This window comes from Elephas maximus, chromosome 11, assembly GCF_024166365.1.
Source record: "Elephas maximus indicus isolate mEleMax1 chromosome 11, mEleMax1 primary haplotype, whole genome shotgun sequence".
Taxonomy (NCBI): Eukaryota; Metazoa; Chordata; class Mammalia; order Proboscidea; family Elephantidae; genus Elephas; species Elephas maximus.
In genome coordinates this window covers 16,846,117-17,069,925 of record NC_064829.1, presented here as the reverse complement: position 1 = coordinate 17,069,925, position 223,809 = coordinate 16,846,117, and the positions used below count along the sequence as shown (strand labels likewise).

General features: G+C 41.3%; 1 protein-coding gene across 1 annotated transcript; it reads right to left on the bottom strand.

The window, feature by feature from the left end:
* Positions 1-21,851: 21,851 nt before the first annotated feature.
* LAMA1 (laminin subunit alpha 1) lies at positions 21,852-216,158 on the bottom strand. Its single transcript, XM_049901444.1, has 63 exons — positions 216,019-216,158; positions 181,165-181,335; positions 180,854-180,966; positions 155,249-155,491; positions 154,110-154,289; positions 151,451-151,540; positions 142,789-142,906; positions 142,014-142,192; positions 141,025-141,130; positions 138,992-139,152; positions 136,794-136,934; positions 135,446-135,619; positions 131,067-131,168; positions 129,886-130,097; positions 128,891-129,002; positions 127,403-127,513; positions 119,907-120,034; positions 118,253-118,339; positions 117,355-117,566; positions 106,324-106,430; positions 105,839-106,019; positions 105,074-105,210; positions 103,038-103,274; positions 101,871-102,014; positions 101,195-101,374; positions 100,348-100,533; positions 99,686-99,813; positions 98,775-98,895; positions 98,531-98,668; positions 96,433-96,554; positions 94,233-94,319; positions 93,677-93,870; positions 92,088-92,230; positions 89,128-89,217; positions 87,453-87,564; positions 86,328-86,490; positions 78,818-79,028; positions 78,510-78,626; positions 78,023-78,186; positions 75,493-75,628; positions 74,883-74,976; positions 72,937-73,053; positions 69,741-69,923; positions 69,301-69,455; positions 67,621-67,764; positions 66,520-66,653; positions 65,118-65,268; positions 64,275-64,399; positions 61,202-61,352; positions 60,294-60,438; positions 59,647-59,788; positions 47,327-47,441; positions 46,968-47,138; positions 45,274-45,425; positions 44,359-44,544; positions 42,367-42,502; positions 39,925-40,037; positions 36,306-36,495; positions 35,572-35,730; positions 34,874-35,027; positions 33,903-34,036; positions 22,724-22,946; positions 21,852-22,136 (listed from the first exon to the last, which is right to left on the bottom strand). The coding sequence occupies exons 1-63, from the start codon at positions 216,080-216,082 to the stop codon at positions 21,976-21,978; spliced, it is 9,237 nt and encodes a 3,078-aa protein (XP_049757401.1). The 5' UTR covers positions 216,083-216,158; the 3' UTR covers positions 21,852-21,975.
* Positions 216,159-223,809: the final 7,651 nt, after the last annotated feature.

The following is a 223,809-nucleotide window of genomic DNA, read 5'->3' as shown; positions in this document are numbered from 1 at the left end:
CGTCGCATCCTGCCCTCCGACGTGTCGTCTAAGTCTCGATACTTTGGTTTAAGGAGCCTTGAAGAACTTTGCCGCGTATCCCCTCGCCCTGTCTCAGGAGGAGAGGGGACACGCTGAGGAGACCATGAGACTGCCGAGCCCGGGCGGGGCCGAATATTCCCCCTAGACGCCAAGAAACCGGGTCCGGGGACGCGCGAGGGGCCACCTGCGGTGAGGGGCCACCTGTGGTGTGGACACACCGTCCCTGCAGTCCACAGACAGCCCTGACAGAGACGAGCCCCGCTCGCGTGACTCCGAGACCCAGTACCCGAATGACAGGGCCCCAAGCCGCGGCCTCAGAAGGTCGGTCCCAGCACCAGTACCGTGCACGAGCTGACCCAGTGTCCGCTGTTTTCTTCCCCATTTGAACTGCTCCTTCCAAGACTAAACTGATACCCGCTTCCGCCATAAAATGAGGAATCAAGGCCAGAGCCCCGGGCTGGACGGGCTGCCGGGACCCCGGGTTCAAGCGGGACCAAGTCTCTGAGTGGCAGGCCTGGCAACTGAGGCACTCAGGCCAGGCGGGAAGCAGGGGACCCCCATCCGTGCTGGAGGCGGCTGCCAGGCACTTGCGTTCCCGGTGCTGGTGGTGCCTACTGGTGCTAACACTTCCTTCTGTTCTGCAGTCAAGTAGCCGCTTCGGCCTGAGGGAGTTTTCTCTTGTCTGCATTTCTCAATGTAGTTTCTGAAAGGCCACCTGGAATTGGTTTGCTTGCTTGATAATTCTTCAGGATGGGTGTTGTTTCCATTGGGTGGAACGGAGCAGATGCTAGCTTAGGAGAAGCAGTTGGGCAGCTATCACGGTTTCAGAATGTATTACCGCGTTTGCATAAAGGAACCGTTCTCCAGTGTTCTGCTGGTATGCTTCTGGGTATCTCGTCAGTCACTCTAGGGATTAAAATAAGGGTTGAATAAAATCTGTTATAAACAAATCAGTGTCATTCAGGTTGGTCATCTGTGATTCACGTGCAACCATGTGTACTTGACCCATCAACTGCCCAGCAGGACTGATGTAGTACTGAGTATGTCCAGCAGTACACGGTGATACCATGGTTATGTACCAATAAAGGCTACATAGGCTGATACATCTATGATTGGGTAAGGTGCATGTACCACAGCCTTGGTGATGGTGGCCTTGGATATGTTGAACTGATATCAGCAGGACGAGTGTGACTTACCTATCACCAGAATCCTTGAACAGCTGGATTTGGATGCTTAATGTGTCATGATATAGGCCAAGCCGGTAGTGCAGGTTATTGGGAACTTATGGGATGCAGCATTGAGAGGTAGGTCCCGTGGAGTTACAGCAACCAGGGGATAGGTTGTCCGTTGTCATCCAGCAGAAACGTTGGAACTTCAACAAAGAGCTACCTAAAAGGGCTAATGCAGCGTACAATTGTGCATATGGTCAGAGCAGATTGCCTGCATCTTCCCTCCTGAGAACAGAGCCTAAATAAAAATGGCAGGTGTCCCTCAGTAACAGGTAGAGCCGCAATCTCTTGCATCTCACTTGGAAGCTGCAAGGACCCACGTAGAACTGACTAACAAGCCCTCTAGCTTCCTGCCATTGGATAAAGATGTTGGGGAGGGGGAGCTCTCATTTTTATCATTTTAGTGAAACAAAATTCCAAAGACTTTTTGTTTTTCTTCTTGCATATCTGGAAAGTTTTGGTCACTAAAATAAGTACCTGCTAGGTATACATTTCTCCTTTTCTCCCCAATTTATTCTAATAAGTGAAACTCTTAAGGAATCATAGGGAAACAGTTTTATATTCATCTCAACCTATTATTCTTCATCCATAAGCTAATGACTATCTTCTAGGGTGTCTTACTTTCATAGGAATGCCATAACAAAGTACTAAAAGTAGGTGGCTTTAAAAACAGAAATTTATTGTCTCGAAGTTCTGGAGCCTGCAAGCCCAAATCAGGACATTTACTCTAGGGGAAGATCCTTCATTGTCTCAGCTTTTAGGAGCTGATGGCAATCAATCCTCGACATTTCTGGGCTTGTAGATGCATCTGGCTCCATCACCACATGGCATCTGTCTTCCCCTGTGTGTGCGTGTGTGTCTCCATGTGTGTTTTCCCTGAGTGGTATAAGACACCACTCAAAGGATTAGGTATAGGACCCACCCTACTCTAGTATGACCATTAACAGCAAAAGAAAAAAATAAAAAAAAAACGCTATTTCCAAACAGAATCACATTCATGGGTACAAGGGTTAGGTCTTAAGTATATCTTTTGGGGGAACATAATTCAGCCCATAACGGTGCAATTTTAAAAAATAATTAGTAAATCGCCGTATGTTTATTGTCTTAGTTATCTAGCACTCCTAAAACAGAAATACCGCAAGTGGATGGCTTTAACAAAGGGAGATTTATTCCCTCACAGTTGTTGTTTAAGTGCTGCAGAGTCAGTTCCGACTCATAGCAACCCTATGTACAACAGAAAGAAACACTGCCCAGTCGTGCGCCATGCTTACAATTGTTATGCTTGAGCCCATTGTCGTGGCCACTGAGTCAATCCATCTTGTTGAGGGTCTTCCTCTTTTCCTCTGACCCTGTACTTTACCAAGCATGACATCCTTCTCCAGGGACTGATCCCTCCTGACATGTTCAAAGTATCAATTTCAGACTGCAGAAGTTGGTAAAAACCTTCAATTTCTTCATTTTTGGCCTTAGTGGTTGGTGCATAAATGTGAATGATAGTCGTATTAACTGGTCCTCCTTGGAGGTGTATTGATATTATCCTATCACTGACAGAGTTGTACTTCAGGATAGATCTTGAAATGTTCTTTTTGAGGATGAACGCAATGCCATTCCTCTTCAAGTTGTCATTCCCAGCATAGTGGACCATACAGTTGTCTGATTCAAAATGGCTGATACCAGTCCCTTTCAGTTCACTAATGCCTAGGATATCGATGTTTATGCATTCCATTTCATTTTTGATGATTTTGAATTTTCCTTCTAGATTCATACTTTGTGCATTCCAGATTCCGATTATTAATGGTTGTTTGCAGCTGTTTCTTCTCATTTTGAGTCCTGCCACATCAGCAAATGAAGGTCCTGAAAGCCTGACTCCATCCACTTCATTAAGATCGACTCTACTAGCTCTTCCCTAGTTGTCTTTTGAGTGCCTTCCAACCTGGGGGGCTCATCTTCTGGCATTGTATCAGACAATGTTTCACTCTATTCATAAAGCTTTCACTGGCTAATGCTTTTCAGAAGTAGACTGTCAGGTCTTTCTTCCTACTCTGCCTTAGTCTGGAAGGTCAGCTGAAACCTGTTGGTATCTGAATACTGGTGGCATAGCTTCCAGCATCACAGCAACATGCAAGCCCCCACAGTACGACAAACTGATAGACAGGTGGGTGTTCCTCACAGTAAAGTAGGCTAAAAGCCCAAACTCAGGGCATCAGCTCCAGGGGAAGGCTTTCTCTCTCTGTCAGCCTTCTCATCAGTCTTCCCCCAGACTAGGAGCTTCTGTGTGCAGGGACCCCGGGTTGGGTCCAAAGGATGCAGTCTGCTCCTGGCACTCTTTTCTTGGTGGTATGAAGTTCCCCTGTTTCTCTGCTTGCTTCTCTCTTTTATATCTCAAGGGATTGCCTCAGGACACAATCCAATCCTGTAGATTGAGTCCTGTCTCAGTAACAGCTGCCACCATCCTCCCTCATTAACATCACAGAGGCAGGATTTACAACATATGGGAAAATCATAGGACACTGGGAATCGTGGCCCAGCCAAACTGGTACACACATTTTTGGGGAGACATAATTCAATCCATGACCTTTGTATTGATAAGCATTTTGAAAACAGGACATTTAGCTCTGCTGAGAAAAAGCAAATCTGCATGAGTTGAGCTGTTCTTGAAGGGCAGAGGTGGTTGTGTTCTGGAATTACATATTGAAATGAATACGAAAACGAAAGCAGAGTAGTTTGTAAAGTTGATAAGAGTATGTGAGATGACAATCTAGATATATACAATCCAATGGCTAAGACAATTTGCAGTGAGAAAAGAACACCCAGGCTACAAATTTCAAATGGAGATAAAAATCACTAAAAAAGAATTTGGAACTGCAGTAAGCCCAGAAATATCAAAGTGATGGCTAGTTTTTGATCTAGATATAATAGAGTACGGAAGTAAGCTGGTTATCGTAATAGTTTGCTATTTGCCAAGCTGTAGCAAAGTAACCATCTCTGTAGTTGGTTCACAGAAAAGTAGAAGCACAAAGATCATAGGCACTGAGGCTCCTCAAAGCTATAGTCAATTCGAATTGTTGCAATCAGATATATTGCATCAACTGTTGTTAATTAAGAAGCAATGCTAAAAAAGGATAGGAAAAGACAAACATTTAAAGATAAGTATCAATGCAATTGATAAGGAGGCCTTTGCAATGCAAGATGTAGGGTAATGCTATTCAGCTATATGCACCCCCTCCCTAATGGAATCAGCTTTGCTCTTCCCCGAAGCATGCTGGGGATGAATTCAGGAAGGGCTCCGGCTAAGGTACGAGGCCAGGAGTGGCATGACTGAGCCAGCTGCCAAGGCCGAAGAATGCCTTAGCAACAAGAAGGAAACATCTGGGCCTGGGCATGAAGTCCCTGGAAACACTGACTGCCCAAGGACGTGGGAGAAAAATGATGAGCCTTGTTCCCAGCTGGAATGGTATATAAGCTTGGGTCCCTTGCTAAGTGGTTGCAGAAAATACTCCAGCCAGTCGCCACTGAGGAGAGCAGCTGCTTGCCTGTGTCAGTAAGTTTCCCTGAACATATGAATCTGGAAAGGGCTATGTGTCAGCTCTTTGGATTATCTGCCGGGACGCACAGTGAGGGTCTTTCCTTGCTGGGGTTGTCCCCCGACAAATAGATGTGCTAAATTAAAGAAACCATGATTAATTATTGGGTGTGTGTGCTGAAATAATTCAGAAGTGAAAGAGATTTTTGTAAGAGTGGGCTGAGAATTCACAGAAGAGGGGCATTTGAGTCTTTTAATAGGGTAAGTCAGAATTTCAAAGGCAGAGAGAGGAGAGGCAGAAATTAAAGGTGGGGTTGTAAAACAGGTAAGAGTAATGAAGTGAGAATGACCTAACACATATTCATAGACAGCAAATAGCCCAGTTTGGCTGAGACAGAGGATTCAGAGAGGAGAAGATTTTGAGACGGTGGAATTTATCTTACAAGCCCCCTGACAGGCTGGGGGAGGTGTAATATTTATGATCAAAGGAGTGTTTTAGGAGTGTAAGATGGCTGATGGAGTCATGAGGGCAGGGACTTGGTCTGTTTTTGTTCGCTGCTCTATCCCCAAGGCTAAGAGTAGTGCCTTTCAAATAGTTTGTACTCAATTATTTGTTGAACAAGTGAAAAAAGAGGCAAACTAGCAAACAGAAACAAAACCCACCCGTTGCCATTGAGTTGATTCCGGCTCATAGCAACTGTATAGGACAAAGTAGAACTACCCTATGGGGTTTCCAAGGCTGTAAATCTTTATGGAAGTAGACTGCCACATGTTTCTTCTGTAAACGGAAACAAAGGAATGCAAAAAAAAAAAAATTTTTTTTGAAGGAAAATGCAGTAGGACTGATTGGATATGAATGTTACCACAAATTCGAGAGTTAGAGCCGCCTGCTGCAAACAGCCAATTCTCGAGACAGGGGTGAGGTGGGTGGCATATGGTATATGGCGACAGAGAGGAATGATCTCCTAAAGCTGTCAATCTCGAGAAACTGCAGTCCAGCTGGGGTTTCATAGGGAGAAGGGGACCTGGGTTTTGGGAATTTGTGGAATGTCCATTTTCCTTCTGTATAGTTTAGGTGATCAATGTTTCAAACATGTCAATCTTTCCTTGCCATTATCCCATCAGCTCAGGGGGCTGGCGCATCATCTTGTTTGACAGGCTTAGATTGATATCACTTGTTTTTCCACGGTCCTAGGGGAAACATTGGTTAACATAACTTTTAGAGGAATTAACGGCAAAATCATACTTGGAGACAGAGATAGGCTAGGGAAGGGAAAAATGGTGCAGGTTCTGTTCAAAATATGGCTGAGCAGCCTGTTCCATGAGTATCAGTATTACACGAGCATTTCTTGTCTATTGGGAGAATGATGGTGGCACCAATAAAAACGGGGAAATCCAAAAGTGAAGCCAATTTGGAGAAGGACATAGGCATATTTAACCAAAGTGAATTTGAGGTGATGGGTGACACATCCAAGTGGGAATGCCTAGTATACAGTAGGAACTAGATTTTGAAAGAGTAACTGGGGCTGTGGATACTGATTTTTGGAATCTTTTGCACCCAGATCATATTTAAACTTTAGACATAGCTAGGATCTAAGTTACTGAGATGAAAACAAACTCTATATTGGAAATTTGGGGAGCATCTACATTAAAAAAAAAAAACACCATTGCCATCCAGTGATTCTGACTCATAGAGACCCTATAGGACAGAGTAGAACTGCCCCATATGGTTTCCAAGGAACCCCTGGTGGATTTGAACTGCCGACCTTTTGGTAAGCAATAGTAGCTCTTAAGCACTATGCCACCAGGGTTTCCCATCTACATTTAGGAGATTGGAAATATACTGAAACTTATCAGAGAAAAATGTACCCTGAATGTCTGCATTAAGTCAGAAGAAAAATGGAATTGTAAGATGTAAAGTCTATTTTATATACACATAAAATACTGGTGTTAACGGAATAAGGGTATTGCCTCTCACTGGTCAAGAATGAGCAGGTAAGGCATGCAGAATTTTCCACATGAGCAAAGTTTTATTGAAGAGGCTTGCAAGCAGAGACGGGAAAGGCCTAAGCAACATACACCCCTGTCTCACAGAACAAAAGACTAGCCTGGGCTTTTAAAAGTTCTTGGGCGGGGAAAAGATTCATGTCTATTCACAGCATAGGCGGCAATATGTTAACTATGTTGCCTGTGCAGTAGCTTTCCAAGATGCAAGATCGCTCCTGTCCTGGAGTCCTCTGGAATTCCTAGCAGGGCTTATTATGGGGTGTTGCCCCTGCGCAGTCTACCAGCTGCTGCTGCTTCCCCTCACTGCCCCTGGTGGAAGGTCACACAGCGGTCACAGGTGGGTGGTCTGCGCATGTCCCTGGGGCTGGTTTTCTTCAGCTGCTTCTGAAAGACAACTTTAAAGAAGTTTGTGGGCTATTTTCTGATACCCTACCCCATTGTTCTGGGGAATGGCTTTGTTTCTACGCCCTGGTCCGTTTCTTGTTACTTCGTTTGTAGATTTGGGGGGCCCTCTGTTTCATGCCTTACTGGCAGTGGTAGTACTGTTGACCTGAAAGAACCAGAGTCCTCAGTGATTTAAGATCAGGCCTATAGGAGAATGTGCCCGTATGGCAATAAACACTCTCTAGTGAGCCTTATGGAAACCCTGGTGGTGTAGTGGTTAAGTGCTACAGCTGCTAACCTGAAGGTCAGCAGTTCAAATCTGCCAGGCACTCCTTGGAAACTCTATGGGGCAGTTCTACTCTGTCCTATGAGGTCACTATGAGTTGGAATCCACTCAATGGCAACAGGTTTGGTTTTGGGTTTTTTTGATAGTAGGTATAAGGAGCCCTGGTTGTGCAATGGTTAGAGTGCTTGGTTACTAACCAAAAGGTCAGCATTTTGAGCCCACCAGCTGCTCCACAGAAGAAAGTTGATGCAAGTCAGCTCTCATAAAGATTGTTGTTGCTGTTGTTAGGTGCCATCGAGTCAGTTCCGACTCATAGCGACCCTGTGCACAACAGAACGAAACACTGCCTGGTCCTGCGTCATCCTTACAATTGTTGTTATGCTTGAGCTCATTGTTGCAGCCACTGTGTCAATCCACCTCGTTGAGGGTCTTCCTCTTTTCCACTGACCCAGTACTCTGCCAAGCATGATGTCCTTCTCCAGGGACTGATCCCTCCTGACAACTTGTCCAAAGTATGTAAGATGCAGTCTCGCCATCCTTGCTTCTAAGGAGCATTCTGGTTGTACTTCTTCTGAGACAGATTTGTTCGTTCTTTTGGCAGTCCATGGTATATTCAATATTCTTTGCCAACACCACAATTCAAAGGCGTCAATTCTCCTGTGGTCTTCCTTATATTCCTTGTCCAGCTTTCATATGCATATGATGTGACTGAAAATACCATGGCTTCGGTCAGGTTCACCTTAGTCTTCAAAGTGACATCTTTGTTCTTCCACACTTTAAAGAAGGCCTTTGCAGCACATTTCCCCAATGCAATGCGTCTTTTAATTTCTTGACTGCTGCTTCCATGGCTGTTGATTGTGGATCCAAGTAAGAGGAAATCCTTGACACCTTCGCTCTTTTCTCCCATTATCATTGTGTTGTTCATTGGTCCAGTTGTGAGGATTTTTGTTTTCTTTATGTTGAGGTGCAATCCATACTGAAGGCTGTGGTCTTTGATCTTCATTAGTAAGTGCTTCAAGCTCTCTTCACTTTCAGCAAGCAAAGTTGTGTCATCTGCATAACGCAGGTTGTTAATGAGTCTTCCTCCAATCCTGATGCCCTGTTCTTCTTCGTATAGTCCAGTTTCTTGTATTATTTGCTCATCATACAGATTGAATAGGTATGGTAAAAGAATACAACCCTGACACTCACCTTTCCTGACTTTAAACCAATCAGTATCCCCTTGTTCTGTCCAAACAACTGCCTCTTGATCTATGCAAAGGTTCCTTATGAGTACAACTAAGTGTTCCGGAATTCCCATTCTTTGCAGTGTTATCCATAGTTTGTTATGATCCACACAGTCAAATGCCTTTGCATAGTCAATAAAACACAGGTAAACATCCTTCTGGTATTCTCTGCTTTTAGCCAGGATCCATCTGACATCAGCAATGATATCCCTGGTTCTACGTCCTCTTCTGAAACCAGCCTGAATTTCTGGCACTTCCCTGTCAATATACTGCTGCAGCCGTTTTTGAATGATCTTCAGCAAAATTTTACTTGGTGTGATATTAATGATATTGTTCTATAATTTCCACATTCGGTTGGATCATCTTTCTTGGGAATAGGCATAAATATGGATCTCTTCCAGCCAGTTGGCCAGGAAGCTGTCTTCCATATTTCTTGGCGTAGATGAGTGAGCACCTCCAGCACTGCATCTGTTTGTTGAAACATCTCAATTGATATTCCGTCAATTCCTGGAGCCTTGTTTTTCACCAATGCCTTCAGAGCAGTTTGGACTTCTTCCTTCAGTACCATCAGTTCCTGATCATATGCCACCTCTTGAAATGGTTGAACATCGACTAATTCTTTTTGGTATAATGACTCCGTGTATTCCTTCCATCTTCTTTTGATGCTTCCTGCATTGTTTAATATATTCCCCATGGAATCCTTCACTATTGCAACTTGAGGCTTTAATTTTTTCTTTAGTTCTTTCAGCTTGAGAAACGCCAAGTGTGTTCTTCCCATTTGGTTTTCCATCTCCAGCTCTTTGCACATGTCGTTATAATACCTTACTTTGTCTTCTTGAGAGGGCCTTTGAAATCTTCAGTTCTTTTACTTCATCAATTTTTTTGCTTTAGCTTCTCGACGCTCAAGAGCAAGTTTCAGAGTCTCCTCTGACATCCATCTTGGTCTTTTCTTTCTCTTCTGTGACCTCTTGAGTTCTTCATGGATGATGTCCTTGATGTCATTCCACAACTCGTCTGGTCTTCAGTCACTAGTGGTCAATGCATCAAATCTATTCTTCAGATGGTCTCTAAATTCAGGTGCGGTATACTCAAGGTCATATTTTGGCTCTCATGGACTTGCTCTGATTTTCTTCAGTTTGAGCTTGAACTTGCATATGAGCAATTGATGGTCTGTTCCACAGTCGGCCCCTGGCCTTGTTCTGACTGATGATATTGAGCTTTTCCATTGTTTCTTTCCACAGATGTAGTCAATTTGATTTCCGTGTGTTCCATCTGGCGAGGTCCATGTGTATAGTTGCCGTTTATGTTGGTGAAAGAAGGTATTTGCAATGAAGAAGTTGTTAATCTTGCAAAATTCTATCATTCGATCTCTGGCATTGTTTCTATCACCAAGGCTATGTTTTCCAACTACTGATTCTCCTTCTTTGTTTCCAGCTTTTGCATTCCAATCGCCAGTAATTATCAATGCATTTTGATTGCATATTCAATCAATTTCAGACTGCAGCAGCTGATAAAAATCTTCTATCTCTTCATCTTTTGCCCTAGTGGTTGGTACATAAATTTGAATAATAGTCGTATTGACTGGTCTTCCTTGTAGACATATGGATATTATCCTATCACTGACAGCATTGCACTTCATGATAGACCTTGAAATGTTCTTTTTGACAATGAATCCAACACCATTCCTCTTCAAGTTGTCATTCCCAGCATAAGAGACTATATGATTGTCCAATTCAAAATGGCCAATACCAATCCATTTCAGCTCACTAACCAAAGGATCAGCAGTTCGAATCCTCCAGGCGCTCCTTGGAAACTCTATGCGGAAGTTCTACTCTGTCCTATAGGGTCGCTATGAGTCAGAATCGACTTGACGGCACTGGGTGGTTTTTAATGCCTAGGATATCGATGTTTATGCCTTCCATTTCATTTTTGACAATTTCCAATTTTCCTAGATTCATACTTCGTGCATTCCAGATTCCGAAATTTAATGGATGTTTGCAGCTGTTTCTTTTCGTTTTGAGTCATGCCACATCAGCAAATGAAGGTCCCGAAAGCTTTACTCCAACCATATCATTAAGGTCAACTCTACTTTGAGGAGGCGGCTCTTCCCCAGTCATCTTTTGAGTGCCTCCCAACCTGGGGGGCTCATCTTCTAGCACTGTATCAGACAATGTTCCGCTGCTATTCATAAGGTTTTCAGTGGCTAATGCTTTTCAGAAGTAAACTGTCGGGTCCTTCTTCCTAGTCCATCTTAGTCTGGAAGCTCAGCTGAAACCTGTCCTCCATGGGTGATCCGGCTGGTATCTGAATACCAGTGGCATAGCTTCCAGCATCCCAGCAACACACAAGCCCCCACAGTATGACAAACTGACAGACACATGGGGGTCATAAGGATTACAACCTTGGAAACCCTATGGGGCTGTTCTACTCTGTACTATACGGTCAATAGAGTCTGATTTGATGGCAATGTGTTTTCTTCTTTTTTTGTATAGTAGGTATATGTTACTTTTTAAGATATTACAAAGCTGTTTTCCAAAGTGGTTGTGTCATTTTACATTCCCACCAGCAATGTACCAGAGTTCCAGTTGCTCAATATCCTTGACAACTCTTATGGGATTGAATTGCATCCCCTAAAAATATATGTTGTAAATCCTAAGCTCTATGCCTGTAGTGGGAGCCCTGGTGGCACAGTGGTTAAGAGCTTGGCTGCTAACCAAAAGGTCAGCAGTTCTAATCCATCAGCAGTTCTTTGGAAACCCTATAGGACCGTTCTACTCAGTTCTATAGGGTCACTATGGGCTGGAGGTGACTGATCGGCAGTGGGTATGTCTGTGGTTATAACCCTGTTTCAGAATGAGTTGTCTTTGTTATTTGAATAAGACAGGATTAGTGTAGGGTATGTATGTCTGGGGTCAGTCTCTTTTGAGATATAAAAGAGATTAAACAAGCAAACAGAGATGGTGGAAGACACATACCAAGCCACAGGAAGATTGCCCAAGAGCAGAAGCTCAAAGAGATAAGGAACTTCGCCCAGAGTCGATGGAGAAAGAAAGCCTTCCCCTAGAACCGGCACCATTAATTCAAACTTCTAGCCTCCCAAATTGTGAGAAAATAAATTACTGTTTGTTAAAGGCACCCACTTGTTGTATTTCTGTTATAGCAGCACTAGACAACGAAGATACCAACACTTGGTCCTTTTAATTTTAGCCATTCTAGAGTATATGTGGATGGGTCTCATTGTGATTTAAATTTACATTTCCCTAATGACTTTTTTTTTTTTTTTTAATGACTAATGATGTTGAGCACCTTTTCATGTGCTTGTCGGCTGTTCATAGCTCTTCTTTTGTGAAATGTCTGCTCAAATCTCTTGCTCATTTTTAATTGAGTTGTTTGTCTTCTATTTATTGAGTTATAAATTTTTTTTTTATGTTCTGGGTACAAGGTCAGGACTGCTGGTAACAAATTCTTTTAGTTTTCTTTCCTCTGAGTATGAATTTATTTCATCTTTATTCTTGAAAGATATTTTAAGTGAATATAGAATTCTGGATTGACAAACTCTTTTCTTTCAGTTGTAATCCCTGGGCAGTACAAACGATTAATGTGCTCTGCTGTTAACCGAAAGTTTGAGAACAAAGGCCTAGCAATCTGCTTCTGATAAATTAGTCATTGAAAACCCTACAGAGCACAGTTCTACTCTGAAACAAATGGGATTCCCATGAGTTGGAATTGACTTAATGACAACCAGTTTTTTCCTTCAATACTTTAAAGATGTGATCTCACTGTCTTCTGGTCTCCATGGTTTCTGCTGAGATATTCACGGATATTTGAATTATCATTCTCCTGCATGTAATGTCTTCTTTTTTTCTCTAGATGATTTAAATAATTTTTTAATTCTACTTGTATTTTAGAAGCCTGTTTCCAGGCATTGTTTTCTTTGAGTTTATTCTGTTTGGAGTTTGCTAAGTCTCTTGAATCTGTAAATTTATGTTTTTTACTAGGTTTTTTTGGGCAGAATTTTAATCAGTTTTTTATTGTGCTTTAAGTGAAAGTTTACAATTCAAGTCAGTTTCTTATACAAAATCTTATAAACACATTGTTATGTGACCCTAGTTGCCCACCCTACAATGTGACAGCATATTCCTTCTCTTCACCATGTATTTCCTGTGTACATTCAACCAGCTCCCATCCCCCTCTGCCTTCTCATCTTGCCTCCAGACAGGAGCTGCCCACATAGTTTCATGTGTCTACTTGAGCTAAGAAGCACACTCCTTACCAGTGCCATTTTATGTCTTATAGTCCAGTCTAATCTTTGTCTGAAGAGTTGGCTTTGGGAATGGTTTTAGTTTCAGGCTAACAGAGAATCTGGAGACCATGACCTCTGGGGTCCCTCCAGCCTCACTCAGACGATTAAACCTGGCATTTTTTACTAGAATTTGAGATCTGCATCCCACTTGTCTCCTGCTCCATCAGGGATTTCCTGTTGTGTTCCCTGTCAGGGTAGTCATTGGTGATAGCCAGGCACCATCTAGTTCTTCTGGTCTCAAGCTGATGGAGTCTCTGGATTATGTGGCCCTTTCTGTCTCTTGAGCTCATATTTTCCCTGTGTCATTGGTGTTCTTCATTCTCCTTTGCTCCAGGTGGATGGAGACCCATTAATGCACCTTAGGTGGCCGCTTGTTAGCTTTTAAGACCCCAGACGCCACTCACCAAAGTGAGATGCAGAACATTTTCTTAATACACTTTGTTATGCCAGTTGACCTAGATGTTCCCTGAAACCATGGTCCCCAGACCCTTGCCCTGCTAATCTGTCCCTCAAAGTGTTTGGCTCTATTCAGGAAACTTCTTAGCTTTTGGTTTAGTCCAGTTGTGCTGACTTCCCCTGTATTGTGTGTTGTCCTTCCCTTCACCTGAAATAATTCTTGTCTACTATCTAATTAATTAGTAAATATCCCTCTCCCTTCTTCCCCACCCTCATAACCATCAAAGAATGTTTTGTGTTTAAACATTTCCTTGAGTTCTTATAATAGTGGTCTCATATAATATTTGTCCTTTTGTGACTGACTAATTTCACTCAGCATAATGCCTTCCAGATTCCTCCATGTTATTAGATGTTTCACAGATTCGTCATTGTTCTTTATTGTTGCATGGTATTCCACTGTGTGAATATTCCATAATTTGTTTATCCATTCATTGGTTGATGGGCACCTAGGTTGTTTCCATCTTTTTGCTATTGTAAACAGTGTTGCAGTTAACGTGGGTCTGCATACATTTATTCGTGTGTGGGTTCTTATTTCTCTAGGATATATTCCAAGCAGTGGGATTGCTCTGTCATGTGGTACTTCTATTTCTAGCTTTTTAAGGAAGCACCAAATCAATTTCCAAAGTGGTTGTACCATTGTACAATCCCACCAGCAGTGATCAGTGTTCCAGCCTCTCCACAACCTCTCCAACATTTATTATTTTGTGTCGTTTGGATTAATGTCAGCCTTCTTGGGGTGAGATGGTATCTCATTATAGTTTTTGCTTTTCTCTAATGGCTAATGATCATGAGCATCTCCTCATGTATCTGTTAGCCGCCTGAATGTCCTCTTTGGTTAAGTGCCTGTTCATATCCTTTGCCAATTTTTTAACTGGGTTATTTGTCTTTTTGTGGCTGAGGAATTGCAGTATCTTGTAGATTTTAGAGATTAGACGCTGATTGGATTTGTCTTAGCCAAAATTTTTTTCCCAGTCTGTAGGATGTCTTTTTACTCTTTTGGTGAAGTCTTTTGATGAGTATAACTGTTTGATTTTTAGCTGCTCCCAGTTATCTAGTTTCTCTTCTGGTGTTTGTGCATAGTTAGTAATGTTTTGTATACTGTTTATGCCATGTAGTAGGGCTCCTAGCATTGTCCCTATTTTTTCTTCCATGATCTTGATGATTTTAGATTTTATATTTAGATTGTTGGTCCATTTTGAGTTAGTTCTTGTGCTTGGTGTGAGGTATGGGTCTTGTTTCATATTTTTGCAAATAGATATCCAGTTATGCCAGCACCATTTGTTAAAGAGACTGTCTTTTCCCCATTTAAAGGACTTCGGGCCTTTGTCAAATATCAGTTGCTCACAGGTGGATGAATTTATGTCTGGATTCTCAATTCTGTTCCATTGGTCTATGTATCTGTTGTTGTACCAGTACCAGGCTGCTGTTTTGACTACTGTGGTAGTATAATAGTTTCTAAAATCAGGTAGTGTGAGGCCTGCCACTTTGTTCCTCTTTTTCAGTAATGCTTTACTTATCTGGGGCCTCTTCCCTTTCCATATGAAGTTGGTGATTTGTTTCATACAAATTTGTTCCAATGCCATTGGAATTTGGATTGAAATTGCATTGTATCTATAGATCGCTTCAGGTAGAGTAGACATTTTCACAAAGTTGAGCCTTCCTATCCATAAGCAAGGTATGTTTTTCCACTTATGTAGATCTGTTTAGGTTTCTTGCAGTAGTGTCTCATAGTTTTCTTTGTATAGGTCTTTTATGTCTCTGGTTAGATTTATTCCCAAGTATTTTATCTTCTTGGGGGCTATTGTAAATGCTATTGATTTAGTGATTTCCTCTTTTTCTCTTTGTTGATGTAGAGGAGTCTACCTGGTTTTTGTATATTTATCTTGTATCTTGATACTTTGCTGAACTCTTCCATTAGTTTCAGTGGTTTTCTTGAGGATTCCTTAGGGTTTTCTGCCCATAAGATCATGTCATCTGCAAATAGAGATGCTTACTTCTTTCTTACCTTTTTGGTTGCACTTTATTTCTTTTCCTAGCCTAATTGCTCTGGCTAGGACCTCCAGCACAATGTTGAATAAGAGTGCTGATAGAGGGCATCCTTGTCTCGTTCCTGTTACCAAGGGGAATGCTTTCAGACTCTCTTCATTTAGGATGATGGATGTTGGCTTTGTATAAATGCCCTTTACTATGTTGAGGAATTTTCCTTCTATTCCTGTTTTGCTGAGAGTTTTTATCATGAATGGGTGTTGGACTTTGTCAAATGCCATTTCTGCATCAATTGACAAGATCATGTGGTTCTTGTCTTTTGTTTCATTTATATGATGGATTACATATTGTGTTTCTAATGTTGAATCACTCCTGCATACCTGGTATGAATCCCACTTGGTCATGGTGAATTATTTTTTTTTGTAAGTTTTTTAGTTCTATTGGTTAGAATTTTGTTGAGGATTTTTGCATCTAAGTTCATGAGGGATATAGGTCTGTAATTTTCTTTTTCTGTGGTGTCTTTACCTGGTTTTGGTAGCAGGGATATGCTGGCTTCATAGAATGAGTTTGGGAGTATTCCATCCTTTTCTATGCTCTGAAATACCTTTAGTAGTAGTGGTGTTAACTCTTCTCTGAAACTTTGATAGAATTCTCCAGTGAAGCCATTAGGGCCAGGGCTTTTTTTTGGGGGGGGGAAGTTTTTTAATTACCTTCTCAATCTCTTCTTTTCTTATGGGCTTATTTAGTTGTTCTATCTCTGTGTTAGTTTAGGTAGGTAATGTGTTTCTAGAAATTTGTCCATTTCCTCTAAGTTTTCAAATTTGTTAGAGTATGCTTTTTCATAGTATACTGTTATAATTCTTTTAATTTCAGTTGGGTCTGTTGTGATATCACCCATCTTGTTTCTTATTCCAGTTATTTGCTTCCTCTCGTTTTTCTTTGGTCAGTTTTGCCAGTGGTTTATTGATTTTGTTGATCTTTTCAAGAACCAGCTTTTGGTCTTGTTAACTCTTTAACTGTTTTTCTTTTCTCTATTTCATTTAATTGCTCTTTCATTTTTAGTATTTGCTTTCTTCTGGTGCCTGAGGGCTTCTGTTGCTACTGTCTGTATGTTTGAGTTGTAGGGATAATTCTTTGATTTTGGCCCTTTCTTCTTTTTGGTTGTGTGCATTTATGCTATAAATAGACCTCTGAGCACTGTTTTTGCTGTGTCCCAAAGTTTCTCATAGGAAGTGTTTTCATTCTAATTGGATTCAGTGCATTTCTTTATTGCATCCTTAATTTCTTCTTTAATCCAGTAGTTTTTGAGCAAGGTGTTGTTCAGTTTCCATGTGTTTGATTTTTTTTTTTCCCTTGCTTTTTCTGTTATTGATTTCGACTTTTATGGCTTTATGGTCAGAAAAGGTGCTTTGTAATATTTTAATGTTTTGGATTCTTTAAGGGTAGCTTTGTGACCTAATATGTGGTCTATTCTAGAGAATGTTCCACGTGAATTGGAAAAGAAAGTATACTTGGCTGCTTTTGGGTAGAGTGTTCTGTATATGTCTATGAGGCCAAGTTGGCTGATTGTGGCATTTAGATCTTCTGTGTCTTTATTGAGCTTCTTTCTGGATGTTCTGTCCTTCACTGAAAGTGATGTGTTGAAGTCTCCTACTATTATTGTGGAGCTGTCTATCTCTCTTTTCAACGCTGTTAGACTTTGTTTTATGTGTCTTGAAGCCCTATCGTTTGGTGTGGAAATATTTATTATGGTTATGTCCTCCTGGTGTATTGACCCTTTAATCATTATATATTGTCCTCCTTCATCCTTTGTGGTAGATTTTACTTTAAACTCTATTTAGTTAGAAATGAATATTGCCACTCCTGCTCTTTTTTGATATATATATTTTTCCATATTTTGAGTTTTAGGTTATTTGTATCTTTAAGTCTAAGGTGTGTCTCTTGTAGGCAGCATATAGACATCATTTTTTAAATCTATCCTGCCACTCTCTATCTCTTTATTGGTGCATTTAGTCCATTTACATTCAGTGTAATTATTGATAATAGGTATGAGTTAAGTGCTGTCATTTTGATGTCTTTTGTGTGTGTGTGTTGTTGATAATTTCTTTTTTCCACTTAATTTTTTGTTCTGAGTAGTTTTTCTTTATATATTGCCTTTTCCTCTTTTTCATTGTTATTGCTTTTGTACTTGCTGAGTCTTTATGTTTTTCTTGTATTTTATTTTGATGTGTACGATTGTTAGTTTCCTTTGTGGTTACCATAATATTTACCCATTTTTCTAAATTTAAACCAAACTTTTATTTCCTTGATTTCCTCTACATATGAAAGATTTATGACTACATTTTTTAGTCCCTCTTTTTTGATTTAATGATGTCATCTTTTACACAATGACGTCTCTGTTTCCCTGTTTGGAATGTTTTTACTATGATTATTTTTGTGATTTCCCTATCTGGGTTGCTATCTGGTTGCTCTGTCCTGTGTTCTAGTCTTGGGTTGTTATCTGATGTTATTGATTTTCTAACCAGAGGACTCCCTTCAGTATTTCTTTTAATTTTGGTTTGCTTTTTGCAAATTCCCTAAACTTGTGTTTATATGGAAATGTCCTGATTTTGTCTCCATATTTGAGAGATAGTTTTGCTGGATACATAATTCTTGGCTGGCAATTTTTTTCCTTCAAGGCTTTATACATGGCATCCCATTGCCTTTTTGCCCGCACAGTTTCTGCTGAGCAGTCCGAGCTTAGTTTTATTGACTTGTCTTTGTAGGTGACTTTGTTTATCCTTAGCTGCTCTTAAAATTCTCTCTTTATCTTTGGTTTTGGTAAGTTTGATTATAATATGTCTTGGTGACTTTCTTTTGGGATCTACCTTGTGTGGGGTTTGATGAGCATCTTGGATAGATATCTTCTCATCTTTTAAGGTATCAGGGAAGTTTTCTGCCAACAAATCTTCAACAACTCTCTGTATTTTCTGTTATCTCCCCCCACCCCACCTGTTCTGGTACTCCAATCACTTGTAGGTTATTTGTCTGGATACAGTCCCTCATAATTCTTAGGTTTTCATTTTTAAATATTCTTTTATCTGATTTTTCCTCAAATACGTTGGTGTCAGGTGCTTTATCTTCTATCTCACTAAATCTGACTTCCATTGCCTCAATTCTGCTCCTCTGACTTTCTTTTGAGTTGTCTAATTCTGAAATTTTACTATTAATCTTTTGAATTTCTGATTGCTGTCTCTCTATGGATTCTGGCAGCCTATTAAATTTGTCATTATGCTCTTCTCTAATCTTAAGTTCCTCCAAGGCTATGTTTGTGTGCTTCTTGCCTTGTTCTGCATTTTGCCTGATCTCCTTCCTGATCTCTTGAAGAATTCTGTATTTTAATCTTTTGTATTCTACCTCTGGTAGTTACAGGAAATTATCTTCATCCAGAAGATTTCTTGATTCTTCATTTTGGAATCTTGCTGAAGCCATCATGGTCTCTTTATGTGATCTGATACTGTTGTCTCTGAGCCATCAATAAGTTATTGTATTTATTTATTTTATGTTTGCTTACTGCATCCTAGCTTCTTGTTTTGTTTTGTTTTGATATGCCCAAATAGGCTGCTTGAGTGAGCTAGTTTGATTATTGGCATCTTTGAAGCTCTAACATCCTGTCACCAGGTGGTTAGAGCTGTTACTGGGTATATGAACCAAGGAGTCAATTTACTTTTCTTGTATGGATTCAGCTCAGGTGTCCAGGTAGTTGGTCACCAAACAAGTGGAGCAGGTTCTCAACTACAGTCTTAGATGAGCAGAGGCGATTGGTGTAGGCACAGGTATCTGGCTGCAGTAGGGGGTCATGCACTGAGCAAGGTGGAGGACTGACAACAGCCCCTGAGCGTCTCTTCAGAAAGCATTTCCCTATTCCCTAGAGTGCATAGGTGAGTGGTTTTTGCAGCTGGACCATGGGCACCCAATGTTTTTTGCTGTAAGGACTGAGAGGCACCAGTTATCCTTGGACCCCTTTCGAAGGTGGCTAGGTGGCATGGGTGAAGCCACCAGTCCTCAGGCCCCTGATGTGGGTAGGTGAGGAACCTGCTTAATAAGCAGAGTGATGTCATATGTCACAAACCTGCCTCTGTACCATATAGCTGAAACAATTGAAATTAGGCTTCAGGTATATACCCTGTTGTACTGTGCTAACGAGGCCCTATGCTGTTGAAATGGGCCCACACAGGTCTATGCAGGGGCGATAGGCATTCAGAGTCTGTGGACCACTTATGCCTGTACCTAGGCAAAGGAGCTGTTTCTGCCCTGAGTTCCCAGCTTAGGGGAGCTGGCAGATTATTTTTTTCCCCGTTTGTTAATTTGTTCCTTCTCCAAGGAGGGGAGGATGACTCTGGGCGTGTGACAGGTCCTACTTCTGGCCAAGGGAGAGTATCTATTACTGAAGCTGGCTCAGGACCCAGTGCAGAGCAGGGAGGGGTCAGATAAATGGTAGAGAGTTCTCCCCCGTAAAGGGGTATTTTATGGTTCCTGTCATAGATTTGTCATAGATTAGACTCAAGTACTTATCTTAATCTGAGGTTGCCACTCTTCTCTGACCCTGGAGGCATGAGTGAACTCTCTGCTGCTCAGTCTGCAGATATGGCAAATGCCTCCCTTATGCCACTGCTTGTCTCACCACGCTAGTGCTGTGCCAGTGGATCCGACCTCTGGGTGCCGGTTCCTGCCTGGTCAGGCCTGGCAACTCCTCACTGCTTCTGAACTGCCTCTCACTCCCCCGCCTCTCTGTTCAATTCCTCAACTTTACCTTTGATGTTCAGGGTTCCTAGACTGTCATATATAATCTACTCGTTTTTTTTTTTGGCCTTTGTTGTAAGAAGGACAACCAGAAGCGCCTGACTACTCCACCAACTTGGCCCTGCCTCCAGAATTTGTCTTTTTAATAATTTATATTATTTTTCTTATTGTTGAGAATATACAGAGCAGACCATACACCAGTTCAACAACTTCTACATGTACAATTCAGTGACATTAAATACATTCTTTGAGTTGTGCATTCTCACATTCCTTTTCTGAGTTCTTCCTCCTTCATGAACATAAACTCACTGACCCCTAAGTTTCCTCTCTTTCGAGTTGCTGTTGTTGATTTGGTCCCATATATATAGATCTTAAAAGAGCACAAGGCTCAAGGCATTCTTCACTAGTTAAGCTAAACTATTATTTGGTTTTACGGAGACTTTGGGATATTTTTGGTTTAAGATTTAAAGATTATCTCAGGGCAATTGTTTCAGGGGTTGATCCAGCTGCCATGAGATTTTGGATTCCATGAGAATTTGAAATTTTATTCTAAATTTCCCTCCTTTTGATAAGGATTCTTCTATAGAATCTTTGATCAAAATGTTTGGTAATGGTAGCTAGGCACCATCTGGTTCTTCTCGTCTCATGGCAAAGGAGGCAGTTGTTCATGAAAGCAATTAGCCACACATTCCATTTCCACCTACCATTCCTGACTCTCCTTCCTTTGTTTTCCTAGGGGAATAGAGACCAATTGTTGTAACTTAGATGGCTACTTGCTAGATTTTAAGACTCCAGGCACTACACAACAAACTAGGAGGTAAAACAGAAGCAGTAAACATGATATTAGGTCAATTGGGGTGTCCCATGTAACCATGAACCTAAATCTCCAAACCAAGGAACCAAATCCCATCAGGTGTTTGGTTGTACATAAGCAGCCTCAGCAGCGTTTTTTTTTTTTTTTTTGTCATTGTCGTAATGTACCTATTAAACAACTTTTGCCAGTTCAACTTTTTACAGATATACGGCTTACTCACAGCAATTACATTAATTGGCTGTGCAACCTACCCTTAATCAATGCAACTGTTCTGTCACCATATCTGAAACTCAGTATTCTGTAAGCAGTAACCCCCTAGCTCCTTTTTCCCTCCCTTCTGCCCCTGGTAACCACTAACAAACTTTGGTCTCTATACATTTGCCTGTTCTTGTCTTTTTTATATCAGTGAAGTCATACAATATTTGTCTTTTTGTGATTGACTTATTTCATTCAGTGTAATGTCTTCAAGCTCCATCCATATTGTAGCATGTATGTTCCACGTTTTGTTTAAAAGCTCAGGTTGCAAATTGTTTGGCCCTATGCTGGAATTTAACCAATGGCACTACTTCTGTAGAAACTGGAGCTTACAATTTTGATAAGGAAATAAAAGTATTCATACTCTGCTCTAATCTATTACAGTTTGTAATGATATTTTATTTTTTAAAAGCTCAAAATGCAAAACAAAATACTGTCGAGTAAACAATAGAACATTCAATGTTTACAAAGATTAATAAAAAAAAAACCTCAGAGAGCCAATTAATTCCATTTATGTCTTGGAGCTATTTAATAGAGGTATTTGTTGTAACACATGGTTTTAGTTTAACATAAGCTCAATACTTCTTTCTGGAAACACTTAACCTGAGTTGGAAATGAAATCTGAATGGAAGAGATTTTAATTCACAAAAGTAATTCTCCTCAGAATACACACCATGGTTCCCAACCAAAGATTTTTCCTGGTTCAGGGCTCAGGCCCAGGACAGGAATGTGGGAAAACTCCTTGTAGGCGGAAAGCTTTGCTGAAGTCGTAGGACTGCACTTGTGAGCCCTTCGTCAGAGTGAGCTTTCTCAAGCAGCCCTGGAATGAGGCTTTGCTGGTTAGGCAGTTCTGCTTCACATCAGCTGTTTAGGGAAGAAGGAAGAGAAGGTAAACCTTGCTTCGCTTTGTTGAAATGGCATATGTAGCCCAACAGAGACAAAAATAATCTCAAGTGGTTTCTATAACAAAATTGGAAGAATTTCTTACCACATTTGTGGCTTCAGTGAATAGTAGAATTCATAGGAAACTTTAATATTTAATAATTAAAAGGCATTGTTACATTAAAGTCACAAAATAAATGTTTACATTATTATCATTTGTAACAATTACTTGGTACAGCTGAAGTGCATGATTCTGATGGAAAATTGATGTGAGATGACAAGACCCACGTTTGTTCCCTAAAATGATGTCAGATCCTTCTAGGTAAAGCCACCTAGCTTACTTTAAATCAGATCCAATGCTCTCACAGTCTTACCTAATGATTAACTTACGTGGAGAGATCATTTTATTTTTTCCAAGAATTCCCAGGTATTTGAAATAGCCTTCCTTTCTAATGGTAAAGGATTGGTCACTCAAACTATGTATTTACAATCCCTCTTCTCTACCCGCCTGAACCGACTAAGACATCCCCCAACGGCAGCGAAAGAGCGGAGCAGGTAGCCATACTTACCAGGATAGCCACCGACATACATGGGGTTGTTGGTATCTGCCGAGGTGGACTGGGGGTGTGGGCTTTCAGCACGAACTGCATTCCCATCGACAGTCAGAACCACGCGGTGTTTGCTTTTGTTTGCTTGGAGTTTGTGCCATTTCCCATCACAGAGAGTAGCCCTAGCTTTGGGCTCATATGTGGCTGTTATCCTCCCGGCACCATTGTTAACATGAAACAAAAGCTAAACACACAACAGACAAGTAAATGTCGTGGTAAATTTTTCCATACTTAAGAAACACAGTCCATTTGTATTATGCTCTTGGAATGGAGGAAAGCATGGCATTCTGCTAAAAAGGAGAGCTAACTATTAAAAAACAAACAAACAAATGTCATCATTTTGAAAAATAACCTCTTAAAGGATTCAGATGCTATACTACTCTTAAAATTTTCAAAAGGGCAAATGGCCACCTCCAGGGGAACAAGCCTGAGTCACCCTCTCAGTAACATGCCCACTGGATGTTGATCAGTGGGATATCCTAGAATGGGTGGACAGGATCTCAGTATTCATACCTGCCCCCTTGCCCTCTTCTTCTCTACTTCATACTCACATCTAAACCAAACTGCCTCTAGATCATCTCACTGCCTCTACACAGTGCTCATGGCAAATTTTCCCCCTCACCTATACCTTAAAAGAATTTTGGAAACTTTGTATCCACTTGCAAATTTTTATGACATGTAAAAAATTTTATCAGAAGTATAGTGACTGCCAAAAAATGTAATTTTTGGTATATTTTGCATTTTATCCCTATTATTGGCTGATAATTTCTTGCTCTTTAAAAAAAATTAAAAATTTTTTTTACTGTGCTTTAAAGTCAAAGTTTACATTTCAAGTTAGTTTCTTATACAAAAATTTATACACACATTGTTATGTGACTCTAGTTGCTCTCCCTATAATGTGACAGCACACTCCTTTCTACCCTGGATTTCCAATGTCCATTCAACCAGCTCCTGTCCCTTTTTGCCTTCTCATCTCACCTCTGGACAGGAGCTGCTCATTTAGTCTCATGTATCTGCTTTTTTTTTTTTTTAATCTACTTGAGCTAAGAAGCACACTCTTCACAAGTATCATTTTATATCTTATAGTCCAGGCTAATCTTTGTCTGAAGAGTTGGCTTTGGGAATGGTTTTAGTTTTGAGTTAACAGAGGGTCCAGGGGCCATGTCAGAGCATTAAGTCTGGACTTTTTACTGGAATTTGAGTCCTGCACCCTACTTTCTCCTGCTCCTTTAGGGGCTTCTCTGTTGTATTTCCTGTCAGGCAGTCATTAGTGGTAGCTGGACACCATCTAGCTCTTCTGGTCTCAGGCTGATGGAGTCTCTGGTTTATGTGGCCCTTTCTGTTTCTTGGGCTTATATTTTCCTTGTGTCTTTGGTGTTCTTCATTCTCCTCTGTTCCAGGTGGGTCTTAGATGGCCGCTTGCTAGCTTTTAAGATCCCAGATGCTACTCACCAAAGTGGGATGCAGAACATTTTCTTAAGAAACTTTGTTATGCCAGTTGACCTAGATGTCCCCTGAACCATGGCCCCCAGGCCCCCACCCCTACTACTGTGTCCCTCGAAGTATATAGTTATATTCAGGAAACTTCTTAGCTTTTGGTTTAGTCCAGTTGTGCTGACTTCCCCTGTATTGAATACTGTCCTTCTGTTCATCTAAAATAATTCTCATCTACTCTCTAATTAGTGAATACCCCTCTCTCTCCCTCCCCACCCTCATAACCATCAACAAATGTTTTCTTCTGTGTTTAAATCGTTTCTTGAGTTCTTATAATAGTGGCCTCATACGATATTTGTCCTTTTGGAACTGACTAATTTCACTTAGCACAATGCCTTCCAGATCCATGCATGTTAGGAGATGTTTCACGGATTCACTGTTGTTCTTTATCGTTGCATAGTATTCCATTGTGTGTAGATACCATAATTGTTTATCCATTAATTTGTTGATGAGCACCTAGGTTGTTTCCCTCTTTTTGCTACTGTGAACAGTGCTGCAATGAACATGGGTGTGCATACATCTACTCGTGTGACGGCTCTTATTTCTCTAGGATATATTCCAAGGAGTGGGATTGCTGGATCATATGGTAATTCTATTTCTAGCTGTTCTTTTTTTTTAAATAATTTTTATTGTGCTTTAAGTGAAAGTTTACAAATCAAGTCAGTCTGTCACATATAAGCTTATATACACCTTACTCCATACTCCCACTTACTCTCCCGAGTCAGCCCACTCCCTCCTTCCAGTCTCTCCTTTCATGACGGTTTTGCCAGTTTCTAGCCCTCTCTACCCTCCTATCTCCCCTCCAGACAGGAGATGCCATCACAATCTCAAGTGCCGACCTGATACAAGTAGCTCACTCCTCATCAGCATCTCTCTCCAACCCATTGTCCAGTCCATTCTATGTCTGATGAGTTGTCTTTGGGCATGGTTCCTGTCCTGGGCCAACAGAAGGTTTGGGGGCCATGACCGCCGGGATTCTTCTAGTCTCAGTCAGACCATTAAGTCTGGTCTTTATATGAGAATTTGGGGTCTGCATCCCACTGATCTCCTGCTCCCTCAGGGGTTCTCTGTTGTGCTCCCTGCCAGGGCAGTCATTGGTTGTGGCCAGGCACCATCTAGTTCTTCTGGTCTTAGGATGATGTAAGTCTCTGGTTCTTGTGGTCCTTTCTGTCTCTTGGGTTCATAGATATTGTGTGACCTTGGTATTCTTCATTCTCCTTTGATCCAGGTGGGTTGAGAACAATTGATGCATCTTAGATGGCCGCTTGTTAGCATTTAAGACCCCAGACGCCACACTTCAAAGTGGGATGCAGAATGTTCTCATAATAGAATTATTTTGCCAATTGACTTGAAAGTCCCCTTAAGCCATAGTCCCCAAACCCCTGCCCTTGCTGCGCTGACCTTCGAAGCATTCAGTTTATCCCGGAAACTTCTTTGCTTTTGGTCCAGTCCAGTTGAGCTGTCCTTCCGTGTATTGAGTATTGTTCTTCCCTTCACTTAAGTAGTTCTTATCTACTAACTAATCAGTAAATAACCCTCTCCCACCCTCCCTCCCTCCCCCCTCATAACCACAAAAGTATGTGTTCTTCTCAGTTTATACTATTTCTCAAGATCTTATCATAGTGGTCTTATACAATATTTGTCCTTTTGCCTCTGACTAATTTCACTCAGCATAATGCCTTCCAGCTTCCTCCATGTTATGAAATGTTTCACAGATTTGTCACTGTCCTTTATCAATGCGTAGTATTCCATTGTGTGAATATAGCATAATTTATTTAACCATTCATCCGTTGATGGACACCTTGGTTGCTTCCAGCTTTTTGCTATTGTAAACAGAGCTGCAATAAACATGGGTATGCATATATCTGTTTGTGTGAAGGCTCTTATATCTCTAGGGTATATTCCAAGGAGTGGGATTTCTGGGTTGTATGGTAGTTCTATTTCTAACTTTTTAAGAAAATGCCAGATAGATTTCCAAAGTGGTTGTACCATTTTACATTCCCACCAGCAGTGTATAAGAGTTCCAGTCTCTCCGCAGCCTCTCCAACATTTATTCTTTTGTGTTTTTTGGATTAATGCCAGCCTTGTTGGAGTGAGATGGAATCTCATCGTAGTTTTAATTTGCATTTCTCTAATGGCTAATGATCGAGAGCATTTTCTCATGTATCTGTTAGCTGCCTGAATATCTTCTTTAGTGAAGTGCGTGTTCATATCCTTTGCCCACTTTTTGATTGGGTTGTTTGTCTTCTTGTGGTTGAGTTTTAACAGAATCATATAGATTTTAGAGATCAGGTGCTGGTCGGAGATGTCATAGCTGAAAATTTTTTCCCAATCTGTAGATGGTCTTTTTACTCTTTTGGTGAAGTCTTTAGATGAGCATAGGTGTTTGATTTATCTTTGTCATTTTTGGTAATGTTTTGTATTCTGTTTATGCTTTGTATCAGGGCTCCTAACGTTGTCCCTATTTTTTCTTCCATGATCTTTATCATTTTAGTTTCTATGTTCAGGTCTTTGATCCACTTGGAGTTAGTTTTTGTGCATGGTGTGAGGTATGGGTCCTGTTTCATTTTTTTGCAAATGGATATCCACTTATGCCAGCACCATTTGTTAAAAAGACTATCTTTTCCCCAATTAACTGACACTGGGCCTTTGTCAAATATCAGCTGCTCATATGTGGATGGATTTATATCTGGGTTCTTAATTCTGTTCCATTGGTGTATGTGCCTGTTGTCGTACCAGTACCAGGCTGTTTTGACTACTGTGGCTGTATGATAGGTTCTAAAATCAGGTAGAATGAGGCCTCCCACTTTCTTCTTCTTTTTCTGTAATGCTTTACTTATCCGGGGCTTCTTTCCCTACCATATGAAGTTGGTGATTTGTTTCTCCATCATATTAAAAAATGTCATTGGAATTTGGATCGGAAGTGCATTGTATGTATAGATGACTTTTGGTAGAATAGACATTTTTACTATGTTAAGTCTTCCTATCCATGAGTAAGGTATGTTTTTCCACTTATGTAGGTCCTTTTTAGTTTCTTGCACTAGTACTTTGTAGTTTTCTTTGTATAGGTCTTTTACATGTTTGGTAAGATTTATTCCTAAGTATTTTATCTTCTTGGGGGCTACTGTGAATGGTATTGATTTGGTGATTTCCTCTTTGATGTTCTTTTGTTGATGTAGAGGAATCCAAGTGATTTTTGTATGTTTATCTTATAACCTGAGACTCTGCCAAACTCTTCTATTAGTTTCAGTAGTTTTCTGGAGGATTCCTTAGGGTTTTCTATGTATAAGATCATGTCATCTGCAAATAGAGATAATTTTACTTCCTCCCTGCCAATCCAGATGCCCTTTATTTCTTTGTCTAGCCTAATTGCTCTGGCTAGGACCTCTAGCACAATGTGGAATGAGAGCGGTGATAAAGGGCATCCTTGTCTGGCTCCCGTTCTCAAGGGGAATGCTTTCAGGCTCTCTCCATTTAGGGTGATGTTGGCTGTATAAAAAAAATAGATGCCCTTTATTATGTTGAGGAATTTTCCTTCAATTCCTATTTTGCTGAGAGTTTTTATCATGAATGGGTGTTGGACTTTGTCAAATGCCTTTTCTGCATCAATTGATAAGATCCGGTGGTTTTTGTCTTTTGTTTTATTTATATGGTGGATTATATTAATGGTTTTTCTAATATTAAACCAGCCTTGCATAAAATAAAAAAAATTTTTTTTTTTTTTTGGTTTTTCTAATATTAAACCAGCCTTGCATACCTGGTATAAATCCCACTTGGTCGTGGTGGATTATTTTTTTTGATATGTTCTTCAATTCTATTGCCTAGAATTTTGTTGAGGATTTTTGCATCTATGTTCTTGAGGGATATAGGTCTGTAATTTTCTTTTTTTGTGGTGTCTTTTTTTTTTTTTAACCTGGTTTTGGTATCAGGGATATGGTGGCTTCATAGAATGAGTTAGGTAGTATTCCATCATTTTCTATGCTTTGAAATACCTTTAATAGTAGTGGTGTTAACTCTTCTCTGAAAGTTTGGTAGAACTCTGCAGTGAAACCATCTGGGCCAGGGCTTTTTTTTGTTGGGAGTTTTTTGATTACCTTTTCAATCTCTTTTTTTGTTATGGGTCTATTTAGTTGTTCTACTTCTGATTGTGTTAGTTTAGGTAGGTAGTGTTTTTCTAGGAATTCATCCATTTCTTCCAGGTTTGCAAATTTGTTAGAGTACAATTTTTTGTAATAATCTGATAAGATTCTTTTAATTTCAGTTGGGTCTGTTGTGATGTGGCCCATCTCGTTTCTTATTTTTAAGGGTTATTTGCTTCCTTTCCTGTATTTCTTGAGTCAGTCTGGCCAATGGTTTATCAATTTTGTTAATTTTTTCAAAGAACCAGCTTTTGGCTTTGTTAATTCTTTCAATTGTTTTTCTGTTCTCTAATTCCTTCAGTTCAGCTCTAATTTTTATTATTTCTTTTCTTCTGGTACCTGTGAGTTTCTTTTGTTGCTCGCTTTCTATTTGTTCAAGTTGTAGGGACAGTTCTCTGATTTTGGCTCTTTCTTCTTTATGTACGTGTGCATTTATCGATATAAATTGACCTCTGAGCCCTGCTTTTGTTGTGTCCCTGAGGTTTTGATAGGAAGTGTTTTCATTCTCGTTGCATTCTATGAATTTCTTTATTCCCTCCTTAATGTCTTCAATAACCCAGTCTCTTTTGAGCAGGGTACTGCTCAGTTTCCAAGTATTTGATTTCTTTTCCCTGATTTTTCTGTTATTGATTTCTACTTTTTTGGCCTTGTGGTCTGAGAAGATGCTTTGTAATATTTTGATGTTTTGGATTCTGCAAAGGTTTGTTTTATGACCTAATATGTGGTCTATTCTAGAGAATGTTCCATGTGCACTAGAAAAAAAAGTGTATTTTGCAGCAGTTGGGTGGAGTGTTCTGTACAAGTCTATGAGGTCAAGTTGGTTGATTGTAGCAATTAGGTCTTCCGTGTCTCTATTGAGCTTCTTACTGGAAGTCCTGTCCTTCTCCGAAAGTGGTGTGTTGAAGTCTCCTACTATAATTGTAGAGGTGTGTATCTCAATTTTCAGTTCTGTTAAAGTTTGTTTTATGTATCTTGCAGCCCTGTCATTGGGTGCATAAATATTTAATATGGTTATATCTTCCTGGTCTATTGTCCCTTTAATCATTATGTAGTGTCCTTCTTTATCCTTTGTGGTGGATTTAACTTTAAAGTCTATTTTGTCAGAAATTAATATTGCCACTCCTGCTCTTTTTTGATTGTTGTTTGCTTGATATATATTTTTTTCATCCTTTGAGTTTTAGTTTGTTCGTGTCTCTAAGTCTAAGGTGTGTCTCTTGTAGGCAGCATATAGACGGATTGTGTTTCTTTATCCAGTCTGAGACTCTCTGTCTCTTTATTGGTGCATTTAGTCCATTTACATTCAGCGTAATTATAGATAAGAATGTGTTTAGTGCTGTCATTTTGATGCCTGTTTCTGTGTGTTGTTGACAATTTCATTTTTCCACTTACTTTTTTGTGCTGAGACATTTTTCTTTGTAAATTGTGTGTTCCTCATTTTCATAGTAGTTGAATTTATGTTTGCTGAGTAGTTATATTTTTCTTGGTTTTTATTTTGAGTTATGGAGTTGTTATACCGCTTTGTGGTTACCTTAATATTTACCTCTATTTTTCTAAGTAAAAACCTAACTTGTATTGTCCTATATTGCCTTGTTTCCCTGTCCCTATGGCAGTTCTATGCCTCCTGTATTTAGTCCCTCTTTTTGATTATTGCGATCTTTTACATATTGCCTTCAATGATTCACTGTTTTGAGAGTTTTTTTTTGTTTTTAAAATTAATCTTAATTTGTTTTTGTGATTTCCCTATTTGAGTTGATATCAGGATGTTCTGTTCTGTGACCGTGTGTTATGCTGGTATCTGATATTATTGATTTTGTGACCAAACAATTTCCTTCAGTATTTCTTGTAGCTTTGGTTTGGTTTTTCCAAATTCTCTAAGCCTGTGTTTATCTGTAAATGTTTTAATTTCACCTTCATATTTGAGAGACAGTTTTGCTGGATATATGATCCTTGGCTGGCAGTTTTTCTCCTTCAGTGCTCTATATATGTCATCCCATTGCCTTCTTGACTGCATGGTTTCTGGTGAGTAGTCTGAACTGATTCTTATTGATTCTCCTTTGTAGGAGACCTTTCTTTCATCCCTGGCTGCTTTTAAAATTTTCTCTTTATCTTTGGTTTTGGCAAGTTGATGATAATATGTCTTTGTGAATTTCTTTTTGAATCAATCTTATTTGGGGTTTGATGAGCACCTTGGATAGATATCCTTTTGTATTTCATGATGTCAGGAATGTTTTCTGCCAACAGATCTTCAACTATTCTCTCTGTATTTTCTATTATCCCTCCCTGTTCTGGGACTCCAATCACTCGCAAGTTATTCTTCTTGATAGAGTCCCACATGATTCTTAGGGTTTCTTCATTTTTTTTAATTCTTTTATCTGATTTTTTTCAGCTACATTCGTGTCAATTCCCTTGTCCTCCAGGTCCCCCACTCTGCATTCCAATTACTCGAGTCTGTTCCTCTGACTTCCTATTGAGTTGTCTAATTCTGTAATTTTACTGTTAATCTTTTGGATTTCTGAATGCTGTCTCTGTATGGATTCTTGCAGCTTATTAATTTTTCCACTATGTTCTTGAATAATCTTTTTGATTTCTTCCACTGCTTTATCAGTGTGTTCCTTGGCTTTTTGTGTAGATTGCCTTATTTCATTTTTGAGGTCATCCCTGATGTCCTGAAGCATTCCGTAAATTATTTTTTTATATTCTGCATCTGGCAATTCCAGGACTGTATCTTCATTTGGGAAAGATTTTGATTCTTTAGTTTGGGGAGTTGTAGAAGCAATCATGGTCTGCTTCTTTATGTGGTTTGATATCGACTGCTGTCTCTGAGCCATTACTAAGATATTGTAGTGATTTATTCTATATTTGCTCACTGAGTCTTATCTTGTTTTGTTTTCTTTCAATATACGTAGATGGGCTACTAGATTGCGCTGTCTTGATTGTTGTAGCCCTTGAGTCACTTATGTCCTGTTACCAGCTGGTTTGTGCCGTTACCAGATATATAAGCCTAAGAGTCCATTCACTATTCTTGAGTAGAATCTGATTTTGGGTCATCAAGTGTGTGGTGCAGACTGTCATCTATGCACCTAGAGGAGTAGCGGTGATAGTTGTATGCACCAGATTCTAGTAGCAGCAGGGGGTCACACTCCACGGGGGCAGGATGCTGACAGGCTTCCCCCAAGTGCCAGTGAGGTAAGTGTGTCTCTTTTCCTAAAGCACTTTGGTGGGTGGGCTCTGCAGCTGTACCTTAGGCCCCCAATGCAAGTACCTCTACAGATTGGTGGGTGTCACCTTCCTCAGACACCTAAGACAGGAGGCTAGGTGGTCTGGGGGGAGCTTCAGCCCTCAGTTCCCTGTTGTGGGTCAGTGAGGGCTCTGTTGAATAAGCAGAGATATGAGACCTGGGAAACTTGTCTTTCCAGTAATCCCCTAAAACAATTACAGTCAGATCCCTATCAGAATTGCCTTTGCGTTATAATAGCCACCTTGTTCCCTTTAGGGATGAAAGCCCAAGACAGTGGATCTCATACGCTGGTACTGTATTTTTAGTCCAATTAGGGAAGGATTTTTGGTCCCTGGGTTTTTTGTAGCTGCTTCTCTCAGGCCAGGAGAATGGGTTAGGAAAAGACAAAAAGAAAAAGAAAAGAAAAACTGCAGAGCACTTCACTCTCTGGCTCAGGAAATTCCAATGTTAACAAAGCCGCCTGGGAAGGGGAGGGGAGGGATCAGATAAATCGGAGAGAGTAGCACCCCAGAATATAAAAAAAACAAAGTTAATTATCTTGTTTGGTGATGACTGTTTTATCTGAGTCTCCCGAGGGGTGTGTAGCCTGTGTGCGTTGGCTGGGTCGAGATTGCCCCCGAGGGTCAGGCCCACTTCCTGTGCTTGTGCTGTCTCAGAAGCCTTGGTCAGTTCCTCCGCTCCTAGTCCAAAGCCCAGCGCCAAGGTTCCCTGGCTGGGATGCCACACTCCAGGCTCCAAAATCAGTTGCTGCCTCCCGGTGACTTCTCCTCCTGTCAGCCGCGTTGCTGTGCTGCCTGCATGCACTGGCTGGGCTTCCCCCGAGGTCACTTCTGGGAGCTAGGGCCACGACCCATGTTTGCGCTGTCTCAGGATGCTGTGCTCAGCTCCCCTCCTCCCAGTCCAAAGCCTGGTGCCAATGTTTTCTGACTGGGACGCTGGCTCCAGGCTCTGAAAGCAGTCATTGCTTCTCCGTGATTGTTCGTTCTTAGTCTCTGTCACTCAGGTCAGCTCTTTAGATCTGTGTTTGATGGTCAGGGTTCATAGATTGTCATGTATGTGATTGATTCACTTGTTTTTCTGAGTCTTTGTTGCAAGAGGGATCCAAGGTAGCTTCTACCTAGTCAGCCATCTTGGCCCCACCTCTATTTCTAGCTTTTTAAGGAAGTGCCAAATCAATTTCCAAAGTGGTTGTACCATTTTACATTCCCACCAGCAGTGTATAAGTGTTCCAGTCTCTCCACAACCTCTCCAACATTTACTATTTTGTGTTTTTTGGATGAATGTCAGCCTCGTTGGGGTGACACGGTATCTCCTTATAGGTTTTGATTTGCATTTCTCTACTGGCTAATGATCCTGAGGATTTCCTCGTGTATCAGCTGCCTGAATGACTTCCGTGGTGAAATGCTTGTTCATGTTCTTTGCCCATTTTTTAATTCGATTATTTGTCTTTTTGTTGTTGAGGTTTTGCAGTATTTTGTAGATTTTAGACATTAGACACTGATCGGATTTGTCTTAGCCAATTTTTTTCCCCCAGTCTGTAGGTTGTCTTTTTACTCTTTTGGTGAAGTCTTTTTTTTTTTTTTTAGTTTTTTAATGGCTACCCAAGAGTTTATAATATACATCTTTAATTTTTCACAGTCCACCTTCAACTAATATGGAATAGCTTCACATACAGCATAAGAACGATACAACTATGTACTTGCAATTCTCTACCCCCTCCCTCCCATGTTTTGCAAGGCTTAGATTTTTGTGGTCCCGTTTGCTGTGGCAGAGTATCAATGGGCTGTCAGAAGGGAATCAGTAAACGCTCTTTCACAGGTGCTATCAGGTGGCATGCACTGACACTCTCAATGAACCAATCAGGTCCTATTGTCCTGAAAACAGGCACCGATTTGAGCAAGATGCTAACTAGCACTGGGAGAGGGGGTGGTGAGAGGAGGGTGGATGGGGACCTCCCTGTACATATTTCATTGTAACTTCTTATGAATCTATAATTATTCCCCCCCCCCAAAAGTTAAACATATATTGGGAGGGATGGGCATCAGCTGGAAAACTACTGTAGGTGCAACTTTGCTGTAAGTTTCATTTCAAAATTATAAAAGAAGTTTCTTTTGAAAAGCTTTTTAGGACTACCTGTTTTTAAATATTTATTGAACCCTTTCTCCACTCTATTATAGTAGATAATTGGATCTAGGTATGTTTACTATTTCTCACCTTTCTGTGTCTGACACCAGGGCACAGGAGGACGCCGCTGAGATTAAGCACCTACCTTGCCACTGACAATCTCTAATCCAATGGCATCCACTTTGGTGCTGCTGATCCCCAGGAGGATGCCGTTCCCCGAGGAGGTACGGAACTCCAGGCTGATGTTTACATCTGACCCGACTTTGTAGCCTTCTTTGACTGAAAAACACAAGGACAACACAGAGTAAGAGCTGAGCCTGCCAGGCTCAGGATGGCTCAGCTCACAGGCAGGCTGTGGGCTGTGCATTTCCGCTCCTGACTGAGGCTTAGGAGACCTAGTTCCAGCTCTTCCTCTGGATCCAGTTCTATCACCACCAGCAAGTCACTTCCACCGTCTAAGCCTCAGCTTCCACATCTGTCGGGTGAAACAATGCTCTTACAGAATGTCTGGCATGTGCAATCTGCTGGGAAAAGCCAGACTAGATAGAGAGCAGGCATGTCCTTTCAACCACTGCTGAGTGAGCATTTGGCACTCTGCACAGGCTTACATTTTGGACAAGTACCAATGCTGCCTTGCTCTATGGATACTTCCATCTTTCAGCAGTCTTACCCATGCAGTGTTGGGGGAAAAAAACAAATAAACCAAGAAACAAACAGCATTTGATCCATATAATCCCCCACCGTGTATTCAAGGGTTGATTTTATTTTGCCAGTATTTACATACTGGTTACCATCATTTACTTAATGTATCAGTCAGAGTCCACAGTAGTCTTTTCAAAAGTGGGAGTTTAATTGAGACAATTTCTATTCAGGTGATAAAAAAGCTGAGATGTCAAATTGGGGATATTAGCAATAGCAGGCGGTTGTTCTTAGCCCCAGGGCGGAAGGAAAATGGAAGAAACTAGTGAAATTGCAGCTCAGAAAAGAAGGGCTGCCCAGCAAGGGCCAGAGCTCCAGCCAGGGAGCAACTATCTGAGCCACCATAGGAAGTAAAGAGTGAAGGAGAGGTGCAGGCTGATCCCAACCATTTCTTTTGAGGCTGCTGGTAATACATACCAAGAGCAGCATATCCACTTCCTTCAAAGAAAGTTCCTTCCTGGGCCACTGCATAGCACTTGTTCACTGCAAAGGCAGATACTGGGCGGCCCTTGTCCAGCGGCTTGCTGTTAATGGTCACCTCCTCAATGCAGGCAGGGATGCTGTGGGTGATCTAAACCAAACGCCACATTTGAGTAGATGTGGTGATTATACACGAAGGGCAAGGATGCATTTTTTCCTATACTTCATCACATTTGATTCATTCATCAAAGCAATTAAAATATCTTTTTGTTCTTTAAAGTTGCTATAGTACTTAACATGAATGTCTAATTTAGAGCTACCATATGAACATTTTGGCTGATAATGCAGTAAAAGTGTTTTCTGTTATTTTAATTAAATATCTTGGAAATCAAGAATGCTGAGTTTACTAATCTATAAATATAAATTTGATGGGCTTCCTCATTCATACTATGCTCAGTGGCTACAGAAATGGAAATGTTCATAAACTGATAGGCAGGAAAGTCTGGTCAGGAATTAAGGAGAAGCCGTGACACACAATCTGGGGACACGGTTTGAAAGAACATGCATGTTGCAGCCAAGCCCTGGGTTCGAACAAGGTGACTCAACCATAACTATGTGAAGAACTACTTTCCTGTGCAAAATAAACACAGCCACATTAAAGGTAAAATGGGCCCCCAGACAGAAAAGCTGCTTACATTTCCAATGTTTCTGGCCCTGTACTCAGCGGGAAGCCCTCCCAGGTAGAACTTTCCTTCCACATCCAACGTAGTGCCATCTCCCACTGTCGTCACCATTGGGGATTCTAGGCTGTCAACAGTCATGAAGCCCTTTCTTTTCAAGTACTCTGTCTTGACCTAAAGCAAAATGAAAGCATCCATGACTTTGAAGGAACCTGAGGAAGCATTAACAGATGTTTCCTTGCAATACCTGTTAATTACAGTTGTAATAACCTGAACTAAATCCTAAGGATGGGTAAGAGTTTCACGCAATTGGTGTCGAAAAGGGCTGACCCTTGCAGAAGTGCAGACACAGGCTTGGGTAAAGCACACTTCAGAACAGAAAGTCTCCCAGAGTCCTATTTATCAGAAAGCAAATGTCATGAGCTCAGCTCTGGTCTGTTCATGCCACAGTGGATTTTATTTATGCCTTATCAAGTAGAAGGCATTTCTGGTACCTTTCATTCCTTCTGCCAGTGTTTACTGAGTGCCTGTGAAGTGTCAGCAGTAAATACCGTCAAAACCCTGAAGATATTTCAAGAAACAGGGAAAGGCCCTGTCTTTATGGAGCTTATGTTCTATGGGGGAGATACCAGACTCAGAGCAGACTAGACATCCAAGGGACTCATTCCACTTCAGTGAAATGGAGTGAACAAAAGTTACAGATAGAATAAAACTCAGAGCAGGTGATCACAAAACTCTGAACAACTTACCGTGTGCCACTGGCCATCATTGAGCAGCGTGGGGTGGAAGACTCTTGTCCTTCCTTTGCCAAGGTCAAACATGAAATGGAGGCGGCCGCCATGGAGCTGGAGTGTGGCATAGTCAACCTGGTTTTGATGAGCCATGTAGTAGATCAGACCACTGGAGGCAAATGTTCGAAGCCTGAGCTGAACTGAAAGCCTGGAAGAGAAAACGAGCTCAGCATTCAGAAAGGAATCAGCTTTCACTCTTAATTTTTATCATAACTGCAAAAAGAGAACTCAATAATTGTTTCAACATTTGTTTATTAAAAAGGAAGTGGAAGGAGAGAGCCAACCTGACTGACCGACCGACTGACCGACCGTTACTGTGTACCTACATATGCCAGGACCTCTTCTCAGAGCTAAGGATAAAGCAGTGAACAAAACAAGATCTCATCTCTCCTGAAACTAATATCTGAAATACATCCGGAAGCGCAGAGTGCTGGGCAGAGAGTTAAGATCAGGTCATGCAGAGGGGAACTGGTGGCTACATTAAGTAGTCAGGGTAGGCATTTCTGAAAAGATGATGTTTCATTTCATATCTGAATGACAAGAAGGAGCAAACCACACAAAGTTCAGTAGAAAAAGCATTTTTTTTTTTTTTTAAAGAGAAATACAGAGTATACTGGAAGAAAGGGCTTAATAATGGTTGACAAGCCAGCATCCCCAATGGTGACCATGTGGGAGAACCACCACAGATGTGGAAGGAAGGCTGAATCTGGGAAGTCTTCCCTCAGAAGGAAGCGCAAGGTTACAAAAGCTCAAAGGAACAGAGAAAAGGAGATATGGCTGGATTACAGTGGGTCAGGGGATTTGACTTTAGGTGAAGTGGGAAGTCACACCAGGGTTTTAGGAAGGGCGTGGGGTTGGTATGGTTTGGTTTACATCTTAAACAGCTCCTTCAGTCTGATGTATGAGGAATGAATTGGATCAGGCAAGAGTGACAGCGACAGGCAGGCAGGCCGGCCAGGCAGCAGTTACATTATCCAGCAGGGACAAGATGCTGGCTTGGACTAGAGGGCAGTGGTAGTGGAAACGAGGAGTTAAACTAATTCTTAAATGTTCTAGAGGAAAAAGCAATAGTACTTACTGACAGACTGAATTTGGAGAGTGAGGGGGAAAAAAAAAAAGAAAACAATAAAAAATAACCTCTAGATTTGGGCCTTGGGCAACCAGATGAATGTGAGGATGTCTGTGGAAATGGAAAAGACCAGGACAGCAGGTTTGGGGAGGATCATGAATTCTGCTTTGGTGAGTTAGAACTGAGGTGCCTATTTACATCTACATGGGGCTGTCGAATAACCAGTTGGTTATACACTTTAGTGGAGGTCAGGGCTAGTGAGGTGGGCATTGGGGCATCTAGGTGGTATTTAAGGCCACAGGACTACAGAAGAATATGTGGAAGAGGCCTTGGGGCTCTCTCTGCTGGAAGAGGAGCCAGCCAAGAAGACTGACAAGGGCAGACAGAGAAAGAGCAGGAAAATCAGGAAAGAACTCGAGAGGCCAAGTGTGAGTAATGCTGCTGAGCATCGGACAGAGAAGTCATCACTGAGCGTGGTCACATGTAGGTCTTCGATAACTCCAAGGAGAGCAGACTGTGGAGTGAGGGGTAGGCTGACTGGATGGGCAGAGGTGAAAAAGGGGCAGACACGCTGACAGCAACTCCTTCACAGAGTTTTACTGTGAAACCGAGTTGGTATATTGTGTGTGTGCATGGGGGGGTGGGGTGGCGGGGGGGATGCTGTGGGGAGTTTCTGTTTGAAAAGTTAGAAACTGATAGAGATGGAGTATAGCATAATGGTTACAGGCATGGACTCTGGTGGCAGACTGCCAGGTTTGAATCCTCGCTCTACCTCTCATTAGCTGTGTGACTTTGAGTAGATTACTTAACTTCCCTGTGCCTCAATTTTCTTCAGTGTAAAATGAGGACAATAACACCTTCCTCATAGGATAATCATGAGAAGTAAACTAGTTACATGTGCTAAATATGGAGAACAGCCTCTGCACAAGGGTTTACTGCACTTCCTGTTGAGCAGGTCACGTCTGTGCTGATGGTAATCACCTGTTAATGAGGGGGAGCTGGATGGTGCTGGTGGCCTTGAACAGGAGAGGGCTATGGGACCCAGAGGACAGGTGAGGGGTGGCCTTGCTAGGAACAGGACCCTTTGTCCACAGTAGTAGGAGAAGAGAGAGTGACTTGGGAGCAAAGGCAGGTGGTGGATCTTTTTGGTTGTAAACATGTGAAGGGGTTCCTGTCCCATAGCTTCAATCTTCTCAGTGAGATAAGGTTAGCAGCTGGGTACAAAGAGAGGCTGTGAGGATGACTAGGAGTTTTGAGATATGAAGAGAAGCTATGAATAAGTCAGTATGGGAAATAAAAAAATATGAACATATTAGGAAATGCAACTGACTCCCGTGTTTAGAGGGTCCATCTGAGAGGTGTGGTCATTGTTTTAAGCTCAGCCCGTCAGGACGGAGATGTCCATTTCCCTAGCTTGGATCACCAGTTCGGGCTCTGGCCTGTAGAAAGCAGACTGTTGGAGCCTGGGGTTACAATAGTGGAGGAGATGAGAAGGCTAAGGGAGTTTGTGAAGGAACAGTTATAATAATGGCATGGAATCTGTCTGCACAGGGGATATATTAGGATGTGCGGCAAGAAAAGAGGGCTGACGGTAGTGAGAAGAAACAGGGTTAATAGCTTAGAGGCCACGCTGTGGTTGCAGAACTGCCGGAGTCGGAAAATTAGAGAAGAGAGCTAAAAGGACGAGAGGGCAGAGGCCAGCTAACAGGATGCTTAAAGCAGAGATGCTGCACATGGGGTAGACACTTATGGAGAAGCCAAGGGTATAGTCATAGGGAAAGGTGGCTGAGGAGAAGGAAAAGACCTTCGGTGGGTAGGAGCCTGAGGATCTGAGAGTCAGGTGTCAAACGGCTCCAGAGTCCATGGAGAGTGATGGCAGGAGGCATAGAAAAAAAGGCACTGAGCCAATGCTTGAAGGCAGGTGACTGGGGTGGTGATTCAGAGACAACAGTGACAAGGAGGTAGTGTCCCAAGGCATGGACTTCAGGGGAGCTGGAGATGTGAAGAAGGAGAGAGGAGAATTGTGGAGTTGGGGAACCTCAGCTAGCTAGGCCTTGAAACTTGCGGGGTATGGTAAGGCTTCATGGAGACAGACAGGTATCAGGGCGGAGGGTCCTTGCAGAGGTGTGGGTGCGGCACAAGAATTTGGGGACACAGTGAAAGAGTTTGGGTAGACAATTTTACCAGATCAGTGAATGTTTAAAAGAGAATAGGGGTTATGATAGATCCAGGGGGCTTGGAATTCTGGAAGGAAGACTGATTTTGGTAGCTACCTATGTGCCAGCCATCATCAAGGGGTAAAGATAGGAACAACAGGAACCCTCACGTTAACCACTGCCTGAATCTCTATCTCTCTGCCTTCTCACTGTTGCCATTTGGTTGAAAGTCGAGCACTCCATGTTAAAGACGATCACGAGAAACTTCTTTTGGAAAAGACTGTTGCTGAAGGCACCTCCCACATACATCTAGCAAATAGATGCCTCATAACGATGGTAGAATAATACCTACCTCTTTCTAACAGCAGACTGATCGAAAGGAAACACAAAATGGCTGTCCTGTGCCAGGCCAAACTGGTGAGCATCGGGAACAAAGTCTGGGGCTCTGTCCACTGCACATTGCCCCTGAAAGAAAGGCACAGGGACACTCAGCCATCCATAGCCAGCCCTGTTCATTATGTATAGGTTTCCATGATGAAAACACCTCATATTCCCCATCAGGCCTGAGAGGCAAAGGCCTTGCTGCTGTCTTCTGGGGTGCCTCAGGACTGGGCTCTGGGAACAGTCCTGAGAACAGAGCAGCTGTGGAAGCACTGTGAGCCTGGCAGAGCCCACAGGTTAAAAAAAAAAACAAACCAAACCCACTGCTGCAGAGTTGATTCTGACTCCTAGCAACCCTACAGGACAGAGTAGAACTACCCCATAGGGTTTCCAAAGCTGTAAATATTTATAGAAACAGACTGCTACATCTTCCTCCCACAGAGGGGCTGGTGGGTTCAAACCATGGACCTTTTGGTTAATAGCCAAGTGCTTTAACCACTGCACTACCAGGGCTCCTACCCACAGGTTACAGGCCTCTAATCGTGCACTGAGAAGAGCCAGATGCAGACAGGAGGGGCCAGGTGGAAGGGACTCAGATGTCACGGCAGAGGGTCATAGCCCAGAGAAGGTGCTTCTTGCAGGCTGGCCCAACAGTTTCCTCTGCACGCTGACAGCACAAGTCCATCAAAGTCATATACAGACTCAGTTTTCTGGACGGGAGGGCGTAAATGCTACCAAGAAAACTGTTTCAAACTCAAACATTGGCCCTGCTTGGAAGGTACTGCTTTGTGGATGACTAATCTATCATCCAAATAATTGGAGTGCATGCTTTCAATCAAGGAAATGTAAAAATGAAAAGGGAGAAAAGAAAATGAAAAATAACAGTGACTGCCATTAAAAATATTTGATCAGGGCAAAGGAGACAGTTGCTCATGGAGGTTATTAGCCACGCATTCCATTTCTTCCCGCTACTCCTGACTGTCTTTCTTCCTCTGTTGTACCAGGTGAATAGAGACCAATAGTTGTGGTTTGGGTGGTGGTTTGCAAGCTTTTAAGACCCCAGGCACTACACAACAAACTACGAGGTAGAGCAGAGGCACTAAACACATTATTAGGCCAAATAACTGGGATGTCCCATGAACCCATGACCCTAAACCAAAGCCCATGAGGTGTTTGATTGTACATGAGCAGCCTCAGTGTCTACTTTTTTTTAATTTTGTCATTGTTGTATATAGATCTGCCATAAGACCAGAAGAACTAGATGATACCTGGCTATCATTACTGAATATTTTAATCAAAGATTCTATAGAACAATCCTTATCAAAAGGGGAGAAATGCAGAACAGAATTTCAAGTTCTCATGGAATCCAGACTTTCTGGAACCATAGAGGCTGGATGAATCCCCGAAACTATTAAACCTTAAACCAAAAATATCCCCTGAAATCTTAAAACCAAACAATAGTTTAGCTTAACTAGTAAAGAGTGTCTGCCTTAAGAACTATCTATATGGGATAAAATTGACAACAGCAACTCGAAAGATTAGATAGGAAACTTAGGAGGCAGTGAGTTTATGTTGATGGGGGAGGAACCACTCAGAAAAGGAGGGTGAGAAAGGTTGCACAATCAAAGAATGTGATCAATGTCACTGAATTGTAAATGTGGAAGCTGCTGAACTGGTGTGTGTTCTGCTGTGTGTGCTCTCAACCACAAAATCATAAGTAAATAAATGAATTATTAAAAAAAAATTTGGTCAAAACTGGCTTTTCCTATATAATCAAATCTTTCGGTTTTTGAAGGCAACAATAATATGTACAAGGTCTAATATTTTTGTATTCTTCTGACTGAATCTAAAGTGAGAGGGAGTCTTTACAGAAACTCTATCAAAAAGCTTGTTATGTGGTAACCAAGTCATGGTGGCTGGTGGTTACCTGCAGTCCTTAATCCTGGGCAGCGTTATCTTTCAGTTTGCTCAGACAACATTCCCCACCCTTTCCCTGACTTGCTTTTTATCATAAGGGGATGATCCCTCCCTGCAAACCACATTTCCCAGGCTTCTTTGAAAATGGTTTCTAGCCAGGTTCTGCCAATTAAAGGCATTGGAAAGAGGTGCGGGAAAGGTGCCGGAGTATTTCTCTCCCTCTTTCCACTTCAGGTAAGCTCCCTAGCAGAGCCTGTCTTCTTCGAGGTTTCAGTTCCCACCCAGTGACCCTCTCTGCATGGACTCAGCTCCCTCTGGGCAGCCCTGGTTCCTAGGCTCTGGTGACACCATCTCCTCCCTGGGCCTCATTGGTCCAGTTGGCTTTGCCAACATTTCCAACACCGTTGTAACCAGTTCCCCATTGTAATTTCCTCCGGTGTGGGCTCTTTTCTTCTGACTAGTCTCGGCTGATATAGTGAAAGAAGACCACTCCTACCGGACTGGGTAGAGATTGAGGTTCTAGCAGAAGCTCGGGGTCCTCTCCTTGATGAGCCAGTTTAGGCATTTCTGAAAGTAAGCAGGTGTCCCAGTCCACTTGTTCATAGCCAACTGCACTAGTGAAGTCTAGAAGTCTAGATACAAACAAGGAAGTGTTTTCAAAATTAATTAAGCTATGACAAACTAATACATGAACCAATGTCATTTGATTGCTGAACAATTAAAATCCATTAAAACTATTAATGTATTATCAATATTATGACTTTTATAGTAATTAACCATCACCCATTTGTCAGTTTGTTGTACCATGTGGCTTGCATATTGCTATGATGTTAGAAGCTATGCCATTGGTATTTCAAATACCAGTAGGATCACTCACGGTGGACAGGTTTCAGTGGTGCTTCCAGACTAAGACAGTCTAGGCCTGGTGATCTACTTCTGAAATTTAGCCAAAGAAAACCCTATGGATCACAATAGAATATTGCCTGATACAGTGCTGGAAGATGAGCCGCCTAGGTTGGAAGGCACTCAAAATACACAGTGGCTGCAACAATGGACTCGTGCATACCAGTGATCATGAAGATGGTGACGTTTTGTTTTCCTGTACGTGGGGTCACCACGTGTTGAAGCTGACTGGACAATGACCAACAGCATCATAGTAACTAAACTGACCCTCTTTCACAGTGACTAAGAGTCCACATATATCATCCTCTATGTCCTCTTGTTTGATCCTTCTGACTGAAATGGCAACCTACCCCAAAACCTTTCTGGCTATCCCAGTGCCTTCCACCTGGCAAATCCCTGAGCATCCGTGGAAAGCTGTTCCCGCCTCCTACAGCCTTGGCTGGGCTGCCTTGGGGACAGATACCATCTCTGGTTCCTACAACACCGTGCAGCAGTGTCTCTATGAAACACTGTGATTTCTTGATTACAGGTTTCCCTTCTCCCTGAGCACGAGCTACATGTGTTGTAAGTCCTTTGCTTTGCAGCCCTGGTAACATGTTCAGTGCCTGCACATACTCTGTTGGGTACTTTCTGAATATGCAGTGCTTTGAACCAAGGACAGGGCTGTGAACAGCACAGAAAAGTTTCTGCCCCTAAAGTTCCCAGTCTCACGGCTTTCAGGAGCATAAGGATACCTAATCAATTAATTAATCCATGAACAGACAATTGGGGGCTAAATACATTATATCAACTCTATAAATAAATTAGCCAAGCCTCCAATGTTATCATACTCTTGAATGCCAATGTAACATTTTATTATGGCAAATTTCAAGGATTCCGAAGAGGTAATTTTGCAAGAAAGGATACTGAGTCCACGAGAGATTCAAGCGCTTGGTCACAGTCACAAGACAAGTTAGCGGCCTAGCCAGGAGGGGGACCTCAGTCTCCAGATGCTCAGTGCCCATTTGGCTTCTCCTGGCAGATTCCAGTCAGGGCACAGCTCTGTCCCATCAACATGCTGACAGCAAGGTGGAGGGGGAGCCAGAAGGAATGAAGAGCCCGTGGGCACATGTCAACCTTCCTCCTGACAGAGTACTACTCAGGGTTCTCCAGGTCAGCTGTGCCACACAGGGAGGGAGACTCCCCTTCTCAGTCATACAGTAATGTTTTTAGGGGAAACCATTACTAATCTGAAACTGCAAGTAGGCCAGGTGTAAAGGCTTCTTTAAGGTAATGAACTCAAGACAGAAGAAACTTGCATCACACAATCTCTACATTCTTTTTAAATGTCAAAATGTACTTTAGCCTCTGGTACTGATTGACAATTCTGTGAACTAATGTTCAAGGCTTTCTTTTTCTTTTTAAGTATGATAGTTAGACCAGTTCATTGTTATAATCCAATAAAATTCACCTGATGGAACAACGGGGTTCACTTGTTATTCAGGAACTCTCTCAAAGAGCAAAATTAGATTGCGGATTAGTGTTAGAGCTCACCATTGTGAGATCGGAAAGCGCACACTCGTGCTGAGAACATGGTTGAACTTACTCCATGTCAAAGATCAGGCTTCCGACGCAGCCGTGGAAGGACTGCCGCATTTTCAGCACAGGAGCCACCTCACTCTCCGGAATGCCCCCTACGTACAGGTTGGACACGTTTATTGTCCTGCTTTCTGCTAATGGGCCCAGCCTCATTTCTACAGGGCTGGTCTCATCCAGCTGGACAGTGATAATTCTAAAAGGTCAAAGGAGAAAATAAAAGAAAACTTTATAATATAATGAAGCGATAACTACATTTTAATACCCAGCTCCGGTAAGTTCTTCCTGAATAATAAAACCTTCCTGAAGATAAACTTTAACGTGACATTGTGTGCGAATAAAAAGCTGAATCTGGAAAATTAAAATTTACAAGTAAACAGTCTCCAGAAATGAAAAGAATGTTATTAAGTATCATGGAATTTGGTTGCTTTTTTGGGGAGGTGAGTCACCATGAACTGGAATTGGATCGACAGCAACTAATAAGAAAAACAACAATTATCCTCTTACCTGTTTACCTAAACGACACAATGTCCAGTATGCTTATAAAAACACTTCTACAGTTTTGAAGGGAAATATACAGGAATCTTGACATAATACTGACGTCACAGAATTATATAATACAAAGATAGTTTATATGGGCTCCAGAAAAGGGCAGGGTTAAGGTGGTTCAATTATGAAAATTCTACAAATATTAAAAACAGATGAACTTGATTTCCAAGAATGTGTTCTAAAAAGGTTCTAGAATTATTTTGAAACTATAGAAACTTTGAACACTAAAGAAAAACCTTGAATGCTACAGATATCATAGTAATTATCCAAATTACATCAGCACGGAAGATCCATAGGTTCTTAAGGGGAAAAGGTTCCTGAGGTAACCGTACCACCATCACACCAATGTCCCCACACCCGGCCACGCAGTCAGTACCTTCTACTCCTAATCAGGGAGATGGAGTGCTCTCGCCCATCACCGTAAGTGCCCGTAGGAGAATGCAGGAGAGCTCGTCTCAGGCTTGTTCCGTCCCCAGAATTAACGTGCACTTCAATGTGGCCTTCAATCAGCATGATGGCAAAGAAGGGCTGGGAAGGTTTCATGTTAGAGAATTTCCCACAGAAAATCCATTACTACATGGTTTAAAGAATTATCATCATATAAAGACAATGTGGGAATATTCACACCATGTAAGCAATTGCTTAAGAATCTCATCATCTAGCATATTTGAAGTTTTGTATACTACTTTCTAATGTTTATATGATTTGTATTCCGCTATAAAAAAAAAAAATTTTTTTTTTTTTATCATCACTAATTAAACATACCAAAGATTCCCATTTCTGCATAGTCTTCATATATATATTTATTGCTACATTATGGTCCCAGAGATGTAGCGACCCTATAGGACAGAGTAGGACTGCCCCATAGGGTTTCCAAAGAGCAGCTGGTGGATTTGAACTGCTGATCTTTTGGCTAGCAGCTGAGCTCTTTACCCACTGCGCCACCGGGGCTCCATGAGGAGTGGCGAAAATGTTCTGGAAGTAGACAGGCTGTGGCTGCACAACAGTGCCAACGTACTAAGTGCAACTGCACTGTTCACTTTAAAATGGTTAGCTTTATGTTATGTAAATTTCACCTCAATAATAAAAGAAACAAGCAAAAACAAAGATTTAGTGGGGTCCACAAACCAATCTTGGTCATCGTTGCCCTTTTTACCAAGTGGGTCTTGAGGTTTTTGGGGCCTGTGGACCTAGCTCTGACCCATAACAGCTGTGTGACCTTGGGGAGGTAAAGCAGGCCCTCTGACCCTGTTTCTTCCTCAAAAATATAATTGTATGGAAATAATGTCTGGGAAGGATCTTGCAGGGTAGATGATACCAAAAAAACCAAACCAAACCTGTTGTTGTTGAGTGGATTCCAACTCCCAGCAACCCTATAGGACAGAGTAGAACCGCCCATAGAACTTCCAAGGAGCGCCTGATAGATGATAGTCCTCTGCAAATGTTAGCTGCACGATTTGTACTTCCTTAAAACAATACATTAGCATTCTGTAAAGTACATTCAAATTTCCTGATCCATGCAAGTTTAGGGGGTGAGGCTGGTAAATGGCCCTATGCTGCTGAAATGAAATATAAACACGGAAAAACATTATCAGCTCTCTCCTCTCCTACTGCTGGTCCGCTGTTCTTGTCAAAGGCCTCATTTCTCTTTCTGCTCCTTTCAGTCCTATAATAAATAAAGAAAATCCAGCTTCGTGGAGCAGTATACTAAAGAACTCTATCAAACCTAAGGACTTGTGTTTCAGCCTCAGGATAAAGAGTAATAGGCAGAAAATGCAGAAGAACTCAGCAATGCTATCTAAATGCGTTTTTAAAAAAATTAGGGGTAGACAGCAAATGCTTTTTCTCAGTATCTACACAAGGCAGATGCATTATATGATACAAAGAGATCACTGATTCACAAGGGAAAGGTGTGCAGCAACAGTAACTTTTACTTACTGAAAATGCATACCCAGAAACAACTTGGAACACAGCTACCATAAATGTGATGACTAAGTAATTTTCCCCTTGGCATTTCCAGGAGTCATTTCCTCCCTGAGCCAGTGGCTGGCCAGCCCTTGAGCTACTCACCACATGTGCCTGCCATCGGCTCTGCTTTTCTAGGTCCTCGCCAAGGCCAGTCATGATGAGGCCACTGCTGTTCTTGGTGGCAAATGTTGCCAACAAGGTCGATTCTGGTGACAAAGACTTGGGTGGCAACTCAATGTAGCCGCCTTTCAAGAAGCTAACACTTCGGATAGGCTGGTCACAAAGGAGATGAGAAATCCCATTAACTCCCCATGGGTATTTAGCCTCCCATAATGGGTTACTGCCTGTTTCACCCATCTTTTCTTTTTTCTCTCCCCCACTGGTTTCTACTTTGTTATTAAGTTGATAAATCATGGGGCATTTATAGGAACTCGTTCCACTCTTAATAAGAGGCTTCATACCTCCAGTGCACAGCCTTTTCTCACTCCATAGGAATTTCTGAGCAAATCAAAGGTCGATCTAGATATTTCTAAGTTTTTGATACAGCCCACATAGCTTCTGCTGGTGAGGCCTTTCCTGAAGAGAAGGACATAAGAACAATAAGGAAATTTGATTTTTTTAACTCCATTAAAAAATTTTTTTTGATTGTGCTTTAAGTGAAAGTTTACAAATCAAGTCAGTCTCTCATACAAAAATTTATATACACCTTGCTATATACTCCTGGAAACCCTGATGGCATGGTGCTTAAGTGCTATGGCTGCTAAACAAAAGGTTGGCAGTTCAAATCCATCAGGCATTCCATGGAAGCTCTATGTGGCAGTTTTACTCCATCCTATAGGGTCTCTATGAGTCAGAATTCACTCAATGACAATGGGTTATATACTCCTAGTTGCTCTCCCTCTAATGAGACAGCACACTCCTTTGCTCCACTCTCGGCCAGCTTCTGATCCCTTTTGCCCTCTCATCTCCTCTCCACACAGGAGCTGCCCACATAGCTCATGTGTCTACTTGATCCAAGAAGCTCACTCTTCACCAGTACCATTTTCTATTCCATAGTCCAGTCCAATCCCTGTCTGAAGAGTTGGCTTTGGGAATGGTTCCTGTGCTGGGCTAACAGAAGGTCTGGGGACCATGGCCTCCGGGGTCCTTCTAGTCTCAGGCAGACCATTAAGTCTGGTCTTTTTAAGAGAATTTGAGGTCTACATCCCACTGCTCTCCTGCTCCCTCAGGGGCTCTCTGTTGTGTTCCCTGTCAGGGCAGTCATGGGTTGTAGCCAGGCACCATCTAGCTCTTCTGGTCTCAGGCTGATGTAGTCTCTGGTTTATGTGGCCTTTTCTGTCTCTTGGGCTCATAATTACCTTGTGTCTTCATTCTCCTTTGCTCCAGGTGGGTTGAGACCAATTAATGCATCTTAGATGGCTTCTTGTTAGTGTTTAAGACCCCAGACACCACTCTTCAAAGTGGGATGCAGAATGTTTTCTTAATAGATTTTATTATACCAATTGACTTAAATGTCCCCTGAAACCATGGTCACCAAACCCCTGGCCCTGCTACGCTGGCCTTAGAAGCGTTCAGTTTATTCAGGAAACTTCTTTGCTTTTGGTTTAGTCCAGTTGTGCTGACCTCCCCAGTATTGTGTGTTGTCTTTCCTGTCACCTAAAATAGTTCTTGTCTCCTATCTAATTAGTGAATATCCCTCTCCCTATCTCCCTTCCCACTCTCGCAACCATCAAAGAAATATTTTCTTCTCTGTTTAAACTATTTTTCGAGTTCTTATAATAGTGGTCTCCTACAATATTTGTCCCTTTACAACTGACTGATTTCACTCAGCATAAAGCCTTCCATATTCCTCCATGTTATGAAATATTTCACAGATTCATCATTGTTCTTTATTGATGCATAGTATTCCATTGTGTGAATATACCATACTTTATTTATCCATTCATCCATTCATCAAGATGACAGGCATCTTGGCTGTTTCCATCTTCTCGCTATTGTAAAGAGTACTGCAGTGAACATGAGTATGCATATATCTGTTCCTGTAAAGGCTCTTATTTCTCAGGAATATATTCCAAGGAGTGGGATTTCTGGATTGTATGGTATTTCTATTTCTAGCTTTTTAAGGAATCATCAAATTGATTTCCAAAGTGGTTGTACCATTTTACATTCCCACCAGCAGTGTATAAGTGTTCCAGTCTGTCCATGACCTCTCCAACATTTACTGTTCTGTGCTTTTTGGATTAATGCCAGCCTTGTTGGAGTGAGACAGAATCTCATTGTAGTTTTGATTTGCATTTCTCTAATGGCTAATGAGTCGGAACCGACTGGACAGAACTGGGTTTTTACCAGGTAATGGCTAATGATCATGAGCATTTCCTCATGTATCTGTTAGCTACCTGAATGTCTTCTTTAGTGAACTGCCTGTTCATATCCTTTGCCCATCTTTTAATTGGGTTATTTGTCTTTTTGTAGTTGAGTTTTTACAGTATCATGCAGATTTTAGACAGTCGCTGATCGGAAATGTCATAGCTAAGAACTTCCCCAGTCTATAGGTAATCTTTTTACGCTTTTGGTGAAGTTTTTGGATGAGCATAGGTGTTTGATTTTTAGGAGCTCCCAGTTACCTAGTTTCTCTTCTGCATTGTTAGTAATGTTTTGTGTACTGTTTATGCCATTTATTAGGGCTCCTAGTGTTGTCCCTATTTTTTCTTCTATGATCTTTATCGTTTTAGATTTTATATTTAGATCTTTGGTCCATTTTGAGTTACTTTTTGCACATGGTGTGAGGTATGGGTCTTGTTTCATTTTTTTGCAGATGGATATGCAGTAACTGACTTTGGGCCTTTGTGAAATATCAGCTGCTCATAAGTGGATGGATTTATGTCTGGATTTTCAATTCTGTTGCATTGGTCTGTGTATCTGTTGTACCAGTACCAGGCTGTTTTGACTATGGTGGCAGTATAATAGGTTCTAAAATCAGGTAGAGTGAGGCCTGCCACTTTGTTCTTTTTCAATAATGCTTTAGTTATCCAGGGTATCTTTCCCTTCCATATGAGGTTGGTGATTTGTTTCTCCATCTCATTAAAAAATGTCATTGGATTTGGATCGAAATTGCATTGTATCTACAGATGGCTTTTGGCAAAATAGACATGTTTACAATGTTAAGTCTTCCTATCCATGAGCAAGGTATGTTTTTCCACTTATGTAGGTCTCTTTTGGTTTCTTGCCGTAGTGTCTTGTAGTTTTCTTTGTATAGGTCTTTTATGTCTCTGGTGAGATTTATTCCTAAGTATTTTATTTTCTTGGGGGCTACTGTCAATGGTATTGGTTTGGTGATTTCCTCTTTGATGTTCTTTTTGTTGGTGTAGAGGAATCCAACTGATTTTTGCTTGACATATTTTTTTCCATCCTTTGAGTTTTAGTTTGTGTCTCTAAGTCTAAGGTGTGTCTCTTGTAGGCAGCATATAGACGGATCATGTTTTTTAATCCATTCTGCCACTCTCTTTATTGGTGTATTTAGTCCATTTACATTCAGTGTAATTATGGATAGGTATGAATTCAGTGCTATCATTTTGATGTCTTTTCTTGTGTGTTGTTGACAGCTTTTTTCCCACTTAATTTTATGTGCTGAGTAGATTATATATTGTCCTTTCCTCATATTTGTTGTTGTTTTTGTTGATTTTGTTTCTGCTGAGTCTCTATTTTTTTCTTGTATTTTATTTTGATGTGTAGGATAGTTTGTCTCCTTTGTGGTCACCTTATTATTTACCCCTATTTTTCTAAATTTAAATCTAACTTTTATTTCTTTGTATCGCTTTATATTCCTCTCCATATGGGAGATCTATGACTCCATTTCTTAGACCCTCTTTATTGTTTTAATATTGTTTCTTCTTTTACATAATAACATTGTTGTTACCCTCTTTTGACTGTTTTTTTTTTTCATCTTGATTTATTTTTTTGGTTTTCCTGTCTGGGTTGACTTCTCATTGTTCAGCCCCATGTTCTCGTCTTGGGTTGATACCTGATATTATTGATTTTCTAACCAAGGAACTCCCTTTAGGATTTCTTGTAGTTTTGGTTTGGTTTTTAAAAATTCCCTAAACTTCTGTTTATATGGAAGTGTCCTAATTTCACCTTCATATTTGCGAGACAGTTTTGCTGGATATATGATTCTTGGTTGGCAATTTTTTTCCTACGAGGCTTTATATAAGTCATCCCATTGTCTTCTTGCCTGAATGGTTTCTGTTGAGTAGTCTGAGCTTATTCTTATTGACTCTCCTTTGTAGGTGACTTTTTGTTTATCCCTCGCTGCTCTTATAATTCTCTCTTTATCTTTGGTTTTGGCAAGTTTGATTATAATATGTCTTTCAACATCTACCTTATGTGGTGTTAGATGAGCATCTTGGATAGATGTCTTCTCATCTTTCATGATATCAGGGAAGTTTTCTGCCGACAAATCTTCAACAATTCTCTCTGTATTTTCTGTTATCCCTCCCTGTTCTGGTACTCCAATTACTCGTAGGTTATTTCTCTCGATCAAATCCCACACAATTGTTAAGGTTTCTTTGTTTTTTTAAATTCTTTTATCTGATTTTTCTTCAAATATATTAGAGCCAAGTGATTTATCTTCAAGTTCAGAAATTCTTTTTTTTTTTTACTTGCTCAGTTCTGCTCCTCTGACTTTCTGTTGAGTTGTCTAATTCTGTAATTTTATTGTTAATCTTCTGAATTTCTGATTGCTGTCTGTCTATGGATTTTTCCAGCTCATTACATTTTTTCATTATGTTCCTGAATAATCTTTCTAATTTCTTCAGTTGCTTTATCTGTGTGTTCCTTGGCTTGTTCTGTGTATTGCCTCATTTCCTTCCTGATGTCTTGAAGGGTTCTGTGTATTAATCTTTTGTATTCTGCCTCTGGTAATTCCAGGAAGGCACTTTTGTCTAGAAGATCCCTGGATTCTTTGTTTTGAGAGCTTGTTGAGGTGATCACGGTCTGTTTCTTTATGTGACTTGATATCCAGTGTTGTCTCCGAGCCATGTATAAGTTATTGTATTAGTTTATTTTATGTTTGCTTACTGTGTCATAGCTTCTTGCTTTGTTTTGTTTTGATATGCCAAAATGGGTTGCTTGAGTGAGCTAGCTTGATTATTTTCATCTTGGGAGCTCTGATGTCGTGTCCCCAAATGGCTAGAGCTGTTATCAGGTATTTCAATCTAGGAGTCCATTCACTTTTCTTGTACAAATTCAGCTCAGGTGTCCAGGTAGCTGACCATCAAGTGTGTGGTACAGGTGCTGTCCTATAGTCTTAGAGGGGCAGGGGTGATTGGTGTAGGTACAGATATCTGGTTGCAGCCAGGGATCACACTCTGAACAAGGCAGGGGCTGAGAATTGTGCCCCACATGTCTCTGATGAAAGCATGTCCCTGTTCCCTAGAGTGTACAGGTGGGTGGGTTCTGCAGAGGGACCATGGGTACCCAGTGTTTTTGGTTGTAAGGACTGGGAGGTACCAGTTATCTTTGGACTACTGTTGCAGGTGGCTGGGTGACCTGAGTGGAGCCACCAGTCCTTAGGCCCCTGATGTGGGTAGGTGAGGACTCTGTTTAATAGGCAAAGCAATGTCAAACATCAAACATCCACCTCTCCATCGCACAACTGAAACGGTTGGAGTCTGCCAACAAGGGCCTATTCTCCTGAAACAGTCCCACACAGATCCATGCAGAGGGGAAAGGTACTCAAAGTCCATGGACCGTTTATGCCTGGACAGGAGCTGCTTCTGTCCTGAGCTCCCCTGGTTAGTGGAGCTGGCAAATTATCTTTTGCCCCAATTGCAAATTTATTCCTTCTCCCAGGCCGGGAGGATGGCTCTAGGCACTCAATAGGGTTTATCACAAGCCCTGTGGAGTCAGCCGCTGAAGCCAGCTTGGGAGCAGTGGGGTACGGTAAAACACACACAAGTACTTAGCTTTTGCCAAGAGTGCCGTTCTTCTCTGGTTCCAGAGATGTGAGTAGGCTGTGTGGCTAGCTGGTTCTCCCTGAGGAAACTGCGGCCAAACGCTAGTACCAACCTGATGCCGCTACCAGGAATGGTGCCTTAGGGCTTCCTGTGATTCAGGTCTGGTAACTCCTCTCTACTTCTGAATCATCTCTTCCTCCCCTTGCCCCCAGTTCATTTTCTAAGCTTGCCTTTGATGTTCAGGGCTCCTAGCTTGTCATAAATATACTTGTTTCACTTATTTTTTCAGGTCTTTGTTGTAAAGAGGGCTTGCTGGAAGTGTCTGTCTATTCTGCCATCTTGGCTCTGCCTCAGGATGCTGCCAACTGATTTTTATATGTTTATCTTGTTTCCTGATACTCTGCTGAACTCTTCTATTAGTTTCAGTAGTTTTCTTGAGGATTCTTTAGGGCTTTCTGTCTATAAGATCATGTCATCTGCAAATAGAGATACTTCTTCCTTACCGATCTGAATGCCCTTTATTTCTTCATCTAGTCTAACTGCTCTGGCTAGGACCTCCAGCAGAATGTTGAATAAGAGTGGTGGTAAAGGACATCCTTGTCTGGTTCCTGATCTCAAGTGGAATGCTTTCAGACTCTCTCAATTTAGGATGATGTTGGCTGTTGGCTTTGTGTAATTGCCGTTTATTATGTTGAGGGATTTTCCTTCTATTCCTATTTTGCTAACAGTTTGTATCAAGAATGAGTGCTGAACTTTGTCAAATGTCTTTTCTGCATCATTTGATAAGATCATGTGGTTCTTGTCTTTTGTTTCATTTATATGATGGATTACATACTGTTTTTCTAATGTTGAACCATCTCTGCATACCTGGTATGAATCCCACTTGGTCATGGTGAATTTTATTTTTTTTTGGATACGTTTTTGAACTCTATTGGCTAGAATTTTGTTGAGAATTTTTGCATCTAAGTTTATGAGGGATCTAGGTCTGTAATTTTCTTTTTTGTGGTGTTTTTACCTGGTTTTGGTATCAGGGATATGCTGGCTTCGCAGAATGAGTTTGGGAGTATTCCATCCTTTTCTATGCTCTGAAATACCTTTAGTAGTAGTGGTGTTAACTCTTCTCTGAAAGTTTGGTGGAACTCTGCAGTGAAGCCTTCTGGGCCAGGGCTTTTGTTGTTGTTGTTGTTGGGAGTTTTTTGATTACCTTTTCTATCTCTTCTTTCATTATCGATCTATTTAGTTGTTCTAACTCTGTCTGTGTTAGTTAAGGTAGGTCGTGTGTTTCTAGGAATTCATCCATTTCTTCTAATTTTGAAATTTGTTACAGAACAATTTTTCATAGTAATCTGATATGATTCTTTTGATTTCAGTTGGGTCTGTTGTAATATCATCCATCTCATTTCTTATTCGGGTTATTTGCTTCCTCTCCTGTTTTTCTTTTGTCAGTTTGGCCAACGGTTTATCAATTTTGTTAATTTTTTTCAAAGAACCAGCTTTTGGTCTTGTTAATTCTTTCAATTGTTTTTCTGTTCTCTATTTCATTTAATTCTACTCTAATTTTTATTATTTGCTTTCTTCTGGTGCCTGAGGGTTTCTTTTGTAGCTCTTTTTGTATTTGTTCAAGTTGTAGGGATAATTCATTGATTTTGGCCCTTTCTTCTTTTTGGATGTGTGCTTATATTGATATAAATTGATCTCTGAGTACTGCTTTAGCTGTGTCCCAGAGGTCCTGATAGGAAGTGTTTTCATTTTCATTGGATTCTAAGAATTTGTTCATTGCATCCTTGATGTCTTCTATAACCCAGTCTGTTTTGAGCAGGGTATTGTTCAGTTTCCAAGTGTCTGATTTCTTTTCTCTGCTTTTGCTGTTATTGATTTCTACTTTTATGGCCTTATGGTCAGAGAAGATGCTTTGTAATATTTCGATGTTTTGGATTCTGCTAAGGCTTGCTTTATGACCTAATATGTGGTCTATTCTAGAGAAAGTTACATGTGCTTTGGAAAACTTGGCTGCTGTTGGGTGGAGTGTTCTGTATATGTCTGTGAGGTCATGTTGGTTGCTTGTAGCATTTAGATCTTCCATGTCTTTATTGAGCTTCTTTCTGGATGTTCTCTCCTTCACCAAAAGTGGTGTGTTGAAGTCTCCTACTATAATTGTGGAGCTGCCTATCTCACTTTTTAATGCTGTTAGAGTTTGTTTTATGTATCTTGAAGCCCTGTCACTGGGAGCATAAATATTTAATATGGTTATATCCTTTTGGTATATTGTCCCTTTAATCATTATATAGTATCCTTCCTTATTCTCTGTTGTGGATTTAACTTTAAAATCTACTTTGTCAGAAATTAATATTGCCACTCCTGCTCTTTTTTGATTGTTGTTTGCTTGATATAGTTTTTTCCATCCTTTGAGTTTCAGTTTTTTTGTGTCTCTAAATCTGAAATATGTCCCTTATAGGCACCATATAGACGGATCATGTTTTTTTTATCCATTCTGCCACTCTGTCTCTTCATTGGTGCATTTAGTCCATTTACATTCAGTGTAATTATGCACAGGTATGAGTTTAGTGGTCATTTTGATGTCTTTTTTTGTGTGTTGTTGACAGTTTCTTTTTCCCCACTTAATTTTTTGTGCTGAGTAGTTTATCTTTATATATTGGCCTTTCCTCTTATTCGTTGTTGTTGATTTTGTTTCTGCTGAGTCTTTATTTTTTCTTGTATTTTATTTTGATGAGTAGGATTGTTAGTATCCTTTGTGCCTTAATATTTATCCCTATTTTTCTATATTTAAACCTAACTTTTATTTCTTTATATTGCCTTGTCTTCCTCTCGATATGAAAGATCTATGACTACATTTCTTAGTCCCTCTTTATTGTTTTATTTTACATAATGACATCACTGTTTCTCTGTTTTGACCATTTTTTAATCTTGATTTATTTTTGTGATCTCCCTGTCTGGGTTGACATGTGATTGCTCTGTCCAGTGCTCTAGTCTTGGGTTGACAGCTGATATTATTGATTCGCTAACTAGAGAACTCCCTTTAGTATTTCTTGTAGTTTTTGTTTGGTTTTTACAAATTCCTTAAACTTCTGTTTATCTGGAAATGTCCTAGTTTCCCCTTTGTATTTGAGAGACAGTTTTGCTGGATATATGATTCTTGTGTGGCAATTTTTTTCCTTCAATGCTTTAGATAAGTCATCCCATTGATTATTCTTATTGACTCTCCTTTGTAGGTGACTTTTCATTTTTCCCTAGCTGTTCTTAAAATTCCCTCTTTATCTTTGGTTTTGGCAAGTTTGATTATAGTATGTCTTGGTGACTTTCTTTTAACATCTACCTTATCTGTAGTTTGATGAGCATGTTGGATAGATATCTTTCATCTTTTGTGATATCAGGGAAGATTTCTGCCAACAAAAGTTCAAAAATTCTTTCTGTATTTTCTGCTATCCCTCCCTGTTCTGGTACTCCAATCACTCGTAGGTTATTTCTCTTGATAGATTCCCACATGATTCTTAAGGTTTCTTCATTTTTTTTTTTTTAATTCTTCTATCTGATTTTTCTTAAAATATATTGGTGCTAGTGCTTTATCCTCAATCTCTCCAATTCTGCCTTCCACTTTCTCAGTTCTGCTCCTCTGACTTTCTATTGAGTTGTCTAATTCTGTAATTTGATTGTTAATCTTCTGGATTTCTGATTGCTGTCTCTCTATGAATTCTTGCAGCTTATTAAATTTTTTGTTATGTTCTTGAATAACCTTTTTAATTTCTTCAACTGCTTTATCAGTGTGTTCCTTGGCTTGTTCTGCATATTCTGTGATCTCCTTCCTTATCTCGTTCCTGATGGTTTGAGAGCTTATTGAAGTGATCATGTCCACTTCTTTATGTGATTTGATATTGACTGTTGTTTCTGAGCCATGTATAAGTTAATGTATTAGTTTATTTTATGTTTGCTTACTGTGTCCTATCTTCTTGCTTTGTTTTGTTTTGATATGCCCAAATAGGTTGCTTGAGTGAGCTAGTTCGATTATTTTTGCCTTTGAAGCTCTAAGTCCTGTCATTAGATGGCTAGAGCTGTTATCAGGTGTATCAGTCTAGGAGTCCATTCACTTTTCTTGTATGGATTTAACTCAGGTGTCAGGTAGTTGGTCATGAGTGTGTGGTACAGGCCGTGTCCTACAGTCTTAGAGGGGCAAGGGTGATTGGTGTAGGTATAGGTATCTGGTTGCAGTAGGGGGTCACGCTCTGAAAAAGGCAGGGGGCTGAGAATCGTCCCCTGTGTGTCTGTGAGGAAAGCACATCCGTGTTCCCTAGAGTGCACAGGTGGGTGGGTTCTGCAGATGGACCATGGGCACCGAATGCTTTTGGTTGTAAGGACTGGGAGGTACCAGTTATCCTGGGACCCTATTGCAGGTGGCTGGGTGACATGAGTGGAGCCACCAGTCCTTAGGCCCTTGATGTCAGTAGGTGAGGACCCTGTTTAATAGGCAATGCGGTGTCAAACATCAAAAACCCACACTTCCATCACAGAGCTAAAACAATTGCAGTCTGCCAATAAAAGCCTATTCTGAAATAGGCCCACAGAGGTCCATGCAGGGGGGAAAGGTATTCGAAGTCCACAGACCATTTATGCCTGGATAGGAGCCGCTTCTGTCCTGAGCTCTCCAGATTAGTGGAGCTGGCAGATTATCTTTTACCCCAATTGTGGATATATTCCTTCTCCAAGGCCAGGAGAATGGCTCAGGGTACACAGTAGGACCCATGTCAGGCCCAGGGAAATCAACAGCCACTGAAATTGGCTTGGGTGCTGGGGGCACAGTAAAATATACGCAAGTATTAAACTTTTGCTGAGAGCGCTGTTCTTCTCCGGTTCTGGAGATGTCAGTAGGCTGTGTGGCTGGCTGCTTCTCCCTGAAGAAACTGCAGCCAAACACTACCACCAGTCCACTGCAGTCACTCCCGGGAGTGGTGCTTGATGGTTCCTGGCAATTTAGGTCTGGCAACTCCTCTCTGCTTCTTAATTGTCTCTCCGTCCCCTGCCGCTCAGTCTGTTTTCTAACTCTGCCTTTGATGTTCAGAGCTCCTAGCTTGTCATAAATATAATCGTTTCATCTGTTTTTTCGGGTCTTTGTTGTAAGAGGGTTCGCTGGAAGCATCTGACTAGTCTGCCATCTGGGCCCTGCCTCCTTAACTGAATTTTTGAAAGGAGGGTTAACAATGAATCTATAATTTTGGAATATCTGTTTCCGTGTGTCATTCTGCAGAAATGCTAGGCCTCTAAGAAGAATATTGATGGTGAGACTTTAGGTCAAACAAAGTTGTCTTAGGACCAGAGAAAGGGACAAGATTTAGTGAGTCTGGCTACTTAGACGCTTATCTATACAAAACATGTTTAATATTATAAAAGGGAAAATTTCGTAATCATTGCAATTTAAATATACTCATTAAAACACAGGCCAATTATAAGAACAGCAGTGCATGGTCATAAGGAAAGCATATAGATCAAAATTCAGTTCCTGGAGTTAAGGTAGGCCATATTTTTTCCTAGGATTGGATGTGTAGAGAAGTCACTGGCTGTTGTCCACACCGCATATTCCTGAACTTTGTCCTGAATGAAGCAATTGTACTTGGTGAAATCTGCTAGTTTGCTGTTGGAGTCACACCTCATTCTTTCCTGTGTTGAACAATGAGCTGTAAGCCATGAAACAAATACATGATTTGGGGCAAACTCCAACCTTTGTGGATCTCAGTTTTTTTCCCGTTGCAAATGAGAAGGCTGGCTTATGCAAGTCCCTTCTGGCATGAAAGTCTATGATTCTGGAATGTCTTCCTAGAAAAGGGGCTTCTGTCCTTTTCCCCAATGTCCAACTGAGAGCATCAGGTGAACTGTGAACTATGACACAGCTTGTGGCTATGGAAATAACTCTCTGCTCCCACCACACGGAATGACATCTATGATTAGGTTTAGGGTTAGGAGACAGGATTATAGTCCTGGCAAGTGACCAGCTCCCCTGAGACTTAAATTTATTCATTTTCAAGACTGGGGGTGACTAAATCTATAGTTATAAACTATGGTCCTTGGAACTTTCAGATATTGCTGGCAAAGAAAAAGTGGGAAGTGTTGCATCTTGGGCTATTTAAACCAAAACAATTGGAGTAGCTGCACTAGAGCACCTCATATTAGGATTCTGCATAGATCCTCAGTTTGAAGATGGGGTCCTGCTATGGATACACATTTGAAAACCACTGAGCTGAGTGACCCAGCTTGGACATTTGACAATCCCACTCTTTGGAAGCTATCTGCTTGACAAAAAATGGCCTTGATAACTAGTCTTTCACATATGACTTTTTTTTTAATGGTGGGAAACTAGAGCTTAATTTGCCTAATCCAAATTTACAAATTTGAGGACAGTGCGGCATAGAAAGTTTATGCCCATTATTAAATTCACAAGGCTGAACACAAATCACTGTTATAAAAGGATTCCATTGCCTCTCTTCTCTGCCTTCTTTCATGCAGCTTCCTAAAGCTGGTCTTTCAACTCTCACATACATGTGAAGGGGGAATGCAGGTAAGTCTGCAGAAAGCATGAATTTTTTGCCTTTAAAGAGATTATACTACTCTAACATGTTCAGAGAGGAGGACGATGAGTGCTAAGAGGAGGGTCTCCAAATACTGCTCAGTGACAATTTCTATTAACAGATGTTCTAAAAGGCAGTAAATAGATATTAGCTTGACTGCATAAGGCTTGCTTTATTGCCCAGTTTATATGGTATAGAGTACTTTGAATAAAAGCTGGTAATTAGGGACACATTTTCTGCAGTGGAATATCATACCTTATAACTCTTGAACTAGGTAATCCACCAACGTAAATTGGATCCTTATCTAGGCGATTGAGGTCGGAAGATGCCCCTGGAGCTTCACCTTGTTTGGTTTCTTTATAACTGGTGTTATAGGCATCAATAACTGCTAGGAGTCCTAAACGAGATAGAAACGGATAGATAAGAAAATGAAAATCGCTTTCTACATTAAAATGAAACTCAACTTTATGACCTTTCTAGAGCAAGTCTATCAAGTAAAGTTCATTTACAAAGACATAGTATTTTAGAATCTCCAAATGTGACCAGTTAATGCTCTTGACTATCAAAGGAAAAATGTAATTCTCTGTATAAAAGTCAATAAATCCAGAATACATACTGCTAAATGACAGTAGTATGAGTGTAGATGAAAATAGAATGGATTTGATCCTTGATTCCAATTCGGCTTTTATAGTTAAATAAAGCACTTGGAAATATATACAAGTAGAACTATAATATTCCTCCAGCAAAACGAGAATCCTGTTGCCTGGTATCCCAAAGACAACAATGGCTTTCAATTAGAGTATCACTCAGGAAATGAAAGTGGACTAAAGAGTGCTAATTTTAGAAAGATTTCTTTTTCTAGCAGGGAGGCCAACATCTCGGTTATCCATCTACACACTCACCTTGCCTTCGGTTTCGCTGGAAGGCGATTTTGTACCAGGTCCCGTTGTTATATCGTCTGTCCGTAATAAGAGCAAGAGGTCCTGAACCCAGGTCAACTGTGACTTTAACTCTGCCCTGGACCAGCTCGATGGATAAGAAGTCTTTCTGTAAAGGTGAGAAAACTGTTACTCATGACTCATCTTTATCACAAGGTTTCCTTTCCCTTCAAGATAAGGATGGCAGACACCTTCTAAAGTCAAACTGAGAAAACTGGACCCAGCCCAACAGCCAGAGTTCTAGGCTATGAAACTAAAAATGTCCACGAAGGCTTTCTAGACCATTTCAAATATACAAACAAAACACTATTCATTGTTGCCAAAATCTACAATTCAGTAAGAGAACTGGAATCTCTTTGTGTGTCTTTCATTTGGGCCAGTCCCCAAAATAAGAAAACTAAAAGACTGAGAGACAGAAATCACCAGCATTGAGAATTCATGGTAGCGTGAAACACCAAAACCAAACCCACTCCTGTCAAGTTGATTCCGACTTACACCAAACAGGAGATAAAATAGGTGCAAAAAACCCTGTCAGATGGAATTCAAATAAAGCCTCTGTGGTCAGAGTGAACATAGAATAATTTATACTATTTAAACTGAAACATCAACGCTTAATTGATATCGGTAATGACTCAAAGGCTATTTTCTACTCTGTATTCTGTATTTTACAAAGGTTCTTCAATGAACTTGTATTAATATAATAAATTATTTAAAATGGGGGAAATAATATAGCATATATATACATAATATATATACATATATATACTGCAAGCTAGTATATACTCAGGAAGCAATCACTATACGTAAATGTCCACACAGCCATCTAAATGTACACACAGAGTAGGGCCTAGTGCCCCATAAAGGCCTCTTACGGTGTTATCTGAAGCGAGGTAGAGAAGCAGCCCATTCGGGGAAAAGGTATTAAACAGCATGATTATCTGTGTCACCGTCGCCCGGAGGGTCTTTTCCATGACAGAATAGCCGCTTCCGTCAAAATGGAACGAGGAATCTTCATTCAGGGGACTGCAGAGCAGAGCAAGAGAAATGCAATCTTCTCTCAGGAAGGCAGTTAAAGAGAGCAAACAAGACCTTTACTGAGTTTTCCCACACAAAATTCCTGAAGGAGCTATTATTTCCATAGTCTGATTACAAAAGTAAATCACAAATATTTAAAAATATGCTCAGGATGAGATCAGGTAACACAGATGTCCAAGTGTTTTAGAAGGAAAAGACTGTTAATGTAAGAAATGTTCACTGTAGGAAAAAGAAACTTCTTCACAGGACAGAGAAACGCTATAGATATTTCTACTTATCAACAGATTTTCCTGTTTGTTTGTTCTCATTTCCTGTAGTATAACTCTTTTCTTTATTTCAGGGCTTTCGGTATATTTTTTACATTATCACATACCTCCTCCTGCTGGTACTAACTCAGACAACAGTTAGACTGGAGTTATAATGGAAAACAAATACGTGTCCAAATACCAGAAGGCTCATTTTATTAAAAAAATCATTGACATCCTCAACAATCTACAGGATGAGCTTAAAGACCTACTTTACATTTTGAGACAAAATGTGTAGCTTTCAACAGAGATATATAATACGGCCATAGCACCGCTCAGAGAAGTCTTCTCTGGCCTTTTCTCCCATCTACCTCAAAAGAATGACTTGATTCACTATTGAATTATAAAATGAGTTTGCCTGGAACTATCATAATTATGTTTCCAAAATACTTCATAGGATTTGAAACTGAAACTTGGATTTAGGGGTTTGGGGGTATGAATTTGAACTCTTCCAAATAGAAGATGTAACAACCAAACTCAGTATCACATTTCAAAGAAGTGAAATCGTTTCCATTAACCAAAAAACCAAATCAAAACAAAAACAAACAAAAAAAGAGCAATGTGTTGTGAAAACTGAGGTTTCAAATGCAGTTTTGCTTTTTCTCTTTTAAGAATTATAACTTAAAGGAGATGCACTCTGAGTATATTTTAGAATTATGATTGAATTCTTCATTTTCAAACCTGTGTTTCCTAGAAGTATATTCCATTGTGCTACCTCTTGGCTGGCCCCAGTTTCATGATAAGGACACAGAGTATACAGACCCAGACTCCTGGGGTTCAAAGCCCACTTCCTCAATTATTAGCTGTGTGAGCTCGGAAAAGTTACCTAACCTCTGTTTGCTTCATGTCTATAGAGATAAGAGTATCTCTCCGGGAGACTTACCATATTTAAAGCACTTATAATAGTGCTTAGAACAAGGGAAAATCTCACTATTTCAGCTCTTATTATTTTGCTCTATTCAGAGGTTCTCACCGGGAAGAGAGTGAGTGGTTGGAGAAGGAGTGCGAAGTCCAGTTTCGCGTGTGTATTTGCTGAGAGATAAGTCTTTGGGCTGGCACAGTCCTTAGCATTCCCTAAGTGGTTACTGCGTGCCATGCAGGTCACTTTTATTTATGGTCTCTCTAGCCTTCACAATTACACTGCAGAGTAGGTGGTATTATCCCCACTATGGCAATTAGAAAGTGAAGCATCGAAAATAAATACCTTGCCCAAAGACATTCCACAAGGAAATGATGAATTTAAGTTTCATATAAGACTCCAGAAATCTGTGCTTGTCCCACCCTGCAGGCCACCTCCTCCAGGCAGAGCTCCTGAGGTCTCTGCTCTTCAGGTCCTGGGGCCTTTGGCTCTGTCTTCTCTCCCTCAATAGGGCCTGCCTGAGGGTGTGGCCATGAAGAGTGATGAATTCAAATGAGATGGAGACTGACAAGGATTCTCCTGCAAGGCTCATGCCCCAGGGGTCAAGGACCCATTTCTGAGAGTGTTTCCATGCTGATCACCGTGCTGAGCTTCTCCCGGAGCCACTGCCGGCCTCTAAAGTCAGCCCAGGGGCTCCTGTTACATAAGAGGCAGAGGACAAAGGAAAACTGTGCACTCACAGCTCTTAATGTTATCTCTGTGCTAGTCCTTTGGGAAGCACCATAAGCCAGTGCTTAGTCCTGCCATCTCTGAAGTCAGACAGGGCTGGGCTGAAATCCGCCCTCCCAGCTCTCCAGCCCCATGAGCCTGGAAAAATTACTAGACTTCTCTGGTCTTCAGAGTTCTCATTCATAAGATCAGGTAATCATGGCACCTCCTGTTAGCACGCCCTGCAGTTGTTATGCAAGTGAGTGAGGCAAGGCCTGAGCCCCAGCCCCAAGCAGCTGCTTCTACTAGTTCTCCACTTGCCACAGGGCAGAGCGCTTTTTATATTTCTATATACGGATTTTTCCCTAGACTATGAGATACTTGAGGAGACACAGACGCCTTACTAATGTTGACAACTCTAGTCCCTAGCACAGGCCCTGGAACACAATAAGATTCTAACAAGATGATTAACACAAAGGTTAGCTGCGTGGCCAGCGCTCTATGGCGCTGCCACTTCTTAACAAGGATTATGCCTGTTAATTAAAAAAAAATATTTTTTCCATATCTAGGTGAGAGTTGTTAGAATCAGTGGTTAATTTTACAATGTCCTTTAAGAATTTACTTGATTATTCATAATGATAAAAATAAAGGAGTGTATTAATATATTCAAAGAGGAATAAGAAAAAATAATCTCATCCTTGGAAGTATTTTCAAAATAAAAACGTGCAATAATTTACCGAAGATAGCTTAATTGTGATTTTTGGAGAGAGAAAGTTGTTTGAGAAGATACTGGAAGCTTCTGGAATTTATGATTCATGATTTATGATGCATACAAGAGGCAGCAAAAAGAACATTTCTTTCTAAAGGTTAAAAATTATTCCCCTGCTTCTGTAGTAAACAATCTACATCATATCTCTTGCACTAAGATAACCAATGTCACAAACTTGAGCGTCCTTTTGACGTATGTGTAAAGTCTCTAAGCAGTTCTCAGATGTTCAGAGAATAGCACACTGCGTGTTGAACAGCGGGCAACGTTACCTTCCAAAGCAGCCATGGCATGTGCCCTCCCTTTCGATATAGTTCCACAGGCCAATGGGGTTTCCATTCAAGACGGCCTCTCCTATGCAGCCTTGGAAGTGAGTAACCTTCACAGCAGCAGACTTCTAACGTAAACAAACGAACAAACATCACCCACATACATTTGCTGGAGAGAAATACACTCTCTGAGCACATGAACTTCTCCTGGGAGCTCAAATCTAACAGATTCGAATTTTGAGAAAACAATATACAGAAAAACATCCAGTTGTAATCACTGGATTGCCTTCCAGTTTTAAGGCAGGATCCTACTGTGAGTGACAACGGGGTGGGATCTTAAAGATCATCCCAGTGCCTAGGGTCACTGGAGTGAAGCCCCTTTTCTAAGCATACAGATAGAGACCCAGAGAAGTAGTGAGTAGTGAAGGGCCCCACTGGGACCAAGTCCCTTGTTCTCATTTCAAAGTGTAGAACCAAGTCAAGGAACCTGACTTGGTGAGACGGTGACTGGTGCAGTGAGATCAATATAACTGGCTCTTTTGTAAACACAAATTAGTCTACCACTAGAGATAAAGGAACTTTACAGGAATTAATATGGACTATTGAATTCCTTGTTTCATCATTGGAAAATGAACCACTGGCTTCTTCTCAGTTTATAGACTACTTAAGCATGATCTTTGACCGTTCAAAATCAACCCAGCCCTGCAGATGAACGGTAATTAAGCAAAATACCGGAAGCAGAAAAATCTCCACCTGTCTAAGACACAGTCAACAATTTAAACATATTAATGTTATACAGGTGGCATCAGTCAACTGGTCCTGCTCAGAGAGCTTCCAGAATTTTACCTTGATTTGTCCTCCAAGTCCTCCAACAAACATTAATGTTGAATTGTTTATATCCAGGACGTTAGCTGTTCCAGGGGATTTACTTGTTTTTGTTGGTGGTTTTTGAGTTGAGCTCATTTCCTTTACGCTCAGTAAACCAGTGTTTCCAAATCTACATATCACAAAGAATTGCAAAAGGAAAACTTTCAGAATTTCAAGTCAATACCAGAAGTTGTACAGATCTGCTCCATGCACAGCCTCCCTCTGGTTGACTCCACGCCCATTTCCCCAGCCTCCCACCTGGTTGGTCTCTAGCCTCTGGTCTGGCCCACCCTCCCACTCTCCAGTTTATTTTTCATGGTCCTGTAGAGTAGTTCTTCTAAAACATGTATCTCATCCTGTTCTCTTCCTGCTTAAAACAGTTACAGATAATGAGTTCAACTGTATTTGGAGGCAGCCTATTGTCTTCTATAAACCAGTAGCTATCGAGTCAATTCCAGCTCATGGCAACTCCATGTGTGTCAGAGTAGAACTGTGCTCCACAGGGTTTTCAACCCCTGACTTTTGGAAGCATATGCCAGGCCTCTCTTCTGAGGTGCTGCTGAATGGACTTGAACCACCAACTTTGGGTTAGCAGTTGATCACATTAACTGTTTGCACCACCCAAGGACTCCATTAACTACAATATTACCCCATTTTTCTGAAAAACAAAGCAAAATACAAGTTCCAACAACAACAACAAACTATACTGCTACAGAAAAGTGAAAAGGAAGCTACGTCTCCAGCTGCTAAAAAGTAGTTAGCTCTGGAGAGGGGGTTTAAGGGAGAATTTTTGCTTTGTGCTGAATTTTAAGAAAACGCATCTCCCACTTGTATCCTTTTCTTCTGTCCTCTTGCACTTGCGCACCACTGCCAAGCACCATGGGGTTTCTACCGTGCGGTGTTTTACCCCCTGCTAACTTTTACTGGGCTGGCTGCCTCTGACTTGCTCCCACCATTCTCAAGGTAACCTAAACTTGTAGTTTTTTTTTTTTTCCTTTTTCGGATGGCTGATTTTGGGTAATAAGTGGGAAAAAAATCCTTATTTCTATAGTTAATCTAAATCAAGTATTTTTAAATTATAATCTAACTTCTTAGAAGTTTCAAAGTCTAGCATATAATGTTATAAGTATTAAGCTACTTATAAAATTTTAGGCAAATATAGTTTAAAAAGGAAACCCTGGTATCAGTGGTTAAGCATTAGGCTGCTAACCAAAAGGGCGGCAGTTTGAATTCACAGGTGCTCCTTGGAAACCCTATGGGTCAGCTCTGCTTTGTCCTATAGGGTCACTATGAGTCGGAATTGACTTGATGGCAATGGGTCTGGGTTTTTTTTGGTATAGTTTAAAAAAGAGAGATGCTAGGAAAGAACTTTCTCTCTTACCTGGTTACATAGATACTATGCCATTTGTTGTCATCAATTGTGAAGTCTGAAAATTCCAGTCGTGTGGACCCGGAGCCCACATCCCACAGGAAGGCCACCTTTCCACGCTGCATCTCCACGGCCAGGAAATCCTCCTGTAGGTGGCACATTGAGGCAAGGTGAGTTTACACACTGGCCTGTTTGCTGGACTACCAAAACGCTAAAGAACGAGCTTGCACAGCATTCTCTCCAAAATTAAAAAAAAGCAAAAATCAAAAAGCTACCTTCCTTCTTCTGTAAATGCTCCTCCCCGGAGCTGGACCGTGACTCAGGGCTGATGGAACAGTGTCCACTGTTCAACACTCTGGCCCCCGGCCCTTGCCCACATGGCTCTCCATGACGGCTCCCCCATCACAACTTCCTAGTAGCACCCTCTGTGCAACTCCACCAGTCTAGTGAGCACGAGGCCAGGCTCTGCACTTGTTTGTTTCTCAGTCATTTCTAAGGAGGTGACCATTTAGTGGGAGATACAGAGTAAATCAGGAGCTGTGGAAGCCCACATCATATGTACGCATGTGTTTTGCACATATCCTCCTAAGGGGTCATTACAGGTAACACATGGCCTTCTAACATTTTCTGTCCTAACACGCCCAAGGGTTCTGGCCCATTCCTGCTGGCACAATGACCTTCCAGGGCATTCTCCACAGGGCACTCCCTCTGAGAACCGCCGGAATCTCACTGGTGAAGAACCTGGATGAAGCTAGGGCGCACGCCTCCCACCCCTGGTGACAACCACGAACACTGGCTTTACGGGCCCAAAGGTAACCAGTCCCTTCAGGGTCACAGAGGGCATCACACAGTGTTTAGTTCTTACGGCTTGTGATTCAGGCAGCAAGGAGACGAACTCTTCAGAAATGCCATTTTCCTCCTCACAGGGATTTAATTTTTTGTTTGTTTGTTTTCAATCTAATGCTACCAGTTGAGCAAACATTTAGTTCCCTTAGAACAATGAATCATTTCCCCAAGGCACCCCCCCCTTTTTTTTTTAATAGAAAAATGTCAATTCAGAAAATACGTATGTTCCTAAGAAAAACCATTGTCCTCTGCAGGTCTGTAACTTACGCTGGTGCTGCTCCCGAGGTAGAACAGGAGGTTGTCCGGTTCGCTGGTCTTAACGTGTAGCCTTAAGGTGTTGTAGTTGGTGGAGGAAATTGGCGGCTGGTAGGCCCGGATGCAGTCTCTGTCTGCAGACACAGCAACTTTAATCTGTAGAGGCAAAGGGAAGCACCCCCATCACTTCATGGCCAGCGCCAGCAGTTCACCAAGAGCTCAAAGTGTTACCCCTAACAGATGTTCCCTGCTTGACAGGCTTCCCACCTAGATAGTATGTGCAGCTTTGGGTCTCAAGAAGCAAAAAATCAGATAATGGTGAAAATTATTTTATTTTGTATAGTGTTTAAATATAGGAACATTGGTGTTGGGTTTTTAGAGTATTTTATACAGGAAATGATCGTGATCACATGATTTTAATTCCTTAAAGACAAGGACCATATCCAAATCACCTGGAATCCTTACAGCTAGCAGAGACAGGATATTTGATGACTATGTGGTGAATAAATGGAGGAGTAACAAATTTATTTATTTTGCAAATATTTATAGCATGCATATTGCACTTATTTTCGTAATTAGCAGTTATTCGTGTGTATATGTTATATTAACCTTAAAGATTATAAGATTGTATTCACCATAGCACTGGAACCATCCCCTGGACTGACATTTATTTAGTGACTGTAACTAAGGCAGAAGCCAGAGCTCAGGTAGACCTACATGCCTTTTCCAAGAGAAAGGTCACTCAAGGGAAAACAAAGAGCCCAGAACTCCTTTCTCTGGGCTAGAAAGCTTCAGGTGGATAAATGCAAGACCAGAGGTCACAGTTATCCCCTAGGAGGTTCCCAGTGGCATGAGAGCCACGGCGTTTTTCTACAGTCTTACTATTTCCCTGAAAGTCCTTTAAAACACAGCCAGTGCGATCGGCCCTGGAGGACCATGAAAGTTTTCTCGGCTCGTGCTGTCTGTGTGCCTGCAGATGCTGGCACATTTGTCCAGCCATTGTGCATGTGTGCACGTACACACTGCTTTTCCAGGGATGAGGCCCATACTACGAGCACATTCTGAAGAATACTTGGATTTCTGAAGCTAAGTTGATAAGATGATGCAGTGACACTACACGTGACCAATGACACTTGGAGTGATAGGACACTTAGACTTAATGTGTTCTATACCACCTAGGTTAATAATTACAGTCTACAAACCTACACTATAATTATAAATGGAGTCCCTGGGTAGTGCAAACAGTAAACACCTTGCGCTGCCATCCAAGAGGCTGGTGGTTCCAGTTTACCCAGAGGTACCTCAGTAGAAAGGCCTGGAGAGCTACTTCCAAAAAATCAGCTATCGAAAACCCTACGGAGCACAGTTCTACTCTCACACAAATGCTGTTGCCATGAGTCACAGTAGACTCGACGGCAACTGTAACTGAATAGTTATAAATAATTATACATCTCCACAAAGACATGGAGATTTATTTTCTAAAAACAGGTTGAAGTACGTTGAATAAAGTATATGAATGAACACACTTACGAGGTGGCTATGAGGAAGCTGGCTTTATTGAGAGCGGGGGCTGTGGGAGCTGCAGGAGGCTGGGGTGGGGGGCCATTTCCACAGGAATTCTAGGGCACGGTGTGGTTGAGAGCGCCCGAGTCCCGAGGGGAGCGCATGGTCTAACAGGAGCCCCATACTCACAGAAGCTGCTTGTTTCCGGGCTTGGCTGATCAGCAGTTTAATTTCTGATAGGTTTCTGCTCAGGTTCTCTTCTAATATCTTCAAAGGCTTCAACCGATCAAATAAAAGGTTGGCTTGTGCTTCCACATCTTTAACTTTTCTTCCAACTAACAGAGCTAACAAATAGAAGGAGGTGAGGGGTGAAGATAAAAGCTGAGGAGGGCAGGACAAAATAAATTCATTACTAATTCATCAGCAAGGCACTGGATATAGAACATCTTAAACAATTAATCCTTGAAATTTGGGTAAATACAGGAGAAATACATTGCCCCAAACCCTTCTCTTTCTCTATAAATGCAAATCCAGATGTTAGCGCCTTTTTACGTTTTTAGGAATGCGGTTTGTGAACAGCTGTGGAGCTGTGATCTGCATCGTAATGTGAAGGGAGACCGTGGACCTACTGGCCTCTGAGGAGTCGCGCATGAGTCCGTTTGTTTCTTGTAATGTGGCATTCACCATGGCCAGGACAGCCGATGTACTCAGCAGCTTTTGGCTCAAACCCACAACGTCCCTCCGCGTGCTTGCTGCACTCTGGTTTGCAGAGATAGCCAGCTCGGTGGTGTTGGTTTCTTTGTCTCTAACACCTGAAATAAATGAATACACGAGCGTACTGTCTGGAACAAACTTAATTGTTACACAGACACACGCTTCAGTATTTCTTATTGGTTGCTAAACACAAAACCAAAGGCTTACAGAACAAACTAGTTTCTCATTAAACAGTTAGTACATATATTGTTGTATGACGTTGGTTAATAACCCCATGACATGTCAACACTCTCCCTTCTCAACCTTAGGTTTCCTATTATCAGCTTTCCTGTTCCCTCCTGCCTTCAAGTCCTTGCCCCAGGGCTGGTGCGCCCCTTCAGTCTTGTTTTGTTTTAAGGGCCTGTTCAAGTTTTGGCTGAAGAGTGAACCTCAGGAGTGACCTCATTACTGAGCTAAAAGCGTGTCTGCGGGCCATACTCTCAGGCCAGCAAGACTGGTCTTTCTTTTTGAGTTAGAATTTTGTTCATCATTTTTCTCCAGCTCTGTCCGGGACCCTCTATTATGATCCCTGTTAGAGCAGTCAGTGGTGGTAACCAGGCACCACCTAGTTGTACTGGACTCAGTCTGGTGGAGGCTGTGGTAGATGTGGTCCATTAGTCCTTCGGACTAATCTTTTCCTTGTGTCTTTAGTTTTCTTCATTCTTCCTTGCTTCTGAAGGGGTGAGACCAGTGTTGTATCTTACATGGCTGCTTTCAGGCTTTTAAGACCCCAGATGCTACTGAGCAAAGTAGAATGTAGAACATTTTCTTCACAAACTCTGTTATGCCAATTGAGCTGGATGTTCCTGAGACCATGGTCCCCACCAGGGCTATGTTTTAACAGCAATATTAAGGCTGTGTATCAGGTACTCTACAGCTCCCGTGTTGATACAAATGAATACTTTCTGTCACAATCCTCTGGAATGTGATTTCAACACGCAACAAGATCACAAAAGCGGCTGCTAATCGCTGTGTGCTCAGTCCCTTTCATGTTAATAAAAGCTAAGCTTCTTCATTTGGTTTCTTTTTTAATCACCCCCTTCTCATTTTCATTAAATGCCTTTTCCAAATAATTCCATGTCTGGTTAAGAAGGTTTGGGGACTTACACTCATCAGTGAGAAGAAAGTGTCCTAGGCTAGAGGAAGTGGCGTTTGCCTTCAACATCACCAGGGGCCAGGTATGACAGCAGAACAGAGACTCAGAGGTCACCAGAGGCGAATTAGGATTCAGAGTGGAAGGGATTCTAGAAAATCTGAGTGATGATTTTCTTAAAAGACACTATTACTCATTTCAAAAGTGTTTAATCACAAGTAAGGCCAAACAACACTAGAAGAACCTGGGGAAAGAATGTACAGGTGTTCTTTACACTCTTCTTGCAACTTCTCTGCACGTCTGAAACGATTTCCGAATAAAAAGTTATTTTTAACTGTTTAATCAATATATGCCACATTATCCTTAGAAAAAAGAAAGAAAGAAACTGCCAGAGCAGAAAATGCTCCGTTGATTTAAAGGTAGAAAGGAAGCCCAAAGCACAGCTCCCCAGTCATTATTTGATCCTAATACCTTGCAACATGTTTTCTCCTGTTCACAATGGGTGATTGAGAGCTTGACATAACTAACGCCACAAGGATGCACTAAGTAATCTACAAGCATTTTATATTGCACCAGCTGCACGGGTCTCTTTCAAAGGGGTGCAGAGCCCACTCAGCTCCTGCGGCCTTGGTCTCTCTCTTCTTCTTTGTTCTCTTGAGAAATGGCCTTCAGCCTGCAAGCCGGCAGCTAGGAAGGCTGCCTGGTCCTTTTGGTCTGCAACTTTCTTTCTTGCTCCTTATCTCACTCAGAGTGGACTTGGCAGGCCAGTTCCACTAGCTGAGAGACTCTTATGTAAGTTTTTCAGCTTGTTACAAACATACAGATTAGAGTCCAGATGTCTGACGTGCATATCTTTAGTTTAATAAAGAGTTTCCTGTAGTTGTTTTTTGATGTCTATGACCATCAGTGGGCTACGTGCTTAAAAACATTAGGTAATCCTTACCAAAATGATACATAAGCTCTGATGTAAAAATTGCTCTTTGGGACTCCATAGAGGCAGCCTGTGTTGCTGCTAGGTTCCCGGTGATGTACACATCTCCTGAATAAACTTTCTCACTCTTTCTGACTTACAGTACGTTTCATTGGCTTGACTGACTGCTCCAGGGCACGAACCCCAACTGAATAACACTTACAACGGACCTATGGAGATGAAAGGACTTGGAAGTTGAGTTTGGGTATCTTGTAAGACTTTTGAGAAAACTGCTTATTATGAGCCAAGAGAAGCTTGGGGAGTGTAAATAATGCAATGAGAGCACAATTCATTTGTATTAAGCTTTTAAAAGTCATCCTGCTTAAAACTTTAATTACCACTGCATTTCCAAACTATCAATATTAAAGTGATCCATAAGCCTTTTTTTTTTTATGAGCCTATTTTAGATGCTTCTTTGAACCTATCTGGTGTTTTTAATTGTTCTTCTGGTTAAGGAAATTAGTGAATGGGGGTTAGCTTCATTCAGATGAAAATTCTAGGTCATTCACTCTGAAAGTGTGGTCAGATTGAAACCTAAAAAATAATCAGTTAAATGTGTGAGTAGCTCCCTATGGGAGTCTTTCTCTTGCTTCGTGAAGGAAGAACGCCAAGCAAGAGTTCTTTAAATTCCCACATTTATAATGAATCCTGTGTTTTCCCTTAAGGCAGGAAAAGAGCATTCCAGCCTCTTGCTGACCTCTGTGAGTTGCCCTTCTTTCATCTATGGCATGCGCCAAGTGTATTTTTAAAGCAAGCAGTTAAGATGGCAGCGTAAAGGCTCTAAGACTTTTGCTTTTAAGAGTATAATTCTAGCATTTCAATGCAAGTGTTCTGAAGTTATTTAAAAAACAGCCATCTCAACTCCCAAATCAGATTTCTTTGCAAGTAAAAACTACCAATCTTGGTCTCATTTCGAGCTAGGGCTCTCGATCAATCTTGAGGCAGGGTTCATCGTGTTCCCACATGACGGGATGCTGTTTATTGATTCAAGAACCCCCTTTGCACTTACCTTCTGGGATTGCTCTAAGGATCAAGAGAGATTCATTGATCTGCCTGGTAATTTTATCAGCATTCTCTTGAAATTTGTTTACTCTTCTTTTCAAACCACTCAATTCCAACGTAATACCTATTTAAGGGGAGGAAAAGTGCTCGCTGTTAGGTTAGCCTAGTAAGTAGTTACCCTTGCTTTACCACTTCTGACCCTATCTGCAGAATTCAGTTTTCCACGGAGACCTCCAATATTAAAAGTTTTGCCGGCAGACAATGAGTTTAGCTCTATTTGTTATGGAAATTGAGTGGTTTTTAGTTTTCCAGGTCATTTTCTACCTTGCTTGTCATCCTTCTCACTAATATTTCTTCTTAAATTTCATGTCCAATTTAATTACAGCTCCAGGGTGAATCACTGTGTTAATGAGATTCACTTTCTACCCACACCTAAATCCGGCTTTCCTCTCTCCTCTAGGTTGTATAGACCCAAATGTGGGCTCCTGCCTGTGACTCTGCCTCACGATCTTGCACCTGCTTCCCTGGCCCTGCTTCCCCCCTTTCCCTTCTGACCACCCAACAGTGACTCAACCTAGGCTTCTTCAAGCTTGACAAAGTTGTCTGATCAAAGCTTTTACTTCCTAAATTTCTGTTCATAATAAACAATCACATTTGGATTTTGAATACATGGCTTAAAAATAAATTATTGATAAAATCCTTGATGAACATCATAGGTCTGCCTAAAACTTCAAATGCCAGAAAGTTCATTATTTCATGGTTTATAAAAATCTTTGACTGTTGTATAAATTGAAATGACAGCCCACCAACATTGATGCTAGGGTTTGTGTTCAATGCTTTACTGTGGGCATTGTGCATTTTATACACTTCGAAAAGACAACATAGTTTCTAAATGGAGTCAGTAACAGAGAAACAGAGAAACAGAGAAACAAAAGCATGACACATCCAAGCTCTGGGCTCAGACAGCTGGGGAAGGATCCAGTAGCAGACATGGAAGTAGTCTGAAAGGGGTATGAGCTCTGCATGTAGCCCACTATCTACTCCTTGGGGGAAACACTGATATTTTTGAGATTTTAGAATATATTAAGGTGAAAAGTATACTATACGCTATGAAAATTTGTATGCCTACATAATTTCTTTTGTAAGTACCTTGTATAACAGACTCCTGTTTCCATGTTGTGTTATGTTTATTAGATAACTAACATATGCCAAGTAATTCCTTATTGAAAATCTCAGGAAGAACTAAATGCAAACATTTTGAGAAACTGATAAATCAACTACCATAATTATCTTATGCAAACCTGCCATGAGTCTAACATCATGTTGGCCCTGGGAGAAAGGTAAAAGAAATATCAAACATAACACATACCTTCAAGGAATTGTGAAACAATGAGAGTTGAATAGAAGACCACAGGCAACCAAAGATGACCTCACCCAACAAATACTATGAAGAACAATGAAAGCTTACAAGATAAAGTGATGAGTGTATAATTTAATCATAAGGAAAGCTTAAAATCCCTGTGGAAGACAGGCATGCCTGCACATTAAAATCAGAGGTATAAATTGGAATACAGTTTAAAATTACATGGTGTTTATATGATAAAAACAAAACAAAAACCCATTGCTGTCGAGTCGCTTCCAACCTATAGGACAGAGTAGAGCTGCCTCATAGGGTTTCCAAGGCTATAGTCTTTACAGGAGCAGACTGCCACATCTTTCTCCAGTGCAGAACCTGGTGGGTTCCAACAGCCAACCTTTTGGTTAGCAGCTGAGCACTTAATCACTGTGCCACCAGGGCTCCTTGTTTATATGATAGGTTTGGAATATTAATGTGACAACAAAATTAAAAGCTGAAAATTGCGCTGAGGAAAGAAGAACGTTCTAACGTTCTGTGAACAGGGATGTGCCCGTACTCACTCTGCCTATCAACACAGTTCATTCTAGGAAACTGACCTTGATGCCTCTTACTCAGGTCGCTGCCTTCTTTTAGAAATTTGGAACTGCGATGGAGAGCCACTTTCCCATTTGAAGCAAGGGATTCTGAGAACTGAAAAACAGAACAACTCGAACATAGTTACTGGAGGGCAGGTGGAACCCTGCTGGAGACAAAGAAGGCCACTCTCTCAGAATAGCCTCCAGTCAAGTTCCCAACAAGAATGGAAACTGGACAACATGTAGGGACAATTGAAAATGGCTGAGGAGAGGGAACAAAAACATTGCTAATTATATAAAGAAGGAAACCAGACATTAAACAAAGATTTTACCACAGGTGAAGGAAGATGTCTCAAGTAGATATCAAGTAGCATTCTCATTTTTATTGTAAGAAATTCTGCAATTTTCCTCATCTCTACATCACTAGTCCCTAGTCTTTATAAAAAAGTTTTATTATCTTGACAAATTAAAATGTATATATGACGAAAGAAGCCATAAATGGACTCCACAAGAAAAGGAATATCAAGAGGCATAGACTTGAGCACTGAGTTTTTGGCCCAGCACTTTATGGAAAAGTCTCCGGAGAGTCCAGAGAAGGCATGCAGACATGACAGCCCAGGGGCATTCTTACCAGGCTGGCCTGGGTTACGGCCCTGAGAGCGTGGTTTGCCAGTCTCTCTGATTCTTCCACCAGGCCTTGAATGTTGGAATGGACATGGACTGCACTGGTAGCATTCAAGGACACATGTCTGACATTTTCCAGGCCACTATCAATTCAGCACAATTAGAGAAGTTACGATAAACTAAGTAAAAGCCCCAGGTTCACTCACTAAAATTATAAGCGTCCCCCATTCTCGAAAGCCTTCTAGTTTCCCCTTAAAAAAGTATCAACAAGGACTAACAACATATGGATTCCCCTCTAACTCCCAGAGTAATCTTTGAGAAGCAGTAGCCAGCCATGCTGGCATGATAACATTCGCAATCGTTGTTTAATTAATACCGGGAAAAAAGGGGGCTGCTGCTGTTTTCCATCTTTCTGTTCACACATCAGCTTCCACCAGCCTCCCCGCCCTTCTCTCTGCTCAAACCCCTGCCTGTGCCTGTGCTGCCATGGCAAGTCTGCAGTGATTATAGTCTCCCTGCCACGCACTGGTTAGTTTTCAGAAAGCTTTTCCAAGCACATGCAAGGGTGCCGAATCTTATCACTCAAATGGAATACACCAATTTGATGAAATTCACTAGAGATTTTGGAAGACAGTCAGATAATATTTCAATCAGATGAACGTCATTCTCACAAATGGGCAAAATCACTTATGAACTTGCCAACTGGTAATAGTGCAATTTCAGCCAGCTCTCTCTCTCTTCAAAATGACACACCTTTGCCTGAGTAACTCACTTCATTTTCTTCCCAAGGTTATTGAACTGGGTGATTCCCAAACCCATCACGAGCAGTTATTGCTTCCTACTATTTGATTGGCAAAACCTAGTGATTTATAAATAAAAGCTAGTAATGTTATTTAACTTTGCGCATCATATCAAATTGCTTTGACTACTCTTATACAAAGAAATAAAGACTTTATTCCAGCTAGGTAGTTAGTCAGAACATATTTTTCTCTTTTAGGAAGTGATAAGGGGAGGTGAAAAGAAAAAAGTTAACTGAGTACCCAACTCCATTTTCTATTACCGATTCCTGTGACATATGTAGACCTTGGTACTCGGTTAAACATGTAATTTACATAGTATTCTATCTTAAAAACAAACCAAAAAACCCCATAACTGTTGATTCCGACTCATAGTGACCCTCTAGTACAGAGTAGAACTGCTCCGTAGGGTTTGCAAAGCTGTAATCTTTACCGAAGCAGACTGCCACATATTTCTCCCATGGAGTGCCTGGTGGCTTCGAACCACCCACATTTTGGTTAGCAGCTGAGTGCTTAACCACTGTGCCACCAGGGCTATCTTGCATCATTTTAATTGCCTTTCATTGTGTGATCTAATCAATTACTGCCAGTATTCCTCAAATTGGAAAGATATTTATTTCCCCTTCCACAAAACACACTCACAAACTACAAAAAACATACATGTTTCCATGTGTCCAGGTTTTTTCCACCCATAATTTATAACAGGTTTTAATGAGGTAAACTTACCAGTTAGCTGACAACATTGTGTAAATCAAGATAAGGCCTCAAACACCAGCTCCCATATTTCTGCTGATGAGAATCACCTGGGGATCTTTAACAACCTCCACTGCCCACGCCAGACCCCTGACCAACTAAATCCCAATCTTCGACTTGGAGCAGACTGGGGAGGGGAGGGCACCGAGGGCCAGGGAACAAAGGCATCAGTACTTTTTAAACAAGAAGTATGCTTCTTGTTTAAAGGCGTTTTTAACAGAATGAAGACACATTTGACAAATATCCAAAGACATAAGCTAAAATAATTGTATTACTAGGGTAGACCTTCAGGGAGCAGAAAATAATTGGGGGTGGACTCTTTCATAGATTAGGAAAGAGACCTTCAATGCTTCTATTCCGTATCCTCTGTCACACACGTTGTTGCTGTCAGGTGCCATCGAGTCAGTTCTGAATCACTGCAACTTCACGTGGCAGAGCGGAACTGCCTCACAGGGAGGCAGGAATCTTCACAGAGGCAGGCAGGCCACCAGGTCCTTTTCCTGCGGAGCCACTGGGTGGGTTCGGACTGGCAACCTTTCAGTTAGGAGCCGAGAGCTTAGCCATTTGCACTACCAGGGCTCCTTCCATCCGTTCATAAAGCCACCCAAATCATAAGCTCCAAAAAGGGGGGACATGTAAAGATGTTAATATCCTTGTCCTGACACATATGCAACCTAACAAAGCACTGACCACCTAGTAGGTGCTTAAGTAAGCCTGGAGGGCTTGATAGTATAGCATCGTACTCATTTCCATCTGTATCCATTTCAGTTTGCATTTTTTTTCATCATACATTTATTCTGATGTTATTCAGTAAACTATGCTGCCAGACACGGGAGGAAATCCTACTTGACACGTAAAATACAATGGGAGTCCTCATGTTTGTGCGAAGGAAGAAGAGTGACTCAGGGTTATAAACAAAGTAGCCATTCCTATTCTTCTTGATCAATGGATCACAACTCTCAAATTCCTGTAGAGGTGTGGTCTTACCTGTCCAGAACACCTGATAGTCTTTTGAGCTCAGCAGCATGATCCTCAGCTCTGTAGACAAGTCCAAGTGCTCTTCTTCTGGACATCTGCATGACCAAATCATCTACATGACCCCTGAGTTTGGCATTCCATAGAAGTAGCTCATCCCGGTGATGGTCTAAATGCTACAGAGAGAAAGCAATATTTTTAATATGCGCATCTATTTGATAGCGTACCAGTCAACCAGTTGCTGTCGAGTCGATTCAGGCTCATGGCGACCCCATGGGTGTCAAAGTAGAACTGTGCTCCAAAGGGGTCTCAGTGGTTGATTTTTTAGAAGTTGACCACCATCCTTTCTTCTGAGGTGCCTCTGGGCAGACTTGAATCTCTAAACCTTCGGTTAGCAGCTGAGCATGTTGACCATGTGCACCACCCACGGACTCCCAAGAGTGTACATTTTGTGTGCATACACGTGAGGTGCGAGAAGCCATGCTCAGGGGTAACTTACAGTCAGAGCATTTTGGGCGGCGTCTGCGTGTGCACTGGAAGCATCTATCAATCCTCTCCCTTTGGCTATTAGCTCTGAAGTCAAGTTTTGCTCTTCTTGAACACGCAGCTTTTTATCCTACAGCAAAAATCACTTGTTAAGGATGCTTCATAAAAGCAAGTCAGCTCCTAACACTGATGCCTAACGCCACGTGCTGAAGTTAACACTCGGGGGATCACATTTCAAGACACTGACACAGTGGTATAATTTACACTGGAGAATGTGGTCACCAGCTCTAATTAGGAAGGTGAGAGCAACTTGAGACTCACCTTGAATTCTCTCAGGTTGGTGTTGATAATGGGCAGCAGGCGGCTGCTTTCCTGGGTCTTCCTCTCTGCTTCACGCACCAGGTCTTCTGCCTCCTGCAGGTCACTGCTGAATTTTGAAAGGAGGCTGCTGGCTGCTTCTTGTAATACCTTCAACTCTTCCTGTGGCTTCTGGTAATTCTTCTGAATTTCTGACAGCAGATATTCCGCAGCTCTGATAGACATAAATGCCTCGCATAGTAAGTAAACGGACCATAGAGCTCAGATCTCTGAAATGGCTGGAAGGATATCTACATATTCATACCAAGTTTCCTTCTTCTTGAAATCAAAAGTGATAAATCATAGCCTCTTAAAAGTGGAAACAGTTTTGCTAAGACAGCTACAGATATGGCAGATTTATACTTTAAGCTTAACAAATTATCTTTATTCTCAAACTCCCTAACACATTTTAGTAGGGAAATTAAAAGAATCATCTCAGTGACCTGGATTCAGAAAATCAGCACTACAGTTTATATTAATGATGGGAACCGCAATCTTTCACTGTAATATCATAAGAAATTGAAAGAAGGCTATTGAGTGATTTGCCATGAATTTACCAGTACATTTATATATTAAAGTTTTTCTGCAGCTAGTTAAGAAATAGATTTTATAAAAACATTCCAATTCAAATTGTCAGAAAGATATTTTTGCCATTGACAAATGCAAACGAGAAAATCAATAGACATTTTTTCCTTTCTTTACAAATATGCTACCAAATTGCTTATTTAAATCAATTTTGAGTTTATAACTACATAAAACAATACATTTTCATACTACGAATCTTTGCAATGGTTGAATATATTCAATTAACTCTCTGCTTCAATTTGTCAGGAGAACTTTCAAAGTTTCATGGAAATGACTTGTAAAACACCCTCAGCATTCACAGGTATCAAATCACTGGGTTAACATATAACAGAAAGCATTTTTCAACGGTATATATTTAAACTCTGACAACATTAGAACAATATCAGGAGTTATCTGAACATTTTTATGATTTTTAATGATAATAAGATGTTACATTATGAAGCAGTCAATGAGAACTAAAATAAATACACAAGTATATCCTATATATTAGTCTGATCATGAATTTATCATTCCTTATCATTAACACAGATATTTCTCTTGAAAGATGCCACAAATAGCCAAAGCAATCTTGAAAAAGAAAATTAAAGTAGGAAGACTCACACTTTCTGATTTTAGAAGGTACTTTAAAGCTACAGTAATCAAAACAGTGTGGTACTGGCATAAAGATAGACATATAGGCTAATGGGATAGAATTGTGAGTCCAGAAATAAGCCCATTCATCTATGGTGAATTTATTTTCAACAACGGTGGCAAGCCCATTCAATTGGGGAAAGAACAGTCTCTTCAACAAATGGTGCTGGGACAACTGGATATCTCCATGCAAAAGAATGAAGTTGGGCCAAACTTCACACTATATAAAAGTTAACTCAAAATGGGTCAATGACCTAAATATAAGAACTAAAATCATAAGACTCTTAGAAGAAAATATCAGGATAAAGCTTTGGGACCTAGTTTTTGACAATGGATTCTTAGATATGACACCAAAAGCATGAGCAACCAAAGAAAAAAATAGATAAATTAGACTTCATCAAAATTAAACACTTTCGTGCATCAAAGGACTTTATCAAGAAATTGAAGAGACAACCTACAGAATGGGAGAAAATATTTGGGAACCATATATCTGATGAGAATTTAATATTCAGAATATATAAAGAACTTCTACAGCTCAACACAAAAACAAACAACCCAATTAAAAAATGGGCAGAGGACTTGAATAGACACTTATCAAAAAAACAAAACCTATATATATGTACATATGTGTGCGTGTGTGTGTACACAAATGGTCAATAAGCACATAGGGAGAAGCTCAATGTCATTAATCATTAGGGAAATGTAAATCAAAACCATAATGAGATACCACTTCATACCCACTAGGATAGCGATCATCAGAAAAACAACAGAAAATAGCAAGGATGTGGAGAAAATAGCAAAGGAAGACAAGGATATGGAGAAATTGAAACTGTCATCCATTGCTGGTGGGAACGTAAAATGGTGTAGCCATTCTAGAAAACACTCTGGCCATTCCTTAAAAAAAATGAAACATAAAATTACCATATGACCCAGCAATTTCACTCCTAGGAGTACACCTAAAAGACTTGAAAGCAGGGACTCAAACAGATACATGTAAACCAGTGTTTGCTGCCTCATTATTCACAATAGACAAACGATGGAAAGAACCCAAAATCCACCAACAAAGGAATGGATAAACAAAATGCAGTGTATAAACGCAACGGAATATTACTCAGTCATAAAGAGAAATGATGTCCTGATGAATCTTGAAAACATTATGCTGAGTGATGTAAGTCAGACACAAAGGACAAATATTGTACGATCTCACATATATGAGAAAGCATAGAAACGAAAGTTTATTAGTGGTTACCAGGGTTTGAAGTGGGGAAGAAACAGGGGTTATTGCTTAAGGGGTACTGAGTTTCTGTTTGGGGTGATGAAGACATCTGGAAATGGATGATAGTGATGGTTCCACAACATGGTAAATACAATTGTCACTGAACTGCACACTTAAAAAAGGTTAAAATGGTAAATGTTTTGTTACACATATTTTACCACAATAAAAAAAAAAGAACTTAAAATAGAGGTCAAATTTTTATCTACGAAATGATATTACTATCTAAACTGAAACCAAATGAATTGACATAGTCTTCGATGACTTTATTAAAAACAGATTCAAAATTTTTTAAAAAGCTTAAAAAAAAACCCCAAAACCCTTACAGCTCTTCATTAGCTTCTTCCTGCAAAATTTTTCAATCAATACAGTAAACCAGTGTTTTTCAAACTGCATTTCTCTGTGACACTAGAGTTGCATGAGTGTTATGAACTGAATTGTGTCCCCCCAAAATGTGTGCCAACTTGGCTGGGCCATAATTCCCAGTATTGTGTCATCTCATGTGGTTTTCCTATGTGTTGTAAATCCTACCTCTATGATGTTAATGAGGCAGGATTACAGTTATGCTAATGGGGCAGGACTCAATCTACAAGATTAGGTTGTTGTTTTAAGTCAACTTCTTTTGAGATACAAAAGAGAGAAGCCAGCAGAGAGACAGTAGGACCTCATACCACCAAGAAAGCAACAAACAAGGGAGCAGAGCATGTCCCTTAGACCTGAGGTTCCTGCACTAAGAAGCTCCTAGACCAAGGGAAGATTGATGACAAGGACCTTCCTCCAGAGCCAACAGAGAGAGAAAGCCATCCCCTGGAACTGGCACCCTGAATTTGGACTTCTAGCCTACTAGACTGGGAGAGAATAAATCCGTTTGTTAAAGCCATCTGCTTGTGGTATTTCTGCTACAGAAGCAGTAGATAACTAAGACAATGAATAAAGTGTTCCTCAGTGAAATCAGTTTAGGTGTATCCTTTAGATGCCTCTTGGAGACCCACGATGCATGTCAACCACTAAAAGCTTTGAAAAGACTTGCAGTAAACAGTTTTCTTTTCTTCAACAAAGGCCTTCTCCAAAAGAGTCAAAAGAGAACCTACTGACCGGAAAAAAATTTTTCGCTAGAACATATTTAGGGATTAATCTCTAAAATTTATAGAAAACTTCAACATTTCAACAATAAAAAGAGAATCCAATTAAAACATGGGCAAAGGATATGAACAGACACATCACCAAAGAAGATATTCAGACAGCTAACAAACATATGAAGAAATACTTGGAATCATTATTAGCAATTAGAGAGATGCTAATCAAAACTATAATGAGATACCACTTTGCTCCAACAATACTAAAAATAATAATAAAGAAAATAACAAAGGTTGCTGGGGTTGTGGGGAAGTTGGAACTCTTATACACTGTTGGTGGGAATGCAAAATGGTACAACCACTGTGAAAAACAGTATGGGACTTCTTCAGAAAGCTGGAATAGAAATACCATATCATCCAATAATCCCACTTCTAGGTATATACCCTAAAGAAATAAGAGCGGTGACATGACTAGACATATGCACACACATGTTCATTGCAGCATTGTTCACAACAGCAAAAAGATGGAAATAACCTAAGTGCCCATCAATGGATGAATGGATGAACAAATTATGGTACATACACACAATGGAATACTGCGCGATGATGAAGAATAATGATGAATCCATGAAACATCTGACAACATGGATGAATCTGGAGGACATTACGCTGAGTGAAATCTGTCATGAAAGGTCTAATATTGTATGAGACCACTATTATAAAGTAACAACAAAAGGTTTACACAGGGGAAAAAAAAGAAAGAAAAACATTCTTTGATGGTTACCAGGGATGGGAGGGGGAGGGAGGGAAAATTAGCAATGAGATAGAAGACACATGTTAATAGTGGTGAAGAAAAAGGCAATATATGATACAGGGGAAGTCAGCAAAACATGACCAAGGCAAGAGAGGACACTGAGAAGAACGCAAAAATAACAGGCAACTATGGTAACTACTACAGTTTAGACAATCCTACAACAAGATTAACAAATAATAATTTACGAATAGATAAATAGATACACCAAGAGGTGTAGGAGGATGTAATGGAATACACTCACTGACAGATACAGGTTTGGTGGTGGATATTTCCACATACATGACTGTAGGTGTGGCTGATACAGTGCAGTCAGGGAGACCTCTTAGACATAATCAAATACCTCACGCGATGAAGTTCCTAGGCTAGAAAACAAAGGACCATAGACTTGGAAGACATCCACACCAACTGGCATAACATAGTTTATAAAGAAAATATTCTGCATCCTACTTTGGTGAGTAGCATCTGGAGACTTAAAATCTTGTGCGCTGCCATCTAAACTACAACTATTGTTCTCTTATTGCCTGAAGCAAAGGAGAATTAAGAAAACCAAATTCCGCAGGGAACAATTAGTCCAAAAGTCCAGGACTAATGGACCACGTGAACCACAGCCCACATGACCCTGAGATCAGAAGAAGTAGGTTGTGGCTGGCTACCATTTACCCATCACTCTGACTGGAATCACAACAGAAGGTCCTGGACAGAGCAGGAGAAAAATTGCAAAACAAAAAATCAAATTCACAAAAAAGACCAGACTTACTGGGCTGACAGAGACTGGAGGAACTCCTGAGACTAAGACAGGGAGCTAAGTCCCTGAGATTAGAGGGTACCTGTTTGAGAAATAGTGAAGAGACTGGTGTGGTTAGAGGAGAAGCAAGTAAAAGAGAAATAGACTATACTATGAGAGGTAATACGGGGTTGAGGGGAGAACCTAGAGACTTAGTAAGACAGGGAACAGAGGGGACCCCAAATCTGCAAACAAAGTAACAAGAAGTAGGCCAGGGTGCAGAAACAAAGCCATTCCCCAGAACAATGGGGCAGGGTATCTAAAAATAGCCCGCAAACTTCTTTAAAGTTGCCTTTCAGAAGCAGCTGGAGAAAACCAGGCCCAGGGACATGCGCAGAACATCCACCTGTGACCGCTGTGTGACCTTCCACCAGGGGAAGTAAGGGGCTACGGCCCCAGCCAGGGAATCAAACTGGGGAGTCGGAGACTGGGCAGGTGTGACACCCCATAATAAGTCCAGCTACGAACCCCAGAGGCCTCCAGGACAGGAGCCATCTTGGAAAGCTGCTGCGCATGCACCTTAGTTAACATATCACTGCTTGTGCCTATGAATAAACGTGAATCTTTTCCTGTCCAAGAACTTTAAAAAACTCTGGCCTGTCTTTTGTTCTGTGAGATGAGCGTAAGCGTTGCTCTAGGCCCTCCTTGTCTCGGCTTGCAAGCCTCTTCAATAAAGCTTTGCTTGTGTGGAAAACTGCGTGCCTTACCTGCTCATTCTTGACCAGTGAGAGGCAAGAACCTTATTCAGGTAACAAGACCATGGTCCTAAGACACCCTTCTGACCTGGAACTGAAGCCATCCCCAGAGAACACCTCCCAGCCAAACCATAGGCAACCCTAAACAATAACACCCTAAAAGAATGTACTCCTTAGAACAATTAATTATAGGAGATCAAAAGGGCAATATCTGCCCAAAAGCAAAGATGAGAAAGCAGGAAGGGGTAGAAAATCAGGACTAAAAGAAACAGGGAACCCAGGGCAGAAATGGGGAGAGTGCTGACACATTGTGGGGAATGAAACAAGGTCATGAAATACTTTTTGTACAAACTATCCAATAAGAAACTGATTTGCTCTGTAAACTGTCACCTAATTCACAATTAAAAAAAAAAAAAAAGTTTTCTTTCCTTAGTAGATGCTGCATTTTCTGAACTTATCTGGGCAAAGAACATAATTTTTAATCGCTCTAGGGCACAAGTGGAAGACCGATGGGAACAATGAGCCCTTGGTGTGCAGTGAAGGGTCAACACAGCAGGCCTGACTGCCATCTTCAGACAAGCCAGATGCGAGGAGTTCAGGATGCCTCCCAGGGATGCCTCCCAGGGATGCCTAAAGGACAAGCATGGCTCCCTGTCTGTGCAAACAATGTGCTCTATGCTGAACACCTGCTTTCCTTCTGGAAGCCTGGAATTTTGGTGAGTGCTAGGCCAGCTCGGGGAAAGACCTGCAGGGACGTGTACGCAGAGGGGCACGGCTGAGGCCCAACTTCAGACGTAGCAGGGCTTCAGTGCTAATGTTCATAAACGTGGTTGAGGATGGTAATTACCCATTGCTCCTGAATCCTGCACAAAGTTTTCAGCTGAGCTCTTACCTTCACCCTTCCAGTGTTACCTTCCGTCATGCCTCTACACCTACGCCGGATCATAATCCACGCTTCTGTGGTCCTGACCCAGTGCTCACTTCCTCCCTTCATCTTAAATGTCATGACGTCTGCTGTCTCTAATAGCCACAATTCCAGTCACGGTCTCATATGGGCTGAGTCTCAAATGGTATGTTCTTCCTAGTCTGTCTTAGTCCGGAAGCTGTGCTGAAACCTGTCCCCCATGGGTGACCTTGCTGGTATTTGAAATACTAGCAGCATAGCTTCCACCATCACAGCAACACACAAACCACCACAGTGTGATAAACTGACAGGAGGGTGGCAGACTGCATGGCTAGCCACTGACTGTAGCTTTTCTTCTGTGAGAGTTTACTGCATTACACTTGATCTGTACTAAACACAGTAGGCATGAGGTCCTCTTGTTCATGCTAGATGGGAACGCTGTTCCCAAGCCATGGCAGGGGGCGGGGGGGAACACCTATTGCATAATTGCACAAAGATAGGGATATTGGCATTGATTACACTTTTTTCCATTTGGGGGGCTGGTACCCATCTCTTGCTATACTTGACAACAGGGTCCCTCTCTTCTCTTAAGGTATTTCATCTGCAGTGAGAGCTTTCTTTTCATCCTGTCCTCTCATTATTCCTTCTTCTCCCTCCACATTCAAGCTCCTTCCTCTAGTTGGTCGTATCATGAATAACACTTAGGAACGTACTTGAGCTCCGTGGTGGCATTTTGATGTAACTGCATGAACTGCCTTTTCTGTATGGCTTCCAGCAAAGATGTAATGTTCTCTTGCATATTCTGAAGAGCGGAGCTGGGCAGCTGAAATTTTTCATCCAAGGTCTGATTTAGAGTTGTTGCTTTTTCAATAATTTCTATGGAGAAAATACATCAATATCATTTAGTGAGTTTCTCAAAAGTTGACAGTACTGAATGGAAAAACCTAGAACTTTCTTCAGTGAGGCTGCTCTGTTTATTTAGCCTGGGTGGGACCTCCAGACCGGGCCAGCCATGTCACCCCATATTTCTTAATGTAATCTGCACATCTCCTAACAAAACCCCCATGGATTTGGGGTTATGGCTTATTTCATGTCTGTGTTCCCCAGTACCCACAAGAAGCCCATAAGAGTAGGGGCTCTGCTCATCACCTTTACCTTAGCGTTGCCCTGCACCTGGCACAGATATCAGCACATAGACCCACATGATATTTACTGGATGAATGAGCCCAGTACTTGACACTACTCTTTATTTAGCGTATTTTTTGTTTTAATAACGTCCTCACTTCGCCCTGTAAAGCCTGATTTGCATTGGGTTTTGTACTTTTTATCCTTTCACGCTATAACCCAAAAAGAAGAGCCAGAATATGTTCCTGGCAGCCAGAAAGACTGAAAACAGCACTCTAAAAGACAAAAATCAGACAGGCCATCCAGAGCAGTGAATAAATTACTCTAATACCATGGATATACACTGGCACAAAACTGATGCCCCAGCTACTGGCAGCAGCTTTTCTGAACAAAAGGATGGAGAGGTACCATTTCTACTTTGCCCTAATGGGGCTTGATAATCAGGCCCTAATCGTAAGGCATAATACAGCAAATAAAAAAGGAAATGTGCTTTTTTTTTTTTTTTTTTTTAAGGATAAAACTCTCAGTGAAAGACTCTGGCCAGGACCTTTCAGGATCCCCAGACTTAGAAGCATTTTGGTCCTTTGGCTCTAGGAGTCCAGTACAAGATCTGGCACCAATCTATCGCCACATTTAATAAAGAGAATCTGTCTTTTTCTACCAAATACGCACAGGCCCCCTTCTCCTCCCACACCAGATGTGGGTCACACTACCTGTGATACTTTTCTGCAGCTTCTCAATAAATGCCCTGAGGGCTCCACTCCTGTTGAAGACTCTTTCAGTCGCCCTGTTCACGTGTTGGCTACTTGTTAACACTTTGGCAAGCTGACGGAAAAGAAGTCTCAGGTCAGTTTGACCAGAAATATGTAAACTTCGGTATTCCCAGTTGTTGCCTCTTTTAAGCCACAAAATATGTTCCAGATTATATACTAAAGACACACACTATCATTTAAACCAAGGTTACTAATTCCGAGTTAGAAGATAAGTGTTTAATGAATTTATTTACTACTCATTTATCATGAAAAATGATGGTATATTTTTAAAAGCAGCTGATGTAGCTATCGAAACACAGACTGCCCCGGTGCCTATATTGCAAAGGCCCTGTGTTCACGTTAGGGCCCAAGTAAAAGAATACATGAAGTAAAATCTTACTAATTTGTATTGACTGTGAAAACTTAGTCTATGGGCTAAGAGCACAGCATCAGGCAATCTGGGTTTTAGGCCCGATTCTGCCATGTTGTAGTCCACTCACGAAACATCCCCCAAGCCTTACCCATAATTGGGAAATAATAATACCTCACAGGGCAGTTATGAGGATTAAATGCAATAATGTCCATAAAAACAAAGTCCAGAGGCTGGGACTTGTTGCCCTCGGCTGTTATTTTTATTAAGAGTTTATAATTTGGAAAAGCAAAGATTTTAATTTGCAAGAATATAAAGTAACTCAGACTAGGTCTGAAAATGTTTTCTAGTCAAGATTCATAAAGAATCTTCTTTAATGGACGGAGACAATTTATTTTAACCAGCTTATCAGTTCCTACCAAATGTTTACTCTGCGAAACTTAAAGCCTGCATTTAAACCCTTGAACTCTTCCCAAATCGTCGTTAATTCTCAATTCACAGGAGCCAAGTTAATACATTTTTAGGGTGCGTGATTTTGCATGTGTGCATATGTTTAGAGGCAGAGGCTAAATACATACTTGTATGTATACACGGTCACATGTGTATATATGTGTACACAGACGCATGAGCACACATACCCACACACACGAAATTCACAAGTTTTTTTAAATTTGAAGCTAGGCCTCCCTCACTATCTGCAGATGAAGATATTCTTTTTGGGTCACTAAAAACCATTCATCTGGCATGGGCTAAACAGAATAAATAATTTGCTGCTGACATAAAAGCCAGCTCGCTTGCCATGCAAAGTCGACAAATCAAAACCTCCGGCTGCAGCCCGCCTTCTGCACAGACGTGGGATGGTGAGGTTTGGGCGGTGCCCACCCTGTGCTGTGAGCCACGGAAGCGTCCTCAGTTTTCAGCCTCCAGGTAGGCCCAGCGCTTACCCAGGCTCTGTTAGAATGAATTTAGGAGATGGAAGAATCCTCAGGGATTTCAGGACCCCGCCCCTCATGGTTCAGAGAAGACCAAATTCAGATAGTGAATGACTTCCCCAACTTTTCCCTTGACAGAGTGACAAGGGAAATTAAGTCACTAACGCACAGAAACTGGCAGGGTTAAGCCAATCTGATGGTTAGTCCCTCAGGGCAGCGCGGGGGGAAAGAAGCTCCGGATCTAGGACTTAACCAGACCTCGTACAGCACACTGACTGCTCCAGGGGTTGCTGCGAGGGGCAGGCGGGGGGGGGGGGGGGAGGTCAGGAATCACCTCTTTTTGCAAGACCTGGATCTGTTTTGTGACATCTTCCAGCTGAATTTTTGCCAGCTTCTCCTGTCTATTTTCTTTTAATAAAGATTCCTAAGAAGAACCAAGGAAACAAATTACAATGCTTCAAAATGAAATGTTCTGCTTAACTGAGAATCACTTTGTATTTCCTTTTCTGTTCATCAAAATTCTTCTTTCCTTGAAATTGTCATAAAAGGATGAATCCCATTTTACCATATTTTTTTCTTAAGTTTTGATTATGCCGACATGATTTCATCCTGCCTTCTTTGTATTATATTTCTGGTACAGATGTAAATAATATCAGCTGTCTTCGAAGGCAGAAACATTCACACACAGACAATTATAGGTAGATAATCAGGTATTATATCAGCATAAAGCCAACCCATCATTTATGTATTTTACTTTTACTAGATTTGGGGAAGATCAAATCATGTAAAAGTTTAGTTGCTTGTGTAATGTCAGATAAGATAGTTTGATTAAATTTAAAATCTGGTGTGTTGAGTGGGATCTAACACTGCTGTAATTCTTACATAAAAGTCAGGGTTTATTTCAGTATCAGAGTCACTTACATTTTAATTATAATTGCCAACACCATACAAAATGCTTCCTAGGCAAAATACAAAATTATCAAATGAAGAAAAGCCTTTACAACGGATCACTATTTAGTTCTCAGTTCATGCAGCACTCTTCTAATTTCTGTACGTTGTGATTTTATTTAAACTTTACAGCAGTCCTATGAAGTGGCTATGTTATTATTCTCATTTTACCTTGAGGAAATTTAGGGTGTGTGTGTGGTGGGGGGAACCCTGGTTGCGTAGTGGTTAAGTGCTACGGCTGCTAACCAGAAGGTAGGCAGTTTGAATCTGCCAGGCACTCCTTGGAAACTCTATTGGGCAGTTCTACTCTGTCCTATAGGGTCGCTATGAGTCAGAATCGACTCAACGGCAGTGGGTTTGGGTTTTTTGGTGGTGTGTGTGGGAGGTGGGGATTCAGGAACACGCCTAAGGGTGCAGGGTAGGGCAGTAGAGAGCCCACACTCCTAACCTTAGCTTTGCCCTTCAGATAAACATAAAGAGTTATTTAAAGGAACGGACGGTGATTCAGGTGCGAACAAAATCATTCACAATTAGAAAAACCAAACACAATGCCATCGAGTAGGACTCATAGCAACCCTACAGGGCTTCCCAAGCAGCAGTCAAGAAATCAAATGACATACTGCATAGGGCAAATATGCTGCAAAAGACCTCTTTAACAGGTTAAAAAGCAAAGATGTCACTTTGAGGACTAAGGTGTGCCTGACCAAGCCTTGATATTTTCAATCGCTTCATATGCATGCGAAAGCTGAACAATGAATAAAAAAACAGAGGAACAATTGATGCCTTTGAATTATGGTGTTGGTGAACACACCATGGACTGCCAGAAGAATGAACAAATCTGTCTTGGAAAAAGTACAGCCAGAGTGCTCCTTAAAAAGCGAGGATGGTGAGACTTCTTCTCATGTACTTTGGATATGTTTTCAGGAGGGATGAATCCCTGGAAAAGGACATCATGCTTGGTAAAGAAAAGAGTCAGAAAAAAAGAGGAAGGCCTTCAAGGAAATAGATTGACATGGAGGCTGCAACAATGGGCTCAAGCATAACAACAATTGTGAGGACAGTGCAGGACTGGGCAGTGTTCCTTCTGTTGTACTTAGAGGGTTGCCATGAGTTGGAACCAACTTGACAGCACTTAACAATGACAACAACAACAGTCTTTATAGACACAGACTGCCACATCTTCCTCCTATGGACCTGCTAGTGGGTTTGAACCGACAACCTTTCAGTTAGCAGCTGGGCCCTTAAACCACTGTGCCACCAGGGCTCCTTTCACAATTAGTATTGGTTAAAAATTTTAAAGTAATTAGCGCACTTGATAAATTTAAAAGATATTTGTATCTCTGAGGTCCAAACTGACAGTAAATATTTGATTATATACATTTATGTAAGTATATATACATAGGTATACATATATGTATCAATTGGAAAATAAATTTGAACACTTCTTTCTTGTCTTTTTTAAATGATGCATATAAAACCTCATCTTTTCAAAATTATTTTTGCCTTTTGAAGAAAAAAATAGCAAAAACATCTCTTTGACTTTCTTAATTTTTCTTACTGCCATTAGGTCTGTAGAGAAAAGACCATTGTAAACAAGAAAGGATGGCTGAGCCAGGAAGATTCCAACACACACACACGTACTCACAAAGACATTCAGGAATCACCATTCTTTTTATGACTGGGTTACACAGTGAATAAACTATCTCAAATTACAATGCACAGGTAAAAAGCAAAAGTTTTAAACCACAATTTTTTTCCCATTTAGAATTAAAAATGCTGAGTAGGATGCTGTCAGTTTTTAACTTCCCATCCTTTTTGACCTACAGCCTGCTTTACAAAACATAAAACTAGGATTTGTCCCCATAGATTCTTACGTAGTCTTCCAGAAAAGAGGGACTTGTTTGCCCTGCAACCTCAGGTAAGAACGATACATTTATAGAAAATAGCTCATCTTTAGCATATTTCAACAGTAAAGAAGCAGTTGTTCGGATTTATTCGCAATATTTGTATTAGAACAGCTGTTTTCAAATATCCAAAGGTGTCTCAGAGAAGAAGGGCTGGGCTTTGTATTATCCCAAAAGGCAGGAGGAGAACCATGGAGGAAGAATTTGTAAGGAGGCAGCTATGGACAACGAGAACCGTCCCAGAGTGAAGCAAGTTAGCTTGTGAGATGATAAGATCCCTGTCGCCAGTTATGTTCAAGGAAAGGCTGGAAACCACCAGTTGTGGATACTGGAAATGAGATTCCTACACTGGGGAGGACAGGCAGAATGACTTCTATAGTCCCCACCGGCTCACTTCTCAATGATACATGTTTCTGTCCATATCTGTATGTCTAGTACCTACCCTGAGATATTTGGTTGTATTTTCCAGGTTTGACAAGATTCCATACGGGACAGGAATGATGCCACTGAGGTTCACAGAAAGAATGGCATCACCAATGTTATCCATGTCATTCAACAGCACACCTACACATTCATCATCACAAGCTAAATGAAAAAGGAAAAAAAGAAAGTTCAAGTTAATACAAAGCTGTCTACACCTTTTCACCTGGGCTTGCAGAAGCCACTCGGTAAAAACAACATACACTGGTAAGGACATCAGAAAGCCCTTCCAGGTACGTCATCTAATTTCACTGCCATATCAACTGTGCGACGGGAGGAAGGGCCGGCCGCTCTAAGCCTGAGACTCCATCTCAGGTCCGGCACGCATCTCATCAGACTGCCCTAACCTTACAGCGTGTTTGCTGATCTTTAACTTGAACTAGCTGCAATGAATTCCAAATGCGTTTCCTTTTTAAAGCCTGGTTGGTCATTGCATTGGACAGTTTGTAAACAGACCCTCAGCAGATACAAATGAAACAGACTGGAGAAAATGACAGTGGAATTCCATGACCCTAGCTACTTCCTCCCTTCTTCCCCATGAAGCACTGAGAAGATATTCCGAGATTGCGACCCCATGCACTGACTGTTAAAATAAATCACAATTGGGGGGCGGGGGGAAAATCCATGTTAGCAAAGAACTGAAGCTATAGTGAAATTTGGGTAACACAAATGACAATCCCACAGAGGTCTTCCTTCTTCTGGACTGGTTGACCCTTGACCCTCCAAAGGAAATATTAATGGTAGTGAAGCTATAAAGCTGAAATTACTGTTTCCCAGACTGCCAAAGAAAAAAATGCTTTCATCCTGGTTCCTCTTGCCTCAGCTAAAAACCCACTGTAAACCCACTTGGGAATAGGATTTTCTTTGTTATGTTAATGAACCCACAGTAGCATAGTGTGTATTATAAACCAATCACCTTTGAGATATAAAAAGAGCAGACTGAGTATAGAAAAGGAAGCACAAATGGAGATGAGGAGAGAAGCCACATGAAGATTGCCAGGGAGTGCCAGAGAAGCTGAGACAAGGATTTTCCTTTAGAGTGGACAGAGAGAGAGCCTTCCCCTAGAGCTGGTGCCCTGAATTTAGACTTCTAGCCTCCTAAACTGTGAGAAAGTACATTTCTGTTTATTAAAGCCGCCCATTTGTGGTATTTCTGCTATAGCAGCACCAGATAACTACGACACACTACTAAAAGCACAAATTGTCAAATGCAACAACAACCTATGTTTAGCTAAAAAAATAAGTTATATATTATAAATTAATATAACAACAACAACCCATTGCCTTCGAGTCAATTCTGATGCATAGCAACCCTATGGGACAGAGTAGAGCTGCCCCATAGGGTTTTCAAGGAGGGGTGGTGGGTTTGAACTGTTGACCTTTTGGTTTGCAGCCGAGCTCTTAACCACTACACCACCAGGACCTGTATGAGGTAATATACGTTAGAAAAAGAGTACTTTGTCTTGATGACCCATAAATGTACATTTCCTCACAAAGAAAACCACTGCAGAGGGAAACCAGTATGTAAACACAAAGAGGAGAAATCCTCACAAACACAATCGCTCTCCACCAGAATGTGCCTGGGTTCACACTGGTCACATCGCAGCCCCGTGGCCCCTGGCTTGCAGACACACTGCCCGGAGATGCCATCACAGGAACCGTGCACCGAGCCATGTGGACTGCATTTACACTTCTGGCAGCTGCCCCCTGGGACTCGAGGGTTCCCATGATAGCCCAAGGAGCACCTACAGAAAGCAAGATATTTAGGCTTACAAGGTATAATCAACAACATAAGTAAATACAGAAACCACTCTTTGCCCAAGGACAGTCATCATTTCTGAGAAGTGAAATGCAAAGATTAAAAGTTCCGTTCGCCTCATTCTACATTTTATTTCCTAAAGGAGGATGAGATGGTGAGAGAAAGTGCATTCACTGTCTTAATCGGTGGGAGTGCTTGTTTTGGAATAGCAGTAGTGTCCCCAATTGGTCACGCATATCCAAATTGAGGGTGGCTCCCAACTCACTGGAGTAAATATCTCCAGAACACTATTTAAAAAGCAAGAGCAGATGTGACTAGCCATTTCCACGCGATAACTCAACAACATACCTCTCACAATACTGTCCTTCGTAGCCTGGAAAACAGGCATCACAACGGAAATCACCATGTCCTTCCAGGACACAGGTGGGACTAAAGCTGGAGGAAAAGAAATTCTCATCATTTTTTTTGTTTTCAGATATACAACCTCAAATCTTTCTTAAGGTAGCTATTCATTACTATTAGGATACATAATACTGTTCTAAACATTAAGTAATTACATTGGGCAATTAGACAAGAGTTTTAGGGATTACAGTCTACGCAGTAAGAAGGAGGACAATGAGCGTATGGCAGTACAAGTGTGTGCGTACTTGTATCCAAAGGCATTCGCCAGACACCCGCTAAATGAAGGAAAAGTGATGGTAAAAAGGGTCTCATTCTGAGATTTCAGTGCAGAGCTAGCTAGGTGATAAGGTAATAAGAGAGAGTTGCAAATGACTAAATGGCACAGGAAAAAGCTGAACGAATGCTGATTAGTGTAACTGATCAGACTGTAATGAGAGGCAAGGAAGAAAACAAGAAAAGCAATGAGTTAGGGTGGAATGTGAAAATAAATGGAGCTATTACAAGCAAAATGACGGTACCACTCAAAGTCTGATAATCTACCCAGGTGTTGATTTCCACGTTCATGAGTTACACTTTTGGTTTATTCCTTTTTTTTTTTTTAACAGCCTCTTCCTCCACATTTTAAATTACTAATGCACCATCTAGAGGCTGAGCTGGGTACCTGCAACTATTTAAAAAGAAAGAGTAGCCTCCTCTCTTTCTGGCTAATAAGACGACGCTTCCAGCCATGGCTTATGTGCGGGGCTCTCCATCAACCCTGTATACCACTTCTGACCTTCCCTCTTAAAGGACAAAGGGACACACTTCAGTGAAAATACAAAACTAATAGAAAATAAAGCTCATATCTAAGGCCTCTCAGATTCATAGCATACGTGTAATGCTCATGCCCTCACTATCTCTCCTTAAGAGCATAGCTTTAACTTGTTAACTTGGGTTTTTGAGGAGTTATAACCTTTTTTAATTAAAGAAGTAAAATATTCAAATGTACAGAGATGTGCAAAGTAGAAAGGTGAAATACCCCTCCAAGCTTTTCTCTGCGCACACTATAGCTACGGCTATGGCTATATACACACATACACAAATTTTTTCCAAAACAGCATCACACTATAAATTCAACTGGCTATTTCAGCCATTCTGTACATACAGATACACCTTATCCTTCTCTCAGTGTTTGCACAATATTTCACTCTAGGAATGTATCACAATGCATTTAATCAATCCCTTTTTGTAGGTAGATATTCCTGTTTCCCCCACTAATTGCACGTGATTACAAGCAATGCTAAAATATACCCATCTTTACACACATATGCAAGTATTTCTATAACACAGACTACAGAATTGGAATTGATGAGTCAAAATTTACAGACAGATTTAATACAAAGCATTCGGTGAAAGAGACAAATCTCAGGATGCTCGATAGCTCACAGGGAGTTTACACAGAGGCTCTCATCTGACGCTCACCACCGAGTAGCACTTCTCAGCGATGGTAACAGATAGAATACTCAAAGAAATATTAAAATGAGGACTTCATTTCAGGATACCAAAGGGTAGCATTTGATCTTGTCACATATTCTAAGTAATAATTAAAAATCACTTACGAATTACAATTTTTACTTAAACTAAATAGGAGCCATGGATATTCCAATTCGCACTTCAATTCTCCAGTTCTTTTTCATGTTCAAATGGTTCTGTACAAGCATAGTGAGTGCAAGGTGGAACCTAGCTCTGGTTTATCACTCTGTAGCACTTCAGTACTTAATGAGTCATCAGCATATATAAATCCTAACCATTTCCTTAATTTAAACAGGAACTGAATTATTTCATATCATGATTTATAAAATTAATAACAATTCATCTGTATGCACGCTGGATACATAGTTTGAGAGCTAAAATCAACCTTAAAAAAACAAAACTCAAAAGTGCTTTCTTTAATTGGTTCTATTCTAACACCCAATACCAACACAGGTAATTTACTTTTGAAGATACCCTTCAAATGCATATGAAAATGAGCATTTTTTCTTAAAATTAGCCTTTCTCAGTAGATAGAAAATATTAACTAAAACAGAGCAGTAGAAACCCTGGAAAGTGAGGCTGAGGACGGAAACCACAGCTGGCTACAGAGGGCGGCCCGGCTGGGCGAGCTCACCTGGCAGGGGGGCTGTGTGGGCAGGTACACAGAGCACAATCGCCAGCTGAGCCAGTCACCTTCCCATAGAAGCCAGGTGCACACGTGTCGCAGTGATCGCCAGTCGTGTTACCGCTGCAGTTCTGGTCCCATGTTTCAAAAGGAGAGGTAAACAGTGGGAAAGAGTTAGAAATCCTTCATATCTGGTACTAGCTAGGGACCACCACACCTCACATCAGTTAGGTAGCCATGAGTCAGAATCCACTTGACGGCAACAAACAACAACCACCACATTCCATACCAGTTAGTGTTTTCTTTTTATTCTTAAGGAGCGGAGAGTGTTTTCCTGAAAACACATCCAGCTCTGTGGCCTCTCTTCATTATAACACTGCACTCATCTCTCACAGTCTAGAAGTTACCTGGGCATTCACCATTCCTAAAGAAAACATACGCTGTGCTCCTAAAACCAGCCACCTCTCAGATCCTTAAAATATGGATTTAAAGTACACGGTAACCTCAGACAATGCAGAAGCGCTACTTTTGCGCATAGCTGGGGTTCAGCAATCACACGTGGGCAGGTAAAACAGCAGAAGCAAGCGGATAGACGGAAACAGCCAGCGAGGAAAGAAAGCTGACGACTGTACAGCCCCACCTGCAGGTGCCTGTGGTAGCCAAATCACTTCCAGCTACATCTTATGGCATCATTTGCACCTACGCTTGTGCTATTAAAAAAAAACTTACACCTTTTTTTAAGCTAAAAAAGCAAGTAATTCTTAACATTCCATTCCAATTTAAAATCTGCTTTTTGTCCAGCTGTCCACAATTTACCCAGCCTGAAAGCACTGATCAAGTTCTCTAAACTGTCCGTGTGGCCCTTGTCCTCATGACTGACAATGTACCTTCCCTGCTCATTACAACCTTAAGTTCCTAAAATCAATTCTCCTTAAACGTTTAAATGGTATCTTCTCATTTTCTATTAGACTTTCGCCTGGAACATGAGCTTATTAGAATGAACAATTTTTTTTCAATAGGGTTGCAGCTATTTACAACTTCATTAAGCCCATTTTTCCTTGTATGACTGGAATAATTCTTTAATTTCACATACATAATGGAATAGCAAAGGTTAACATGTATCATTTTAATTCTTCTGTTTCTAAATTCACGTGTGCAGTGTTACACTTTGGCAGTTTTCTTAGTGGAAACTGCCCTTAATTTCCTCACATAAGAGACACTTCTGATTGGAACAAGATGAAGACTATCAGAGCATGGTTGAAGGCCCAGGTGGGGGCCCATTTCCCTCGCCTCTGTTCTGGTTCTGATAGTTGCCTGCGATGTAAAGGCTTCAGGTGTGTACTTCTTGGGACACGGTGGTGCCCATTTTCTTTCATTGAGTTACTCCACTGAAGGCAGGTTAGTCCTGGCACAATTTATGCAAGGCACCAGTGTTTCCACATTACTGTGTGGAATGAGATTTCAGGAGTAGGGAAAGAATTTCAGGTGAGTTTTTCTCATCAGTAAGGCTTCATTGGCTTAAGCAAAATCATGGAAATGAGAGAGTGCTCTCAGCCAGGGCCACAGACCTCTGTCTGGGTCTGCCTGGTCCTCTCCATGTCAGTGCTCTCCACACATGCTGGAGATCAATTCTCGTCTGGGGGGAGGTGGCTGAGAAGAAAATGCATACTAAAATGTGAATAAGTGATTGTCCCATCATCCCCCAGGAGAATGCCCATTTTTTAAAAATTCAAGGAAAGTACAATATACAAAAAGAACAACTTATTTAAAAACCTCCAGCTCACCCTTCAATATAACACAGAGTTATCTCCTCTGACTACATCCACCAGTACTGCAATTAGAAACAAGGGACCCTTAACTAATTCTCAAATCCACAGCGACAATGATCAAATTTGCGAAAAGATGTCCACCAACAACCTTAGAACGCTTAGCTAAGCCTTTCTGAAGAAAATATATTTCTATTTTACATTTAGCTGAACTTAAGCTATCTCTAAACCAAGGAGCTGGCATGGCTGTAGAGCAGAAACTCAAACGCTCAATCCCTGCTCCAATTCTCCCTGCACTCCAACTCTAAATGTCAGGCAAGCACCCACACTGACAAGCCTACCAGACACTTTCCAGTTTCAGGGTCACATGCTTGACTGTGGTTGTTGCAATCACAGGGCACACAGGGAGCAATCAGAGGACGGGGTCGTCTGCCACCACCTTCAGGAAGCTTCCCTCTGTGGTACCCAGGGGCACAGTTCTGATGTAATACAGGAGAGAAAATGACATAAAGATATACAAGAGTCTGCTCATCACTGGGAGTTGCTGTGAAACTAGGAAGTGGGTTTTCGTCACAGTCTCCCTACCTGACAGGAGAAGCCAGCGGTGCCCGGAGGACAGAGGCAGTGTTCTAGGAGGGAGGCCACCTCTCCACCTGGGTGCAGCTCCTCAGCCTTACTGCCCACCTCCAGTGAAATGTTTGAGATTCTGTGAAATCATTGTGTTGAGGAGTGAGAGAATAAATGCTAATATTTAGAAAGACACTTTCTAGGAAGATAGCGCACAACATAACAACATTTGCACACACCAATATCAAACCAGAAGAGCCCTGGTGGCGCAGTGGTTAAAGTGCTTGGCTACTAACTGAGAGGTTGGTGGTTTCAACTCACCAGCTGCTCTCTGGGAGAAAGAGGATGTCTGCTTCCGCAAAGATTACAGCCTTGGAAACTCTGTAGGGCAGTTCTATTCTGTCCTATAGGGTCACTGGGAGTCAGAATCGACTCAACAGCAATGGGTTTGATGTTTTGGTTTTCTATTAAACCAGAGCTTTTCTCCCAAGTTGGGGGTAGTTCCTACACATGATTATAAGTACCACATGCTCAAGTACTAAAACGACACCTGAAGGACGTCTTCCAGTACTGCTTTGGCCACAGTTTAGCGGCTAAAGGAAATGAGCAGCTGCCAGCATTCTACACACATCTTTACAAAGAAATGGCCGTGGAGGCATTTCAGGGCAGGGAATAGCAGATTTTTAAAAAATTTATCCTCATGTAAGATATCGCCATTATGTACTTATTTTATATCCACATTGGCATGGGAGGTGGGTAACTCATGTCATATTTCACACTTCATAAGGATGTTACTATCTAATAAGGTCATGTGAGGAACACAGACACATGAAATGATATAACAGATGACTGGGGTGAGTGAATCAAATGCTTTCAGTTCTGTATCAAATAAGAAAACTATGTAAAATTCTAGAAGAAACTTCACATACCTGCTCTGCTGTAGTCCTTGACCATATGAGGCCTTGATGAGGATGTACTCAATGTCGCTAAGAACAGACATGAAGTCTGAGCGGGTTACAGGCTTTTCAGAAACAGAGTTAAAATATTTCCAAAAGTTCTGTGGGTGAGAAACACATTCCATTAAATTTAGAATACAAACTCTGAGGCGTATGAGTTTAGAAAGAACATGCTTCTTTTATAAATTTCTTCAGAAATGAATACAGTTCTGTGCATGACACTAAGTTTAATTGAGGAAAGTCTCCTGTGACCTCCACAGGGGCAGGAAAAGTGTCAGATTCACCTGTTGATAGACACACACAATGCCAGCTACAGAGCAAACAATAAATATCTGCAGAAAGAATGTACGTTTCCCAAACGCGAGCAAGTCCTAAGACTTCTGTATCATTATGTCCATGCAGGTGGAAACTTTGGGAACCAAGGTAAAGAATTTAAGATACAGTTCCCACTAAATTAAGTTAAGCCAAATACATATTTCTTGAGAGTATGAATTTGAATCATTTCTAGAAACCTTGCTAAATCCATTGGAATTTTGATCTCAGGGGCTCATTTTCTTATGAGCAGCTTCACAGCTTTGTGGAATTGATGACAAAGTCTACATTAAGGAGCTTCTATGACAAGACCCCATTGTTACCTCTTTCATTCCCACTTCTTGTTCCTGTCTCATGCCATTCTCGGGTGCGGGTGCGTCCATGTAAATGACTTGCTTTCTGGTCCGGCCTCCTTTGATGAGGACTTGAGGCTCAAAGTTAGAGGTGCCAACGCCATCCACAGAATAGAAGGCCACGCTGTACCTCAGTCTGCCACCGTAGGCCATGAGCTATCCAAATAATAAATCGATATTAATTTCCTAACCTAGCATTGGTTTAAAAACAGGTTATTATTTGCTTGCTGACATTTGAAAGAAATCTTCTTTAAACACGCATTTTAAAAGTACACCAAATGGGTAAAGTATGTTGTATGGAATTTTATTCCCTCTAATATTACTTAATTATAGATTATTAAATTGACTGAAGCTATAGTTCTTCTTGATGATATCAATAAAAGTAGGCTCCAAAATAACGAACTGATGTAGTAATAGTTCTAATAATTTTTAAGCTCCTTTTATGGATTAAGAATGATCTATATCAATAGGAACACTGGATAGATACCTATAAATTTTAAAGTTCAGGGTGCATTCATACACAGACTCTAATGCTTATATTAACAAAAAATGTAAGCAATGCCTTCCAAGATTATTTCCTACTTTTTTTTTCCCTACCCAAATGAATGAAGATTTCTTGAGAAGGACCTCCTGGACCATAGCACCTAGACTTACGTTGAGCTTATGTTAGTGAATACTTTAAATGTTTGTTGAATGGCTGCCTTAGGAAGGAGAAAAATAAAGTGATTTGGACCAGATGTGAAGTCTTTTCTGGTCTGAAATGATATCCATTCCCCCAAGGCAATGTGTCCTTGCTCCACACTGGACGTGGCCTCACCTGGTCTCCCTGGAACTGATCGGGCAGCCGCCAGTAAAAGGGCTCTGCCTGGACGTGCTGCCAGATGGTCCTGGCATCCAGTAAGATGTCGGGGGCCTGGTAATAGACTCCCTTGGTCGTGCCCCCCAGGTTACTCTGAGAGACCACACGCAGAAGAGGCCGGTCTGAGGCCAGCATTACCTAGTTATCGAAGGGAGGAAAAACACACTTCAGAAGATGGATTAACCACACGAGCTGATTTTTCAGATTCCATCACCATTTCACAGATGACACAGCTTCATTATTAAAATGGTAATAATGAAGATGTTTCCTTTACCTTAAACATCTGGACTGGAACGAACTGAAAATGCTTTAAACTAGCTCATTTAGGGTCAATTTTCAATGCTATGGAGAATGTTGAGACATTGCAGATTTATCCTCTCTCCTACTAAAGCTTTTGCTAGATGAGCTAAGGAGCAACGCTGAGTGCCTTTGGGTTAAGCTCCATTTTTTTTTTTTCCTCTGCCAGCAGATGCAGAGCCCTGATTCATATACTAACTGAAGCTAGCACCCTAGAATTTCTGATGCCATAAGAGCAAGCTTTAACGTACACATTTAACTGTCTTCCCCAGCCCCAGCCATCTCCCAAGGGGATAGGTGGTTGAGAACAGAACATTTTCACTGCAGCGGAACTTACTGGGACCCTCACGTAGCCCTCCAACTCTGCACAGGACTGTGACAGCCCGAAACAGAAACACGGGGTGCACCCCATGGGGTTGCCAGTCTCAAGAGCATAGGTGCCCATTTTACATGTGCTGCACTGAAGGCCATGGACATTTTCCTGGAGGGAAAGAAATAATCGACTCAGTTTTACATGAAAAAAAGAGACACGATGTCTGAGCAAACGGAAACCAATAAAACACAAAAAGTTTTTTGGATAAACAAACATCACTGATCTAGCTGTTCCCTTGGGCAAGATCTCTCACCTCTCTGAGCATCAGTTTTCTGGATGACTTTAATCAGTAATTCCCAATTGTGGCCGATTATCAGAATCACCTTGGAGGCTTTTTGAAAACATAGGTTCCCTGGCCCAAACTCACGACTCCTGGGGTGGGGCCCAGGAATCCTTCTGGAGTCCCAGGTGATTCTGATGACCAGTCAGGGTGGGGAAACTAAGTCAGGTCCCTTCCTCTTCTGCTCGTCTGTCATGTGGCAAGCCAAAAACATGCACACTGATGTCTCCTTTACTCCTAGAAAATGGCATCTAAATGAGTTTTCCTTCCTTTTCTCCAGTCACTAATGAACCCCTTAGCATCTGGCTTCCACCCCCTCCTCCTCCCTGCCATAAAGGACTACAGAACACCCTAACGACAAAGCACAAAAGGAAAACTGATGGAAATGTACAAAATGAAAAAATGACTCTGAAATCCTACCTCTCTGGGAACGTAAAGAGGACTAATTCCTTTCAGTCCGTCTGGCCAGCACATTCAAGAGAAGAATTACCTAACAGCTACCAAATCACAAATCTTTGTGAAACCCTGCCTTATCTGTCCTACCTATACATTCAAGATAGATGGCTACTCAGCCAACTGGAATACATGATAGGAAACTCAAGAGTGTGTTTTAAATCAGTTCCATCACCTGACACTTGAACTGAACAGTAAAAATTCCATTTAAAGAATCCACCTATAGTTCTAGAGCAGTACACTCAGAATTTAAGCTCCAGAATGGAAGGTAGTATGAACTCATTTAGCAAGGAGCCATTAAATAAGAGCCTAAAAACTAGCTGCTCATTTAAGTAGCTAAAAGCGTAACAGTCCTAATGACGGTGGGAGAGAGGAAGGAGGACTGTCCACGCAAATACCTTGCAAGAGCAGGTACCGGTTTCCTCTTCACAGCTGCAAAGGCCCTTTTCGTGATCACAGGTGTCCACCAACGTCCCCCTCAGGTCACAGTCACAGGAAACACAGGCCGGAAAGTCTCTGTGGCCCAGGGTGCACCGGCCACAGCTTGGGCCCTCAAAGGCAGGCTTGCATTGGCAGCGGCCTGTCAGCGCGTCACACTGGTGACTAGCGGACCCCACGCTGCTGCAATTGCAGGCCTAAAAGAAAAACATCTAAATAAGTAAGAGGTGGCATTTATGTTTTCATAGTGTACACGTACTGAAATGACAGGGAAGTACTGAATGAGCCGATCTCCCCCTGTTGCTGCACAGACTCGCTCTGCCCTGTGCCCATGGGAGACACACCCAGGGTTTGCGCATCTCTCAGACTCGTGTGCAGTGGGCCAACACACGGAACTCAAACTAATGTGCTCAGGAGGTCAAAACAGTCCAGGAAAATTATTTTAGAAGTCAAATATTTTCTCCTGTTTTCAAAACACAAAATATTTCTAAGTCTGACTAAAGAAAAGTTACAGAGAAAACAAGAGCCCTCAGAGACGGAACACGTTGTTAGTTGCCGTTGAGTTGATTCCGACTCATGGTGACACTGTGTGTACAGGCAGAGCTGCTCGATAGGTTTTTCATGTCTGTGACCCTTCAGAAGCCGGTTACCAGGACTTACTTCCAAGGTACCTCGGGGTGAGTTTGAACAGCCAGCCTTTTGGCTAGTAGTGGAGTGCTTAACCATTTGCGTGCCCAGGGACTCTTAGAGATTGAACATAACACCATAATAAAGTGATTTATGCCTTTCTCTTGGAAGATTGTGTACATTACAAAATATACTTAAAGGGCACTAAAGTAAAATTTTGATCTTCTAACTATCCATGTTAATTTTTTTTTTAACTATCCATGAGGAGCCCTGGTGGCACAGTGGTTAAATGTTCAGCTGCCAACTGAAAGATCAGCCGTTCAAACCCACCAGTCATTCCGAGGGAGAAAGATGTGGCAGTCTGCTTCCATAAAGATTATAGCCTTGGACAGAACATAGTTTATAAAGAAAATGTTCTACATTCTACCATGGTGAGTAGCGTCTCGGGTCTTAAAAGCCTGTAAGTGTCCATCTAGGGTACTCCACTGGTCTAACCCCTTCAGGAGCAAGGAATAATGAAGAAAACTAAAGATACAAGGGAAAGATCAGTCCAAAGGACTAATGGACCACATCTACAATGGCCTCCACCAGACTGAGTCCAGTACAACTAGATGGTGCCCAGCTACCACCACTGACTGCTCTGACAGGGATCGCAATAGAGAGTCCCAGACAGAGCTGGAGGAAAATGTGGAATAAAATTCTAACTCAAAAAGAAAGACCAGACTTGCTGGTCTGACAGAGACTAGAGAAACCCTGAGAGTACGGCCCCTGGACGCCCTTTCAGCTCAGTAATGAGGTCACTCCAGAGGTTCACCCTTCAGCCAAAGATTGGACAGGCCCCTAGAGAAAAATGAGACTAAAGGGGCACATCAGCCCTGTGGCAAGGACTAGAAGGCAGGAGGGAACAGGAAAGCTGGTAACAGGGAACCTAAGGTTGAGAAGGGAGTGTTGACATGTCGTGGGGTGGTTAACCAACGTCATACAACAATATGTGTACTAACTGTTTAATGAGAAACTAGTTTGTTTTATAAACCTTCATCTAAAGGACAATAAAAAAAAAAAGACTGCAGCTTTGGAAGCCCCATGGGGCAGTGCTACTTTGTCCTACAGGGTCACCTTGAGTCGGAACGGGCTCAACAGCAACGGGTAACTCTCAATTCCACAACTAGGGTTTTAAGAAAACCTAGAATGTGTCTTCGAGAGTGCTGCTTCTTCCATTCGGATTCCAACAATCCACACTAAGTTTTAAATATTAACCCCAAAGCTATTAAACAGGTTAAAATCAAGCAAATACATTAGTGAAAAGGGAGGAAACTTGCTGTAGCAAAGTGATTCTCAGTAAAGCAAATGCGTAGAGGACAGCAGACACCTTGCATCCGAGTTCCAGGTCACGGCCCCAGTACCCATCCTCGCATTCTTCACATTTCAAACCCCAAGTGTGAGGGGGGCAGATACACTCTCCAGACTCTGGATCACAAGTATTCTGAGTGTGAGCACAGTCACAGGCTGAAATAAAGACAAATGGTTGTGTAACATATCAGAATGATCAATGAAAATGAAAGAGCGAGGGTTGATGTTACCAGTTATTTCTCTTTTATTAATAATCTAAACCACTCTTCTAGAGACCTCCTGATTCCCAAGACCCCTCTGTGTCTCATGGGGGGTGGCTGTTCCTCCACAACAGGAGAGGCTGCTGGGAGAGATGGAACGGGGACAGAGAAAGGAAGATTGGGAAAGACTTCATTACATGAAAACAGAACATAAAACTAATATTTACTGAGCATTTACTCTGTGCCAAATGTCATGATAATGACTTTAAAATACAACCTTCACATAACTCCTTGAAGCAGATTATAATTTTCCTCTTCATTTTACAGATGAGGAAACTAAGGCTAAGTGAAGTCACATAATTAATCTAAGTTCACGCAATTAGATGTCAGAGCCATGGCCTAAAGCTTATGCTGGTGCCCAGAACAGGGATCAGGAAATAGGAAAAAAGGGTATAAAATCCTACATTTATAGAAGAGAGAAAGTAAAGGAACTTAACAGAATTTAGCCAGAAGTCAAAGGAAGTCTCCCTCCAAAAAGTTTGGGAATTTTTATTAAGTCTCAAATAATGAATTCACAAGCTTACGTGTGCAGCTGCCATCCTGGTACGCATAGAAGCCACGTGCACACCTGTCACACCTTTCCCCAGCCACTCCCGGGACACAGTGACACTGGCCTTCATCTGTGCAATCATCCGACGTGGACCCTGACGCGCTGCAGTTACAGGGCCGACAGCCGAGCCCTGTGCTCCACCCGTAATAGCCATTCTGTTTCACATGACAGGAAGAACCAGGGAGGCCAAAATGTGTTTTAGTATGCAACGAACACCTGAAAGAACGCTTTCTAAGTCAAACCTAGGGTGCTTCACGCCCTAGGTTATATATTTATAACATAACTCCTTTGCAGAGTGAATGAAAACACATAGGGAAGGACATTTTCGCCAGGCAGGTTCAGGTAATTATTTCTTTCTGACAGTAGTGAATTCAATTTAATTTGAAAACGTTAAAGTGTCAGTTATAAACATCACTGACAAAGACTTTAGTTTTATGCAATAACCAGGAAGCGTCTTACCAAGCACCGGTCACACTGCCGTCCAGTCACATGTGGTTTGCAATCACAGAGTCCAGTCTCATGATGGCAAACACGAGACAGGGAACCTTTTTCATGGCATTCACACGCTAACATAGATTAAAAAAAAAAAAAAAAAGATGAACAATTAAGTATTTATTTAAATGTGCATGGTTATAGTAAAATTCTTTTAATTCCCAAAGGAAAAATGTTAAATATTCATGTTTTAAATTATAAGACAAAAATATTACTTTGCAATAACTTTTAAAGTTTCAAATTTTTTATGGACAGTAAGCCTAAGTAGGATTAGTGTGAGAAACCATCACAGAGAAAAACTATTGAAGCTATTAAAGATAATAATTAGCAAACTAACTTGACCAATTTCATGAAATTTTTAAAATAAGCTACCAATGTGTATCAACGAATGTTCAAAAAAAACAGGCCATGGAGATTTCAACATTAAAATATCCACTTGTTCTCATTCCAATTATGTATACATTTAACAGTTCAGAGCTCAGTTTGGACATAATCTAGGTAATATATGTATCAATATTATATTTCATAATATAGTGAAAAATATTCACTTGTGCTATGTCATGAGTAATTCGTATTTCTAATAAATTCATCTTCAGGCCAGGTGATTTAGTTTTACCTACATTTACAGCACTGATGTTTAAAACTACAAAGTCCTACAACTCTTCAAAGTGATGCAATTTAAGGAGTCCAAGAAATGTTTAATCGATATTTGACAGCACAAGTGTCACTGTGCAGTTATGTTAAAACACTTAATATGTCCACTGACAAAATACCCCAGGCACATATATTATGTATGAGTGCTTGGACTCAGAATATGTATAATTGATGTCATAAGGTATACCAATGTCAGAAAGGAAAGAACAGACTTCAGAAACGATCTAAACCCAAAGCACACAATTAGTACAGCAGCATACTCTATCATGAGGCAGGGAAGTGTGGTGGAAACGGGAAGTTGGAAGGCCGACGGTCAGAAGACAGGTGTGGTAATCTTGCCTCCTTAACTGACTATGGCTGACCTTACCTCAGCCCCCATTTTCTCAGGTATGAGTAGGTTAAAGCTGGCAGCTTCTGCACAAAGCCAGGAAAGGCTGTGGACCCCACTTACAACTGCCCTCCAGGGTCTTACTCCACGCACCCCGGTAGCTTAACTTTGCACACTCCACTAACTCCTTAACATACAACCATTCTCAACTCTCAGCCATCAGAAATTCAAAAGTAAGATACAGACGCACACCTCCCTCAGCTCTAAGTATGAGCTTGTATCTCGGGACTCTCCATCTCCTCTCCCTCTCTTCCTCACTTCCCTTGAGCACACCATCCAATTCCACTTCTGCTTTGTGTTCTCCTGGGCCCGCATCTGCTGTAACTGCTCCTCGTACATCTTTAGTTGCACCCTAGTCGCCAGATTCCACCCGACAAGAAGAAAAACCCGGTGCCATCAAGTCGATTCTGACTCACAGCAACCCTACAGGACAGAGAGAGGACTGCCTCACAGGGATTCCAAGGCTGTAATCTTTACGGAAGCAGACTGCCACAACTTTCTCCCGAGGAGCAGCTGGTGGGTTTGAACCACCGGCCTTTTGGCTAGCAGCTGAGTGCTTAACCACTGTGCTGTATTTTCAGTCCTCATCTGACTCTATCTCTCTGTAGACTTTGGTGCACTGACCACTACCTCCTTTGGACCTCCCTCCTAATGAGGTTTTTGTGGCACCCACTCTTCTGGTTTTCTTCTTGCTTCTGGGTCTCATGTAAAGCCTCCTCTTCCTCCCAGGAATATTCAAAGTCCAGTTCAACTACAATAACCACAAGATACTGATGATAATAAATAATATTTATTGTACTTTGTGCCTGTCACATTATGGACAGTACTTCATTTAATCTTTCCCCTATAAAGTTTTGTATAGATTTAAAAATATGTTTTATTGTGATGAAATATGTATAACAAAGCATTTGCCATCGAAACCATTTTTACATGGACAATTCAGCCACATTAAGTCCATTCATCATGTTGTACAACCATCACTGCTACCCCCATATTTTTTTCATCACCCTCAATGGAAACTCAGTACCCCCTAAGCAGCGACTCCTCTTTTCCCTCCCTACCTGCCCCTGGGAACCACTAATAAACTTTTGTCTCTATTCATTTGTGCATTCTGTATATTTCACACAAGTATTCATCCTAACAAACTTAGAGAGAGGTCACATCATTTTCTGTTTCTAGATGCAAAATCTAAGACTTAGCAAGATTAAGTTACCTGCTTAGATCACGCAGCTATCAGCTAGCCTTCGTTTGAAATAACAGTAATTACTACTAAAATATTCATGCTATAACAATATTAATTCACTAATATTAATTTATGCTGTTGTTCCTAGGTGCCATCGAGTCAGTTTCGACTCCTAGAGACGCTATGCACAACAGAACGAAACACTACCTGGTCTTGTGCCACCCTAACAATCATTGTTATGCTTCAGCGCATCGTAGCCACTGTGTCAATCCATCTCGTTGAGGGTCTTCCTCTTTTCCGCTGACCCTGTACTTTACCAAGTATGATGTCCTTCTCCAGGGACTGATCCCTCCTGACAACAAGTCCAGAGTATACAAGACACAGTCTTGCCATCTTTGCTTCTAAGGAGCATTCTGGCTGTACTTCTTCCAAGACAAACTTGTTCATTCTTTTGGCAGTCCATGGTATATTCAGTATTCTTCTCCAACACCATAGTTCAAAAGCATCAGTTCTTCAGTCTTCCTTATTCATTGTCAGCTTTCACATGCAGGTGATGCAATTGAAAATACCATGGCTTGGGTCAGGCACACCTTAGTCTTCATGGTGACATCTTTGTTCTTCAACAATTTAAAGAGGTCCTTTGTGGCAGATTTGCCCAATGCAATGTGTCTTTTGATTTCTTGACTGCTGCTTCCATGGCTGTTGATTGTGGATCCAAGTAAAATGAAATCCTTGACAACTTTAATCTTTTCTCCATTTATCACGATGTGGTTTACTGATCCAGTTGTGAGGATTTTTGTTTTCTTTAGGTTGAGGTTTAATCCTCACTGAAGGCTGTGGTCTTTGATCTTCATTAGTAAGTGCTTCAAGTCCTCTTCACTTTCAGCAAGCAAGGTTGTGTCATCTGCATAACGAAGGTTGTTAATGAATCTTCCTCCAATCCTGATGCCCTGCTCTTCTTCATATAGTTCAGCTTCTTGGATTATTTGCTCGGCATACAGAGTGAACAGGTATGGTGAAAGGATACAGACAGCCCTGACGCACACCTTTCCTGAATTTAAACCACTCCGTATCCCCTTGTTCTGTCTGAACAACTGTCTCTTGATCTATGTACAGGTTCCTCATGAGCACAATGAAGTGTTCTGGAATTCCCATTCTTCGCAATGTTATCCATAATTTGTTACGTTCCACATAGTTGAATGCCTTTGATACTCAGTAAAACACAGGTAAACATCTTTCTGGTGTTCTCTGCTTTCAGGCAGGATCCTCTGACATCAGCAATGATATCCCTGGTTCTACAGCCTCTTCTGAATCCAGCCTGAATTTCTGGCAGTTCCCTGTCGATATACTGCTGCAGCTGCTTTTTAATGATCTTAAGCAAAACTTTGCTTGCAAGTGATATTAATGATGTGGTTCTATAATTTCTGCATTTGGTTGGATCATCTTTCTTGGGAATAGGCATAAATATGGATCTCTTCTAGTCAGTTGGCCAGGAAGCTCTCTTCCAAATTTCTTGGCATAGATGAGTGAGCTCGTCCAGTGCTGCATCTGTTTGTTGAAACATCTCAATTGATATTCCATCAATTCCTGGAGCCTTGTTCTTCGCCAATGCCTTGTTCTTCGCCAAGTCCAAGCAGCTTGGACTTCTTCCCTCAGCACCATCGGTTCCTGATCATATGCTACCTCTTGAAATGGTTGAACGTCAACTGATTCTTCTTGGTATAATGACTCTGTGTATTCCTTCCATCTTCTTTTGATGCTTCCTGCATCGTTTAATATTTTCCCTATAGAATCCTTCACTATTGCAACTCGAGGCTTGAATTTTTTTTCAGCTCTTTCAGCTTGAGAAATACTGAACGTGTTCTTCCCTTTTGGTTTTCTATCTCCAGCTCTTTGCACATGTCATTATAATACTTTGTATTCTTGAGCCGCCCTTTGAAATCTTATGTTCAGTTCTTTTACTTCATCAATTCTTCCTTTTGCTTTAGCTGCTCGACATTTGAGAGCAAGCTTCAGAGTTTCCTCTGACATCCATCTTGGTCCTTCTTTCCTGTCTTTTCAATGATCTCTTGTTTTCTTCATGTATGACATCCTTGATGTCATTCCACAGCTTGTCTTCGGTCATTAGTGTTCAACATGGCAAATCTATCATTCAGATGGTCTCTAAATTCAGGTGGGATATACTCAAGGTCGTAATTTGACTCTCATGGACTTGCTCTGATTTTCTTCAGTTTCAACTTGAACTTGCATATGAGCAGTTGATGGTCTGTTCCACAGTTGGCCCCTGGCCTTGTTCTGACTGATGATATTGAGCATTTCCATCATTTCTTTCCACAGAGGTAGTTGATCTGATTCCTGTGTATTCCATCTGGTGAGGTCCATGTGTATAGTCACCATTTATGTTGGTGAAAAAAAGGTATTTGCAATGAAGAAATTGTTGGTCTCGCAAAATTCTATCATTCAATCTCCAGCATTGTTTCTGTTACCCAGGCCATATTTTCCAACTACCAATCCTTCTTCGTTTCCAAATTTTGCATTCCGGTTTCCAGTATTTACCAATGCATCCTGATTGCATGTTTGATCAACTTCAGACTGCAGAAGCTTATAAAAATCTTCAGTTTCTTCATCTTTAGCCTTAGTGGTTGGTGCATAAATTGGAATAATATTTGTATTAGCTGGTCTTCCTTATAGGCGTATGGATATTATTCTGTCACTGACAGTGTTGTACTTCAGGATAGATCTTGAAATGTTCTTTTTGATGATGAATGCAACACCATTCCTTTTCAAGTTGTCATTCCCGGCATAGTAGACTATATGATTTTCTGATTCAAAATGGCCAATACCAGTCCATTTCAGCTCACTAATGCCTAGGATATCGATGTTTATGTGTTCCATTTCATTTTTGACAATTTCCAATTTTCCTAGATTCATATTTCATACAATATTAATTTATACTATTAATTTAAAATGGTTGCCAATTACTGACTGCCAGGAACTTTACATATATTTTAATTCTCATAGAGCCTCACAATATAAAAATTATGCCCATTACCTTATTTCATATAATGCTCCTTTAATATTGGCGCTCTATAGGGTTCTCTACACCTCTTTGGCCCTCAACTCCATCCTCTACTCTGGACCATGGTATCCACATCCACTACTTCAACTACTACTCCAAAGCTGATGCCTTCCAATTCCTGTCTCCAGTCTCCATTTGTCTCCTGCTTCCTGAGCTCCTAAATATCTAAATACCCCTTCAACAACTCTGCAGGACTTCCCAAGTATGGGCAAGCTGAGCTCGCCGTCCTCTCCTGCCACCTGCTGCTCCTCCTGGGGGGGGGGCCTCCTGCCTTTGTCTGTACCACGAACTCACACGGAAGGCTCATCGCGAGCTGGGGCCAGAGTTAAGCCCCAGAGGCAGAGGGGTGGGTGTGGCAGGCAGAGGTCTTTCTATCAAGATTCAAGTGATTCATGGGTACAGGTGAAAAAACAGATAAATGTTGGGTTAAACCATATGACATTTTATTTTTTTAGGTCAATATTGACTACTGACATTTTCACTTGGCTTAACCTTAGAAAATATGGTGTTGTATAAGAGTGCGCTATGAGTTGGAATTGACTCAACAGCAATGGGTATGAGTGTGAAATCCTATGCGAAGACCATAAGAGAGACCCCTAGAAATTCAGGACAGATTTCTAGTGAACTACCCAGAGACCTGTTGAAACCTGCTGCTGTGGAGTCGATTCCAACTCATAGTGACCCTATAGGACAGAGCAGAACTGCCCCACAGGGTTTCCAAGGAGCGCCTGGTGGATTCAAACTGCTGACCTTTTGGTTAGCATCTGTAGCTCTTAAACACTACACCACCAGGGTGTCCCAGAGACAATTAGTAGGAATTTGTTTCATCAAAGCTAGGGAAGAGGAAGGCGATAGAAAAAGAATAAAAATTTTAAATGCTAAGGAAGTTGAGAGAACCTATAAATGCCACTTCCAAAACTAGTCCAGCTGCCTGGGCCAACAGCTGAGATCCAGACTCAAATCCTACCTGTTCTAACCCTTCTCCCTACGCCTTCCAACTCATCACCAAGACAATATTTTATGTCTTCCCCTTCATCCCCAGGGCAAAGGCCCTACTTGAAGCCCTCATTAACTCTCACCAGCAAGATTCATTACTGATCTTGTTTCCTATGCCAATGCCCTCCTCTTCCAGTGTATCCTCAATGCTGGTACCAGAGTGAATATTCAAACACACAGGTCTGATCAGTCCTGGCCCTTGTTCAGTGCCTTCAACAGTGGCCCAGTGAGTACTGGTGCAGGATAAATGGTGTCTCTTCAGCATCTCAGCATTGCGCATCAGACCCTTCACGACATGGGTGCACCCCACCTGTCAGGCCCAGGCCCTGCCATTCCCAGCTTAGCCTTTTACATCCTACCATGTTCTCTCATGCCTCTGGATCCCATGCAGGGGGACCCTCTGACCTAAAGGTCATCCTCCCAGTACTCCACAGTCTGCCTGGTGTCTCCTACCCACCCTTCAAGTCTCAGGTCAAGTGTAACTTTCTTCAAGAATCAGCCGGGGCTGCCCTGGGCAGATGAGTGTGCTCTTCCTCAAAGGATCTCAAAGTTCTTTGTGCTTACCCAGGGGAACCATTCCTTTCCCCAGAGCTATGTTGTCCAACGCTGTTAACCACACCTGTGCCAAGTCCACTCAATGAGGAAACAAAGGTCCCTTTAATAAATGGTGCTGAGACAGCTAGATCTTCACATGCAAAAGAATGGGACTGGACCAATCTCACACTGTATATGATAATGGACACTTGAAATGTGGCTAAGGCAACTGAGAAACTGAATTTCTAATTTTAGTTAAATATGAAGCAGTTTTGTCAATGCGGATGCAAATACTTAAGGAAAATTGTTTTTTGGTGTATGATGGAAAGCATTTAAATTTGTTTGAAAAACTTGAGCATGTGTCCACTTTTTCAACTTTAAACTTTATGTAATCTAAATACAGATCAAGTATTTCTGATGAAAACTTAGCATACTAATTGAGATGGGCTATAAAGTATACACTGAATTTTAAAGACTCAGTATTAAAAAACACAAATATCACACAATAAAAACTTTAAAACTTCATTACAATAATATTTTTATATACTAGATTAAATAAAATATATTATTAAAATACATTTTACCTTTTTTTTTTTAACCGTTTAAATGTGGCTTCAAGATAATTTAAAATTACAGGTATGGCTTGTGTTATGCGCCTTTTGGGTAGTGCTTGTCATGGATTGAACTGTGTCCCCCAGAAATATCTGTTAACTTGGCGAGGCCATGATTCCCAGTATTGTGTGATAACTTTGTCATGTGACATGATTTTCCTATGTGTTGTAAATCCAACTCTATGGTGTTAAAGAGGCAGGATTAGAAGCAGTTATGTTAGTGAGGCAGGACTCAATCTACAAGATTAGATTGTGTTTTAAGTCAGTCTCTTTTGAGATATAAAAGAGAGAAGCAAGCGGACAGATATAGGGACTTCATACTACCAAGAACCAAGAGCCAGGAGAACAGCAGGTCCTTTGGACCTGGGGTCCCTGTGCTGAGAAGCTCCTCAACCTGGGAAGATTAATGACAAGGACCTTCCCCCAGAGCTGACAGAGAGACAGAGTCTTCCTCTGGAGCTGACACCCTGAATTCGGACTTCTAGCCTCCTAGACTGTGAGAGGATAAATTTTTCTTGGTTAAAGCCATCCACTTGTGGTATTTGTTATAGAAACACTAGATAACATAGTGCTGATCTAGAAAAATAGTGAAAATTATTGTTGTTATTACTAGTAATTATACTGTTGTTGCGTGCTGTCGAGTCGATTCTGATTCATAGCGACCCCATGTGTTACAGAGTAGAACTGCCACCTAGGGTTTCCAAGGAGTGGCTGGTAGATTCAAACAGCCAAACTTTTGGTTAGCAGCCAAGCTCTTAACCACTGTGTCACCAGGCCTCAGAGACATTAATTAATTTGCCTGTCCCACAGCTGGTCAGTGGCCAACCCTGGGATCAAACGCGGGGTAGTCAGACTCCAAAGCCTGCGATCCACATAGGTGCTTTTTCAACTACACCGTAATTTTTGGACCACAATTTTTCAACTACCTATTACAGCATAAACCAAAAACCAAAACCAAACTTGTTGCCATTGGGTCGATTCCAACTCATAGTGATCCCACGTGTTATAGAGTAGAACTGCCCCATAAGCTTTCCAAGGAACAGCAGGTAGATTCAAACTGCTCAGCTTTTGATTAGCAGCTGAGCTTTTTTAACCACTTTGCCACCAGGGCTGCTATTACAGTATAGTGCAAGAAATAAAAGACCCTTAATAAATGGTGAATGAACGAATGAAAGAACAAACCATCAAGGTTTGCAGTAAAGATCAAAGGAAATGACATGAGAATGGTGAAAGCATCGTGTAAACTTTGAAGCATTACACAAATACCAGTTATTATAATTATTATCCTATGATAACCAACCAGTGAGAAAGCTGCTGAAGATCAGGTTGATTGTCCCAGCACTATACAAATGTTTCAGTCTCTTTCATGAAAATGTTCCTTTGAAAATACTTTGTTCTGTATTGCTAGCATCCTCTTGTGTCTCTATGTTGTAATATCATAGTAGGACTTCAGCATTTATATGAAATTTATAAAAATGTAAATATTTATAATTGCCACTTTTACTCTTTCAGTCCTTGAAGAACTATGCAAAAGTCTGAGAGCTGATCTATACATCTATGACCAGTTGATTTTTGACAAGCATGCTGAGTCCACTCAATGAGGAAAGACGTGTCTCTTCTATAAATGGTGCTGGGATAACTGGACCTCCACATGCAAAAGAAGGAAGTTAGGCCCACACCTCACACCATATAGAAAAAATTAACCTCAAAATACATTAATGGCCTAAACGTAAAAACTAAAACTATAAAGCTCTTAGAAAAAAACAGGAGTAAAATGTCAAGATCTTGTTTTTGACAACGGATTTTTAGATATGACACCAAAAGCACAAGCAACAAGAAAAAAAAGAAAAATTGAACTTCATCAAAAGTGGAGAGACTACTTACAGAATATGAGAAAATATTTGTGAACCATGTATTTGATAAGGGTATAATATACAGAATGTATAAAGAACTGTTAAAACTCAAAACAAAAAGACAAACAACCCAACTTAAAAAATGGGAAAGAGATCTGAATACTCATTCCTCCAAAGAACATATACAAGTGACTAATAAGCATATGAAAAGGTGTTCAACAGCATTAGTCATTAAGCCAAAGACTTGCTGTCGACTCCATTCTGACTCATAGGGACACTATGGTCATTAGAGAAATGCAAACAAAAACTACAAGGAGGTACCACTTCATACCCACTAGAATGGCTCTTATCAGAAAAATGGAACATAAGAAGTATTGGCAAGGATGTGGAGAAACTGGACCCCTCAACCATTGCTGGTGGGAATGTAAAATGGTACAGCCACTAGAGAAAATAGTCTGGCTGTTCCTTGAAAATATAAACATAGAATTGCCATGTGATCCAGCAATTTTACTCCTAGGTATTTACCCAAAAGACTTGAAAGCAGGGACTCAAAGAGATACTTGTACACCAGTATTCATTGCAGCACTATTCACAATGGCGAAAGTGGAAACAACCCAAGTGTCCATCAACAGATGAATGGGTAAACACAATGTGGTAAATTTAATGGGATATTATTTAGCCATAGAGAGAAATGAAGTCCTGATGCATGCTATGACATGAATGCACTTTGAAAATATTACGCTAAATGAAATATGTCCAACAGAAAAGAACAAATATTCTATGATCCCACTTATAAGAAATATCTACATTAGGCAAATACATTTATAAATATATTTAGGCAAATACTTATATGAAATATCTACATTAGGCAAAAGGTTATTAATAGTGACATGGGGTTGTCAGGGGAGGAGGGAACGGGAGTTTTTGCAGAAGGGGTACTGAGTTTCTGTTTGGGGTGATGAAAACTTTGGAAAATGGATAGTGGTTGGTGATTGTGGTAAAACATGGTGAAAATAACTAATGCCACTGAGCTGTACACTTAAAAAGGGTTAAAATGGCAAACTTTTCTGCTATATATTCCTGTTCCCATTGCCATCGAGTTGACTCAGGCTCATGGTGATCTCATGTGCTAGAACAGAACTGCTCCACGTGGTTTCCTTGACACATAAGGTGTATCTATCTCTCTACATATCTAGGCATTTGGACAGACAGACAGATGGCTCTGAAGGCTCTATCAGCCCTAAGGCTGTAAGCTGGTTATCTCAGGTATATTGTTAGTCTTACCATTTCCCTACCCGTATATCTTGAAATCCCACCTACCTGATAAAAACCAGTTAGTCTCTCCCTCACAAACATGACATGCTCTGAGCATCACTCTTCATTTTCAGTCCTTTGGAGCAGTGTTAAAGCAGCGTTAATACTTGGTAAAACACCGAATTTTGTTATTGGTAAAATGGAAGGTTGCCCTGTTTTTTCAGCCATTGCACCTTCATTTATAGTAACTAATCAAGCTGACACAGGGTAGAAAGGGAAGAATCTGGTCTGGGTCTATACTGGATCAAATAGAACCCGGCATTAACAGAAGCAACCACTCAGATACAGTTGCCTAGTAGGCTGAGCTCATTCTGACACGTCTAAGCAGATGAAGCCTTCAGAGAGCAATACGTGACGGATGTAACTTCATCCACCACCACACTTACGGCGGCAATTCTTAGCCGTCACAGCGTCCCCGTAGAACCCGTGGGCGCAGCGTTCACAGTGGGCTCCCCCTGTGTTGCCGATGCACTTGAGGCACTCCCCGGTGACTGAGTCACAGTGGCCAGCTTCTGAGGGGTCCACATTGCCACTGCAATTGCACGGGGTGCAGGATCCTCCAGGCACTGTTGGGTTTCCATAGTAACCGTCTGCACATCTGTATAAAGGATTGAAAGCGGCATCCAAATAAAGGCAATTATTTAAGACATTACCAGACCATCCAGGGACCCTCTGAATTGTTAACAAGTCAGACTGACTATTTTACTGAAGATTTACTGTGGAAGGAATGCAACTCCAAGTTCAGGCATTCACAGATTTTCTGCTCCCATCGTGAGGAGAAGGGAGTGTGTCCAAGAGCGGGCAGAGATGTGGATGTGTACCATCACCAGCGCCAGGTCCACCCAGCCCAGCCCAGGCCAGCCCACTGAAGGGTTTCACACACTCCCTCGCTGGCCTTTCACAGAGCTTGCGCTGAGGCTTACAGGTGGGAAGAGACAACGCTGGCTTCCGAGTGCCGGGAGGAAACTATCACATCAAATCACCTATCACATATGGGATTATCCAGAGTGATACCATATTTAAATGTGTGCTTCACACTGCTCTGGATGAGAATTCAGATGACCTCAGGGAGATACAATACTGTTCTTTTAAAATTCCTAGGAAGTTTTAAAATTAATTTTTAAATGATATACTAATCTTTCTCTGAATTACATGAAATAATAATTATATGTTCAAACTCCAAAAATGTACTTATCTGCATATTAAGACACACACACATGTAATTTACATTTAATTAAAACGCTTAATGCAGCCTTTTAAAGGTGGTCGAGTGAAGCAGAGTACCTCTGACACCAAGCGCCCGTGTATCCTGGGGCACACTGGTCACACAGCACTTGATCACCATCATCCACGTGGCAGGTGGGGCTGAAACTGTCAAAAGGTAGAGATGAGCACAATTTGCCCTGCCCCGGTGTGGGTGACCCAGTCTATCTAAATGTGGAAAATGCTGAGTGTCTCCCACTCCTGTCCTCACATACTTCCCTGGGTCCCAGCCTCTTTGCCCAGAACCAAAGGTTTCCTGCCCATCCCCACCTGGGGAGGGGGCTTGTCCCCATCACAGGCATCTGTGTGTGATGGGCACTCACTGCTCCCCATTCCTCAGCCTGAAGTGCTCTGCTCCTCTCTTGGCTTGGGCTGACCTGGCTCATTCCCGGTGCCTTGCGCAGCCGTCACTTCCCCCAGGGGGCCCACTTCCTCTGATGCTCCTGCTCCAGATGAGGTCCCTTCCTCTGGGCCCCCTGGCACCTGGCCTCACATGCTGGCCTTCCTGCCTCAGAGCACTGCCCAGCACTGGCACAGGAATGAGTTCACTTAACATAGAAATCATCCCAAATTCCCTGCACCTGGGCACTCAACGTTCCCTCAGGGTACCCACTGCTGCCCCAGGTCCCTTTCAGACTTTGTCCAAGTCTTGGGGAGGCCCGTGAAGGAGGTGTGGGCTGGTTCAGAGTATAGCATGGCTTCATCAAGAGTGCCCTGGTTGCATCTATCACAGAAACTAGGGTTTCTAATAAAAGCCCCGTGGGGGGTTCTTTGGGAGTGGGTAGAGGCAGCATTCTAAAGGTTACCTAACATGAGCATATGAGTGGCCTCTCTGTCACAGCCTGCAGGACCGCTTGTCCTGGGACATACCAGGCTTTGCCCAGCATCATCCCATCCACTTCCCCAGCTGTACACCCAGGGCCAGCAGCAGCTCCTCACGCAGCTGTGTTCTTTTTAGCTGCCACGCTTTGCCACACTCAATTCCTCTGTGGCGAGTGCCCTGCTATGCCTGCTTGCCCAATTCCTTCTCCTCCTCCACGTCTCAGATCGAAAGTGCCCTGAGGATGCCTCCAGGCCTCAGTGGGATAGATTCGGCATGACTTTCCCTGTGCCCGCTATAGTGATGTCCACACTGTAACTTCCTCAGGACCAGCAGCCACCTACAAACAGCACCTACCATGATACCTGGTACACAGAAGGCGCTCAATAAATACTTGTTGAATCAATGACTGAACCAGCCCATTCTCATTTACCTCATACGCACCTGCTTGGTCATTAGATCAAAATCCCTTAAGGCCAGGGACGATGTTCTATTCACCTCTATCCCCTATGCCTCCTCACCCAATGGCAGGCACACAACTTCTATACGTGAGCCAATCGGTGACCAACATGAAACCAAGGAGAAAAATTACCCAAGTGTCTTTGCTATCATGTAATTTTGCTTGAATATTTTACCACAACAACCTTTTTTTAAAAGACAATCTACCCCTCCCTCTTTAATCCTAATTAACTAATGCTGAACAAAATGTCACACTCTTAAATATCCAAAGCTTCGCCTTGAAGATATTAGTACCCATCTTGATGGAAATACTTGGGAAAAGCTTTTTTTTCTTGGGTAGAAAGAGCTATTCTGACTACACTGGGCAGGCACAGCTGGTGGCGCTGTGAGGCATACTTGTTGGAGGGTGTGGAGAGAGGGCAGGCACAGGGCTGGCAGTCTCCAGGGGTTCCTCGGGATGGCACCCCGTAGAAGCCAGGCAGGCACTGTTCACAGTGGTCCCCCGTGGTGTTGTGTATACAAGCCTAGGACACAAGAAAAAAGAGACTCAGCTTAGGTTCTTTCAAGGGGTTTTCAGACTCATTGGCAGGTATTGTGAAATCCAAGTGAAGTCCAAGTGGAAAAAAAAAAGACAAATACTAAAATTAGTCACCACACTGTCAGTTATATGGGGAAGAGTTGTCCGTTTTCAGATTAACTAATAAAATGTTTTATTTGTGTAAATAAAGTCTGAAACCAGACTTGTCATCCTGTAAAAAAAAACTAAACCCTGGGATAAAACATATCAAACGACTGCTTTCAGACCCCGAACTATGGACAGTGCAGGTCTGTGACCCCTGAGAGAAGGGAAACAGACGAGGTGGTCCACCCCTGCCTGGCTGTCCCTCTGGAGACGTACAGCCGCTCAGGCAGGCCAACCCAAGCAGAGCACGTGGCCCGGCTGAGCTGCAGAGATGGAGGTCAGCGCTAAGGGAAGCTCAACAGCTGGAGCACAACAGGAGCTGCGAAAATCTGCACAGGGGGCTTCTTTGAATAGCTGCTGACTGCTGAGTGGCTCAGTCCTGGAGGCACAACAGCTGAACACGGGGCTGCTAACTAAAACATTGGCCATTTAAACCCACCGTGGCTCTGTGGGCAGGAAGCCCGGTGATCTGCGCCTGTAAAGATTAGAGCCCAGGTGGAGCAGTTCTACTCTGCAGATGAGGTCACCATGAGTCGGAATCAACTCACCAGCACGCAACAACAACAACGAAGCTGCTCCCGTGTGGAGAGAAACTCTGTGAGGCCTGGCAAAGAAATCCCAGTGAGCTGTAAGCTGAAAATTTCAGAACTCACAGAGCTGAGAGACATCTGAATTCCAACCAGCCAGTACAGAAAGGCCTTGTTAAAGACTCAGGGTATTCAATAGAGACCTCAGAAGGAAAACTACCATTTTTTTAGTAGGGCTAAGCCATTATCTTTAAAGACTGTACCAGACCTGCTCCAACAAAGCTTAAGAACAAACCTTGAAACAATCAAGCTGACTTGCAATAAGTTAGCTGCCTGCCAAAACCAGACTTCCATGGTCTTCAAAGGAAAGTAAAATCTAGAAACTTAACAACATAGCCCCACAGTACTTACCATGCAATCAAACACTACTGGATATGCTCCTGCCAGCTGAATCAGGGGAGTCTGGCAGCCACCAACCCAGACAGATAACAACTAAGCAAGTGGGCAGGAAGGGAGCATAAGGGTTTGCTAACAGGAGAATACTGAATGCCACTCAGCGATCTGGAGGAGCTGGAGAATCAACCTTTTGCAAATATTATAGTAAATATTGGCTCAGGCAAGAATCATCGTGACCACTAAATTAAAGAGCAAATTTTGATGAGGAATGGGATAACTGCCCAGTGTTAAAGTGTTTCCCTGAGACTACTTATGAATTACAAAAGCAAAAAAAGAGTAGCTACACCGTGGAGAAATGGACCATCGCCTGATCAGGTAATCAAAATCAGCATCATCAGTGAGGGGCAGAAGGACATGTGTGCTTCCAGCCACGGTGCCCTGAGAAGGACACAGCTAATGAAGGACTCTGCTCTGAAACGCACAGCCTGAGTCTACCCGGGAGGAGGCAACAGAAAAACCCCAAATGGAGGGCATTCTATATTTTAAAAACTGATTGGATTGTTCAATATGCCAATGTCATAAAAGATAAAGAAAGACCAGAAATATTTCAAATTAAAGGACACTAATAAATGACAATAAAATGCGATACCAGATCCTAGCTGGAGACCTGTACTTGAGGAAACACAATGCTATAAAGGACATAATTGTGTCAATTGGCAAAATCAGAAAATAGATGGTAGATTAGAAAGAGTGTCAATGTTAAAATTTTCTGAAGTTGATAACTATACTGTGGTTACGTAAAAGAATATCCTTATTCTCAGGATATATATGCTGAAGCGTTTAGGGATAAAGGGCCATAGCGTATGCCACTTACTTTTAAGTAGTTCAGAAAAAATATATATATTGTGAATAGATAATAAGAATAATAAAGCATATGGGAAAAATGTGGACTGTAAGTGAATTTAGGTAAATGACGGGCGTTCTAACACCTAAGTACCATTTTTATTCCTACAACTTTTGGGTAAATTTAAAATGATTTCCAGTACTTTTTTTTAATGGGCACTAAAAACTATTAGACATGAGAAGAAGCAAAGACATGATTCAGAACCGGGAAAAAAGTCAGTTGTTAGAAAAATATCTAGACATTACAGAGATATTGGAATTAGCAGGCAAGGATACTTAAAAAGCTGTTACAAATATGCTCAAGAATTTAAAGGACAAGTGAAGAAATCTGTATAAAGAGGACCAAATGAAGCTTGTAGAGCATACATATATAGATATATAGAGTCATGCAGATATATGTATCTTGGGGCCCTGCTGGCACAGTAGTTAAGTGTTAGGATGCTAAACAAAAGGTCGGCAGTTCAGATCCACCAGCCACTCCTTGGAAACCCTATGGTGCAGTTGCACTCTGTCCTATACAGCCACTATGAGTCAGAATTGACTTGAAGGCAACAGGTTTGGTTTATATATACATGTGTATATGTAATATACATATATATATGCATATATATATCCAGAATGAAATACTGAATGAGTGGGCATAAGGTCAGATTAGATGTTACAGAAGAAAAGACCACTGAATTTAAAGCAAAGCAATAGAAATTAAAACATGAGAAAAATGACATAAAAGAACAGAGATTCAGTAATGTGTGGCTCAACATCAATGTGCAATTGTAGTGCCAGTAGAAGAAGGGAAAGAGGGAGATGGAGAAAAAAAATTTGGCTGGGAATTATCAAAATTTGTTACAAACTGTACACCCACAAATCCTAGATGTTCAGCAAACCCCACACAGGTTAAGCATTTAAAAAACAATAGTAAGACACAGAGTCAAACTACTCAAACTCAGGAACAAACAGAAAATCCTAACAGCAGGCAGAGAGAAAAGACACAATACCCACAGAATAACAGATAAGAATGACCACACTTTTCAGTTGAAACAATGCAAGCTGTAAGTCAAGAGAACATCTTTAAAGTATTGAAAGAAAAATCTGTGCAAATATATTTTAAAATTGAAGGTGAAACAAAGCCTTTTTTCAGATAAACAAAAGATAAGGGGATTTGTCAGTCAGCAGATCTGCACTAGAGAAATGCCAAAAAAGAAAAAAAAATTCTTCAGGCTACAGAAGGATGATACCAGATGAAATCTTGGATTTATACTAAGCAATGAAGAGCACTGGAAATGGTAAATATACGAATTTAAAAAAAAAACAAAAAAACAGTTTTTCCTCACTTACAACTTTCCTTTAGAAAGTAACATCCCAATGAATCAGCAGGTATATGGGAGGGAAGGAGAGAGGAGATAGATGCCCTGGGCTGCGGGAGATGCAGAGCTGACCATCTGGTCAGTTGCGTGGCTCAAGGACCCGTGGGGCCTATTCTGCACATGCCTTTCCACGCCACTCTCCTTCCTTGACTCTGTCTCCCCTGGTCCCTCCATCACCCCTACCCCTGTGGTAATTGTCACCTGTAGCTTTCTCCTGTGACCTCCACCCACCCATGCCTGTACTCATCCACCCCAGCTCCCATTTGGGAGTCTTCACTCATTTCCCTCCTCTTGATGTCTCCTTGTCTCCCATTTTCCTTCATACCCCTTCTCCTGAGAGCCATTCATTTTACATACTTTTATTGGCCATTTTCGTCAAGCAATTTAAATAATATTTTCAGTTTCTAAACTACACACTTTTCTATAAAAGGTTGATCAATGTTTTCCAATATATTAAATTTAATTTGGAACTATGCTGTTGTTATTGTTGTTAGCTACAGTCAAGTCAGCCCCTAACTCATGGCAACCCCATGCTCAACAGGATTGGACCACTGTGATCTATAGAATTTTCACTGGCTGATTTTTCAAAAGCAGATTGCCAAGCCTTTCTTCCTAGTCTGTCTTAGTCTAGAAGCTCTGCTGAAACCTGTTCAGAATCATATAAACAGTATTAACGTCCATTTTATACCACGTTGTCACTAGTTTTAACAGTGATTTAGTGTTATCCTGGAATGTGTATAGAAATCATCTGAGTTAAAATAGATTCTGACTCAGGCTGAGATGAGACCGGAGAGTCTGCATTTCTCAAGAGCTTCCTGGTGATGTCAACACTGCTGGCCCTCAGACAAAACTTTAAGGAGCAAAATTTTAGATCTTTTTTTTTTTTTTCTTTTTCTCTCCATTCCCCATTCTACCTTGGTTTTGATAATTACCCTGAATCAATTCAAAATACAACCAGCCTTGGCAAACAGCTATATGGCTGAGCTAAAAGTATTACGCAAAATAACTATCATTTAATTTAAGAATATTTGATTATGTTTGCTTGTAAGGTGTGTCTGATAGGTTTTTTTTTGATTGAAGGGCCAGGTTGGGTTCTCTTTTTCTTTGGGGAAACTATCAGGGAGTTCTACTGAGAAACCTATTGCAGGCTTTCTCAGGTATGGGTTACCATCCCTCTAAGGGACTACCTTATTGGTGCACCAGGTACGTGAAGGGATGAGAGTACTCGTCTCTTTGGACTGGAAAAGGAAAGACACGAGGGCCCGAGGTACTTACACTGCATCTCACGCCCTTCTCTTTTCTAACTGACACTAAGCTGCAGGAAAAGAAAGTAGTTTCTTCTTGAAATAAAGTGCAGAGGGCTCCGAAAAAAGAACAGGGGTATTAAGAATAACTAGAACTGTCTCTCTAACAAATTGTAAATAGGTAGTTAACTCCTGGAAGCTAGGTAGCGCTATACAATGCCAAGGGCTATGAACAGTTACACAAAAAGAAGAATTAAACGTTTCTCTTTATAATAGAAAAGAGCAAAGTTATATTAAACAGACAAATTACTCTACCTGGTTTTTATATGTACTTAAATTCCAATCTAAAATTGTATTATTTTTAACAACCCCCCACACACTTATTGTTTAAAAATGGAAAAACAGTAACTTTACGGTAGGAAAACCTGGCAGACAACACCTTATTCAAGTGGCCAAGGTTAACATCATCAAGAATCGGACATATTGACATCATGTGCCCCGACAGGGGCGCCCCTGGGTGGCATAAATGGTTAAACATGCAACTACTATTTGAGAGGCTGGCAGTTCAAACCCACCCACAGGCACCTGAGAAGATAGGTGTGGTGACCTGCTTCCAAAAGATCAAGCCTTGAAAATCTCATGCAGCAGCTCTTCTCTACATACAGGCCGCCATGAGTCTGGATCAACTTGAAGGCAACTAACAACAATGCCAACGAGCCTCTGATATGATGTACTTAGGAGGCCACGTTGGTGGTTCAGTGCTGGAATTCTTGCCTTCCATGAAGGAGACCTGGCATACACTTTCAATCCTGCCCAATGCACCTCATGTGCAGCCCCCACCCATCTTCAGTGGTGGGTTTGAGTGTGGCTATGATGCTAAACAGGTTTCAGGGGAGCTTCCAGACTAAGGTGGACTAGAAAGAAAGGCCCGATGATCTACCTCAGAAAACCTGCCAATGAAAACCCTATCACAGGAGTCCAACCCCCAACCAATCACGGGGATGATGTAGATCCAGGAAGCGTTTTGTTCCACTGTGCATGGGATCACCACGAATCAGGAGCCAGCTCAACGACAGCTGGTAACAACAACAGAAGGGCACGTCCCTCCATGTTTTCTTGTAAATATGCATAACCTCAATCTAATCAAGAGAAAGCATCAGACAAGCTCTAGCTGAGGAAGGAACCAGTACTCTTCATAAGTATCAGTCATGAAAGGTAAGGAAAGATTCCAGAACTGTCACAGATTGGAGGGGATGAAGGAGACAAGGCCACTAAATGCATTGGATTTGACCCAGAACAGAAGAGGGACGTGAGTGGAAACCTGATGAAATCTGAATAAAACTGTAGCTTAGTTAACGTAACTGTACCAATGTTAGTTTCTTAGTATTGATAATGGTACTTTGTTTATACAGAGGAACTCTCTGTACTATTTTTGCAACTCTTCTCTAAGTCTAAAATTTCCACAGAAATAGTTTAAAATTATAAAAATTATTATTATTTATTTTACTTAGCACTTTAAGGCCAGAAGCTAAATATCTGTAAATACACACTAAGAGAAGTGCGTGACATCTCTTTCCACCTACCTGTAACTAAAGGCCCACCCTGAGGACCACCCTTCAAACGTCGGCAGAAGGGCTGGAAGGCTGGTCTCACAGACCCAAACAGCAAAGGGAAGAGACAGGAAAGAGCAACAACCACATCAAGTAGCTGGAAGCTGGTCCTCTGAGAAAACTGATCCTACAGGGATTGAGCCTGTGTGCAAAGCATCCTTTGATGCAATTTCTACCAGCTCAGGTGAAAGCAAGACAAAGACCACTTGGGCTGTACAGAGCAAAAAGACACAGAACACCATGCTGGGATTTCCTCTATGGGTCTGATAACAAGTCTTCCTAGTCCTACGGCTCCACTCATCTTCTTCTGGAGAGGATTTCCCCATGCAGTGAGTAGGCTTTAACTGACCAGCAGACACATCGGCCCCTGTGAGGATCCCTTAGCACCCAAGGAGTGGTGTGGCCTGGCTTTAAGGCCAGAGGGCTTCAAAGAATTCCGGATTGAAGTTCAAAAATAACCCCTGCCCTGTATCTGCCCCAAAGTTCAGTCTCAAGATAAACTACACATTTTTTAAGCCATTTCAACTCATATTGGAATAAGTGGTACTTGTTTGAAGAGTTTATCCAAACTAACAACTGTAGAGCATTATATACTGTATAAACAAGGGTGATCGCTAGAAGTTTTATTATTCCTCTCACAGGATACAATGCAATATAATGTTTAAAATACAATATAATATTTAAAAGACCCAGCCATTTTTATTTAAGTAGTGATTAATACTTTCTACCTCTGTATTGCTTTATAATCTTGGTAGGTAAATAATTACTTCCCTTCAAGCAAAATGTACTTAAGTATAAAGAGCTTAAAGTAACAAACATGTCCTAGAAGCAATAATCCTAATTAAAGAAAAAACTACCTAAAATAAATTAATATATTTCATACATTTTGGGGGGAGGAAGGGGAATTTTATATTCTGGTCATTGTTCTAATAAAAAGCTGCAACTAAATTATATATCCCATTTCACTTCCACCAAAGCAACTTAAAAAAAAAAAAAGGCAGGAAACTTTAAATGGCATAAACTTAAATCCACAGTTTTCCTTCAGGATGTACAAGGTCAGGGACATCCTTCCTGGGGAGGAGGTATTTTTTACAAATCATTTCTGCTCAGCAAACGGACTGGAGTGGGCAGAAGGCGGGGGTTCAAAGTTTTAGCTTTAAACTCACAGAGCAAACGCCGTGAATATCACACTCGGTGGCGTGGCCGTGGCATTCACAAGGCTGGCAAATCCCTCCAAAGAGTATTCCATCCACACGGTAATAGCCTGAGAGGCATGACTGCAAAAGAAGGTGGGTTACTGTGCTTGTGAACGCGCCTCAGCAGGCAATACGAACATCTTCTCTCCGCTACACTAGAAAAGTCAACTGCTCAATTTTCCTGGAGTACAGAAAGCTATTCGTTCCTTTTTTAAAAAAACAACTTTATTGAGGTATCACTTATATGACATGGCACTCACCCATTTTAAGTGTACAATTCAATGATTTTTAGTAAATTTACCCAGTTGTGCAACTCTCACCATAATCCAATTCCACATTTCTTTTTAAAGGCAGAAACACGCACACAACCACTTAACGGTAATGTAAGCCGTCAGGATATAACTCAGCGGTATTCCACTGCAATATTCTTAAACTAGAATTAGGTAACACTTAGTCATTTAATCAGTGTTTCAACCAAACGGATTTTTTACTCTCAACTTTGGTTTTTCCCTCCTTCATTTAAAATTCATTAAAAGATTCCATTATACAGATTATGGAAGTACAGGTCTGTTTCAAACCACAGCAGGTCGGTTTCGCTAACACTACAGGTGTGCTTTCTATGGGCTAAACACTGGACAGGCAGCAGGGGCACTCAGGGACACTTTTCTCTACCCGTAAGGAGGAGAACCACCCAAGACACAGTAATTCATTTAATGCTCAGGACAAGCCCATGACATGTTCCGTTTCACATACCTGGAATCTATAATACAGAACAACTGGATTCTGTGCCCAGTAAACCGAAGGTGTGTGTGCACACTTCCAAGACCCATGTCCAAAACAGCCTGGGGCCAAAAAGTCTCTAAAAACAGGTTTGGCTTGTCTAAAGCTGTCCAATATGTGTGCTGGTAATTTGGAAACCCTGGTGGCACAGCGGTTAAGAGCTTTGGCTGCTAACCAAATGGCTGGCACTTCGAATCCACCAGGCACTCCTTGGAAACCCTATGGGGCAGATCTACTTTGTTTCACTATGAGTTGGAATCGACTCGATGACAGTGGGTTTTGGGTTTTATATACAATCAGGTTCAATCCTCCTTAAAAATGCATACTATGGTATGGGGCTCAATTTTCCCATAGGCTAAGGCAAGAGAGCAGCACGAAGACAGGTTATTTCCATTTGCCTAGCCCAACCAGCTAGGGGAGCTATGAGGCAGTATTGCCTCCACAGCAATGGTTTTTTTTTTTTTTTTTTTAGCCCAACAAGTAGAGGTATGAGATTCCTTTAAACAGTGCAGCTTCCGATATTCCTACAAACATTCTTAATGTGCTGATAGCCCAAAAAAGTCTGAACCAGAGTTTCTAAAATTAAAATTCAAATGTGCATTATACACCTTCAGCACACGTTTTCCCCCTTAGGCAAGAATGGAAGTGAAAAAGGTAGCTGGAGAAGAGAAGCTTTACCTCACAAGAGATGCCCGAGTAGCCTAGGGGACATTCACAGTGCTCCACCTCAGTGGCCAAGGCCAGGTCTATAACATTAGGGTTTGCTGTGTCCAGAGAGACAGAATCCAGCCTGCAAATGGACAGGACTTGGTACATGACTTACATACTCGCAATGATACCTAACACCTGAATGAAGACAGGTATTAAAAAGACAGAATTCAAACAAAATGGTGATGTGACTTTTGTAAGTAAGGGTTTTCACAACAATAGGCTCTCTGGGAGCCATCATTATTCCCCTTCAACAAGGCCTTCAACATTTGGTACAACGATGTGCTTTGCCCACAGACAGCTGTGGGAACGGGTACTTCGGAAAATCCATCCATTCCGTCCTCATATCTCTAATGCAGATAGATTATCCTCACATGTGTAATTCTGTTTGCTTTGAGGAGCCCTGGTGGTGTAGTGATTTAAGAGCTCAGGCTGCTAACCAAAAGGCTGGCAGTTCGAATCCACCAGCTGCTCCTTGGAAACCCTATGGGGGCAGCTCTACTCTGTCCTATAGAGTCGCTATAAGTCAGAATTAACTCGGCAGCCACAGGTTTGGTGTTTTGTTTTTGTGGCCAGGTCCTGCCAGAATATGACCTCGAAGTAATAAAATGACTAAAGGTGGACACATTTACTTAAATATGTTCTGTAAAACTTAAAACCATTAGCATCAGAAGTGTGAGAACCAGACCCCAAAGCAGTACAGACAGTTGTTAACTCATCAAGCATTTCTCAGAAGCCCCTGGAGTGCTTCTGATCCTGATAGCAAGCCTGTCGCCTACAACGTGTATTTGTCATGGACAACTATTATTAGATCTTCAGTAAAATCATATTAGTAAAAATAATAATTTCTAAGACATCCAATTTCATTAGCTATATCCTTAAGATAATAACAGTAAAATATGTAAGTTTAAAATACGTAAGAGTAAAGATAATGTCAAAGTGTTTCCTTCCTCTTTGATACACACCTGTAAAGGGCCATTTTTGCAGAATTGTAGTTGGCTCTGATCAAGAGATGTGTGACATTGGCAAGGACAGTCATGAGCTGGTCACGATCTATCTCCCTTTTGCTGCTGAAGTCGCGGAAGTTCTCAGGCACAAGTCTGACCACACTGAGGTATTCCTCATAGGGCTGCAGTGACAGGCCCTCTGCCTGTGTGCTGAGAGTGAGCCCATTTCCCTAACATGGAACAAGAGGGAATGGATCTATCATTCAACTGAATGATCAAAAAATAAAATCAAGTTTTTTTTTTTCCCCACAACCTAGTTTTCCATTGTGCTTAGGGTTTTGTGGCAAGAAACGTGATGGCGTCTACAATTCTTGGTTCAGGGTTACCAGAGAAGTTGTTTCATCGCATTCCTCTCAGAGGGACTCAGATAATAGATCTAAAGAGTGTCGACTTTGCTGGAGTCTGGGAAAATAAACCAAGTCATGCATTTGTCCCAGCTTTTATCATCCCTAATCTTTAACTAAACAACAGAAGTAGAAAAAGTATATAAATATACCCCTGGCTTTCCATAGGATTGTTGGTAAAAAAAAAAAAAAATCACTTGCCCTACATAGCTTCCAACTGCTGCAGAATTGAGGTGGAGGTCACGGGGAGGAGTACAGTAACTGGGGACAAGGAACTGAAATCATTTCTCTGAGTGCGTGCAGACCCTTGGCGCCAATGTTTCAGGAGGGGAGAGGCAAGCTCTGCAGAGATGTGTCTTTTGGTGAAAGGGTACAGGGCAGAGGACGAGGATGTGGGAGAGGAACCTATGAAGATGACTGCACTTCACTGGTCCCCTTGTTGCCAGCACTGCCTAATTGATTCATTTGGGAGAGCAAAGTGGAGAGAGAGGAGAAGGGAGGCTTAAAAGGACTGAAAGGGTAGTTCCCAAGTATAAACAAAAACTCACTTCCTTTTTAAATGTGAAAAGATGGGCAAGCTGAGGTGACCAAGGGGAGAGCAGCTTGCACTGTCCTGAGGCAACTCCGAAAATGGGTCCAAAGACAGGATGCTTATTCTCACGAGTCTTACTACTGTCCCGAAGAGATAATGCATCGCTGACTGGCCACCTGGCTTCCCTGAGTCACTTTGATTCACAGAGCTATCACCCACTAAGCCCTAAAGCTCAATGCCAAAAGCAGTGTAAAAACAATTACCTTAATGATAACATCAGCGTGAGACACTAAGTCACTGTCCACTGCCTCCACTGGAATATCATAAGACACCGTGTATTTCAGGAATCCACCAAACGCGGTCAGCTGAAATAATTAAGTTAGAATGAACACCACAAGGGAGAAGCATCAGAGCCCCTAAGTAGCAGGAAGCAGTCACTAGGGTTCATCTGAAAATAACCAGGCTAGAGCTTGTCCGAGAGGCCACAATCTGTAAGGGCACTCACATTAAAGGCCATGAAAAGGAGACATGTTATATGAACATTTTATTAATAAATGTTACCGAATTGCAGGATGCTGTTTTAGTGCACAGAAAACCCTTCCTTCTTAGATACCCCAAAGTAGATTACTATAACCTTCAGTTCACCATACAATAGACATTTATTTCACTTAAATATTTTAGGGGTCAGGGGTTTGACCCATGACTATAACCTCCACATTTTCATCTCCTTTTCCTGCTTACAGACAACAGGAAGGAACATGTTTGATCTGCTAATATTAGTCTGGGCAAAGGAGGTACAAACGGTATTCCTAATCAGATATCCTTCAATGTAAAATAGAGATCTTCTTTCTGACAGTGTGATGGTTACTTTTATATGTCAACTGGGCTAGGCTGTGGTGCCCAGTAGTTTGTCCAAATGCTGGTCTTGATGTTGCTGTGAAGGTATTTTGTAGATGGGTTAACATGTACGATCAGTGACTAAGGAAAGGAGATTACCCATGATGCTGTGGGTAGGCCTCAACCAATCAGGTAAAGGCCTGAAGAGCAAAAACTGAGGTTTCTTGGAGACAGAATTCTGCTTCCAGATTGTAACACAGAAATCCGGCCTGAGTTTCCAGCCTCCCACCTGCCCTGTAGAATTCAGACTCGAGTCTATAACATCAACTGCCTGAGCGTAGCCAGCCAGCCTGCCCTATAGATTTCCAACTTGACAGCCTCCACAATTGTGTTAGCCGGTTTCTTACCCTAAATCTCTTATTGGTTCTGGAGAACCCTGAATGATACAGACAGGCTTGTAACCACGACAAACAACATAATGTTCAGAATCCAATCTCTGCACTATAAAATTGGAAGCAACTTCAAGGAAAAAAAAAAAATTGACCTCTTACTATGAAATAGAGGACATCTTCTAGGATTATAATTTGATGGGGAAAATAATCATTTTCAAAAATAAACACTACTTAAAAATATATAACCCAACCCAGTGCCGTCGAGTCGATTTCGACTCATAGCGAAAGGAAGTTATAAAATTAAAATATAAAAATCAATTAACTAGAAATTTACCAAACTACAAGCTACTATGAAAGCATAACATGACTTGAAAAGCACAGGGAGCCAGAATGACTGAGATTGACTGATTTCACCGAATGTATTTTCACATGGATCGGAATCTGGGCAGAAGTGGCATAACTGGTGAGTAGAAATGGAAATACGCCATTGAAGAGAAAGATTAAATCATATAAGCCAACTCTTTACTTTGTAAAATGCCTATTCTGCATTTTCTTAAAATCCGTTCCTGAATGTGAAATTTATGAGTAACAGTGTAATGATAAAGAAACTGAGGAAACAATGTATTCCACAAACCTTTATTGTTTCCTAAATGTCAGGCCTTTTACAAAACCATGAAGATGCTAAGATAGAGACCCAGCCAACTACAAATAAAGTGGGAACGCGACTAACACTTCATTAAAGGCCCAAGTGATTCAAGAATCCGGAAAAGGAAAATAAAATGTCTGTCACTGGAGGGGAGGAAACTTTCTAAAACAGACTTCCTATGAACTGGGCCAAGAAGAACTAGAGTTCTTTTTTTTTTTTTTAATAATTTTTATTGTGCTTTAAGTGAAAGTTTACAAATCAAGTCAGTCTCTCACATAGAAACTTACATACACCTTGCTACATACTCCCAATTACTCTCCCCCTAATGAGACAGCCTGCTTTCTCCTACTCTCTCTTTTCGTGTCCATTTTGCCAGCTTCTAACCCCCTCTACCCTTTCATCTACCCTCCAGGCAGGAGATGCCAACATAGTCTCAAGTGCCCACCTGATCCATGAAGCTCACTCCTCACCAGCATCCCTCTCCAACCCATTGTCCAGTCCAATCTGTGTCTGAAGAGCTGGCTTCGGGAATGGTTCCTGTCCCGGGCCAACAGAAGGTCTGGGGGCCATGACCTCCACGGTCCTTCCAGTCTCAGTCAGACCATTAAGTCTGGCCTTTTTATGAGAATTTGGGGTCTGCGTCCCACTGTTCTCCTACTCCCTTGGGGGTTCTTTGTTGTGTTCCCTATAAGGGCAGTCATGGGTTGTAGCCAGGCACCATTTAGTTCTTCTGGTCTCAGGATGATGTAGACTCTGGTTCATGTGGTCCTTTCTGTCTCTTGGGCTCATAATTACCTTGTGTCTTTGGTGTTCTTCATTCTTCTTTGATCCAGGTGGGTTGAGACCAATTGATGCATCTTAGATGGCTGCTTGCTAGCGTTTAAGACCCCAGATGCCACTCTTCAAAGTGGGATGCAGAATGTTTTCTTAATAGATTTTATTATGCCAATTTACCTAGATGTCCCCTGAAACCATGGTCCCCAAACCTCTGCCCCCACTACACTGGCCTTCGAAGCATTCAGTTTATTCAGGAAACTTCTTTGCTTTTGGTTTAGTCCAGTTGTGCTGACCTCCCCTGTATTGTGTGCTGTCTTTCCCTTCACCTAAAGTAGTTCTTATCTACTATCTAATTAGTGAATACCCCTCTCCCTTCCTCCCTCCCTCCTTTTGTAACCACAAAAGAATGTTTTCTTCTTAGTTTAAACTATTTCTCAAGTTCTTATAATAGTGGTCTTATATTTGTCCTTTTGCAACTGACTAATTTCACTCCGCATAATGCCTTCCAGGTTCCTCCATGTTATGAAATGTTTCACAAATTCATCACTGTTCTTTATCAATGTGTAGTATTCCATTGTGTGAACATCCCATAATTTATTTATCCATTCATCTGTTGATAGGCACCTTGGTTGCTTCCATCTTTTTGCTATTGTAAACAGTGCAGCAATGAACATGGGTGTGCATATATCTGTTCGTGTAAAGGCTCTTATTTCTCTAGGATATATTCCAAGGAGTAGGATTGCTGGATCGAATGGTAGTTCTATTTCCAGCTTCCTAAGGAAGCGCCAAATCGATTCCCAAAGTAGTTGTACCATCTTACATTCCCACCTGCAGTGTATAAGTGTTCCAATCTCTCCACAGCCCCTCCAACATTTACTATTTTGTGTTTTTTGGATTAATGCCAGCCTAGTTGGAGTGAGATGAAATCTCATTGTAGTTTTGATCTGCATTTCTCTAATGGCTAATGATTGTGAACATTTCCTCATGTATCTGTTAGCTACCTGAATGTCTTCTTTAGTGAAGTGTCTATTCATATCTTTTGCCCATTTTTTAATATGGTTATTTGTCTTTTTGTAGTTGAGTTTTTGCAGTATCATTGAGATTTCAGAGATCAGGTGCTGATCGGAAATGTCATAGCTAAAAACTTTTTCCCAGTCTGTGGGTAGTCTTTTTACTCTTTTGGTGAAGTCTTTGGATGAGCATAGGTGTTTGATTTTTAGGAGCTCCCAGTTATCTAGTTTTTCTTCTGCATTCTTAATAATGTTTTGTATACTGTTTATGCCACGTATTAGGGCTCCTAACCTTGTCCCTATTTTTAATTCCATGATCTTTACCATTTTAGATTTTATATTTAGGTCTTTGATCCATTTTGAGCTTGTTTTTGTGCATGGAGTGAGGTATGGGTCTTGTTTCATTTTTTTGCAGATGGATATCCAGTTCTGCCAGCAACATTTGTTAAAAAGACTGTCTTTTCCCCATTGAACTGTTTTGGGGCCTTTGTCAAGTATCAACTGCTCATATGTGGATGGATTTGTGTCTGGATTCTCAATTCTGTTCTATTGGTCCGTGTATCTGTTGTTGTATCCGTACCAGGCTATTTTGACTACTGAGAGTTCATATTTTAATGATGCAATAAAAAGTGAGAAAAGGATAAAGAAGACACTATGAGTCATATGGAAACCCTGGTGGCATAGTGGTCAAGTGCTACAGCTGCTAACCCAAAGGTCTGCAGTTTGAATCCACCACCTGCTCCTTGGAAACCCTACGGGGCAGTTCTACTCTGTCCTATAGAGTCCCTATGAGTCGGAATCGACTTGAGAGTAGTGGGTTTGGTTTTTGGTTTCATGAGTCAGATGTAAGCAAATACTGTGAAGTTTTCCGCCAAACACTCCGTGGCCAATAAAGCTACTTAAATTTCAAACAGAACTTCCTCCTTAATATTCTCAGAGATCTCTGTCCAAGATGCCGTTATTCCCAGCTATGAACTTACCTTATTTCCTAGGTATGCCTTAGGAGCTGACCAATAGTACCTGGAAGTCAGCCTTTGCATGACCGCGGAGTTGTTGATGCTAATTTGATGAAGTCCACCACGAGAATCCTGCTGAGACTGGATCGTGTTTGAACCGATCAAGTCAGTGACCATCCACCCAGACATGTCGTTGACCTTAAAAAACAATCCAAGGATTTTAGAACATAAACTAGGATTTACCTTAGACTTCACCCAGTCCAGGATTAATGTTCACAATGAAGAAACAGACCCAAACAGCTCAGCTAGTGATGGAATTAACACAATGGTGGCTGTGGAACCACACAACCTATGAGGCTCCTCTTTATCAAAAGACCAGGAAAACCTGAGAACGAGATGAATGCTTACCCCAAATCCAGATCAATTATAAGAAAATTAGCAAATAAAACCATAAAGGCTAGGGATATATATTTTAGATTAAAAAATAGCAAAGAACTTAATAATTGCATTGAGTAAAATGTCATTTTCTAACTCCGACTCTCTCTTCTTTGTTGCCCCTGTCCTTTGCCCAAATGCTGAAAATGTATAGAAATAACCCCCAGAATCTATACTCGCAATTTTTTGGTGGCATAGAGATGACAAAAGATAGCCCCAACTGGTAGCCACAGGATTCACCTTCATTCTCAGGAGCTGATAGGATGGAAGGAGGAGAGAGGGAGAGAAGGGGAGTAGGGACTGGCTCTCCACACCAGCCCCTACCATACTGAAAGCTCGTTTCCATAGATGGGGAGAGTCGGGAAGAAAGGTGTTGACCAGCAGGATGACCCATCCCTGCAGCCCTCCCTGCCCTCCAGCCTTCAGAGTATTTCTTCTTCCCGTAGTTACCTGCTTAAGACCACCCTCTACCTCGCCCTCCAGAACTCCTCATTGCCCAGATAGCTGGGGGTACTTGCATGCCCCTCATAATCCCTGTGTCACCTGCTGTTGCGCCCACCCTTGTCACTGGAGCACCCCTTCCCTGCCAGCTTTTTTGAGATACGAAAATTCTGCATGACCCCATGCTCTAGTGTGGTTCCCCGGCCCGAGACAGGGTGAAACAGGTTGGCTGAGAGCTGACCTCAACGCTCAATACACTTCTCATGCTTTTCAGACACTTCAGTGGGATGCATTCAGCTACACCCTATCATCACATGGTTTCTACAGGAAATGTATGTGGGGACGACAGCGTGCCTACACAGGAACTTTTAACAGTGGACTGCCTTTGGTCGGTGTGATGCCGTTCCTAGTGGAGGAGAGTGATATCAAGACATGCAGAGAGCTCATTTGAGGTGACAAGCATATTAAATCCTTGATGATGGACACTGACTCCCACCTGGCTGATGGTCCAAGAAAGGCTGTCGCAGACATCAGACACACCAAAGCAGAAGCACTCGGAGCAGCCCTGGGGGTTTCGCTCCTTCAAGTTATAGAACCCTGACTTGCAGCGATCACAGTGTTTCCCCTCAACATTTTCCTGAAAGTTAGGATAAAAGATTAGCTTTTGAACCCAACGTGTCCAGGAAGACGGAATATAAAATGACATTAACAAGAAAAAGCTTTGGAGACGCAGAGAAAGAGATAAGTAAATAAGTAAACATTCCAGGTACACGTGAAGTCTCAGGAAGTCACTATTTCCAGAGTGGTGGTGTTGGTTGTTATGTGCCGTCGAGTCCGTTCCGGCTCATAGATGCCTTATCGGACAGAGTAGAATTGTCCTATAGGGATTCCAAGGCTATAATCTTTACGGAAGCAGATTGTCACATTTTTCTCCTACATTTCCAGAATAAATATTTTGGAGTATTTGTCATTTGATTTTGTAGTCAAGAACAAAGCTAGGAATCTCAGAGCTTGGGCATTGTACTTAAATGGCTTGTGTTCTTTTTCTGTTTTAAGTCTTCCATTTTTGCTGATCTTTCAAGCATTTTAAATTATGAAAAGGGCTATATAATTGCTAGTCTTAGTAACACATACTAAAACTAAACCAGTTGCCGTTGAGTCGAGTCCGACTCATAGCAACCCTATAAGTAAAACTGCTCACAGGGTTTCCAAGGCAGTAATCTTTATGGAAGCAGACTGCCTGGGGAACAGGGCTGGTGGATTCAAACCACGGATCTTTCAGTTAGCAGCTGAATGCTTAACCACTGCACCACCAGGGCTCCTATTAATAAATAATTAATAAATAAATGGTGAAGAATTAACTTCACCCAAAGAGAGGCATGGCCTTTGCCCTGGCTCCTGATGTGTGACCTCTAAACCCTTGGCATTTTCTGAGTGATGTATCTTAGCTATTCATGATAGACCCCCGGGACCACATCTGATAGCGTATACTAATAACACGACTCAGGTGAAGCTGGCCACACAAGTAGTCTTAGGATGGGGGCTGGCTATACCAGAAAGGCCAGCCATGTGATTAGAGGGTTGGGACTTTGAACCACATGGTATCAGCCCAACCTCCAGGGAGGTGACGGAGCTAGAGATTGACTTCAACCACATTGGCGATGTTCAGTCAGTCACACCTAGGTAACAAAACCTCAATAAAATCTCTGGACACTGAAGCTCAGGTGAGCTTCCCTGGTCAACAAACTGTGTATATTGTCACATATCAACGTGACAATATGAAAGGGAGGGAGATGCCTCCTGAGGACAAGGAAGCTTCATGTTCGGGACCCTCCCATATCTCGCCCTATTTGTCTCTCCCTTTGGCTGGTCCTGATTTGTATCTTTTTGCTATAATAAAACTATAATCATAAGTATAGTGCTTTCGGAGTTCTGTGAGTCATTCTAATGAGTTATCAAACCTGGGGATGGTCTCAGATTTTTAGCCAACTGGTCAGAAACGAAGGTGGCTCTGGGGGCCCCCAAACTTGCAGCTGGTGTCTGAGGTAAGGACAGTCTTGTGCAGAACTGTGCCCCTAGACTGTGCAGTTTGGCAAAGGCACTGCCGTCATATACAAAACGTGCCTACGTAATCTGCTTACGTGGAAATAATAATCACACAAGGTACAACAGGAAGCCCTAGGCATAACTGGGAGAATTGATATGAGCACCATATTGCCAAGTCAAACATCTCACTGATACCAGTTTAATGCATTTCTTATAATGATTCAATTCCTTTTTAAGAGGAACCCAAAATCACGTATCTGCCTTTAATTAATGTTCTCAGAAATCTAGCATTTATCTGGTTCTCCTCTACATACGAAATTGGAAAGGCTGTCACGGAAGAGATGAGTTATAAACCAAGGCCTAAAAAAATGATACACTATGCTTGTCTTCATCTAAAGTCACAGAAATGCCTCTAGAATATATGGCCAGTGCTCACAGGTCCCCAAAAAGAAAACCAGGTGCCATGGAAGTCCAAGGACATCTAATACAGCCAGCTCATTATGACAGAATGCCAGCTTCTCAGGAAGGTATGGGGGGAAGGGGTGTTCTGCTTTAACCTTACTGCTTTGCTCGAGAACAGATCATCCAAGCCAAAGCCTCCAAGGAAGTGCAAGGGTCTCTGACCTTTCGCCGTGGCCTCACACGTACCTTGCAGGCACAAGGCTCTGTGCAGGGGTCATCGTTCACACTGCCGGCCGGACTGCACTCACAGCGAACACAGTGGGGGTAACCCTTATAGCCAAATTGGCAACGATCACATTTTTCTCCTGCATAACCTTCCCTACATGGACACTGACCTGGCCACTTCCCTGAAAAGAAACAAATGGCAATGACCAAACATGAAGATAAAAGAGGCTTAAATCAGGGGTCAGCAAACTCTTTCTATAAAGAGTATATATTTTAGGCTTTTGACCACAGAGTCTTAGTTTGCCAGATTTGGCCCACAGGCCACAGTCTGCAATCCCTGGTTTAAAGAAAGAAAACAGAAATGAAAAGCGCATAGACTGGTGGGAATGCAAAATGTAAATATAAAACATAAAATGGTGCAACAACTTTGGAAAACTATTTGGCAGTTTTTCAGAATGTTAAGCAGAGAGTTACCATATAGCCCAACGATTCCACTCCTAGATATACACCTAAGAAAAATGAAAACATATGTCCACACAAAAACTTACACCTGAATGCTCATAGCAGCATTATTCATAATAGCAAAAAAGTGGACATACTCAAAAGCCCATTAACTGATGAATGGATGAATCACTGTGGCATCTCCATGCAACTGAATAATTATTTGACAATAAAAAAGAAATGAAGTAGTGACAGATGCTACAACATAGATGAACCTTAAAAACACTGCACTAAGTAAAAGAAACCAGTCACAAAAGGTCGTATGTTTTATGGTCCCATTTACATGAAATGTCCTGAACAAGAAAATCTATAGAGACAGAAAGTAGATTAGTGGTCAAGGGTAGCTGTCATCATCATCATCCTCATCTCATTACCAGCAGCCTGTGAGATCACTTCAACTCAGTGATTCACGCTCCACGCTCTTGATGGGCCCTCATTGTTGACACATCCTTCCTGGCTGCTCAATGCCCATTTTAACTGCCACTGCCTGAGAATTGGATGCGAGTCACAGGATCCTTTGAACAGATGCAACTTATTCGGGAGACAGGTATTTGCAAGTCCATTTGCCAGCTTTTGATATAGGAAGAACGCTGACATTTACGAAGTTAACTGGAGGATTTGCTTGCTTTGTGAGAGGTTGAAGGCAAAAGCTCCAGTGTGTCTTCTAAGAGCTAAAACCAGCAATTGCCATTGATCATGCTCTACATACAGTTTAAACTCAGCCTTATCTTCTTTCATCAAATACTCAGTAATCTGCTTAAATGTCATTTCATCACCCTGATGTTGCCAGCTTCATACCCTGTACCCCTGCAATCACGACAACTGACTCTGCTTTATGCTCATGGCCAGGGACAGATTACCAAATAAGCAAGTTAGGCACAGGTTACTTGTACTTACTTACTAATCTGAAGCACACAGTTTCATCAAAGATGTGGTGAAACGCATGTGAAATTGTGCACTACCGATTAGTAAGTAAACACAATTAAGCCTGTGCATATCTGGCTTACTGGAGGCCTGTGTGTACCTTGCTTTCTGGAAGGCTGTGTGCATCTTGCTTTGTGGTTCATCCGCCCCTACTCATGGCACTTGTACCTTTCTGGCATCATATCCCCATGGTCTTGCTTGTTTAGTGCTGGACTGTGAGCAGGGACTTTGATTTTCTTGTTCACGTATGGACTCCTAGCAGGGGCCTATCTATACACAATAGCTCCTGTGGCAATTAGTTTTAAATTGCTGAATGATCTCTCATAGCTGGGGATAGAAACTGCGATGGCCAATAGAAACTGTTCATTCCCACCCCTCCTCAAGCAGCGCCCAAGGCACATTCCTGCCAGCCATGCCTTAGTTACACCCCTAATGCCTAGGTCATAGAAAACTGCCTGACATACAGCAGGTGCTCGGTAAATACTGGCAAACAAAAGAATCAACAGAATTCATATCACCAAATTACTACACAAAATCACCAAATTACTACCCAATGGTAATACTTCCACTTGGTTCAAATCTTCCTCCCCAAAATCACTTAGCAGCACAGAAGTGAATCAAGTACTTACCATTGTGTGAGTCAGAATGGAGGTCATCCTTAATACAGACAGAACTGAGGGACCCCACGGAGTCACAGTCACAGGGATGGCAAGGGTTATCCTCATAAGGTGAAACCTGAAAGGCAGGGGTTGTCCTGGATTATTTTACTAGAAACAGCAGCAATATCAGTTAAAATATCAAAAATAATATTAACGACAAGGCATCTGGTTTTTATTCAAGATGTGATTATTACAATGATTTTGTGGCCCAAAGGCTGTAGGTTTCAGGAAGATAAGGTGATCTTAAGCTGGGAAGCCTCAGATATCTCTTTGGTGGTGACAGCTGTTAGCATCATTAGCAAAGCATGAGCCTTTCCCATTACCACAGCTACCTCTCTCTGCTACCTGTCAGAGACTTACTCTAAGCATCACCTGTAATCAGACTGGGAACTCCTGGGTGGTGCACATGGTTACAGCACTTGGCTGCTCGAGCCTACCCAGAGGTGCCTCATAAGAAAGCCCTGACAATCTACTTCTGAAAAGTTAACCATTGAAAACTCCATGGAGCACAGTTCTACTGTGACACAAATGGAGCTGTCATGAGTTGGAACCAACTCAATGACAACTGGTTTTGTAATTGGACCAGCACAGGAGCCCATGTAACAACCCCACATCAACCTAACTGAGGATTTACTAAGCACCTCCTATGGGCAAGACACCATTGCTTTAGTTGTTGGTTGAACGTTCATGTCTACAGTTAGTACTACAAAACCTGATTTACCTACGTAATGTGTCCAGGAATTCATGTTAAATCATAAGTGGAAGTCCTACTTTGAGCAAGAAAATAGGACAGATAGAATAGGAAATAGATATCTGAAGAATATAACTAGTGTAAGAACATGAATGAAATATTACAAAAGGAAATGAGTCTCTAATACTGAGGTCGAGAGCTGGCTAAGTATCATTTTCATGCCTGGAAAGAAGATGAAGCTTAGTTAATGGTTAAGAAATACTCTTACTTTGTGTGGTCTGTAATACCCATCAATACAGGTTTCACAGTTGATCCCCATGGTGTTCTGTTGGCAGTTTATACAAACTCCTCCTCCTTGGAACTGTCCAGCAGTATTCAAACTTCTCTGCTGATTTGCAACATTTTCATCATAGTAACAGTCCTTGGCTTTACTGTGACAATTACACTCTAGGAGAATATTTTAACATGTCAATTAACATGCATAGGCTGTCCTATACAGAGAAAGTCCTTCCCTCCCTAAGTACATTTCCTTGGCTATAAATTAAGCTAAAATTCTAGAATAAATCATTTCAATACGATATTGGCCATCTTATGGAGGGTGATTGGGAAGAGCTGTCAAAGTTGTAAATGTGCATTCTCGTTTGATTCAGCAACCATCTTCTGTGATTGTAAACATTTGCACATTTATAAATGGCATTACACCACTGTGTAAACAAAAGATTAATAACGAAATATTCATTGCTAGGGAACTGTTTAAATAAATTATATTAAATCCACAAAATGGAACTCGGTGCCACTGTTTCTAGAAACAGCATTTCCTATCACCTTAATAGCAAACTCTGTAAATAGACAAAATAGCAAATCTATAAATATGCAGTTAAATCTCACTAGTTCAAACTTTACAAGGTAATCAGCAGCTTTAGGAACTATTTGAATTTCTGAGAAAAGAAGTTATCTACTAATTACAAAAGCTAAGTCACTGTAAAATGAAATATATTAAGGTGGGGGGGACCCTACATTCTCCAAAATCTATTCATAATTACCTTCACATGTGTTGCCAGAAGAAACGGTCCCAGGTCTCCAGGGCTGCTGATGGTATCCAGGACAACACTTATTGCAACTCTCCCCACAGGTATTATGTTCACATTGGCACTGTAGTTTCTAAACAGAAAGGAACACAACATTTAATCAAAAACTTTACCTGCATATTTTTCTGTGAGTTTTTTAAAACAGAATCTATCACAGTCAATTATGTGGCAAGACTTCACAGTTGAGGACACATGGCAATGCAAAGCAAAAGACATTTAATTTTTAGAGAAAAAATGTATACACACAACCTATGTACAAACCAGAGTGGGGAGAAATAAGGTGAAACTAAAATAAGGATTACTTAATTCTTTAAAAAGGGACATGGACTTAACGGTTTGTAAGCTCCTATTGATAATTTTCTTCATGTTGACCTAGATATTTTTCAGCATCAATAAGGGGATAGTGCCAAAGATTGGGGGAAAAAAAATGCAAGAAGTAACATGAGTCGTCTAAAAGAAGGGGGGTAGTTAAGTGTCCTATTGACACTTAACATTATACTAAAACAAAGAAACTTTATTTTATCTTCATTTAATACCACAAGAGAGTAAGAGGGAGAAAATGAGAGAATGGAAATACTCCTTAAAAAAAACTATATATAATTTATAACTGCACATTTTTTTGCTTGACTGTCTTATAGAAGGAAGGGTTTCAAAATTCATAACAGGGATTTAATTAGAAATATTTGCTCAAAACACAGCAAAATAAAATTTCTAAAACATCAGTTAATTTGAAAAAATTTTTTTTGCATCATGATTTTATATCTTTCAACATTTTCCCTGAATAAATTTTTTAAAAACAGAAATGTAGAGAGGTGGGGCCAAGACGGTGGAAAAACCAGATGCTTCCCGTGATCCCTCTTACAACAAAGACCCCCCTGCAAAAAAGTGAAACGATTATATGTATGACAAGCTAGGAGGCATGAACATCAAAGGCAAAGTAAGAAAACAGACTGAGCGGCTGAGGGGGGGAGAGACGGTTCAGAAGTGGAGAGGCGACCTGAATCGCCAGGATTCCCTTAGGCACCCTTCCCAAGAGTGGCTGCAGCGGGCTGCTGGTAGCATTCGGCCTCAGTTTCCTCAGGGAGAAGCAGCCAGCTGCACAGCCTGCTCACACCTCTGGAACCAGAGAAGAATGGCACTCTCTGCAGAAGCTAAATACTTGTGTGTATTTTGCTGTACCACCTGCCCCTAAGCCGGCTTCAGAGGCTGTTGATTTCCCTGGGCCTGAGCTAGGTCCTGCTGACTGCCAGGAACCATTCTCCCAGCCTTGGAGAAGGAATTTGTAATTGGGGGAAAAGGTAATTTGCCAGCTCCACTAACCTGGGGAGCTGAGGACAGAAGCGGCTCCTGTCCAAGCATAAATGGTCCATGGACACTGAATACCTTTCCCCCCTGCATGGACCTCTGTGGACCTATTTCGGGAAAACAGGTCATAGTTGGCAGACTGCAACTGTTTCAGCTGTGTGGTGGAGAAGTGTGTATTTGATATTTGACACCACTTTGCCTATTAAAGAGGGTCCTCACCTACCCAATCAGGGGCCTAAGACAGGTAGCTCCACTCAGGTCACCGAGCCACCCACGACAGGGGTCAAAGGATAACTGGTACCTCCCAGTCCTTACCACCAAAAGAACTGGGTGCCCATAGTTCATCTGCAGAACCCACCCACCTGTACGTTCTAGGGAAGAGGGACGCACTTTCCTCAGAGACCCTTGGGGGACGATTCTCATCCGTCTGTCTTATTCAGAGCTTGACCCCCTGCTGCAACAAGATACTGGTATGTACACCAATCACTCCTGCCCCTCAGACTGTAGGACAGAGCCTGTACCATACACTTGATGACCAGCTACCTGGACACTGGAGCTGAATCCATACAAGGAAAGTGAATGGACTCCTAGACTGGTATACCTGATAACAGCTCTAGCTATCTGAAGACAGGATGTCAGAGGTCCAAAGGTGAAAATAATCAACCTAGCTCACTCAAGCAACCCATTTCGGCATATCAAAACAAAACAAAGAAGCTAGGATACAGTAAGCAAACATAAAATAAACTAATACAATAACTTATAGATGGCTCGGAGACAAAAGTCTATATCAAATCACATAAAGAAACAGATCATGATTGTTTCAACAAGCTCTCAAAACAAAGAATCAAGGGATCTTCTAGGTGAAAGCGCTTCCCTGGAATTACCAGATGCAGAATACAAAAGGTTAATATACAGAACCTTTCAAGACATCAGGGAGGAAATCAGGCAATACGCAGAAGCAGCCAAGGAACACACAGATAAAACAGTTAAAAAAAATAAAAAGGTTATTTAAGAACACAATGAAAAATTTAATAAGCTGCAAGAATTCATAAAGACAGCAATCAGAAATTCAGAACATTAACAATCAAATTGCAGAATTAGATAACTCAATAGAAAGTCAGAGGAGCAGAATTGAGAAAGTGGGAGGCAGAATTGGTGAGATTGAAGATAAAACACTTGGTACCAATATATCTGAAGAAAAATCAGACAAAGGAATTTCAAAAAATGAAGAAACCCTAAAAATAATGTGGTACGATAACAAGAGAAATAACCTATGAGTGACTGGAGTACCAGAACGGGGCGGGGGGGGGGGGATAACAGAAAACACAGAGAAAATTGTTGAACATTTGTTGGCAGTAAACTTCCCTGATATTCTGAAAGATGAGAAGATATCTATCCAAGATGCTCATCGAACTCCACATAAGCTAGATCTCAAAAGAAAATCACCAAAACATATTATACTGAAACTTGTCAAAACCAAAGATAAAGAGAGAATTTTAAGAGAGGCTAGGGATAAATGAAAAGTCACCTACAAAGGAGAGTCAATAAGAAGCTCGGACTACTCCACAGAAACCATGCAGGCAAGAATGCAATGGGTTGAGTTATATAAGGCATTGAAGAAAAAAAACTGCCAGATAAGAATCATATATCCAGGAAAACTATCTATCAAATATGAAGGTGAAATTAGGACATTTCCAGATAAACAGAAATTCAGGGAATTTGTAAAAAACAAACCAAAACTACAAGAAATCCTAAAGGGAGTTCTTTGGTTAGAAAATCAGTAATATCAGGTATCAACCCAAGACTAGAACACTGGACAGACCAATCAGATGTCAACCCAGACAGGAAAGTCACAAAAATAAATCAAGATTAAAAAATGCTCAAAACAGGGAAACAGTGATGTTATTATGTAAAAGAAGACATTAAAAAAAAGGGGGGACTAAGAAATGTAGTCATAGATCTTTCATATAGAAAGACAAGGCAACATAAAGAAATAAAGATTATGTTTAAGCTTAGAAAAATACGGGTAAATATTAAGGTAACCACAAGGAGGCTAACTATCCTACACAGCAAAATAAAATACCAGAAAAAAATAGAGATTCAGAATAAACAATATCAACAACAATGAATAAGAGGAAATGCAATATATACTGATAAACTACTCAGCACAAAAAATTAAGTGGGAAAAAGAAACTGTCAACAACACACAAAAAAGACATCAAAATGACAGGACTAAATTCATACTTATCCATAATTACACTGAATGTAAATGGATGAAATACACCAAAAAAGAGACAGAGAGGGTCAGAATGGAAAGAAGAACACGATCACTCTATATGTTGCCTACAAGAGGCACATCTTAGACTTAGAGACACAAACTAAAACTCAAAGGATGAAAAAAAATATATCAAGCAAACAACAATCAAAAAAGAGCAAGAGTGGCAATATTAATTTCTGACAAAATAGACGTTAAAGTTAAATCCACCACAAAGGATAAGGAAGGACACTATATAATGATTAAAGGGACAATATATCGGGAGGATGTAACCACAATAAATATTTATGCGCCCAATGATAGGGCTTCAAGATACATAAAACAAACTCTAACAGCATTGAAAAGTGAGCTAGAAAGTGCCACAATTGTAGTAGGAGATGTTAACACACCACTTTCGGTGAAGGAAAGCACATCCAGAAAGAAGCTCAATAAAGACATGGAAGACCTAAATGCCACAATCAACCAACTTGACCTCACAGACATATACAGAACACTCCACCCAACAGCAGCCAAGTATACTTTCTTTTCTAGTGCACATGGAACATTCTCTAGAATAGATGACATATTAGGTCATAAAGCAAGCCTTAGCAGAATCCAAAACACTGAAATATTACAAAGCATCTTCTCTGACCATAAGGTCATAAAAGTAGACAACAGTAACAGAAAAACTGGGGAAAAGAAATCACATACTTGGAAACTGAACAATGCCTTGGTCAAAAAAGACTGGGTTATAGAAGACATTAAGGATGGAATAAAGAAATTCACAGAATCCAATGAGAATGAAAACACTTCCCATCAGAACCTTTGGGACACAGCGAAAGCAGTGCTCAGAGGCCAATTTATATCATACAAAAAGAACAAAGGGCCAAAATTAAAGAATTATCTCCACAACTTGAACAAATAGAAAAAGAGCAACAAAAGAAACCCTCAGGCACCAGAAGAAAGCAAATAATAAAAAATTAGAGCACAATTAAATGAAATAGAAAACAGAAAACAATTGAAAGAATTAACAAGACCAAAAGCTGGTTCTCTGAAAAAAATCAACAGAATTGATAAACCATTGGCCAAACTGCCAAAAGAAGAACAGGAGAGAAGCAAATAACCCGAATAAGAAACAAAACAAAACAAAAAAAAGAAACGAGATGGGCAATATTACAACAGAACCAACTGAAATTAAATGAATCAAATCAGATTGCTATGAAAAATTGTACTCTAACAAATTTGAAAACCTAGAAGAAATGGATAGATTCCTAGAAACACATTACCTACCTGAACTGACACAAACAGAGGTAGAACAACTAAATAGACCCATAACAAAAGAAGAGATTGAAAAGGTAATCAAAAAGCTCCCAACAAAAAAAAAGCCCTGGCCCGGACAGCTTCACTGCAGAGTTCTACCAGACTTTCAGAGAAGAGTTAACACCACTACTACTAAAGGTATTTCAGAGCATAGAAAATGACGGAATACTACCAAACTCATTCTACGAAGCCACCATACCCCTGATACCTAAACCAGGTAAAAGACACCACAAAAAAGAAAATTACAGACCTATATTCCTCATGAATGTAGATGTAAAAATCCTCAACAGAATTCTAGCCAATAGAATTCAACAACATATCAAAAAAATAACTCACCATGACCATGTGAGATTTATATCGGGTATGCAGGGATGGTTCAACATCAGAAAAACAATTAATGTAATCCGTCATATAAATAAAACAAAAGACAAGAATGGCAAAATTTTATCAATTGATGCAGAAAAGGCATTTGACAATGTCCGATACCTTTTCATGATAAAATCTCTCAGCAAAATAGGAATAGAAGGAAAATTTCTCAACATAATAAAAGGCATTTATGCAAAGCCAGCTGCCAACATCATCCTAAATGGAGAGACTCTGGAAGCATTCCCCTTGAGATACAGAAGCATTCCCCTTGAGATAGAGAACCAGACAAGGATGCCTATTATCACCGCTCTTATTCAACATTGTGCTGGAGGTTGTAGCCAGAGCAATTAGGCTAGATAAAGAAATAAAGGGCATCCAGGTTGGCAAGGAAGAAGTAAAAGTATCTGTATGTGCAGACGACATTATCTTATACACAGAAAACCCTAGAGAATCCTCGAGAAAACTACTGAAGTTAATAGAAGAGTTCAGCAGCGTATGAGGATACAAGATGAACACACAGAATCAGCTGGATTCCTCTACACCAACAAAAAGAACATCGAAGAGGAAATCACCAAATCAATACCATTTATAGTAGCCCCCAAGAAGAAACCCTGGAAAACCTGGTGGTATAGAGGTTAAGTGCTACGGCTGCTAACCAAGAGGTCGGCAGTTCAAATCGGCCAGGTGCTCCTTGGAAACTCTATCGGGCGGTTCCACTCTGTCCTATAGGGTCAGTATGAGTTGGAATCGACTCAATGGCAGTGGGTTCCTTTTTTTTTTTTGGTCCCAAGAAGAAATAAATCTCAATAGAGATGCAAAAGACCTATACAAAGAAAACTACAAGACACTACTGCACCAAACCAAAAGAGACCTACAAAAGTGGAAAAACATACCTTGTGCATGGATAGGAAGACTTAACATTGTAAAAATATCTATGCTACTAAAAGCCATCTATAGATACAATGCAATTCCGATCCAAATTCCAATGACATTTTTTAATGAGATGGAGAAACAAATCACCAACTTCATATGGAAGAGAAAGAGGCCCTGGATAAGTAAAGCATTACTGAAAAAAATAACAACAAGGTGGGGGTCCTTACTCTACCTGATTTTAGAACCTATTATACCAACACCGTAGTCAAAATAGCCTGGTACTGGTACAACAACAAATACATAGACCAATGGAACAGAATTGAGAATCCAGACATAAATCCATCCACATATGACCAGTTGATATTTGACAAAGGCCCAAAGTCAGTTAAATGGGGAATACATAGTTTAACAAATGGTGCTGGCAGAACTGGATATCCATCTGCAAAAAAATGAAACAAGACCCATACCTCACTCCATGAACAAAAATGAACTCAAAATGCATCAGAGATATAAATATAAAATGATAAAAATCATGGAAGAAAAAATAGAGACAAGGTTAGGAGCCCGAATACATGACATAAACAGTATACAAAACATTACCAACAATGCAGAAGAGAAAGTAGATAACTGGGAGCTCCTAAAAATCAAACGCCTATGCTCATCCAAAGACTTCACCAAAAGAGTAAAAAGATTACCTACGGACTGGGAAAAAGATTCCAGTCAGTGCCTGATCTCTAAAATCTACATGATACTGCAAAAACTCAACTACAAAAAGACAGACAACCCAATTAAAAAATGGGCAAAGGATATGAACAGGCACTTCACTAAAGAAGACATCCAGCTAGCGAACAAATAACATGAGGAAATGCTCACGATCATTAGCCATAAGAGAAATGAAATTCAAAACTACAATGAGATTCCACCTCACTCCAACAAGGCTGGCATTAATTAAAAAAAACACAAAATAATAAATATTGGAGAGGTAGTGGGGAGTCTGGAACACTTATACACTGCTGGTGGGAATGTAAAATGGTACAACCACTTTGGAAATCGATTTGGTGCTTCCTTAAAAAGCTAGAAATAGAACTATCACATGATCCAGCAATCCCACTCTTTGGAATATATCCTAGAGAAATAAGAGCCTTTACATGAACAGATATATATGCACACCCATGTTCATCGCAGCACTGTTTACAATAGCAAAAAGATGGAATCAACCAAGGTGCCTGTCGACAGATGAATGGATAAATAAATTATGGTATATTCACACAATGGAATACTATGCATCGATAAAGAACAATGATAAATTCGTGAAACATTTCATAACATGGAAGAATCTGGAAGGCATTATGCTGAGTGAAATTAGTCAGCTGCAAAAGGACAAATATTGTTTAAGACAACTATTATAAGAACTCGAGAAATAGTTTAAACATAGAAGAAAATATTCTTTGATAGTTTGGGGGGGAGGGAAGCAAGGAGGGAGAGGGGTTTTCGCTAATTAGATAGTAATAAGAACTATTTTAGGTGAAGGGAAAGACAACAGACAATACAGGAGAGGTCAGCACAACTGGACTAAACCAAAAGCAAAGAAGTTTCCTGAATAATCGGAATGCTTCTAAGGCCAGTGTAGCAGGGGTGTGGGTTTGGAGACCATGGTTTTAGGGGACATCTAAGTCAATTGGCATAATAAAATCTATTAAGAAAACATTCTGCATCCCACTTTGGAGAGTGGCGTCTAGGGTCTTAAATGTTAGCAAGCGGTCATCTAAGATCATCAATTGGTCTCAACCCACCTGGAGTAAAGGAGAATGAAGAACACCAAAGACAGAAGGTAATTATGAGCCCAGGAGACAGAAAGGGCCACATAAACAAGAAACTACATCAGCCTGAGACCAGAAGAGCTAGATGGTGCCTGGCTACAACCGATGACTGCCATGACAGGGAACACAACAGAGAACCCCTAAGGGAGCAGGAAAGCAGTGGGATGCAGACCCCAGATTCTCATAAAAAGACCATACTTAATGGTCTGAGACTAGAAGGACCCCAGTGGTCATGGCCCCCAGACCTTCTCTCAGCCCAAGACAGGAACCATTCCCAAAGCCAACTCTCCAGACTGGACAATGGGATAGAAAATGATGCTGGCAAAGAATGAGCTCCTTGGATCAAGTAGACACACGAGACTTTGTTGGCATCTCCTGCGTGGAGGGGAGATGAGAGGCCAGAGGGGGTCAGAAGCTGGCCAAATAGACACGAAAAGGGAGAGTGGAGGAAATGAGTGTACTGCCTCATTAGGGGGAGAGCAATTAGGACTATATAACAAGGTGTACATAAATTTTTGTATGAGAGACTGACTTGATTTGTAAACTTTCACTTAAAGCACAATAAAAAAAGAAAAAAAAAGATTGTATGAGGACAAAAAAAGAACAAAAGAGTAATGTAAACAGTATAGCCGAACTCCTATTTTGAAGATTTAGTAAAATGTAAAACACTAGAACTCACCTTTGTAGTCTCATCCCATGGACAGCTACTGGCATGGCCATAGCAAATGCACATCCCTCCAATGGAAATGTCTTTTATTGAATAGTAATACTTGGGAAAAAGAAAGTTACAAAGAAAAAATAAAACCTCTCATATTTCAGTGAAAAGAAAATGTTAACCGTCCAACAAATATCTCAGGTGTTTTAAGAGTTCATATTGGTCATTTAAAATATAATTAGACATACATTTTAAGTTATATTTAATGCAGAAAGAATCCTTATGCTTTATAAAAATAAATAATGCTCAAATTAGCTCAAAAACAGAAACTAAAGGAATCTAAATGAATTTCCCAACATGGCTGCATCTTAAACCCAGGCAATCATCTTTAGAACCCAATCTATTGAAAACATTAACAAATTATTAGCAAAATGAATGCAGTAATGTATATATAAAGGATAATACATCATGGCAGAGTAGGATTTATTCCAGGGGTACAAAGTTAGTGAAACATACAATAAATAAATAATTGTTAACTGTCACTTTAACAGGTTTGAGGAGAAAAATAGTATGATCACAGAACTCAACAGGATTCATTAAAAAAACTCAGAAGTAGAAGAGAATTTCTTCAGCCTGAGAAACGACATCTATGGAAAGTCCACAGCTAACAGTGAAATATAAAACGGTCTCCTCCTAAAATTTGCTCTTATCACTTCTATTCAACATTCTATGGGTGATATCAGCCAGTATTATCCAAAAATAAAAAAGAAAGAAATCAAAGAAACACACACACATTGTCCAGTAAGAGTAAACTGTCATTTTTCATAGATGACATGACTGTATACATAGAAAATTCTAGGGAATCTACAAAATGGCTACAAGAAAAAACAAGGGAATTTATCAAGGTCACGATATATAAAATCAATGAACAAAAATGAGCTGTACTTCTATATACTAGCAATGAACAAATGGAAAGTAAAAATTAAAAAGCAATCTACTAACACTAGCATGTAAAAACATAAAACACTTAAGAATGAACTAAACAGAAGAAGCACAGAACTTTTACAAATAAACAATTAAACACTGGTAAGAGGAATTTAAAAAGACCTAGCTAAGTGGAGAGAGGTAGTATGCTCACGGATTGGATGACTCAATATTGTTAAAATGTCAATTCTTCCCAAAATGATCAATAGAATCATTGGAATCCCACTGAAAATCCTAGCAGGCCTTTTTTTTTTTTAAATAGAAATTGACAAAATGATTATAACATTTATAATGAAATACAAACCAAACCTGTTGCCATCAAGTCAATTCCAACTCATAGCAACCCTGTAGGACAGAGCACAACTGCCCTATAGGGTTTCCAAGGAGTGGCTGGTGAATTCAAACTGCCAACCTTTCGGTTGGCAACCGAGCTGTTAACCACTGTGCTGCCAGGGCTCCAAACAAAATACGAGGAGCCCAGAATAGCCAAAACAATCTTAAAAGAGACCAAGTTATAGGATAACAGTAACTGGCCTCAAGAGTTACTAAAGCCACAGTAATAAAGTTTGGTATTGGTATAAGGATAGAAAAATAGATCCATGAAACAGTATAAACTCTAGACACACAATAATAAAGTCAAATAATTTCAATAACAGTACCAAAGCAATTTAATGAGGAAAAGGAAACTATTTTAACAAATGGTGCTGGAACAGCTGTATGTATAAGTTGGGGAGGGGGGCAAACCTTGACCCTTATCTTCCACCAAACACGAAAATTAACCTGAGATGGGTCATAGATGTAAAAGCTAAAACTACAAAACTACTAGAAGAAAACATACGAGAAAATCTTTGTGAAGTTTTATAGCAAATATTTTTCAGAGAGGACACAAACATGATATATGTTGTGAATATCTGACAAAGGACTTATATGCAAAATACGTAAAAACATTGCATAGCTCAGAATTAAGAAAACATAAATTTGATTAGATACCAAAAAAAATTGATTAGATACCAAAAGCACATGTGGAACATTAGTCATCAGGGAATACAAGCTCATGTCACAAGGAGATGCCACTACACACGCATTTAGAATGGCTCAACTGGGAATGACTAACACCATCAAACATCTGACAGTACGTGGTACAAGGAGAGCTCTCGCACCTTGCTGCTCTGACTGTAAAATGGTGTAGCTACTTTTGTGAAAGGTTTAACAGTTTCTTAAAAAATTAAACACACAGCTACCCTAAAATTCAGAATTCTACTTCTATGTTATACAAGGGATATGAAAATATTTGTCCATATAAGCCTTGTACACTTAATTATTGACTTAAAATCTGTATATTTTCCTGAATATCAACTGTATGTCAAATTTTTACATTTTCCTTTAAGTGAAAAAAAAATTAAAACCCTCCTTTACTGAAGGTCAGCTATAGAAACAGACTACAATGTGAAGAACAACGGCCGCTACGTTCACCACACCATGGCATCTGGGGAACGGGGTGGAGGGGAGGGGACCGAGGACATGAGGTCAGCAGCATCATCTGGTTTCAAGCTGGCATTTCTAATAAATCACATGTGATGATCTTCACTAAAATAATGATGTAACAGCAGGGAGGAAAAAAGCCAACCAAAGAGAAAGCATATGTCCCTTAAACAGAATAAACTTGTCACAATCTTCAGGAAAGCTGCCGTGTACTGACCCGTCGTGTAACAATGGGATCCAGATCTTTAGGCTCCCGGTGGCTAAGGGTCATAAGATCTGCATTCAGGGTTCTAATGCGCTGTAAGCGAAGGCGGATGTATCGGGCAGAAGTAAATTCCAGCAACTTGGGTGAAAGGTCATCGGCACTTGGTCTGCCATTGATTAGTGATGTATGAATCTGAAGATAAAGACATCAAAATAAACACATTTCAGTTCTAAGCAAGCAAAAATATAGCCCTGGCCGTTTAACTTCGGGATATAATCTTTATGAAGACACTATCTAAAATGAAAACAGAACTGTGGTCTTGCAGAAATCTCTCACATTTGTGAACAACCATGATCACAACGCATCTTCAATTTATTGATGTTATCCATACCTGTGTCTCGGGGACTGCTGAAAATCTTTTAATAGGACCATTTCCTTCAATGGGGTGAGGATATTTTAACATCTATCAGTATGCTATGACTTCCCTGAAACAAAATCTAAATGCCCTGAATAGACTAGTGAGAGAGCAGGGAAAGTGCTCCAAAGCCTATACTCCTGCTCTCTGTATTAGTTTCTGCTTTTGAAACAGTGCCAGGGCTCACTGCCGAGCTCCTGCGGTGAGCAGCACTTCAGAGAGCTTTTGAGGTCTTATCTCATCAAGCCAGGTGCTGCTAAAGAATGGATTGTTTTAATTGCACTCTGACTTTAATGGAATATGTACATCTGGGTATATAGAGCACTAAGCTGCCATCTCCCAATCCCAACACCCACCAAAGAGAAGGAGAACCTCATGGAGAAAATTGGGAATGCTATCTTTTAGAGGCATTTTCACTCTTTCTTTAATATTTCAGCAAAACAGAAAGGCACTCTAAAGGAGAACCTAATGGAGTGCGTAAATCACAGCCCAGTAAAGACTGAGGAGCCTCCTTGAAGGGAAGAAGTCAATAAGGTAGACTGTATGGTTGTAAAATTAATCATCAGTAGACACTATTCAATGATACTTTAAATATAGTTGGATAATTACAAGAAAGATCATTGAAATCTGTTTCGAGAGAGCTCTATTTTGAGTGGTTAACAGTGACTATGTTAATATGTTAATATGGGGGCTCTAATAGAAAAGAAAAACTACCTCACCAGAGTGGGCACAATACCTCTCCATGCTCAAGAGGCACCAGCCTAGAGTAATATGAGGTGCAGATCACTTCGTCATCTGCCCTGTACGTGGGTGGGCCCCGTCTTGGAGTTATATTGTAACGAGTCAAACACTCTGAGTCGCTGACTGCATAGTACTGCCAGGGGGAGAACTTGGTGCCATCGAGGGAGCGCTCCAAAATCCAGTTCCCAGGTCGAGGGGCATTAGCAGCTTTGATGATGACATATGCGACTTGAAAGACCTGCAATAAAGACACCGGACAATCTCAATCAAGAATCAGCAGCCACTGTTCAAAGCCCAAAGTGCCTCTTGAGAGAACGTTACCGATGATCACCAATGTCTCTTAATACTTCTGACTATAACTGATTGTGAACACTGACCAGAAATATGTCTTGTGAATGTTTTCCTGGTGGCATCTGTATTCAGAATAGAACTCAAAAAGTACTCACAAATAAATGTACATCATTATTAACAGTATTAACATGAACATAAGATCTTGTTTCCAATGTCCTTCTCTATCTGGATCCTAAATGATAGAACTGTATTATAGTACATTAATAGTAGCATTAAACATCTTTATCATAGTCATTTGGAGATAACATATCTGAATATGCAGGAAAAAGTCAGAGTAGAGAGGAAGACAGCAAAATACATGCCTTGTATTTTCATGTCTCAAGCAGGAAAAAGGGGATATAAGTGACCATTAACAGCAAGAGGAAATCAGTCAGACAAAATCTTGGATTTGGAAGAGACCTTTGCACATACCAAGTCCAAAATCCAGCACTAAGAAGGAATCATCTCTCTAACAACCCAGCCCTTCTTGGAACACTTCCAGTGATGGGAAATCCATTAGCTCATAAGACAATGGTTTTATTTTATGACAACTCCCCTTGTTAGAGATTTTTTCTTACCTTGATTCAAAGTCTCCCATAAATTCTACCTAAAAGATGTTAGATTCCACCTTTACTTAACTGCCTGTGAGGTAAAAGACTGACTTTTAAAAAATTTATTGATTTTATTTGTTGTGCTTTAAGTGAAAGTTTACAAATCAAGTCAATCTCTCATACAAAAATTTATGCACACCTTACTATGTACTCCTAGCTACTCTAACCCTAATGTGACAGCACACTCCTCTCCACCCTGTATTCCCTGCATTTATTCATCCAGCTCCTGTCCCCTCTGCCTTCTCACCCTGCCTCCAGACAGGAGCTGCCCACAAAGTCTCATGTGTCTACTTGAGCCAAGAAGCTCACTCCTCACCAGTATCATTTTCTGTCTTATAGTGAAGAGTTGGCTTTGGGAATGGTTCCAGTATTGGGCTAACAAAGGGTCCAGGGACCATGACCTCCAGGGTCCCTCTAGTCTCAGTCAAACCATTAAATCTGGTCTTTTTATGAGAATTTGAGAGCTGCACCCCACTGTTCTCCTGCTACATTAGGAATTTTCTGTTGTGTTCCCTGTGAAGGCAGTCATTGGTCATAGCCGGTCACCATCTAGTTCTTCCAGTCTCAGGCTGATGTAATCTTGTTTATGTGGCCCTTTCTGTCTCTTGGGCTCATCTTTACCTTATGTCTTTGTGGTTCTTCATTCTCCTTTGCTCCAGGTGGGTTAAGACCAATTGATGCATCTTAGATGGCTGCTTGCTAGCGTTGAAAACCGAAGACACCACTCATCAATGTTGGATATAGAATGTTTTCTTAGTACATTTTATTATGCCAATCAACCTAGATGAAAGCACCTACTTTTACCCTAAGTTGGGTGGCCATTATCATTGGTTCCTGAGAAATAACTCTTAGAGTAATTGGGGTACCTTGGTCTGGGACTTCCAGGCCACTCCTGAGGACTTGTGCTCAAGAGTGGGGGTTAGCCAGACCAGAAAAGATTCACCTAGAAGGCTGGTATCAACTAGCCTCAAGAGGCATGATTTACCTAACATGAAGGACTTGCTGATAAAAGCTCTGAACATGGAGGTTCAGGGAACTTTCTGGTTGGTGATAACATCTGCTCTTGGGAGGGTAGTACGTCCCTTGGAACATGGAGGCTTCACATTGGAAATCTTCCCAGACCTCGCCCTATGCATCCCTTCATTTGTATTGTTTGGCTATAATAAATCTGTATGGTATAATCTGTGAGTTCTGTGAGTCATTCTAGCGAATTATGGGACCCAAAGTGAGAGTGGGAGCCAGCAGGTCAGAAAGTAAAAGTATCATGTGGACTCCTGAGCTTGTGGCAGGCATTCTGAAGGAGGAGTGGGAGATCAGCCCCAAATTTGTGGCCAGCAGGTCAGAAAGTTGAGGTGTTGTGTGGACTCCCAAAATGTGTGGCTGGCGTTTGCCTATTTGACAGTCTGAAGCATAGCGTCCTTTTTACTTGTGAGCTCTGACTTAGCTCGAGGTAACTAGGGTCAGAGAGGGGCAGTGCCTGGGGGCAGCTGGTGACAAGGATGAAGATTTGGGAAGGCAGGGACTAGATCAGTCTCCATATTTTGGGGATGGGATTCATGCTGGTTTTTACCATGCACTGCCGTTTAACTATTGAAGTATAGCTATGATATATCACCTCTACAATCCAAAGTCTTCTCTTCAACTCTGTGATTTCCTGAAAATATTAATTATTTAATGAGTCCTCATCATCTGGTCATGATGCTCTGGACACAACTTTATTTTAAAATATAGTTTCTATGAACCAAATACAAAATTCCAAATGTTTTCTGAATTGGGAAGAATACAGTGAAAACATTATGTCCCTTGTTTTAGTAATTCAGCCTTAGCAAGCTGAATTACTCTTTGACAGTAAACTCAGATTACTAACTCAGGTTGTTGTTGCAAGCAATAAATAACACTTTTTTTCTTCCATGTGAATTGCTATTTACTCCAGATTTCCTCTAATCCAGATTGATGTAGGTGTTTTTTTAAACCAAAGGCCAGTACTTTCTATGTTTTAAATATGTTGTGGCAGTTAGTTGCCATCGAGTCAATTCCAACTCATGGTACCCCCACGTGTGTCAGAGTAGAGCTGTTCTCCATAGGGTTTTTCAAAGTTCTGACCTTTCAAAAGCAGATGACCAGGCTTGTCTTCCAAGGCTCCTCTGGGTGGGTTCAAACCACCAACCTTTCAGCTAGTAGGCATGCATTTAACCATTTGTGCCAGCCAGGGACTTCTTTTTAAATATGTAACATACGTATGTACATGCAGATGTAAATACACTTGCTTGTGTTCACTTACTCAGCATCTTATTGCCTTCGTTGTTGTTGGTTTGTTTGTTCATTTTTAGCTTCTCCCCAACTCAGCCCCTGCCAATTCCAGGAACACAGTAACTCCTTAAAATTAACATATGACAAACCAAATAATTTTACATTCACCAATAATTCCCTGGGAAGAATAATTCTATCTCATTATAATAACTCTGTTCACCTACCAGCTATTTCCTCCAACCAAGTTTAAGATGTGAGCATGCCCTGTGTTCTGGTTGTCTATGTGCATGTGCCATCTTCTTTGAGAAGATGGCCACCACTTCTATCACATATTAGAGGCAAGATTCTGTTCTCAAAGTCTCAGTATGGAAAACTGTCAGGAATCTGTGCATCTGTTGTTTATGCTTGAATCTGGAACTGAATGTCCAATGTTTAAAAGCCTAGAATCACCATTACCAATTAAAACTACTTTTAGAAATTAAAATAATGCAAAGGCTACTTAGTCCTAGCATGGACACCTCCAGCAAATTCTCCCATGAACATGATTACACGTGTTTCTGTTTTTTGAGAGCTTATTTAAAAACAAATAACAAAAACCTTTTACAAATCATCTGTTCCACAATTTACCTACTACATTTTCATGTTAGTGAAATAGCACACGCTTCTTAGAAATATTTGGTAATTCATGTTATCATTTACTCTGAAACGAGTCTTGAAGAACATACAGAGCTTGTTATACAACTTGCTAGGGAGTACTTTACACCTTATGCTTGTTCTCTTGTTTCCAGTGTCTTTCTCTACCTGGGTTCCGAATGACAACAGCAGCAGCATATTGCGTTAGTAGTCAGTGCTGTCCTAGACCCTCACAATGGAATACATTCTAAATAACTTCATAGTTGGTCTTCATACTGCTGCCCAAGCTAACTGAAGGGAGAACGTCCTCATATTTACTCAAATCACTGTCCAATGTTTTTCAAATCTTTTCATCATAAAAATAGAACTCTACGAGCATGTGGGTCATAAGCCCTGTCCACTGTTGAATATTTAAACAAGGGTTTACAAAATGGAGGTGTCACAATGAGTCAGGGTGACCAAGGCAGCTCATCTGACAGGGACAGAAGGGAAGGTGGTTTACAAAGGCATCTGAAAAGGGGATATATTTACCCTTTGTTTTCCAGTTCCACCTTTGAAAATGGAAAGACGGAACAGATTCACCACCTGAGTGTTAAGAGCTGTTTGTATATCCTCTCATTTAATCATCCAGACAATCCCTGGGTTCCAGATAACTACAACTCCCATTTTACATATTCAGAAATGATGTAAAAGGGGCTGAAAAGACAAACTCCTGAGCTGCAGTCCCAACAAGAAGCTAGGTAGCCTCACCCCTAAGTTCTTAACACCACTCATAGTGTCGGCCTGGACACTGCCTCCAGATGTTCCCACACACCCAAGGCACTGAGCTTTCCTTCTGTAAAACAGACATAAAAAGCCTCCTATGTTCACTTTCACTTCCACTTAACACGACACTTTCTGTCGCACAAGCACAGGACAAGAATGGGGAGAGGAGATGGGGAGGGTGCAAGAAACAGTGACTGCTAACCCTTACGTAGTGGTTGCTGTAGCCAGTGATGATGCTACATGCTCTGTTAGAACTATCAACTCTCCTAATCCTTACATCTACATTATTCTTACAAAATGGTATTATTTTCCCCATTTTACAGATGAGGAAACTGAGGCACAGACAGGTTACGTAAATCTTCCCAGGATCTCATCAGTACTAAATTGTATATTGCAGGGCTTTGAACCCTTTTATACTCTTAACTGCTAAGATACACCTCCTCTATAGATTCCAAAGAAACAGGAGAATGAAATCCCAGGCTGAGGCAAACTAGTGAGGCAAACCCAGTTGTCCCAAACTCTTACTTCAACCAGTAACAATTATTTCAGTACCATGTTCTAGTATTTTCATTAAGCCCTTGTCAGCTTTTATACTGAGCTTAGTGATATGATACCAAGTGGAAGAAAACTTCAGGATGGTTCCTCCATGAGGAGTCCTTTAACTCCCATCTTGCTCAGGCCTGCGGCTATGAAGCTGATCGCTGCTCTGACTGTCTCTCAATAGTACTCAAGGTCTCCAAGTTGGGGACCAGGAAACAAACGAAGAGGGGACCACAGGCACTGAGAAAGGGGATGCTACGAAGAATCTACATACAACCTGTCTGCTTAAGTCCTGATTCACCAATCCTGCATGATGAACAGGCCTTACCCATAAGCTAGGGAATCTCTGTTAACATACAGAATGTTAAACCTTTGTCCAAAGGAAATCCGTGATATCTCCGCTGCCCTGTTCTTGCATGGTTGACTAAACTGCCTCTTCTCTCCATATAAGCTTGGCTGAACACAAATTGATGACACAGGGGTTTTCACTCGATGTAGAGTCATTGCAGTCTTGCCAAAACTGCAGCTGATACAGCCGTTTTTAAATCCGCTTTCATCACAGATATCTACCAAGTGGCCTTTGTTAACGATCACTGGAACGCACATAAACAGGGTCACATAAATAAAGCAGGCGTACATCAAACACTGCTTTCTACAGAGGAATCCAGACAGGAATTTTCATATGGGCCTCAATCTTAACTTAAATATACTAAATCCATCTCAAGTGCAGACATCTGAAAACTATAGATAGCCTAATGCTCCAGGGTCAGGGGCCAGTTTCCCATGGACAGGGAAAATGAAGTCTCTCCCACCCATGGAAAGTGCAGGCTTTCCTGCAGGACTGTGCTCTGCACGTAAATCGGCAGGCGCAGACACCAGGCATGACTCCCCTTCTGAAACTCTCCACAGAAGGCCGCACCTGCCTCCACAGCAGTAACTCAGCAGTGAACCGGGGAAGTTTTTCTCTCTCACATGATGGAAATGTATTTCTCAGAGACAAAAGAGATTTAGGTGAATAGTTAAGTGAATTTGAAAAATATTAATACTCAATTATTCCTATAAAGGTGGTGAATTTGTGCTTCATAAGCTTTACTTCTTAGGAAATTATTAGAATATAAAAGTTAAAATTACTATTTGAATTAATATTTAGTACTCAAGAATAAAGAAGCAATTACTTAATAAACCAAAACCAAACCCACTGCCATGAAGTAGATTCTGACTCACAGCGACCCTATAGGACAGAGCAGAACCGCCTCACAGAACTTCCAAGGGGCAGCTGGTGAATTCGAACTGCCAACCTTTTGGTTAGTAGCTCTTAGCCACTATGCCACCAGGGTCTCTAATTCTGTGTTAATAATTAACCTCCTATTAAGTAATTAACACAGATATGAATCATTTCCTTGTTTCATAGAATATCAATCACTAAAGTATCTAGTCAATTGATAATCAAGTGAAGTAGCAACAAACACTAAGAAAAAAGATAAGTTAGGGAATTTAGAAGTTTACTTGGATGAGTAGGAAATGTGTGATAACATGTTTTAGGTAAATCTACTATGACCAATTACCTTAAATGTCATTTGTATTATATTTTAATTGGTTGCTTTACTGTCATGGAAACCCTGGTGGCGTAGTGGTTAAGTACTATGGCTGCTAACCAAGAGGTCGGGAGTTTGATTCCACCAGGCACTCCTTGGAAACTCTATGGGGCAGTTCCACTCTGTCCTATAGAGTCGCTATGAGTCGGTACCGACTCAACAGTAGTGGGATTGGTTTGGTTTTGGTTTACTGTTACGTCCTCATTTCAGGACAAGTAAAGTAGAGGGTCAGGAAAAAAAAGGAAGACCTTCAATGAGATGGATTGACACAGTGGCTGCAACAATGGGCTCAAACATAGCAACAACTGTGAGGATAGCGCTGGACCAGGCAGCGTTTCGTTCTGCTATGAGCTGGAACCAACTTGAGGTCACCTAACAACAGGTTAAGAGCTAAGGCTGCTAACCAAAGGGTCAGCAGTTCGAATCCACCAGATCTTCTCGGAAATCCTATGGGGCAATTCTACTCTGCCCTATAGGGTTGCTGTGAGTTGGGATCAACTCAATGGCAATAGGCTTGGTTTGGTTTTGGTAACAACAACATATAAAATTAAGACAAAAATCAATAGCCTCATGAATGAGAACAGAATTTTGGAATAAAACTACATGTCTTTTTCTTTAAATTTGGTGCTGTTATTGGAAGTGCAAAGGCAATATGACAAAAACCAGTTAACCTTTCTTTCTTTTTTAATGTTTCTTTTTTTAATGCTTTTTCTTCTTATTGGCTGGAGTAGAGATTGACTACCAGTAATGATAAGTTTAGATCAAGCAGTTTTTTTCTCAAAATTCTCAAGACTCATGTCTCAGAAAATCAGGGAATGCTCAGGTTTGATCCGTGCTTAGACACTTAGACATTGAGGAAAAGCCAAAGAAAGTAATATGGTCATTGACACATAGATGGCATACAGAGTGAGCCCATTTAAAAAGTAAACAGTAATCTGAAATCAGTTGTCTGAAGACAAGAAAGGAATATTTAAAACACTTGTCAAAGTAGTTCCATTTTCCTTGGAATAGAAGAGCTATTTCAGAAAGATTCCACCAGTAAGCTCTTCCATGGCCCATGGGTCACTTTTCATGTTTGAAGATGGCCAGTAGTAGAGCTCCAAAGGGAATCACTTTATCTAAAAAGTCAAAACTGAAAAGTAAGGAGGTAGTTTCTCTCCCTAGTCTCAATTTAATTCTCCAGGTAATTGTTCCCATTGCTCAATATCAACAAGTGTTCAGGAATAATTCTGCTAACTTTTCTGGGAGATTAGATGAAACTATCTCCAAAGCACAACTAGGCATGTCACCAAATGCCCTTTGCGGAACCTTCACTTTTGTCCTCCATCTTGTAAGCTCTGCATAACAGCCTCACATCCCAAGAATGGGAACAACCCACTTGCTGGGAAGTGCAGCTCCAGGCCATTCTCTGTCCAGAGAAATGCAATGAGCACCTTTCCTGTCCCCTAGCCCCTAACCACCCATCTCAGCCAGAGTGATCCAGTTTTCACTTATGAACATCCTAGCCTTTGAAATTACTTGGGCTTCTCCCCAAAATGCAGCCCATCATTTGTTCATGTTGAAGGCGAGGTGGCAAAACAACACACATTCCTTCCCCTCCTGACTTGGAAGTGCACTCAAGAATCTGTCATAGAGATTAGAAAAGAAGCCAGCTATATTCCAGGTAAAAGTAAAATTGGAGTTGTGGCTTACATGTGTGGCTACAAAAGTTGCCTACTACTTAAGCTGTAGATTAAGATAGTGTGGGGTACCTGCAGACCTGCCCAGGGACACAGCCTGCTTCCATAGCTTTACCCTGAGGGTCAGGAGCAAACATCTGAGTGTCCTGAGAACAAACTCCTCAAAGAAAAGCACAAATGTGGCCCCTGGGAGCAGAATCGGCTCCTTCTTCCAGTTAGAAAAATAACTGCTTCTCCCCCAAGGAGGGCTGAAGAAAGGATGGGGAAAGAAGCAGAGATGCTACTTTAGAGAAGAACCCCACAGGGAGACAAGAGACTGGGAACACGGATGCCCCTAAATTTTTTTCATTTAAGGTTCATTCAGTGGACATTCATTGAGTATCTACTTTGTTACAGGGACTATGGTGAGGGCCACAAATATGGCAATGAAGTAGAGAACATCATCTATATGGATGGCATACCCTAATGGGAAAAGCAGACGTGGAACAAGCCACTAGGGAGAAGGGCAGAAGTTTGGAAGTGTCCAGACACGGTGGGAAGGCTAACCTTGTCTGTAAGGGGTGGGTCTCTGTGAAGACATGAGTAGACTAAGGAGGAGCAGTCTAGGCAAAGAGACAAAAGGGGTACTGTTTCAGGCCGAGAGACAGATACTGTGATAGCCCTGAGGCGCAGAGCTTGGAGTAGTACTGAAAGGGAGAGGACACCTGGTTGGCTTGAGGACAAAGAGCTGGGGAAGATGGAAGGGACCCAGGTCTCACCATACATGTCTTTGTGGGTCATATTAAACATGTTAGGCCTTTAGAGGACCTTAACCCAGGGTGTTACCTGGTCACCATGGATAAAAAGGTCATGGAATTGGATGTTGGTGCCTGGAATCAAGAGACGGTGGCATTGTCATAGTAAAGATTAACAGACTAAAGTGGGGAAAGGCAAGTGGGTCTTAAGACAACACAAATAGGCCAAGCAGGGCTTCCCAGATCCTTGGCCGGATTCCTCTCTCCAGTGCAGGAAGACCTAGCGGTCTCTTCAACTTGGCCCCAGAGCCCACGCTTCCCCTTTCTTTGCTCAGTTCCTGGGAATTTCTGGCTGAAAACATCTGAAGACTCAACTTCTTTTCGCTTATCTCCTTCTCCTTATGTTGATCTATTTTTGCCCCAGTAGATTTGGCAATGGTTAAGAGCTTATAGCTTCACATCCCTTCTTCTGATCCTTTACCGTGAGAAAATACAACATATCACACCCTGTAAAAGTAAAGGAGACCCTTAGTCATTAAGCCGGTGATTTCCTACTAGTGCTACTGCCTTAAAAAAAAGCTGTGCAGATCTGTACTTGACTAATTCCAATCAAATATTAACCTATTAGTTATACATTTACAACACCTAAAAACAATAATTCTATGTTTCTTTCCTTTGGTCACTAATTCTAGCTGAATTGTTTATAGTTTTAGCTATAAAACCATAGACATTAGAAAGCATTTCTTTTTCTTTTGTAAGATTTAACTTTTTATGTAGAACCTTCATCTATATCCTATTTGAAGATCCTCATTTTCCTTTAGATACATCTCACTTCAATTGACCATCATTTGTCAAGCATTGAACTAACAAATCATCACATTTAAAGCTTTTTTTTTTAAAAAAAAGAATATCCAAATAAAGTTCTTAGGTAGCAAGGCTTTTGTTCATTTAAAAAGATGTGAAGATTGGGCAAGAAAAGTGATTGGGATGGAGACTCAGCTTTTCATGGAAGATGGAGATGTCCAAATGGAACTAAGTGGGATGGTAGTATTTCCAGAAGGGAGTCCACACCGGTGAAGCCAATTACATCAAGAGAGGTCAAGCTAAGAGAGCTCAGGGGGCACATTTGAAGTCTCATCTTTCCCACGACCCTACTTCTGTGATGCTCTTACCAAGGCATAATGATCTATCACAAAATATAGAATCAGAGCCCAAAATTCTTGCAGTATTAAAGTGAAAGACGGCCCTGAAAATGATGTAATGAAAGACCCATTGTCCCCAACGTCCTTTTCTTTTGGTAGCATTCCCTAAGCAGTGAGAAGATTTCAGGCCAGCCCCATTTCTTCCCTAGTCTAGCCTAATAATAAGTTGCAAATGACCCTAAATGTTGGCTATCCCAATGGAGGCCTACTAACTGGTCATTTAACTGGCTTTTTTGTGCTTCTGTCACATGAAGAACAAAGATAAATGTCTTCTGCTTACATGTCAAACACTAGGAATGTGACTAACATAATTGATATCACCAAACTGTACACATAAAATGCTGCCTTGGAAAATACTGCGTTATATATATTTTTGCAACAACGACAAAAACAGTAGGGAAAACAGAGGTTGTTAAATTATATGACTGGCCAACTTTCAGGTACCTTCTAAATATCTGGGAGAAACTAGGTCTTAGAAACTTTTGAAACTGTACTAGATCAGTCACTTCATGATTTAATTGTAAAAAGGTGATTAATTAAGAGCACAGATACAACTAAAAACTATCACACACATACTCTAGCAATGATCAGTTACTCTAAGACAGTTTAAGCCATTCCAGTTGACCGAACAGAGCTCCACCAAATTTCTCAGAATGTCTCAGCTCGTGCAGCTGTGCCACCCAGCTAATTATTTGCAGGTTTTAATTTGATCTCACAGCTCTCCCAGGCTTCATTTCGTTACCTTAACAAGGATAATGGGCAGGCCAGAGCAAGCCAGTGCTCTCCAAGTATCTGTGGACAATTTCAAAGTGATCACAGGCCTGGGGAAAGGCACTGCCCTAAACACACAGCTGTCACAGCCACCGAGAGCCTCCGCTCTGACCACTGTGTTGGCCACTTCCTTGTCTCCTCAGAACTAGGGTTTACTGAATTGGATTTCCATAAATTCACAAAAAGGTAGCAATAGGTGATTAATAAATTTTGATTTTCTTACGATCTAGAAAATTTTTAAACTAAATTTACATGATTCAGGCTTAAAATGATAACTCCAGAGACTATTTTTTCCACACCCCACTGCATTACTGTTGTTGTTAGGTGCCATCAAGTCCGTTCCGACTCATAGGGATCCTGTGTACCACAGAACGAAAACATTGCCTGGTCTCGCACAATCCTCACAATCATTGCTATGCTTGAGCCCATTGTTGCAGCCACTGTGCCAATCCATCTAGTGGAGGGTCTGCCTCTTTTTTGCTGACCCTCTACTTTATCAAGCATGATGCCCTTTTGCAGGGACTGGTCCCTCATGATAACATGTCCAAAGTATGTGAGACAAAGTCTAGCCATCCTTGCTTCTAAGGAGCATTGTGGTTGTACTTCTTCCAAGACAGATTTGTTCATCCTTTTGGCAGTCCATGGTACACTCAATATGCTTCACCAACCCCATAATTCAAAAGCGTCAATTCTTCTTCAGTCTTCCGTATTCATTGTCCAGCTTTCACGTGCGTATGAGGTGATTGAAACCACCATGGCTTGGCTCAGGCCCACTTTGGTCCTTAAAGTGACATCTTTGCTTTTTAACACTTTAAAGAGGTCTTTTGCGGCAGATTTGCCCAATGCAATGCATTGTTTGATTTCTTAACTGCTGCTTCCATGGCGTTGATTGTGGATCCAAGTAAAATGAAATCCCTGACGACTTTATTCACGTGTAATGTTTTTTGGTTTTTTAATGTGCACAGTCTGGGTCTTCATCCAGAGAAGGGAATATGAATGCAGACATTCTTTAGGCTTTTCATATTGTAAGTATAAGATGACACAGTAGATAGGAAAGCACTTTATAAAATGCACAATGCAGATGCCAGGTCTCACTATCAGATTTTTCATCACTTTAGTCAAGTTCAGTATTATTTTTCTGACAATTGGCATCTCTCAAAATGAGGATAATCAAATTAGACTTAATTTGCTTTTTCTCCTTTGCTGTATCTTGAAAAATCTATCCAAATTCTTACACTGATACTCAAATTCCAAAAATGTCACTGTCATGTTACAAAGCAACTTGACAGCCTCAATAGAGATTAATAATCGTGATGTAATTTACACATGTGAAGATGATAAGAGCAAACATTGTCTAAGCACATGGCTTCAGCCCATTGTTCCCAAACATATGTCCAGTACAATAACACACCGCCACCCTCCTGTCAGCTTGTCATACTGTGACGGTTTGCATGTTGTGATGCTGGGAGCTGTGCCACCAGCATTTCAAATACCAGCAGGGCAGACAGGTTTCAGCAGAGCTTCCATACCAAGACAGACTAGGAAGAAAGGCCTAGCAATCTACTTCTAAAACTTAGCCAATGAAAACCCTATGGATCACAACAGAACATTGACTGATGTGCCCCCTAAGTTGAAAGGCACTCAAAATGTGACGTGGCCACAGCAACGGACTTGAGCATGCCAACGATCAGGAAGATACAGGACGGGGCAACACTTTGTTCTGTTTTACATGGGGCCACCATGAATCAGAGCTGAGCTGGCAACTAATAACAACAACAACATAACGTAGCTCATTCTAAATAAGTAAATTAATTCTTTGATATTCAGTTAGCAGAGAACAAAATAATTTCTAATCTTCATGCTCCCAAGAGATTGTGAGACACACTTTCATTCACTGTTCATGAGTGTCTTAGTCAGCTAGTACTTCTATGACAGAAATACCATAAGTGGGTGGCTTTAAAGAAGAGAATTTTTCTCACAGTTCCAGAGGCTTGAAGTCTGTATTCAGGGTGCCAGCTATAGGAGTAGGCCCTCTCTGTCAGATCTAGGGCATGATCTTTGGCTCTTTCAGCTTCTGCTCCTCAGCAACTTGGCTATCTTCATGTGGCATCTAATGTCCCTTGCCTGTGCTTGCTTGGTGTCTAATCTTTATAACCTTTATAACTCAGAGGTGATTAGGTTTAGGACACGCCCAGGGGCAGATTATCCCATAGGCAAGGTAACCACAGTGCTTATCTTGTTTACCAGATCATCTGTAGTGAAAATTCCACGTTTTTTTTTTACCACATCAAAGATTCCGTACCTAGGTACGGCTGGCATCTGTCTCTCTCCAACCCCACAGCACCTTCCTACAGAATTGAAGCCTCTTTTCAAATTTACAGTCCCTGACGGGGTGGATGACTCAGTAAGCAAGGTAAACATGAGCTTATATGTGCTTACTTACTAATCTGTAGTGAATAATCAAAGATGTCATGAAACCCACATGAAATTGTTCACTCTAGATTAATTGGATAATTGAAATGGGTAAGCCACCCTGGACATACCCTACACTGATATGGTCTTATTAACATAACAAAAAAATCCTGTTCCCAAACAGGATCATATCCACAGGTATAGGGGTTACTGGAGGCACACAATTCAATCCGTAACAGTGAATATATAAATTGAACAATATTTCTGAAAAAGAAATGGTAATAAAGATCACATTAGAAAAATGTTTAAGCCCTCTGACCTAGTAATCCCACTTCTTGGAATCTACACTAAGAAAATGATCAGCATTGCAGCCATAAAAATATTTAAAAGATTTGTTGCAATATGATATATAATAGGCAAAAATTGGGAACGCCTTAAAAATCCAACAATGGGAAGCAGGTCAAATAAATTATTGTGTATACAGAGGACGAAATGTTATCCCACCACTAGACATTACTATAGGAACTTAGCTGTGGACCACGAAGAAGAAACTGGTACCAGCCTGGCCCTGCTACAGTAAACAACTAGAAAACTAGACACAATATTTAAAATACAGTTTTCAAATCTTGGACAATAGGCAGCACAGCACAGTGGATCCTGAGAAGGGCCCAGGAGTGTGCTGGCCTTCTGCCCGGAGGCCCCTTCTGGACTGTGGTTTGTCAATGTCCTATCAACAGAAACATACACACGTCCTTTGACCAAGTAATTCCACTCCTAGAGAAATAAAACATGCGTCCAGATAAAACCTTTTATGAGAACGTTCACAGCAGCTTTATTTACATTAGCTGAAAACTAAAAACAACGCAACAACCAAAATGTCCATCAACAAGAGAATGGATAAACAAATTTCGGAACATTCATGAACTAAAAGGCACAAACCAGTAAAACCAGCAAGAGTGGATGAGGCTCCCAGACATGCTGCAAAGAGAAAGAACCAGACACAAGAGTGCACACTGTGGGATTCCATTTATAAGATGTTCTATAACAGGCAAAACTAACTGAAAGAGAAAAACATTTCGATTGGTGGTTCCTCTGGCCAGCGGAGGGTAAGGGCCTGGAGAACACTGACAAGGAAGGTACAGGGAACATTCTGGGTGAAGGAAATGCTCTGTATCTGGATAAGGGTGTGGCGTACATTTCAGTGTGTACATTTCACTGTGTATAAATTATATCCCAATAAAAAGAAGAAATGTATGGTAGGACTGGCTGTACTACCTCAGCTCCACAAACATGCCAGGCCTCCTCATTTACAGGCCTTCCCACACTGTGCTGCTCTCTTCTGCCATACCCGTCCTCACTCTGCCTCCCTTTTCCACTGTCCTTCCTTAGGGTCATGTTCCCTGACACCGTAAGCTGCCCCTCCATTGTGTCCTCCACGCACCCCCACCCCCCTGAACAGCACTTACTCGCAGGAGCGGATTATCCAATAAGCTAGGTACGCATGGGCTTACTTGTACTTACTTACTCATCTGTAGTAAACAATTTCACATTTTTTCACCACATCAAAGATTTTGCTTCTAGGTATGGCTGGCATCTGTCTCTCTCCCAAACTCATAGCACCTTCCTATAGAACAAAGCCTTTTTTCAAATTTATAATCCCTGACAGGGGCAGATGACTCAGTAAGCAAGGTAAAAAACAAACAAACAAACAAACAAACAAACAAACAAACAAGCCGATTGCAGTCGAGCAGACTCTGACTCATAGCAACCTTACAGGAAGGAGTAAGACTGCCCCACAGGGTTTCCGAGGAGAGGCTGGTAGATTCGAACTGCCGACTTTTTGGTTAGCAGCCAAGCTCTTAACCAGTGCACCACCAGGGCTTCAAGCAAGGTAAGCACGGGTTTATCTGTGCTTACTTACTAATCTGTTGTGAACAATTTCACCTGGGTTTCCACTTTAATGTGGCATGGTGAAACTCGTGGGAAATTGTTCACTATAGGTTAGTAAGTAAGCACAAGTAAGCTCATGCTTACCTTGTGTATTAGATAATCCACCCCACTTATGCCACTGAATCCAAGTGGCTCCTTTACTTGGCTATTTCTCCCACTAGACCAGAAGCTTCCTGTGGGCCTGGGCCCACCTGAACTAAAGACCATAGTGACAGCAACGATCACCGGCCTCTGCACGGGGCTTGCTGTCTGTTGTGTGCTCTCTCTGTCTTGTCCATCAGTGAATCCCTGGGCCCAGGCCCAACAAATCCACGTTCCATGAATTCCTAAACACACGTAGTGTTCTCAGATGTGATGGGATGTATTCAAAGGTGATCCCTGGTGGCTAGACATGCAGGTGATTTAAAAATTTTTTTTCTTACATTTTTTGTATTTTTAAAACTTTCTATTCTTAGTATATGTTACTTCTATGTCAGAACAAAGGAAACTGCATAAAGAAAAGATCAGTTGAAGACATTAAAGACACAAGAGCTATTCTGAAATATAGTTGAAGTTTTCACAAGCAGCCGTCTTTTTAAGGATGGAAATGTTGCAATTTAAGGAGAGAGCTAAGTTAATGCATAAAAACCAAAAAAAGAAAGAAAAGAAATTTAAAAACAAATACTAGATGGTACTTCAAACTGTACAATTTTTCAAAGAAGTATCTTTTTAAAAATTAAAACTTATCTTTTTTTTTTTCAGCTTCAATGTAACAGGAAGAAATAATGATTTCAGAAGGGACTTCCTTTTCATTCTATAAATATACAAATAAAAACTTTATTTTGAATCCAGAGCAGTCAGAGATATGAAAAGTACATTGTGACAAAGTCCTGCAAATCCGTAGCTCTCATTTCCCAGAGCCCTTCCCACGGCTCAGTGGTTCCCAATGTAATAGTAACAGCCCAGATACTCTGCTGTTCAACAAAAAATAGGGGAGGGGGGCTTGAACTAAATTCCAATAAATGACAAAATGGTATCCTCGACTGTACGTTTTAATTGATTATACAGAAAATGATAAATCTTAAAAATAATCTTGTACAGAAAACAAAATTCCATACAGTTCTTGAAGCCTACCGAAAAAAAAAAAAAAAACAAAAACAGCAAACCCACTGCCATTGAATCAATTCCCACTCAAAACGACCCTGTAGGACAGAGTAGAACTGCGTAATAGGGTTTCCAAGGAGCACCTGATGGATTTGAACAGCCGACCTTTTGGTTAGCAGTTAAGCTCATAATCATTGTGCCACCAGGGCCTCTTCTGAAGTCCAGCCACAATCAGTTTCACTTACTCGGCTCACTGTCATTAACTTTGAACAATTTAAAGTACAAAATCTGTATCCAGTTTGAATGGTATAGCTATTTACTTCACCTGAAGATAAGGGGGTGATACCTAAAAGATACAGAAGGCCTGTAAAGAGAGAAGCAGCTCAGGGAAACACCTTTGCTGGAGTATGAGGATGGGACAGTTTTAAAACAAGTTCACAAATTCTTTACCACTCCTTCCATTGAGGGAATCCCTAGGTGGCACAAACGATTAATTGTTCAACGATTAGTTGAAAAGTTGGCGGTTCGACCCACCCAGAGGCGCCTGAGAAGCCAGGTCTGGCAATCTGCTTCTGAAAGGTCACGGTCTTGAAAAGCCCTATGGAGCAGTTCTACTCTGCACATGTGGGGCTGCCTCGAGCTGGAACGGACTCCACGGCAACCACCAACCATAGAGAGGTGGGGCCAATCTGTTCCCCCACTGAATCTTGGTGACTTGGCCAGTAGAGTGCATTGGAAGTGACACTGTGTGCCTCTGGAGGCTAGGTCTAAAGGGTGACGCAACTTCTACCTCTTTCTCTGGAACCCTCATGCCAGAGCCCTGAAACGCTGTAGGAACAATCTGGCTTAGGCCGCCATGCCGTGAGGAAGCTTTCACTAGCCACTTGGAGTGACCACACAAAGCCACCCTGAGACTCCTTGAAGAGTAGGCCCTTGTGCCCTCTTGAGCTGTGCCAACTCCACCACCACCTGACCACAGCCACACGAGAGGCTCCGAGACAGTACCCCTCAGCCAAGCCCTTCTGGAAATCCTGACCCACAGAAACCATGAGAGATCTAAAACGAAGGTTGCCGTTGTAAGCCATAAATTTTGCTGTGATTTCTTACACAGCAACAGATCACCCGAACAGAGTCTGTGTGTGAGAAAATAAAGTGATAACAAAAACAAGAAAACAAAAGAAAGACTTATCTGTGTGAAGGTTCACAGGGAACAAGAAGAAAAAGATAAAAACTTCTCAAGGGCATGAATTTGTGGCTTACTTCCAAATCATAACGAAGGGGGTAAGATTTCTTCCATTTTGCCAAATTCAGGAAAACCTTAATATTTTAAGCTGGTTAAGGCCAGTATGAAGCAAAAGGAAAATGAAGTAGAATCATTTTGAATAAGTACAAGTACGCAGTCACAGTAATTTCTAACACAGCGTTTCTGGGAAGGGTCTCAGCCTGACCTCTTTTAATGAACAGCCAAGACTCATTTGTGATGAGAAGCTCCAATTTACATGCAATTACTGTTCTAAAAACCTTTGAAGGTTTGCTGCCTTAAGAAAGTTAAATTTGCCTCATCTTTTCTTATTGTCCTGTCAATGTACTTATCAAACACTTTATATTTGGATGATACAATAATAAACCTCAACCCAGTTCTGGTCAATTTTTCAGAAATTCTGAAAAAAAAAAAAAAAAAGAGGTCCAAATTAATGAGGCTTAACAAAAACAAGCAGCTCTTGTCTAAAGGTCTGAATAAAACAAAAAGTCTTCTGTGATTATGTTCCCACAACAAAGTGCCACTTCCTAATTAAATCTACACAGAAAATAAAGTCCTGCTTCAAAAGGCAGCTTTATTTTCAATGCCATATGAAACATTTCCTTTTTTACAAAACATTTTATCTTCTAAAGGAACATTACCAAGTTTTACTCACACATTTGACTACTCCCAGTTAAATTTTTGCCCAGGTTAAAAATGTTTAAAGGATAATGCAAAACACTGATGTATTTCCCTCTTCTTGGCCAAAATACACAAGTTAGGTGGCACCCAATTCTATCAGTCCCTGCAAAAGCGTCCCAGAAGTGTTAATACTCTGCCCAACTCATAGGGGAGACGACCCTGTGAAGCAGCAACTCATGCAAAGAGAACAAGAGGGAAGGGCCTTAGGCAGATTATGAACACTCCAAAATCATGAGGAAATCATAAGAGTTGTCCGCCATCTCCCCATAAAATCACAGTGCAAAGGAAAACAAGGACAGGAGGCCAGGGACACATGAGACCAGGCCACAGAGCATCTTTTAGAAGAAACATCAGACCATGAACTAGAAGTCCTGGTTTCCAATTGCACCACTCTGTGCTTCAATTTTCGTACCTACAAAGAGGAGACCATCCGTGTCCCTGCATTGTTGGGAACAGAAGATGAGATAACAGATGAGGGAAAAAATGCTGTATAGTCCATAACCTGTACCTACAAATTTCTACACATACACTAGAAAACCCGGTGCCATCGATTCTGACTCGTAGCTACCCCATAGGACAGAGTAGAACTGCCCCATGGGTTTCCAAGCAGCGGCTGGTGGATTCAAACTGCTGGCCCTCTGGTTAGCAGCCAAATGCTTAACCACTTCGCCACCAGGGCAGCAATAAAATGTTCCTTGTTAAAGGAGAAAACGAACCACAAATTTGTAACATGGACCTTGAAAAGGATTTGTATTCACAAGCATTAGCGCTTTTTCACTGAAAGCTCAAATAACTACTGATAGTGGAAAAACTACCTAAACTTCAGGCACGACAATTTTATGCAAATTTTGGCAAGCCAGATAGTAGAATATTAATGCAGCTTAAAAAATTATTAATAATGAGTTTTAGGCACATGGAAAAATGCTAATGCCATAAAGTTAAATAAAGCATCAGGATATAAACTTACATATCATACAATCTCAGCCTGAGGTACGATCTAGTCTCATGATTCAGAGTCCAAGCTCTTGAATCTCAGTGAATTCTACCCTTGAAAATTTACTTAAGCTCTGAGTCTCAGTTATGTCATCTGTACAAAGGGAAGAATGATAGAATCAAACTCGTAGGGTGATCAAGAGGATTCTATGGCAGAATCGAGATTCAATGCTTAGCACAGTATCTGGCCCACAGTAAGTATGTAATAAATGACAGCATTATTGTAGCACGACTACACACATAAAAATGCATACAAAAATTTAAGAGAACATGTCAAGATATTAGTAGCTACCTTTGAGTGAAGGAATTGTAAATTTGTCTGCCTCTTTACCCTTACTTGTACCTTCCATTTTTTCCTACAATGAGCTCATATTACTTTTCTAACAAAAAAAAGGAGCAATTATTGTTGAGTTTATTTTCTCAAAATCTACATAACTGTACTTCTTTGCTAATCCTAATTAGTTAACTCTTACTAGATTATACGAGTATTCAACATTTCCCTCAGTGATATTTGAAGATCTTTGGGAATCTAAAGTAATTTATGGACTACAAATATGACAGAAGGAAAGAAAACTCACAATTATTTATTGTGAGGAATTTGTCAGGTGTGCTACGGTAACCATCCTTCATTCTTAACACTATTGCCTTTTACTTTGTCAATTGTGTTAAAGCATATTACCCTAACACACCTTACGCATCTCCACCCACGCCATGCAGCCAACAATAACAATAGTAACAACTAAACAGAGGGGCTTCAGCTTTTCCTCCATCGCTGTCTCTCCTAAATCCACAGTGCCGAGGTGGTGTCCCAAGGCACTCTTTCAGCTGAGATCCAAGGACACCTACTCTGTGGCTGTGATTTCATCATGAGAATGCTACATTTTGCATTTTCCTTCCTAAGTTAGCCTAGAAATGCCATGTGAGCATACTCAGGCTAGTCTGGCTGACCACTGTATGACAAAACACTGCCCAGGACTTCAGTGGCCATGTCTGTGTGTTCATGTCATGGCAGGCACCAAGTGACCTCCTTCCAAGAAGATAGCACTGGAGCCAGCTGCTAAACTGCCAACCCTCACCTGCAAACACTTTCTTTCTATCTTGTGCTTGGTGAGACAGGGACTGGGGCAGTCCACCCACATTTTTGCTGTGCAGCTGCTCCCTGTGAGTACTGCGAGTGGAGGCACTAGAGGGAGATGGGAAGGCTGGAGGAGGGACAGGAGGGGGGGCGGCTGGCTCCTTCTCCATCCACCAGCTGTTCCCGGCCCTGTTGCTCCATCAGCAGTCCTATCCCTTGTGTCACCAAAAGACCCGAGTTCTGCAAGTGGAGGCACTAGAGGGAGATGGGAAGGCTGGAGGAGGGACAGGAGGAGGGGCTGGCTCCTTCTCCATCCACCAGCTGTTCCCAACCCTATTGCTCCATCAGCAGTCCTGTCCCTTGAGTCAGCAGAAGACCCCAGTGTTCAGCGTCCTCAGCAGTCCCCAGATGAATCGCCTCACATCCTGCAAATGGAGTGGCTCCCTCCAAGTCCCTAGGTACTAACAACCCTCCCCTCATTCTTCCTCAGCTTCACTGTCTCCTAGTTACCTTGGAGCTCCCTTTTCCAGTTTCCCAATACCATTTAACCAAGGCCATATACTCAATAAATCAAAAAAGCAAACCTGTTGCCACTGAGTTGATTCCGACTCATAGCGACCCTATAGGACAGAACAGAACTGCCCCATAGGGTTTCCAAGGAGCACCTGGTGGATTTGAAGTGCTGACCCTTTGGTTAGCAGCCACAGCTCTCAACCACTACGCCACCAGGGTTTCCGTATACTCAGTATGATCCCATAAATAACTGGTCTGGTTGCTGTTTTCCTGATTGGAGCCTGGCTGATACAGTGCATTTTACAGTGTATGAACTTTTAACATGTAGTTTACAGTGCATGAACTTTAACACAGTGTTTCTGAAAATCCTGTGTTCTTTTACTGAGAAACACTACCGTAGAGGATAAATTTTAATATAATTAAAAAAAAAAAAAATTCCGTCTAGTTGACTCCGACTCGCGGCGGCCCCACGTGTGTCAGAATAGAACCGAGCCCCACGGGGCTTGCAGTGGTGAATTTTTCACGGGGGACTCCCATCTCTGAACTTTCAGTTAGCAGCTGAGTGCGTTACCATTTCACCACCAGGGACTCCTTGATCAGCAGGGCCTAAGAGAATTGTGATAATTGTAAAATCCAAAACCTGTGAAATGTTCAGTCTCTCTTTCTCTGAGTGACTTATTTTAAATTTAAGTTGTTAAAGATCACTGACTTGGTGCAGGGGTAGTGTGAAGGAGCGAGCTTTTAAATCACTTGACGAGGAACAACATCCTGCTTATGCGGACTGCCCACATGCGTGTTAATCTTACACTGTTAAAGCTCACCTGTAAGTTTCTCTTAAAACAAAAATATCACACTCTCTTCAGTTCGCATGGATTCTGGGGGGAAAAGTAAGATATTACTAAATATCTAACAGCGTGGCTTCTGAAATATCTTGAATCAACAGAAGAAATGAATAGGAGGTGTTATTTTAAAGAAGAAATAAATCTAATCATTCCTATTGTAATATGTTACTTAAACAAATACTCTCTAGTTGTATCTGATTGCAAACCATACAGCATTTATGGACTTTCTGATAACACTACTTTTTAACTTTAATTTATCTACCAGGTAACCAAACACTATACACAAAGGCTGTCATCAACTAGAAAATCGAGAATGGATGTCTTTAGCTTTTGCCAACACAGAATGAAACTTATTTGACCAGAAAATCTCAGGAACTGATATATTTACTAAGTTGTTGTTAGGTGCCATCAAGTCAATTTTGACTCAGAGAGACCTCATATGATACAGTAGAACTGCCCTATAGGGTTTTTTAGGCTGTAATATTTATGGGAACAGATAGCCAGGTCTTTTCTCCTACGGAACTGCTAAGTGGGTATGAACCACCAACCTTTCGCTTTGCAGTGGGGTGTTTAACTGTTGCACCACCAAAGCCGAAAAAACCAAACCCATTGTTGTCTAATCGATTCTGACACAGTGACCCTATAGAACAGAGTAGAACTACCCAAAGGCTTTCTAAGGAGCGGCTGGTGGATTCGAACTGCCGACCTTTTGCTCAGCAGTTGGGCTACTTAACTATTGGGCCACCAAGGCTCCTTATTTATTAAGTTACATGAACACATTTATAGTATTAAATTGTTACAACTCCCTGATAATATTAAGGTTTCTTTATAATTTTACTTCAGAAATCTATGCTTTAAATTTTACATTGTTACATGACTGAAACAAAGCCGTTGAAAAGTTTTTTTATTCACTGTCATCTTTTAATCATGCAGTAAAAAAACACATTGGTGAACAAATGGTAAAATTTGAATATGGGTAGCTAAATAAAAAAAAATAGTTACTAGGAAATTACTATTTGTTTTGTTAGGTGTATTAATGGCATGATGTCCATCCAGAACAAATGCCCTTAGTGTTTTAAGATACATACTGAAGTGTTGGTAAAGTGCCATGGTAACTGCAATTCCCTTCAAAATTGTACAGCAAAATGAAATAAATATGGCAAAATTTTAAAAACCCCTGCATTTTGGAGGTTGGTATATATGCATCCACTGTAATGTGTTTTCTGCTTTTTGCAGGTTCAAACATTTTCTTTTAAAAAAGCTTAATAAAGGAATACATATGAGAAAAGTGCTCAAATATAAGCATAGAATTGCCGACAAGTCAACTCTGACTAATAGCGACCCCATGTGTGTTAGAGCAGAACTGTGCTCTACAGAGTTTTCAGTGGTGGATTTTTCAGAAATGGATCGCCAGGTCACTCTTCTGAGGTCCCTTTGGGTGGACTTGAACCTCCAGTTTTTTGGTTAGCAGCCAAAAGTGTTAACTGTTTACACCGAGCATATTGTACTCTTTTTTTGTAAACTGATAGCACAACAGAAATTTTATAGTGTGTAAAAGGTATCAAAATTTGTGAGTACTAATTATTTTAAATAATCTTATTTTAGAAGCTTACCCACCTACACTGCTAGAATTTGCCTAAAGAAGTCTATGACTATCATGTGTACACGCTTATTTTAAAAACGTGCCTTAAAGACCTAAAGCTGATGCCCCTTTCCTGGAATTCCTCAAGTTGCCGCAGTGCAACCTGAAGCAAAAGATTTCCCTTCACCATGAAGTCAAGCATTAGAAATTCCAAGACAAAGGATCATCTGACGTGGACTGGAAATCTTCCTGTAAAATGTCCTCTTGTTAATTTGGCTAAACTCACGTAATATCACATTTCCAATGACAAAAATGATTATATTTTTTCCTCAGAAAAACAAAGGTAAATTTCAGAGGTAATGGGAAAACCAAAGTCTCCGGCAGAAGCATTCTTACCACGGAGATAAAAGAAGGCCAGAGAAGAAAGGGGTTCTTCTCTCTTTTCCTTTAGGTGGGTTTGAAAGTGTTAAGGCATGACATATTAATTCAAGACTTATGAATGAAACTATTAGAGGTGCAATTTTACTTCCATAACACTGTGAACTTAAACGTGGAAAAATGTCTCCTGCCTATCTAATTACTACCTAATTCACTATCTTTATTACCAAAGGTTCTTTGTACAGTGTTAGCCTGTCTTCTGCTTAAAACCCTGACATTTTTTTTTTAACTGTCAGTTATTCAAAGAATTAGAAATATTCATCATTCACCTCCAAGATTCCTATTTCAATCCTACAATGCACACTTCAATTTTATCTCTTTTTCAACTTATATAAACATTTCACAAGAAATTTATGAGTTCTAACACAAAAGACCCCAAATGTCTGTCCCTCAGTGAGATGGGCTGACATAGTGGCTGCAAGGATAAGCTCAAGCATAACGCCAATTGTGAGGATGGCGCAGGACCAGGCAGTGTTTCATTTTGTTGTGCATGGGTCACTATGAGTTGGAACTGACTCGATGACACTTAACAACAACAACACCACAAAAGAATCTGAAATAGAGATAAGTAAGAGAATGTCGTGCAATGGCTTTTCTGGAGAACTCAAGTTGGGGCTGGTGACCATAGCTCAAAATATCTCTCTTCTTCATCTCTTCCACTCGGATGCCTCTTCCCTTTCTTCCCTCTCCTAGAACTAATGTGGTCACCAGGGCCCTTATTCTATCTCTCTACACTTTCCTGTGTGGACTTGAAGAAAGGCAAGAGGATGTATGTGTGGTCAGAGCCAATTGTACCCTGACTTTCCCAGCTCACAATGAAGGTTTAGCGCAGGTAAGCACTGGGTAGCTCCAGCTTACACACAGCCAAGACAGACAGCACCTGACAGGGTGTGAGATGGCTTCACACTATACACTGTTGTTTCCAAGCCTCATTCTCTGCATACAACCCTTATATGATAACTGCACAATGATAATAACGAGACAGTAAACTTGTTGTACTGTGGTGGCTTGCGTGTTGCTATGACGCTGGAAGCTAGACCACTAGTATTTCACATACCAGCAAGGTCATCCATGGTAGACAGGTTTCAGCAAAGCTTCCAGACTAAGACAGTAGAGAAAATTAGCCAATGAAAATCTATGGATAATAGCAAAATATTATATGCTATAGTGCTGGAAGATGAGCCTCCTAAGTTGGAAGGCACCACACAATGGCTGCAACAAGGGATTCGAGCACACCAAAGATCATGAAGATGATGCAGGACCAGACAATATCTCGTTCTGTTAATCATAAGGTTTCCATGAGTAGGAGCAGGCTCAACAGCAGCTAACAAGCTCAAAAGGCAGGGACTGGCGGTGTTTTGCCCACCCGTGCATCTGTCGGCGCCTGGCCTGGCGTAGTCTCCTGAATGGATGTACATGTCCTACAGTGTCTAAGAACATCAAGCCACAGGAACAATTTCATTCATCTTCTCAAAGATACCTAGGAATGATAACTGTGACAAGAAATGGCACCACGGACTACTTGTATACATCACTTGACTTAAAGTGGTGGAAAAAACAGTGAACATGTTAAGAGACAAGCCAGACTTTCCCAAAAGTCAGCAGAAGAATACAGTTCAGTAGCATATAGGCATTCCTCAATGGTCCTGGCGTTACCTACCTGCCTCAAGTCCAGAGTGATAGTGACCCAGTGGTATTCTCTCCCGTTTTGAATACTGGGACTCTGCCACCAGTGATTGGTGCCATCTATCGCATTTGATATCGGATGTCGTTCTGTTAAAAGACAACAAAAACATGCATCCCTCTCAGTTCTTGCTTTAAATTTGTTAACGCTTCTGAACTCTAAAGTTTGTGGAAATTAATAGCATTAAAAGTGAACACAGTGTTCATGGTCTCCTGATAAGTCTGTAGCTTGCGGGTCTAAAGGATCAATTGCCACCAGTACTTCTGAACAGAAGAAACAGCACTTGCCTTTGGGGTTAGGGCTATTGCCATCACAGACTCTGCACTGTGGATTTCTCACAGGGCGACTGGGCACGTGTTCCACGAGCTTGCAGAACATCTCAGGCCCCTTCTCGCCACAGGTCGCATTGGTGCTGATGTGAGCATTGCTGGCAAGATTGAGAATGGCAGGAAACAGGCCTGAAAGTAAAAATTCACCAAATCAGAAAAGCCATTTGAAATCAAAAGAATGGGATTACTTCATCTCCGTTTGTAGGTGAGGCAAAATAGATTATGAGTGTACGTGCTGAGTAAAGGGAACCTCACATGTAAACAGTACATACGGCATAGTTTCATTTTCATGAAATTCTAAAACAGGCAAAGCTAATCTATGAGGAAAAAGATCAGAACTATGGTTACAGAGGGTAGGTATTGACTGTAAAGGGGCATGAGGGAACTTTCTGGGGGTAATATAATATTCTATATCTTGATAAAAGTTTGGGTTACACAAGCATACACAGCTGTCAAAAATCATAGAGTGGCTAAACTAACACAATCAGAAGTAGAACAACTAAATAGACCCGTAACAAAAAAACAGATTGAAAAGGTAATCAAAAAACTCCCAACAAAAAAAACCCTGGCCCGGATGGCTTCACTGCAGAGTTGTACCAAACTTTCAGACAAGAGTTAACACCACTACTGCTAAAGGTATTTCAAGGAATGGAAAGTGATGGAATACTACCTAACTCATTTTAGGAAGCCAGCATATCCCTGATACCAAAACCAGGTAAAGACACCACAGAAAAAGAAAACTACAGACCTATATCCCTCATGAACATAGATGCAAAAATCCTCAACAAAACTCTAGCCAATAGAATTCAACAACATATCAAAAAATAACCCACCACGACCAAGTAGGATTTATGCCAGGTATCCAAGGTTGGTTCAATATTAGAAAAATAATTAATGTAATCCAGCATATAAATAAAACAAAAACCACATGATCTTATCAATTGATGCAGAAAAGGCATTTGACAAAGTCCAACACCCATTCATGATAAAAACTCTCAGCAAAATAGGAATTGAAGGAAAATTCCTCAACACAATAAAGGGCATTTATACAAAGCCAACATCATCCTAAATGGAGACAGCCTGAAAGCATTTCCCTTGAGAACGGGAACGAGACAAGGATGCCCTTTAACACCACTCTTATCAACATTGTGTTGGAGGTCCTAGCCAGAGCAAATAGGCTAGACAAAGAAATAAAGGGCATCTGGATTGGCAAGGGAGAAGTAAAATTATCTCCTTTTGCAGATGATATGATGTTATACACAGAAAACCGTAAGGAATCCTCGAGAAAACTCCTGAAAATAATAGAAGAGTTCAGCAGAGTTTCAGGTTACAAGATAAACATACAAAAATCACTTGGATTCCTCTACATCAACAAAAAGAACATCGAAGAGGAAATCACCAAATCAATACCATTCATGGTAGCCCCCCAGAAGATAAAATACTTAGGAATAAATCTTACCAGAGACGTAAAAGACCTAGACAAAGAAAACTACAAAGTACTAGTGCAAGAAACTAAAAGGGACCTACATAAGTGGAAAAACATACCTTGCTCATGGATAGGAAGACTTAACATAGTAAAAACGTCTATTTTACCAAAAACCATCTATATACACAATGCACTTCCAATCCAAATTCCAACGACATTTTTTAATGTGATGGAGAAACGAATCACCAACTTCACATGGAAGGGAAAGAAGCCCCAGATAAGTTAAGCATTACTGAAAAAGAAGAAAGTGGGAGGCCTCACTCTACCTGATTTTAGAACCTATTATACAGCCACAGTAGTCAAAACAGCCTGGTACTGGTACAACAACAGGCACATAGACCAATGGAACAGAATTGAGAATCCAGATATAAGTCCATCCGCATATGACCAGCTGATATTTGACAAAGGCCCAGTGTCAGTTAATTGGGGAAAAGATAGTCTTTTTAACAAATGGTGCTGGCATAACTGGATATCCATTTGCAAAAAAATGAAACAGGACCCATACCTTACACCATGCACAAAAACTAACTCCAAGTGGATCAAAGACCTAAACATAAAGACTAAAACGATAAAGATCATGGAAGAAAAAATAGGGACAACCCTAGGAGCCCTAATACAAGGCATAAACAGAATACAAAACATTACCAAAAATGATGAAGAGAAACCAGATAACTGGGAGCTCCTAAAAATCAAACACCTATGCTCATCTAAAGACTTCACCAAAAGAGTAAAAAGACCACCTACAGATTGGGAAACAATTATCAGCTATGACATCTCTGACCAGCACCTGATTTCTAAAATCTATATGATTCTGTTAAAACTCAACCATAAAAAGACAAACAACTCAATTAAAAACTGGGCAAAGGAAATGAACACGCACTGCACTAAAGAAGATATTCTGGTGGCTACCAGCTACATGAGGAAATGCTCTCGATCATTAGCCATTAGAGAAATGCAAATTAAAACTACAATGAGATTCTATCTCACTCCAACAAGGCTGGCATTAATCCAAAAAACACAAAAGAATAAATGTTGGAGAGGCTGTGGAGAGACTGGAACACTTATACACTGGTGGTGGGAATGTAAAATGGTATAACCACTTTGGAAATCGATCTGGCACTTCCTTAAAAAGCTAGAAATAGAACTACCATTTGATCCAGCAATCCCACTCCTTGGAATATATCCTAGAGAAATAAGAGCGTTTATACGAACAGATATATGCACACCCATGTTCACTGCAGCACTGTTTACAATAGCAAAAAGATGGAAGCAACCAAGGTGTCCATCAACAGACGAATGGATAAATAAATTATGGTATATTCACACAATGGAATACTACACATCGATAAAGAACAATGATGAATCTGTGAAACATTTCATAACATGGAGGAGCCTGGAAGGTATTATGCTGAGTGAAATTAGTCAGATGCGAAAGGACAAATATTGTATAAGACCACTATTATAAGAACTTGAGAAATAGTTTAAACTGAGAAGAACACATTCTTTTGTGGTTACAAGGGGAGGAGAGAGGGAGGGCGGGAGAGGGTTATTTACTGATTAGATAGTAGATAAGAACTACTTTAGGTGAAGGGAAGGACAACACTCAATAGAGGGGAGGTCAGCTCAACTGGACTGGACCAAAAGCAGTTTCCTGAATAAACTGAATGCTTCGAAGGTCAGTGGAGCAAGGGTGGGGGTTTCGGGACTATGGCTTCAGGGGACGTCTAAGTCAATTGGCAAAATAAATTCTATTAATAATCTGCATCCCACTTTGAAGTGTAGCATCTGGGGTCTTAAATGCTAAAAAGAGTCCATCTAAGATGCATCAATGAGTCTCAACCCACCTGGATCAAAGGAGAATGAAGAACACCAAGGTCACAAGGTAATTATGAACCCAAGAGACAGAAAGGGCCACATGAACTAGAGGCTACATCACCCTGAGACCAGAAGAACTAGATGGTGCCCGGCTACAACCGATGATTGCCCTGACAGGGAACACAACAGAGAACCCCTGAGGGAGCAGGAGAACAGTGGGATGCAGACCCCAAATTCTTATAAAAAGACCAGACTTAATGGTCTGACTAAGATTCTTCTGGAATCCCAGAGGTCAAGGTCCCCAAACCTTCTGTTGGCCCAGGACAGGAACCATTCCCAAAGCGAACTCATCAGACATGGATTGGACTGGACAATGGGCTGGAGAGAGATGCTGATGAGGAGTGAGCTACTTGCATCAGGTGGACACTTGAGACTATATTGGCATCTACTGTCTGGAGGGGAGATGGGAGGGTAGAGGGGGCTAGAAACTGGCAAAAGGGTCATGAAAGGAGAGACTGGAAGGAGGGAGCGGGCTGACTCATTAGGGGGAGAGTAAGTGGGAGTATGTAGTAAGGTGTATATAAGTTTATATGTGAGAGACTGACTTGATTTGTAAACTTTCACTTAAAGCACAATAAAAATTATTTAAAAAAAATCATAGAGTGGGTACACCTAAGACTCATACAGATTTGCACATTTCACTGTCTGTAGATTTTTATTAAAAAAATAAAGAGACTGATAAACAAATATTGATGTATTGTTTAGAAGTGAAATGCATCCAAAATGAGCTGGGTCAATGTACAGAATGATAAAGCAAGTGCAGTAAATTATTAATTGTAGCATCTAGGTGTTCATCTTTTTTGATTGAAAATGTTCATAATAGAATGTTGGGAAAACAGGTTTTAAGACAAGTTTCCAGTGAGCCAAAGCCAGCATCTCCCCATGAAAGTCAAACACCTGTCATGTAAAGGAAGAGCATCCACTCTGTACGCACTGAACCGGGGGCCTCTGGTGGCACACCCATGGTCTGTCCTATCATTATCTAGGTTTTTCTTTTTCTTCTCTCTCTTCTCTTTCTTTATTGCTTATTTTCTTCAGTATATAACATTTTAGAACACAAAGATCCAGTTTTCAAAATTCTCTTCAACTCAGTACTGATCTTTGCCTCTGTTCACTCCCTTTGTTATGAGTAATTTTTGTCTTTAAGCAGCTGGGATAAGTACCAGGTCCAAACTGTTCAGAAAACGATTTCTGAGTGACCGTGAGAAAGGTAACTCCGGTAGGTTCTTTATAAATTTATCTTTATCTTGGTAAAATAGGATAACAGCAGTGAAGATTCTATAAGGCTCTAGAAACAATGGTGCACATGATAATGAAGGGGCATTCTATATGAACAAGGTTGGACATTGTGAACTGAAAGGCGGTGGGGGGGTGTCTTAATTATCTAGTGCTGCTATAACAGAAGTACTACAAGTGGATGACGTTAACAAACAGAAATTTATTCTTTCACAGTTTAGAAGTCAGACTTCAGGGCGCCAGCTTTCTCTCTCTGTTGGCTCTGGGGGAAGGTCCTTGTCATGAATCTTCCCCTGGTCTATGAGCTTCTCAGCACAGGGACCCCGGGTCCAAAGGACATGCTCTGCTCCTGGCTCCGCTTTGTTGGTGTAGGAGGTACCCCTGTCTCTCTGCTGGCTTCTCTCCTTTATATCCCAAAAGAGATTGACTCAAGACACAACCTAATCCTGTACAGTGTGTCCTGCCTCATTAACATCCTAGAGGTTAGGATTTACAACACATAGGGTAATTATATCAGATCAGAAAATGGTGGACAACCACACAAGGCTAGCAAAGATGACACACATTTTGGGGGGACACAATTCAATCCATAACAGAGGGTCTTAGTTTAGTGGTATTTTTCTAATTTACTAGAACTGGATCATCAAAGATCACAGAAGAGAGTCTTTTCTTTATAAAGACCATATAGCCAATAACAACTCTGAAAGATTTCCTTTCCAGTGAAATTTGAAATACACAATATAATTTTAGTAATACAGAAGGAACTCGGGAGGGGGGCCAAGATGGCGGACTAGGCAGACGCTACCTCGGATCCCTCTTGCAACAAAGACTCAGAAAAACAAGTGAATCGATCACATACATGACAATCTACGAACCCTGAACAACAAACACAGATTTAAAGAGTTGACCTGAGTGACAGAGAGGGAGAACGAACAACTACGGGGAAGCAGCGACTATTTTCGGAGCCTGGAGCCAGCGTCCCAGTCAGTGATGGCTTGGAGACAGCAGTCGATATCAAACCACATAAAGAAGCAGACCGTGACAGCTTCGACAACCCCCCAAGCAAAAGAATCAAAATCTTTCCCAAATGAAGATACAATCCTGGAATTATCAGATACAGAATATAAAAAACTAATTTACAGAATGCTTCAAAACATCAGGGATGACCTCAGAAATGAAATAAGGCAAACTGCAGAAAAAGCCAAGGAACACACTGATAAAACAGTTGAAGAACTCAAAAAGATTATTCAAGAACATGGTGGAAAAATTAATAAGTTGCAAGAATCCATAGAGAGCATGCAGAAATCCAAAAGATTAACAATAAAATTACAGAATTAGACAACGCAATAGAAAGTCAGAGGAGCAAGACTCGAGCAATTAGAATGCAGACTGGGAAATCTGGAGGACCAGGGAATTAACACCAACATAGCTGAAAAAAAATCAGATAAAAGAATGAAAAAAAAATGAAGAAACCCTAAGAATCATGTGGGACTCTATCAAGAAGGATAACTTGCGTGTGATTGGAGTCCCAGAACAGGGAGGGAGGACAGAAAACACAGAGAGAATAGTTGAAGATCTGCTGACAGAAAACTTCTCTGACATCATGAAAGACGAAAAGATATCTATCCAAAATGCTCATCGAACCCCATTTAAGATTGATCCAAAAAGAAAAACACCAAGACATATTATCATCAAACTTGCCAAAACCAAAGATAAAGAGAAAATTTTAAAAGCAGCCAGGGATAGAAGGAACTCATGTCTTCAATTTTTATTTTTTCAATGTTGTTGTTGTTACGTGCTGTTGAGTTGGTTCTGACTCACAGCAACCCTATGTACAACAGAACGAAACACTGTCTGGTCCTACGCCATGCTCACAATCATTGTTAGGCTTGAGCCCATCGTTGCAGCCGCTGTGTCAGTTCATCTTGTTGAGGGTTTTCCTCTTTTCTGCTGACCCTGTACTTTACCAAGCATGACGTCCTTCTCTAGGGACTGATCCCTCCTGAAAACATGTCCCAAGTGTGTAAGACGCAGTCTCGCCATCCTTGCTTCTAAGGAACATTCTGGTTATACTCCTTCCAAGACAGATCTGTTCATTCTTTTGGCAGTACATGGTATATTCAATATTTGTTGCCAACAATTTTTTATATACAAATTTTTTAGATACTGCCCCTTATTTTCAATGATCTTTTCTATTATAAATACTTTAATAGCTTAAGTTATAAAATAAAATAGTTATTTTTGTAAGAGTTGCTACATTAAAAAACTTACCATATATCCTTATTAAAAAAAAAAAAAAACTTTGCACGTAAAACAATGACATATTCTGCCTTAATAGAATTATCCTATTCAAGTTCTGAATATTTCAATAGAAAAGAGTTTTTAAATATTTGTATTCTAGAGTATCACTCTTAATATCGACACAGAACACAGACTTACACCATATAATGCGATGACTATATTATTTTTTGGTGTACACTCTGGTAATGAGGTTCATCATCCCGTATGACAATAATTTTCTAGGAACTTGGTTCAAATATATGTTATGAGACAATAATTTAAAATACTACGTGTTTTTAAACTGTAATATTTTAAACCAAATACTAAAGATTTCTTGCTCCACATCACATGTGCGCATTTAGATTTGCAATACAACCAGCTCTACGCATTCTCTTCACATAGACGGGGCCGTAAGCCTGGACGAGAGGAAAGAAGGCAAGGACACGTGCAGTGTGATCTAACAATGTGTTTCTCTATCAACAACAAACACTTTACCAGTTAACAAATGTCCACACTTTCTCTTTTTTCTCCCCTCTAATTGCTAGACCTCTAAAGGCACCCCCCTTCCTGCTCTCACTCTGGAGAGCTGCCAGGGCCCTGAGTGATGGGGGGCCGGGAGGGACCCCTGCCAAGGGCACCATGCGCTCTCCATGCACGAGTCTCTGCCCTGAGTCACGGAGAAAAAGAAGCTCAAGCCTCATGAACATAAACTTAACCTAATTTTGGTGAATTAGGTTTTAAAGAACTTCGATTTTTACTCATTGCTGGTCTTCTAAATAAACTCTTAATGAAAATAGAGATAAATTCCTTCGTTAGCACAGCTGTACACAAAAATCTCGTCAAAACATCCAAGTTGTCTTTCACTAAAATGAAATCTTCCTTTTCAGGTAATACAGTATTTGGGAAAAATATTCACTAAAAAATATTCCTTATATATTATAATTGATATCACTACATAGTTATAAAATAATTATTATTTGTTGTTGCATATGACCACATCTGTTAGAAGAGAAAGGAAAGTTGGAAATATGGTCTGAAGAAAACATATTTTTACAGAAATAGTTTTTTTTAAAAGCACCCATCAGCCTGCTGAATCATCTCAGTGACTACTGAAATACTCCAAAAAAGAGAAACTGCATGAACATCAAGGAAGGAGGAGGGGTAGGAAATAAAAGAGCAAGGAAGGGCGCTGGGATCAAGAACATACCGAGAACAAAAGTTTAATTTTACATGTAAAAATCAAAGGCAGAATGAAGGCTGTAGCACCATACATACGTGGCACAGTTTCCCCAATAACTGGTCATGCACTTAATAAATTAGACTGCACATTTTCATTGAGAGACTTCATTTACTTTAGTTATGGATTCTGTAGAAATAATTTGTAGCTTTTCTTCCATTCAGGACACACAATGGAATCATTTCGCCATCAGTATATTTAACCAACAGTTAAAGACTACAGTCAAAATATGCCAAAATCCATTGAGCGTGAAATAAATTCCTTCTCACCGAACAGTAGTTTTCTTTTAATCTCTCCTTCTTCGTATCCTGAGTACACCTGCCCTTCTTACGTGCATTTCAGGACCATGTGAACCTTCTGGAAAGCTCCCTTACTAACATTTGGTGAGAAGTTGCCACCAATCTGATGAACAACAAAGCTACCACACATAATTACCAAAATTTGCAGCTGACAGGCTTTCAGATAGTTTAATCATTTGTTTTTAAAGGTTCCTGAGTTTTTATTTTTTCTAGCAGAAAATATTTTCCCAGTCTTAAAATATAAAATATCTAAAAGGTTGACTAGTCCTGAAAAGACTTATCAGAACAACTTCATCAATATTTTTCAAATGGTTTGAGCCAATGGCTCAGAGCCTTAGAGCACTTTTGTGTGAGAGAAGTGTGTTTTTTCTAATGAGTTTCTTTTCATTTTGAAAAAAGTTTTTGAATTCTACAAATTATATTTACCTAATCCACACTAAAATCCCATGTGAAATTCTAAAAAAATTAATGATTTGCAATTCTTAGTTAAAGGATCTGGGGCAATGTTTCTGCTCATTTTTTCCCAGAATGAAATACAGGTTATAGATATTTTACATGGTTGCATAATCAAAGTGGCCTCAGGTATCAGGAGTTTCATTTTGAAAACAATCAAAGCTACTTACTCAAAAATAGGAATTGAAGTTTCTAAGTTTTTTAGCATTCAAAGCCATGTCGTTGCTCATTTACCCAAGTCTCACACATAACTAAGCACGCTTCCCTACTCACTGATTTGATTTGAGAAGTCTGCTATTAGGAAAAAGCTACCCTGTTTCCCAGCACACACTCTGTGAAACATGGCAGTCGCCTGACTGTTCAACACCAACAGCAACTCTGTCAACCACAACCCATTGAAAAACCCTGGATGCATTTAATAATATTTAGATTAATTAGATTAATAATACCAAGGTATTCTAACGACATGACATTTCAGGCAATATGTGAATTCAATTTTAGCAACTTATCATCGATTTACACATAAAGAAACCAAACCCATCGCCGTCGAGTTGATTCCATCTCATAGCAACCCTACAGGACAGCATACAGCTGCCCCATAAGGTTTCCAAGGAGCAGCTGGTGAATTCGGACTGCCAACTTTTTCGTTAGCAGCCAAATTCTTAACTACTGTGCCATCAGGGCTCAGACTTACACGTATGAGTCAGAAAAAGCAGGTGAGATGTTTGATTAAATCCAATGAACTTTTAAGGAGAACCTCCTGAGTGTGAAGCATTACGCAGGTACCTCCCAGAGACACTAGATGAATGAGCTATCACTGACCCCAAGGCTCTCACAATCAAAACAGAAAGAGACACCTACTCACAGACTACGATAAGTATATTAAAAATGCAGCAATATTTAAAATACATTGGAGGAGACAGTCTAGAGCAAGAAAACCAGTTAGGAGGCAATAATCCAGGCAGAAATATGAGGGATGAGTTCTAAAGTCCTTCAACAGCTCCTCTCATTGTCTGCAATCCGATTTCAATTTCCTCCCCCTCCACGCCTTTCATATATCAAGTCCTACTTACCCGCTGGTTTAAGGTAAATGTTCTTCTTCCCTGGACCCCAGGCTGATGTAAACGTCCTTCTTTTGTCTGACCTTAAGTTGGCCTGCCCATCACTGCACTTGCCACGGTACAAGATCCTTAACGGACTGAACTGTCTCCTCCCAACTCCTGCCCCCACTACCCTTCTCTAAAAAATAAAAACAGCTCTTGTTCAGTCTGTAAGCTCTTTTAGGGTAGGAACCATGTCTTATTTGACCTGGAGTTATGGGGCAGTTTTACTCTGTCCTATAGGGTTGCTAAATAGTCGGAATCGACTTGATGGCAATGGGTTAGATTTTAGGTTATCTGGCCTATGGGAATGCCCAAGAAAGCCTGCACGGAACAATGAATGTATTTGCTTTTCTTTGCAATAACATTTATTTTTTGCAGCTGAAAATAGGTCCCCGGGCCTTGCCAGCGAGGTACCTTGGCGCCAGCAAGGTCAAGGAGTCAGTAGGGCAAGGCGCTCTGGCTGCAGTGCTGTGAGCAAGGAGCCCGAGGTAGAGGATGAAGTTGGGGAGGGGCAGAAGCGGCTTTGCCCTCTCCTTTCCCACCTCCTCTCTCCAGGAACCCAATGTATCCCACGACAAAGGCATCCTGGAGGGTCAGCGGCTCTTCCCTCATACTGACAGAGAAGGTGAGCCAGAGGCTTTGGGCCAGCAAAGAGGTGATGCCTGGCTCAGCTGGCCTGACTAGTGGGCTTGTAGAGACAGCTGCCTTCAGCTCAGGAAAGGTAAGCTCCTGTCCCTGTCCTCAGGGACGGTCAGGTTGCCTGGGCCAGAAGGTGAGGTGCCTTGAGGAAACTAATTAATATTTTTATAATATCTTTTAACCCCCCTTCCCTGGGGAGTAAAATCACTACGGTAAAATATAAGCTGTAACTTGATTTCTCACATTTGACGTTTAATCATTTTTTCAGGACACATTATAAATGCTGCCTACTATAGGCTTACACAGAAGGAGTGGAAATAAAGGCTTAAATCTAGATGATTTATAGCATCTCCAACCCTTAAAACATGTTCAGGAGACTATTCAAAGCTGTGACAAAAATTTATCTTTACCTAAACTTTTTTTTTTTCTTTTCCAGAAAACAATACAAATTTACCTACAGTAGATGTATTTGAAAACTAAGGATAAATTAAACCATTTTTCACTACATCCGTTCCTATCACCACATATTTCCAAGAGGACTTATTTTTACTTCTACCTGATCAGCAGTTGGCAGGGGCTCTTTACACCTTACAGCATCTATTCCTCTGTCCCTTCGCCATGAGTGGTCTATGAGCAAACATTTTGTCATAATGGGGGACTACACTGTTTAATTTCATTTCAAGTTATTTATTATAAATTAAAATTATTTTTAATTACTACTAAACGGTCTTGTTTTATGTATCAAATAACCAGTGTCTCAGAATGTTTCTAGTAATATAACATCAAGATTAACGTTGCAATATATAAAAGTCTTGCTTGGTTAATATAAAACAGGGCTTTCATTTCCAAAGAGAATTATCCAAACGTTATTGTCGTTAGGTGCCGTCGAGTCAGTTCTGATTCATAACGACCCTACGCACCACAGAACAAAACACTGCTCAGTCCTGAGCCATCCTTACAATCGTTGTTATGCTTGAGCTCATTGTTGCAGCCACTGTGTCAATCCACCTTGCTGAGGGTCTTCCATTTGTCTGCTGACACTGTACTCTGCCAAGCATGATGTCCTTCTCCGGGCACTGATTCCCTCCTAACAACATGTCCAAAGTATGTAAGACAGAGTCTCACCATCCTTGCTTCTAAGGAGCATTCTGGTTGTACTTTTTCCAAGACAGATTTGTTCGTTCTTTTGGCAGTCCATGGTATATTCAGTATTCTTCACCAACACCACAATTCAAAGGCGTCAATTCTTCTTCAGTCTTCCTTATTCACTGTCCCAGCTTTCACATGCATATGATGGGATTGAAAATACCATGGCTTGGGTTAGGCAGCACCTTAGTCTTCAAGGTGACCTCTTTGCTCTTCAACACTTTAAAGAGGTCCTTTGCAGCAGATTTGCCCAATGCAATGCGTCTTTTGATTTCTTGACTGCTGCTTCCATGGCTATTGATTGTGGATCCAAGTAAAATGAAATCCTTGACAACTTCAATCTTTTCTCCATTTATCAGGATGTTGCTCACTGGTCCAGTTGTGAGGATTTTTGTTTTCTTTATTTTGAGGTACAATCCATACTGAAGGCTGTGGTCTTTGATCGTCATTAGTAAGTGCTTCAAGTCCTCTTCACTTTCAGCAAGCAAGGTTGTGTCATCAGCATAACACAGGTTGTTAATGAGTCTTCCTCCAATCCTGATGCCCCGTTCTTCTTCATATAGTCCAGCTTCTCAGATTATTTGCTCAGCATACAGATTGAATAGGTATGGTGAAAGAATACAACCCTGACGCACACCTTTCCTGACCTTAAACCAATCAGAATCCCCTTGTTCTGTGCGTCTTGATCTATGTAAAGGTTCCTTATGAGCACAACTAAGTGTTTTGGAATTCCCATTCTTCGAATGTTATCCATAATTTGTTATGATCCACACAGTCGAATGCCTTTGCATAGTCAATAAACCACAGGTAAACATCCTTCTGGTATTCTCTGCTTTCAGCCAGGATCATCTGACATCAGCAATGATATCCCTGGTTCCATGTCCTCTTCTGAAACCGGCCTGAATTTCTGGCAGTTCCTAGTCGATATACTGCTGCAGCCGTTTTTGAATGATCTTCAGCAAAATTTTGCTTGCATGTGATATTAATGATATTGTTCTATAATTTCCATTCAGTTGGATCACCTTTCTTGGGAATAAGCATAAATATGGATCTCTTCCAGTCAGCTGGCCAAGAAGCTGTCTTCCATATTTCTTGGCATAGTCGAGTGAGCACCTCCAGCCCTGCATCTTTTTGTTGAAACATCTCAATTGATATTCCATCAATTCCTGGAGCCTTGTTTTTCACCAATGCCTTCAGAGCAGCTTGGACTTTTTCCTTCAGCATCATTGGTTCCTGATCATATGCCACCTCTTGAAATGTATGAACATCAACTAATTCTTTTTGGTATAATGGCTCTGTGTATTCCTTCCATCTTCTCTTGATGCTTCCTGCATCATTTAATATTTTCCCCCACAGAGTCCTTCACTACTGCAACTCGAGGCTTGCATTTTTTCTTCAGTTCTTTCAGCTTGAGAAATGCCAAGCATGTTCTTCCCCTTTGGTTTTCCATCTCCAGCTCTTTGCACATGTCATTATAATACTTTACTTTGTCTCCTTGAGATGTCCTTTGAAATCTTCTGTTTAGTTCTTTTACTTCGTCAATTCTTCCTTTTGCTTTAGCTGCTCGACGTACGAGATCAAGTTTCAGAGTCTCCTCTGACATCCATCTTGGTCTTTTATTTCTTTCCTGTCTTTTCAATGACCTCTTGCTTTCTTCATGGATGATGTCCTTTAAGTCATTCCAGAACTCATCTGGTCTGCAGTCACTAGTGTTCAATGCATCAAATCTATTTTTCAGATGGTCTCTAAATGCAGGTGGGATGTACTCAAGGTCATATATTGGCTCTCGTGGACTTGGTCTGATTTTCTCCAGTTTCACCTTGAACTTGCATATGATCAATTGATGGTCTGTTCCACAGTCGGCCCCTGGCCTTGTTCTGACTGATGATATTGAGCTTTTCCATTGTCTCTTTCTACAAATGTAGTCAATTTGATTTCTGTGTGTTCCATCTGGCGAGGTCCATGTGTATAGTCGCCGTTTGTGTTGGTGAAAGAAGGTATTTGCAATGAAGAAGTCGTTGGTTTTGCAAAATCCTATCATTCCATCTCCAGCGTTGTTTCTATCACCAAGGCCTTATTTTCCAACTACCGATCCTTCTTCTTTGTTTCCAACTTTCACTTTCCAATCGCCAGTAATTATCAATGCATCTTGATTGCATCATCCAAATGTTACTAAGCTATTATTTTATTACTCAAATAAAGAAATGTCTAACCCTTGGGAGGAAAACCTGGTAGCATAATGGTTAAGTGCTATGGCTGCTAACCAAAAGGTCAGCAGTTTGAATCCACCCAGCTCTCCTTGGAAACTCTATGGGGCAGTTCTACTCTGTCCTATAGGGTCGCTGTAAGTCAGAATCAACTTGATGGCAGTGGGTTTTTTTTTTTTTTTTTTTTTTTTAGCCTTTGGGATAATTCTGAAACCAAGGTGAGTTGAGTGCCCTCTGGGAATGGAGCCCTTTCAGCTACAGACAAAAGCACTAACTAGGGAGCAGCTCCTCTCTTTGCCCCTTCCCCTTCCACTTGGTTTTTGGATTAAACCAACTCAGTCCTTGATAGCTGTTAGGAAAAGAAAAGCTTTACAATATTCTAGAGATTCTACTGGGTAAGCATCAAGGCCCTTTCCAGCACAGTAAAAGCGGAGAAAGAAAGATAGAAAGAAGTGGGAGAGAGGGAGGGACAGAAGGATGGAAAAAAGGAAGTAAGAAAGGGAGAAGGCAGGAAGGAGGGAAGGCAGGAAGGCAGGCCCCATACAAACAGTGGGTAAGGGAGAAGTGAACTCCAAACTCCTCAGTGTTTGGCATTTAACAAGGCTGATTTTTTTTCTCTCACATGGGAAGATGAAAAGAAGTCTAATTTCAGAAAAACAAGGGAGGGGTGGGTAAAAGGATTTAGCAGGGCTTGGGGAAGAGTTTCATTTCCATAGCAAGGCGTTCAAAGTACCCTTGACACAGACAGGCTGCTTTTACAATCAGATAAATCAGTGGTATGAATTAGTTAAACACAAATATTATTTGTAGGAAAACAATGATTATCAGTACATGCCTGCTTCTCCCACAAGAGTTTTGCTTTGCTTCAGCAGTAGAAGTTCAGTTGCAAAGAAAAACACTCTGATTCATTCATCATGATGTAGTTTTCTCTTTTATTGCCACAATCAACAGTTTAAATATCCTACCTGATGGGAGTCATGACTGCACATAGGCAAAACACAAAAGCACCACAACACACACATACAAACATGCACATACATTTTTCAATTTCCTATCATTCCCATTGTCCTGGGAAAGTCACTGCTCCCTCTCCTTATAAATCCTTACAGTAAGGAATTCAGCTTAAAAGAAAGTCTGAAGCAAAGGAAGCCTTTAAGTTGAAGACTGACAGTTTTGTTTGATTAAAATGCAGTTACATTCTACTTACTTATACCATTTATGATGTTTGTAATGTTTACAACCCTAATTTAAAAAAAATATACTAAAAAACATCAATTAATTTCATTTTTTCTAGCCATCCCAAACATTCCAAAAGCCATGAACTTTTCTACAAACCCTTCAAGGTCTTAGCTGTCTTTTCTCCTTTCTTCTGCTACTTGTGAGCTCAACTGTTCAGATTTTCCTGGTTTAGGCTTTAAAGCTTTAGCATCCCTGCTTGGAAACGTGCCCTGGCCACGTTGTGGTTGTGCAGCTGCCCTTAGTTTCATGCTCTGCTGTCACTGTCATGAAATTCTTCATAATTTTGTAACAAGGAGCCCCACATTTCCATTTTGCACTGGGCTCGTCAAACTAGGTAACTGGATCTGGATGTACCTAATGTCCGTGCACCAGCATTTCTGATCAAGTCATTTGGCATCAAGGTGCCGAATACTTCACCAACTCTAACTGAACCCAGGACAGTGACCCCAAGGCAGGCCAGATCCACCGGTTCACAGAGACTGTGATTCCAGTAGATATCTAGATGGTGCTCTTGACATCTTATAAACAAAGACGTCATTTGCAATATCTTGGACCTTATGGCTCAACAGTAGACAGTACACGTAACAACCAGAAAAAACACTCCAACCAATGGTACGCAGAGTTCAATTGCTGAGATTGATAATACTGTATTTCCTCAGTTCTAATGCCATTTTTCCCCCTGAGTTTGGCTGCCCCTTTATATAGCCGAGCCTTCTTTATAACCACATGTTTAATAGCTTTTCTTTCTTTTTTGTTTTTAAACCGCTACTAAATCAAATGTGTATATAGGAATTATTTGTATTCATTGTTTTCAGTTCCTTGCTTCACATTCTCCCTTCACTCAAATTGGGATTCTGTTCCTTTCAATCACTAGAAAATGCCATTTTCAAAGTCTCCAGCATTCCAGTGACCCATCATTGGTCTCGTGGAGAAAACTGGGAAAAAGTTTACTTTCCAAAAAGTAGCTATGTCCAAAAGCAACAGAAGCAACGTATCCAAGTATATTGAATTGCGGGACTGTGTGTGCAATAAAAAGCCTGAAAGTATTTCTGCTCCAAGGGCTATCTGGCCAAGAGTTGCTTCAAAAGAAGCCTGTGGAGTGCAGGGCTGCCTGCAGAGCAGGGGCTGCCCTGAGAGCAGTTCTGCTCCCCAGCCTAGTGCTTAGGCTGGCCTAGAGCAGCAAGGGCCATCTGAGAGCTGTCCTGGACCCCTTCCTGGCTGAAGAATTTCCTGGTTGAAGAAGGAGGTCGCTCTCCACTTCGGGGACCCTTCCAGACCTCACTCTTCCTGAGTTGTATCCTGATGATCCTGATGTTGGTCCTGAGTTGCATTCTGAATTGTATCCTGTTACTTCTGTGTTGTTACCCCAATAAACCACACAGCCATGACTACAGTCTGTGAGTTCTGTGGACCACTGCAGAGAATTATCAAATCCAGCAGAGAAATAGAGAGCGTTGCGGAGGGACAGGTTGGTGTAAAAAATAATGGAGAAGTGGGAAAAGCAGAGATATACTCGACCTGTGCCTCATAGGAACCAGCTTTATGCTGATTATTAGTGGAGTTATGAGACAGATGGTGGTAGTTATCCCTCAGATGATGATTACATTTATTTTCCTGAAGACGGAGTTTTGGATTTTCTGTCCTGTGTGCCCAGTAATCCCCTTTTTCAATATTTTTAATGTTAAGTTAGATAATGGTATTAAAAGGCATCAGATGTGTGGGGAAGTGAATACATACACTTAATGGAACCTCAACACTGGCCAAAATAAGACAAGATTAAGTTTAACTGGGATAAATGCAGGGGACTCCACTTTTGCCCCACAGTCCAACTGCTGAAGTACAGTGTAGTTCTGGCAAAGGCAGAAAAATGTTGTTGTTCCTGTGACAGGTATACACAATGTAAGAACAGCACTATGAAAAAAGGTAATATGCGCCAAGATTGAATTTAATATCGTGCTATTAAAGACCAAGGAAGATGACTCTTAGCATCCATGGATTTGATAACTATGACTTAAATATTTCCAAGACACCCAAATATCACTTAGGAATCATACCAGTGCTTCTCAAACTTTAATATGCACAAAGCATCTTGTCAAAATGCAGATTTTGATTCAGTAGGTAGGGCTGAGATCCTGCATTCCTACCGAGTTCCAGGTGATACCACCCTGAATAAAAAGAGATGAGATGACTTCTTGTCCCCCCCCCCCCCCCGCCCAGCTTTAACACTATACTCTGTTTGGATAATTCAGCCAAGTCTTCTCACAGAGACTGTCCGACTGATTAATAAGACAGTGATCACGCTTCAGCAGCTTTCTGTCACTGTTTAACCACAGCCCCAGAATCTCCATTTTGCATTTAAGTCTTAAAGACCTTTGAAAATATTTTTAGAGGGAATGTGGTACTTCAGTTAAAACAAAGACTCCAAAATTAAAGAGATAGCATATGAACAAGGTCATCTGAGCATTGACCAGGAAAACCTATTAAAGAAAACCAGTTGTGGTTAGGCCCCATAGACCCAGGGGGCTCACACCCTGAGTTAAGGCCTCAGCCCTGGTCTACCCAATGAAGTTGCCATTGGCTTGGTTCAGTCATACAATCCAATACTGTACAACCATTGAAAACGGTGGTTTTTGAAGAATGCTTAGTGACATGGGGAAATGCTTGTTATATAATGTTAAAATTTAGAAGAAGGCTATCTATACAGCACTATCCAATCCCTTTAAGCCCAAGTCCTGCCAGCTGCTGACATTCAGACCAGTCTGATGGGGCAGAAGCGTGGACAGTCTCTCAGTGTCTATTCACAGGGGCCTGCAGAGAGGGCATGGTGCAAGGCGAGGAGTGACAGGGCCGAGAGGACAGCACGACGTCTATGCCCTGTGCCTGGGACCTTGACTTTGAGCTTCCAGGAGAGGGGCTGAGTCTAGCCCCTTTTGTCCATTCCAGGAGACAAATGCAGAAGAAAAAGTTTTCAAGACAGCTTCTGAAGGCATGCGCAGACCATTGGCACAGAGTGGGCAGTCCTTCCATTCTAGAGAAGAACATCCAGAGTGGTGGAGGTGGAGGGGCTGTCATGCATCCCCACCTCCTGAGACGGAGCCTCAGTGCCTTCTCCAAGGAGATGCAGCTCCTCATTGGAGCAGACAGAAGCCTAAAACCCTGTGCTCTGTGGTCCCATCTCGATTTTTTTTTTTTTTTGCTCTTACTAAAACAGGGGTTTTAGAATTATTTTCCTTTAATTTTCTAAGTTCTTCCCTATATTATGTCTTTACTATGAAAATACTAGCAGGGAAACTTGCCTTATTTCTATGCTTTAGTTAATGAAGAAATCAGAACCCAGGCTGAACCTCATTAATAGGTTACTCCCAAATAAAGCACATATACACATCTTTTAGAACACATTTTCTTTTAAAACAAGCTACTTTATGGCCAAATGGCCTATCTTTGCTTCACACTGCACTACGATTCACATACAGATCACCCCTTTTGAGAAAACCACAAACCTTTAACTGATACACTGCCAAGGATGACTTTCTTCAGTGCAAGTTTTTAAGCTGCACTTTCCATACTTATCCCTCTTTCCTCCCTGGGGCCTGAGCCTTCCCTTGACCACTGGCCTCCCAGTGCTATTTTCTCCAGCCTCCCGTGCTTTTTCCCTGAAGAAGTCTGGAGTGTTCAGGTGCCTCATTTGCTTATAGAAGAATCTCAGTCCCTCTTTCCATTTCTCGGACTATGGTTCCAGGCAGCTCATACAGAGCTCTCCTTCACTTGAGTGTGTTGACAATTACTCAAGAAGAGGGTTGACTCAAGATGAACAGTCATTTAAGCACAAATGGTAAGTGGTACAATAGTTGAAATTAACTTAAAAATACTTCAGTTTAAAGACTGTGATACAGTACGTGTATATGTGTGTATATTTAGGATAAACTACAAGTTATATCCAGCTGGTCTTAAAATCCATGATGCCCTTTCCAGAGGTAGTCAGCTGGTATTCTGGATATGGTATTGGGACAACTAGAATACTGTCTATATTCCAGAGGCGCCCACCATAGTGATTTCGTTACCTATATTTCCATCAACACTGGCAATTTGCTAATTAGAATGGAGACTATCAGAAATGGTTATTAGTAAAATTAGTGGATTTTTAAGAGCCTAATGAATAACAGACATGGGTTCTCACCGGCTAGATTCAGGGTTCTCAGGATATCTATATAAATAAAAGTATTTTAGAGGGTCTTCTGCTTACGGCAAAATAAAGAGGTTGGAAATTGTCTCTTCAAAAAACGATTATATGAGTGGACTAAAATATTCAAAATCAACCATTTCAGGGCTCTGAAAATCAGTCACAGAGAAACAAAATATTGAGACGTGTTTGTTCATGAAGAGAAGTCCTGGTGGTGCAGCGGTTAAGTGCTTAGCGGCTAAAATGGAAGGTCCGAGGTTCAAACCCACCAGCTGCTCTGCAGGAGAAAGATGTGGCAGTCTGCTTCCATAAAGACTACAGCCTTGGAAACCCTGTGGGGCAGCTCTACACTGTCCTGTAAGGTTGCTATGAGTCAGAATCAACTCAACAGCAATAGGTTTGGTTTTCGGTTTTGGTTGTTCATGAAAAGCTGCTAGAGTTTCAGTAAAGACTAGTAGGAGGCAGCAGCATTCCGCCTATGGCTACTCCCATCCTTCCCTCAGCTCAGTTGGCATGGTAGTTTTACCAGGATGGGGCTAGACAGGAAAACCTGCAGCTTCACTGCTGGAGATGGCTGACTACATTTGGAGTAGAGGGTGAAAACATACGCCCGGTGACACTGTAAGGAAAACTAGCAGACTCATAGAAAATGAACAGGGAAGCTCGCAGCTCAGCTAGCTTGACGTTGTGGTTCCAGCTGGGGCAAGCAGCAGACCACTGGACCAGTCAGAAATTTAACAGGAAGATTCTGGAAACGAGCCAAAGAAAGGCTGGATTCTCTCTCCATACCTCCCAGGCTTTTTTTATTCCAAAAGAATAAAATACTTATGAAAAATTTTAATAAGAGAAATGCAAGGCCTATATACCAGAAACTATAAAACATTACTGAGAGAAATTAAGGAAGACCTAAATGAATGAGGAACTGTTTCTCATTCATAGACTGGAAGACTCTTTATGTTATTGAACAGTAATTCTCCCCAAATTGGTCTATAGATTCAATGCAATTCCTGTCAAAATCCTGACAGGCTTTGTTGTAGAAACTGACAAGCTGATACTAATGGAAATCCCAGGGACCTAGAACCTGAATTGTCAAAGCAATTTAGAAAAACTGAACAAAGTTGAAAGACTTACTGTACCTTATTTCAAAAGCTATTGTAAAGCCCAAAGAATCAAGACAGGGTGGTATTAGTGTAAGGATGGACCTATAGACCAATGGATCGAAATAAAGAGTTCAAAAATATACACTTACTTTTATGGTTAACTACATTTTGACACAGATGCCAAGACAATTCAGTAGGGAATGGTATTGGGACAACTCGGTGCCCATACACAAAAAATAAATTTGTACCTACTTACCACAGACAAAAAACTAACTCAAAATGGATCACAGACCTAAACGTAAGAGCTAACCTATAAAACTTCTAGAAGAAAACATGAGAGAAAATCTTTATGACCCTGGGTTAGGCAAAGAGTTCATGGATATGACACCAAAGCATGACACGTGAAAGAAAAATTAGTAAACTGGACCTTACCAAAATTAAAACTTCTGTACTTCAAAACACACCAGTGAAAAAATGAACTGGGAGAAAAAATTTGCAAATCATATTTCTGACAAAGGACTTGTATCCAGAATATATAAAGAACTTTTACAATGCAACAAAAATAAAGACCACTCAATTAAAAATGAACAAATGATCTGAGCAGAGATTTCACCAAAGAAGATATACTTATTGTAGATAACCACCAGAAATGATATTCAACATCACTAGCCATTAGGGAAACGCAAATTAAAACCACAATGAGATACCACCCCACATCTACTAGAATGTTTACAATCAGAAAGACAGGCAATATCTAGTGTTTGCAAAGATGTGGTAAAACTGGAACCCTTATACATTGCTAGTAAGTAAAATGATAACAGCTACTTTGGAAAACAATTTGGCAGTTTCTTAAAAAAATTAAACACAAACTTACCATATGACCCGTATTCCACTCCTATGTACCTACTCAAGAGAAATAAAAACATCTCCACACAAAGACTTGTATGTGAATTTCATGGCAGCGTTATTCATAATAGACCCAAACTGGAAACAATGAAAATGCCCACCCACAGTGACTGTATAAATAAAATATACGGATAACATACAGAGCCTTCAAGACCATGATAGATCTGCATAGTGGAGTACTGTTCTGTGATAAAACAGAACAAACCAGATAGAAGCGACAACATGGATGAGCCTCGAAAATATTATATCCTAAATGAAATAAGCTATACACTAAAGACTACATAGAGTATGATTCCATTTATATGAAATGTCCAGAAAAGGCAATCTAAAATATAGAAAGCAAATCATTGGTTGTTTGGGGCTGGAGTGAAGGTGGGAGTGGGACTGACTGTAAATGCGTATGGAATCTTGGAAGTGTTCTAAAATCAGATTTTCGTGATGGTTGCACAACTCGATTTACTAAAAAAATCTATTGATAGACAGAACTTTATGATATGTAAATTATACCCAATAAAGTTGCTGAAAAAAAAAAATTCGAGATATTCCTGCCCTTGTATGAATAGGGTATAAAAGCCACTCAGCCTGTAGCCTGTATCCTGAAGGATGGTCATCCAGACATTGGCTTGGAAAGGGTGATTATTGCCTGATGATGACCCAGAGAGATGCCTGAATACCCAACAGGACAGAGAGTATGACTATATCGAGCTTACAGAACATGACCTATTACTTGTTTTGGACTTGCTGGCTAAGAACTGTATGTTAATAATGTGTAGGAGTCCCTTGGTGGTACAAACAGTTGAGGACTCAGCTGGTAACTGAAAGGCTGGCAGTTCAAATCCACCCAGAGGCTCCTCGAAAGAAAAGCCTGGTGATCTACTTCTGAAAAACCAGCCATCTGAAAACGCTATGGAGCACGGTTCTACTCTGACACACCTGGGGTCCTCATGAGTCAGACCCAACTCCACGGCAGCTAACAGCAACAGTAAGACACAAATAACTCATGCCTCCTACATTTGTTTGCCAGCCGCACCCTCCTCCTCAACACTATACAAATTTTTTTTTACACGTTACATGCTGCTGTAAAAAAAAAAACAATTATAGCACACTTACAAAAATACTTCACAAGGGACAGGGTGCGGTTGGCAAACAAATGTAGAAGGCGCACGTTATTTGTATAAAATACATGTAAGTCAGGATTTGGTCTAAGCTATGCTTTTGTGATCATGTAGTGCCTAAAATGTGGGGAGTAGGCGATCCTCACTCACCTCAAACGTCTTCAGTGGGCACCACTCACTGGCCACCATGAAGACCGTAAGCATTTTAGACAGCTGAATTGGCTTAGCCCCAATGACACCAGTAACCAAGGATATGTTTATTTTCTTTGCAAGTTGCCTTCAAATATTATTTTGGAATGATTTTAATATTGAATTTGAAATTATTTCATTTACAGAAAACTATCTTATGCACAAATTTTCAGGGAAAATTTTGCCACATAAAATGAAGCAGATCTTAATTCAATCAGTTACACTAAGGAAAGCTAAACCAACAAAGTTAGAAACCACTCAAGACACAGGAAATGTTATGCTCGTATTTCTAAAGAGAATAGACCATTCATTCATTCTGTAATAAGTGATTTTTATCAAACAAAAATCCATCTGTGGCATAAATTCTGTGCGCCTTTGTTCTGTCCCTGAGAAGACGAGGATGTCTTACCCCCGACTGCCTGGAGGAGAACAGCTGTTCCTCCACTTAAAACGTTCTCTACAGGCCGGCAGGTAAATGCCTTGCCAAACCTCCACTTCATGTGAAAATGTTACCTACCAGACCTATCAATAAATGCCAACAATAAGTCTGAAGTTACAAAAGATAGAGTATTCTGAACTCACAACCATTAAGCTAGAAAGAAACCCCTTACAGTAGAAATGTAGTTTTTAATCAGAATTCTCTCTTCATTTAAGGTTTTTATTGGGGTTTGAGGCATGGAGACACGAAGACCCCTGTCCCAAATCCAAACTGATGAACACACTTAGTAAGATTTTTTGGGCACCTCTCCTGCTTACTGGACTACAAGTGGGTACAGGGATCACTTTTGTCACCAGTGTGGAGAACATACTAGAAACTCAACCATAAAAAACTCAACCATAGCTGTTTAATACACAAATTAATGAACTACTAGCATGAGATGTCTGGAAACCAGTGGGCTCCAAATCTAGAAATAAGTTTTTGTTAACCAGCTGGGTTTTAAGTCTGTATTAAACATTCATCATCAGGAAAGATTAATTCAGCTCATTAACAAAAATATGATCCATTCTTTTCTTTGTACTGAGTTGGTAGATGAGAAAGGGGAAAAAAAAAAAAAAGATTAATAATCTCTTTTAACAAGTCCTTCCTAGTGACCAGGTTCAATGGTTCCTCTCTCTCCATATTTGGACCAAACCAATGAGCACCATGTGGGACCCTGAGGTTAAGCAGAAAATATTTGAACTTGTTGTTTATGCTCCTAGGTTGTCCCTGACCATGTGCTCTGGTTAAGAATGTGAGCCAAGGCCTTGGTCCTAAAACACTTGCCTACTCTCTGCCTTTGTTTAGTTACCTGGATTCCTCCTTGTTCCCTGGCCCCGAATCTCGGTGACCTGCTAAACTCCCCTGGCCTTGAGCTGGTACCCTGCCCTTTCTCAGGAGATCATCACTCTGCGTCCTCATCCGCGGCTCCCCTAATCCCAACTACCCGTCCATCTGTACATCTAACTAATGTCTGCTGGATTCCCTTCTAGTCCTTGTTGCTTGTCTGTGTTGGGGCTTTCATTCATTCATCCAACCAACATTTCTTTACAAAACTGATACTATATGCCAGGCACTGTGCTAGGTATTAGACATACAAGGAAAATCTTTATCCTCAAGGAGCTAACAGACAGTTACCCAACGATGGGCTGTCGGATGTATGGGCAGATTGCTGTGGAAACAACAAAGATGAATGCCTGGGTGAACAGGAAAAAGTCAGTTGCCACCAGTGACGTAAAGGGCTTTCAATGCATTCAAAGGCATACAGGCGTGAGCCACCATGTCACATTGTGGGAACCACAGACAGTTCAGAATGGCCTAAGTATGACGAGCAGTGGGAGAAGAGGGTGTGGAGAGGTCTGGGCAGGTCAGATTACAAAGGACCCTGTATATGTTGCTCGGCAGAGAGCGAGAAGCCATTAAAGCAATTCAACAAGGACTGGATTACACGGTCAACGACACCATTCATGAACGCAGGTACAACGTCAGATGCCGACAGCTCCCTGGGCCCTCAGAAAACTGTTTTCTTGGCTACATCAGACTTCACCCCAATACTTGCAGCTGGCCTGGCCGTTCCAGCAGACCCTGCCCCACTATAGCAAATGGGGCGAGATCCAGATCTGGCTCTGCTCAGTTCAGGGTTCATCAGCATAATACCTCTCCAGGTAGCTTCACCAGGGAAGCCGGACAGGGAGCTGGTCAGCAGGGAGCCAGTTAGAGTGTGTACGTGTGTGTGTGTGTGTGTGTGTGTGTGTGTGCTGAGGATGTGGAAGGACCTGTGTGTGTAGTGTGTGCTGGGGACGTGGAAGGAAGAATCACTCTTGTTTTGTTGGGTGGTTTTAGAAGGGAAATTACAAACTATTGAAGAAAAGTTCTGAAGGAGGTCAGGAAAACCAAATGCATAATGGATCACCAATTAAAGACAAGATCAGAGAAGAATAGAAGGAGGTGAGTGAGGAAAGCTAGACTTTGGAGTCACAAGTGAAGATGAGCTCATTAAAATAGATAAGCAGGAGGTGGTCCTGATTAATCCCAGAGGAAAGGTATCTGTGGCTTGTTCATTTAATGGGGCTGGGAGAGGTGGGACACAGGACAAAATAATGCCCAAATGTAGGCAGTATTTAATGAATTTTGGATTAACTAATTAAAGAACGAATGAAAAAATGATTCAATCAATCAACCAACCACCCAACCCTGCAATGCCAGATCACATCTCAAAACATGACGGACTCTAAATGTCATATTTAGTCGGGAGAATTTTTTAAAAGAAAGAAGGGCCTTTGTGAGTGACCAAGTTACCAAAGCAAGACTGAAACTGCGCTACTTTAAACATGAGCACAACAATCAACAACTGTGAACTGAGTACTTGCCAGGTGAAAAACACTTGATGAGGAGCTATTGGGATACAAAGGGGGAACTGATTTTATCGAGAGACACCAATGATCCAGGTGATCATACACGCACGCACGCACGCACGCACGCACGCACGCGGGTGTATTATTATCCCCACTTCACAGGGCAGTTGGGTATGTACAAAGCCTTTGGGGGTGGGCTGTACAGATGAGATGGTCGCAGCATCTGCCCCACCCTCCTCAGCCCTTGCATTGTAGCTTGATTGCGTTCACTGGCACAGGAAAGTTCTCAGCCCGGGCTGCTCAGTGCCATCACTGGGGAACGTTTGGTTAAATGAGGATGACTGGGCCCCACTCAAGACCAAATAAATGATGATCCGTCGGCAGTACAAATCCACCAGGTGCTCCTTGGAAACTCCATGGGGGCAGTTTTATTCTGTCCTATCGGGTCGCTATGAGTCAGAATCGACTCCACAGCAGAGGGGTGGGGTTTAATGTGTGACCTGGGAAAGAATTTTTATGTGAACTGCTTGTTTGTGCCTGCTATACTGAGAACTCCCAGGAGAAGCTCGGGCTCACAGAAGAGCTAGCCCAGCAGAGGAGCTCCCATTTCCCACAAGGAAGAAGGAAGCCTAAGGGAGAGGGTTACAGCCACCCACCAATATTGCTGTTTGATGTGGAAGCTGTTCTCAAAGGTCCAGTACTACCACCAGCTGATGCTAACTAACTGCCTCTCTGCCTCTTTCCTTCCTGTCCTCTTGCTCCACTTGGTTCACTCATTTTAATGTGAACTGCATTATATGGACAGAAGCAAAGTATGGACAGTAGCATCCATCAAACATGACTTGAATTCCCCAGCTCCTTCTCTGACCATTATTTCTTATGGGGAAAATATCTTTCAGCATATCCATTTTTTGGTTCCTTGGACTTCTTCAAAAACAAGTCCATCAAGAATGTCAAGAAGTTCCCTGGAATCACAGCAAGGAAGGCAGATGAGAATGAGGTCCTCAAGACGACACTGCATTGCTAGCCTTTGTATATCCCTGACTCAGGGCCTGGCATAGTGGAGGCTCCAATATACAGCCGGTGCATGAATGAATGAGTGAATAAATGAATCAGCAAGGCCAAGGAAAAAATTAGAAAACTGAACAGAAAGGACAATAAGCCCACAAGGAAATACTCCCCGTCACAAGAAGGGACAGGACCAAGAGAGGCTGTGCATTAATGTGAACTACTTAAAATGCTAACTCCCTTAAAAAAATAAAAAGGCAGTGGGAACTTCCAAAGGCATTTACCATGTTAATGAGTATTTTGCATACTCCCCACCCCAAACTTCTAGAATGAACAAAAGAATCCCTATGAGGCCCAGAATGGAGGTGTGAAAACTATATTTTGTATAAAAACAAAGGCAGAACACAAAGAATAGATTATGAGACTGTTAAGGGGTGGGGAGGGTGCTAGGCCACCGCAGGACACAGCAACAGGGAGGGGAATTAGCCAAGTGGCAGAGAGTGTTCTGGAACAACGATTTACATTAGAAACCCAAAGAAGTCAGTTTGAAGGCCAGATGGAAATGTCCTTGTGCCTCTGGATACCAAAAGGGAATGTTTTTTAAAACACAGATTCTAGATCCTACCCAGATCTACCGCATCACAATCCCCTTGGGAGGCAATGAAATCCAGGAGGCTGCAGGCCCTCCCAGGGCTGAGTTTGCAATCCAGGGAGTAAGTAGGGATTTTATGGTTGCTAAGGCAACCCTGCCACCTCTGAAGAATTTGTGGGTGTTACAACTCTCCCACAGCCAATGACTCACCCTGCCACCTCTGAAGAATTTGTGGGTGTTACAACTCTCCCACAGCCAATGACTCAGGTCTTCGCACTGCAGCCCCATGCCCCTAGTTATCTGTGTTGAAAGAAATGCTGGGAGCCAAGGTTTTGATCTTGAAAAGAGAAATGCCCCTTCTTTTTGACCTTGGATGATGGCATTCTGGGCAAGCAATCCAAAAGAGGACCAGATGGCAACTCCAGGTTGTTGAGAACCCTGATTTTTCACAAAAGGCAACGAAATTTAGAGAAGGAACAATTGATACAGGCTGTGAGAATAAGGGCTGCCCTCGGGTGGAAAGTGGTGATCCATTTAGGTTTTAGATAGGAAAAGGGATTGCATTTCAGCTGAGGGAGTAATATGAACAAAGTCAGGGAGGTGAAAGTCAATGTACCAAGTGCACTCAGAGAGGCTAGACTTGCAGCAGAAGTGGAAGGATCAGGACAGATAAAGATGCGAGTAACACTGACTGAGTGTGAAGGCCCTACAGGCCAGGGCGTAGGCAGGAGTCACTACTCGATGAGGCAGAGGAGTGATATTATGAAGGCAAGATCTCCAATGGCAGCATGGGAATCATTTAAGTGAAAGGACGCCTATGTCAGCGACTGCTAGGAGCTGCCAGTTATAGTCATTTAGACAGACGGCGATAATTTGTGGCATTAATACCAAAACCTAAACAAAAAAAACCACTGTCGTGGACACAATTCCGACTCATAGCGACCCTATAGGGCAAAGCAGAACTGCCCCATAGGGTCTCCAAGGAGCAGGTGGTGGATTCAAACTGCCAAGTTCTTAACCACTGTGCCACCAGGGCTCCACGGCAGGGATAGAAACAAACAAAAAAGAAAAATCAGAATTTTTAAAAGAAACAAAAATTTAGATAAGGCGATACAAAAAAAGAAGAAAATAAGGCAGTCGAAGCCAAGGTAACCGCAAGAATGCTATTAACTGGGAGAAATCTCGAGAGGAGGCATTTGGAGAAGGGGAGAACTTCTTGTGCTGGACCCAAGGTAACAAGATCACCACTTACTTGAGCAAACTTCCACCATTAAAAAAAAAAAAAAAAAATTGGAAAATGTTTACGTGTCTATGGTATACAGTAATCAGCACTGTAACATGAGGGTTTTTTTCTTCCGAAATATTCTCTCTTATCTAAAACTGATCAGCTAATTTAAGCATCTTCTTTAGCATTGCTATTGTCATTGAGAATTTCCCGAGGTTCTGGAAGGAAATTATGGTGCAATGGAATGAAATGCAGGAAATACTTTAGGGAGTGAGAAAAGATGGCATTTCCCATAAATACTCATTGATCTAAATCTGACATTCCCACCAGCAGTATAGGAGGCTCTCTGGCGTAAGGATTTAAGTAACACTGCCTGCTGGGCCAAGAGATCAGTCTTCAAAGATAACTTCGGGAACGAAAAGATTCAAACTTCAAATGGCTGATCCAAGGAGGGGAAAAAACGCACACACACACTGAAATCACGCTCCTCCGTACTTCTACACAGCCATCTCTGGATTAACACTCTGAGATAAATGCTTAAAAGACAAGAATGTTATCCACCATACTAACTGATTTGGGATCTCACTGCCTTGACTGTCTGTCTGTCTCCTGACAGAAAGTCACCGGGAACAAATCAACCCAAAGAAAGCTTTTGATCCAGCATTGAGAAAACAAAGAACTAAGTGGAAGAATTCTATGGTATTAAATGGTTACTCTGGGGATGGACTGTCGCCCTCCCTATAAAGGACATAAAAATGCAATAAACTCAAGTACAGTGTGGTTTTTAATGCCAAAATCGCTCCCTGACAGGCAAGTCCCAACAGAACCTGGGTTCATGAACTTGACTAAATTATTTCTATAAAGGGTTTTTTCTTATTTTTTTCTCTTCATTAATTCTGAAATGCATTTATTTACTAACTGTCCATGAAAGTATTTTTTTGTCCATGAAAGTATATTAGTATTTTAGAAATAAAATAAGTAAAAGGATTGTTCGCAAACCTGTAAGTGAGCTACACACATCTTTCTCAGAAGACTACCGTTTACCTTGTTCATCCAAACTAAATGTAACTGGCGAAGGTAACTAAAAACTTCAGCTAAGGTATAAGATCCAGAGTTCTCTCTGTCTCCAGTTCACTTCTGAATTCAAGGTGCAGGCTCAACTTTATCCATCAGAAATTACTTAAAAAACAAAGTTTTTTAGTGTCTGCCATAGTGTTCCAGTAATCATATTTATTGGTAAAATTATTAACACACTATTTTTAACTTCTAGTAGAATTATTCACAAATCTGACTTTTCTATATATAAATGTCCTGCTTTTTTTTTTTTTTTTTAATTCTTTATGACTTAAAAAATAGCTTACTAATGTTATGGTAAATAACACTTTTAGAAGGAGTTCAAAGTCATGAAATCAATCAACGATGTAGTTTTAAAATTCCAAAAGATCTGGGAGACACTGCTATAAAACCTTCCAGCCAAAGACCTGCTTGGAAGGTACAGGTTGGAACGTGAGGAGTTCACAAACAGACACATTGACTAAGCGATGTGCTAACATCCTGTACAAGGTACACTGAAGAAGTAGTGGGGGGAGCAGTGGAGAGAGAGATTTTTTTAATTTGCCAGGAAATAACTGGTACCTTATCTTATACTATTAGGAGTCCCTGAATGGTACAAACGGTTAATGTGCTCAGCTATTAACCAAAAGATTGGAGGTTCAAGTCCATCTCAGAAGACAGTCCTGGCCATCTACTCCTGAAAAATCAGCCGTTGAAAACCCTATGGAGCACGGTTGTACTCTGATTCACATGGGGTCACCATGGGTCTGAACTGACTCTGTGGCACCTAGCTTGGCTTTTTTATCTTGTATTATTTTGTATCTTACATATATATATACATGTCTTTTTTATACTATTAGGGAAGAAGTAGGTTTTATGAAGCAGTTTGCTTTTAAGAAACATCTCTGGAAGTATACTCAAGAACTAAAAGTAGCTGCCTCAAAGGAGGGAAACAAAGGCAAGACAACTTTTTTCTGTATACCATTTAGTGGCTTTTGCATTTTGTACCATGCACATGGATTACCTATCCGACAACATTATTTTTTAAAAAGTTACTTGATTCCTAAATAAAAGCATTTATTTCAGTTTAGCTCAACATAATCTGCCAGGAATATTGTAAGACAACGAACACACAGATATAATGCAACAGTCCCTGTCCTCAAGAAGGCCAAGCTAGAGGGTGAGACAGACAAGTGAGCCAATTATTTATACACGACAAGTACAATAGAGAACTAAAACAATAGCGTTAAGTGCAGTGAGCACCAGAGTCCAGAGAACGGCACCTAATGCGTAACTCTGCATAGAGAGGACCAGGAAGGCTTGCCAGGGCTTTAGAACCCTAACAAAGGCTTGCCCAACACATAGCCCCCGCATGCCAGGAAACACTGGTGAGCTATGGGTAGGTGCAGGTATGCCTGAGATAACGACACTTAGCTCTGGGGCACCAGGCCAGCAGGGGTACCAATAGCCTCAGTTCACCTCCAGTGTGATACATGACTATCATTTTGTGTGCACGTGCTAAAATGAGTGTGGAAAGCATTCATCTCAGCCCACACTGGCTGAGGGCACAGAAAGGGGAGGGCCATGAAAAGAGCACACCACCCAAGAGGGCCATGGGCTTAGACACGCGGGAATGCGAGTAAGCCTTACCTGGGGAGCACCAGGCAACGTGATAGGGCAGTGGTGGAAAATGAGGAGAAATGGGAAGGGCATGGGCAAGGTCCGCTAGCATCTGCCTGATCCTGACCGCTGTGGGGAGTCAATGAAGAATTTTAAACAAGGCTGTGTGATTACCCAACAGTGTTTAGAAAAATGGCAGGGCTGAGGGGAAGAGACTGTCACACCACTTCATGGAAAAAACAAACAACTCCTGGCCCACGTCAGTAGTAAGGACAAAAAATAGGACATGGTTGCACCGATTTTTAGGAGGTAAGCTCAACAAGTCTTAATGATCACACGGACATAGACAACCATAGAGGCGGGGGAGCAAATTCAGGACAAGGAGCCGGCATAGCCAGCAAAGAGTAATAACACAACAGTCATCGTTTACTCAGCACCTGGGACAGGCCCAACAGTGTGCTAACACCATCCACATGGTATTTCATCACTCGGCCCTATCCATTTCATAGATAGGAACATGTGATGTTCAAAGCTGCCCACCATCACAGCTAGTTGGAGTGATAGGTCTGGCATTTGAGCCTAAGGCTGATTCCCAAACTCAGACTCCAGATTTTTAAATGATTATGCATCCTAGAGAATATAGCTTGGAAAGGGCCTCCCCGACAGTGTTGTATAAATTAGTAACAATGGTGTTCACAGGCGGTGCTCACTGGGGGCTAACCCTGTACTAGGCATCCTGCTTGCATTATTTCATTTAATCACTAACATCCTTTCAAGGTAGTTACTATTGTTATTTCCATTTTGCAGACAATGAAACTAATGCACAGAAAGGTTAAAGAACCTACCATTTGCCACAACCAGCAAAGCCAGAGAATAAAACACCTGAAGCCTGAAGATATAATCTGTATTAATTTCCCCATACAAAACTTACTGTGGATGACAGTGAATAGCCATAGGACTTTATGAATCAGTTATTATGAAATGGTGGGGTGTGTCAAGGATCACTGCCTTGAAATAATAAGTTATCATATAAACGTTTTATGACCCTGGCTTATAAAGCAACACAATTGTACAAGTGGCACAAGACGCCAGAGCACAAGTTTACTTCGTACTCTTGTCGTATTTAAATTCTCCGCCACACTAAATCAAGTAACTACAGATGTAGACTTTGTATTCAGTGTCTCCAAAAAAAGGAAGGAAAAAAGGAATGGGCCAAAAGCAGGACGTAGACAATGATGTTTCTATTACACATATTCTTGTTTCCAAATGCTAAAAGCAATATTTTTTTTATTGGCCCTTACTTGGGGAATACAGGTACAGAGATGAAAAACGCACCTTCAAAATCCATTACACCCACACATTCTACTTGGGGACTACATACATGCTAAATTTCAATACCACTTCGTTTATGAGAAGGAAGTGGAATTTCTTCTATAGATTTTTTTTTTTTTGTACATGAAATTGTTTATTTTTACTTAGGTGGGGAAAAAAAGGGAAGGTTTAAAGCAGAAGAGGTAAGCCAATCCATGAAGTGACTGTAATCCTGTGTAATAGCCAGCTGCGGACTTAACGCACTATTCCTTAGACGCGTACCATCTCTTATCATATGCTTAGGAATAGCTCACTTTAAACCGGTTACATTTCAAAGGTAATTGAGTCATTGGGTCACATTCTTTGAGTTGTAAGCTTACCTAGAGCGGCTCTGAAATGACCTAGGAGTCCTCCTCATCTCCATGTCATTAGATAATGGGGATTTTCACCATAGAAGCACCAGACAGCTAGCCAACTCGGTGGATGATACCCAGGTTAGGACTATTTTATTATGATCATATTTGTACCATTTCACTGATCACTCATGTTATATACAGGAGGCAAAAAATTATTTTTTTAAAAAAATCAAAACTCCCTCAAAGATGTTTGGCAGGAAAGGTTTGGTTACCGGGATGGGGCCCGGGAAACCTCACCCTGGCTTCCAGTATATTCTGACTCATGGCCACCCCACGTGTGTCACAGTAGCACTGTGCTCCTAGGGTTCTCAACTGCTGATTTTTTGGAGGTAGATCACCAGACCATTCTTCAGAGTCACCTCTGGGTGGACCCTAACCTCCACACTTTCTCCTTAGCCATCTGCACCACCCAGGGACTTCAGTGCTAGGAAAAAACCGAAAAAACCATATTCACTGCTGTCAGTCCAGTCCAACTCAGAGCGATCTTACAGGACGGAGTAGAATTGCCCCATAGTTTCCAAGGAGTGCCTGGTGGATCTGAACTACTAACCTTTTGGTTAGCATCTGTAGGACTTAACCACTACACCACCAGGGTTTCCTCAGTGCTGGGAAAGGGACTGGCCAATATAAATGCGTTGTGAAGGATTCCAGGGCTCCTGCTGTCAATGGTTTCCCGCAGCATCTCCAAGCAGGAAAGCCCCTTGCTGTCCCACTTTCTCCAAACACCATTCATAGCCGCCAAAGCCAAGGAGCCCTGAGGGGCACCGAAAACATGCAGGGCCCCTCCTCGGGCTGGGACTTTCAATTTCTTAGAACAATAAAGCTGAGTCAAGCTCGTTCTCCACACCGTGGGAAACCAGGATTTGTTCACTTTCAGCAACCTGATGGAAATGAGTTAGGCTTGGACAGGGTCAAAAGCCCTCCCTCCCGAAAAGCGGCTCTTTTCACTGATAACTATGGAAATGTCCTGCTTTGCAGCCCTGGTCCGCACAGAGCCCGGCTCCGCTATTCAAAGCCGCCTTGCCAGCTCAGGTCCAGGGCTTTCATCTGGAACGCTGAACAAATGAATCAGCCGCCGTTCTGCAGAGGCCACGACTCAGCACAATTCCAAGCACACAGTTTCCCACGACGGGAGTTCGCATTTTGCCTACCTACTTTTGACTTTTTTTTTTTTTTTAAGAAATTTGCATTTGTGAGCATATGATCACTGGTAGGTGTCGTATTCACGAAAATGTTTTCCAGAAATATTCGTAATCTCCTAACCAACAAGCAGCAGCGCTGGTAATACTTAACCCTGCGGATAGAGTTGGAGTTGTCCTGGGAAAGGTAAAGAGGGTCTCTCTTAACTCTCTCAGCACGGACAGAAATCTTGAAAATTCGCTCCGGTTTTCTATTCTCCCCAACACTGCACCTAGCAGCGAGCAGACAAAGTCCGCCCTTCGCAGCGCCTACTTGGCCCCGGGGTGACCACGGTCTAACTTGGGCGCGGGATGAGCCGGGCTGGCCACTTGGGAGACTGCACAAAGAGCGAAGTGCAGGGGGCCGCGTCCGGGCCCTGGACGCCATCTGGGGGACCCGGGCAGAGACCGACGCGCTTCTCACCGGTCTCTCCCAACTCGGCACCCGGCCCTCGAGGAGCCCCGAGCAGCCTGCCCTGTTCGCCCGCGGACGGTTCCGCAACTCGCCGCAGGACAACGAAGGCGACTTAGAACTCCTTCCCCATTCATTCTCCGGCTCCCGGGTGTACGCCCGGCCACCCCTTCCCCGCACGAGACAATCTAAGCCGGGGACTGACGCCCGGGAAGGCAGCGGGGTCGGCGCCCTCCCATCCTCGCGCCCGCAGCATCCCACTTCCGCCACCCCAACACTAAGTCCGGCAAACCGACAGAACGAGTGGCCCTAGGGGGGCTGCGCCAAAGCACTCGGAGGGCGTCCCCAGCCCTCTCGGCCCCCGCCCGGGAGACCCTGTCCAGGGACGCGCGGGAGATCCACGTGTGCCTTCACCCCCGGCGGGGTGAAAGAAGCAGGCAGCGGCTTTGTCCCGCGCGCCCTCCCGCCCGCTCACCTCTTTGCTGGCACTGCACGACCACCCAGAGCAGCGAGGCCAGGAGCGCGCCGCCGCCGCGCATGTCGCCGCCGCGCCCGGTGCGCCCTGGAAGAAAGCGGCCACGCTCTGCGGGGTCCAGAAGAGCGCGGTCTGCCGCGTCCCTGGCTCCGCTGTAGCCTCCCGCCCCTCGGGCCCCTCGGACACACCCCCGCCCCTCACGCCGCCGCCGCAGAGAGACCCTCCCCCGGGGGAGGGTCCACTTGCTAGTTGCTCGGACAGGCGGGGACGGTGGCCGCTCTCGGGGACCGCAGTGCCCGAGGTGGGGACCTGCGTCCGGCGTTCCCCAACTCTGTGGTTGGTTTGACCGGCTGCAGCCGCACGGGTCCGAGTGTGGGGGTGGGAAGAGAAAGTGAGCTGGGAGGAGGAGAAAACCCGCTCAAGTCGGCCTGGGCTGGTGGATTCCGAGAAAGTATTTGCCCTGTTGACCCTTCCCGCCCTCAGTGCGTTCTGCAGCCGCGGCCGGCCCAGGAGCCCGCGCGCACGCATCTCCAGGCCGGCGCCTTCCGCGGTGGGACCCCGGCCTGGCTGCCCAGCCCGCCCCCCACCCCTCGGCTGGTGGCCGAGGATTAGGTGAGGATTTTTCAAATAATGAGTTGTCGCTTGTTTTTCACTCTGCTCACCTAAGGAGGGTAGGAAGGGTCCTTTGGGCCTCATTACTATTATTAGCGTATCCTTAGTGCTGGAGGAAGCGTACTTATTCTTCTGGAAGCTTTAGAGCTTGGTCTTAACAGCAGATTTCAACTGCTTTGTTCTTTTATTTATTCATGTTTAACACACATCTGGTCCCGGTGAAAGAGTTTTTAATTTCCTCTTTTTTTTTTTTCCTATCAGAGTATTCATAACATTTTGCAGTTTTCACATTCTCACAATATAAACATACAAGATGATAGAAGTCCCCCAGTACGGTCCCTGGCTTTCGTTTTGCCTTTTTTTTTTTTTTTTTTGGCTAATAGGGAGACAATTTTGTCTGAGTTACGTGAATCACCTTGACAACTCTACCAAATTACAGTTTTTCTACGGACACGTCCTTTACACACTTAATAAATAACATATAATTATACCACTTAGTGATTATTAAAAAAAAATTATGGAAGGACAGAGCAAAAAGGCAGAGTTTGGGCCCTTTAAAAGGATACAGCTGAAATTTTAGCTTCTCATAAAACATGAACATTTTCATACTCATTTTCATACTCATTTTCACAGCTCTGCAGGATGGGCAGATGCTTGTCCTAGAGTGAGAGATGAGGAAAAGAACTCAGAGGAGTCAAGGTCCCAGAGCCAGCAGTGTTCAGTCAGAGCCGGACCCCAGACCTTCTGAGTTCTAGTACGGGGTCCTCAGCACACCGCACTGAAACCATGGCAGATGAGATCAGAGCACAGGGGAGGGGAATCACAAGGGTCGTCTGTCTCCCCACACCCTGAGATCCTAGTTTGGGTGTCAGTCACTGTATCTTTGAAGAGGCAGGGAACTCATGGTGGATATTCAAGGGAAGCAAAGAGTTATCACATTGGGGAGCGAATAAACAAAAACAAATGAACAAACAAAAAACCCTTTGCCACTGAGTCCATGTTGACTCATAGCAACCCTATAGGACAGAGTAGAACTGCCCCCTAGGGCTTCCAAGGCTGTAATCTCTACAGAGACAAACTGCCACATCTTTCTCCCTCAGAGCAGCTGGTGGGTTTGAACCATCGAGTGCTTCTGTTAGCAGCTAAGCACTTAATCACTGCACCACCAGGTTTTCTTGGGGAGGAATACAAAGCCTCAAATATGCAAGTAGGTGCAATTTGTCATTGATTAAAATTGAGCAGAAAGTTTTCAGAGAAAGAAGAGTTTCAGAGGCCAGATTACTGAGTAGGCATGGATAAGATGGAGCAGTGACAATGTCACAGTCCCACATGTCTCCTAAAACCCTGCAGTACAAGGTTTCTACTCTTGTTGTGCTCAGGAATATCTAAATTACCTGCTGCACTATGAAAGTGCCAGGTGGCCTGCTCAAGGTGAAAATGAGTATGAAAATGTTCATGTTTTATGAGAAGCTAAAATTTCAGCTCAGCTAGGCACAAAAAAATGCCTGCTTCAAGTCATCTATAAAAAAATGAGCAATTGAAAATGCCTAAAATCTAAGCAGTAGTTAAATGTTTAAGTCATATTATAAGAGGCTATTATGCAGCCATTTAAAAAGTATGCAACTTCTGAAATTTGATTAAAAAAAATACGGCAATAAGTGAGAAAAGCAAAATTCCAAATAATATGGGCATTCTGATTATATGAATATAGGTACACATGCAAGTGAAGGGTTAGAAGGCAATATACAAGGGGGCCAGTTGTGTTGGCTTGATAAGATGCATGTGGTGGGGCGGCTGTTGTAGCCCAAGGACCAAGAGCTTGGGCTGGGCTCAGAGGCCTCTCCTGTGCTTCCTTCACGCTCACTAGCAATGACATTTGGGCAAGTCTCCTTATCTGTAAAATAGCAGTGCTTGGAAACCCTGGTGGCGCAGTGGTTAAGAACTACAGCTGCTAACCATAAGGTCGGCAGTTTGAATCTACCAGGTGCTCCTTGGAAACTCTATGGGATAGTTCTACTCTGTCCTGTAGGATCGCTATGAGTCTGAATTGCCCCCCTCGGCCCCGCTAACCCCAGCAATGTTTTTTTTTTTTTTTTTTTTTTTTAACTTCCTTTATTCAACAACATTGAGACACTACTAAGTTCAGGGCACTGAGGATTTACCATCAAACAAGACGGACATATATAGCCCTCACCTTCAAGGAACATTCAGTTTGGTAGTTAAGGCAGAAAAAGTAAACAGAATGATCGTAAGTTTTAATAAGTGCTGTAAAAGAAACGAGATTGCCGAGATAGAAAATAGGGGAAACCAAGCACGGGCAGGGCAGTTAGGGAAGGTTTTGCTGGAAGGGCTTATTGTAAGCATTAAATGAGCCAATGAATCTAAATCACTGCCACTCTATCCCCAAAACCCATTGCTGGCGAGTCGATTCTGACTCATAGCCGCCCTGCAGGACAGAGAAGAAGTGCCCCAAAGGGTTCCCAAGGCTGTAATCCTTACAGAAACAGATTGCCGTGTCTTTCTCCCACAGAGCAACTGGTGGATTCAAACTGCCAACCTTTCAGTTAACAGCCAGGCACTTAACCATTGTGCCACTAGGGCTCAGCACTCTGTCTAAAAAAGAGCACATGTTAAATGTTTAATAAATAATCTGTTATTTAAAATATTTCTTTAATAGTATTATGCTGTCAATTAAAAACAACAACAAACTAGCTTGATTAGGAACCAGGGCTCAGACAGCATGGGATGGGCAAGACCCAGGGCTTCAGGACTGATTCTTTCTGGTTTGAAACTCTGCTGAGATTTTCATTTCTAACAAGTTCCCTGCTGAGAATTTGCATTTCTAACAAGTTCCCAGGAATTTATACATAAGAATTACCTAGGGATCTTGTTAAACTGTAGATTCTGATTCAGCATATCTAGAGTAGAAATGCAAATTCTCAGCGGGGGGTTCCAACTGGAAGGAACTGGTTCAAAGCTCTGGCTACATCAGAGCTTTTCAAAACCACTTCAGTGAACTTGTTGAAAGGCAGATCGTTTCTAACTCAATAAGTCTGGGCTGGAGGCCTGAGTTGCTGTATTGCCAACAAGCTCCAAGCTCCCAGGAGATGCTAATGCCCCTGGTAGCAAGTGGTAGCAAGTGGTCTGCTCGCTTGTTCTCAATTTTGCCTGCCAATTGGAATTGACAGAGGAATTTTTAAAAATACTAATGCTGGTTTCCACCCCCAGAGATTCTGATTAAATTGGGTGTGGGGTGCAGCCTGTGTATCTAGACTTTTAAAAGCTCCTTGGGTTATTTTAACAGGCAGGGCTAGATAGATGTGCTCCCACATGGAAAATAATTTAGATCCTGATAATTAGAGGCTGGGCAGGCTGTGGGGCTGGTCTCAAGCCATAAGAGAAAGCCCTTCATGGCCTGACACTCTCACAGCAGAGACCCAGCAGGAGGCCTGGAGTTGGGAATAGGAGTCTATTTCTCTGAAGAGTTGCTACATGTGAGAAAAAAAACTGCCCCTTAATTCTAAATGAATTGAGACAACAGGCAAGGACGTGGGCACGGGAGAATCACACCAGGATTCAAGTACTAGGCCTGGAGTATAAAGTTGGGAGCTTGGGTACAAGTCAAGAGACGAGAAGTCAGTTACTAAAATTGGTTTGCAGTGGCAGACTCTGATCCAGGACAAAGCCGGAGAAGCTGAGTATAGAACTAAGCTCCTGGAAGTCCCCTGACTAGAGGCAAGGTGCCTGGGAGACTAAACTTTAGTTGTGGGGATTAGAGGCAGGCTGAAGGGTGGCAGGACTAAGAGAAAGAGAAGGCAGATTAGGAATGGTAGACAGAATAACAGTCCCCGGAGACGTGCAAGTCCTAATCCATGGAAGCTGAGAATATCTTATCTTTACATGGCAAAAGGGATTTTGTGGACGTGATTAAATTGAGAATCTTGAGATGGTGAGATTATCTTGGATTATTCTGATCTGCCAGGAGAGTAAGTGTCAAAAGTAATGTAAGTAATGTGAGAAGGATTTGTCTGCTGTTGCAGGCGAAAAGGCAAGGAAACAGATTCTCCCTGACAACCTCCAGAATGAACCATTTCTGCTGACATCTTGATTTTTCCCCAGTGAAACCCATTGTTTTATAGAAGACATCTTACATTTCAGTTGTTTGAAGCCACTAAATTTGTGATTATCACAGCAGCAACAGGAAACTAATACATTAGGCAAAGTTTGTGAAGTCAAATGGAGAAGCTGTTAGGGAAAAAAATGAGTAGCTATATCAAAATCTAAGGAGATCCTGAAGATTACAGTGGTATCAATGATAAAGATCAGGGAAAAAATGAGTTTGAAGAAATTATAAAACTTATTAGGGAGAGCAGGAAGAAGAACAGAAGGTTTCAGCACAGCAGAAGATGAGAACAGTGAATTTTATAAGCTCTTGTTTTATGCAAGAAATAGTGTGCTATAAACTCTGCTCACAATTTGGACAAAGCCTCTGTAAGTGAAAGGCAGGCCTCTGTTTATGGCCCTAGATGACAGACCGCTAGTTTCCTCTCACAATTCAGGGTTCTTTTTCCTGAACACTTGGCCACCAGCTGGAGGCTGCATAAGCAGCCTCTCTTGCAGCTTGGTGTGATTCTCTCCAGGCACAGGCCAAAAGGATGTGTGCAGAAATGAAGTGTCCAGCTGAAGATGACATCCTTGCCCTAGACCTTAAGCCCACCTTCTTTGCACCTGCTTGAGCTCAGATGTTGTTTGACCATGCAGCTTCAACCCTTCCAGTGGTACAACTCTCTAGTGGATGGTGAAGCAATTGATTAAATTCATGAGGCAAAACTGCCTTGCTGCCTGGATTGCATTATGGAAGAAAGAAATAAACTGCTATCTAAGCTAAGCCCTTGTATTTTGGAGTCTTTTATCAAGGGAACCCAACCTTACCCTAATGCATCTTATAACCTGAATAACCTGACTCCTCTGTGGAGTTAGCAAACTTAGATTATCATGACTTTCCACCAGACTATCTATTTTAAAATTTAAAAAACTTATTGAAAAAGCTTATTGACATATCTACGTCTGATTAAATAATGAAGTAGCTACTCCATAAGAGTTCATTTTTCAGAAGAAAATAAATACCACCTTGCCTTAGCTCCCTAGTGCTGCTGTAACAGAAATGCCACAAGTGGGGGGCTTTAAAGGACAGAAACTTATTTTCTCACAGTTCTGGAGGAGAAAAGTCCAAATCAAGGTCTTGGCTCCTCTGAAAAAATTGGCCAGTGAAAACCTATGGATAGCAGCAGAACATTGTCTGATGTAGTGCTAGAAGGTGAGCCTCTCAAGTTGGAAGGCACTCCAAATACAACTGGAGAAGAGCTATCTCCTCAAAATAAAGTCAACCATAAGGACATGGATGGAGTAAGCTTTCAGGACCTTCATTTGCTGATGTGACATGACTCAAAATGATAAGAAACAGCTGCAAACATCCATTAATAATTGGAACGTGTTATATATGAAGTATAAATCAAGAAAAATTGGAAGTTGTCAAAAATGGAATGAAATGCTTGAAGATAGATATCCTAGGCATTAGTGAGCTGAAATGGGCTGGTATAGGCCATTTTGAATTAGACAATCATATGGTCTGCTCTGCCAGGAATGACAAAATAAAAAGGAGTAGTATTGTGTTCATTGTCAAAAAGAACGTTTCAAAATCTGCCCTGAAATACAGCACTGTCAGTGGTAGGATAATATTTATATGCCTACAAGGAACACCAGTTAATGCTTCTATTATTCAAATTTGCATACTAATCATTAATGTCAAAGGTGAAGAAACTGAAGATTTTTACAAACTTCTGCAGTCTGAAATTGAACAAAAACATGCAATTAAAATGCGTTGATAATTACTGGTGATTGGAATGTGAAGGTTGGAAACACAGGAGAACAATTGTTGGAAAATATAGCCTTGGTGATAGAAATGATGCCAGTGATCACATGATAGAATTTTGCAAGATGAATGATTTATTCATTGGAAATACTTTCTTTTAACAACATAAATGGTTACTATACACATGGACCTCACCAGATGGAATACACAGGTATCAAATCAACTACATTAGTGGAAAGAGACAATGGAGAAGCTCAATATCATCGTTCAGTACAAGACTGGGGGCTGACTGTAGAACAGACTATCAGTTGCTCTTATGCAAGTTCAAGTTGAAGCTGGAGAAAATTAACACAAGTCCATGAGAGCCAAAATACAACCTTCAGTATATCTCACCTGAATTTAGAGACCATCTCAAGAATAGATTTGACACAGTGAACACTAATGACTGAAGACCAGACGAGCTATATGATGACATCAAGGATATCATATACGGAAAAAAAAAAAAAGACCAAAATGGATGTCAGAAGAAATTCTGAAACATGTTCTTGAGCATAGAATAGCTAAAGTGAACTAAAGAAATGATGAAGCAAAAGAGCTGAACAGAAGATTTCAAAGGACAGCTCAAGAAGGCAAAGTAAAATATTATAATGAAATGTGTAAAGACCTGGAACTAGAAAGTCAAAAAGAAGAACACACTCAACATTTCTCAATCGGAAAGAACTGAAGAAAAAATTCTAGACTCAAGTTGCACTATTGAAGGATTTTATGGCCCAAAAAATTGAATGACGCAAGAAGCATCAAAAGAAGATGGAACAGACACAGAGTCACTATATCAAATCGAAAAGAATTGGTTGATGTTCAGCCATTTCAGGAGGTAGCATATGATCAAGAACTGATGGTATTGAAGGCAGAAGTCCAAGTTGCACTGAAGACATTGGCAAAAAACAAGGCTCTGGGAGCTGATGAAATTCTAATTGAGATGTTTCAATAAACGGGTACAGCTCTGGAAGTGCTCACTCAACGTATGTCAAGAAATTTGGAAAACAGCTATCTGGCCAACCAACTGGAAGAGATCCATATTCGTGCCCATTCCAAAGAAAGATAATTCAACAGAATGAGAAATTATTGAATAATAGCCTTAATATCATGAAAGTAAAATTATGCTAAAGATAACTAAAAAACAGTCACTGCAGAACATTCGCAGGGAACTGCCAGAAATTCAAGCCAGATGCAGAAGAGGATATGGAAAAAGGGATATCATTGCTGATGTCAGATGAATCTTGGCTGAAAGCAGAGAATACCAGATA

Bases quoted from the DNA above. Each gene is read 5' to 3' on its own strand.
- LAMA1 (XM_049901444.1), bottom strand. From the start codon at position 216,082: ATGCGCGGCGGCGGCGCGCTCCTGGCCTCGCTGCTCTGGGTGGTCGTG. The intron at 78,627-78,817 runs GTGAGTCTCAAG...TTTTTGCTGTAG, and splicing joins CCAACCTGAGAGAATTCAAG to GATAAAAAGCTGCGTGTTCA. The intron at 35,028-35,571 runs GTAAGCAGCTTT...CGTTTGGTTTAG, and splicing joins GGGCCAGAAACATTGGAAAT to ATCACCCACAGCATCCCTGC.